At 41.1% G+C, this 231,030-nt stretch overlaps 5 protein-coding genes across 5 annotated transcripts in view; 2 read left to right on the forward strand and 3 right to left on the reverse strand.

Annotated features, from left to right (window-relative positions):
* ddah1 (dimethylarginine dimethylaminohydrolase 1) overlaps window positions 1-1,330 on the reverse strand; it is a 120,588-nt gene extending 119,258 nt beyond the window's left edge. The window contains exon 1 of the mRNA XM_034081890.2: window positions 782-1,330. Coding sequence (XP_033937781.1) covers window positions 782-1,087 — 306 coding nt within the window. The 5' untranslated portion in view covers window positions 1,088-1,330. The remainder of the gene's footprint in view (window positions 1-781) is intronic.
* A 6,294-nt stretch (window positions 1,331-7,624) lies between these two features.
* ccn1 (cellular communication network factor 1) lies at window positions 7,625-10,473 on the forward strand. Its single transcript, XM_034081866.2, has 5 exons — window positions 7,625-7,945; window positions 8,126-8,351; window positions 8,675-9,019; window positions 9,142-9,344; window positions 9,459-10,473. Exons 1-5 carry the CDS (start codon window positions 7,898-7,900, stop codon window positions 9,759-9,761), a joined length of 1,125 nt encoding a protein of 374 aa, XP_033937757.1. The 5' UTR covers window positions 7,625-7,897; the 3' UTR covers window positions 9,762-10,473.
* A 10,051-nt stretch (window positions 10,474-20,524) lies between these two features.
* Window positions 20,525-65,159, reverse strand: znhit6 (zinc finger HIT-type containing 6). The gene is made up of 10 exons (XM_034081407.1): window positions 64,986-65,159; window positions 64,519-64,584; window positions 58,019-58,125; window positions 57,395-57,480; window positions 51,951-52,054; window positions 38,540-38,608; window positions 38,226-38,306; window positions 35,434-35,514; window positions 24,862-24,986; window positions 20,525-21,285 (listed from the first exon to the last, which is right to left on the reverse strand). Exons 1-10 carry the CDS (start codon window positions 65,099-65,101, stop codon window positions 20,882-20,884), a joined length of 1,239 nt encoding a protein of 412 aa, XP_033937298.1. The 5' UTR covers window positions 65,102-65,159; the 3' UTR covers window positions 20,525-20,881.
* A 746-nt stretch (window positions 65,160-65,905) lies between these two features.
* LOC117445899 (collagen alpha-1(XXIV) chain-like) lies at window positions 65,906-168,028 on the reverse strand. Its single transcript, XM_034081836.2, has 60 exons — window positions 167,578-168,028; window positions 153,280-153,350; window positions 134,599-135,947; window positions 130,160-130,213; window positions 127,825-127,878; window positions 122,095-122,148; window positions 120,781-120,834; window positions 118,689-118,733; window positions 117,949-118,002; window positions 117,395-117,439; window positions 116,329-116,382; window positions 115,563-115,607; window positions 114,365-114,418; window positions 113,954-113,998; window positions 107,432-107,485; window positions 107,159-107,203; window positions 106,900-106,953; window positions 106,490-106,543; window positions 104,926-104,979; window positions 103,210-103,263; window positions 103,072-103,125; window positions 102,234-102,278; window positions 101,966-102,019; window positions 101,390-101,434; window positions 97,993-98,046; window positions 96,817-96,870; window positions 95,414-95,467; window positions 94,708-94,761; window positions 90,738-90,791; window positions 90,466-90,510; window positions 89,437-89,481; window positions 86,969-87,022; window positions 85,761-85,814; window positions 85,593-85,646; window positions 85,293-85,346; window positions 84,155-84,208; window positions 83,786-83,893; window positions 82,918-82,971; window positions 82,733-82,840; window positions 82,348-82,401; window positions 81,491-81,544; window positions 81,294-81,350; window positions 80,300-80,353; window positions 78,423-78,476; window positions 78,037-78,090; window positions 77,600-77,653; window positions 77,069-77,176; window positions 74,556-74,663; window positions 74,362-74,469; window positions 73,035-73,088; window positions 72,886-72,948; window positions 72,554-72,607; window positions 72,173-72,208; window positions 71,174-71,209; window positions 70,936-70,962; window positions 68,720-68,785; window positions 68,406-68,574; window positions 68,171-68,280; window positions 67,420-67,656; window positions 65,906-67,303 (listed from the first exon to the last, which is right to left on the reverse strand). The coding sequence occupies exons 1-60, from the start codon at window positions 167,628-167,630 to the stop codon at window positions 67,157-67,159; spliced, it is 5,148 nt and encodes a 1,715-aa protein (XP_033937727.1). The 5' UTR covers window positions 167,631-168,028; the 3' UTR covers window positions 65,906-67,156.
* A 53,842-nt stretch (window positions 168,029-221,870) lies between these two features.
* c4h1orf52 (chromosome 4 C1orf52 homolog) lies at window positions 221,871-224,341 on the forward strand. Its single transcript, XM_034080862.1, is given in 5 exon segments — window positions 221,871-222,335; window positions 222,552-222,735; window positions 222,738-222,761; window positions 223,748-223,872; window positions 223,874-224,341. Coding segments are annotated over 5 exon segments (663 nt in total). The 5' UTR covers window positions 221,871-222,035; the 3' UTR covers window positions 223,904-224,341.
* The last annotated feature ends 6,689 nt before the right edge of the window (window positions 224,342-231,030 follow it).

Here is a 231,030-nt window from a genome sequence, read left to right on the forward strand (position 1 = left end):
TTTCACATTGTTGTTTTACTTTCACAAAATGTCTTCATTCATTAATTTCAAAATCATAGAGCCCATCACTTCAAATAAATATGTTTTTAAAGGTTGTCATCATCTATAGCCAATTACTGTTTGAGTTATAAAGTAATATAATTTAAACTCATCCTATGCATTATATTGATAAGCTAAGTATTTAATATGAAGTGACAACTGACATTAAATAATCAATACATCAATAAAAGTGCATTAAGTATTCCATTAACATGCAACAAAAATCCATAATTGTCCAAATGTTACCTTGATAAGAAATGGTATAGTGAAGAATATGAGGGGTTTGAAAAAAAAAAACATTGTCGTTATTCTAATGGGCGTTGCCTCATGCCTAATCTCCATATCCCTTTGTATAGGATGGTGCACAATATGGTTAAAATGTGATGGTACATGGTATAGCTTTAAGATATGAAGCCTAGGCTAGAATTGAAGTTGCACACATGTTGCAGAAGATTATTTTTGACATTGCAAAGCAGGAGTGAACACTTATTGAGCTTTCTAGGAACTGATTTATACTGAGAAATAACTCTTGCTTTTACAAAATATTATTCAAAAGCCATAATCACCTACGGACTGCCACACATAGATCAGCCACCTTAATAGTTATCACTATAGCAGACTAATAATTGCATGCCAAGTGAACACAACAGGCGAGTGGGAAGGACGCCTTCCTTCCACTTTCACATCAAACTTTTTTATGCGAATTGAGTCATGCAGACAGAGGAAGCTATCAGTTCCCTACCTCTCTCCTCCTGCTTTCTGCCCCGGGTCTGGTGATGAGCGCCGTGTCACCGCACACCACGGCCGCGTCCTCCACGAACACGCAGTCCGGGAGCGACTCGTCCGCGGGGAGCTCCACCACCTCCAGCCCGAGCCTCGTCCCCAGAACCTGGACGTACGCCTCGTGCTCGCTCCGAGCCCCGGCCAGGTCCACCTCCGCCTGGCTGCTCCGGAGCGCGTCTTTGGCCAGGGACGCGGGGACTCCCCGGACGACGGCGTGGGTGTAATGACCAAAACCTGCCATTAAACCAGCCATTTTACCAGCCATGTTTTTGCTTCAGCTCTTCTTGGCACGCTCAAATCTGGAAAAAAATAGGCTTGAAAAACACCCTAACTGACAACCCGACGAATGAATGAGAGAAACTACTAGCAGTTAACCCGATGCTGCCCGGCTTTATTATTTGTTCCGTGCTAGTTTGTTGGGTTTTTATTCTTTGTTTACAGTAGCCTGCTGCACAGTGTCAATCAACCCTGCTCGAGTCTCCAGGCGAGCGACAGTGGTTCGGTGACGCGCACAGACCATCACGTGTAGCCTACGAGTCTGTCAGCCCTGAGAGAGGCAGCCCAACAAGTGACAGTCAGACACACCGAGCACATTTCACACTGCATCAGCAGAGCAGAGCCTGCATGTCAAACTCTTTAAGATCTTATTAGTTTCCCATACATTGAAACACAGTATGCCTCAATTGTTCTGCCTCTACCAGCCTTGAAATGATACGTCGGTGTTTCATGACTTCGATCAGCAGAAATAACTTGCAACTATTCTGATTGATTCATAATTTGAGTAAATGTTCCTTAATGTTGATGGGTTGCTGCTCTTTCAGAGACAGGTTTATTACCAGGTAGAATGACACGTTCGAGGAATTGACTTGATGTCATGGTGCATAGCCTACATAAAAGTAAAAGAAACATTAAAAACACAGAGAACTATTTTAAGAAAACTATAATATCATTAAAAAAATAATAAAACTTGTAAAAAATATAGCAGTATTTAAATGTTGGTCCTATGTGATAATAAACTCGACATTTTTAGATTTTGGATTGTTGATTTAAGAAATTGTGATCAGCATGGTGTTCAACACTAGATCCAGCAATCGAATAATCCAAATAAATAAATAATAATAATTTAGCTGCAGCCAAATAATCAATAGTAAATGGCAACTTTCACTATTCACAGTGTTGTCTGTATTTGGACCACTTTGATATACCTTCAGAACATTTTCCTGTCAAATAGTAAGATTTATGGGCAGTGCGCTATAATATTTTTAACGTCATAGATATTTGATATCAATAAAACAATTAAGAATTTGTTAAGAAATTTGAGAAGCATATCTATTTTTTAAGCAGTGTTCTGTCCCGTTATGTCTTCTAGTTATTTGCAAAAATGTACACAATTTGGAAAGTATTATGACATTTTAGGGGTACAAAAAACTGAGAATTTGGTGACCTTTACTACAAACAACAAGGGTGTTATATTTGGATCTGCATACAGCTAAGGACATATATTAAACTAAGAAATTAATACACACTTGATTCCCATGCTATTTTGTTATATCATTATAAATAAAAGCTCATCTCTATTTTTGAACCTGAGCATTTGGAGACATATGCAAGTGATTCACTTTTGACAGACTTTATGAAATAATGTACACACACTTCACGGGCAAAGAAAATACAGAAAGAAGGATTTCTGCCTGTCCTGCAGAGGAAGCATAGGGAAAAAAGAGTGTGAAAGAAGATAATTGTGGGTGTATGTCTACAGGAGGAGGTATGGAGGGTGGAGAAAATGGTTTATATTCCCTATGGTGCCATCTTAGGAAGGTTTTGGGCCTGGTGGAACCGTCTGAATGGATGGAATGTTTCTCCAGACGTCCCAGAAGCACATTCTTCCACCGCGGGATCTCAGTTTGTCTTTTCTTGTTCCAAATTCACTCAATTATCCCTGACTGCTCTAAACATTCCTGGAGCCCCACATTCCTTTTTCCACTCCAGCCAGGATCACCAACCACCAGCACCCTCCTCCCAACACTAACACCTGCCCCCACCCAGACTTCTCATTCTTTTTTTTCCATCATTCCTCATCACGGATGGACGTGGCCCAATAAAAGACCCTCTCTTTCTCTCTTCTCTCTCCATGCTGAGGAATTTGGGTTACTTTAGATGAAGGAAAGCCCTCATACTTCAGGCACACCTGGCTGGTACATTGTGCAGCTATAAAAGAAATGAGTGAAAGCAGACACGATCCTCCAGCTGCGGATGAAGCGGCACCAAAGCAGCACGTCTTATTTGCCTTGTATGATTGGACTTATGATGAGATCCTAGATGTCTAAAGTGACACAGTCCTGTGATTACACCAGGTGCTCAGGGCATATTTAACTCCAAGCAGTCAGCCAAATGTAATGAACACAGAGAATAATGTGATGAAATGACATGACATTATTAAAAAAAGAAGTTGAGGTTACTAGAAGGAAAGGATTATATTTTGAGGTATTTCAATAACAGCTTCAATGTGGTCCGATACAAGTCAGAACATTTGAAATAAATGTCAATTCCATCAAGAGTGTTTTTAGCTTGATTCAAGTATAACTTAACATGTTTACATGCACACAAATGAATGACAGAAACCTCTTAGAGGATCGTGGTACTATCAACAATGTTATTCTGGGAAATAAATCACCAACAAAACAAAAAATATGTATTGATATAACATGTATGGCCTCTTCTCTCATGCGCCATTTCCATGAAGGCAAAGGCCTTGGAGCTTTGAACTTTCTTTCCCCACAGCTGTGTATTGGGATGACCCAGACAGTTGATTTGGCTCTCCCCAAATCAATGATAAAACAATCTCTTCTTCAGATACTAACACAAAGCTGAAGCACAGCATCAGAGAGCACTAAGGACATCTGGGGCTATCTTATCAGGTGGATAGCTCCCTGGAGCCAATCACTCCCTGTTAGGAACAGAGCTTGCTTTGACTTATCAAATGTTGATTATTCTCTATAGGAATAGTTAAATGTTGAGGAGTGGGCATTAGAAGGTCAGAAATGGTTGGGCAGGAGCTGTAAGACGAAACTGCACAAGAACAAAGACAGAGATTTACCTTTTTAAATATGCACACTGCAGCTTTAAGCATAAATTGGCCCAAAATAATCCTGGGGGAATACATGAAACAATAAATATGGTTGTATAAGATTTAGGAATAGACCTCTTGAATAAATATATTTGTATTTAACTATGTCAAGATAACCACGACAAAATGGCAGAACAAATTGATCAAGTCTGGATTGTGCTTTTTTCCTTTTAAATCGTTGTTAAAAGTTCAAATTTAAATATATGATTTACACAGTTCTGCTTTTTCAGCTCTACTTTTCTGGAGAACTTGACGCGTTGGCCTCATCGTTGCCCTCTTTCACACGAGAGGGACCCATAACTCAGCAGACTTCCTGCTGCTCCATGAGCTGACACAGAAAGGAAGTGTTGCTCGTACACACTGCATACCAGTTATGACATTTATCTTCAATATAACACAATGGAATTCGTTGTTTAAACATTTCCGGCCGTTCTGTTCCATCTGTCACCTAGACATAAAAGGGAAGGCTGAGGGCCGCTCGCCACAAACTTCCTGAGAACCAATTCCAAGGGCCGCTCTCTCTTCAACTACAAGTCCTTGTGGTGGGCTTTGACAATGTGTTGCCATTAGATCGAGCCACAGCATAACAAACAGTAATCTTTCAAACTTTGTTGAACAGTGAAATAGCTTAAGCATCCTATCTGGGAGTTGTGGAGTTACAGAAAACCACACTAGAGAGCTTTGAGCATAATCCAATGATAATTTCTGTAAAGGAAAGAGACCCCACTCCTCATTGTTTTGGGAGTGTGTCCTGTGTCCTGTGTCCTGTGTCCTGTGTGTGTGTGTGTGTGTGTGTGTGTGTGTGTGTGTGTGTGTGTGTGTGTGTGTGTGTGTGTGTGTGTGTGTGTGTGTGTGTGTGTGTGTGTGTGTGTGTGTGTGTGTGTGTGTGTGTGTGTGGTGTGTGTGTGTGTGTGTGTGTGTGTGTGTGTGTGTGTGTGTGTGTGTGTGTGTGTGTGTGTGTGTGTGTGTGTGTGTGTGTGTGTGTGTGTGTGTGTGTGTGTGTGTGTGTGTGTGTGTGTGTGACAGGGGTTAGCAGACTGCCTTAGTGGAAACTATTATGCCAGGGCAATTGCAACATGGAGACGCATGTCCAGCTTTTGGAATATCTCCTGACCTGAATGGGTAATTAAGGAATAAAGATTACGGCATGTTATTCTCCATTGACGTACAATGACAACACTGTTTCCTATTGCCGTAATACACGGGTGGATGCAGTGCTGCAGCCATATGCACACATGTACTCACATACAGTATGCACATACACACTAGAGACTTCAGGTCAACATAGCAGGGGAAAATTAACAAAACATGACATAGGACCTGCTGTCCAAACAGTACGGAGACATTAAAGGGGTATTCATCAATTTAGTGTTTTCACTATGAGAGACAGTTAGGAAATAATTGACGCTCGGCATATCCTCACATTTAGTGCCTTATATAGGTCAGGCTCCAAAATGACTGGATGATACATATCCCATAATGCTTTGCATGTTTTTTAAACATTTGCTTCCTGGTAAATGCCTATGTGTTTCAACTTTTGTTAAATATGTGAGGGTCCAAGGACAGTCGTATTCATATTCTGTACTGTAAAGTCCACTGAGACAAATCTAAAATGTGGGATATTGGGCTATATAAATAAACTTTGATTGATTGACATTTCAAATGTATAAAGCAGGCTTTACGTTTGAAATATTTATTTAGTCTAAAGACCCTAGCAAGACAATGACATATCAGGTTTTTTATTTCCTACAAAATGTTATTTTAAATTAGTTTTCATAGATTGAGTACACTGTTCATGATGAGTACACTGATGTTGATGTGTAAACTAATTAAGTGCCTTTTTAAAAATCTTGAACCTGGCATGACTAATTACTATGCTGCTTGGAAATACACACAAGAGAGCATTGCACATGTGCTCATACAGACACACCCCCCATCTAAAAAGGGTGTGCACAGACAGGCACACCTCTATTTCCAATATTCACACAGACACATATGAATCTGTTCACAGTGTACAATATGAATATAATTTTAGATTTGTCCACATTTTGACATTTTTTTAAAGATAAATATTCTCAAGATAAAACAATATAAATCACAACAAAAGCCCAGCATGCCACCTAGAAAACAAAGTCTGGGATACTAAAAGATTCAACATTCTTCCGTGTGTATCTTTTACTTCTTCAGTAAAAAAATAACTAGCTATGAGGAGTTATTCACTTTTGCTGAATAGGATCCGTTAGGAATGAAGTTCAGCTGCTAGACTCATATTCAAATAACGGGAGCACGGTGATGAGTCATTGTTTTATAGATAAAAGCCTATTCATAACTCGCAAGTCTCAGAATAAATCGTCAGAATAAACTGAAAAAGCAAAAGTCCAAACTCACCGGAGAAGCTCTCCAGCCGCCTTGTTAACCGCTGCTGTCTGTGTTCCGTCATGTTAAAACTACACGAGGTTAAAAGGGAGAGCATTGAAATGTCCGATCCATATAAACACAAATGAACATTGTGAAAAATGTCCTCTGTTGAATCTGCCAGCCTCCCATGGTAATACTAATGGTTTTATGCTGCGTTTTATACGCACTTCGTTTCCATCTGGTGAAAGTGTTCATCAATCGGAATAATTTAGAAACTTCAGTGGAGGGGACTTATTGAGACAAAGACCAAGTATTTGTCTCCCCCCCACCAACACCACAACATCGCTGGTGGAAAATTGGATCACTTTACCTACAGCGGGACCCCCTCCGAAACGTGATGGACACATTGCGTGAAAAGTCAAATGGCCCCAAGGAATGAATGCAAAGGAATTTCCCTGCATGAAGAACATATTTAACAAGCCTTTAAGCTGTCAGGAATGCTTTGTGGTCTGCTGGCCGAAGGGAGAGAAATATGTTAATAATGTAGGCTACTGCCATACCAAATATGGCAATATTGTTACGTCTGAGCTCTGGTGCGCATCTGGAAACGCTTAGCTCCTCTGAATAAAGACGCTGGAAAGACAGAAATAGACGCTGTAAACGTATTTCTGCCCACACCTTTCGACTCAGAGAAAAACGTAAAGCTATTTTAAACGTGGCCACTAACATGCCATAATATGGGTATTTAGCTTATAGTTTTAATCAGCAATGGCATTTCTGACACACATATGACAACAAGACTAACATACAAGACTTTGTATAACTGATATTCACAATAGTATTTTAGTAAACGTATAACGTGTGTTAAACTTTTTACTTTAAGATATGGCTTACTATGGATTGTTTTATGATATTTCAATCAAAGGATAACAATAGCAAGAATTAAAGCTTAGAAACGGATAGACTGAAACTAAGGACCTATAAAATATAAATAATCTATTTAACTCATGTGTCTTTAGAGTGGGAAGAATATAACACTCATAATTGTAAAAGTTAGAATAAAGTAGCCAAACGCCACTACTTCTACAGAAAAAAACCTCTGAACTTGAGTTGATAGATGTGAGAAGCGAGCAGAGGAAGAAAAATGAAAGGGGGATAAACAAGAAGGGAAAAATGTGAGACGGAAAAGTGTGTTCAGATGGGATCCAGGGGGGGAAAATCCATTTGAGAAAGAAAAAAAAAGAGAAAGGTTTAGACAGGGTGGAGCTTAGGTCTTGGATGGAAAATGCGCCGAGAAACATTCCTGGCATAGTTTGGGAACAGTTCAGCAGGCAGCCCAGGAACGACGTCAGCTTCCCACTACGGTATAAAAGTCCGGAGGTGGCTGGACCTCAGCAGACTGCAACCGCTTTATCGAGAGCCTCGACTACTCTAAAGGAGCCTCTAACACTAGAGACTACCAGCAAACAAATCAAGAGACAAGACGACTGAGCGAGGGAATACTTAAGGACTCCTCCGAAGACAAACTATACTTTTCATTAAACTGGGACCCGGATTCATCTTGAACACGCAGAATACATTTTATCCAAGATGCTGATGCTTACTGTTGTCGTTACCTTCCTTGGAAGCCTACATTTGGTGAGTTATTTCTCTATTTCAATCTAAACGAGAGTTTGTTTTGCAATCAGTCTGAGAGGGAAATAAGCTAATGTTTATTTTTTTTTAAACGGGAGGAAAGTTTCGATAGTTTTGGGGATATTTTGTGTGGCATGAAAACGCTTCAGTGTTTAATGGAAGTGTTGATTGTTGGCTATACAGGTCCTCTCCTCCTCCTCCTGCCCCTCCGTGTGTGAGTGTCCATTGGAGATGCCCAAATGCGCACCCGGCGTCAGCTTCGTCCTGGACGGCTGCGGCTGCTGCAAAGTGTGCGCCAGGCAGCTGAACGAGGACTGCAGCCTGACCGAGCCTTGTGACCACACTAAAGGGCTGGAGTGTAACTTTGGGGCCAGCTTTGCTGCTGCTACTACTCGTGGCATCTGCCGAGGTATGTTCAAAGACCTTTTAGCTCCAGATCTGTATGCTTCTTAATTAGTATGGTGTTTTTGTTTTTTAAATAAGGGGGTTTCATTCAGGAGCATGGGGACTTGAGTGATTTCAGCACTGTGGAATGCAGATAGAAGGAAACTTAGACTAAACCTCAAAGTACAGACAGCCCACTGTGGAGGGAAAACGACTCCTCAGGCAGCCTGAAGAATTTCACAGTTTAACTGATCCTTACCTGGCAGCCATGTGATGTGTTCAGCAGACGCTCCTGAGCAGAGCAGGAAAGAATAACATTCCTTTCCTCCTGTTTTTCTCCCCTTGCAGCCAAGTCAGAGGGCAGACCATGCGAGTACAACAGCAGGATCTACCAGAACGGAGAGAGCTTCCAGCCCAACTGTAAACACCAGTGCACATGCATAGATGGCGCCGTGGGATGTGTGCCACTGTGCCCACAGGAGCTCTCCCTGCCCAAGCTGGGCTGTGCCAACCCCAGACTGGTCAAGGTAGCAGGCCAGTGCTGCGAAGAGTGGGTGTGTGATGATGGAAAGGACAGAGACATCCTGGAGAAGATCTTTGGCAAAGACATGATGACCGAAGAGTTGGAAAAAGATCTGACCAACAGGAATGAGCTCATCGCTATTGTGAAGGGAGGACTCAAGTCTCTACCTGGTAAGAAGGATGTCTTTCAGCTTGGAATTAAATCGTTTTTTTACAACTGGATACATACATAGAACATATCAGAATGTAGGATTTTAAGATGCTAATGTTTTTTCTTCTTCTTTCAATCACAGCCTTCAGACTAGAGCCTGAAGTCCACATGTTTGACAGCCAGAAGTGCATCGTCCAAACCACACCCTGGTCCCAGTGCTCCAAGAGCTGTGGAACAGGCATCTCCACCAGAGTCACCAACAACAACAGCGAGTGCAAGCTGGTCAAAGAGACAAGAATCTGTGAAGTGCGGCCATGCACCCAGTCATCTTACTCCAATCTGAAGGTAAGCTTGACCCACCATGACTTAATGTGATGGAAAACAAGCATGCTACTGAAAATGCATCACTTCTGGGTCCTGAGTACATTGCTAATCTCCATGTTGTTTATTGCTCTGCAGAAAGGAAAGAAGTGCAGTAGAACCAAGAAGTCCAGCCAGCCGGTGAAGTTCACCTATGCCGGTTGCTCCAGCCTGAAGAAGTACAGGCCCAAGTACTGCGGCGCCTGCGTGGACGGTCGCTGCTGCAGCCCCCACGACACCAGAACCATCCGCGTCAAGTTCCGCTGCGAGGATGGCGAAACCTTCAACAAGAACATCATGATGATCGAGTCCTGCAAGTGCACCTACAACTGTCCCCATGCCAACGAAGCCTCCTACCCTTTCTACCGCCTCTCCAACGACATCCACAAGTTCAGAGACTGATTGGTGAACGTCCAGAACCCCTCAGACAAAAAAACAGAGCAGCACTGGCAGCCAGTGGCGGTCCAGATGAATGCAGGGGTGTAAATAGACTACCACCAATGAACTATCAACTTCGTGTTGTAACTAGATTCCCAAGGAATTGTGGGCTTACATCATGAGGACTAAATGAAGTGCACTGTTTGCTGTGACTAAGTCAGCATTCTTAACTAAAAACTGCTTCATATTAATGGAGCATCAGAAGTAGCTTCGTTATGGAGCAATATGTAATTTATATTTGTACATTTATGTTAGTGGCTGATATCAATTCACTGTGTATATGTTGATCCTTTACTTCAGACATGACCCAGACTGTAGACTTGTGTGTGTATACTGATATGCACATACGCAACTTCAATTAGCAGACCATCCTGTATCTTCACAGCAAGACACCGAAATGTAACCTCTGGACTTGTATAACAAGTGTGTGGTTTCATTCCTTCCTGACGTGGGCATTATTGTTCATGTTTTGTGGCAGCTATTGAACTCCCTTCATGAAAAAGACAAAGCGAAACATGTCAAAGTATGAATGAATGTTTTTATTATTGTTATTATTATTATTATTTATCAAAAATGTAGCTACATTATTTGGATATTATGTGTCATACTGGAATAAATTGTAAAATGATTTAATTTTATATGCTACAAATAAAACTGATTTATTTATGAAATATGACACTGCCTGAGTACAGTCTGTTCAAACTAAATGTGATGCTAACATGCAGAAGGTATACAAAAAATCCTCCTGTTATATCATTGTGTAGTCCCAACCGATTCTCAGACAGACACTGAGCAGGGTCAGTCTGTTCTTATACAACAACCACGGAGGCTATCTCCTGACTTTCTGTGCTTTGGAATGCTATTTTGCAGCGAGCTAGCTTGCGTTAATTTGATCTGGCTAAACCATACACTTGACTGATTCTAAGAGGAAAAAAAAAAAAGATTAAGTCCACGAGTAGCAATGAGTATGGGAGTATGCCAAGAATCTTAAGTGCTGCTCTGAATGGGCTGGGATTAGACACCATGCAAGGGGGGACAATGAGTATTATTGTATACAATGGGCTGTATACAAAGAATTGCATTCCCGGGCACGTATTTTTTTTTTCACACAGCGGACTAGCAATTCCAAATTGACCTAATTCATTAGTAGTTGTCTTTTAAAGTGAATTAGTTGCATTGGCCTCTGTTGACTCTTAAACTGCAGGAGTCTGCTAAACAGTTGTAAACAGCCCAGGCAAAGTAGAGAGGGCTTACATCTGTCTAAGTTTAACAGGCACCAAGAAATACTATTATGAGGTTGAAAAAGAGGAAGCACAGGAAACAGGGGTAACATAATTTCTTCTACAGTATGGTCATAGAAACCTCAAATTCAGTTTTCTAGCTACTGAAACAATGTGTTGCTACCTTCAAAAATACCACTTTACCCTTCCTCTGGTGTTGTCATAATTTATGTTTACCTGAACTGAGATTGGTCCTGCATGCTTTAAGCTTTAAAGTTTTATCACCCAAAGATACATGAAACCAGTGCAATATGAAATGCATAATTAAAGAGCAAAATAAGTATCCGTCTGAAAAGGATGTGTGTTATTTTTCTTTTTGAGACATGTGATTTGATGGCAGATGCTTGCACCTGGTACAAATACCTACAGTGCAGTTTGTACTGGGGTAGGGAGAGCTCAGGGGCAACGACAGGGAAGGGTTTCTTTTTTGATCCAGGTAGAGGGAGTGGCTCAGGAATGCAGCAGTGGCTCAGAAAGCAGACATCCTGATGGGCGGCAGATGTTGGAAAATATTTCAGAGCAACATGTTCACTTTAGCTAAGAAGATTTTCCAAATGTACAAACACTCCCACAGAGCTCACATGTACCAACTAAAGGCATTTAATCTTGTCACAAACAACTATAAAAACATGTCTATTTGACACTCCTGAACAACATTTATGCACAGCTGCTGAAAACAAGTCTTAATCGGGGCATTTAAATAGAGGTCTAGCGGAACACATTGCCTTTGATTGAGCTGCATACCACACAGGATGTGCCCACTGAGGTTTTACAGATTGCTCACATGAAAGGCTTCTGAGGTTTACCTAATCACAAAGATGTGTGGCTACCCCTTGCAGATCGGATTTTACAGTCCAAACACTTTCAGGGAGACCCCTTTTTGCTCTTTGCTGCCCAAAAAAACAAAAACATTTCCATCTTGGTCATTCAGAGTTTGGAAAGTGCCGTGCAATCAGAAGTCATTTGTCTTGTTGACACAACGCAGCTAACTTGGTTATGTAATGGCATCTGTATGTTATGTGAGCAGTCCTTTCGGTCATCCGTAGCATTTCTTTATAATGTACAGCCTAGCATAGTTCACATCCTTCAGTGTCCCTGCCAACGCAGCACAAACCTGTAAAATGTATTGCTCTCAGACACACACGCAAACAAAGCTCTCACACACATGCGCCCCTGCAATTAAATCACTCAGTGGCTACCTCATTCCCTGAACCCCAAATGTTTTTATATGACAAAGACATTAGCATTAAAGCTCCATCAAGCACTACGTAATGCTGTACAACCAGAAGCTAACGGGATTGAGAGTGGTCATTACAACATGCTGGAAGCTGCTGAGCACTGATGTCAGCTATTTAACAGCCCCCTTGTCTTTAACCTCAGATTAATATTCACTGTTATAAGGAACCCAGGGGCAAGAAGCATGGAGGGTTTAAGGCTGGCCAAAAAGTACAAATGCAGAGGGACGAAGTTGTTTTAAAAAGCACCATCTGCTGGACTAAAAAGGTAAAAACATTCGGTTGAAATTAAATAGACTTTCTACACTTGCACATTATTAATACTCAACATATGTGTTGGTAAAAATACTACAATACTGATTATATTACCATGAATTTGCATATTAAATGTGACATTTCTCACTGAAACAAAGTGATGTAAAATACATCCATTTGCCAAATCCTGACAGGGTGTGGGGCCCTCTTGTTAAATCAGCATGAACACACACACACACACACACACACACACGCGCGCTTGCGCACACGCACACACACACACACACACACACACACACACACACACACACACACACACACACACACACACACACACACACACACACACACACACACACACACACACACACACACACACACACACACACACACACACACACAGCAATGCAAGTCTCACAACACACCCATTAGGTCCACATCTGCAATTCCATAAGAATAACTGATGAGCAGGCTTAGGGGAAAATCAGAGCCGATTCCCTCCCAGGCTGTTGGATTGTTCCGAGGGTCCCCAGAGGGCTACTGGCTACTGGAGTGATTACTTTCTCAAACAGGCTGAGCATTGATGGGAGAGGCAGCACTGAGCCTTTGGGCGTCTTGAGTCTCAGCCCAATGGAGACAATGTTGGACTGAATCATCTCTAAGGGGGCAAATACCGTCAACAGCTGAGCTAATGTTGGCATATCTGTCCAACTGTTGTTTAACATGGGCAGAGCAATTACATCACAAAATCACATGCTGTAATTGTGCCTTCACTATTAAAATGTTTAAGGGATGTTAACACTACAGCTCTTTTTTTTAACAATTACAAGTGGCTTCCAAAAGGGTTATAAAATGTGGACCCAGGATGGGAGGTTACGTAAAGTGAATGTTGAATCGAGTTTTTACATACATGTACATTTGTGCTGCATATTCAATTTCAGCACAATGTCAAATTTGAATGTATATATACAGGCATTGAAAGTCTAAACTAAAAACCATTTCATCACCTGTAGATTTTTGTATTATATAGTTGTTACTTAATAGTGAGCTAATTCAAAGGAGATAAATAAAATAAAGGACTAGAAAGTGACGCTTTTGACCACTACTCTCTAAAAAAGCTATACTGCCTTCTATATTCCATAATATGCTCTATTTGACAATTAAACTTGTTCCTAATTCTGGTCACATAAATGCAGAGAAGGGGTTGTTCTCTGGTCAGGAAACTTATTTCTGCAGTTTCTATGGAACATTAAGTGACAAGAGTGATGTATTTTCCTTCTCTTTTGTCTCCCCCATGCTGGGTAATTGCAGGCTATTTTCCACAATTGTGGCGAAATAAGGGCCAGTAAGGCCTTAGTCATTATATTGCCACCAATGTTCCCATGAAACACAATTCAGATTTCTTCTGCTTCTTTTGATCTGGAGTTAACAATGGTTGAGCCATGGAAATTGCTAATGAGTGGCAACTATGACTCGAGGCTTCGTGCACTAAAAAGCGCCTGCTGGCCTCCCCCTGTCACAAACCACAGTAAAGTCACCTCACAAAGAAACAGATATAAATGTAAAAAAAGCACATTCACATGCTCTTACGAAATGTGGCCTTACATCTAGCAGTCTTAATTCTAGCGTCAGTAAAAACCATCAGATTTCGCAGCACAGATGGCACATTTGTGGTGACATTAAAGAAAACAATTTAAACACATGATGTTGCATAATTAAGTGTTAAGGTTCTCAGCACATATCAAGCTTTCTGAGTGTATTATCCCAGGCCAGGTAGGATATATAGAGTAATTCATTATAGCATATGGATCTGCTCCAGGGTTTCTTGCTATAGGACACTTCAAGAACACCTCTGCAGAGCTAAGATGCTTTAAACACCTCAGCTTCCTTCACTGCCAAAGAGCAGCATTCTCACTCCAAGTTTCTTGATACATGGGCTACACAAACTACCCCTGAAAACATGGTGTGCCTGTTGATCTCACACTTTATCTTTGACTCTAAAATACTTGCACTCCTTCATAGCGGGCAGCATCTTCAATCGTTAGATGTTAGACTGAGTTTCAGAGCAAGTGCAAACTGAGCCCCACATTTGCTCAGAGCATAACCACGTAAGACTCAACAGCAATTATAGCCAAAAAGAAGATCAAACACGGCAGATCAGATGATATGACTTCAAAGTGAATTATCATTGGCCATCAATTGTGAAAGGGTAGCCTACAGGACAGGCGTGGGCGTAGATATCAAACAACAAGTCCTGCAGCAGAAGTATAAAGTCCCTAGATGCCTTCTTCTCCGGGACCCCGACTAAGACCACGGTGCTCAGCCAGGGGATAGGAATAGGACTTTAACAAAATGCAGTTAAAAATATGTGTCCCACTAGTCCTGTATGGTGTTACAATGCCAGATGGAGATGGAGTCACTTGGTCACATGGAAGCTATTGAAAAAAGCATTTTCTATAAAATAGGAAAAAAATGAGGTTAGAATGATGAGTACATGTTGTTGGGGTCATTTGGTATATCCTGTTACAGTTAACTAATATATAGTTATATTTGGCAATGTCTATATAAAGTAAGGAGAAAACAGAAAGTCTGTTTAGATCCAATGTTAGCAGGTGCTCTAAAATCAACTGCAACACGATTACCTTGAGGCTGATAATAAAAGAATAACAGACAACAAGCAGGCTGTGTTTGCTTGGACTGTCACATTGAAATAAGACAGACAGAGGGAACATGTGAATCACTTCCTGCAAACGACTTACTGCAGATCGGTCTCCGAGGTGACCATGGTGACAACATTGCTGGTCTGTTTGTGTTGAAGTGTGGTAGTGGCTTTTGTTTATCCTAAGAGCAGGATGAATTCACTCAGCCAAAGGCTCTTGAGCTTTCCGCCTAAATCTGTCCCAAAGGCTGACTTAACAGGTAAGTAATACTTATCCTGTGTACAAAGTAAAGTACCCACATGTGACCTGCATGTTATACGTATGGACTTATGAAGAAAATGTTTGGACACATCACAAAGATTGAGTCTGTGCTTCCGGTCAAGGCTTGTGTTGACTGAAGACAACTAGTAGGATAAAAAATAAAGGGTTTTAGATGTTATAATATCAATGACAATGAACAGGCAATAGAAAACCACTGTTGTTCAGCATTTCTGTGTTCAGGAAAAACAGATGGCATCATTTAGTGGTACTTCTCCATGTTTGGAACAGCATGATAAGCAAAACATCGGTTGTATGTCAATTTATAATGTGACATAAGCATGCAAAATTGTAGACTTGGTTGCAGATGAAAAGTGTTTAATTTGGAGCACTGAAAATGTTTTCCATGCATTTTGGAGGTTCTGCCTGATAAATGTTTCTTAGTGTGCCCAATGACAGTGTGCCATGTGAAAGTAGGTGACATCAGGCCCTGAAAATATGATGTTGTGCTTCAGTACCTGCCTTTCCTGAAGCAGAGTCCTGCCAACATCAGCCTGTTTCTGGGTAAGGCCACCACAGCAGGGCCGTGTCCCTGAAAGTACTCTCATAAAAAAAGCAGCTCTGCACGCAGCACAATTGAACTCTGCCCACCAAATCAAGAGTAATTAACTGCAAACCAACTACATACATTTGAAAGGGCAATTTACTTAAATAAGAGGAATTATTTCCAATGCTTATGTTCACCACTGACTAAAAATATCTGAAATTTACTTTTAACAGCAAAGAGAAACAAAGCAGAGCTTTTGTGTGGTCACATTGAGTAACTTTATTGAGATAGAAAATTAAGAGAACTGCTAAAATAAAATGGGTGGTAATTCAAACCAGGCAAAGCCGGGACAAATAAAGGAACAGATGTGTGCAGGCACCAGAGTTTGCTACTTGCATCAACTTGGTGGTATGTCACATGGGTTTTTGCACAGTCGAGTGTATTTGTCTGCTGAAAATGAACCACATATCAAAGTACTGTATGTTTTTTATTTTGGATCAATAGTAGTGTGGGTGGCATGAGAAGGCCTAACACAGCCACCATGTTGCTTCTTAAATAACTCAATTGCCTTTTTGTGAAATATTGCTGTTTGCTTTCTTGCTTGGAGTGAGAGAAAACAGATGTTGGCATCTTTGGACTGAGGCAAGAAAGCTGTTGCCCCGTTTCCAGTCTTTACGCTAGAATAGTTATCCAGCTGTTGGCCTAAGGCTTGTGTTTCCCAGACAGTGTGGTATTAATCCTTTCATCTTGGCAAAATAATAAACAAGAATATTTTCTGGGATTTTTAAAGCAATGTCATTATCTCTTTGTTTGGTCATAACTCGCCAGCCCATTTTTGTACATATTTCAAACAATGGCATATTAAAGTTCCAAGACAAATCTGCAACAAACACCATTTCTGCAGCAAAAAATAAGCAAACCTATTTGCCGTTTAGTGACCAAGCTGTATGAAGGCTCAGCTGGACATCACAAGAACAATGTGTCCAAAATGTATGGTAAAACATAAACATGGACATTAAAATGGAACTTGGAAGGAAAACAAGTAAAATGAGTGATGGGTCTCTGTGTCCTCTCTCACAGAGGGATGCGCAGTCAGATGTGAGATCATTGCCTCTGACTGCAGAAGAGTGGACAATGCGTCATCAGCGGACGGACATCAAAGAGCGCCCGTCCATAGGGTTTAACATCCACAAGAGGTTATAAAAACACATCTATAAACACAGGCCCCACCAATGAGCCACACTGTCAACTATATCTGGCAGTCTGTTGTCGTCATAAACTAACATTAGGTATGAATATGGTACGCAGAGGCACCACATGCGTAAGCACATTCACACAGGGAGACACCCCAGAGGTGTCAGAAAAACGAGCATCTCAACATTAACTTTTATTAGCTGATGGAAAAATCAGACTAATGGTATAAGTGAAGCTTGACAGAAGGGAGAAATGTGTTAAACTTCAAAGGTGATAGAAGTGCAGCAAGGTGCTGGTTTCCTTTAGTTTTTATATTTAGAGAAATTGACGGAGACACATGACCCTATGAGTGTTTAACACAAAGACTGCACTTGAGTGCTGTGCTTTATTTTCTTTAAAGAGCATTTTTTGAAGATTCTCAAAGATGTTTTTAATGACAATTATAAACTATTTAAGATAATAAAAACACTTAAAGGAATTGGAATTGATGCACACTATTTATCTTTCAAACAGGACATGATCTTAAGGTCCATTTGACATGTGCTCTGTAGTTTGATCACATGATCTATATGAACAGATGGGAGTCTAATGACCATGATCAAAATCTTCAGAACAGACGATACATTAGCTGCGTTCACACTGCGGTACTTTTCCCACAAAGGTTCATGCGAACTTAGTTCATGGTCGCGTTCACACCAAAAAGAGCCGGTACTAAGGGTGCGTTCACACCTGCCTTGTATAGTCCGGTTGAATCGAACCCTGGTGCGTTTAGCCGCTTGGTGCGGTTCATTTGGGTCGGTGTGAACGCAGTCCGAGACCTCTGAAGTGAACTAAACAACCGGACTCTGGTCTGCTAAAATAGGTGGTCTCGGAGCGCTTGCTTGCGAACTCTGGAGCGGTTCATTGCTGGTGTGAACGCAGTCCGCACCAAAATATAGGAAGCGCAGTATTTACGTGTCACAAGAACGCGGATATCTTCAAAAATCTTTAGCGAAAGAGTCTTTCAAGACATCCGCGGTTGTTTAGTTAAAGAGTAAAGCAGAATGAAGTGTTGAACAGTGTCGTGTAAAGTAAAAATTCTCCGTCAGCTACATAAAAGTAAGAACACATGTCGTCGGTGAAACGCCCCTCCTGACTGCAGAACGTCTCTCATGGATAAGCAGGAAAAGAACACCGACAGGCTGATCAGGAGCCCGACGTGAAGCGGAGGGATCTAGATCGGCATGAAGGTGTTCTTTTCCTCATAATGACCGCGTTGCTGCACATTATGCCGCTTATTACATAGCCACATTCTCAACAAAGTAACGACATGACTCCCAATATTAACTGAAATGCTTTTGTGGATTTAGAAAATTATTTTATTGATTTAAAAAATAGTTGTATGTATTTACATTTACATGCATCCACTAAGAAAAGTAGTCCGTTGTTACTGTTTGAACTAACGTAGCAACGGCAGGAACTGCTTCGATAGCGTTTTTGAGGAGCTTCATGATTACAGATTTGAAAAAATCGTTGCTTGCTTTAAAAGTAGCACAATTCATTATGTCAAACCTTGAGAAGTATCTAGATATCCCTGCCCTAATGCCAAAGTAACTGGCAACTGGATATGTGTCGCCGTCTGACCTATGTCTGGACCGCTGCGTAAAAAGGAGGGTTTCTGCCCGTTACTTCTCCGCTGTTTTCTTGTCGCTCTTGTCTTGTCAGTTAGTTTCAGCCACACTGTATACAGTCAACAAAGCCATGTAATAATGTTTTTTAACGGACGTTGTCTGATTATATAATCATATGTCTGTTGATCTCCAGACTAACAGCAGCATGAGAATAACCTGCCGAAAGTGCCGATGCTCCATGGCGGAGGCTCCGCTAGAAATTGCCGGGATTTGCGTTTGTACCCCCTTAATGTCTGACCAATGGTTGAACAGCATTTCCGAGCACATGACTTGTGTTTAAAGTTTATAGTCCGTTTGAGTTTTGCCCGTAAGAACGCAAACCGAACCTTCTGAAAAATGAAACAATGTAACAAACTGTGGTCTGGTGCGCACCAGAGAGCGGACTATTAGGTGTGAACACACCCTAAAAGTAGTTCATGCGAACCTTTTTACCCCCTCGAAAGTCCCTGCTAGAGAGCAGGGACTTTCGAGCGGCTCTTTTTTGAGAAAAGAGCTATATTCCTGATTGGCTGGGCGAATTGCAAACCACGCCCCGTAAAACTCCCAAAAAGTTTTGTGAAGCCGCCATTTTATTATCCTCGCATTAGCATTAGCCCAGCGCAGAAAGGCAGCTATTAGCTATTAGCTGCGTTCACACTGCGGTACTTTTCACACAAAGGTTCATGCGAACTTAGTTCATGCGAACTCTTTAGTTCGCATGAACTAAGTACAGATCACGTTCACACCAGAAAAAGTCCCTGGGGGTGGATGAGGCAAATGAAGAGGCAAATGAAGCCGTTTCTTCTTCTTCTTCTTCTTCTTCTTCTGTTTCTTCTTCTTCTTCTTCTTCTGTTTCTTCTTCTTCTTCTTCTTCTTCTTCTTCTTCTTCTTCTTCTTCTTCTTCTTCTTCTTCTTCTTCTTCTTCTTCTTCTTCTTCTTCTTCTTCTTCTTCTTCTTGTTTACTGGCAGGCCGCAAACCACTTCACGGCGTATGCTGCCACCCGGAGTCCCCGGCCGGAAGTCCCCGGAGTTGGGGACTGGCTTCAGTAGAAGCTGCTGGGACTCCCAGCAGCTTCTACTGAAGCCTTCCGAGTAAATCGCCAGAACGCCGACACCTCCTCATCTCCACCGCTCCCATGTTTTATTTTGTGTTGCCATAAGTTAGTCTCTCTGCGTTTCTGCGCTGGGCTAATGCTAATAATGTTAATGCGAGGATAATAAAATGGCGGCTTCACAAAACTTTTTGGGAGTTTTACGGGGCGTGGTTTGCAATTCGCCCAGCCAATCAGGAATATAGCTCTTTTCTCAAAAAAGAGCCGCTCGAAAGTCCCTGCTCTCTAGCAGGGACTTGCTCTCTAGCAGGGACTTTCGAGGGGGTAAAAAGGTTCGCATGAACTACTTTTAGTACCGGCTCTTTTTGGTGTGAACGCGACCATGAACTAAGTTCGCATGAACTTTTGTGGGAAAAGTACCGCAGTGTGAACGCGGCTAATTGACATAAAGACAGGTATTATAGAAAGTCCAAGATATTTTTAGAAAGGCAAAGAATAAAGTTAACTGATGAATATGATGAGAATACCATAAAACAATATATTAGCCATGTTTGGTGCAATATTAGTGAGCAGCAGTAAAGGACAAATGGACAAAGATTTCCAAAAAATGTCTTTATTTAAGAAATTATGGGTCTAGACAAATAAGGTAAACCTAAATAAAAAACATTGAAATGATTCCATATATACACAATTATAAAGTGGTATCTAAAAACAACTGAAAACACTGTCTGGTGGCAATAGTCTGCCGTACACTGACACAAGGTTGATGACTTCCTGTCAGATATGTCTGCGTCCTCGCTCATTTCACCCTGAACATCTGGGCATTATCATTTCAGTCCATAGCTGACAGCAGCATTAGCTGACTAATTTTCCTCCTGACACTGATGGGTATGAACAGGCTCTTTCACAGCATCCTCCTTAGTCATGCTGACCTCAGCACTCTTCTCTGACAGCTCAATTGTCATCAGTAACCTCATTAATACACAGATCCCTGCTGCTGTCACTGTGTTTATTAATACCATCGTTAACATTTAAGTCCTCCCTGTCATTAATCATCTCCATGTTATTAGCAGCGCTTTTGGCATCATCACAGCTCCTACCACATGGGGTATTGTCTTCAATTTTTCCTTCCTCCTCCTCTTTCTCTTCATCACTACTGTCTGGGATTTCTCCCTCCTCTACATCTTCATTCCCTGCTTCTCTCTTGGCCCTTTTCACTTGTGGGGCTTCAGTTTCAGGGTTGGTGTCTGGGGTTTCTGTCCAGATGTTGCTTGGTGAAACTCGGATCACATCTTCCTCCTCTCGATCCGCCCGTTCCCTCTTCGCTGCGAAACTATTGCAGGTTGATGCGGGTTCAGCTGAAACAATATGACCCCATGGGTGTATGAAAAGCATGATCAAACACAGCTCTAGCAGCAGTTAAACATTCTTACAAGTCAATAGGTAACCAAAAGCGATCAGAGCGGTCAGTTGCACAAATATGGTTAGAGCACAGCTTGGGGTCATGCTTCGAGCCACATGGAGGAAAGAGAGGAAGAGTACAGACAGTTTGGGAATGATGACGCTATGGTTTGGCTTCATGCTGGGTTCCAGGGTGAGGCTGGGTGCCAAGCAATTAGTTATGCAATAAAGCAGAATAGACATGCGTGAAAGAAAGAAATGACTGTAAGAATGATAATTGTGAATTATATGCAATTACACCCCAACATGATCTCCTAACAGTCTGCTGAATCATAAAACTAATGAACCCATTTAAAAATCACTTAAAGCTTCAGACATTTTTGACATTACGTCTTTGTCTGTATTCTAATAAATGGTTATAAGCTGATCCCATATTATGAGAGATAAGTGTAATTCAGTTTCTGTTCTTTGTGCTGAAACACGCAACACAATTGAAAGGAAAAGCCTGCCTCGCAATTACCACTTGTCTTTCGCACGGACCATTACTTATAGGATTGAAAGGCTCTAACATTTTTCAACCCTATAAAGTTGAGGTAAGGAGTTTGAGTTATGGGTTGAGAGTAGGGCTGAACGATATACCGTGTCATGGCGATAACCGCGGTATGCGCATGTGCGGTATTCACACCGCAGGGACGTGCGGTTTTATTCATTTAAAAAAAAAAAAAATACTAACGCACTTTAGCACAGAATTCAAAATAAAGATACCCTTATTACTTATCGAAACTGCACATACAATATATCCGATTAAAGCTGAGACTCCACAGATTATTTAAGTATAGTATCTAAGCGATCTGATCTCGCAACAGGGGAAGCAAACACAGACATCACAACACGTACCTTTTACGGAGCTTTTACGGGAGATCGTCTCACCGTAGCTGTCAATCTGATCAAAAGACGTGTTCAATGGCATTAAAATGAGAAAGAAAAAACGCGGCTGAATCGGTTGATCCATAGGTTGATAATGTATCTGTGGCTTTGAAGCAATTGTTTATAATCCATAATTCCATTTTTATGTAAAAATCGGAGCACAGCAGTTAGCTGCTAATGGTAGCGACCAGAGTGTATGCAGCTTCCGGTTTTGGCTACGCGTCACTCTCACTCCTTATTTGGTAATGTGTGTGTGTAGACTGCGCTGGACTGCCGCATAGCCAAGACCGGAAGCAGCAGCCACTCTGGTGGCTACCATTAGCAGCTAACTTTTGCTCTGCGATATTTACATAAAAATGGAACTATGGATTATAAATTAAATCATTTTTTTATACAGAGACGTTAAAAACCTATGGATTAACCGATTCAGCTGCGTTTTTTCTTTCTCGTTTTAATGCCATTGAACACGTCTTTTGATCAGATTGACAGCTACGGTGAGACATCTCCCCTAGAAGCTACGTAAAGGTACGTGTTGTGATGTCTGTGTTTGCTTCCCCTGTCCGAGTTCAGATCACTCAGTGATGATACTATATACCTAAATAATATGTGGAACCTCAGCTTTAATCGGATATCTTGTAAATGCAGCTACGATAAGTAATAATAAGGGTACTTTTATCTTGAGTTCTGTGCCAAAGTGCGTTAGCATTTTTCGCTCAGGGGTCATTTAGATGCTTCTTATGAGACTTGTGTTTTGTTTTGGTAAAAATGGTTTGTATCGTCAGTTAGCTGAGATTATTCCCGTCAATCTGGTATAACACATTAATAGCTTCTTAAATATTACGATCCCCTGGGACTTTGGGGTTTAACAGGTTAAAAAAACCGCAATATATACCGCGGGGGGGGGGGGGGGGGGGGAATCGCGATGTCAGTTTTTTTCAATACCGGGCAGCCCTAGTTGAGAGCATTCTCAACTAAGTATAAATAACAAATACAAGCCTGCTTTGGTACATTGTTGACTGTGATGTATCCACCTATATGTTTTTGTCATAAAGGGGCGGCAATGGCTCAGTCTGTAGGGACTTGGCCTTGGAACCGAAGGGTGGCCACTGGCCAGTTCACTTCCCAATCTTTCAGGGAGCAAAAATAAATGTGCTTACATATGCGAATCAATTTGTATTTTTGATGCAGTGCGGATATCAACTTTGGTGTTTCAGGCTGATATCACTTTTGCAGACGATGGTCACATCTGCATGTGGTATTGTGCCTTAAGGCTCGATAGTGTATTGGTACAGGGGTTATGATTCAAAATGGCCATATAGTGGTACTGAAAGCAAAGCGATATATAACTATTTTAGAATAGAACTAATTGTAGAAAAACCGTCATATACCATTTACACCACCAAATGTTTTTAGTAATTATGTTTTGTTTTTTTATAGATTTATTTGGGAAACCAGTGCCTTGATTGAAGGGAGAGTTTTGAAATGGGGAAGACAGAGGGAAGGGAACACGGCAAATGGTCCCAGGCCGGATTCGATTCATGGTCCTCCCCATGTGGATCAAGCCATAGTACATAAGCCGCCTGCTCTACCATGAACATTTTTTAAATAATTTAACAATATTACCGATATAACAGGTAACAATGTTAAAATATCTTTTTGAGATGCTCAGGGTCAATAAGGCAGTGAAGAGTGAGTCCTGACTGGCTGAATGCAGTTTTAGCAAGATAACAGGCTCTACACTGCATGTTGGGAGTCTGCTTGACCCTCAACATTACTTTATCCTCACTGATGTGCCGCCGCCAGTGTCCAATTGCTCTTTATCACTTCCTGCCCAGCTTCCCAGGCCATGGCACTTGCAATCAACAGGATGTTTCTATGGCTAACATTATAACAAAACAGTGTGGCACCAAGGCCTTATCACTGAAAACACACACTCCTACTAAAATGACCTCATTTGTCATTGAGCCTGTGTGGGTCTGACAGTGTAATGATACTGGGTTAGTGTGGTCTTTGGTGACCATACTAACCCTACTGGAATATACGAACACAGTTTGACCACACTGAATAGAACACTAGTGCTGTATGCTTATTCATAACAAGCAGTTGTTCATGACCTAGTTTAATTTCCAGTTCCCTAAGACAAACAGGTGAGAAAAGCCACAGGCTGTTTTTCTCCTATTCTGTCATTTCAAAACTCTTGAGGTCACCGTTGAAAAGTAAGCAATGTTTGATCCTCTTTTTGGCCACCGTCACTGTTGAGGTTAGGTTGATGTGAGTGATGCTGTGCAGAACACCCTCATTTCCATTGGGGTAGCATGTTGCCATAGTGAAAAATAAGGGAACATGGAGTCACAAAGTCTCAGCTAGAGAAACCAGGACATGATACAATGCTGTTGGAATTGGGGAAGTGGAGAGGGGTTTGTGTGTTGGGGCTACATAGGGTTTTCACTCATGTCCCACATGATTAGTTACAGAAAAGATCAGTTGAAATGTGGTGAAGAGGGAATGATATCATGCTAACAAAGGATTAGTAGGTTAGTGTTGGTGCAGGAATTAGTTGAAGGGCATATCATTTAAAGTTAGTTATTGGTTGTTGTTTTTTGTACCTGGTCCTTTCAGTGGATACTCCTTCCAATGGTCTCCGAGTACAACATGCAGCACAGGATACTCAATCATTGTTTTGAAGCTCAGGTTGTCCTTTAGGGTCTTGCTAATGTCCAAGTGATGGTACCTGTTTCAGATCAAATTGAGACAATACAAAGAGGTGATTACAAGACAACATATGCTGTGACTTTCAGCTAATTGCAAGTGTATGAAGCTTGAAACAACGAAAAAATAGAAACTGTTGACACTTTTGAATAGACAACTTTATATTCTGGGCCGATTGTGGCACTTGATGGTTGAGAATAATTTAAGGATTGATAGAGTTTTTGATTCATATCTCTGCCGATTGAAGATCCTGCTTTGAGTTCTCAAGAGATGGAAACTGACTTGACCAAGCATCAACAACATATCTCACATGAAGCAGATCTCATACCCCTCCTTTGGCTCTTTGTATGAGATGACATCAGTCTTGTGTCTACGTAGTCCTGTCATGCATTAGTGACGGTCATAAATCACCAGACTAAAAAGTTAACTGGATTCTTGGGAGACAAGGCTTGCTTCTACACTCAAGTGATTCAGAACTATCCTGCTTAGGCTGTCACCACTGTAATACGAAGCATTATATATTTTGGATGTTTACAGTAACTGGCACCTACCCCGCCAACCGTCAAAGCCATGCCAGAGTGGAGATTGTTGAGCCATTGTTTGTTTTGCTAAAAGCACGAGCAGACTGAGAACCGCCTAGGTAGACACCCACTCTCAAAGCCAATCAAAGCACTCTGCTATAATGTGACATTTACAGGTCTTAACTGGCGGGGCTACTTCCAAGAAGCCCTCCCTCCTGGAAGAGTTTCTCAGAGGTGGGCGAGAGATCATTCCAGACGATACCACAAATAAATGGCTACATTTTTGGCACTTCCTGAACGACAGGATAAAGGAAAGAAGAGATAGTCTGTGGGCTTCAAAACACACAAGATATCTCTACAACCAATAGTTGAAGGGTATTTCTGGACCATGTCCACATTAGAAGAGAAGAAATAGCTCAGGTAATTTTAGGGTAGAAAGATAACAATATGGTCAAGGTTAAGTATTGAAATGCTGGTATGTGCAAAGTAATTATACAAAGCAGAATATCTCAAAGGACCGTAACCATGTGTAATCTGCATTCCAGAGAAATACTTTTTCCATTTCATTTGTTTTTGTGCCTGACTTACCGTATTAAGGAACACGGATGTTTTTTATTTTTGGATGGATAAACTTAACAAACAAAAACATGTATACAAACAACAGAGAGAGCAAGTTTAGATGGCAGAGCAGATTACAGCTCCCTGTGGTGTTGAATTAATCCATTGTTAAAAGTATTGGCCATTTCTAAAAACACAACTGGATGGCTCAGCCAAACACACACACATCTGGTCTCTATATAGTGTTCTGGTGAACAGAAGAGAGGACAACACTGATGTTCTCTTCACTGAGGTTCCTATTGTTTACCCCTCTAATGCTGACACCCATCAGCACGGATACAGAAGAAGGTACAAGGACAACAAATATTACAAAATATTATGATCCTGGAAATATATGATTGTGATAACAAATAATTATGTTGAAAACTCATTGTAATTCAGTTCAAAAGATAAACTGGGCCTGTCCAGAGATGCCTGCTAGTTGGTACTATCATTGAAACATATGTAAAACTGAAAGGTTCTTGTTCAACTAGGCATTATTTTGAACAACAACTTTGCAGTGACATTGCAACTCCAAGTGCCACCATTTCTGTTCTCCAGTAATTACTAATTTTTTGCTGGTAAAATCTTTTGAAGTCCAAAATTAAGTAACTTCAAGTGAATATCATTTCCTCTGAGCATAATTTAAAAATTGTATAAAAAGTGGCCTAAACTTTTTGTTTTTACAATTCATTATCAATACATTGACTCTATGCTGAACTTGCCATTCGTTTCGAATGGCAAGTTCACCGGTATTCACCGGTAATATTTGCAAATAAATGCAACTAGATGCCATCTTGTTTGCAGCTCTCCAGTGTTATTGAGTCTTGAATTTCTTGACAGCTTGGGAAGTCTGCATCAGTGATTTTCAGCCAACGTCAACAAGGTAGAGCATCCTGACAAACAGCTTAATCTCCAAGTAATGCTTAAAATGACGCATAATGTGAAAGGTTAATATTTGACCAACATTCATATTTGTTTTAAACACCACACAGGACGTTAATACTGTTTGTTTATAACAGCAAGTATATTCACCTCCTGACCATCAATAATGCACATCACAGGAGCTATAGGAGGTTAGATTTACAACATATTGTTGCCTTCAGCTATATTAATCATAATAATGTAGAGCCACCAAACATTACTGTGCAAACATACAGGATTCCTGCTGGCTGTAGCCTGAGGCACACAGGAGGTGACACAGCTTCAGCACTAACACACAAGTTGTTGTTTCTGAAGCGGCACTGTTAGTTTTGAGTAGTTAGGAGCTTGTGGGACACACAAAATGTTGTTTCTATGAGCATCCCTCTGCTGATTCTGACAGAACTCAAAACTTTGTTAGCGCTCCAATAGTGTTACGATCTTATGAGTTATTATTTTTATTATAATAATTAATAAATGTATTCGTTGAATTTGAAACCCTAACCTTATATGACAGGTTGATATTTGGAGTTGATTGACGTAACAATATATTGTGGCTGTAGCATGCATACGAGACAGTTGGAGAAATTGTATCGTCTTAAAGGTCACCTATCATGCAAAATTCACTTTTTGATATCTTGTATACATAAATATGTGTCTGTGTGTCAGGGAACTCACAAAGTGTCAGAAAACAAAACCCTCTCTCTTTTCCTCCATACCCAAATCTCTAAAAACAGGGGTACAAAGGAGCCGATCCAGATTTGCGTCCGATATGACGTAATATTGGAAATGTGGACCCACGGAACTATCAAAAACATTGCTATCAGAAACAATGCCCGACCTGTTTTGGATGTAATATGGTCTTTGTTTACATTAGCAAGCATCGCTAACACTCAGAGCTAACATGTACTGGAGAGAGTATGTGTTAGCATCACTGTCAATGATTGCGGAAAAGGTAGGACCCAAAAGCAGACTACAAAAAGAGTAAAGGTCTATAAACAAAAGCGAGCTTTATTAAAGAAAAGCTGATCCACAAAAACATGGCAAGGATATACATGAGTAACACGAGGAAGACAACATACCAAAAACGATCGTGACCAACATGAAGAGAGACAGGAGAAACAAACAATGAACCGACAGGGGAACACAGGAAGAGACAAGCCTAAATACAGGGAGGGGTAATCACGAGACGAGAAACAGCCGGGCAGGGAAGGAGAAACACAAGGGCAACAGGTGAACACAATTAGACAATCAGACACACCAGGGAAACTAACGACAGGGAGGAAAACACAGGGAGAAGGACCAGACAAGAAACAAGGAGGAAAACATGAAACGGGGAGAACAGAACAGCAAAATAAACTCAAACGTAGACATACAAAACTAAAACCGTGACATAACACCAAGATCGTGACAGTATGTGTAATAAGGCAGGAAATAAAAAAAGGTGGTAAACCCGCAAGAGAAAAAGCATTTGAGCTCCATACTGTTTCATAAATAATCCTTGATGTGGTTTGGAACATGATATGGCATTTAATCACGGGAGCATTTAGCTGTATCTCCGTAGAATTCTGAGCAGGCACAAGCTCCCCCCCCTCAAGCTAAGGACCCTGCATCAGCAGTTCTCTAACAGGGCTAAAACAGAGGGATATGAGGGATGTCTAAAATGCATGAATTGTTTTGTATTTTGAACAAAACACATCATATTTTTATATATTTTTATATATCTGAGACCCATAATATATGCCTAAAAATAGCATAATAGGAGACCTTTAATATGTAGTGCACTATATTTTAGTGACCAATAATTTAGGGAAGGCTTAATAAGGTTGACCACATATTTATTCTGGTAAACCTATTACCACAGTCTAACAGTGACACACAATTGCCCAATATAACCTGCTTGCTATTTTAGTAACAATTGCCCAAACCAGTCAAGCATAACAGGAGACCTGGGGAAGCATCTGCTGCACAGAAACAAACTAACATCGCTTTAGGGCAAGCTGAAGGAGAGCAGATCGACAGACTCAGGAGGGTTAAGGAGAGGGTTTGCCACAAATATGTGAGAGAAAACACTGCCTGGACAGGACAGAAACATCACTGTATGATGGCTCCACAACACTGGTAAAAAAACTGAATGCACACACAGAGGTTTCCTTTTTTTGGCTGCAAAGATATAAACATCTCTACTTCTGGCACGTCAATAGGCTGGCTGAGAGGAAAAGAGGTAAGGGAAATTAGGAAAGGGCATCATCTGGATCTTAGGAGTGGGATGAATAAAAAATAAACATAAAAAAGAACACAAACAAACATACAGAATGTGTGAATGGTTCTTTTGACGCACGGTCTGTCTCCTTTCCAGTAAGAGAATGTTGACTGGTTGCACAGCTATGTTTAGCTTAGCACAAGAGCTCTTTTATAGGAGTGAGTTGATATTCCAGTAAACATACAGCAACAAAAACATGCCCTTTGTGTTAGACTCTAATGGCGCATTTCCACTGCAGCGGGTAGCCCTGTTTAAGCGTCCTTAATCGTCCTCAAGCTGCCAGGCCAGTTTTTGGTGGCCATTCCATATAGCGTAGCACCGGCTAGCGGGTACTTTTTCCCTCTTTTTCCGGCCCCATAAAATCGTGGTTCTATCAGGCCAGGGTCAGGGCTGAACTAGTGACGTCAACACTCTCGACTGCTGATTGGTCAGAGTGAATCGTCACAAGATCGCACGCAAGATCATCCCTAGCGTCGCATATATATATCTAGAAGCAAGCTTGCAGCATTTTTACACACAGCATTTTTAAATGAATCGCTTCCACATCCTCCATTGTTGTGTGTGTTTTGTGAGTTGTGTCGCATTGAAGATGACACCACTGCAGTTTTACCCAGCGTCGCTCCGCCCAAAAAGCCGATCGCCCCGCCTACACTGCATTGGTACCCCAGGTCCTAAACTGTAATGGAAATGCGCCACGGCCTCGGACGGCCAGCGAGGCAGCCCGAGGCCTGAGCGAGGACGCTTAAACAGGGCTACCCCCCTGCAGTGGAAATGTGCCATAAGTAGCCATGCTGTCCATGACATGAATAATGCGCTTCAAAATGAGGGGCTTCTTCTAAGACTACATCATTTTAAAAAGGCCCCTTTGTGGTCCCATTGATTTTACCTTGATTGGGACCCCTATAATGGGATCTGACCTCAGTCTGCAGAGACCTCTTTACTTATTAAAGCTGTGGTCCTGTTATGTACCTCTACTTAGTTAATTTAAGATAATTACCCTGAGGACAAGCATCCTAATTGCGCACTTTTTCCATTTATCCATCTTCAATATACTGTTGACAATAAACACTGAGTTCATGATCTAAATTGCGCACTTAAAATCCCTTCATTATGCAGCCCCATTTTCAAAGCTATTACGGTATGACAGGTAAAGGTTACTCAGAGAGAAAGCGAGATATAGGGAGGGAGATTTATACCACTGGATTACTCATTATCACAGACTTGACAAGACACAACATCCTTTCTCTATAGTCTGATTTACGACTATGAGTGTATCAGGCTTAACGTGCTTGGAGTCATTTAATTTAAGTATTCTTCCATACATCTGTAACACTGATAGATTGATGACACATTTATTAGGAGTTTCTCAGGCAATAACTTTGCCTACAAACCTCTTCACCATGGCATGACTATTTAATATGATACTCCCCCTCATTATGATGGCAAAAAAAGGAACCCTGAGGTAGCTACTAATACTTGGGTGAGCTAAAATACCAACATATGTAAAATGTAAAATTGTACTTTTTCCTGGATCTATTTTAAAGCAACATTTGGCAAAAATCAAGACATAGCAAATATAAATTGGGAAACATTTCAATATGTTAACATAAAGGAAAAATGTGTGTGCCATCACAACTTCACTTTTCTTTAAATAGCATCCATTAAAAACGAATTGTATCTTTGCAGTCAATTTGCAAAAACAGCTTTTATGGAGTTATATATGCTTTCTCATAGCAGAACAAAAGCAGATGCTGACTGCATGTTTTCAGATGTGTGAGCAGAGACCATGATCATCTCGGATGATCACCCTAACCCTAACCCTGTAAATGTGACTATAACAATAAACAGTTTACAAGTCTACTCACTCTTTGATTCGATTTAGAAACACTTTATCAAAACTCCATCATCTTCTATAATGTGTTGTTTGTAAATTAAAAAATTGTCATAAAGCTTTGAGTCATGCGGTCAAAGAGATCAGGCAAGTGGATAATCTTAAGTTTAATTTCACTAAACTCTTATTGAAGACACAACAAAGTCTAACTTTTTGTATGTAAGGATTAAGGATACAGACCATGATTGGTACAAGAAAGACATCACTAAGCTTTCTTTCATTACACTATAATACCCATTACATATGTTATTTAACACTGAGTAGATCCTTCATAAATCCTCTAAACTATGCCAATAACATGAGCAGTGAGGCACGTGCAAAAACCATTACATATCTACAGAGTTGTGTCCCGCTACTCACACAGGTATTCATACCATCATCAAGGCATCACGGTAAGTTTTCACATGTGGTTATTTATTATACTAGTTATTATTTAAAGGTGGGGTAGACTTGGCCTTTATAATTTGGAATTGAAAAACGCACGACAATCGTTCTTCTCTGACATCATTACCAAAAACAAAAACAACGCACGTGCCTTGTTTGCTACCGTCGACAGATTAACTAACCCCCCAGTGTCAGTAGCCTCTGAATTTCTATCCACCAGGGCGTGCAATGATTTTGCCTCCTTCTTCACTGACAAAATTCAGAAAATCAGACAAGCAGTCAGTGCCTCTGCATCAGGAACAGCAAATGTGTTGTCTCTGTGTCCACTTAACATCAAGTCAAACACCATGACACAATTCCATCAGATTAATGATAAAAACTTAGAGGACATTATACAACTTCTGAAGTCCTCCTCCTGCTGCCTTGATATTATTCCAACAGGATTTTTCAAAGATGTTTTGTCTTGCATGGCCTCAGATCTACTTCATATAGTAAACAAATCTCTTCACTCAGGTATTTTTCCAGAGGTCCTGAAAACTGCAGTCATTAAACCGCTCTTAAAAAAGAATAATCTAGATGCTTCAGTAATGAACAATTACAGGCCCATATCAAACCTTCCATTTTTAGGTAAAATCATTGAAAAAGTTGTTTTTCAACAGTTGAGTAATTTCTTGCATTTAAATAACTGTTTAGATGTGTTCCAGTCAGGCTTTCGTCCAAACCACAGCACTGAGACTGCTCTTGTAAAGGTCTTTAATGACATCCACTTAAACACAGACAGTGGCAGAACTTCAGTGTTAGTATTATTAGATCTCAGTGCTGCGTTTGACACTGTTGACCACAGCATATTACTAGACCGACTGGAAAACTAGGTGGGACTTTCGGAAACAGTTCTAAATTGGTTTGAATCCTACTTAAAGGACAGAAACAACTTTGTTTCTATAGGTAAATACACATCTGAGTTGACAAATATGACATGTGGGGTTCCTCAAGGCTCCATCTTGGGGCCTCTTCTCTTTAACGTCTACATGCTACCACTGGCTCAGATAATGAAAAACAACAACATAAGTTACCATAGCTATGCGGATGACACACACATTTACGTAACAATTTCACCAGGAGACTATGCTTCAATTCAAACACTGAGTAAGTGCATTGAACAAATCAATGACTGGATGTGTCAAAACTTTCTCCAATTAAACAAAGATAAAACTGAGGTAATGGTATTTGGAGCCAAGGCAGAATGTATAAAAGTGTTCAAAACAACAGATAAAGCCAGAAATCTAGGTGTAGTCATGGACTCTGACCTGAGTTTCAACAGTCACATTTAAACAGTTACTAAATCAGCCTACTATCACCTAAAGAACATATCTAGGATTAAAAAACTAATGTCACAGCAGGATTTGGAAAAACTTGTCCATGCTTTTATCTTCAGTAGACTGGACTACTGCAATGGTGTCTTCACAGGTCTCACTAACAAATCTATTAGAAAGCTGCAGCTGATTCAGAACGCTGCTGCTCGAGTCCTCACTAACACTAAGAAAGTGGATCACATCACTCCTGTTCTGAAGTCTTTACACTGGCTTCCTGTGTGTCAAATAATAGATTTCAAAATACTGCTGCTGGTTTATAAAGCACTGAATGGTTTAGGCCCAAAATACATTTCTGACCTCCTGCTAAATTATGAACCATCCAGATCTCTCAGGTCTTCAGGGACTGGTCAGCTTTCTGTCCCCAGAGTCAGAACTAAACATGGTAAAGCAGCGTTCAGTTATTATGCTCCAAATATCTGGAACAAACTCCCAGAAACCTGCAGGTCCGCTGCAACTCTTACTACTTTTAAATCCAGCCTGAAGACTTTTCTTTTTGTCGCTGCTTTTAATTGAACTATTCATATTCTTAGACTGCACTGTAACTTTTATCCATGTATTTTTTCTTTTTATGTTTATTTTATTAGCTTTTATTTTTAATGACTGATTTTAAATGCCATTTTCTTAATGTCTTTCGTTTTTTGTAAAGCACTTTGAATTGCTTTGTGTTGAAAAGTGCTATATAAATAAACTTGCCTTGCCTTGCCTAGGTCATTTTGGAGAAACCAGCTCGAGTGCGCTAGAATTTGAAAATACACAACCGGAAAAAATCTGTCCCTCCTCCAACACACACGAACGCGCACATGACCAATGAGGGCACGAGATAAGTTTGTGCACAGATGGAAGGCTGACAGGCAGGTAGGCCATCCAGTTATTTTAGCCGGGCCAGCTAAAATGATTGGTCGTGCTTTTTACAGCACTACGACTTCCACAGATGACATTTTTTTTTTTTTTTTTAAATGTCATCACCTTTAAGGTCCTGATTGTAAATAAATTACTGGGGGATCAGCATTAGTAGCACTTTCCTCCGAATTGTATTTATATTATCAGACTCCGAGCTGTCACCACAAGTGGATGTTAGTGTCAGCTAGTCCTTTTTAAGGATTATTTTTCTTCCACGGTAACTTTCTGAAGGGGACGCTGGGATAATGCATCAGAGATAACGGGACATTTAAAAGGGATCAAACTTTTATCAAAGTCATGTGATGGCAGTCTGACGGTCCAATTTAAATCATGGCTTGCATGTCACAACTCTACACTTGTCTTTTATTCATTCCTGTCTATATGCTGCTATCAAATATAATTGATCTGCTTAGAAAGCGTGCGCACCCCAGCCAACTGGGAACAACAAAAGCTGTGTGTGTGTGTGTGTGTGTGTGTGTGTGTGTGTGTGTGTGTGTGTGTGTGTGTGTGTGTGTGTGTGTGTGTGTGTGTGTGTGTGTGTGTGTGTGTGTGTGTGTGTGTGTGTGTGTGTGTGTGTGTGTAAGTAACAGGGATGAAGGATGGGATGGGAGGTTTCATGACGGGGCAATGATTATGAGCTCCGAGGAACATCATTCACTCCATGACTAAGTAGAAGTGGAGGACAGCCAAAGTATCTGAAAGCAGGCGAGGCAAATGGGTGCTATCAACACCGCCCCCTGACCCCCATTCAAAAGAGACTGACAGATGGGGCAGGAAGTGAAAGCACATCGGAAAGGGAATATGGAAACATAAAGTGAGTAAGAGGGATGATGGAGAGATGAAGAGGATTGAAGTAGTATTTTCTTGATCAATGGCGTATCCGATGTTGGAAATAAAGTCAAAAGGGGAGGAGAAAACCCTCCATGCCAAAAGCCTGTGAAGCCTCGCAGGAATTTACAAGACTGATGTAATATTCATATACAAATGATTTCGATTTCATACATTCATATGTTGGTCATGACTCATGACAGTGGAATCAAACGGTAACAAAGACCGGATGGTGGAGCAATGAACGGATTATGAAATATCATTAATAACGGCTTAGTTGATTACTTGATTCTGATTGATCACTTTAGCAAAAGCGATAAGATAATTCTTAAATAAATAGAAATATTATTAAATAAATATTGTAAGTCAAGTCGTTGGTTTATTTAGTACGCAAGTACCCCAATAAACACAATTAGAGGAGTGTTGAATTTTTTGTTTATATTTGTAATATTGTTAGATATAGATAGAAAATAAATATCGTCTGATGTAGTGTCATCTGATTTATTTCAAAAATTGGCCCATAAATCCAGCAAAGGTCAAGATGAAGAGTGAATAACGACGTTGCCTGAAAAAATGATTCAGCATCTACAATGTAACCCTCGGGGGGAAAACTCTGATTTGTTTGCTTTTGTTAAAACCAATCCCAATTGTTTTGGTTGTCTGTAAGCACAGGTTTTGGTTTAAAACTAAAAATATACCTTCTGTCTGCATACGAAAAGTTAGAAAAGTTAGTTAGTTAGTTATATTGATAATAAAAATGAAAAGGATGACAAATAAAAAGTAACTCTCACCTCACAGAGTTGGCCTTTCTCCCCTCTGCTTTCATGAAGATTTTGACCTGATCATGCGGAGTTTGCACATACATCTTCAACCTGAAACAGACATTTGAATCAACATAGGACGTTACAGACTCAACTCAATCATAACAATATTTTTTTAATAAAGACAATTAAAAACACTGGGACATTGACTTTTTAGAATGTCCTAAGCTTGATAGAAAAAAAGGTCAACACACAAACAGTTCATTGAGTGTAGCACAGGAGAGACCCAAATGTACACTTGTCTGGTATACTGATCGACATATGGATATGTTCCGACTGAGGTTTTTGGTGAAACGGAAAGTCCATGTAACTTGGTCAGGCGTGCAGGCAACAGCGGACCTGATAAAGGCCATCAAAAACCAAAGCTGCAGTCATGGTTACAAACTGCTTATATTTCTAAATAAATAATGGCGAGAATGTAGAGTAAATACAATTAGTTTTTTAACAACTGAGTTCTGTATGCAGCAGTGGTTTTCAGCCAGCATCTTGACGACACAGTTTACGACAATACACAATACTCCTATGCTATGTAATGTTCCCAGGACGATACGATGCAATAGCGTATGAATGTAACTGCGTCACACTGGTGTTAAGCTGCTGCAATAGTGCTGATACTGTATCTGCATTTCAACAGCAATTATTGTTAGCAATTCAATTAGATTAGTTTTCCCAGGTCACATTCCCACTTGTTATGAACATTGGACTTGTAACTGAACACAGCTCCACAGTTGTTGCCAATAACAAAACAGCTCATTTGAACTTTCAAGAGAATAATGAGCTGAGCAGCAGTCATTACTGTCAAACTGAGAGGTTACACAAATAATAAATCAAACTGGTGCTGACTTCTAGGTCTGTTATCACTTTGTTCACTTTTATACTTCTATTCTCGAGTTCAGTTACTTAACGAAAACAACTGAATAGTGGACTTATTCCGCTAAATACTGCACATTAATCTAAGTATTATGACTTGTCTTATCAGGAACTGAAGTTGATGACGATAAATTAACTCCACCCGTCCATTTTCAAATACTTTTAAAGCAGTTTGAAAATGTTCAACCAGCTCTGTATTTGGAAATTCGAAGGCACCCCCTGGCCAACGTGGAGATACAATCCCTCCACCTGGTCCTCGGTCTGCCCCTCAGTCTCCTCCCAGCTGGACATGCATGAAACACCCCAATAGGGAGGGGGCATTCTTACTAGGGGCCTGGACCATCTCAACTGGCTCCTTTTGACCCAAAGGAGCAGCGGCTCTATTCCTGAGTCCCTCCCGGATGACTAAACTTCTCACCTTATAAGGGATATGCCAACTGAGTATTACTCAACAGACATGACAACATGTTCTTCCGGTCGCTCCTGTTAGGGGTCATCACAGCAGGCCATATGTTTCCATCTCTTCCTGTCCTCCGCATCATCCCAGCCAACAAGCTACACACTTTAGGCGCTTTCACACCGCAGTACTTTTCCCACTTTAGTTCCGAAATATTGCGTTCACACCAAAAATATCCGGAACTAAAATTAGTTCACGAGAACCTTTTTCCCCCCTTTTCCGTCCCTGCTAGAGAGCAGGGACTTTCGTGAGAGAAAAAGGTTCCTATTTCTGATTGGCTGGGCGGATTGCAAACCACGCCCTGTAAAACTCCCAAAAAGTTTTGTGAAGCTGCCATTTTATTATCCTTGCATTGCATTATTAGCATTGGCATTAGCCCAGTGCACAAACGCAGAGCGACTAACTTATGGCAACACAAAAGAAAACATGGGAGCGGTGGAGATGAGGAGGTGTCGGCGTTCTGGCGATTTACTCGGAAGGCTTCAGTAGAAGCCAGTCCCTAACTCCGGGGACTTCGGGTGGCAGTATACGCCGTAAAGTTGTTTGCGGCCTGCCAGTAAACCCAAAGCAGAAGAAGAAGAAGAAGAAGAAGAAGAAGAAGTGACGTCAGCGGCTTCATTTACCTAATCCTCCCCCAGGGACTTATTCCAGTGTGAACGCGATCTGTACTTAGTTCATGAGAACTAAAGAGTTCTCATGAACTAAGTTCTGATGAACCTTTGTGGTAAAAGTACTGCGGTGTGAAAGCGCCTATTTTATATGATGTCCTTGGCCTTATTGCCAATTTGTACAAAGCTTAATTTTCAGCGGACAAAAGGTCCCAAGTGTGGGGAAAGCTTCAGCAGACCTCTCCCTAACACAATCCCCAAAAATCATTAATGTAAATTGGCTGCTTGGCCACACTCTGTCATAAAACAAAGACACTTTGAGACATGAAAGAAGTTTCCAAGCTGGGTGGATTAATAACAGCTAACAAACACATATGATGCAGAGCAGCTCACGGCTGATTGTTAGGTCTGCACCCTACCCCAACACCCATAAACATACAGTTTCCACTGAGCATGTTGCATGTATTTGACAAGAAAATTATGGTAAGCCTGTCCTGTAACAACGTAGTATCATAAATCATCAATATCTATATCATCTATATCAATGACAATGACATTTTCCGAAACCTAAGAAGTTAGTAAATGTCTCCACTATTAGTTAAGAAGTTATCTGAAATACAGCAATACGTTGGTTCACACATATCTTCTTAATCAGTGCCAACATTTTTTTTTTATTTTGGAAAATAAATAAGAACGGGTATTTGATTGATATTCCGTTGATACTGGGAACCTGGGATTAAGTGTCCGAATTGTGGTAAAACATTGTTTATCTTTGTGGGAAAGATCAAAAATATAGGAAACGTAAATATTAATGTAAAAATGCTCACTTTTGACGTGTGACAGGGTCCGACTCTGTAGGGTGGATATAAGGCGTCAAGATCTGCTCCAAGGTTTGCCTGTCGGACACCCTAAAACAAAAAAAGTCAAGTCAAATGATAACATCTCTGTTTATCTTTTACAATCGTATAAATCTGAATAGTAACTATTGCTGGATCGCAGAATGTGCACCTTCATGGTCCACTGAACTTCTAAAACAATACATACAGCAACACACCTGCATTTTGACTATCAAAGCAATTTTGATCATCTGTTTTTTAAGAGGTATACATTTTGGGAAATGTAATATTGTTTTGTAACTCACCTTTTCTGACTGAACTCGGTGCTGCTCTGTGGAAAGATGAGCTTCAGGTGCCACAGGAACATTTTCTCTCTAAATAACACAAAGGCAAAGTCATATTTAGTTTTTATTTCCAGCTTATCAAAAACAATGTGCTTGATGCTTTTTTGTTCACAGTCAGATGAGGTCACCAGCACTCTTCACAAATGCCCTTGTTTAAATTCAGAGGATAGAGAGGATTCAGCCGTGATCTGTCCAAGACAATATGCCTGGCTGCTTCCAAAATCTTGTCCATTTGTGTGACTGAGTGCGTGTAAATGAATAAACCAGTCACCATGGAGACCTTGATATATATACACGCAATACTAGGACACCAGCTGTTGGATATCACATAATGATCACTCTTTCTGGGGTAATAGACTGGGCAGTAACTCTTAAACGTGGTTGGGGTTTTTGGGTTGCTGGGCGTGCTGTGCTCTGCAACCAAACATTTATCCCGTAAACAGCTGCTCTGTTTTGACCTACTAATGTCATAGGGATGTCAGAATAACCATCAAAACGTAATATATCAAACAGTTTGGAAGATATGAAATACAAGATGTAATTCAGCACTAAATATTTAATAATATAACAATAATGTTAGTACTAGTAATTTCCAGTTGTTTTGATTTGTTGTCTTTTCTTTTATTGTCTATCCACCATTTTGGAACATTAAAATTAATCTGAAATTAAAGAGAAACATTCTTTTTATGTGGATAAAAACAACAAATGTAAGTAGCATACATAACATAAGTAGCACCAATAAATCTAGTTTACCAACGATGCAGAGCAAAGACGCTCGATGACCAAGACCACAGTATATGCCATATAAAGGGTGGAGCTGATTCATGAACCCATTCTCCATTAGAGTTGTAGGACAGAGGCCTTGATGGATGACCATGAAACACACGACCCAAAGCATAATTGTAAGGCACATACGGTAGACCTTGTTATTAGGGCTCACCAAGAAAGATTCAGAGCTCAAATCTGAGGTTTCTTTTGATATCTGTAATATGAAGATTTCTGTATTTTGACTCATCTAAAAACAAGTATTTGGTAATAAATATTATTAAATGAGCAGTTAGCATGTAACGTTGGGTATTTTAGCATTTAATATTTGGACGGAAGGAGTATATTTGGGTTTGCACTGCCTTGAGAAGGTTCAAATGAAATCATAGTTTGTTGTTGCTTGATAATCCTTACAAAAAGAGGTACAATTCAACCTGTCCTTCACAACATAATTGTCAGGGCGAAAGCTCATAAAAATAAACCTCGTTTGAGAAAGAAAATCCACACCTGCCATGTAAAAGCCTTTAATCCTATCCCACCCACAAATCAATGAGTCAATCATCTGCCTCCAGTTTCTCAATTGTATAGATTCGTTGTTTTCTAATATATATATATAACTAGAAATGGCATTCTATTTAACAATTAGGTGGATATTTCAGCATAAAGGGAACACATTTTGACCTATATAATATGTATTCCACTAATGTTAGTGTTTGTTTGTTTTTGCAACATGAGCCTCATTTAAAAATCCATGTTCATCAGCTCGGTCAAAGAATGGGCCAACATCTGAACAAATATAGACTTTATGTGGAATGGATTAACAGCATATTGCTGGTCAAATGAATAAAAAGAAAATGTACATATTCTAAGGAAAACCATAATCACTGGCAATGTGCTGCTCTACTCGACACCACGTGTGTTTTGACTGCAGGCATGGTTCTGGTGAGGTTGTATTGTGGATCCAGATGGTAGCATTGTACAACAGGAGGCATGTTTTGTTTCCTTGAAACAGAAACATGATGGGTAGGAGGAGTTCAAAAGAAAAATAGTTATTGTAAAGAACTGGCAGGACACCCAATGGTTATGAGTTTCCACTTGGCTGTAAGGGAAGGCAGCAGCAGGCAATTTGAGTGACAACAAGGGGCTTTGAGGGAGTTCCCTACGCAACTGTAGACGTACCTGACACCTCTAACCCCTTAGTCAGAGGAATTTATGTTTTCCCAATTTCGGCCGAGTTTCTCCTTCAGCGCAACAGTGTGTGTCTACGTCTACAGGTGTGCATGTGTTTGTACGTGCAAGCAAATGAGGGTGGAGCACCAGGTGTGATGCCATTATTCTGTCATTACAGCAAATGGAAACTATGTCTTTCAATGGAAAAGGGGCTTGCCCAAAGATGCATGCAATCATTTCAGGCAAGGCCACAGTGCATACCTGGGATAAGTGCCATCATTCATTGTCGGGGGAAAAAGAGGAGAGAGCAGCATAAAAAAAGTCAAAACAGAAGCATCAACTGTAGAGGACGCCTGCTTTAAATACCAGAATCTGTTGAAAAATATTAGGACTCACAACTTAGTCCTTTAGCATTTATTGCTGTAGGGCCTTGAGGGAGGCATTTATACTCCAGAGTACAAAACAAGTTGTGCAATGCAGTTCCCATGTGTAACTGTGAATATATCAAGTACAATTCCTGCTGAAAACATGCCTGTTTAAAAAGATTAAGCGCTTAAACCACACAAAGATTATGTTAAAAAGGTTTATAACCTCAATGGAATCCCATGCAAGTAAGCTATCTGCTGCCTTAACTGGCCTCCATTGAAAGGCATTTTCTCCTTCAAGAGGGATTATTCATCAAACGGCTTGTTGGACCACAAAAACTAAGCCTAACCAAATAAAATAGGATTGGTACATGGAATAGAGTAGACAAAAGGTAAACATGGTCATTATAAATACTGCGCAATTGATTTACTGTTTGTTTTTGATAAATAAAATCTGATTCCTTCATATACGAATGTACCCACAACAGAATCACAACACCAACGACATACCGTACTGGGCGATATTCTTTGTTTTGTCTTATTGTGAAACCTCAGTGTCCTCAAACACTGAGGTTACAGAATATCTTGAGCAGCCAGAATTGCTGATTGTGATATTCTATTAATGTTCACGTTCACAGTTTTGCCGGCCGTCTTTCCAGCAACGGCAGTTTTTCTGTATTTCCTTTCTCCTGTAATATGACTTGATCGCTTTAAACTCCGCACACACTGAGCTCTGATTGGTTAGCAGGCAGTGCTTTCACTGAGTTGAGCTCTTAACCTGGTCCCGACCAGGTTAGCCGCACAGCATAAGTTACCATGGAGATCTAGCCTGCTAAAAAGAGAACCAGCTTCGTAGGACCGGAAACCCCGAGTTTTCCCTGAAGTTAGCCGGCTAAGCGAAAATCCTGCTTCATAGTATACCCCCCAGGACTTCTTTACACACACTAAGCTAAACACAGAACACTACTGTCTCACAACACAGAGCCTCCCGAATGATCTCCGTCCCCCGGAAGATGTGCCGGAAGCAGACAGGGATTGGATGACGTCGGTCCAATCACCTCTTCGGATGATACGAGGGCGGGACAGCCAATGACATCGGGGCAACCTTACAGCTCATTTGCGCGCGCGCACGCACACACACGTATACTAAACACACTCATACCATGGGGAGGAAGTATAGCCTGTGATGAAGAGAGGAGTCCGCAAAGAGAGTGGGGAGTGTCAGAGTGTGAACAAGGACACGGACACACACACACACACACACACACACACACACACACACACACACACACACACACACACACACACACACACACACACACACACACACACACACACACACACACACACACACACACACACACACACACACACACACACACACACACACACACACACACACACACACACACACACACACACACACACACACACACACACACCACACACACACACACACACACACACACACACACACACACACACACACACACACACACACACAGCTTTTGTTGTTCCCAGTTGGCTGGGGTGCGCACGCTTTCTAAGCAGATCAATTATATTTGATAGCAGCATATAGACAGGAATGAATAAAAGACAAGTGTAGAGTTGTGACATGCAAGCCATGATTTAAATTGGACCGTCAGACTGCCATCACATGACTTTGATAAAAGTTTGATCCCTTTTAAATGTCCCGTTATCTCTGATGCATTATCCCAGCGTCCCCTTCAGAAAGTTACCGTGGAAGAAAAATAATCCTTAAAAAGGACACACACACACACACACACACACACACACACACACACACACACACACACACACACACGAGGACCAGGAAGGCAGCAGCCGTAACAATGCCTTCAAAAACAATCTTTGGAGGAGTACTCATTTCTGCTAATGGACAAATTACTCCACTTTACCCTGAAGAGCTTTTAAAATACCTAGAATGCTCTTTACATGACTGGCTACAACAATAGGGTACAAATGTTGATACTTTAGTTTTAAGTGCATAATCAACACCTTATACAAATAATTGCTAACGACCAACTCTTAGGGTTGTAATTTGCCTCTCTGTCTAACCTAAATGGAGTCTGAGCAATTGCCTGCATCTATGAGGGAGACTGAGAAATAAAGCAGACTCAGAGGAGGCTGGATGAATTCATTAAGAAAAACACACTCTCTGTTGATTAAGTAAGCGATTGGAGCTGCCTGAGCCATCAATACTTGAGAGCAGACGGCCTGACGGTGGTCTGGCATTTTGAGCAAATCCATCTGGCTGGATTAAGGACTAACAAAAATGGTGCAGTATATAAAACCATGTGTCCTGTGGATCTACCCGTCAGAGGGAGAAGCCTGTTGCCCAGGATCTGGGTGGCAAGTGGGTGCCAGTGTACTGGGATGTCAGGACTTTGGGGTGTTGTACAGCGATACAACATAATAAATCCAGTTTCCAAAACCATGTGCAACCTCAAAAGGTAGAGTGGCAGAGAGGCTGATGAACGAAAGAGAGAGGAGACCAGTAGCGTAGGCAGAAATGTACTTTAGGGTGGGCCTGTAAAAAATAGGGTGGGCCAGATTTTTCTTCTGCGCATCAGAAGCTAACAACAATCCCCGCCGGTACCGGTGGCAGATTACTTTTAGGATACTTTTGGAATACTTTTTTTTCCCATAACAGATGGGTATGTTTTGGTGAACAGGAGACACGTATTTTACTGTTTTAATGGCTTATTAAGAGCACAAACACAACATCTTGGTGTCATTCTGGACAGCTCTCTCCTCTGCACCCACATAAAAAACATCACCCGGACTGCATTCTTTGTACCGTCTTAAAACCTTTCCTTAGAATATGTTATGAATTGTAAGGTGTCTTTTAAAGGCACCCCTAAATAGAATGAATTATCATTATTATTATTATCTGAAACGATGTAATAACTTTTAAAACTTTTTCCAGTCACTTGCCCCATGCATTCAGCAGCAGCATTTCACTTTGATTTGATCCCGTTATAAATGTCATCATTTTGACAATAAAGAAATGCTACATAAACGTTATCTCGCACATTTTATCCAACCATCTCCGTTTCTAACTTTCAATATATTTTAAAAGAGAGATCTCTCTCTCATCTGCGTGCGGGGGCGGGGCCTCACAGACACGCTGCATCTCTCTCTCGCTCACAGACATGCTGCAGCGCTGTGCAGTGTGCACACAGTTCTGCCGGTAATGAATATTACATTTTGTGAGGAAACTTTTCCACCAATAATTCCAATAAGTATTCCAGAATGTATTCACTTCAGGTTTACAAAAGTAACTGTAATCAGATTACTCGTTTTTCAAATGTAACGCCAGCTGAATACAGTACACTTGATTTTTGTATTCTGATTACGTAACGGCGTTACATGTATTCCGTTACAACCCAACCCTGTGTATATCTCTCCGGACTGTCCACCAGCAGATGAAAAACACCCACCTCTCCGCCTCTTCCAAGGGACGAGGGAACCGTGCGGCAGAGTTTCGGTTAACATTTGTTTTCTTCTGACAGCCCAGCAGCAGGAGAGGTGGGGAGAGGGAGGCGGGGCTATTTCATCGTTATCAGAAAATGATCCTATAATCAAATCAAATCAAGTTTTATTTATATAGCACATTTATAAACGATTTTTGGTCGAGCCAAAGTGCTGTACATATAATAAAAATAGCCTACAGTAGAGACACTTTACAGCAAATACAACAGCACAGATTGTTCAGAATATCAGTATGAGAAAAACGACACCCTCTGTCCTTAGACCCTCACATTGAACAAGGAAAAACTTCCAGAGAAAAACCCACAGTTTTAAGGGGAAGAAATGGGAGAAACCTCAGGGAGAGCAACAGAGGAGGGATCCCTCTCCCAGGACGGACAGACGTGCAATAGATGCCATGTGTAAATCGAAGAGATAATAAATTTTACATCATATAGACCGAATGTTAGGAAATGCATGCGTCTGTAATAAGAAGATGAATCCACGAGGATGTCAGCTACAATCCTGTGGATCGCTGCTAGATGAGGGCAGTGGGGGCTCTTCTTGGAGTCTGGCTTTTTTTTAAAAACCAAAGTTCATTAGTGAACTTTGAGCCATCATTTATTTTGCAGGCAGCTCTCTGCATCTCTCACGTTATTATGGCGTGCGCCGGAACCCACAATCAGTTTTTACCGTAAATGAGTTCGGTTCAGAGGATAAAACACATACAACATTAATTAAACTCGATATTTGTTCATTTGAATTTCACTTTGAATTCTTGGATATTCTCAATGGGTAAAATACATTTTTTATAATAATAATACAATTATTATTATTTTCAAAATGACACCAAAGCTTTCTCAGGGTGGGCCAATGAGTAAACTGGGCCTGGGCCCATCCTGGCTACGCCACTGGCGGAGACAAAGATTACTGGCAGCCATATTGTAAGACTTTGCCCTTGCATCCTGGCTTGGGCCTGAGTTGCTGGACCAATGCCGCAGAGTTAAGCCATCAGTCTTTTTTCCCTGAAAATCACAGAACACACTCCAGACGAGGGGCAAAAAATAGGTGGTGGGTCCAAGTGTGCATGTGTACTGAAAGAACAAAACCTGTCTAGAGCCATGAGGCTGTGACGATCATTACTTGGGTCCTTTTTTTTTGTTGTTGAAAGGATTGGGAAATGTTTCTAATAATGCATGCTTGATGCAGAAATTAAGTATAACCCAGGTATTAGAATTTATCCAACCCCAATTTGAACCACATTTAATGGAAATCTGACCAATAGTTGTCAATGTATTGGAGAATTAAGTAACCCTTTGAGCCGAAGTGGGATTAAAAAAATCTAATTTATCTTGAATAACACATACGGTAGGTACCTAATCATTAAACTTCAGTCTACCAAACATGACAACTGGCAAGTTTAGATTCCCTATCATTCATGCAGCACACTCACATTTCTGGTTAATTTGCAGTTTGGAATTTCATTTAGAGCCAGTGAGTAGCATGTAGCCCACAGATATGTGGCCAATTGTGATGACAGCGTTTGCAACACTGATGAAATTGCTGCTTGCCATTCTGATGTGAGGCTTGCCTCTGATGGCAGTGGACCCAGACTCTGTTCTCCATCAGCAGTGGTTAATCAAGCCAATGGCAGCCACAAGGCTGTCTGCTGGAGTCAGAAAAAACATTTGACTAAAGCGGCTGCTGATTGTTTCATTTGAACTTTATTTCTGGAAAGTGTGAGTGTTGGTGCACGTGAGCGATCATAGTGATGAATAGTCGTCCTCCGCCATAGGGTTGAATATAGTTCTGCCTACATAAATCTTTTTGTGCATTTATTAATCGTACAACATGCAATATTTGATATACCAGTCATGTTTCTACAAACCTGTGATGAGTGTCTACATTACAGCTACATTAAAGTATTTTTGAAATAGCATGAATTGGCCTAATTGAGGTTCTTCAATTACATCAATGTTCCAATGTAACTGTGCATTTGCATGGCACCTTCACAGCAGGCAAACAAGACCAAACTGCTTTGGAGATGGAGGTCTATTATGTTGAGCTCACAAGGTTTTGTAGCAACACTCTGCTACATTGATTCAGTATTGACATATTGCATCAAAAAACATGTAAACATTCCTGTTTTTTTTTACCAACCATACTACTGAAGAATGGTGCTTTAAAACCATACCTACCATATATGTTGCTGAACACTTCCTGCTGTTGCTTTAGAGTAAGAGCTCTCCATTAACCAAGCAGTGGAAAACGTACATTATGAAGCAGTTACAAGAATGGCTGATTTCAGGCTGGAACATGCTTTTTCCACAATGCATGAAGGACCAAAATGTGATGTGTCACTAACCATGATCAAAGTGAAGACAAGTGTGTATAGTATTTCCCAATGGCCCCACTTGAAAGCTGAGTGAACAGAGATTGGACTGATGGTTAACAGTAAATATGTGTGGTAATAATAAGTAATGGTGGTGATACCATGCTGTTAAGTACCCTCCCAACAGCAACAAAAAAGGATATTAAAAACCTAATGGCAGGAGTCATACGAAGATGTTTCAGTGAAATGGAGAAAGAGATGATTCATTTGACATCTTAACAGAAAACAGGAGCAATAGGGAGAGTTCAGCATGCTTGTGAAAAAAATGCATAAGCTAAAAGAACCCTATATAAAAGGCACGGCAACTCACAAAGTGTAAACCCAGTGGCTTGATCAACTAGCTAAAATAATTTAATGCAAATTGATAGAATCTATAAACGTTTTGAAATGCATTATACATTATAAAGTCGTATAAAAAGTAGGGATGCTCCGATCGATCGGCCGCCGATCGTTATCGGTACTCTCTATAAAGGCCGATCAGGAGAGCCGATCACATGACATAAAATACATGATACTTTTCTCTGTGCACGGCAAAACAATCTCGCCAAAATGACTTCACCAGTCTGGCAGTATTTTAAGGTGTCCGAAAATGATAATAAAATAGCGGTATGCAACGTGTGTGAAGCAGACATCCTGCAGCTTCACCCGCTGTGACGGACCGGTGAGCGGAGCGAAATACACACTAAGAGTTAGACCTAACACACTTAGCTATTGTATCTACCTCTGGAACAAGCTAAACTAGTTATAAATATATTTATTCTTCACTGTCGGGTCACTCATTACTGGATCAGTGAGCTGCATGAGATACTGACAGGCTGAGAGAGAGAGAGAGAGGGAAAGAGAGAGGAAAAGAGAGCGCTTTCGCTAATTTCTCCCGTGTTATTATCCAAAGTGAATGTAAACTTGAATAATGTACTTCATTTGAATGTAATAATTATGTTTGTTGTTGCTTGTGGAAGCGCTAGTGAATGGGGTCATTAACTGAGTTTTAAACTTCACTTTAAAAAAAATGGAAGATCACCATAGCCCCCACCCACTCGATCGGTATCGGCCAATACTGATTCCGGCGATCGGCCCCAAAATTGGCGATCGGAGCATCCCGAATAAAAAGGATAAACTGCAGAGCTTAGGATGTTAAATTAACCATTATTGCGTTCATCCTAAATACTGCCCTTTATCCTGTGCAAAAAATCAACAACCATTTCATCAATATTATGTACTGCACGTAGTAAGAATTAGAAACTGAAAATACCAACAACTCCTTTATCAACAAGTAGCACTTGACTTTTAAATTCACTTTAATATCAGGGAACAAAATGAAGTCTCCTCTTACTCAGAGCTTGGCTGATTGAAGCCCATTCGCAATATATGGTAGATTCACATAGATGGCACAATACCACAGATACTCTTATTACTAATTATCTCAGGTTGTTATAGAAATATGTGCAGCTATTATTCACAGTAACTGCCTTAGCAATGTGTTGGCCAGGTCACTCAAGCTGTCTCTGAGGAAAATGCCGTGCCATGCCAGGTTGAGGTTGTAGAAAACATAATTCCACCCGAACACAGCTCGCAGCTACTCCCAATGTTCTGCCAAATGCCAGCTATTATATACTTACCCTCCAAGGGGTTGGCCTGAGAGGCAGCCTGTGATTTCTCATCAATCTCCACTGTGTTTGCCTCCTATTTGAAATTAGTCATCGGTTAAAGGTGGAAAAAAAGTTGTTGCATGGCCAATATTTAGCATGCGAACATTGAATCAGAGAGGAACATGCTCACAACCACACATAGGTTCACACTTATACCCACACCATCGCCAGGCATTATAGCTCTCTAGTCAGCTGTCTGCCAGTAATGATCCTTCTCTGGCAGCGTGTGTGCGCAGCATGAATATGTCGCTAACCAGCTGCAGTCACACCGCTCACACATCTGCTTTTCATATGATGTACTTGGTACATTCTGAAGCACATTCTCTCCTTGCAATTTATTGTATACCTTTCATCCCATCCCTTGTGTTCAGGGTCTCTGAATGGGACACTGTTGCAGTTAGTTAGAAGGTGTTTGCAGACTAAGAAAAAGGCTGTGCAGCTGGCCAAAGATTACTGGGTGGATAGTGCAGCAGAGAAAGCGTAAAGATGGCACTCCACACAAATGTTACATTGTTGAACCTTTATCAAATAACTGAAACGTTCTCATTCTGGTATCATCTATCAAATACTCTCAGTCACCATCTGGGTATTGGGCGGGGAGACTACCCACTATAACGTGAAATAATGTTACCTTGTTCTTCAATGTGACCTGCATTTTCACCTCTCCACCTGAAGAGAGACATGGCCGAGTGGTATAAGGATGGGAGAGAGGGTGGTGAAAGGGAAAGTGACAGCATTAAACCAGCTGGAGGGACTGACAAAGGAGTCTTTTTAGTGGCAATCCTGATTGGCACCCAAGGCTGTCCCTTGACTCATAACACTTTCATTTCTCCCCTCATCTGTTCTTCCACATAGAGATTAGAGAAACATGGCTCCTCCTAAAAAGAATGTGAGTGGCACTGGCAGGAGGTTACTAAAGGAGGGAGAAAATATGCCAAACACGACAAGACCACCAGCAGAACAGAGCACATTAGAAAAGTGCCCATGCCAAGATAACTACTTTTATTTCAGCGTCTGAAGAAAGTAAAAAGCCTCACTCTCTAAAATACTGCAAGTCTGCAAATCTGACCACACCAATCATTTCTAACGAGATTATTAAAGTACAGATGGAGTTACAGTTAAATCACACCAGCCCTAATGCCAAGTGTTCATCAAGAAATGGTTCCAAATTTGAACCTGCTCCGAGATTCACAATGTAAAAGGAATCAACAAGAAATATAAACTTGAAATGATGGTAATAGTTTCTAAACAACTAGCAAGCATGTATGCAGTATGACATACACACCATGGAATGCAGTTTCCAATTCACCTTTAATGCCAGTCATCACTCTCAACCCAGTCATATGATTTTGTCCCAAAACATAATAAATGTTGAATTTCAAACCGTATGTTGTTTATATTGACCACCATTTCACAAATAAGGTTGACAAACCACCCTGTGTTTTTTATGAATGTGACATATGTATCTTAATGTAAAGTTACAATACAGTAAAAAAAAAAAAAAAAGAAGGAATACACAGGTTATTGAATCATATTATCTAATACAGCAAATAAAATAAAGTGGATTTCCATGAGCATTATTTCTTGTTTTTTAAGGGCATTCAGTTCAATGTATCCCGTTTTGAACCCCGAAATAATCAAGAACAGTTCAAACCCAAACTCATCCAACCCTAGTTGTGGGGGAAACTTCTGAAGCAATTGGAGTCAGGACTCGGAGAGACACGAGGAGAGCTGGAGCTTTGATGGCAAACACTGACGGTTTATTTGGAGCTTCGGCCGGAGAATTCACAAGACATGTCACGGGCCACGAGTTGACCACACGGTTGAGATGCCACAATCAATTCTGAAGAACCCTCCTGTAGCTCCAGGTTTTAACTAGTTCAGAGTGTAATAATCAACATTCTTCAATAGATAGACTAAACAGCTGAGGACACTGAATCACATTTGTTGTCGCTTATGGCTCGGGGTCATCTACACCCGAGAAGGATGTGTTCCAGGTGTCCCACAACAATAACTATCTCTCACAGAGAGTTGCCCGGTCATAAACTGGTAACAACAACAAAATGCTAGGGCAGCCCCTCCTTAAGGGAGATAACGGCTGATCAAGGCTGGGCATCTGCGTCAGAGGGCGAAAGATGACATGCAGGGGAAATTATTCCCCAACACTAGTGTTAAGGGTCATTTAAAAAGAAGTATAATCATTAAAATGCTTTGTGGCCTTTTGGGGACTTCTTTCATCATATTTGATTCATTTCTCAGTAAAGCAAAACTCTCACGAGGCAGTGTTTACTGGAAGATCCTTCACATGTTTTTAACTTGACTAATTCAACACAACACATTCAATATAATTTGCGGAAATGGCATATATTTAAGTCATTATGAAAAGATGAGGTTAACAGCTCAGGAACATCTGGTCACTGACCTTTTCCCCAACAACCTTCTCTGATATCGGTTGATGAATGACTAGAATGCATAATGTATTATTACAGATCAGAAACAAACATAGCCTATACTTTATTATTTTCATTTGCCTAGTCACACAGAGGTTTAGGGATTGACTCACTAGGGCAATATGATAAGGGAGGAGATGCAGTGCAGCTCCTCGATGATGGTTTGTCTGCAGCATGTAATACTATAGCATTGGTACTGAATGTGTGTACTGCTTGAGAGATGAAAATAAATCAGAACAGATCTGGCAAACACCAACAAAATGACTAAAAGTGACCAGCTGAAAAAGGCCAAGTCTCTTCCCGTAAAGGGTTGTGAAAAAACATCAAGACTGCAAATGCTGGCAAGCAACAATCCTCATCATGGAGGAATCTCCCTTGAGGAAGTAGAATACTTCAACTCCTCTCAGACTATCAGATAGCGGTGTGGTTATGCAACACTACCTAAGGAAAATTACCAATTTCAGGTTTAACAGTCATAGGTCCAGTGACTTTCATCATCACGCACCATACTGCTGTAAAATGACCTGAAGAGAGTCAGCTCCAGATACAGCTGCTGTGAGGGCTTAACAAGAGTGCCATCCTGTGGTAAAGTGAAACAACACTAATCAGAAGCCCCAGACTAAGCAGCACTTCACTTCATCAGGAAACTGGGATGTGTTATCTTTGACTGAGCGCATCATTCAAAACGCTTGAAATGTTTGGATTTCCATTAGGGCAGTGTAACTTATAATTATGTATGTACTTGTGTTAGTGTTCTGTCTTTAATTTGGTACTTGATCATGTGTGTATGTTTAGGATAATAATACATATCTACATATTTCATTACGGTAAGGATTTCTGAGGAGAGTGGAATAATTGTTGTAGTCTCTTTTATGTTAGTAATAATATTCATGGTACCTTCAAATTGTGCAAAAGAGGCTGATGTGGAGCCTAAAGCATGTGATGATCCTGAGACTCTTATCACCTCTTAATTAAAATAAGTTCCCAATATAAGTGTACTCCTGTGCTAAAAATACAGCTGAGGATAAACCGTATAAAAATCACTTACTCATTCAAATAGAGTGTCTATTTGAGTTACTTCCTACTTACTTTGTGATGAAGAACGTGGAGTTTTCTTTGCTCTTAGTGAAGGTGATGGGGAGGAACCTCAGTGTGATGTTCACCTTTCTGGCGTGGGCTGCCAGCTTCTTTGCCTGTGAAACAGAAAGTACGGATAGCAGAGTAAAGCATTTGATTACACTTCAGTATTAGAGCTGAAATCAGTTTATTCACTAACTTACTCACCTAATAGGGCAAACATTTTGATAAACAAATAGTTTTTCACATATTTACTGGTTTCAACTCAAGTTCTTTGTCTTCAATGGATATAAACTGAATACCTTTTGGGTTAATGACAAAACATGTTGATTTGAGCTTTAGGAAATTATGTATTTTACAGACGAAATCTATAATTGACTCAATAAAATAGTTTATAAAAGTTAGATAGGATAACTATATAATGAAAATAATTATTGGTTGCAGCCCTTAACATTATATAGCATTATAGAGTTTAGTATTTCTGTATTTAGTATTTCTGAAAGAAGACCTTTATAATACACATAGTAAACAACTCTCTTCAATCAGGTGTATTTCCACAGGCCCTGAAAACTGCAGTAATTAAACCGCTCCTAAAAAAGCATAACTTAGACACAACCGTAATGAATAATTACAAGCCAATATCAAACCTTCCTTTTTTAAGCAAATTGATTGAAAAAGTAGTTTTTCAACAGTTGAGTCATTTCATGTTTTTAAATGACGGTTTTGATGTGTTTCAGTCGGGCTTTAGACCTAACCACAGCACTGAAACTGCTCTTGTTAAGGTCTTAAATGACATTCATTTAAACACAGACAGTGGCAGAATATCAGTTTTAGTATTATCAGATCTCAGCGCTGCCTTTGATACTATTGACCACAACATATTGCTAGACCGTCTAGAAAACTGGGTGGGAGTTTCAGGAACAGCTCTAAATTGGTTTAGTACCGACTTAAAGGACAGAAAAAACTTTGTCTCAATAGGCAACGACACATCAACTTTGACAAATATGTCATGCGGGGTTCCTCAAGGCTCCATCTTAGGACCTTTGCTTTTTAATATTTATATGCTATCTCTGGCTGAAATTATTAAAAAGAGCGATCTAAGTTATCACATCTATGCAGACGACACCCAGATTTATTTTAAAATCACACCAGGAGACTGTTCTCCGATTAGAACACTGAGCAAGTGCATTGAGCACATCACTGACTGGATGACTCAGAACTTTCTCCAACTGAACAAACAAAAAACTGAGATCATTGTTTTTGGAGCAAAGAAGGACCGATTAAAAGTAATCGCAGAGCTTCAGTCGGCAGACTACAAAACCACTAATAAAGGCAGAAATCTAGGTGTAGTGATGGACTCAGACCTGAATTTCAACAGCCACATTACAACAGTCATTAGGTCTGCTTATTATCACCTGAAGAATATATTGAGGATTAAAAAACTAATGTCACAACAGGACTTAGAAAAGCTTGTCCATGCTTTTATTTTCAGTAGACTGGACTACTGCAATAGTGTATTCACAGGGCTGACAAAAAAATATGCAGCTGATCCAGAACGCTGCTGCACGTGTCCTCACTAACACTAAAAGAGTGGATCACATCAGTCCGGTTCTGAAATCTCTACATTGGCTTCCAGTCAGCCAAATAATTGATTTTAAAGTACTATTGCTAGTTTTTAAATCATTACATGGTTTAGGACCAAAGTATATTGTTGAACTCCTGCATAAATACGAGCCATCAAGGTGCCTCAGGTCTTCTGGGACGGGTCTGCTATCGGTTCCGAGAGTAAAAACAAAACATGGAGAGGCAGCATTTAGCTATTATGCCCCGACACTCTGGAATAAACTACCCAATCATGCACGTCCGCAGAAACGCTTACTATTTTTAAATCGAGACTAAAAACATATCTCTTTGTCGCTGCTTTTACTCATATTCGAACTACAGTATGCCTTTTAAACATGTAGTGTATACCTGTGGTGTTTATTTTTATTATCTTTGCTTTGTAATGTCTGTTGTAAAATTGTATAATGTGTATTTAATGTATTTATTCCTAAAAAGTATTTAAAAAAAATGTGTAAAGCACTTTGAATTGTCGCATACAGAAAAGTGCTATATAAATAAACTTGCCTTTCCTAAAACGGGATGCTTTTTGATTATTTGTTTTGCCTCAGACAGGCGGACATTTTAGATCAAAGGAAAAAACTGTAGGGGATTTCTCCAAGTATAAATACCAATCTGCTCTGCATCAATAAATCCAGCTGTGCATGTTTCATTAACAATTAAAGCAAAGATGAGCTGCACTTCTGGCCTTGTCTTAATATGAGAGAAAAAGCCTTTTCTCTCCGGCACTCATGTTGCATCTTCAAATTGGTGGGGCATGAGAGACAATAACAGAGATTTATCAAAAGCTATTGCAATAGAAGGCTACTAAAGATTACTGCACTTGCTATGTTCAATTCCAAAGGCTTATCACGTGCCAAGCTGTAATCTCTCAATGAGAATGAGACTCTTTATTTTGGATTGATCTGTTGCCGCTGAGGCAGCCGCTTTCTCTGAAAATCCCATCAAAAGAACAAGCTGCAATCCAGGCTAACAACTACCATGCTTTCAGTGTGACAGCTGATTCAGGTGAGAGCTGGCGGGGACACTCGGGGATACATAAAATGAATGTGTGTGGTCTGGAGCAATCGCAGTAAGATGTCCATCACTAAAGTTGCAATTTATACAAGTTAAGCAATAAAAGCATAACAATTAAAATATTGAAATACTGCTGTAGAAATTGGCAAAGCTAGGTATTTCATATTATTGTTTCCATGTACGTTCCACTTATATAATCATATATAACAATAGACTGGTGACATGTATATGAATATCATTTTGCTATAAAGGCAACATTCAGTTCTTCTTTTTAAGTTGTTCAGTTTTATTCTGAGAAGGATCTGCACTTAAGACAGCTCAGAAATAAATTGCCTCAAAATCATTCACTTTTATTCCTACTCAGAAACATAAAAATAAATACAGTGTGGATCTTAGAAGACTGCAGTACAGAGAAAGAAATTACCACATACCTGCACAATAGGGAAGATTAAGGCTGCGGCCCCACGAGGACGAATTCGGTCGTTTACGTTACTGTTTAGTGTCATATAGACCGTTCGGCCACACGAGGACGACCGAATATGGCACTAAACGACTGAGGAAACGACAACGGGTCCCAAGGTGGATAGAAATGCATACGCCACTCTCTGGGGGGTCAAACAGCTCCGTGTGTGCGCCCTATACGGACATTTTCAGATCACTGATAGTGATTGCGCAATAGCCCTGCCTCTCCCCACCTCTTCTGCTCACCTCCGCTTACCCCGCGCCAGTGCTGAAGTGTTTCGCCACCAACAACAACAACAATGGCGGATCGCAGAGTTGCTATCGTGCTCCGGACGCTATTGACCATGCTACAGTTGTTTGTGCAACATCTACAGCAATAATGATGAGGCAATAGCCCCGCCTCTCCCCACCTCTGCTGCTCACCCCCACGTCAAAGTAAACTGCATCCTGAATTCAGATTATTTATCTTTCTCTCGCGAGTGAAGTCTAATCTGACAGGACGGAGACACGCAGCTCTGCCCACCTGCAGCTCCTCCCGCTGCAGCAAAACACACACTTCAAGTCAGATCATCACCCTTAGCTATTTTAATTACCTCTCAAACTCCCTAAACTAGTTATAAATATGTTTATTTTTTACTGTCGGCCGGGTCACTCATTACTGGATCAGCTGCTGCATGAGACAGACACTGACGCTGTCCGAAGAGAAGGAGGAAAAAGAGAGGCTCCGTGTATTTTATCATTATATTATATAGAGTCGTTATTCATTTGTTTTAAAGCTCAATAAATAACAAAGAAGACCTTTGACCGGCACTTTTATAATTTTGTCCGGAAGATTTCAACTTTAATACACGCTGACTGGCGAAAAACTCTGCCCGGTTCCCTCGGCCCCCACCGCGGAGAATAAACAGAAGGGCAACCATGACAACCATGCTTCTTCGCTGCTTTTGTGGAGGAAGTTACAGCGCCACGTAGAGGCTCCTGCATATGTACTGCAGCTTCTCCAGCGGTTGGAGCTAAACGGAGCGGTCTCGTGTGGGCAGACACTATCCGGATAATTATTGCATGTGGACGGAAGCCGTTTGCGATTGCGTTTGTGTTAATCCTATGCGTTTAGCCGTTTTCGTCCTCGTGGGGCCGCAGCCTAAGCCAACGACTTTCATAAAAACACCAATAATAAAGCTGGCTTTTAGTTTGTTTTTGATCACACTCCATGTTCTCTTAGTGCACTAAAGCCTCCTTATTGTATGATTCATCCGATTCACCTCGACTTACGGCAAAGGAATGTGTTTCCTGCTTCAGTTTTGGTCGAATTGTTTTCAGCCAGATTCCTATTATTTTATCCCTGTGATTTTTATCAGAAACATATGTTTTACATAAATATATAGTCCTCTCCTTGCTTTGTGTGAAACGTATTCAGTTTCTGAAATGCTATAAGCTTTTAAATCATACCCTGTATTGGAGTAATTACTATTTTAGCTATGATATGGTGCTGAGATGGATTTTCAGCACTCAGGAGAATGATCTTGGCTTAGCAAATATTAAGTGTTTCCTTTTTGCAAGGCTAACATATGAGCACGAGAGACAACAATAAAGAGAGGACCATCTGCTCTTAGTTCCTAAATACCAAAACAATTAACTTCATAAATGTTATGACTTGAAAGAGATAAAACAACTACCTAATGATGTGGGAATGGTTTGTTCACACATGCAGCTTATTTTCGTTTGGTACAAAACAATCTTCAACCTGTTTGAGGTTTGAATTAGACAAACCAAGTGATAGCTTTGGATAGATGATGAAAACAAACTGTTTTTGGTAGTGAAAGAAAATAGTTTGGACACTTCATTATTGATCACGATCACTGCTTTCTACAGCTAACAAGAGAGGTGGGTGCAAAGCTAACTTGTTAAGTATATTAAAACATTATTTACAGAAATTATAACACGGTTGCAGTCTGCTGTTGCATTTTATGGCTTTTTTGGCCCGTTTCTTCTACCTGTTGATCAGTGGAATAGTGTGAAACTAAGACAAAGTTGCAACCGCTTGCACAAAATAAACAATATGTGGGCCGAGCAAACTCCTGAGGTAACCTTAGAGCAGGGGTGGGGAACCTCCGGCCCCCGGGCCATATACGGCCCGCGAGACCATTTGGTATGGCCCTCGAGGTAATTTATAAACACACGCAAAAATGAAAGAAATCTAGACCGCAAAAAAATTAAACAAGCGAGGGCCTGGCCAAGGTCAGGGTCCTTGAACACAACACGAGCCTAACTTGTCATCACGTGGTATATGTCTCGTCTGACAGAGGAAAAAGGTTCCACACCCCTGCCTTAGAGGTACAGTTAAAAATACAACATACTTTTAAAGTGGAGCGAGGAGTCTGGATGAGCTTGTCTCTGGTGGCACCGTCTGCAAAGCGTCCTGTGTCCTCCAGGAGTCTGTAGTCTACACAGCAGGTAGGGGACAAAAGGTAAACACAAATACCCAAGTAAAAAATAAGCATTTGTGTTTGTATCACGAAACATTAATACAATGTGTACCAGTTATTATTTTTTCTTATGCTTAAAGAAACACATATCTGCTGCCAACAATTACAAAAATAATATTCTTCACAATTTTCTGGTACATTTTACTTGAAGTGATGATTGCTCTTCAATAAGTGTTTTTGTGTAATCCAGTAATAAGGCGTATCCCGGTTTTAATCATATTCAGGATATGTTTACATTAGAAAAGATAAATAGGGTTAAAATATCACTGCATACTGTTGTGATGTTTACAAAAACAAACCAGAACTGGAAGATGAGTAACAGAAAATATAAATAAGGTATTATAAAAAAGGTATATACATGCAACAGCAGGCCAGGAATACACACTAGCATATTCAGGTATCTCATGAACAGGATATGGTGTTTCCATGCTTCAATTCGACAGTCAAGCTAAAACCTTTTTTTCTGTCACGGTAGGGAGTACAGAAGATACTCACCATTTAGAAGTGTCATTTCATCAAAATGTGAGAGGGTCACAAAGGCAGATTTATTTCTAATTCCATTGCATCCCGAATCTTGCTTATGTTTCTTCACGCACAGCAAGCTGGGAAATGTACAGAGACAAAATGTGTTAGACAATGCCTCAATTGTTTACAGGAATTTGGTTTGGCTTCATTTCAGCTTGTCTAGACAGTGCTCGAAGAACAGCAGTAAGAACACTGGACAAAGAAGGATGGAAGATAACATGCAAATGTTATCCAAGGACTGATGGTCTGCGGAACTGAGATGGACAAATATAAACCCCTGCCTAAAGCAAATAACCAGCGCTGTACATGGACAAACACTAGATAAGCTAAAGAGGTTATAAAATAATAGGGATGTAACGATATATCGAATATCGCGGGAAATAAATGTCTCATAACCGTCGTGAGACTGACAAAATCTACCGCGATTTTTTTCATCTTTTTTTTTAAACCTTTATTTAACCATTAGGTCCCATTGAGATCATCGATCTCTTTTTCAAGGGAGACCTGTCCAACATGGCAGCAAGTAGGTTACAACATGAACATAAAACAACAGATAACACAAAAGGACATCGTATTTACAGGGCTACATTTACACACCTAGAGACATTGACAAGTACCAACAGTATATTTATATCTCGCCCTGTCAATAAGCCTCACCTTCTTGGCAAAAACGGTATTGTTTTTGAAGTGGTGGAGAGACAATGCACAGTTTTACCCACTGCTGTTACCCATGGCCAAAGCATATCTCTCTGTCCCAGCAACATCAGTACCAAGCAAGAGTTTTTTCCACAGCAGGGGATATTGTAAACGCTCAAACATCCCAGCTTCTACCTGGAAATGTGGACATGCTCATATTCCTAAAAGATAACATTGATGATGCTGAGTGAGTGAGTTAGAGTTGAGTTACTTGAAAAACTAAAGTGAAACTTGATTTATTCTATTGCAGGGTCTGATTATTATGTTGTTGACACTTTAAAATACTACTATCCTACTAAAATGCTGTACAAATCAGATTTATTATTCTGTAATTATTCTTCTTATTACAGACACATGCATTTCCTAACATTCAGTCTATATGCTGTAAAATGTATTATCTCTTCGATTTACACACGGTATCTATTGCACGTCTGTCCGTCCTGGGAGAGGGATCCCTCCTCTGTGAGGTTTCTCCAATTTTTTCCCCTTAAACTGTGGGTTTTCTCTGGAAGTTTTTCCTTGTACGATGTGAGGGTCTACGGATAGAGGGTGTCGTTTTTTCTCATACTGATATTCTGAAAAATCTGTGCTGTTGTATTTGCTGTAAAGTGTCTCTACTGTAGGCTAATTTTATTATATGTACAGCACTTTGGCTCGACCATAAATCGTTTATAAATGTGCTAAAAAAAAACTTGATTTGATTTGAATAAATAAAGTAAAAATAAATAAATAATAATAATTCACTTTTTTTTCCTTCAATATCGCGATAGATATCGTACCGTGGACTTTTTTAGCGCGATATTATCGTACCGTGAGTGTTTGGTTTCGTTACATCCCTATAAAATAATAATAAGTGGTTTTTTGATTTTTTGTTATGTGGATTTGTAGTATTTGTGTTACATGTATGTTCAATAAAGGTATTTTTGCTAAATCTTGAGACATTGCCACTGTATATGTACTAGGAAGGGCATAGGCGGCAGATCTGGGGGTGCTGCGCTGGTAGCTCTGGGAGGGGAAAAAACATTTTTGACCCTTGGTGCTCATCCAAATTTTTGGTCTTGGTAACAATATTCATAATTAAGTAAATGTAACACCCTTTTCACCCCGGTTACACTTTTAATTTGCCCCGTACGATGGGCACTGTAAGTGATGAAAGTGGGGGATGTTGGCTTATCTGGCACCCGCAGCTCACATTCAAAGTGCGAGTGTGGGAGCGAGAGAGAGGGCGCACCGGTACCAGCGCTGTTGTTATTAGAATCTGGTGCTAGCTGCGCTAATGGATATAAGAAGTAGATGTTTCTACAACCAGGGTGGAGGAGAGCTCTCCTGTCAGACTGAGAGGCTCAGTGAGGTAAAGGACTTTACTTTTTTAGTCTAAGTTATCTCAGTGGGTCTCAAACGTTTTGACCACACATTATGTAAACACATACGCAGTCCTTTATAATTATTAGAATAAATAAAAACAGGTTTGAAATCATTCCAATGTATACTATTAGACAGTAAACCAAAAATATCGTTTAAAGTTGGAGAGATACAACAATATGCATAAATAAATAAATGTTAACTAGGTAAAATAAGAAAATAAACAACAAAAATAAAATAAGTTACATTTATTTGTTATTGGCTATGGTAGGTTATTGGTAATCCATCCATCCATCCATCCATCTTCTCCCGCTTATCCGTGGTCGGGTCGCGGGGGTAGCAGTTCCAGCAGAGAGCCCCAAACTTTCTTTTCCCTGGCGACATCAACCAGCTCTGACTGGGGGATCCCAAGGTGCTCCCAGGCCAGCGAAGAGATATAATCCCTCCACCTGGTCCTAGGTCAACCCCTTGGTCTCTTCCCAGCTGGATGTGCCTGTTTTAGAGTTGTACCCCCTAGATCAGGTCTCTAGTAATGTGTGCTCAAAGTGCACCAGATTGAAGCATTTTACTTTAAAAGTGTTCAAAAAAATCTTCCCGGGGGGCATACCCCCGGACCCTCTAGGGCAAGGGTCGGCAACTGGCGGACCGCGGTCCGGACGCCGACCTAGACGCCGACCTAGACGGACCCGGAGCTATAATCAATACATTAATAGGGGATTTTCCGGCGCCTCCCGCTTTTTTAACGCTGATTCGGGTGACTTGTGTAATTCGTGGAGAACCGAAGAGTTTTCGTTTTGGGGGTGGGGGTGGGGAGTCCGTCCGTCAATCCGACTGACGGACAACTTCTCACTTCAAAAAAGAAGAAGAAATCTAGACCGCAAAAATAATTAAACAAGCGAGTACCTGTTTTTCCTGGCCAAGGACAGGTTCCTTGAATACAACACGAGCGTAACGTGTCTTCACCATAGGTCTTCACGTGGTATGTCTCGTCTGAAAGGAGTGCTGACAGAGAGCACCGGAACGCCGCTCCAGCCCTTCAAATATTGCAGTACCCAAGGAGCCGTACACATACCGCAGTGTTTGCGTGGCTGTGTCTTTAGTTGTAAGCACAGTGGCGATCTGTTGTTATTAGCATCTGGTTAGCTAGCTATGCTAATGAATTTAAAGAGCTTTTCTACAACCAGGTGGAAGAGAGCTCTCTCCTGAGAGGCTCAAATATCCTCAGCTCAGTGAGGTTAAGGCACACCTTGATATGATCATTATAGTTATTAATGAGACTAAATGAAAAACAGGTATAAAATACTATATGACAGTAACAAAAAAGTTGTTAAAAATAACAAGAATAGTTTAAAAGGAGAGTGATTTGTAAAATATCCAAAAAGAAAAATCTGCTTACAGTTCTGTTTCATATGGATGTTGAGAGATGTATCCATAGATCTCTTCATGTTGCTCTCAAAGATTTTGATGCTTTTAACTTCAATATTTAATATCCCCCCCCCCCCCCCCCACACTTAAATCATGTTCACATGGTCCAGGATAGGAAACTAAATGCATTTGCACACATCTTGTGTCCATATCTTTCTGTTTTGGTGGTCATGCCACAACCGTGCATGGTGAGATATCTGGATTCTTTGCACAGCATGAAAGAAAGGCCAAATGAATGGGCTGTGATTTTAGTTTTTTTAAGCAGAGGTTGAGTTCAATCATTTGTACGGCCCTCGGAGGATGTTGTAAAAATTGAATGGAAAAAGGTTCCCCACCCCTGCTGTAAATAATAATAAAAACCCTTGATTTATAACTTAACATCTCTGTCTCCTATTGATCTGAGTATATTATAAAGAATAGCCAGTTAATTGAAGCATTATAGCACAGGCCTTCGTCAGATGGTATATTACGCTGTTTTTTTTCTGCTTCTAATAGTTCTCTCTTTTTTCACCATACCTGTGTTTGCATCACTGTAACCAATGAGCACCTGCATGTGTATGAGAATGGCCCTGACACCATTTCAGCCCAGATTTACAAACTCCTGGCAGGACAAGCTCCAGCTCAATTCTCGCACTGAATAAAAAAAAAAGTGAGTGAGGGACTGCAATATAAGAGGGAAAGAAAGAGAAACTTTGAAACTGTTCAATTGTTATGATGTAAAGACTGATATTCTTCTATAATCGTCTGAAACTGTTAACAAAGAAAAAGGGAAACTCCAGCTGCTACTACACTTTATTTATCTAAAATTAAGCACTTTTAAGATGCATACAAGATATTTTCAAAAGCTATTTTATTTATTTTCTCTATTTTATTTGTAAATGCAGCCCGAGAGGAAAATTACACATATCCACAGTATTTACTGTATATCTGTATAGTTCAATGTTAATAGACAATAAATATTGTTGTTTTTGAATTGTTACTTACTTTATTTGATTGGCAGTCAGTTGTTGATTACATGCAGTCGTTGATAAAGCTACAGCTACTTCAATATATATCACAGTAATTCACAAAGTTAGACATTTTGAAGTTCCGGACCTTTGCATGGGGACATTTTCTCTAACTGGACCTCGTTGAATTTTAGTTGAATACCCCTGCCCTAGAGGATGTGACGTCCACCCCCCAATTCAAACATGTTCATACAATACTGAATACAGTTGAAGCCATTTTGACTAGGGATGGGAACGATTAATCGAATATTCAAAATTATTCATGTATTCGAATATGAGTTATGAATATTTTTATTAATGTTAAAAAAAAAATTGAAATGTTTTAATTTAAAAAAAAATTGGGAGTGATGCCTAAGTTGATTACATATTATCAAATTGAATAAAATTAAACTTATACATGCTATACCTTGCTATACCCGCAACCTCCGTTCCAGCTGAGAGGGTCTTCTCTACAGCTGGGCTGATTGTGAATCGAAAAGCTGTAGGCATAGCTGTCAAACTGTGATCACCAGTTCAATACATTTGACAAATTCGACTTGGTTTCTACACTTATTTGAACATGTATGTACTTGTTTCCAAAAATTATTGAAAAAGAATTGGATAAAAAAATAATAATAAAAACAAAAATAGGATATGTATATTTCGTTTAACCGGTTAACCAAATTGACCCCAAGGATAACAGGAGTGTGAAGTTATTAACACGAATCTAGTAAACATACTCATAAAGTCCATAAGATTAACCATAACAAGAGTGAAACACATAACAGTTGTTGTTTTTTTACGTTAACCTAACGCTATAGTTGGTTAGGCTAAACAGTTCAATCAGAAAGCTTCTATAATAAACAGCTTAGAATACTAATCAAACAAAAACTGAATAAAAAAATAAAATCACTAAAAAAGGACACCTACACATAACTCACCACATTTAGAAAGTTAACATTTGTTTTAGAGAAAATGGTTTGGTTTTGTTTTCGATATCACTCCCTGGTTCCTTTGTTACTTCAGTTAATGACCTTAATAAATATTCCAACCCAGCAATTCGGCACTTTTAACGGAGCGGAATTTTCAAACATCACTGAAGCCAAAATAATTATAAAAGGGGCTGTTATTTGCTTTCTGAAAGATCCAACAAAAAAATACCAGGCATGGAAATACCCATTTTTTTTTAAAGACAGGTATTTGGCCAGTGACAGACAAATACGGTAAACTCAGAAACTATGTCAAAGGAATGCTGAATGATGCCTGAAACAACATGCAGCCATGAGAGACAGGGGAAGTACATCCCCTGGTGCCATGACCTTCGCAAAAGCTTCAGCATCCACAGAATTGAAGTATTAGGCTATGAACGATCGCCATTATCTGCAGCATGTTGTTGCTGGACATGGAACAGTAAAGTCCATATGTTGATGCACGCAAAGACAGAAGACATTTTTTGTAACTATTTATTTGAATCATACTTCAGAGATTTTAGTTTTTTTAAATCAGAAAAAGCAGAACCCTTTTTTAGTTTTCATTAGAGATATCTCACACAACAGACTAAGCTTTTATGCTTCATGAAATATAATGAGAATCAGAAACAGGTTTATTGCCAAGTAGGAATTTGCCTTGGTGTACATGGTGCATACATAAACATAGTTTAATAAGATAAAATGTAAGTTAACCAAAAAAAAGTGTATAATAATTGAAAATATTATACTTTAAGATATAGAAACATGCTTACATGTTATCTGGATATACAACTACGTGTAATATACTATTGCTAAGTAACAATGACTGATAAATAATATCGGTCAACTATTGACACTAAAGTAATTGGTTCAATGGATTTTCTAAGAATGGACAACATGTTCATCTCATCCCATCTCACATGTATACAAAAAGACAAAAACACATTGTGTAGTAATTGTGTTGTTGTGTGTCACCTCACAATGTGTTAATTTGTCAGTAAAACAACTGCATTTCCTTGAACAGTGATCTCACCTGCAGGAGTGGGCCAGGCAGGCAGGACATCTGTACTTCGCCTCCTCTGATCCACACACTCCACATCTGCAGACAGACAACATGTCAGCAGAGGCACACACATGTGCGGGCAGTTTTACAGGTGAATTGCAACAAAAGACACGGGCAACAAAGAGAAAATAACAACCCACCTTTAAGGAAACCAGCATAACAGAAAAACATACAAACATAATTTGGAAGTAATGACAGTCAGTCATTAAAGTGAGGGCGAAATAACTCCTAGAAAAAGAGGAGTGTGCTAACGTTGTTACTAACGTTAGCTAAATAGCACATACGGCTTTTAAGCGTGTTTTATTGTTATTGGTATATGCTCCTATTCATATACGTATCATTTATACAATGGTGAGAACGAACACACATTAAAACCATCATGAAGATGTGTGCTAGCTGAAGTTTTATAATGACTTCCTGTCTGTTAAAGCACTTACTTGCAGAGAGATATCTTTCTTTTGCTCGCTTTCAGCTCTTCTTCTTTGTCGCTGTTTTCAACCTGGCTGTCCATGGTTGACATTATGTCTGTTCCTGGGACTTTTACAGAGCACATGAGAGAAGTGTAGCCGCACGTTGGACACAGCTCCGCGGCTTCAAAACAAACTGTCTTCCGCCGGGGGCCAGCGGCAGCACGTGGAGGGGAGTTCCGGTTAGAGAGAGACCAGCTCAGCGGCGCCTCCCGGTGTTAGTGGGGGAGAACTACACCTTCATTCAGTGGCGTCAAAGTAAACACACTAACAGCAGAAATAACACTGAGCTGATGCGAAGAACATCTGTCCAAATACAGTATAATTGCAAAAAGTTTCCACAGACAATATTGAAATGTATTGTCTTGTTTTGCTAATAGTAAGTAAACAATATTGTAGGAAAAGAACAACAAATGCTGAAGCTGCGGAATGTTTTTTATGACCACCATGTAACTGCAAGTGTTTATGATTTCAACAATACTTGGTGTTTTTTCCAAGTTTAGTTCCTCACCTCAAATACTGTATGCATATAGAGGATGAGTTGATTGGGGTTGGAGTCATTGCATATTTATATCTGTATTTATTTAAGGAATGTGCAAGTGTGAGAGAGATTATTTGCACAAACCACATTTGATCAGTGGTTTCACTGGGTTACGTGCATCTAGATATGTTCCAGTTTAGATAGAAAACCTATGCTAAAGGCATTGCCATAAGAGGCATGTAAGTATATACAATGTACAATTAACATACAAGTGTGTTGATCATCTTTCCCCAATATAAATAAAATAAAATAAAATACACTTATCTAAAATTCAAGAGCATTTGAGGATATTTTACAAGTCCAAGCATTTCAAAAACACTACAAAACCATTTGTGGATAAAATGCTCCATTTATTTGTTTGACAACATATTTATTATTTACACATTTGCATCCACCTTTATCCTGCACAAACTTTATATAATTACACTTTGTTCAAGGTAACATAACTTAATATGATGAATGGGTTGTTGTGTAATCTGACTCTGGCTCTATGTAGCTGCCAGTGAACCTAACCAACCACCACTGACTAAACCAAAATGACAGTATGATAAACATACAGTCACAGGCGTGAACACAAATACACCGTTAACACATAAATACTTTTTTAGACTGAGTTGTGATGGACCAAATAGTTCTCTGAGAGTATAACTTACTGTGGTACAGTAATGTGAACACAAACAAAAAAGGATATAAATAAACATACAGTATGCTGTCCATATATACACAGGAAATGTAAAACTCACTGATGAATCATTCTGTTTTGCAGCACCAATGATAGGTTTCCCCTGAAGAACCTACCACTTAAAAGGAAAGGCTACAATAAAATGTAGTGTATAAAAAAATGGTTCATAAATTAAAAATGACCAAATGAACATAAGTACTTAGACAAAAAAATAAATCTTGATGTAACCGGTACATACAACACAAAGGCAAAAAAAACACTAATTTGATATTAGCAACTATCTAGAAAGCAATTGACCAGGTAGAGGTAGAGCACCATCTGTCAAGATGTACGGGTCATACTGGGCAGGACCGCAGGAAGTTAAATCAATGTATCATATAGCCTTTGATAGGAAAGTGAAATATCAAGCAGTCACACATTATGCACATGCTATTGCACTTATATAAAAAAACTGTGGATAGATACAGTGGATCTATGTAGAGGCCTGGCACGCTCCTTCGGGTTAGGCCTCTGCTGTGGATGTCTGGGTGAGCTTGGGCGTGAGGGGGGGGGGGGGGTGATTTTTGAGGTTAGAATAGGCTGCTGCTAAATGAGACCTTGGCCTGTGATCAGGGAGTGATGTCTGTACAGCCAACCTAAGCACAGTTGGACTAATTATCAATGAAAAACATACTTTTGTACATACAATTTATGATAAATATTGGTATACACCTCTCCTTTGGCCTTCTTGGCCCGGATGTTCCGGAGAGATTGAGTTCTTCCATGTAAGCGTGCTTTTGATTGTACATGGGGCGGTTGTTGCTCGCATAGCGGATTCCAACACTCTGTCAGAGACACATGCTCTTTGGTAGGCAGCTTTTGCAACAGCCTTGCATTTTAAAAGTTCATGTAATTTGTTACAGGACAGTGATGTTGGGGTCAAAGGAAGCAGACCGGACCGATTTCTATACGTCGCTGACTAGTGGGCTGTGATGTGGGAAATTCCTGTATGTTCACAATCGGAAGCTGACGACTGTCCTGAGAATGGAAGAAGAAACGTGACTGGTGCCAGCTGCCATCTTGGATCTGAAGAAGGATGCATAGAGGAGTCAATACAAAGTGATTAATCTTAAATTTGATAGAATATATTTTAATAAGTATTTCATAATATTGCAAAAATATTTCTCTGTCATGATCATTACCTTGCACTCGTCTTGCAGCACATGTGGTTCAAGTAGTGTGTCTTTCTCAAACATCTGTTTGTTCCAGCCCTGAAACCGTAGGGGGTCGTTTTCTCGTTGTGAGGGTCCGGTGGAGCTGAGGCTGCCGGTGGTGCCGTAGGGAGGGTCGTTCAGGCAGTGGAGCATGATGCTATGACTGGCTTCAGTGCTCAGTAAGTGGAGGAACTTCATTTGGACTTTCCCTACCCCAAACACCATCTGTGGTTGAGAGCAGAAACAGTGTGCTCAGTCTGCCTTTATAATTTAAAATTCAGTTTGAAAAGTTGGACACAACATCCAACAAAGTCAAGCTTAAGGACGAGCCAAGGGTTTTTGCAGTTAAGTTACTAGATTAATCGAATGAATCCCATTGTTGTGGTGCTAGGTTTCCATCCAAATTAATCGCACATTTTAACTGAATGAAGAAAATTATAAAACTAAATGTGAATTAAGGCATGTTAAGATTACTTTTATACAACCAATAATGGTGTTTCTTTGAGGTAAAAAGAGGTATAGCAGTCATTTCATTTTTCTAGTCAGAACACTGCAGACGAGATGATGTAATTGAAATTCAAAATGTGCATTAAGGAAGTAGACGAGAAAACACTTAATTGAAGTTCAAACAATCAACTGACATAGATGGGGACGGTTTACACTAAGCATTAAAACAGTCCTTTGTGTTATCTAGTACCTTGACATATTCATGTTCATCTTTGTTCCACTTTAATGTTACCTTATCAGAAGCCACTGGATGTACACAGGTCTGCCCTCCTGCGGTAAAGTTGCAGAAGACCTTGAAGGCATCAGAGGTACAGCCCAGGTTTGGATCAATCCAGAACCAACCTAACAGTTGGCGAAGAGAGGACAGACGGAGACAGGAAAAGCAAGACAGGAATTTTATTAATAAAAAACGCATATGCCTAAAATCCTCTCATCCATCCCCTCAGTATCAGGTAGATGAGACTCACCATCTTTCAGCTTGTGATCACACTCCATAAGATCTTTACAGACACGAGCCGGATTCTCCCTCGTGCCCAGAGGCGTTTTGATGCTCTCTATCACGCTGCTAAGGTAGTGTAAAGTCTTAAGGATCTCTGTATTCTGCTCTGGAAGGCTCATCTCTGTGTTCTGGTAACTCTGGTAGAGAACGGAAAAGACAGCGTTTGAGACTCCAAAGATCAATATTACACTTACAATACCAACAAAAAGTAATTGGTATGTCCTCGCAATAAGAAATACAGCCATTCACCCCCTCAACTGCCCGAGTGTATTAGTGCCTTACCTCTGTCCCCAGGGCAACATTTGACTCAGATAGACCGTAGATTGCTGAGTCGACATACATCTGCCTCTGTGGATTCAAAGTCAACAGTTATAAAAGTTGAATAGAATAAGAATACACCCTAATACCCAGTGGCGGCCGGCCCATAGGGGCGCTAGGGGCGCCGCATCACCTCTTCCAAAAAAAAAAAAAATTAAATTAAACAAAAAAGATTTTAAAAAAAAGATTTTTTTTTTCTTCTAATGAACAAGGTAAATATCATACAATTGGTATCAGTAAAATGTATAATATACAATAAAATCTCGTTTAAAATTGTGTTACGATGTCTAAAGTTACTGATAAGTCCTGCCTGGCCTTGCCCGTGGCATTAGTTTATCATTACCGGGTGCCGTACAAGGAGCCCCCGAGCCAAACAGCTGCAACCAACACGTTGCAAAAGTCTCAATAGTAAACTGTGCCGCCGAAACATAATTTCAGCCAATCAGCGCCGTCAAATATTTTGGTCACGAGGGCGCTCACGTTGGCGCCCACGTTGGCGCCCACGTTGCTTACGTGCGTTGACGTGAGTTGTTTTTTAGACTCGTGAGTGACCAAGGTGACGCAGTAGTTGGATGAGAATGGCTTCGTGTGCAGGTGGAGTCGCCGGACCTCAGTCCGCACCCAATTCCGTGCAAGAGCTACTCTTCAATCCTTTCGAAAGGAGAAGTTTGGGAGATAAACTGTTGCTTAAAGACCTTGGACCGGACCAACCCGATTTGTATATATCGCAGCAAGCTCGTGAAAAAGACACAACGTATCAACGAGGCTTCTCACGTAGCTGGTACACCAGAAAGGCATGGCTAGCTGGATGCAAACAGGTAAATGCTGTCTTTTGTTTCCCATGCTTGCTCTTCAAACAGCCGGGGACAGATACGATCTGTTCAGAAACTAGACAAAAGTTAAACAAGTACAAACCACAGACTGTCTGTGTCATGGAGAATACAGTCGCTGGTTTATTTATGTCTGTATAGGCCGTTGTTGTGAGTGTGGACGGTCGGAGCATAACGTTAGCTTAGCCAAGCTCCATTTAGAAAACACGCATTTTAAAAGGGTTTTTCGCCTGCCGTCTATCTGAAGACTTGTCAAAGCGTTAATTCATGGTTTTTACTAACCGGTATCAGTATGTTGTTAATTCGGCATCATTTTGAAACGTGTATTACAATTAAATCACGGTAAAATATGTTCATCTTGATGTAGTTGTAGCCCCCTTGCCAGCGGTTCTCTCTCTAGGTTAGCATACTCAGCCCGACTCAGCCTGGTTGTTCCTGGCCCTAGAACCACGATTTTATGGGGCCAGAAAAACTGTGAATTAGGACCCGCTAGCCGGTACTAGGCCAAGTGGAAACGCAACCAAAAACGGGCGCCGCACGGCTCGGCACGCTTAAAGCGAGCTCCGCGCTGCACTGGAAACGCGCCATTACATCACAAGAAGTCCTAATTTAAGGGGTAATTTCTCCCAAAAAAAAATGTTTTACTCACTATATCAACAGCCCCACCAAAAATATTTTCCACCAGCCGCCACTGCTAATACCAAGGCAAGCCAAGGCAAGGCAAGTTTATTTATATAGCACTTTTCAACACAAGGCAATTCAAAGTGCTTTACAAAAAAATGAAAGACATTAAGCATTAAAAAAGAAAAGCTAATAAAATAAACATTAAGGAAAAATACATGGATAAAAGTAACGTAGTAAAATAAGTCTTGCATCAAAAAGTCCCTGACATTTCTTTCTTAAGTAGGGGGAAGAATAACACATCGTCCCAGCATAAACACTACGGATATCACATAAGGTGTATAAACAAAAAGAAAGATGTGTAGTTGTTTTTCTCGGTTCTTGTGTTTTTCTCGGTTCTTGTGTTTTTCTCAGTTCTTGTGTTGTTTTTCTGGGGAATTGTTCCTACAGGAAAAGGTCATTCAGGTAGCAGAAAGCTGTGTAATCCAGAAATTCTGACAGATAGGAAACGTGAAGAGGATTTTTATCAGTGCCAGAAAAGGCTAAGCATTGATGACTGCCATCATCAGTATATCATTGATATTTTGAAATCACTCCGTAGGTGCTGGACAATTTTCCCTGCAACTCTATGGTCCAAACCTTATGTCTTTTACATGAAACTAAAAACAAGTATCCAGACTTCGAGCTGATCCTAACTACCTGTCTACATGAGTGACACACAGCACTTACTGTTGGACCAGGAGCCCCAGAGGGTCCCTAAGGTAGGAAGAAAGAAGACAAGATGAGTGACACAGTGAAAAATGAGCCCAATGTGGTTGGTGTCAGATCACATTCTGTTAAAACATGTCTTTTACACAATGTAAGAGATAATGTACCACGAGATGAACCTTAGTGCTTTATAATTAGACATGTATAGAGTATGTGAACTGTCGTAGAAAGCTGAAAAGTGGTAGTAAGGTTAACTTACACTAGGTCCTGGACCTCCCTGTGGTCCTTGTGGCCCCTGAAAATGTGAGAAAGAAAATGAGTGTTAACATGATGTAATAATGATAATGTATTCAGTTTATCCTGTTGGCTCTGTTGACCTGTGAAAACACCTTGCATTTATACCACATTAGCATGTGAGAGCTTTCAAATGTATTTGTATCGGATGTTGAAAGTGTAAACACACAGAGCAGAATGGAACCTAATTAACTTCTGGGAATGATGATTCATTTTCTCCTTTGACCATGTGTCTATCCAGAATGAAAAAAATGGAAGTCCTCCAAAATGCATTGGTGCATTTTTCAATTAGTAATGGTGGGGGCATTTTATGAAACAGGCGGTTTCTGGTAATTCATATCCATTAATGTGAGAGCATGAACATGTGCAACATCATCAGTTTTTGAGAAAAGGCTAGAATGAAGGGGCCATTGTTTCCACAGTCTGTTGCTGTGTGATAGTGTACAGGGATTTAGGCTAAACCGAACATCTTACTACAGTTTACATTACAGAGTGGGAACAGGGATATAGGAGTGACTATGTGGATTGCACTGTGGTTAGCCATGCTAATATTTTGACAAGGCATTTCCTCAACAGTGTTTACACAAGAGGGTCTGAGAGTTCTCTAAGGCCCCACAGCGAGACTGAACACAGCTACTTTTATGTTGACCTAAGAATACAGATCTGCAGTCACTTAAGGACAGTCACATAAACACAACAACAGATGAACCCCAGCTAGCTTTCGTGCATCTTAAAACACAGCCTTTGTCATGTACAGTTGGTATTTTATACACCCTCAATCTGCTGCGAAGATGCGTCATGATAACCGGCCCAGTGAATTTTTCTCAGTCTGACTCAAAGTAGAATCATGATGTAATTACACGGAATATAAGCATAGTGTATAATCACACATTGAAAACCATTATCATATAATCAGTCTGACAGACTTTTTTAAGGTTTGGTTATGGTCTGAAACAGATCTTACCATTTCGCCACTGTTTCCTTTTGGACCCCTTGGCCCCTACGGAAGAAATATACATAACGACATTAACATTTACTCAGTAGCATTGTGTCCAAAACGGTTCTCATAAACTTGAATAAGCACATGGTAAAACATCTCTGACTTCTATAGTTTCAAAATCATTCTCAGTTTTTACTGAATTTGCTGACCATTGCCTTGCAACACACACACACACACACACACACACACACACACACACACACACACACACACACACACACACACACACACACACACACACACACACACACACACACACACACACACACACACACACACACACACACACACACACACACACACACACACACACACACACACAAAAACAAGCAACACAAAACGTACAGGTTTTCCCATTGGGCCGATCATTCCTTCAGGGCCGACGGGTCCAGTGAATCCCTGACACAAACAAGAGGGTTGAGAATCTCAATTGATACTTCACAACCATGAGACTGCTTGTAAAAGTGTTTGCAATGTATCGTTTCCCACAAGACTATGTGGTGTCCTAAGTGATCGCAACAGAACGTTTGTGGACAGAGAAGTTAAAGAGATCTGAAAGTGTATTTTAGATTCTTGTATTTTTTTAATTTTATTTTTCCCATTACAAATGTTTCCCATTACAGCGGTTTTAACCCAAGTGGTACAGAAAACACTTTTCTTTTTATATCAAAACTTACCACAGTGCCCATTGGGCCTTTGGGGCCAGGGAAGCCTCTGAATCCCAGATCCCCATGCGGCCCCTGTTGGAAGAAAAAAGTGAATTGCGGTGAAATTGTCATCTTATAAACGTTATGTTTTATCATGTTGTATATGATAACATTCTTACCATTGGCCCTGGAAAGCCCTGTAGACCAATCAATCCCAGATCTCCAGATTCCCCCTGCAAGCAGAAAAGACAATTATATCATAGCAACAGAGGAGCTTTGCCTTCTACACACAGTCATTGTGTATGCGTTTTGTACCATAATCACAGTATGTGCAAAATTCCCTTGCCATGACTTGCAGTGTTTACCTGTAATATATTATGAACATTTTAAACTCAATACGTTAGTAACAATACTGTTAATGAACAATGTCATTGTCTTTGAATACTTCTATAAATCTCATATAGTCTACATTTTTACTAAACTTCTACTACTATTGAACATTCTGAACAGCAGTTTTGAGCCATTCACCTACTGCTCCAAAGGACTGGGGCACACACACAAGGGTTTATGTCTGATACTACAGTAGCCTCAGCCCAAACACACACCCCTCTGTGGGGTTTGATGTCTGTACCCTATTCTGTGTATGAGCACTGTCTGAGGTCCAGGGTGGCAGACACTATGTTTGTACAGTCAGTCATCCATATCCTCGACAGCACTGCTTTCGGGCCAGCAACTTCATCGAGAAACTCTATTCAGTGAAAAGTGTAAAGCGATCGGACCCAAGGGACTGAGTCTGCTCTCTGTTTCATGAGCATCAACGGAGAAATCTATTGAGGGTGGGGAGGGCAGGGGATCCAATGTTGTTTCTTTTCTCTTCATTTTTGAGGAGTTACATAACAAAAGTGGAGCACCTCTCTTTCAGGTCTCTGGAGGGTGAGGATCTTACACAAGTTGGGCTCACCACTCGGAATGTTTCCATTCCTGGTCTCACCCGGATAAGTTGTTTCTGCACTCTGCGGAAAAGAGTCACGCACAAAGGCAACCTAACCCCCTGAAGCTATATTTAGAGAGCTAGAACGTAGAGTATATAAGCTTATAAAACCCAAGGGATGGTATCAATTTAACACAAGGAATGTAGTAACCTGTGTGAAAGACCTGCTGTTTTGTGAAACATTAAAAGTGAAATGTATCAATCTGATATCACGGGTAGAACGAGGAACAGGTTTCACATAAGACATTCACACCGAAAGGATACTTTTTCACAGTTTTAGTGTAAATACCGTAGTTAACTTCTACTTGAATATTTTAATTTTGCTTAATGACAGTTTAGTTAATTATGCATACTGTATGTAAATGCTCATTATAAATCTAAACCTCAATTGTGTGCCTTTAAAAAAAAAACTTGCCACAATATTGATTACACTATACTTGTTATTCAATAACTCCAAGCTATTTTGGGTTGTTTTTTTGGCTTAAATACGTAATGCTTGTACTGTATATACTCACTGGTTGTCCTTTGGGTCCTAGGTCACCTGTCCTGCCCTGGTCCCCTGAAGACCCCTCCATGCCTTTGATTCCCGCTGCTCCCCGATCCCCCAGCAGTCCAAGTTCTCCCTGAACCAACGAAGAGCATGAATTTAAAAAATAGTTTACACAACCAGATTTCTTTACAATTATGTTAATATTTATAATTTGTTCACCTTCTGTCCAGGGGGTCCTCTTTCTCCAGGTAGACCAGGAAGTCCAATCTCTCCCCTGGGACCTGGACGTCCAGCAGGTCCCTCTTGTCCATCCACATTTTTCAGACCCTGGATGCATACCGAAGTTGGTGTCAATTAAATATTATCTTTGTAGAATTCAGAGTTTAATTTACTATTTTTTTTTAAAATATCGTATTTAGATATTCTAAAATCTGCATTGTTTAGATCCATGTTTACAGCTAGCGTTCCAATCTTCCTGGTCCTTATGGCTTAGTTTCTCAGTACAGCAGCAGAATAACACAAAACCATCAGCATTGTGTGTTTGAGTGACTCTGTACACAAGATACAAGCAAAAAAGCTGTCACTGTGGTCCTGCCTGACTCTCATCATACTACTTCCCTGATGGCTCCCACAGGATTGTTGACATCCTCGTGGATTCATCTTCTTATTATAGACACATGCATTTCCAAACATTTGGTCTACCTAAGTTGTAAATGTATTATCTCTTCGATTTACACACGGCATCTATTGCACGTCTGTCCGTCCTGGGAGAGGGATCCCTCCTCTGTTGCTCTCCCTGAGGTTTCTCCCATGTTCCCCTTTAAACTGTGGGTTTTCTCAGGAAGTGTTTCCTTGTACGATGTGAGGGTCTAAGGACAGAGGGTGTCGTATTGTCATACTGATATTCTGTACAAACTGTGAAGACCACTGAGACAAATGTAACATTTGTGATATTGGGCTATATAAATAAACATTGATTGATTGATTGATTGATTGATTGATTGATTGATTGATTGATTGATTGATTGATTGATTGAAAAGCATTGCACTAATCAACATATTGCTCCATAGTTTTGATACCTTAAAAGTTCAACGGTCAATGTCTTGCCAAGACTCATGAATGTGGTTAACAAAACAACCAACACAGAAATATACGAGGAGGACAAGCACTCAAACGTTGCTCCTAAAGATGGGGGGATGAAGCAGGGGAAGAAAGGTATCTCCCTGAATCCTGAACAGTGAAACCAACTGAAACTTCCTCTGGTCCTTCAGTGGAACCAACTATAGGACCAGAAAACATCAACAGGCTCTTAAACCTAATCTCCCCATCTTAAACAGCTTGCCTTACACCCTACTTTTTGAGGTTGGAGCTTAAATACACCAACAGGGAAAAGTTATACATATTTAGTGAAAGGTCAAACAAAGGCTAAAAGAAAAGTGGACAAAGCTGTGTTATATATAATAAAAAAATGGAATTAAATTATGTTCAATGTTTATTTAAATATATTCAAACTAATTCTAAACGGATCGTACAGTCATAGCTATAAACCGTGGTGCTGAAGTCTGCTGGCCCGTCCTGGTTTACTTCTTGACATCGTGCTCCTTAAGTGTATCCATAAGACTGTCCGTCTGTCACTGAGTGCTCTCTCACACCTCAGAGCTCGGTGGTTTCCTGCTCCATCAGCAGAGTGCTGAGGCACAAGGGAGCGAGTGATATTAGAATAACAGATTGAGTGAGTCGTTGCCTCACAAGTGGTGTGGCTTCTGTTCCTCCATCACTGTTAGGAGAGCAGATACTTCAGGAACCAGGTTTACTGGGTGAAGTCCAAACCTGCAGGTGCTGGAAAGCTCTTGCATAAGTAAAATCAGACACATCAAAATCTATTTGTAATTGACAACACTCACTGACCAAGCAGTTCAGGCGTTCTTAATCCTCTTCATGCGCGCTAAACATGTGAGACTGTGTTGTTGAGGCTTGTTGATACAAATCAGTGACCATCAGAGTTTCCTGATGAAATCACACGTACATGAATCTTCTACTAAATGGCTATCCCAAAAGAGACTCCAGCACCTGACCTGCTCATTACAGGTTGTCCTGTACTGCATTAATTTCTTGTTGCTCACTGTGAACATGCATCCAGCTGGAAATGTGAATAGAAAAAAAACATTCAGCAGATAGTGAGGAAAGAAAAGAACAAAATGGTTATAATGACTAACAACAACAAAGAGGATTCTGCTGAGACTCTGCAGCCTGCCAGCAGCAGGAAGGAAGGAAAGCCTTATTGCAGTATCTTTCTCACTATGGAAATACGTATTGTTAAAATGAAAGCAAAGGATCCAGTGGACCTCTCCTGCTGTGACAGCCTCCACAGAGCAGTGGAGAATAAACTCATGTAGTGAATAGAAGCAAGATGAGCATGCATCAACAGCTTTGTATATTCTCCTGTTTCAGCCCACAAGTCTGCTATAGAGATTTGGCCCAGAGTGAAGGGAAGGAAAAGTCCTCTTAGATGAAATACAATGAAATCATCTGACTCCTTCTGCGACTTACATCAATGTTACTGAGCAAGATGTTTTGATAAATAGCAATATAAAACCGGGTTCTTGTGTACATGAGTTTTAGTCCAATAGTCAGCTTCATCATTTTGAAAAGAAAAAGAGAAGCCATTCATTTAATCATGACTGTCTTTATGACTCACTTAACTGACTATATAAATGCTCCCATCGATTACCTTTCGTCCTTTTTTTCCTGGAAATCCTGGTAGGCCAGTCAGTCCTGGGGGACCATCCGACCCTGGGTAACCCATCATTCCTGTGAGTCCAGGTAAACCGATTGGCCCCTGGAAATTATACAAAACAGTAACAATGTGTTACTGTCTCAGACAATGCTTCCAGGTTTTAACACCCTAATTCTCTCTCTAAAATCACCACTGTGGATAAAGAGATGAATTGCAGCAGACTTCAGCCAAAGGTTTTCTGCCAGGACTAAATTAAAGATCCATAACGCCCATTCATCATATTAACTTCGAGAACAGCAAGGCATTTAAGTTACATAATAATTTTCTCTTCATTGCTTTCTCTGTCCTCTTTATATGCAGTAGTGGTAACCAATTTGTAAACATGCAATACGTTGGTGATGCTGTTCCCATATGCCAAGCTGCATTATCATTATCAAAAAGCTCAAACAGTTGATAGTGCTTTTGATTGTTATGCTGCTGTCTCTCTCTGAACCATGCATTTGGTTGAGGTGATGTGCCACTCACTTCCATGCCAGGAGTTCCAGTCAGCCCTCTTGCTCCAATTTTTCCAGCCAAGCCCTGGATTAAACACACACATTAAGAATGAACCATAAATGGGGATTCACAAAACACAGTTATGTACATCACTCGCCTCATGTGTCTTGTGTAGAACTGTTTCTGTACTTTCCTAATAATAATATATTGCTACTCTTGGTAAGCTGAGTTTATTGTTTCGCCCTTACTAAAAGTGGCAGTAGAAACATGCTGATGCTGAAGCCGTCTGTCATTTTTGCAGGGAAGTAACCACATTTAAAAATGAACTTTTATGTATGTCATTTCATTTCATTTTAAACCTTTATTTATTCAGATTGGTCCCATTGAGATCATAGATCTCTTTTTCAAGGGAGACCTGCAGTATGTAATATATGTCTTTCCTGCTATGGGGATTTACAGGGACTCACCGGGGCTCCTATCTCTCCTTTTGGACCTGCTTCTCCAGGGATGCCTGGGGACCCCTGAACAAAGACAAACACACAAACAAACAATAATATTTATAAATATATAAATCCATACTCAAAAGTGTCTACAAAATAACCTGTTGAAATAATGATGGTAAAATGATTCTATATATTTTCGAAACATTAGAAACTTTTCAAATGCAATGAATAGAATAAACATTTTTGATCTATCCTTTACTTCCCTTTGCTTTTCATAGTTTATACGCTTCACTTTGTGTACAATCCACTGGTATGGTGATTCAAATGGATGTACCAAAAATATTAAAGAGCGTATACAGTACTATTATGATATACTACAGATACTACAATAGAGAAATGTAATGACTTACCGGAGGGCCTTGTGGTCCAACAGCCCCACGAAGCCCAGTGGTACCAACATGGCCCTGGAAAACATTAAAAAAATATATAACTATATTTTTCAATCTGATTCTAAATCTTGATGAGTTCTGAGGTTACCATCATTTACTAAAGCCCGTAACACTGTCCCGAAATTGACACCCGATAAAGGAAATGTTCAAATTCGGCTCTAATTGTAACAACATCGGGCCATTCGTGAGGGCATCTTAAGCCATCGTATGACCGCCGGTGGAGTTTCTCAGGCTCCGGCAGCAACTTCGTGAGCGGCATTCATTTCATTTCATTTCAAACCTTTATTTATCCAGATTGGTCCCATTGAGATCATAGATCTCTTTTTCAACAACTTCGTAAGGCACTCGTGAGGGCATCTTGTCAAATCGTGTCATCTTCGTGTTATCATCGGTGCCATCGGGCATTCGCCCTCACTCTGATCGGGGCGAATGCCCAATAGCACTGATGATAACAAGATGCCCTCACGATGGCCTTACGAAGGGCAAAATTGACACACAAATTCAACACGAAAATGAGCCTTCGCAAGGTCCTTCGGCAATATTTTGATATGCCAAACATTTTGCCTCCGCTCACGAAGTTGCTGCCGGAGCCTGAGAAACTCCACCAGCGATCATACGATGGCTTAAGATGCCCTCACGAATGGCCCGATGTTGCTACGATCACAGCCGAATTTGAACATTTCTTCTATCGTGTGTCCATCAGGTTGTTTTATTGCACAACAAAATCATGTAACCATATTATGTAAATAACCCAATTTGTGTTCTGTGAAACTGAAAAGGATATAATATATTATTTTGAAGGCGAGTTGACAGGAAGTTTTGTTGCTATGGAAACAACATTACGGAGAAAACTTAATATCTTCTACATATAAAGACGGATAAAGTAAAGAACAAAGTCTGAAGATATCAGTACAGTATCATAGTACTTTAACATAATTGTTTTTGGTACTTTCGTTGCAGTTGTATGTCTTAAATGTAATGTAAATGTTGCCTTCGTGTGTGGTTCAGGGCCATCTTCGTGCGAAATTCACAATTCCATATTCGTGTGTCCATCGGGTGTCAATTTCGGGACAGTGTGACGCGGGCTTACAGGAATATATCAGAGGACTGCACTCAGAACAGTTACACTGAAATTAGACCAAATATTCAGGGTTTCAGCAAGAAAATCTGTGCCTCCGGGGTTAGCGACTGTTGCTAAATTCGCTAAATTCTGCAAATGCTAGCTAGCCGTGCTGGGAGCTCAGATAAGTGGGGAAGTTAGGGTTTACACTGTGGGCAAAGGTCAAGGTCACCTCTGAGAGGAAAAGGTTTTCAGGTAGGGTTTCATTATGTAGCTTTAATGAGTCTTAGAAACAATTCATTGAAAGTACCACTTTCATCTAGCATAGAAGTAAGATACTTAAATAAAATATTATGGAAATGTTTTCAAATGTTTTGATTATACCAATTTAAAAAAGGACGACTGGAGGCAACATTTAGGCTTAGAAACCAGTAGGGAAAAGAATAACAATGATAATGCATCAAAACTATTGACTGTAACCGTCAGCAAAATTAAACAATGTTTGTGTTTAAAATGCGTCATGTACAGACCACATTTGTAGATCCATTCACAGACTAATGAAAACACCAACCTTTCAAAATAACGTATGTTCCTCAGAGGCATCAAGTGACAAAAAGACAGACTTCATGCAACATTATTTCTGGAATTGTGGTTATCCTCTTCAACATGTATTGTGTATGCTCACTGTACCTGAGCGGTGTGGTAATGAATGGAGCCAAAAGAGTATGAACAACAATCTGTGTTATATGTTTAATGGTTTTTTAATGGTTTTGTATACCTGATATCCTTCATCCCCAGGCTCTCCACGCTCCCCTCGTTCTCCTGGGGGCCCCTGTGTAGACACAGATGCTCACACATGAACACACATACTGTACATGCATACCTTCATTTATACCCACAAAGCGTCAATTGAGCTGGCCAACTACTTATAGACAGTCACCTCTCAGCATATTGTATAGATGTGACCTGTGCAACGGATCTTAACTGGAGTCAAATGGAAATGCGCAATGTCACCCTGATCCTTACTTCCAGCCAATTTTGGTTGGGGCTGCAGCAAGACACAGACTGCCATTGTGTTGCTCTAGCTATGTACACTAATACTGTGCCAACTTGATAATCCAATACTACTCATATGGTAGGTTGCTATCTATACCTTCGAGTAACCCTGACAGTTAATGCCATATGGGCCTGTGTTAGTGGCCTAGTCAAGTGCTGATAAATGTGTCTCAGCATGCATGAGAGTCATGGTATAACTTTGGGCTTTCCCGCTGGTGCTAAGACTCTTTGATCAGTCCTGATCCTCTTTTGGTATTAGTCTAAGAACAGCTTTGTTTTCTCTTCTATAAAATCCTTTGGGGTAAACTAAGGTGAGTCATGGCCATCATCAAACTAGATAAACAAACAACAAATGGACAGAAATTAAGCCATTTTCAGTTTTTACATTAGAACATTTGTATTCAGTGTGATTTTCATTATGAGCAAATATTGGAACACAAACCCAGCTAGGCAAACTGTGGCCAAACATTTTCAGCTTGTTCATACTAATGAGCAAAGAAGATCCTTGCCACACAGGTTGGTAATCTGGGTCCATATGCAGGTTTAACAACAGAAAGACTTATTCATTATGGTCAATCTGGTGGGACAAAAATGTGTGTACTCGGCGTAAAACTCAGAAGATTAACTCTTACATTCAGTGTCAATTAAATGGCTTGGAATAAACATAGTTTGTGTTATGGATCAGAAAGGAGAGTTTAAAGGAAAGCAAGACCTACTGGTTCACCTAAGGGCCCTGGCAGTCCTGGGGTCCTATTGTCCTCCCCTGGATAACCCTGGAATGTAGCAAAATCACAATCACACATGCAGACATAATACATTTTGCAACCTGACAGTGTGTTGAAGTACAATAACACAAAAGGCCTCAATCACTGAAATAATTCAATTTCAAACACTAGTTTGAGTGTTATATTACCTTTTCACCTTTAGGCCCGGGTGGTCCAATGGGCCCAGACTTGCCAGGGTGACCCTGAAAAAAATGAACGCAGATTATAGTAGCCCACAAAGCTGCCAAACTCTTTCTGGCTACAGCATGTTTCTAGGAGAAACATGAGCTTTGCTGTCAACATATTAATCAGAACTGTTTAATGTAAAGAACACTCTTTGAAGAGCAGCTCTATCAGTCACTGAAGGATTTGGGCTTTGACACACACTCAGAAATCACACAGCAACCTGAGTCAAAGGGGTCTGAGAGCCTCCGCACGCAACCAAACACCTCTACACACACAAAAAGACACTTGAGGTGCCCCGCTCAAGTAATGCAATCTAAAGCCACTGATGTTAGCATTGAAGAAGGTGTGGAGTTGCTAGAGTTGTCCGTTAAATTCAACCTCTGCTCTTTTATCTTGCCAATATTTGGGTATTTCTTTCCTGGTATTCCAATGAATCAGTTAAGAGTTATAGGAAATATAAGAATAGCAGGCATGATGTTTACTTCACAAGACTCAAACCAGGATGTCTCGAGCACATGTTTGGTTCACAGCGCACGGCTCCCAGGGGAGGCGAGTATGATTGAACCCCCTTTGTTGAGTTGACATCTGTATCTTAAGTGTATCTTAAGCATGTTTTTAAGTAGGCTTACGTTTAATGTATATCCTCAAACAGCTGTACTTTAATAGCTTTTTCTAGATTGGAGAGGAATCCTGGATTTTGTATACAATGTAGATAATTTTGTATTCCTCTTCTGTGACATGTAAATGTAAACATGGTGGGATTTGCTGAGCCTAGACTACAGATCACTCAGGGTTTACTATGCTGATGGGAGATACTCACTGTGTATCCTGCCAGTCCTGGTTGCCCTTCTACCCCCATGGCTCCAGGCTGACCCTGGAAGCAATGCAGAAAATGTCCTTACAATAAGACCGTAAATCCATTTGTTCTGCTTTTTTGTGTTGCTGCGTCAGCTAAATACAACATTGGCCTTAAACAGATACAAAGGCTATTAGTGCATGACATTAGTCCACAGACAAGTTTGTTTGTTTCAAATCTCATTCCCTACGATGTAACACCAGTACTCACACACAGAATGCCAGTTTGCAGGCCATCAAACAGTAGCACTCTTTTTTTTTAATAATAAAAAACTATTAACGATACTTTGACTTTATTATTTGACCGCAAAAAAAGGATGAATACATGAGACAGGAAGAATGGAACTAACTGGTGTGCCTCGAGTTCCCCGAGCCCCTTTCAGCCCCGGCTCGCCTTGCTGGCCGATGTCTCCCCGAGAGCCAGTCTCACCGACAAGACCCAGAGGACCTCTCTCTCCCTGGAAATAGACAGATTGACATTTGGGGGTGAGAAACAGCACACTTAATTGTGGGTGAAAAAAGTAGTGGTCCTTACCTTCTTTCCGTGACGCCCTCTGTTCCCTGGGGGCCCCAGTTTTCCCTCGGGCCCCTTGAGCAGGAGAAACATGAAATGATTATCATAAACCTGACAATCCATTCTATAATCAGAGGCATTGATAACGGCACATGATTTATAAACACCCACCTGTAGATTCTGATACTACATTATTTTTTAAAAAGACATTATGAGTGGACAACTTTCTACAGAGGTGAATAGCTTCACAATAACATTAAAAATGACTATAAGGTTTGTCAGCTTACACATTTATAAACTGTGCAATACTGCTTTCTCTAAGCTGTTTATATGTGTGCTCAGAAGGGGTCTAATCTCTGTGACCTTTACGCCCCTAAAGACCTTTAGATAGGATCTGTATTTCAAACAAAAAGGTGAGTTTGACTGACCATTATCACACAATGCTGAAACCACAATCTAAGACATTGTATTTTTTGTAGCAAAAAGGCTTTGTTGAAGAGAAGGCTGACCCCTACTGGGATAAAGAAGGCACTATTTGGTTCAAAGCACTTTAGTCATCTGCTTTGTCGGTCGGGGGGGTCTTAACTCTTAAGATGTGATTTATCTTGCCATGACGCATCAGCTGTATGCTCATAATCCATCAATCTGTGTTTGGGTCTAACATAAAAAACACACTTCGTAACTAGAAGTACCCGTTCTGTGACTAACTGAAACTACCAGCTTTTTTCAGATATAGTTTATGCTTCAAAAAAGGGACATGAAATCATACATATCATTGTTAAAGCAAGTCTGTCTCTTTTGAGTCAAACTGAATGATAATACAGACAGCAGTTCTATTAATTAAGCCGCTCCCCCAGAGGAGCTGTATGGAAACATAAAATAAACGTACACGAAAGCCCTGTTTCCCAGGCCCTCCGGGTGGTCCTATGGGTCCAGGGTCTCCTTCTATTCCTTTTTCTCCTGGCTCTCCAATTGGCCCAGTCTCCCCAGGCTCACCCTGAAGGTGTAATTGTCACCAAAAGCGAGAGGTAGAGCAGGGGAAACTGAGTTAAAGACAGTTCAGTTATCATTTAGAAGGTTTAATAATATGAGGTTGATGGGTCAGACCATGCCTTACAGAAAGAAACACTTGAAAACATGGGAAGTGCATTTGTTTTTCTTTTTGATGACCTGAAGAAGGCATACTTTACTGAAAACTCCCATTACTCCTAAAAAGGAGTGAAGTAAATGTATGAAAAAAAGGTCTTGCCAATCCTACCTTGGGTCCGTCTTTTCCTTGAGGGCCGTCTTCACCAGTGGGACCAGAAAGACCCTAAAAAAGAAAATCCCATTTATACTAAACCAAAAAAATTGATATCTCAACTGTGAGAACTGTTACTTTGTTATTTCCTCTGCGATGGTGAGTTCTATTTAGTAAAAGGGACACTGTTTATGCAAAAAAGAACTGTTGCTTACGTGTTGCTTGCGTGTTAGCATCTCAAATCCAGGACAAATTCAAGTAGTAATAACAGCTAGTAATAAAGGCTAACTTGAGGAAATACATTTTCATTTTTTGTGTAAACCAACCTATTACAGATTGAGACTACAAAGTGCACAAGTATAGAGCAGGGATAACTTTCAATATCATCAATTTATGCAACTGTCAAAGTAATAATGGGGGATCATGTAAGAGTGTCAGAGTAACTTTACACCAGTCTTTCACTGCCCTCTGTGGTGGAAAGTTACAAGGCAGCTTTATATCTACTCACAGCTAATATTACTGATGGGCAATAAAATAAGTAATAAGATCATATAAAAATAATATGTCTAATAAGACACATTTGGTTGAACATGTCAAATTGATGGGAACCATTTATGACCTCGGCCATAGCAGTTATATTTCGGTATTGTTGAGTTTATTTGTCTCTCTGTCAGCAGGGTAACAGAAAAACTACGGACTTGTTTTTCAAAACTTGGTGGAAGGGTTTAACATGGGCTAAGGAGGAACATTACAATTTGAAACATCACCAAATCAAGGGGAAGATACACTAACTATTTCACACTTTTCTCAACATTGCAAGATAAGGCATTTGACCTTGGTGGAGGTCTGTGCTCTCTGTGAGCCCTCCAAGTATGTGATGCAAAAGAAAATAGCAAGGACACCTTGTCTGTCCGAGCTACTCCGTTAAAGAACGTTGAATCTAATTATTTTTTCAGAACAGTAAGACGAGACTCAGGAAGTCAAAGTGCTATATACAGTATATATATAAAGGCCATCAGACAAAAACAATCATTGCTCTCTTTGAGCCTGGGTTTACACATCTCCCTGAAAATGAGGGTGAATAAATATACTGCTGGGTTAAATGTACCCAAACACAAAGAAGGAAAGGATTAGTGGGTTGTTTGCAGTAACTCACTCTCAATCCCTCCGGCCCCTGCTCCCCTTCAGCTCCTGGAGGTCCGGCATCACCCTGCAGGAACACAAAACACAACACAGGGCTGTCAAAACACATATGTGCCGTCCTAGACTTTCACATTGAGGTTCATTGATACCTGAAGCTTAGTCAAAGTCAGACTGTCAGTTAGCTGTTGTTTCACGCCAAAGTACAAATTGAGAGGTCAAGGTCACAGCTTTTCACATTGCTGCAGGGTGGTTGGGACTGAGGCTCAACATGACAAATGTTGTGGTGGGAGGGGGGGTTGCAAAAAATACTGACCTTTGACCCCGGCTCTCCGATGGCACCCGGTTCCCCCTCTGCACCAGGCACACCCTACCAAGATGACAAACAAAAAGGCATGAGTCATGTTTCATTTGTTCTGTATACATTGGAACTACAGTATAATACCCAATATCATGGACAAATAATTGCAAAATGGTTAAGTACTTCAGGTCCTTGCTCTCCATCAGGTCCTTTCTCCCCAGGGGGTCCTTTGGGTCCCTGCAAAAAAGATTAACAATCATAAAATGCCTTGAGGGCACAATCCTAATGATAAAATCATACAGTAGATACAGTATATTTGAGAATTCCACACTAGTACATAATAATATACAACTCTAGCATATAATGGCTACGTTTATTAAAACAAGTACTGTAGTGCAAGGTTGAAAGTCTGCAGAATAGGAACATCTGAGAGTTCAGAATGAATGGAGTAAGACTGAAGACCAGCCAAAGGCAAGATGAGACGCATAACATAAACCAGGCCTCTGCTGTTTTTGGAACCTTCTAACCTAATAGATATTTGTATCTGATTGTTTGACATTCTTGGTGCTCTTGAGGGGTCGGCTAATTTCCAGGAATACAATTAAGTACTTGAAACCTAATCTCTAGGAGAAGCACAAGTTATGGTGTTTTAAATTGTGAGGAACTCAGAGAGAATATGTGAGGATCTACAGTGCTCCCTCCTTCTCTGTGTTTGTTGTTGTCTGTCTGTCTTCCTGGCTGGGCGTGGCTGACCTACATTCTGTTTCCCACCAACTCACCTCCGCTGCTGTTGTTCATCTCACTGATTGCCACTACTCACCTGCACCTGCTTAAAACCCTGGTTCCCATCCTCAGTCTTCGCCAGTTCTTCGTTTATTCATCAGTGGTAAACTATCGTCCAGGCCTACTAACATTTGTGATGCTCCTAGTGAGAGGATATTCCTGCCTAACCCTGCTTCTTTCCTGTTCCCAGATCCACACACACCTGCCGCTCTGCCTGCCACGCCCAGCCTCCCCCCGGTCTGTCCTGCTCCTTGTCTCCCTTCTCTGAGCTCTTTGTCTACACCTTGCCTGTGCCGTGGTCAAATAAAGCCTATTTGTTTACACTACTCCACTGTATCTGTCTAAGTGCTTGCATAGCAGGTTCTCATCTCCAGTCACTTCACGTGAAGCCTAACAGAATATTACAATAAACAGAGACAAATACAAATAACTTCTTAACATTGGTGATTCTTAAGTGTTGGTTAAATAATTCAGAGGCTGACAGATTGTTTCACTGGAAACGTTGCTAAGAATAATGGTGTATTACAAATTACAGACAAGGTCATCAGAATGTGTGGTTTGTTTGCAGATTCCTGAAATAACCACATTAATGTAACAGCATCACTTACTGGTTCTCCGTGGGGTCCCGTCTCCCCGGAGTTGCCTGGAATACCAGCTTTTCCCTGGAAACACACACAGTTATGAGCTCAGTGTAGTCTCAGTAATTAATTTGTGTATTCAAACAAAACAAGCATGAGAGTGCTTGGCTTTGGCTTCAGACCTTTTCTCGTCATTATCATCATTATAATTAGCAAGTTAACCACAGACAAGCTTACTACGCCTAATCTTTCTGCGTGTTGCCGGCAGACATGACACGGAAACTCCTTCATTCAACACAAACAGGTTGGCTTCCCTGCTTCATATTGTGTTGCCAAGTTATGACAAGACACCCTAAATTGAAACAGTGTTTGGTCCAACATTCGCAGAGACATTGACAGGCCTTTCATGTGGGAAGTTGTGAAAGCTGGTTGTTCTAAACACAAATAATGTGCCAAAGTTTGATTAGATAAAAATGCTTCCACCAGCAGCATCACCCATTAGCTGTAGAATACATTGGTTAACAACTTCTTGTGAAACATTAGAACCTGTTCCATGATAATATAAACTCATAAAACATTTGTTGCTGAGTCAATATGACTGAAAAGAAAAAGAAAATATCTCAAACGTCTCAGCTGTTTAAAAAAAAAAGTCTTATAAAGAGTGAAGCAGAATCAATTGAACAAAAAGGGAAAATAAAGAAGTGGAAAAACCTTAAACTGTTCTCACATCTCACATATTGTGTATTGAGCCAGCGAGAGTTTATTGTCAAAGAAAATAGTTATAAGTATTTTTTAGGAAAACAAGAAGATGTATGTAAAACGTATTCATGATTTAATTCAAAGAACATATGAGGAATAATGTACAGTATGATACATTGATGATAGAGGCAGATTTGATCAGACACAAGATGGCGCTGTGAGTCAAGAGGTGCCCTCTCTATTGTATCTGCATCAATCGCCTGAGGAAGTAGATATACATTATGTTTGTCCAATCAGTGAGGTTAATGGTCCTCCTCAGAAAATTCTGAGGATGGGGGGATTCATTTTAACATCAGCAGCATGTGATGATGAGGACGGGTCTCAACGAGCCCCAGGTATGTGTGGAAGTCCGTGTGGAAGTCCAGAAGGCTATATCTGAGTGTGAGACAACAGGTCTGCGCGTGTCTATGTCGGTCTCTGTTCCTCTGATAAGACTAATTACAAACAACCCTGAAGTGTCAAATGTTATTCCAATCCAAGTCAGGAAGTTATTTGTCAGTGGACAAATAAATAACAAAGATAAACGACTGAGTCCAACAACGATTACTCATGCAGGTGTTAGGGCTTTTTCTTCTAACTGGAAACCTTCCTTTGTAATTCCTGCCATAAATGGATGAAACAAACAGCTAAATGAGAAACATGTTTGAATATAATGACCATCCTTTAATAATTAGACAGTCCACTTGGATCTGCTTTTGAATGTGTTTTTGATTTGTTTTTGTTTACACATTTTTACCATCTGTGGAACATCAGTTATTTCATCCTTCTGCACTTCAAAAGCATATAAAACTACTATCCAGAACAAAACAAGAGTCTGCTGGCAAAATTCTGCTTTTATACTGCCAAAAGTCTGTCTGTTGTGTGGCACTAGAAACAGACATTATAATCAGTGTGTGTCCTACATAGTATTCCTAGCAGCTGAACATAACGTCTCCGCTGGGATAGTAAATAATAAATCAGTGGGATGAAATCATTGACCATTATGAGCTAGATACATTGGTGGGGACGTACAGGTCAGCGGGATAAATAACAATAAATGATGTATAGATGTCAAAAATATGTTTGTGGTAATTTGTCTGAACGGTTTAGCCATTACATAATGTGTCCACCACATTTAAACTCTACATTGTCCTGCTCCATACTGTACATATCATGGTCACAATTACTTCATTCAAAACCATAAAACCAATCATCCATTATGTGGAAAATTACTCATTATTTCTTAAATACACAGGCAGGAAATGCAGCCAAGTTTCATTGATTTGATTATTGATTAGTACTGCTGAACAAAACCTAATGCGTCAAGTCAAGTCTTGTTTTCTATATTGCCTAATATCACAAATAACACATTTGCCTGATGGGACTTTACGATCTGTACAGAATTAGACACCCTGTGTATTTTTCAAACCTCACTTGGATAAGTAAAAGCCCCCAAACCGCATTAACCTCTCCCGGGATGGAGAGAAGCACACCAACACACTAAAGTTGAATGTGGGTGAATACATGGACATATGTTTTGATTATGAGCCTGAAAACAGTGCTCGGTTTCTCCTTTTAACGATGACAATTTCCTCTTGGGTGACTTTATAGGTGCACACGCTTTAGACGGTATAATTATATATATTACAGGTGAAAGAGGATGTGGAAATGTTTTACAAGTGCTTCTAGCTAAAGTGAAGAGGATAATTAAGGTTCTGAAAGAGACATCGAGCCGGCAGCTTCAGTTAAGCATTACTTACATTCTTCCCAGGAGGGCCTCTCTCCCCTGGACTGCCAGCCTTGCCCTTCAAAGGAGAAAACAATTATTTAAAAATGATTGAGATGCAGTCAATCAACCCAAATGATTTTAATTTATTTTGAGAGAAATAATGGCAACATATTCATCCTCCTTGTCTAATTGTTCAGTTTGTGTGTTCTGGGTTTGTTATGGCTCTGACATGTTTTATGGACACACATGTTCTCGTTTATTGCATTGCTAAGAAAGCAGATCCATAAGGGTTTTCCAGATTCTGTTGAAACTTCAAAATAATCTTATGCATGTCTCTGAAAAGTAAACGATTGTAACATAAGATTTTGTAGAATTGTAAAGATGCTATGAAGCAATGTTTGATGTTTGATTGGGATCTTTGAGCAACAATCTCTGTTTAAAATCAAAGGTGATGGACGCAAATTAGAAATATCCTTTTCCATCAACTTCACTCAACCTAAATGAAAATGACCAAAAGAGGCATTACAAGAATACAAATACATCCTACAGATTAAGCTCATATTTCCTCCCAACAAGCGGGCAGCGGCACATAACTCCATTTGGGTTTAACCTGATACAGAGGCAAGAAGACAAAGGACTATTGTGCAAATAAAAACTGATTAAAGGCTCATCAGACTTTAACAGAGGCCCGAGGGTAAAGCTGGATGTGGAAACATCTCTTCCAGGAGGTGGATGTGCATATTTAAAAAGGGATGTGTGTGTTAACCTAGATGCTTCAGGATGATGCTGTTTTTACAACAATGATTATTCTTGGCTTCTGATGAATGAGGGCAAATCCAAATAAGCCTTCTCATGTCACAAGAGCCTGAAGCGTTCATCCAGAAATGTATTATGCATAACACGTTTATAGCATCATAACCATTCATCATGTTCAACTTAAGTATTTATAATACATTGAGTAAACTATGTAGCGTCTTATTTACTGGCTTTTGGTATTTCCCTGTTTGACTCTTACATACGCTAATATAAGATTAAAGACAATAATTAAAAGACTACTTACGATGAATCCTGGCTCTCCTTTTGTTCCAATGTCACCCCTCTCACCCTGCAAAAAAAAAGCATGCCAGATTGTGGAAGGCATTATGAATAAAGGGACAAATTATATAAACCAATCATATTATATGAAAAGTTATTTCACAAAAGCAGTTTTCTTAAAATTGGACCGATAATCCCAGCGGAGGATACACACATGTTTCAAATAAAATGTATTACATCTCATTCATTTTCACATTTACATGCCGATGTTTCCAAGAGGGTGGTGTGTAGGTTTACCTTGGTGCCCTCAGGGCCTGGTTCTCCGAGTGGGCCATCTTGACCCCGGGGCCCCTATGTGACAGCAACATGAGACACACCTTTGAATATCACTCAACAAAGAATGAGCAATACAGGAACACAATAACCATCAAAGCATCATACAAAAGTCGCCATATAGTTAACTCCAATAACAAAGTAATTTGTCCTGTATTTATCTACTTGGGGGGGGGTCCACTTAATGCCACAGCCCACCATTCCACAAACATTCCAGAGGCTTCCCAGCATTGGAGCTATACCACACAGGTAGAGTGACAGATAACAATCTGTAAATACAATAAGACCCGCCCCTTTTACTTCCTGTCCCTCGTTTTCGTCCTCGGGACTTTACCACTTTCATCTTTTGTTTCCATCTGGTCTCCCCCCCCCTCTTTATATTTGCCCTGATGGCCCTTGTTCAGTTCCTGTTTGGTCTGAGCCTCTGGCTTCCTGTCTCACTCCCGTCCCTTTCAGGTCACTCCTCTCTCTTTAAGCTTCCAGGCCGTCAAAACCCGCTTTATCTTTCTCTCGCTTTCTTTCTTCCTTTAATTAATCTCCCTCAAATATTTTCCAGTGACCGTTTAAAAGACAATGAGGCAATATTTTCTGCCAAGTGACCAATGCTACTGTAACACGTTGTCCATCCTTTTCAGTCTTTTATTGAGTCCTTTCAATTAGTTAACTTTAAGTGGTCTGCTTTTGTGTCCAGTTAGTCTGAATGTTTAATAATAAACAGTCTGCAGAATAGATTTAAATGGAGCCAATTCAACAACTGCTTATCCCCGAGTAAAAACTGCCATTATTACAGACCATTTGTCTACAGGAACATTTCTCAATTGGTGGGGTTCATTCCACTGTGAGTGATCATTGAAATGGGAAAGAGGAGTTTGACTTAAATACATTAGATAAAAGGGAAGACATCGTTTTTCATAATCCAGTGGCAGTATACTATTTTCCCAAAATAACAAAACGCTTTAGAACCAGTGCAGGTGTGTGCCAACCAGGGCAGGTGCATGGCAGATCATTCAGCTCCAGGATATGACTATAGCTCAGAGGGTAACATGATAAGAATGAAGCTGTGCAGCACTTCTTTTTTGCTTTCTTTATGTTTTGATTTGAAATATTTTCCAAAAGCTGGGAGGGGGGACATGTGACTGTCAAGGCATATTATCCATTATGGACCAGTTAAACTTGTGAAATCTTACAATTTAACCCACAATGGAAAAGAAACACTAATGAGGAAGTGGGAGGATTTGAGGGTTATTATATCACACCTCAGCAAGACAGGAAATGCAACCACAGACACATGTATGGATTCCAGTAAACAACCCAAGCAGGGGCATGTTAAGAGCTACCATATGCTTTGCTTTGAAAAAAGGGAGCAGAGGATTAAAGGAAGTGACTAACAGAGGATTGATGAAGTGTGAGAAGAAGTGCGGCAGTATGCATCACACAACTGGTGCGTAAGCGTGTCTCTTACATGTTCTTGCTCAACTGAAATTAACTCACATTTAATCAGAAAGAAAGCTTTACCATGGAACTGTTAGGCAGACTGTCCCTGGGGGGAAGTGCACGTAAGCCATCATTTTAGGAATCATTACTGTAAATTAAAAGGCAGGATAAGCACATGTTTCCCGGATCCTATCATACCCGGTGAACATGCACGCAATACAGCACAATCCACACTGGAAAATATGGTAAAAAATAAACAGTTTACTATAGTGCCAAATATTCTTTGATGAAGATAATAGCTCATCTGAATATTTATGAACTAAATAAATAAATGCACATGTACATCAATTCTGGACTATGCGTTTTGGCCACTGTTACTACAGTACAGATACTGTTTCAGGGATACATTAATTAATGACAGTCAACGGCGACTGACGTTTTTAATTGAGAAAGTAAAGCAGAACACTGATCCATATATCTGGAACAAGCTTCCAGCACACTGCAGGTCCGCATCTCTCACTTCTTTTCAATTGGAAGATTTTTCTTTTTACCACAGCCTTCCATTAAATCAAATAATTATTAATATCTTACACTGTAACTTTAATTATTGTATTTTATACCGGTCATATTCTTATTTAGTTTGTTTATTGCAATACCTTCAGCTTTTTTGTGAAGGTTTTGAAATACATTTAGTTGTCATTTTATATTGTGAATGTGTTGCACTGTTCCTAAATGCTTCTAATGTTTTCTGTAATGCTTTTAGAATTGTCTTGTGTTGATATGTGCTATTTGAATACACCTGCCTTGCCTAAACTGAAATGATTCTAAAAAGTTTTTTTCAGTCATGAAATGTATTAGGTTTTGTAATATTTTTCAAGAAGTATACAAAGTAAAGGCACTGGGCTTAGCACTAATTCTTATTATATTAACTGTTAGGGAAATTATTGACCTAGACTCCTAGATATGACGTACAGGACCAACCCTGACGTTTGTTTATCTCCTTTAAGGACATAGGCTGCTTGAGCCATAATGTTATTGTTCCCATTCTGTGACCGGTCAACACTAGGTCACAGATCTGTGGTCTGTTGTTGTGGGTGCACTGGGACACTTCCTTGTTTGTTGTTTGTGGACTCCAGGGTATGACATCCTCGAGGCCATAAGTGACGGACGCAAGTGACTCAGTGTGCCCAACTGGTTAAACTATCTTATCAAGATATGTTGATTACTCTCTTTGAAACCAGTTAAATGGGCTAACGAGAGAGAGGTTCTCCAGAATTGACGTGGCAACTCTCCCGTGCAGTCTCACCGTGACAGCTGTGATTGTGAAGTGAATCCTCCGGCCGTAACTCCAAATAAACCTCCAGTGTTTGACATCGAAGCTCCTGCTCTACCGTGTCTCCTTCCTGAGTCGGTGACTCCCACTGCATTGCTACACATAAGCTTCCCTTACATTAACCTTGTCTAAAAGAAGCAAAACACTGATACTCGAATCAGCTAGTAGCAGATTTAAAATATTAGTCAACTTAAACATGAACCATCTTGAAACAAAGATTAAGTGTCAGTCAAATTACATTTTAGAGATAACTATTATACTTCAAAGTAGATTATACAGGTGTTGCCATAACTGTGTCCAACCCCAAGGTGTACCAAATAAAAGTATATTTATTTAAAGGTGGGGTAGGTAATATTGGAGAAACCAGCTTGAGTGCGCTAGAATTTGAAAATACACAACCGGAAAAAATCTGTCACTTCCTTACAGAGCCCCTTCCTCCAACGCGCACATGACCAATGAGGGCACGAGATAAGTTTGTGCACAGATAGAAGGCTGACAGGCAGATAGGCCATCCAGTTATTTTAGCCGGGCCGGCTAAAATGATTGGTCGTGCTTTTTACAGTACTACGGCTTCCACATTGACATTTTTTTATGGATTTTTTGTCAAACACTTAAGATATTCATTGCTATCGGGATGTTAAGAGCATTCGATGGAATATAACAAAAAGTGTATCTCGAGCCGGTTTCTCAAACTTACCTACCCCGCACCTTTAAATGAAAATGTCACATTCTTTAAATTATGGTTTTATTTCCCAATGTGTTTTAGGGTGAGATATTACTTATTTTCATAAACTATTCATATAATTAAACAAAATAATGTCTTAAGTTGTGTCTTTATTCATACTGCCATTGGACATTGAGTAAGGTGTCATTCTCCTCTCAGCCACACGATGTCTCACTAGTATTACCTCTCCATTTAACATTACTTTAACGTCCTTAAACATGTGATTCATGGCGCATACTAAACTGTTGTAAAGAAGCTCAGACCAAGTGGAAGGATAAACATATGTCTTTTAATTGCTTTAACCTTTGGTTTGTGGGAGTTGTGATGTGAAACAGACTACCAATGATCTTATAGGGGAAGTTTTCATGAGATGTCGAGTGGATGTGGGCTCACAGCAACATTCAAAGGACTCGTAGAAATAATGCCTCAAAGACTGCTCTTACCCTCCTGCCCTTTGACCCAGCAGTGCCTGGACTCCCCGTCTGCCCCGCTGGACCCTGTGAGCGATAACAAGAACCACAAGATGGACATCAGGGACGGGATTAGGATTTGGAGAAGTAGTTTAGGACGATGTTCATGTTTCTTTGACATGACGCAGTTGGACAAAAATTAAATACTGTCAGAATATTTACACAAACGAAACAGGGCATACACTTCTCCATGCTTCTTTAAACCCACAACAACACCAGCCCTGATGGATGCTTTACAAAAGCTTCAGTAGCTTCAGCAGGGCTACTGAACAATCTGCCAGTTCATGCTGTTTATAAAGTCTAGACTACATTGTGGGAAACATGAAAACGGATTCAAATCCCCCCTTACATTTTATGTGTTTATGAGCAAAAACCAAAAGTATGTTCATCCAACTCAGTTCAAGTTGATCTGGTAATTTAGCTGTTTATTCTTTTCAGCCAAGACCCTGAGTAGGCAAGATGAGAGTCAAGTCTTCCAAGCTTCTCAGTCAATTTAGTGCTAATGTGTGTATGACTCAAAGAAGGAGGAACATCATCCTCAGCAAAAACAAGTTAACAAGCTGTATCCGGTGGTGTGCAAGTAGTACACAATCTTTTTAATATAGATTTATAGCAATCATTCCAATGAAAACAGTCACTTTTTGGGAATACATAGTAGTGGTGAGGCTATGACACTTACAGGTTGCCCCTGCATGCCGATGTCCCCTGGACCGCCTGGCACCCCCGGATAGCCCTAAGATCAAAACAGAAGATACAAACATTAAAGAAGGGCAGACAAGAAGAAGCCATGTCACTGTTAAGGACTATAAGGGTAGTAAAGGTGGTTTACTAATGTGGTATTCACATTATGTATTTAATTAGCCGCAAAACTGGCAGACATCTGTACTGGGAAATGATTGGGATTGTGTTTTATATTACATTGTTCAAGGATATGTTCCATCCCTGCGAGAAAGAAAAACAGCTGTGTGTTGTGGTTTCTCATCACAGTACCCAGTGTCTTTCTGTGATAATCAACTGAGGAGTATGATGACAAAGAAAGTATAGACAAAAGCGGCTGATATTTTACAGGAAACATGGATCCCTGCCTTTAAACAGAAACAGAACCTTGTAACATGATCATTGAACTCGATGGTGATACAGCCCAAAGACTGTCACTCCTCGCTGATATTGTCCACAAAGTCGTAAGAAGTTCTTACATAAGTCACAAACCTCTCTCTCAGAATCAAACAAGCACACGGACCAGCAGTGATTTAATCCTCTAAATATTCAACCAGCCAGCCACCAGATTAGTCATCCTCTCATCCAGCCAGACAATCTCTCAGCCTGCGAGCCAGCTAGGTCAGGCCCGGGGCCCAAAGTCCCAGATATGGAGTTAATTTAAGGCCCCGGGTACAGTGAGGAATCCTGGACAGCAGCGTGTATTCCCTTGGGAATCAACTTTCCCAATTTTCATGCAAATCATCAACACATCTTGCTCAAAACTGTGTGGGCTAACAATCTTTAACTTAACTATTATCCTGCAAATATATATGTGTGTGCAGGTATACTGTAGCTCTTTTTCGGTATGAGAGAGTGCTCATTATATATCACAGGTCTCATCATAGACTAAAATGTTTAGGACTGCAAAAAGCAGGCCCAGACACAGGATAGCAAAAGGTCTTTCAACAGATCCAAATCCAGGGTCTACAAACCTTAGTCACTGACTGACATAAAACTGTTTTGTTTCATCCCCATCAACACCACCGCTGGGGGAAAACCAATTTGACAAAGCTACATTTTTGCAAAGATTAGTATCTAAAAAAGTTACAACATTGAGGAGTCTGGATCCTTTTAGGCCAAGAGAGTCTGCTTTCATTTCCATGAAATAAACCTTGTAGATAAGAAAAGTCTTCCAAAGCTCACAAACCAGATTGTCTTAGTGATTTAGTTTTATATTCTTCATCCTCAGTCATCCGTTTACTGAACAATATATTCAAGTTCTGATAAGTACTTGAATATACAGGATACAATTTGTCTCTGGGGTTTACAAATTCTGAGACAAGAGGCAGAGCTCTGCAGTTTATCCTGAGGGACTCTACTTACCCTTGGCCCTTTCTCCCCGACTGGACCTGTTGGGCCCGCTGGTCCTCGGTCACCCTGGGGGAAAAAACAGCAAGACAGAAAGAGAGCTGATCATTAAACTATGACCTGAAAGCTCAACACACACAAAACCCAACACAACTTCACATGCACTAACATAATAAGGAGTCATGAAACTGGAGAGCAGCATCTCAAATGCAGAATATGACAGCTGGTTGAGTGGAGTTTAAAGAGAGAAGGTACTTTAAAACCCAGTTGGTGGCACAGCGTGTTCAAAGTAAAGGTATCTTGGGGTGAGCAGTAAAGCTACCTAGGTCTCTGCTCTAACCCCTCTAACACTTGTGTCAGTGATGCTTTAATCCCCCTTAAACTGTGCAGCACTCATGCCTGTACACGTTCACTTCCTGAGTTCTTGTTGGACTTCTATCAAAGAATGAGCAAAATATGTATTGGAAAGAAAAGTCTAAACCAAATATGGTATTGAATTAGATAATATCTACATACAATTTTTTAAAAGATATGTGTGGGCTGTCAGGGTACGGCTGGTGCTCATACAGTAGGGATTCTGCGTAAGAGAGGGTGGAGGATAGCCCAGAGTCTGACAAGCAGACAACATCACAACAACATGTTCTGACACACAGAAAGGGAAACGGGTTGAAATAGAGAGAGGGGCAGTGTTAACATTCAACACCCAAACTGACAGTAAAATAAGTTCAACTGAGCAGAACAAATGCAAAGCTCTTTAAAATGTTTTTTTTAGCTGAGAGGCATCGGAAACTGAACATTAAGAATGCATCATGAGATATATTTGACAACTTTTGTATTATTGTGTGAATATAAACAGAAGATTATATAAATGTGTTGAACAACCCCAATCAGGACATATTCTGACATAAAGCGACAGACCAATTTGTCGTCAGGTGACATTTTCCCTCAAATTAACCTTGTTTGCTTCAGCTGGGGGTTGAGGGATGAGAGGCAGTAATGCTGACAAGTCTTTGACTATATTGTTATTGATGTGGATGTGCGGGTGTGAGTATGTATCTAAGCATGTGTTTTGGGCCCTCTGGTGCCTCAAGCCATGGCTGCTTAACACAGCCCAAATTACAGGGTTCTGCTGCTGACAAGCAATAGCTGATGCTGACGGACAGCCTAATGACAGAGAAACACACTCCTTACCTTTTCACCGGGGACTCCCATCACCCCAGCAATCCCAATGAGGCCTATTGGACCCTGGAGAGGAGAACAGACGACAAGGGTTCAACACAAACACATCAAGACAAAGTCAATGTGATGGTGTGATCTTCATTCATCTAAGGGTTGTTTTCTGATGTGTTATGACACCCTGAATAAAGGAGGTCATCTGATAACAATGTCATGCAGGATGACCTCTGCAGCGCAAGGCATGGCTAAATTGACCTCTAAATCTTCATTTATTTACAATACACTTTTATTAGGGCTACTTCTAAAAAAGGGTTTTACATAGAATACATGCTTTTTACTTTGAATCTTTTATAAATGTAGGTGTCTTACAAGGTGTAAAGTGAATTCATGCTCTAATAAACAATAAGACAGAAAAATAAAGCAAGAGCAGAAAACAATCATTATTTGCCAGTAAATATGGCCCGCTGTTATTCAAAAACAGTTTTTACAATTAATATGGTATGGATAATAAAGTACGATTCGTGAATGAACTACCAGAGCAACAAAAAGGTTGCAACCGTGATGTGTTTGTGAAGTGTGGAACTAAACCATCATTAAGCAAGAATAACATGACTCGGGCAGAATGTCAGTGATTGGGATTAGGGCATGATAGTGTTACATGGTGAACCAACTCAATACAGATGGCCTCAGAAAGACACTTTATTGAGTAAAGGAAAAACTTCAGCTAATGTAAAAATGAGAGTTATCGGAGGAGCGTAACTAAATCCAGACCAGTCGTACGGGACAGGCTTTGTGGTTTGGACCAGAGCCAGCCTCTCTACTGGAGTTCCATACCAATGGCAGGCTGGATACACATTACATTACATGTAACTTGTTGGACGCTTTTATCCAAAGCGACTTACATACTCAACACTGTGGGCAATCCCCACAGGAGCAATTTGGGGTGAAGTGTCTCAGGGACACAACGACATGCTGACTGCAGTGGGGTTTGAACCAGTGACCCCCTGATCCCAACACCTACGGACAACCCACTACACAAACAGCCAGAGTGTGTAATGGTACTTTTAAAACCCTGTCTAATCCCTTTACACTTTGTTTTTTTTGCTTGGATTGAAAACTGTTATTTGTTTACACTTAAAGTACAAAGTGTAAACAAATACTAATAACATGCACTCATACGTAACAAGTTGGCCCAAATTCACAATAGTGCAAGTTTTACAGCACCACAGCACGTGCACTGAGCTAGCGGGACATGGCAATCACTAAGAACATCTGAACCTAATAACATTGTTACTGTATTGCCCCATTTCAGAGCGTGGTTTCACTTCTCGCCAACCACGAAAGCCAGCGCCGTCAGACTGTGGCTCTCTCCTGTTGTGAGGTCCAAGTCTTCCAATTGCTGTGCTTCATGTTGCAGAAAGATATACCGTATATCCACATAGTCAAAAGGTTATACGTTTGTACATCGGTGCTATTCTGACTTTTGGCACATAACTTTAAAGTTAATGTTCTTGTTGTTTACATCTAGTCATTTTTCTGTATCTCTCTGTGTCTAGAGAACAAGAGGGAAATAGTAATAGAGAGAGAGCGAGAGACTGAGCGTAACATAACAGATTGACAAAGTGATAGCCAAGAAACAAACCACTGTTATAAACACAATACGATTGTTCTTCCATTTGCTACTCCCTTACTTAGCTACAAAGGCTCATAGCTCAAAGTGGTAGTCATGTATCATCACCAAATGGTATTATCCTGTTGGATGCAAGTAAAGCAGTTGAGTGTCTGTGAGGGGATGCAGCCTGCATGCCTGGGAACAGGAGCTCTAAATCGACCTCAAATCCCTTAATTAGAACACAAAGTGGTACACTGTATCCTTTTACAGATGGAAATGGTTTTAAAGGGGTTTCCATGAGACATGATCGTGGGAGCTTTAACAGTACTGTTTGAAGGTACTCTGTTTCCTCTGAAACAGCTAGAGTTACTAAAGTACTGGTATACCCATTATCCTTAAGGTAAGAGAAGAAATACAGCCCACGTCACTTCATGTTGAAAGTATTAAGGTTCTCCCTCACAAATGCCTCTTTTTTTGTTCACACATGTGAGTACACACTGAGTCACTGAAAGCCAAAAGCACAGACGTTGACATGTGAACTATATATCAAAGCACACCTGTGGCTGGCTTTGGTAACTGATGACTGATCAATGTTGTATTCACTGTGGACTGGAGTGTGACTTCAAAATGGAACACTCAGCAGTCAATTTAAATTGGCTAAAACTATAAAAACCTCCAATAAAAACTCACTTGAAAAAGTTTATGGAGGTTCCCCCTGGTGATACAGGGGAACTCGATGAAGACAGGCGACCTGCGGCCTCGCTGCTTCGACCCCTGGTTAACCTGCACTAGTCAACAACCGTCAATCTCAGTTTTTACACATCAAATTTATTTGGAAAGTGATGTAATGGCATCCATTACAGCCTCCCTATGTTTTAGAGGGTTTTTTTTCTCTGCATAGCCCCATGGCTCCTTCTTGGCTTCAAAGGCCCCTCTACTGAGTAAGTGCTTAATCCCTCTCATATGTGCACTCTAGCAACACAGTGGAACACGGCCCGCTTGGTTGCCTCCACTATGCACAGAATGCAAATATTAACATTAAAGGGCCTCCGGGAAGGACGGACATACTTTGGATGTTCCGAGCAGTTGTGTGCGTTAGCAAAGCGGAAACATGTCCCAACAATTCTCTAGAGTATGTGTGCTGGGTATAAAGCATTACATGAAGCGTGAAACAGAAAGACAGACATGAAACTGTGACTTAGCTGCTAATTGGTACATGTAGGCACAATCCTAACAGATGTTTTGGGAGACATGCAAAGCCACTTGTTGGACAAGAACAACATGTTTTGACAATGTTTTCTACTGAAGTTATTATGTGGACATCTTGCACCACAAATATGATTCTTGGACAACATCAGACATCAAACCCACGCTTCAAAGCATTTGAAACCCAAATGAGGTGACTTTAGCTGACGAGTTCTGATTACCGTTCTTTCTGTTCTACTGTGGAGTTCTGCTAATTCCATTATGAAAACACTATTCGGTGGATGGAGAAGATTCAAACTGCTCTCAACATCAACAGTGGGTTACAAAAACACCACGCCAAGGATTACCCTGCGGCTTCCTCAACAGTTGCCACATTGAAGATTGTATTTCAATCATTGCTTCATCATCTCAGGGTAAGATGTACGTTCATCTGGAGGAAAACCATTAAAACCTTTAGGTACAGGAACTAAAGCTGTTAACAGCTACATCACAGACTCCACGATAACTATCTTAAAGAGGGATTTAATGTGAAGCTTAACAGCAGGGTGGCTGTTAATTAATGTCCTGAATGTTACTACTGTGGAAGCAACTCACTTGTGGTCCGATTTTTCCAACATTTCCAATGTCCCCTTTCTCTCCCTGCAATCAGAAAACATTAAACAGTGTGCTGGTTAGCTTCCTGTGATCAAAGAAATACAGCACTCTCACACTCACACACACACACACACACACACACACACACACACACACACACACACACACACACACACACACACACACACACACACACACACACACACACACACACACACACACACACACACACACACACACACACAGAAGAAATCATTTTCTGGCTTAATTAAGAGCATGTTTACAACACAGTAAGAATAGGCAATAAATGGGTCACAAACATGGGGACACATTTTCAGTAATCAAATCTTGAAAGACAAGATATAATGATCTTTGCACTGCATTTGTGGTTTGTTCCAAAGCAAATGACATGCAATAAAATAGGACGAGGATTGAGTCTGGAATGCTGGGGTTTTATTAGGTAAAAGAAAACTGTGAAGAAACTGATAGTTATCATAATCAAAACTGAGAGCCATACGACTGTCAATGTTCTACAGATGATGGCATTCAGATATACTTATACAGATTTAGACTCACTTCTAAACCGTCTGGGCCAGGTTCGCCGATGAAGCCTTTCCTTCCAGGTCTTCCCTATAAACACAGGCAGAGACACACACACAAAATCAAACACAAACGTAATGATCAAAAGATATATATCCATCGCATCTCATCCAAGCTGCTCCCAAACAGAACATCTAAGTGAATTGTTTTATTTAAACCCCCCCGAAACGCTCAATTTGTGTGCATGTTGTCTTTTTGTTTGTATGTGTGTAGATAAAAAGTATGCAAGTCTAGAAGTTCTTACAGTAGGGCCCGCGCTGCCAGGTGGGCCGAGTGGTCCTTCATCACCCTGCAGATCACAGTGTTGTTCATCATACACAAATATTTGCAAACATAAACACATACACAAACACATTCTCACATACTGTATACACAAGAGTCAACATGTGATGAAATGCACCCACAGTCACATTAGCATTCCATTAGCATGACTGTCAACTCTCAATATTAAAGGTCTACTTCCTCCCTCCCTGTCCTCCCCTAGCCTCTGCACACAGCTGTCAGATAAGTGTAATCCAATTTTGTCTTTGGACTCAAGTAGCTTGAATAGATCTATACAAATAATTTCCGTGTCTATTCTGTCAGGAATCAAACAGTTTTGGTCTCTGTTTTCTATGACTGAGTTGTTGTGAGATCATACCTGGAAAGTGTGTGTGAGAGGAGTAGAACACATTGGCCAATTACACCTCTGTGAACAGTTGCCAGATAAATGCTGTAACGTTCAGCACATTTGAAAAGTGTCCGTTGTACGCCTTCCAAAATGCGGTCAACGCACAGCGCTTTTTTCCATTGCTGGAAAACTTTAAGCTTTGTTTTTCTTAGCACCAATTGATGAGTAATGACTTCACCCAGTGGAACATGCCCTGAGAGATATGGCAAAGTGGAACACTCCCACAAGGATCTAGGCTGCCACTGTTTGAGATATGACTAACCGGTAAATGAGAAGCGCTGTGTTGGTTAAACTTGCCTCAGACTAATGATCTAATGGAACTCCCTTGATGTGTCATATTTATACTTTCCATAATAGAGATTAAAGAAAAGAGCAGATGTGTGGAAATAAATTGGGTGTTGAATTGTCTCACCTGCGTTCCTTGTGGACCTTGTGGGCCTAGGGGTCCTCTGGCACCTTGCAAACCCTGAAACACAGCCAGATGCATGAATGTTAATGGAATAACAAAATAAATGAATCAATAAACAGTCAGAGAGAGATGTTGTTGTACCTTCGGTCCAGGTGGTCCGTTAGGCCCCGGTAATCCAATGTCCCCGGGAAATCCCTTGCAAAATCAGGAGATTAAAGTGTTATCATATGTTTTTATTATTTTCCCCGTTATGAGTCACATGACTAATTGGTTGTGTTTGATACCGTCCACAAATCCAATATACTCATTGAATCTCTGTGTACATAAAGGATGGGCAAGATCAATCTGAATTAAACTGTCAGGTATAAAGTAGATGTATTAGTATGTTGATGTTCTGCGGCAGCTCCTTTTTGCAAATATCTGAAGGCATCTGGCATAAAACTGTTTCACACTAGGGTTAACCCACTAGTGTGTGTAGGCAGGCTTATTGAAAACTGATGTGAAGATAGTGATGGATCGCGACGGAGTTGATAGAAGCGGAATACCTTCAGGCATGCCTGCCATTACATAATCAATCATTTCAGAAAGATACGTAAGATGTGGCCTTTGTGACCTGTTGTGGTGTGGCATGTTTGACTGCAGCGTGTCTTATGACAGTTTCCCCGCTTTTCACATACTTGGAGGCATCAACAATGACCTATTTGAAAAAAGGTTACGTTTCTACAACCAAAGCACAGGAATGCTGGAGGGAGATGCTAGAACAGGGAAAGCAAGGGACAAAATGTTAGTGTTGTTTTGGTGCAACTCATGGACGTCAGTACGTTTTAGGGCTAGTGAGACTACATTCAATTTGAATTGTATTAGATTATCATTATGAAACACTTTAGTATACCCAAAAAAGGCTACATTCTCTTGCGAGTTGTGTTAAGTTCTTTGTTATTTTGTTATTTAGATTTTGAGATGTTAAGAATACATTTTGACCCAGAGCTGGCAAAACAGGAAATGTCATCGAGTCACTATCTGTTGCAAATGGTGTTCACGAATAACCACAACAAAATACAGTATTATAACTGGAGTGGACAACTTTTGTCTCCCCCCTCTGGCAGAGAGAGCAAATCACTAACGTTGTTGAAGCGTTCTTAAGACGTATGACTGCGAGAACTTGCTGCAACTCCCCAGCAGGAGGCCTATAGTTTTTTTGTTCTACTAAAAATCCACACCTCAGCTTCCGCTACACTCTATCTTCAAACCATTCAGCCCTGTCTGGTTGACATAACACGCAGCGCTGTTGCGCCAGCGTAGGAAATTCGCCACAGTAAATAGACACCACAACTATACTGAAAAATAGAGAGCCAGTCATGGCGGCGTTGGTCTTTTATACGCATTTGTGTGATCTTGTTTGGCAACGCTTTAGTGTAACGGAAGTTCATTGATGTTTAAAAGTCCCGCACTAAAGTTTCAAACATAACCTTTTATTTACATTTTTGGTAAAAAGTAAAAAATGTAATCTGATGGTAGTGCTTTAGGAAGGCTTCAATGTTCACCATCTGGGCTGGGGGGAGGGGCATTAATGAGCTCATTAAAAATCATTAAAGAGGTAAATGTTAGAGGATTACCAAAAACAATACAAACATTTATCAATAAATCGTTAATTAATTATTCTGCTGATAAAACTGAAAAATAATATATTAATGTTATCACAATATCTAGTATATGTCATCAAATGTCTTCTCAGAGAGTACATGTACTGACAGAATAAAGACATTCCTCACATATGAGAACCTGGAACCATCATAAGTTTGATATAAAAAATACTGATCAAAGATTGAATCATTAGTTTTGATAAGTGTGTCCTACCTCTGGTCCTGGGGGCCCAGCTTGTCCTTGTGTCCCCATCTCACCAATTTTACCCTTTTGAAGTACAGAAAACACACCATTATTATATTGTGTTCACTCTGTCACAATTTAGGTAACATACGTTGGTTATATTTCGTTATCGTGATCTGAATGTGAAAGCAAAGAACACACTTAGTAGTGATCAGTCACAGCATGATGCAGCATGGATACTTATTATCAGGAATCAAGGCTAAACTACGGTCACTCTGTCCAGTCATTAAACACTTAACCCTTAACCCCTACCGCTAAACGGTGATCTCCCTCTCTCACTTCATAGTGAGTAATGCTTGCTTTTTCTACTTTGTATGAGCAGGTTGTGCAGCTACGTTTTAAAAGACACAGTAAACAACGTTTTCTTTATTTATTTGGGGGGGGATTACTTAAATTCAAAAGCAAACAAATCAGTTTGACAAAACAATACTGAAAACTGAGTTTGGATAAACTTTTACACTTCATGGAGGAACACACATTTTTCTTATACAATTACACCCTTTTAACATTGTTCTTATTCTGATTTATGAGTAGACTGCATCTGATGCTGCATATAAACTAAATCAGGTGCTCTGGAACAGGAGAGCATATGGACTTGTTTAGAACTAGTACGGTTTCTTCCCGCTTGATGGCTTCATGCAGATGTCTCGCTCATCCTAACCACTCAACACTGGACAGTTCCTGGCTCCAGAGCAATACACCTGCTCTGATATAGTAGAAATGCTCAAGCTCCAGAAACATTGATAGAGAGTAAGCTTTATCCAGCATGCTGTTCGCTGTTGTAATAGTTAACACGGGTCCCCTCTCAATGCCTTACACAGCATAATAACCCAACTAATAATTGTCTCCGATACATCTCAAGTGCTAGCACTTGACACTGCACCTTCTTCGGGAACAATCAAAGAACAGACATACAAAGGCTCCTTACATTTGAGTTTGATGCACCCAAATTCAGATGTAAGGAGGAATATATTCTTCAGTTGTGTTCCTTTCTCATGGAAGCAAACTACCAGCAAGTGTACAATAAAGCTAAAGTGTTGAGCCAAGATGACTGAACTGACAAGCTAACACATTCTGAATGTCTTTGTAGTACATTGTTAATTGGAGTTAATTTATAAAGCGCTTTTTCAGACTTTACAACTCTTCAAAGCACTTTCATATATACAGCATTCATTCACCCATACACACATTCATCCAGATGCAGGGGCTGCCATGCAAGGTGCCCCCCGGCTCAAGGAGTCTGACCGTTGACAAACATTCACACGCCGTTTGCCATGCCATCAGAAGCAATTGTATGGATTATCTTGCCCAAGGACACATCAACATGTTGTTCACGGTGGGATTTAACCTCATAGCCACAGAAGCCTACTGTTTACTTAGGTTTACCTATAAAAGTTGTTCTGTAAAGCTTGGCATGCATGCACACACAAATATACAAAAACATGCATTAAATGCACAAATAAACACACTTTCAGTAATGTCTACACATGTGCCCTTGGGTGTACAGACACATATCACACTCACACGAACATACCGGTGGTCCTGGTTTCCCCTTCGGCCCAGCAGGACCAGGTACACCAGCATCCCCCTGAAAGAATCAGACATAACACTATAAACTCAAACTGGTCTTACACAACATCTGTGTGTGTCATTTGATGTGTTACCTATACATTTTCATATAACTGAGTGCATACTTAGATACCAAGACGTGTGTGTGTGTGTGTGTGTGTGTGTGTGTGTGTGTGTGTGTGTGTGTGTGTGTGTGTGTGTGTGTGTGTGTGTGTGTGTGTGTGTGTGTGTGTGTGTGTGTGTGTGTGTGTGTGTGTGTGTGTGTGTGTATACATATAACACATCTCTGATGATCTGTCTATGAATTGCAATATGTTTCAGATGGTGTTCATCTGTGTTTTACTTCAAATCTTGCTTGTGTGAGGAGAGAAGTACCTTGTCACCTTGGATCCCCATCTCTCCTGGTTCGCCCATATGTCCCACTCCAGCCTAAATTTCACAGTATCATACAGAGATATAACACTGCCCTGCCACAGTGATCACAATACGACTGTAGATAAGATATATATAAATACATGTATTAATCGTAGTGTATAATGCCAATAACATTATGCAAAACACTTGTAATATGTATCATTATGTGAGCTTGTCTATAGACACAGAAACACTGCAATAATATAAATATTTAAATCACCTTATCACCTTTCAATCCAGGCAGGCCCTGTCGTCCTGGTGGGCCCTGCCACAGTGTGAGGAGGGTAGAAGAATTAGAGAGACAGAGAGGAGAGGGGAACATTTTTGTAAGGAATCCTAATCAGACTAGACCAGAAAATGCATATATGATGTTACTACATATATGAGGTGAATAGACTTACAGTACATTTTGGACAGATTAAAATTGTTTAACTGTACTGTAAAGTATTTTTCTATAATTTAGAGCATTTGCAGGCGCAAATGTCTAATTTACCTGAGGTCCCATCAGACCAGGCAGGCCTTGCAGTCCCTCAGGCCCTGTGTCCCCCTGTAGAGGGAAGGAGGTACACAATGGAATTCATGTATCAATAACACACAGACACCCACACAATGTTCTGATACTGGCCTGGTTGTTGCCGGACACTCAATGGATTTTTTCAGACTGTTTACAATTTCTTCTTGGCAGTGATGTTATTTTGACACTAACACAATCCAACCCAGAGCCTGCCTGTTACATCCCAACAACAAAACTAAGCTGTGTTGACAATGCATCCAGTTGATTTGTATGGGCCTGGGTTTAGCCGTGCTCAACACTGCCAGCCCCCAATATTGGATTGAATCGCCAGAATGTGTGTCTGGACAGCAAGAATACACCCTTTTCAAGCAAGCATGCAGTTGGTGCTCTATGAAGCCTGATGTACTTATATGATTCTGTTTTCTTCAAGTTTGTATTTTGTTGGTCGAACGCACTTATTGTAAGTCGCTTTGGATAAAAGCGTCAGCTACTGTAAATGCAATGTAATGTGAATGTTTATACCATTCCAGCAGCTATTATATTGTGTTGTCAGACACACAATTAAGTAAATACAACTTTTGCACATTGGTATATAGGCATGGATTCCTTTATTATACCACGTAATGGAGAAGGGAGTAAAGCTAGAGAGACATTGCAATTTACTCCAAGACAGTCAGGAGAAGATATTGTCTGCCCTAACCAATACACTGGGGAATAGCATACAACTCTTAGACTATTCATTTTACTACTGCACTATTCTCTTTCCAAACTCGCAATCATTCAGCTTGGCAATATGCAAAAATGTTGTAGCTAGAGGTGTGTGAGTGAAAGCACATGGCTTAATGTCATCCAGGACATGTGCATGACATACACAAATCACATGTGCCAGTCACAAGAGAGGCTTTCTACAGAGAGCACATGAACCATGACGTGCTGTAAGGTGAAAATGCACCAAGAAAAATGACTTCCTTTAAAAAAGTAGTAGGGATCTGGTACATGTACATCCCACTCTGCTGTCAGGATGCTGCCTGACAGGCGGGCAGTTAGGGATCATCATTCAAACCATTATCTAAACAAGCCACACTGGAGACAAGTGATTAAAGTCTTTGCATTCCTGCATTCATGAAACACGTGTTTCAGCACAACCACTGTAACCTCAGAAAAGCTAATCAAATAAAACTCTTAAGCATAAAATGTATCATTAACTCAACAACATGCGATTATATAACTATACACACAGGCCTTATTTTATCGTACACATGATGAAACTGGTTGAGGTTAGAGTGGTTGTGTATTAACAGTACACACTCGTAACAACAACACTTTTGATTAACACTCAGACTGTTAATGAGTGTATGGCTGCATCAAATGTTCTTGAGTCACACACTGGGAAACACATCAATTGCAAACCAGAACCAACTCTCTGCGCTGCTCTCTGATTACGTGAAGAAAGCTACAACTTTGTGCAATTGCCTTTCCATAAATCTGGAGCCACGACAAGGGTTTGATTGACAGTGAACGTGAAAATGAGTGTTAAATATCAAATAAAAGCTCTATAATCTATCCTGTGTCAAAATCACTCAGCCGTAGAATATGAATTACACAAAGGACAGGACAGGATACTTAAGGAGGTGTAAGTATGTTGGCTCACTTGTTTGATTACTTAAAAGGACTTACAGGCAATGATGATATTATATTTAACATAATATGATATATTAATGCATTTTACTGATACTAATATATTTGTTTTGGGGGCTGTTTTTGCTTTTCACAAGATTGGCCATTTCCATAATACATATTATTGCACTGCATAAAAATTATGAGGCCATCATTAACTGTATATTTGTATCAATGCTTGATTGTGTTTAGATTTCTTCCACAAAATCTATTCATATCCATTTAAAATAAAGAAATGGAAAGAACATGTGTTGTACAAGAAAGTGTGAGCACGAATATACTAATGCTATTAGCAAAGAATTCTACCACAAATGTCCACTCTCTCAACATGGGCTCTAATCATATGACAATTATTTTGGTAAAAAAGATTGACATTCCAAGGCAGGCTTTAAATCAGCCAGCCCACAATCTCAGATTTTCTTTTTGCAGAACACAGGAAGAATTTATGCACAGTATTTTCTTTTGTTATCATTACATAAGTGTGTGTACATGCATGTGTGCAAATATGAACACATCACACATCATATAAAGTGATCGATGATGTGCATAGTGAAAACTGTGTACATTTACTTCAGACTTCTATATATTTTGATTGCTCTACAAGTTAAAGGTTTATTGTGATGATATCCATGTTTTTGTAAAAACAAAATAAAGATGGAATGTGCCTCTTGCATGTCTGACTGTGTCTTCACTAATTGATGACGTACAGCCAGTAGCTTACGGGAAGGTTTAGGAAATTCCATCCATCCAGATGTGTCTAGCACACACAGAGGTACCCTTCCAGCACACATAAATCCCCATGCTATGGGGACAGCAAGCCAACAAGAGAAAACAACGTCCTGGACCAGGGGGGTATACTGCGAAGCAGGATTTTCGCTTAGCCGGCTAAATTCAGGGAAAACTCCGGCTTTCCGGTCATCCGAAGCTGGTTCTCTTTTTAGCAAGCTAGATCTCCATGGTAATATATGCTAAGCAGCTAACCTGGTCGGGACCAGGTTAGGTTGCAGGCTAAGAGCTCAACTCAGTGAAAGCACCGCCTGCTGACCAATCAGAGCTCAGTGTGCGGAGTTTAAAGCGATCAAGTCATATTACAGGAGAAAGGAAATACAGAAAAACTGCCGTCGCAGGAAAGACGGCCGGCAAAAATCACCGACTGTGTGAACGTGAACATTAATAGAATATCACCTCCCATCTTCAGAGCAATCTGACTATTATAACATTAGCGTTAAGAAAGCTTACTTAAATATCGGCCACAAGATAAGTAACCGGATCAGAGTACATTAAGTACAGTCCGCGGCATATCACTTCATAATGTATCATATATCTCCTGATCTGAGTCATCTGAGCCGTATCTGGCCGTGCAACACTCACATTGTCACATACTGTATGCAGAAGTATTATTTTAAGCAACACATAAGTTGACGAAACACTCGAGACAAATGTAATTGAAGTCAGATCGTGTTTTAGACGGGGCAGTGATATCATAAACCTGTTAATGTACACATTCAAACACTTTTTCTGTTCCCAGCTGTATTCACCTTGCAGGTGCAGCTATGTGGCTTTTATCCTGGATAAAGTGTTTAAGTCATGGATGTTTAAAGTTTAACTTCTTCATTTTTGACTAGTATTAAAGTTCACTTTTCATTCAGGAAGTATGACGCTGCGCTGTCAGTGCGCTTCTCCGTGCTTGTGATTGGTCGAATGCTCCAAATACCACCCTTTCATGTGAACGCGCACCTAACTAGATAGGACACGGCTGGCTTGAGCGATCCACTTGATAACCAGCGTCGTAGGACCGTTTAGCGAGAGCGCGTATGTTTTGGATTAAGCCAACCGGCTAACTCAAACATATCCAGGTTAGGTTGAACCAGGTTCGCAGTATAGGCCCCAGGTCTACACAAACATCCCAGGGGCATTTAAAGCAACAGCATCCCCACATCTAGGACAATCTGACCACATCTCACTAATTCTGACTCCAGCTTACAAACCACGGATCTGCAAAACAAAACCAGCTATCAGGACAGTACAAGTGTGGTCTGAGGAAGCCACCTCAATGCTGCAAGACTGTTTTGAACGCACAGACTGGGATTTGTTTGCTGAAGGGTCAGATCTTGGGGAATACACTGAGACAGTACTAGGATACATAAACTTCTGCACAGCGAATGTTTTAACTCAGAAGACAATAAAGCTGTTTCTAAATCAAAAGCCATGGATTACTAGCAATGTGAAGTCATTGCTTAAGGAGCGGGACGCAGCATTCAGGTCTGGGGACAAACAATCCTACAGTGAAGCACGGGGGAAACTCAAGAGGGGCATCAGGGATGCTAAGCACCATCACAAGCAACGTATTGAGGATCACTTTGCTAACAACAACAACAACCCCCGCAGCATGTGGAACGGTATCAGGGCACTAACCGACTACAAAAGCACCAATCTGCTGCCCAGCAATGATGCAGAACTCCCTGATGTCCTAAACCAGTTTTTCGCCCGCTTTGACACCCCGGGAGAGGAATCTGCTCCACTCATCCACCCACCTGCTGAGGAGACAACGCTGGTTCTCCAGCACCATCAGGTGTGGACCACTCTGAGGAAAATCAGACCTAGCAAAGCTGCAGGCCCAGGCGGAGTGCCCGGCCGGGTACTGAAGGCATGTGCGGACTAGCTGACAGAGGTGTTTACTGATATATTCAACCTCTCATTACAACAAGCTACTGTTCCAACATGCCTCAAATCCTCAACCATCATTCCAGTGCCTAAAAAGACATCTGTGAAGTGCCTAAATGACTATCGCCCAGTCGCGCTTACACCAATAGTCATGAAGTGTTTTGAGAAACTGGTGCTTGCCCATATAAGAACAATCATCCCACCTGACCTTGACAAGCATCAGTTTGCCGACAGGCCAAACCGCTCCACAGAAGACGCCATCAACTCAGCCCTCCACACCTCTCTGACACATCTGGAATTACCAGGCAGTTATGTGAGGATGCTGTTTTGGGATTTTAGCTCTGCATTCAACACCGTCATGCCCCACAAACTGGTCAGCAAACTGAATACTCTTGGCTTTGGCTCTTCACTTTGCTCATGGGTCATGGACTTCCTGACTGACAGACCACAGCAAGTCAGAGTCTGTAAGCACCTATCATCCCCCCTTATACTAAACACAGGAACCCCACAAGGTTGTGTGCTTAGTCCCATGCTCTTCACACTCTTTACCAGCGACTGCACCCCCATCCACACCTCCAACTCCATAGTAACATTTGCAGACGACACCACAGTAGTCGGTCTTATTACAGACAATAAGGAGACAGCCTACAGGCTCGAGGTGGAACATCTGACTGACTGGTGTAAGGAACACAACCTTGTCCTTAACACCTCCAAAACTAAGGAGCTCATTGTTGATTTCAGGAGGACAAAAAAGGAAGTCCATCTCCCCCTCCACATCCATGGAGAAGCAGTGGAGAGCGTGGAAGACCTACGGTTCCTTGGAGTCAACATCTCCAATAAATTAACATGGACCTCAAACACCTCAAACCTGGTGAAAAAGGCACAGCAGAGACTGTTTTTCCTGAGGAAACTAAGACAGGCCAGGCTTCCACAAAAACTGCTGGTAAACTTCTATCGGTCGACCATTGAAAGCACCCTGTCCAGCTGCATAACTGTGTGGTACACCAGCTGCACAGCCGCAGAGCGGAGGGACCTGCAACGGGTGGTGAAGGCTGCTCAGCGCATCGTTGGGACTGAGCTGCCCAACCTTGATAACATCTACAAAAGTCGACTGCAGAAGAAAGCCAGCAGTATCATCAGAGACATCATACACCCCGGCCACTCACTGTTCGAACCACTGCCATCCGGCAGACGGTTCAGGTCAATAAAAGCCCGCACCAACAGACTGAAGAACAGCTTCTTTCCCAGAGCTGTGGCCTCCATCACTCCCATCCCTGTCCAACCACAACATGCACTATAACATGCACACATACAAACACACTACTTCCCATCAAAGACTGCAGCCTAAAATACCATGTTATTTATTTGTATATTTATTAAGTATCAACTGATATTTTTTAGTAACTATTTATATTTAAACATTGTAGCTTTATATATTTTAACATTCTGGTAAAGTGCATATGATGACCCTGATTATTATTGCTACTATCTCTGCTTTATCACTGTTTTTATGGATGTGTTCTTATTTATGTTATGTATTGCATTGAGAGATGCCAACTGAATTTCGTTGCACTGATGTGTGATGACAATAAAGATATATTCTATTCTAAATGAAGCTTGAAATGAAGGCGCAGGAAAGGTACTGTATACAGTTGAATCTATTTTCATGACATGAACAGGGGGACGATTAAGAGGGGTCTGTGATCTCAGACTATTCAGTAACTGCACATTCTGCAGTGAAAGAGAGCATGGTCTCTATAAGTCCTGGTTAGATGTTGTCCGACTGCCATAATAACACAATGCCTCCCAAGACAAATAGTGTTAATGTCATTTGATATGGACCCTCAAATGAAAAATGTTGGTCAAAGTAAAGGACATCTCCATTACTTGACATGCAGGACAAATGATCACTACTGTACAGCAGGTTAGAGGGCAGAAAATTCACATTCATTACTTATGGAGAAACACAGCACATCCTGCCATACATCCATCATCCAAACTCAAATTGAAACTCTACAGACAGACAAGTAGGAACAAAGATGGACACTCAAGCAGTAGAAACAGATGGAACTGTGAGGCAGGGAAATGACATATTGCCTATTAGCTGTGGGAAATGTAACACATAAATACAAAATATAAGATTGCAAAACTGATACTCACCCTCAGACCAGGAAAGCCGCTAATGCCAATCCCACCAACAGGCCCCTGTGAAACATCACAGCAACATCCTAAGTACACAGGACAGGACACTTACAGTATTGCACATTCCTCATTTCCAAGGCTACATTGGAAAGGCTATAGGTATCATTTAATGTTTTCATGTGAAAACACCTGAAATGAGAAAGCATCTTAACATTTCTAGGTCTGAACCCACAAATCTGTATTTGTATAATTAACCAGTGATTTCCTCCACCAGGCTCCAAAACGTACAGTAATGAGACCTAGTGATAAGGTTAGTCATTTATAGACTATCTTCTGTGACTATATCAATGGAGGACAAAAAGGCAAATCACAGGCAGAGGAAGATGAAAAGGGTAAGGTAGAAAAAGAGATGTGGACAAGAGTTCTCACCTCATTGCCATCAGGACCAGGAGGCCCCCTCTCCCCCGCATCGCCAACCACACCCTGTGGAGGAAGTATATCCACACTCAATTTAAGAGGGTCAGGGCAACCACTGGCAATAATCACTTATCACTCAGTATATCAGCAGGTGAATGTACAGGAGTTAATAAGCTTTTCCTACTTCCCTTCTGTCACTTAAAATCTATGTTTTCTGTTATGCATGACATCCCATTTTTGAATTATACATAACACTTAACATGCTATGGTTGATCAGAAATACATTAGCATGGTGTAAAGATAATGCTCAGATAATGAAAGACATGGCATGTGTGCCTGTGGCTTTGATCCATTTAGCCGGATGAAAGAAACATTGGGCTGAATGCCAGCTTGGCAACTTCAACAGAGACGCTAAGGCTTGTTTTTAAAACATTACGTTTTCACAGTGTGAAGGCTCAACCTTGACATTCCGTTCCTTTATATCTTGATCCGTAGTTTTACTCAATGCAGCCCAGCTACAAACTTGGCATTACATGGACTATGCCAAATGCGATTTCATAAAACAACTATAATGTTATTTGCCACAACTTGTTAAATCCGCTAAAGTACTTATTATTCTCATATTTTCTTTCTCTTTGTACAGTTGAACCCTCCTGTTGTCTTCGGGTAAAATCTGACCGATTTGCTACTTTCATCAATCATAACTTTATTGTTTTATATTCGATTGCATTAAGGCTTTAGGATATCCATGACAGTCGACATTACACCTGGCACACGCAATATATGTTCAGTGTCTATTCTTTGTATATTTACTGCAGTTTTTCATGTATACCAGTAGTCTGATACAATAGTTACAGTTTGAAAGGGTGTTCAATGAAATGTGGTGATGATTAATGGTTTTTGTGTTAATGTAATAGCAGTTTAAACAGGACCAGTCAAATTTGACCGCGAACACCAAAGTAAGGGAGGGAACACGAAGACAATAGGAGGGTTAAAATGGCATTCAGAGTCCTGCTGCTAAGGCACATTCACAACAGATACAGCATACAAATGATTTAAAAAGTCCCTGTCGATGTGATCGTTGATTTCAAAGATACTGTATATTAAATGGATTTTTACAATATGAGATAACACAGAAAAGCATGCCTGTAGCATGAAAGATACATTTTTTCTGTCTGGAAGCAAGAATCTTAATTAAATTAATCATTACGTGTCTTCCTTTCGAGCCAGGTTTTCCAACAGGACCAGGAATGCCCTAGAAAAGAAAAAACAGCTGGGTTAGTGACTTAAATCTGGGATGATTAAACCCTAACACCTTTTAGTCAATTTATGGAGAACTCCCCCCCACCCCCTTTCCAATGTTACAGAGACATTCTTTGAGTAAGATGGCTTATTGTGAGCCAGGTTTTTAAAAATGGTTACATCGCATTGAAATAACATTTCTCTTGGCACAGACCAAGCTGATGTGCAGAAAGCCACAACAGAGCGATAAAGACCAGGATTCCCTTAAGAGTAGAATCTCAAAAGAATAAAGGAATGAGTGACTTCATTCAGGCATTTAACCTGGACGGATAATATACATTTACCTCAAATTCTTTCCTGAAACCCAATAATTTTAAAGCCGTAAATGAAACAGCTTTAAATACCAGTCACCAAGAAAACATGTTTTACACGTAGTGTGTATTTGGGTTTCTTGGACTGAAACATTACTTTGTAAAACAATGTTCTGGCATTTATTTATAAGTAGTTCAACATGAATAAAGATATTAGAACATAGCTGACTGCTAAAAGTTGATAAGGCTAAAGTGCTAAAAGAAAAAAAATCAAACCTCATTAAAAAATTAAAATAACGGCGTGTCCAAAACAGTGGGAAGAAATGAATAAGAGGAAACTAGATCTTATAAATATAAATGTTCACACATACAGGACTACATAGCACTTACACAGCAATTGTGACTTCAACAAACATTACTCACTTTCTCCCCCTCTGGTCCGAGTGGCCCAGCAACGCCAGGAGGCCCAATGAAACCCTGGGAAATCAGCAATATGTTAAATCACAGGATCGTCTGAAAATATGTCTGCAGTGTTACATTATCTCAATAAATTAATCTCAGCACAATACTTCTATTCAGTTGAGCATAAACAGTGTATATGGCTTGTCATACAGGACCAATGGAAGACCAACACCATCATCCATAAGCTCTCTCATTTGCTCTCATAGCTTCTCCTCGGCTACACTGATGACACTCATCTGATCCTGTCTTGTCGCCGCTCTGAAACCCAGGCGCTCGTACAATACTCTGGTTGTCTGGCGATCTTAAAGATGAGCATTGTTTAGATTTGGGTTTGCTTGCTAGCAGTCTCTTCTCCCTGCTTTTGCTCACCGCCACCCGTTGATATGTAGCGTTGGCCGGAATGTGTATCACATCACTGGCAAGCGCAAATCCTTGTCTTGTGCATCTGCATGACAACCCATCATCAATGTCTTTATGAAAACCCTGATATACACTATCTGCTCTGTCATTCTGGACATGATGACTGAGATGTATTTTCTTAAAGGCAATATCTTGGCTGCATTCCAGATATGTATGTCAGATGGCATAAGAAGTATTAATTTTGTCACACACACACACCATAACTCACATCTTATCAGAGCATTGGCTGTCATTGTGGCTATTTTTCACGCTGCCTGCCTCACACTGTCATACTAATCTGAGCTATCCTCTTTCTCAGGGCTGCAATGCTCCCAGTCCCATTACTCACCACCTCATTCTGTCTGCTTTCATATTTTCCTATACTGTATTCTTCTCAGATTCTCTTCCTTCTGTTCTCCTGTTTTTGAGGCCTTCTTGCATGAACCAAATGAAGACAAGTCAGCCTTAACAGAGACAATCTAGAGCCATCTCACATTAACTCAGCGCTCTCTCTGGAGCAAGGCTGTGGGTCTGACAGTTTCCTAATCCTTTCAGGAAATTAGGTGTCTAATTCAGTGTTGCTGAAGAAAATAAAGTAGAAGGACAGCAGAGAACCACTTGTACTTACACGGACACCTTTAGGCCCTGGGTCACCTTGTGGCCCAGCTGCACCCTGCAAAATGGAAAGACTCAGGTAAGGTGGATCTTTTGTCACAGTATGCACAACAACAAAAAAGAGTCATTTCACATGAGACTTTGAATGGCCTGATAAGAAAAATAGAACGAGCTCAGCTGACTGAGATCTAAAAGAAAACAAATGTGTTATACTTTAAGTTGCACTTGTATTTCCTCTCGCACACTGCTGGCAGTTTCACAAGGTTTAGGCCAACAGTTTAAACACATACAAATACATCAGCATATATTGCATATTGCATTAATGTATGCATTTCAATGTTAACTATGTGTTCCATGTACTTTAGTGAGACAAATAGCAGGTGTTTACTGCTTAGTTCAGAATCCAAAATGGGGAATAAATGTGAACAGGAAAGCAGATAGAACTGTACATTGTGTAGTTATTATTATCCTTTCTGTGTTTTTCCTGTAGAGTTCTTTGTAGAGTAACAATAATCTAAGAGGGTCAATAGAGGAACTGGAAGCATATTTTTGTATTTTTCACTGCACCTGCCTGCCAGGGTAACCTGCAGCCCCGGCTTCCCCTGGAGGTCCCGGTATGCCCTGCAGCAGAGAGAGAGAGAGAGAGAGAGAGAGAGAGAGAGAGAGAGAGAGAGAGAGAGAGAGAGAGAGAGAGAGAGAGAGAGAGGGAGAGAGAGAATGAACGGTGAATAGGGAGATTAGATGGATGGATAAAGTGAAAGAGGAGACTCACAGACCGCTACAAGCATTGCCAAGTGAGGAATAAAACAAGCACTGTTCATTCCGGACGGCCTCCATGAAGACAACGATGTCTATTAACTGTACCTTTCTGTACCCCTCAAACCCACCCCTCCCCCACTTGCTCACTTTTTTAGTCCACTGTTAATGTGACACTTTGCATTCAAACATTCACCTGATGCTCAATTTCAACATTCATGAATTGCTGTAATAACTATTGTTATCTGTGACTGCATGAATCACAGACATTGAAAAAGTGGAATCAGCACTTACTGTAGAAACAATCTTTATATTTTGCAGACATTCACCATTACTGTCTGAAAGGATCATAATGTGTGCAGGTTTTTTTATAATATGTTTGATGATTGCTTGATATGACTTATGACCAGTTGCTTGGATTTAGATTCAGAATTCTCAAACCAAAACATGATTTGGAATCTTGAATCTTCAATGAGGTATAATCTAAACATGTAAGGCTTTGTTGTTTGGCACATATACAATCAGTGCAACACACACAGATTATCACCTACCTGTACTCCTTGCAGTCCGGCAAGCCCAAGATAACCTTTAGGACCCTTGAAAATAGAACAAACAAATGTATTTTTAATAAATTTTGTATATCGACATTAACACGGCTAGGAGTCTACGGCCATGCTAGCGACTCAATGAGGCAGGAACAGCTGTGCTTTAAGTTAAATGCTTATGTCATCGTGCTCACATTATCATAATAACATTGACAATGCTAACATACTGATGCTAGTGTTTACCAAGTTAGCATGCTAACATTTGTTAATTGGAACTAAACACAAAGCACAGATGACATTAGTTTTGCAGGTAAAATCTATTTTATAATCTATAAGGTATTGGTCAAATTAAAATGAAGACCTGATAGTGGCAATACACAGGAGAAGGTAGGTTCAGTTAATGTCATAGTTGTCAAGACTTTCAGACAAAACCTTATGGTGGCACAAGAGTAAATGTCAGAGAAGTTGAAACCATTTGAGAACCAAGGATATTTGAATCAATACATAAGAAGGCATTCCCCTGAAGGAAACCAGCTCATTGGAACTACTGAGGAACATTCAATAGAATGTTAAAATGTTTTAAAATGTGTTTTATGATTATTCTAGACTGGGATGGAGATAATGAGCTGGGAAATTGGCCAGTCCATGACACCTTTTGAGTTCGGACTGAATGGATTGCAGAGTACAGTGTGAGAAATGTTTAAAAGAAAACTAACAAAATTGGAACATAGGATAGGATTAATAGATGGCTCATTCTAGTCCACAGTTAGCTTTATGCAACAGTCAAATTATGCATTAAGTTAAACAAGCACTCGTTCTTTATAAACTTCAACAGAATTTATTGTTCAATCTTTTCCTTCCCTTTGACTATCTTTATTGTCTTTCCCTTTGATTTGGATATCAACAACAGATGTTTACAGCTCAAAAACAAAAGGTCAGGGCCAGGTCAATGTCTTGGCTCCACCGTGTGCATCCGAGGTTGTGACACATGAACCTTCACACTCAATAAAATTCGCACTTGGGGGTAGAGAGCACAAGACCGGAGCCAGTCATTTCCTCTGGAAATACTTGACAGGGCAGAGTTCATGTGCTGGGTGTATTAGGTTCAGCTACTGCAAACACTGATATTGCCTCCTGGGAGGTAAGGTGAAGGCCAGTTATGTGGAGACTCGACTTCAATAAGGGGATTCTTGGACAACTGTGCAGATAAAGCTATGTGGGAAGCAGGGTGACCTACTATAGCAGATCTGTTCTATGAAGGCCAAAAGCTCAATTGTAGCAACAGCACCTTTGTGTTTGTACCTTTCTGAGCAAGACATAGAAAGCACGAGAGCAAAACAACAAATCTGAGTCAACAAATGGAAGGCATGATGGACATAGAGAGAATGTCAGTGTCCTTCATTTTTCTGATTGTACTGTCAATTACATTCTCCCTCTTTAGGCCTGACAATTGCTGACCTGAGGAGGCAATGTCTACAAAGGATGTTGTGTGTCAGTGACCCCATGACTCTGGACAGGGTGCCTTTCCTCTTTTGGAAGACCTTTAGCCTTGACCTTTAGCCTATCAAGTTTAAGTGAGGTAGCACGGTAACCTAAAACTAGCCCAAGTTAAGACGCCTCAGCTAACATCTGTGTGTGTGTGTGTGTGTGTGTGTGTGTGTGTGTGTGTGTGTGTGTGTGTGTGTGTGTGTGTGTGTGTGTGTGTGTGTGTGTGTGTGTGTGTGTGTGTGTGTGTGTGTGTGTGTGTGTGTGTGTGTGTGTGTGTGTGTGTGTGTGTGTGTGTGTGTGTGTGTGTGTGTGTGTGTGTGTGTGTGTGTGTGTGTGTGTGTGTGTGTGTGTGTGTGTGCGCATGCTCTTAAACCTAAACCTGTATTTTTAAACACACATAACTTAAACTACATATGAACTAGGTTCATGTGTGACTCCTTTTGCCTCATTATTCCACAAATGTAAAGACAGAAGTAAAGCGCTGTTTCAAAAGTAAAATATACGCTGAGATATATGGACAACCCTTACACATTTTTATTTTCTGGCAATAAAACTTCTGAGTTTTCTTCTTCTGTTTTGAACACGAATAGTTTAATAACTTAAATCTTACCAGTGGACCTGGAAATCCTTTCAGCCCAAGCAAACCTGGCGGACCTCTGTCGCCCTGTTGAAACAGATAACAAATGTATAAGCATGTATAAGTACAGAGATGAAGATGTATGTAAAAAGAAAAGTGTTGATCCAATTGGAAAAGCTTTATTAAGGCATTTTAACAAGGAATAGTTGTACACCGTAGAACACAGTTTTATTAAAGGAAATGAATCTCATTGCTTAAGGTCTCTGGCACATAACCCAGGCAAAAGTAACCTAATTAGAATTGATGATTTAACACTGAATCTTTCCTACAGGGTGCATCAGTGATTAATGAACAACAGGGCAATGTTGATGCGGTGGATTTTCCACAGGTGAGTGAGAGGGACAATTTAAAAGTGCTTTTGTACTTCAGTCAGTGTCTAGCCTTTGTCTATATTAAAAATTATTTATTCAAGATGCTTCTAATTGAAACCATATGATGAGCAGTATTGGGCGATTCTGAAAAATCGGATTGGATGTGAGGTGAGAGGTTCAATGGAGCTCAGAGAGGTAGAAATATGGAATGGCTTAAACATTACAAAAGGTAAAAAGACTTGTTACAAAGAGTTATAAGAGGTTTGCAATAACTTATGTGGAAGACATCAGGGGGAGGTTGGATAAATATTGTGCGGACATATGCTATATTTGGTTTCAAGTTAAAATTTGACATTATTTTGACAATCCCGGAAAGGCTCTGAGAGGAGATGACAGTTTATCTTAGGGGGATTTCTATGAGTGCACAGACCATTAAAACTGAAAGGAGAAAAATACTTTTGAAGATTAATTAGTTCAAGAGCTTTATCTGCTCAGTAAAAATCATTACTGTGGTGATGTTTTTTTTATAGAAAAAGAAACAAGATGGAGATTGTTAAATAGAGAGTAAGAGAGACCAGCTGTGTGACAGCAGACAAATACGTCTGAGAGAATAAGTCTGAAAAGAAGTAAAGGAATTAAGAGGAAGTTTCGGAATTTGGACATTCTAAATGACGTCAAATCAATAGATGGATTAGACGGTATGATTTAGATCAAAGTTTTTCAAAATGTGCGAGAATACATACATACAGAGACAGATTTATCTTGCTGGTTGGATTTTGATGTAGGATCATTTTAGGATATTTTTGAGAAATCAAGGGCAGAGGAAAAAGCAGTTGTGAGCAGATACTAATGGTAGTGTAAGTGAGGACTGAGGTAAAATGTCTCAAGATTACCCTCAATGAAGTAAACACTCAGAAGAGGCTAAGAGAAACAGAGCAAGGAGCACAGAGGACCAGGGAGCCTTAGGAATTCTTACCTTCTCTCCTTTTGGAGCCTGGCCTGGAGACAGCCCGGGATCTCCCTTTGAACCCTACAATAGAAACAGGGTCACAGAGTGAGAAGAGTCTTAAGCAATCAATCACCTACTGACATCACAACTGATTAAAAATGGTTATTTGAATGTTGTCATGTTTGCCCTTAAAGCTGCTTTCTGAAAATCAATCGGTGGTTTAACTCAGAGCTGTTGCAGTACACGAACATTTCTCTATCAACCTGATGATAATTCACATGAAGGCATTTTAAAGTGACATTTAAATGCCAAGAAATACATACAGGCCATGAAAAGGGTATTGCACACAGTTTATTGTCCACATTCTGAATAATAAATGTACTATCGAAATAGCATGGTTCTGGTGTGAAGTGCTAAGGCAGGGGTGTCAAACTCAATTTCATCACGGGCCACATTCACATTATGGTTGCACTCAAAGGGCCGGGTGTAACTTTAAGACTATATAAAAATACATATATAAATATTTAATATATTTAAAATAATGTATTATATTACATTATTGCCTCTGCATTGGATTATTATCGGATAGGGTAATAACTTCATAATTAACTACGTCTGGAAGCAGAAGTCTAGGGCAAATAATGGCAAGTCTCTTCAGTGCGCATGTCACAAAATGATTTAAAAAGAAAAGCACAAATAAAAAAAAATGACATTTTGAAAAAGAAAGTAACATTTTGAAAAAAAGTAAATTCTGAGAAAAAAGGCATATTTAGAAGAAAATTTGAGATGCATTGTGGGACATGTAGTTTATGGGCAACGTGCTACTGTAAATCGGAATGTAACCGTATAACAAACATATTATATTATTTTCAAGCTCTTGTGGGGCCACATGAAATGAAGTCGCGGGCCGGATTTGGCCCCCGGGCCTTGAGTTTGACACCCCTGTGCTAAGGCATTGTTGGAAACGTTAGCTCCGTACATTCTCCTCATTAGCTTTTTAGCATCATGTTTCTATTGTTTTGACTGACAGCCAGTGAGGCATAGAAAAGCTTGTGGGTGGGAGAGGGAAAATTACATAAGAGCATAGAACCAAAAAAAAGCAGTCAGCAGTGCATAAAGCAGATTGAAAGGTTCTTTAAGCTCTGCAGGGACATCGTCATGACATTTCAGAGTGTGCTTGACTCACATTTCAACTCAGCTCAGCATCAGGGACTATTCTCCTCTGCATCAGTCCTAGTGACCAATAACATTTCAACAGGCGATATATTTTCCCAAACTAAGACAAAGAGTCTCTCAAACTCTGTTCCGTGCAGGGATTGGGGGAGTAAGAATGACTCACTGACAGGTCACAACGGTATTAGATACGGTGGTTTTGCTTTTGTATTTGTACACACATATGTGGGTGTATAGGCTTGAGGAACAGCGAGCAAGCAGGTGGCCTCATATTTCATAATGATCAATGGAACACCCTCAGCCAAATGTGCACAGTGTCCCAGCAAAGTCAAAGGTTACTCAGAAAAAGCTCCATCCATCTGCCTGTGCGGTTTGACTAATCAAGGAGGAAACAAGAGCATTCTTCTTTGTATGCGTGTGGGATGAGGAAGACAAAGTGAACAACATTCATGATGAAATTACTTTAAAATATTTGTCTCATCTTTAGCTATCCAGTATATGTAATAACTACAATACCCAGTGAGGAGCAATCCAGACTAAAGGGTGAGGGTAAGGTGAAGCATCAGTGTTCCCCTGCAGTCACTCTGTGGTAGACATACAGTACCAGTCACCACATCCATCTGCATGGAGTTGACCACATCCTTGCTCCACTGTAGCAATGTATCCTTTACATATGGCACCATGTTCATTTAAGAAAAAGGTGTCTTTTCTTTCTTTCTTTCTTTCTTTCTTTCTTTCTTTCTTTCTTGGATGTCAGTGTCATGAGTCATGACCAATGAGTCGGGACTAGTTAAATGATGCCATGTGGCAAAAAGGATCTAGGATATGTCATTTCGGCCAAACACCACCCCTGTCTCCTCAAGCCTTTCCTGTTTTACTGTGATCCCACAATCACTCGTTATTATCACTCTAGCCTACATCTGGCTGTCTGGTTGAATCCAAATTGTGCACGCTCTAAACAGCAGAGTTGGCTCTTTAGGGAACTGTACGTAATTCTCGGATATAATTGATGCCATTTGATAACAAAAAACGTTGACTACAGTAGAGTAGACTTACAGTTACAGAGTGAAAAGGATTTAAGGACAATAAAGTGCATCACTACAAGTGTTTCGTAAAGAAAGCAACATAGGCTGCAAAGGGCTCCTAATAAAGTCTACAAAACAACCCTAGCTGAGAGGAAAGACAAATGTTCAAAGAGTCAGGCACAATAACAGTCAACAATATGACTAAAAAGAACCTGATGTTCTGCAAGACTGGGAGAGGAGATGGCTATCAGTTGAAACATTTACAAAAAACTCTACAAAATGGGTCAATGACTTAGCATTTAGCATCAAGCTAGATATAATGTCCTCTGATTTATTGCGGTAATGACATTGCTATTCCCGTTGTTGGTTGTTTCTGGCTGGTGATTGGCAGGCTAGTATGTACAGTGACAGTACACTTCCTCAGGCAGTGAAACAATATCAGACTTGTCATCCCCATCTTTGAAATCTTAATTTCACTATAATGACTCAGAAATCCAACCGACTAGACCCTTATGAACAATTGTGCTTTCACATTTATCACCACCTCTTAGGAATTTACAGATTTAGAAAGTACATGACTTTGAAGACTTTTACTTTGCGTGCAGACTGCCCGAAATGTTCTACGTGAATGGCATCATTCTGATTTACTTGAATTAAAAAAAGCACAAAACGTTATCAGCGGTTCAACTAGAATTCCATTAAGGTGTAAAGCCCTGACCTAAAATAATACATCCCCATTGACTTTGCACATCTATTTTCTTATGAATCTGGCATAACATTACATTTGGGTTCATGTTATCAAACATCAATTATAATCACATAAGAAAAGTCAAAAATACATAATTATCTTTCTAAATCAAAGTTCAGAGTTTAATCCAGCAACTAAACATTTAAAGTAAAAAATGTAAATGTCATATGTGTATTTTTTGTTATCCATCATCCCATTGCAAGGTTGGGTATCCTTCAATTTTCCAAATAGTGTAGTACTCAAAATATCACCTCATCATCCACCTCATCATCAGTGTTGGGACTAAAGCGTTACAAAGTAACGCCGTTATTTTTGGCAGTAACTAGTACTCTAACGCATTACTTTTTAAATTCAGTAACTCAGTTACCGTTACTACATGGTGCGTTACTCCGTTAGTTTTTTTATATAGTCAACAGCCAGGTGAACAGAGATGAGAACTGTACTTAAGTGCAGTACTTGAGTAAATGTACTTAAGTACTTGTACTTCCTGTGTCACATGCGGAGACGGGCTGTGGGCGTGTTTGTGTTGTTTACTAACAAGACTATCATGGCGGCGGCGGAGCTCAAGTCTAGTTTCTCCACCTGGAGATATTCTCACTATTTCACTTTTGTCGAGCACAAAGAAAAGAACGTTTTAGTTAAATGTAAGTTGTGTCCTGGCGGGTCAAAGAGCCTATCTACTGCCAAAACCAGTCATTCAAATCTCTTAAAACATCTGCAAAAACAACATGCTGGGACGAAGCTAGTAGCTAACACCACAGAGACTCAGCCGACGCCACTCCACCTCCACCTGCACCGAAGCAACAGCGGCTGGATTTTAACCAAGGGACTGCTCGCCAGGGGAAAGTCGATAAAGCCATTGCACAGTATGTTGTAGAACACATGCAGGCTATTGCTACAGTGGAGTCACCCGCTTTCAGGGAGCTAGTTAGCATGATAGCATGTCCGGGCGGCACACGGCATATGGGACGTAAAACTTTTTCCAACTACCTGGAGAAAGAATATACAAAAATGTAAAGCCAGCTAATATCGATGCTATCCAGATTGCATATAATGCATGTCAAGTTGATCAACAGATTGTATTATTCTCCAATGCAATAACAGTACTGAAATGAAGGCTATAAGGGCATTAATATAATGGGAGCCCTTTTTTTAAGTAACTAAAACGTTACTTTTCACTATAACGCATTACTTTTTGGTGTAAGTAATCAGTAAAGTAACTGAGTTACTTTTGAAATGAAGTAACTAGTAATGGTAACTAGTTACTGGTTTTCAGTAACTAGCACAACACTGTTCATCATCCATGGTATTTATAATTGTTACATCATCTTTCGACCAAGCAAGGACCTTGATATTTCCATCATAATAATACAAAAATTCAATAAAGCATGACAGTAGTTCAGGCAGACCACTTCATTCAACCCTGTATTGACTGCTTAGTATCAGTTGTAGTGTTGTCACGATACCAACATTTTGGTTTCGATACCAAGTCAAGAATTGCGATTCCGATTCTTTTTCGATACTTTTCTTAAAAAAAGGGAAACAGTCTTAAATGTAATTATTGTGCTTTATTTCACACCAGAACCATAACCATAACACACACTTTTAAACAATGAGAACAATAAATGACTAGAATTTGTATTAAATACAATTAAGCATCATCTATAAACAACTTTTTTGTCAACAAGCCGAGGCACAGCGGCAGTTGCACTCCCACTTGCAGCCATGCTTCTCGCTTTCTCACGTGCTCTGGCAGCTAGCGTGCACGAGAGAGGGGAGGGACTTAGAGCGTGCTTGAGAGGGGAGGGACTGCAGGCACGGCTGCAGTGCAGGGAGTGGAAGCAGAGCACTGAACACACACGGCTCGGCCCGTCTACACTACAGCGTCGAAAGCTCCAAGCTGCTCCAAGCTGCCCATTCACTTTCAATGGGGTGACGTCACGTAGCCGCGCTTTTTCGCCGAACTGAATTGTGGGTAGCAGAGCGAGGCGTCTCAGGCGTCCCAGGCGACCAGAAGTTAAACATTGTTCAACTTCTGGTCGCCTGGACGCCGGAGTAGCCAGCGCCAGCCAATCAAATCCCGTTTCCCAAAATCTGACAGCTGAAGCTGTAGCCAATCAAACCGCGTCTAAGCTGGGAGAGATATCCCGCCGTTCATTTCTATATTTCAAAAAAAGTCGGAGGAGAAACTAACTATCACCGTAGCGAATCACCCGGTTTTGTATGACCATACCCTCTTCACCTACCGGGATACAAACCGGAGGAACCAGGCATGGAGGGAGGTGGCAGAGACAGTGGGGGAAACTGGTAGGTTTTCGCCTGTTTGGGGAGTTTATATATATATTGCTCCCATACAATCCCCGGGGGTTTTTGCTTTGTATGTTGGGGGCGGGAGATTCATGTGATTGGTTGTTGGCCGTGTTGCTTGAATAAAATCCCCAAGCTCCAGACACGCCCAGCTCCAAGCTATTTTTGGAGCTGTAGTGTGGACGCTCCGTTATTAAAACGGCGCTTTCTCACCGGAGTATTTCCCCCGTCATTCTTAAAGGACCGATACTAATGAAACGGAGGAATCGTAACGTTTTTAACGGCAGGGTATCGCGGTACCTTTCAAGTATCGGTTGTTTGCAATATACTTAACATTGATACATTGTTAACCATTTCTGTTGTAGATCCCTCCACTTCTACATATTCATTGAAAGTTCCCTCAAACAGCAGAGGCTTTTCTGCCAAATCTCATTGTATCACCATTTTCTATACTGTAAATGTTTTTTTAGCTGTTTACGTGTATAATTAAAGAAGGCCTCTCACCTTGGGCCCAAGTGGTCCAGGCTGTCCTGGGTTTCCATTTGGACCAACGGGACCCTGGAAAAGATGAAGACAGTGTTAGAAAGAGCAAATAATTTAATAACAAATCATTAATGACTACTGAAAATTAGCACATTTGTGTTGAACTAAGGACTTATAACCATACATGCACATATATGCCCACAACTGGATGTGCACATTCATATACACACACACACAATTTCTTTGCACTACAGTACAAATATCAATCTTTGGAATTCTCTCACTGTTATTTTTAATGTGGGTAATCTGAGTCTTAGTATTTAACCAACAAAATGTTTTGTTGACTCCTTGAAAACAAAATCGACCTATTTCAATTGCAATGTTGTGTATTGTGAGATGTATTTGGCCTTATCACAGTCTCAACATTTCTCTAAGAGTGTTGAAAACAGCAATATGAAAATGTATTGCAACCTCTTCCTGCGTAAAATAATGAATTAGGGTATCAATCCCCAACTACATTCTTAAACTGTCTTCCCCTTCAGAGATTGTTTACAGTAAAAGCACCTCTGATAAATTACTTTGTTTCCATGACAAATGCCACCACCAAATGGGGTGCCCTGGTTTATAGTCTGATAACGTTAACAATTAGAGGCAGCAAAATAAGTCTGCTGCTCTGTGCTGAGGCAGCAGACACCACCTCAGTATCCATACTGCCCCCAGCTTCCCACCACATAATGATTGCAAGGCCTCCCTCTGTCTCCACTTTATGACTTAGCCTATGGGCTGAGAGTATGTTCTGTATCAGCTACGTGCTTTCCAAGCCTTTTTTACTCGAAACACGTTTTACTGTCTGCCACCTCTTTGTCTACCAGCATGTCTTCCTGTCCATCTGCCTTTCAGTCTGCCTGTCATTCTCTGTTAAGAAGAATACAGCAGAACATAAGGCTGCATTTAGTCCAATTAGCAAAAGATGCAATTGTAAATATTACAAATAATTAAATAATAATATATTGCTGCTATGATGAAAACAATGCAACATCTTAAACGGTTTTAATGAAGAGATGTTTTACTATTAATAGAAATTGAAAAAGAAGCCAATATATGCTACAACTGTTTGTAACTTTAAATTCATGCAAACAGTTAACTATTGTCTAAAAACAGACAGATATATAGTGTAAATTGTACGTAAATATGTACTAACAACATTTTTCTGTGTTAATGTGCAATGATTTGTTACTACTCATTATTCAGTTGATTGAGAGTCATTGTTTGATGCAGCTGGTTTTCAAAACAGTCTAAAAAGGTAATCAAACGTTATGTTTATCGTCTCCAAGAGACACTGACATTGTCTATAAACAATCTCTGAGTTATATTCGCCAGAAGATATTGCTGTGCAGCGAAGACTGCTACAACAACCATGAGAGAACTTTTTATACACCTTTTCTCTAGCACATACCACATCCATTATGTAGATAATATGTCTTGTTCTGTTTAAAGATGCCTTCAGGGCCTGCGGCATGAACGCAGCATTGCATCATTAAAGACTCAACAGTTGCTTAGAGTGTAGTCTCAAGTTCAGATGGGAAATGCAGCCTGTGCCGCCAAAGCCTCTGCTGGTTGCAGCTTGTTTCATCTGGAACAGTTTGGTCACTCATCTTTGGTGCTCCAAAGGTGCTGACAAATAAACAATGCTGCCTGTATCCTCAAGGCAAACTATCTAATTATCATGATCCTTCACAAAGCTGAGCTTGTTCTTGAGTTTAATAATGCTAACCACAAAAATGTCCCTCTTTCCCGACAGCAGGACTGTGACGACGGTAGATACAATATGGTTCAAACAAAGGTAATTGCCTGACAACTGCGTTAACAAAAGATGAAAAGGAAAAAAGGTATTTTGTGGTTGTGTTAGTGCAGCCAAGAAGCCTGATCTGAACCCATTGTTAGTGACTCAGTGATCAAACAACAATACTGTATCTCCTATGATGGCCCCTGAGTGGCCGGTATCTCAAAAGATTATGCAAATCTAAATCTAAACAAAACAGCACTTTTTGTCCTTGACTTTTCTCTTCATTTGTATTTTCCTTTTATGACCAGCAAAAACGTATTTGTGTTTATATTATCTTGGATTAGTCTTTCTTGGCACATGTTTACTAACCATCCTAAATAAAAGTTTAACAGCAGTTTTCTACTTTATAAAAGAAACACGTCTGCTAGTCATAAAAGCATCCCCTTTTTTATATTTTGCCACTGTCACATTTAGTGAAACGGTCATACTACTATTCTTAATCCATAGATAAGACTTGTTTTGTTTTTTTAAATCTGGTATTGTACCGTGACCTTAGCGCAATTTACTCACCCGAGGACCTCTTTTTCCGGAAGAACCAGGTAAACCGGGGGGACCAGGAGGACCCTAAATTAGAGACAGAGGGACAGGGAGAAAAAGAAGGGTATGTTTTAGGGAGTGGGTGAGACAGAGAGAGAGTGAGGGGGGGAAAAGAGAGATAGAGTATGTTAATGACAAGCAATAACATGCAGTTCACTGTCCAGGCCTCTGCAATGAAGAATATGTGCTATATTTATGTAAGAGCTATGAAGTTCAAAGACAGAAGCCAACTGTTTTCAACTAAAAGCTCTATTAGGAATTCTGAGCAGAAGGCTCAAATTACATTCTTGAGATGAGACTGACAACATCATCCTTTGGTCGACTCGTGGGATTAACTTAATCCTTCGTCATTGAAAGACATAGTATGAAACATATGTGACAAAAGCATGACATGTCCCGGTATAAAGACTCATGCTGAATGGAATCTGATGTTTCTTTCTGTGTTTTGGTAGAAGGTTTTTTATAATATATATATATATATATATATATATAATTTATTAAAAGTTACATTTAGTAAAAAGTGGTGTGTCCATCAAAGAGCCATGTATTTGTTAAACAGATTGGAGGATCAATAAATGACCAAGGCTTCAACAATGGGCTTTGACCTTGTAAATTAGTCAAGGACACATCTAACATTATTTAACAAATGTCTTTAAATTCTAACTAGGCAGAGCTACATTTTGAAAACCATTGGATCCACCTTCACTGTTACATGTGTATAGTACCTTGTGGAGTAAAGGGGTTTTTCGTCTGAGTATGTCATTCCTAACTCATGCTGCTTGTTCATTACATTGCTATAATTGCTGCCAGCACATTTGATCTTTCCAACTGCTTTGTACAGGCACAGACGTGTCAGTTCTGACCTGCAGTGGAAATTGACTTCCTCTAAAAGTTTTGACAAGAAAATGCCTTTCAGGGAGACTATGAAGATTCAAAAAGACATTAGGACAAACAACATCATGATCATATTAGACAAAGATTAGGGGATTTTAAATAAAGATACAAAGTATATCTTGTTCAAATTATATATATCAGATATAGCAGGACAAATCCTTTTATTCTGAAAAATGTGTTAGAAGTCCCTGAAATTAGAGGTTTATTCAAGATTACAGAGCTGAACAGCAATTGTAATTAATGGACAACATTAAGGAGTCAGTAGGAAAGTACTTCAAGGAAGCTATTTATCCTTTAGGGTTTTCTACTGCTCTGTAAGGCGAGCCATAGTCACAAAACACTTAAAAAACATATTCACACCTGAAAATATTTTGTTGTTATACTGTATTTATGAAATTGATATTTGATATTGTAGATTTTTTGCTACAGCAAAACATTTGGATAGAATGCCTTTGAGCATCCTCATCCCTGGAAAGAGCAGTAGATTGGCACAGATGGAGATATGAATAAAGAAACAGCTGTGTGTTCCTCTAGACTCCCACACAAAGAAACATGGAAACAGTGAGCACACCACCGCCTTCACCACAACAAACAGATGTAAGATAAATGCTTCATCTGTGCTGACAAGAAATGTTAAATATTTTCCCATAGGCAATTCAAAAAGGCACATTTCTTTGTAGTTAAAGTGTAGAATTAGTCATCAGAACTTATAGCATTGTGTGACACTATCATGCCACTTCAATATTACCCAACATGCAGTCAATAAGCAAGCCGCCTGACGTACAGTGGGTTGCTTTAACAGAGCAGGTAACTGAGAGATAACCAGAATGCATTAAGGAAGCAATGATGACTAACTGAAGTCAAAACCTTACTCTCTATTTCAAGCCTTTATATTTATTCTGAAGCATTTTTATAATTCAGAATAAAAAAACTTGATCTAAACAGGTCCCATTAATTATAACGATGAATCTTCCACGCAAACCAAAGTTAGCCATGGAGTGCCACAGGGCTCAGTGCTCGGACCTATTTTGTTCACATTATATATGCTTCCGTTAGGCAATATTATAAGGAATCATTCTGTAAACTTTCATTGTTATGCGGATGATACTCAACTATATTTATCAATCAAGCCTGATGAAATTAATCATCTAAATAAAATTCAAGACTGCCTTAAGGACTTAAAAACGTGGATGACCTTAAACTTTTTGATGTTAAACACGACCAAAACTGAAGTTATTGTACTTGGCCCGAAGAATCTACGAAACAAATTATCTAAAGACATACTAACTATGGATGGCATTAATTTGGCCTCCAGTGAGACTGTAAGGAATCTTGGTGTTATATTTGATCAGGATTTATCCTTTAACGCCCACATAAAATCAATTTCAAGGACCGCCTACTTCCATCTACGTAACATTGCAAAAATCAGGCATATCTTGCCTCAAAACGATGCAGAGAAACTAGTCCATGCATTTGTTACTTCTAGGCTGGATTATTGTAACTCTTTATTATCAGGGAGTACCAAGAAGTCAATCAAGTCGCTTCAGCTGATTCAAAATGCTGCGGCTCGTGTACTAACCAGCGTTAGGAAAAGGGACCACATTACTCCTGTTCTGGCTGCCTTACACTGGCTCCCTATAGAACACAGGATAGAATTTAAAATTCTTCTTCTCGCCTACAAAGCCCTTAATGGGCAGGCGCCATCTTACCTTAAAGAACTCATTATACCCTACTGTCCTACTAGGGCATTGCGTTCCAAGAATGCAGGGTTGTTGGTTGTTCCTAGAATCTTTAAAAGTACAATGGGAGCCAGAGCCTTTTCTTATCAAGCTCCACATTTGTGGAATCAGCTTCCAGTTTGTGTTCGGGCGGCAGACACCCTATCCGTTTTTAAGAGTGCGCTTAAGACCTTCCTTTTTGATAAAGCTTATAGTTAGGGCTGATTAGATTCAGCCCCTAGTTTTGCTGATATAGGCTTAGTTTGTCGGGGGACATCTTACTTCTTCCTTCTCTCTGTCTATACCCGTGTACTCTCATGTTCCGATTAACCCAGCTTCCCCAAATGTCTTTCTTTTTGGTGTCTATATACGCTGGGATCCGGAGTCATGGATGATCCTGCGGTCCTGTGTCCTGGATCGCGAGCGCTGGATCTTGAGTCGTGGCTGTGGTCCTGGATCATAGGTCCTGGATGGATATCCTCGTGGATTCATCTTCCTATTATACACACATGCATTTCCAAACATTTGGACTACCTATGTTGCAAATGTATTATCTTTTCAATTTACACACGGCATCTATTGCACGTCTGTCCGTCCTGGGAGAGGGATCCCTCCTCTGTTGCTCTCCCTGAGGTTTCTCCCATTTTTCCCTTTAAACTGGGTTTTCTTTGGAAGTTTTTCCTTGTACGATGTGAGGGTCTAAGGACAGAGGGTGTCGTATTGTCATACTGATATTCTGTACACACTGTGAAGACCACTGAGACAAATGTAACATTTGTGATATTGGGCTATATAAATAAACATTGATTGATTGATTGATTGATAATGATTTCAAAAGCCAGAATGGGTCCCTCTCAAAACACCTGGGATTTCGACACAGAGGGTTTAGGTGAAGAAAAAAAACTGGCAGGATTGCTGGGTTTAACCAGGCGCATGTTTTCACCCTGCACAAGCCATGTGTCTTTCTAGTCATTTGGCTGCACAACTATGAAATATTTCCCATGAGGAAGTAAACCAGGTTTTTTTTCCAAGTTTAAACATAGATGCAATGACACAGATTGGCCACTGATTCGGTTGATCAATGTTTTAAAGCATGCACGTATCAAAGTGGTCGGAGTACTCCAGGCTTGGACGATATCATGCTCACAATACTGCAGTTCAGTGCGAAAAGTGGAAATAAGTGCAACGACTCAGTGCTGGCAAAGCCTTTTTCCACCTAAATACCTGTAAGCACTTTGAAAGTGAGCTATGGAAACTGGTAGATGAGTCCAGACGTCTTACACACTCCTAAATTAAACATACCTGACACATTTCATTCATGGGAACATTAGCACAACCTTTAAATCTAAACTATAAAAGCATGTTCAGATGCAAAGCCATCCTGACAGATTACATCATTATGGCTTGATTTCTTTGCAAGGGTATACCTCCAACCGTCAGATGAAATATTCTCTCTAACATAATACGATTCAAAGTTGCTGGCAGTATTTCAGCAAGGGAATGATGTGTTATTTTAACAACTTGTAGATACATGAAAAAAGAACAGTGCTTGATGCCATCACCACTAAATCACTACACCGCCCTGCTAAATATCTTTTTATATATCCTGTGTGTATGTAACAAAGCCACATTTTACATAGCATTTCAAATGTGATGGTCATAAATTACCTTTAAGTGCCTCGTATAAATATTTTCCATTTAAACATGTGCTGCAATGCACCGACTTGTGCCTCTAGTCTTCGAATTATGTTCCACAGACACTCATAGCTTTACTTGTAATTCAGAAATGCAGTCACTTACCTCAAGACCTGGCTCTCCTTTGGCGCCACGGAAACCATCTTCGTAGTCATAAAAATATTCTGGATCCTCATATCCATAATCATATTCTCCCACGTCTACATCATCGTAGTTGCCGTCCAGGTCGTGCTGTTCTGATATGTCAACGTGATTCTCCCGGTACAACGTGGTGCCATTGGCTCTAAGATGAGTCTCCAGGAGGTGATGAGTCTGATGGGGCCCAGAGCGAATGTCCTTGGAGCTGGTGATGGAGTTGTTCCTGAGTCCTTCCGTCACTCGACTTTGCCTGACTAGGGAAATCAGGCCAGGTTTGGCTTCTGGAGTCTGCAGGCTCCCAGAGCTGCTCTCTTCCTCTGTGCTGTTTTCAGAGACAACAGTGTCCTCCTGAGGGCTACTCTCTTTTTCCAAAACATTGTTGGTAGTGGTGATAGTTCCAGATAGATCCAGAACTGCTCGTCGACTCAGAGTAGCAATGGTGGGGATGTCAGCCTGGGGTAAGGATATGGTTGAGAGGGCATGGGAATCCAATTTGGAAATATGGCTCTGATCCCCCATTTGAGGATGCTGTGTGACCATACTACCTGGTGGCACGTTTAAAGTTGACGTGGCTTTTAAGGGGGTATGATGGGAAGCTGCTACTCCAACAATAGACACACTCAAGGGGTCAGAAGGCCGGTCATTTGCCTCAATATCTGAACCAGGATGGGGCAAAGGCAATCTGTAAGTGTCAGCCAGCCGGCACTGTGTTTTAAGGTATTTGCAGTAGTGCGCGGCAGCTTGGGCTGAAGGATAGATATCTAGTTGGCAGACTCGACCATTAAATGGTGCCGCTTTTGAGTTCATCCTCCCAAGTGTGAAGAGACCCCCAAAATCTCCCAGTGTCTGAGATCTCCCCAGGGTCTGCTCTCGCTGTTGCACCGCCCCACAATCTGCATGGAAGGATACTGAGCGCGCACGTACACCAACAGCAAAATGGTGCTGGTGCCCATCCTGCCAGTTGTAGTTGAAGTAGATGGAGGCTTTCTCAGCAGTGTAAACCACCACTCTGCGTGGCAGCAGCTGGATGCCAAATCGCAGCCTGTCCCTGTCATCTCTGACACTAAAAAGAAAAGCATTGTTTGCTCGCCATGAGCTTAGGCTAACAACGACAGAGAACTCCTCGCCAATCTCAGGCGAGAACAGACTGCCTGCTGGAGCCTCATAGAGGGAGTTTGAGTCGAGTAATACCCCATATCCAGAAGCTGGAAAATTCAAAGACGAGGGAACAGTGGTGTAAGTAGTTGATGGTGGACTTGTCCTCTCGCCTCTGCTGCTTTGAGCTGTAAGCCCCAGTTGATAGAGGATATCCACTCCTAAAAGGACAGAGGAGGCAGTGGTAAGTTAACAGGCCAGGATTGGATCACAAAGAATTTCAACTTACAGTAAAGCAAAAAAATGAAACGGCACTTTTAACGTCTTGACCAAAACAAGAATAAACGGTTTCGGTACTAAAAAGTGGTATTCATATAAATGAGTTCAACCATAAGGTGGTCTGAAATTACTATAACATATCTATAGATATTGTGGCACTTCTATTAGCTCGAGAAAAAATACAATACAACAAAGGCAAACAAATGTGGGACATTACATAACATTACATTATTTGTTTAATCAAATTCTAAGAAAATAAGTAACTGGTCAGTCTCCCAGGATGCTGGTTAGATCTCCCTGTTTTTCTCTGGTAGGAAGTACCAGAAGGCAGCTGTGATCCAGATGAGTGCAGGGGGACTATAGAAGGATGGGGCCTGACAAGGATACAGGAAACCAGTCCACACAGCCTTTTTTAATCAACTGCCACCAGAGAAGAGCAGATTTCCTCCAAATGGTCCTGTCATTATTTCCCAATGCCCACAGGTACTTTATGTTAAGTTGGCTGCCAGCCACACTTAAAGTGATTTGGAGACAGAGAATAGTCTGTGCAGTTTTGGCTTGAGTAAAAGCAATAGACTTATAACTAGGTTGGAGGACATGTTACATGTATCACATACAGTAAGTAATGAGCGGTTATAGCTTTAAGGAAAAATGGGAAGTATAGCTGATACATATCGTAAATGTAAATCACATAAAATCAATAACGGATTGTGTCTGTCATTTTAGAAGCTGACCTGTACATCTTCTCAAAAGAGAAGGGGAATATTGAGATGAATACCATGTGAGTACGAAGAGGTAAGAGTAAGAGGGGTTCGTTGATTTTCATTGCTGAGGGGAAACGGAATGCACTAACTCAATCACTGATATGCATTTCCAGAGCAACATTTTCAACTGCATCATCGTCTTAAAGTATTTGTTTAACCAAGGTTCACACATTTAACAGCTGTGAAGACTGCAAACACTAAAAGAAAAAAAAAGGCATCAAAGCTGTAACTTGCCTATTTCAGAAAAGTTGCATGTGTGTACACACTTGACCTTTACCTTGGTCAGGGGATCAAATCAAATTGCCTATAACTTCTGAAATTCTGAAATGTTGACAGGAGAATTGTTTGAACAAGCTACCAGATGCTCACTTCGTATAAGGAAGATCTGTATAAGACGAAAGCAGCAGGAATTAAAGTATTTTATCAGTGGCATAAATCAAACCTGAAGTTGTACAAGTTTAGACTTCAAACAATTGGATCATGCTTGATGCAGATATTTACCTTATTTTAAGAACTGTCCAGACAAGAATGATCAACATTTAATAGTGTAAGTTTGTCACCATTCAAATAAAATGTACTTTAAACTAAATATCAGGTTCTCTCACAAAAGAAACAAAATAGTGGTATATGGCTCTGTCTGTCTGTCTGTCTGTCTGTCTGTCTGTCTGTCTGTCTGTCTGTACATTTCTAGAACTGAGAAAAAGTAGTTGTGGCATTTAGTAGTATGATTTTGGGGGGGTTGAAGCAGGTGAATGATCTCTAAGGACACATCATTTTATACGCGATTAAAAAGTTAGTATTTGGCTACTAATTCATAAGTACTACTAGGGGAAGGAGTACTTATTGGATAAAAGTGGAGGCCCGTAGTAGCATTCTTTCTTCTGTGTCAGGGCTTTGGAGGGAACAGAGAAACAAGGGGAGAAAGTCTGATAAACAGAAATAAGACATGTGGTTCATCGTCTTTGATGTTATTTTGCAGCATTTATAGTCCTGCAGCTCACGCAGAGAGACTATCTATCTGCCGCTGATCCAAGCGTGCACTGAGATGTCCTTGACATTCTTAGCCCCAGGTAAAGTCAGCCCAGATTCCAATTAACCTGTCTCATATGTGAAGACAAGCTGCTCTAGCACTCTGTGTGCATTCCTCCTCTTTTCGTTCTGATGGATTGATCCTGCTTGGAGTGGGCTTTAGATTATAGACTACAGATGTGTGGGGGGGGGGGGAAGACGATACAAGACGGAATAAGGGGAGGGACACATGAGGTAATTTGATAAAGAGGCAGTAGACAAGACAGTGCACATACATTACATGTACAGATGTGATCTTATATGTCAAGATTCATTGTGAGGTCAACCTTAATTTCAGTGTGCGTTCACTGTGAAGTTTTCCTGACAGTGACGCATTTCCTCTCTCTCTTTGTCTGACTAATTAGTGTACTTTCCCAGAGAGTTCTCCTTAGCATGTACTTCAAATTATGTTTGCACGTGACATATTTCAAGCCTTCTCTGATGGACCAGAGATGAGAGCACTGGGAGGAAAAAGATGGGCATCTGGAGAATCAACAAGAGTTGAGAGGTTATTAAAGTGCACCTATCATGCTATTTTTAGGCATATATTATGGGTCTCAGATATATAAAGATATATAAAAACATGTCTATGATGTGTTGTCATTTATTTTTAAATATTTTTGTTGTTGTATTTTTCATTAGTTTTACCAAAATAACTTGATTTAATTGTATTTAAAATAACATTTCCAAAGAAATAAATCCTTCGAATCTGCCTGTTCAGTTTCTGTTGGAATGTGAAGGGTTACATTTAAAAAAGCTCCTTTGGCCCTCTCTGCGAGTTACTGTGAAGACAGGAGCTGATTGGTGGTCCTGCTGTAAATTCACAGAGGGCCAGCTAGGGTAACTCAACGAGAGAGTAATGTAAAATGACAGTACAATTGACCAGTGGCCCATAGTAGCCGCCCCCCCCTCTTCCCACATGTTTGATTGTCATTAAAAATTAAAAATAAATTAAAATATTTTTTTTATTTTTTTATTTTTAATGAACAAGGTAAATATTATATAGTTGGAATCAGTAAAATGTATAATCTACAATAAAATCTCGTTTAAAATTGTTTTACGATATCTAAAGTTACTGATAAGTCACATGTTTCCTGCCTGGCCGCAGCGTGTATCATTACCCTCTCTCGTCCGGGCGGTAGAAAGGAGCCCTCAGCCAGAGCAGCAGCAGCCAACAAGCTGACTGTTGCTATCTGTATACTATGCCGCCGAAACATAATTTCAGCCAATCAGCGTCGTCAGATCTGATGCTCAAAGGGCGCTCTGATGCTCAAAGGGCGCTCTGTCAGCGCCCTGGCCTGTGTGTCTGTGAGTTGTTTGGACTCGTATCAAAGGTGACGCGACAGTAGTTGTCGAGGATGGCTGCGTCTGCAGGTGGAGACTCCGGTGCTAGTGGATCGCCGTAGCTGTAGATTAACATTTACAGGCTTATTGTAGTTGTAAGGGCAATGCCTGTAGCACCATGGAGCATATGTGTGGGCTGGACCTGTATTTTACAGGAAAGGAGTAAGCAGAGGGTGGAGTTGTCGATTCTTGTTCAGGTTTCATCTTCCTCACCCTCTCAAACTTTGAGTTGCGCGCACTGCTAAAGAGACGCACTACCATGGAAACCAAACAATGGTGTAGCTGTATTAAAGTCCGAGTGGAAACAGTTGTGAGTAAATCAGATTTTGTCAGAAATCGGGAGAAATGCGGGTGTAAGAGCCATTTAGGCACATAAACTCTTACACCTGCATTTCCATAAATGGTAATGAATTATGGTTTTGTGAGCCAATTGAATATTCTTTAATTTAACTTAAATGAGCTGAATAACTATGAATTATTATTTTACTGTTTTGTAACGTGTTATCTTGCTTATGGACAGCTCTAGTTTACATTTTGTTATTATTTATAAAAAGCAATCGTAGGAGCGTGCTCAGGTATAAATCACGCTGCCAGCATGACACAGCAGGAAGTCTAGAGAGGAAGTTGGAACAAGTTTTTGACCGCACACATCCGTATGACCGAGGGATCTTGTTTGTTTATTTGTTTAAATACCGTGCAAATGTTGCACGTCGGCTGCCAGCTGATCTATTGAACCTCTCAATAAAGCACCTGAATGGAACGAGCAAGGTATCTGATTTTTTTAATACTGTATACGTGAGTCAATACTCGAGCTCGCCTCCTAGACTAAGTGGCCTTTGAACATTACAGCGGGAGAAATATGACCCCAGGAGGAAACTGGGAGAGGGCAATGAAATCGGGAGTCTCCCGCGAAAATCGGGAGGGTTGGCAAGTATGACACAGACACAGACACAGACAGACACACACACACACACACACACACACACACACACACACACACACACACACACACACACACACACACACACACACACACACACACACACACACACACACACACACACACACACACACACACACACACACACACACACACACACACAATGTTCGTATTTAGTCTCCTGATTTTAAATGGGAATTACATCATTTGAGTGTTCCCAAAGCACCAGTGTTCTGCAGTTTGTGTGGGCCTACTGTACTGTTGCACAGTTTTGGAAGATTCATAACTAACCACACTGAAGATTATGGATTATCTCATATCTTTAAGCCTCAATCTATCCTCCCCCCCCTCTAACATCACCAGAAGTCATAATTTAAGGGGTCATTTCTCAAAAATGTCTCCCCCGGACCGCCCTAGTATGGTTTGGTCCCTATTTCCATAGCCCCACCAAAAATATTTTCCACCAGCCGCCACTGCAATTGACCAATCATATCTTCTCTCTAAATGGGTGGGCTTTATTTTCGCCAACTTTATGACAAGTTCCGCACACTGTGATTTTGGAAAATAGCTTGAAATAAGGTGTGTGGAAAACGAACCTGTTAGATAAATGCACGTTTTGTTCAGCCGGATGATATCCACATGTATACCCTACTTTTATAATTTTCTAATCATAAATCTAATCGATAGATTTGTTCATGATTCGATAGATTCGTTCATGATGGCTCATGTCAGTGATAGTGATGACATTGTTGCGAAATTATTAACCGAGTAATTTTCAAGATTGAGTTACAATGATAAATTGGAGTGGCAAAGGATCAGCTGCATGACCCGCCATCAAGTGCTTCATCCAAAAGGACAGGAGGATGGACTTTGTGTTTAAGTGATTTGATCATCAAAGGTAGGCCTAAGTCATTTTCAATGTGGGCTGCCGTGCCGACTTAATTCATTTTTAATTGTTACTTGGCTGTGCCCTGTCATGATAGGTGTTTATATAAATGGTGTTATTTTGTGTGGTAGAGGGTCGCTGTCATTGATGCGTTTCGCACCCCGGGCCGTTGTTTTGATATTCCGCTGAAGTATACGCTGTGACGTAATAACCAGGGGTGCACATAACTTTTTTAGTGAGTTACTCAAATGAGTACCAGGAGACAGCATTTGGTACTCACCCCACACGAAGCGTGGTCCTCCTCAGTGTCTCCTTCACTATCCTCTATTTATACTTCTTGCAAGCTAGATGATGAAGATGATGAAGATGCACCTCCCTGTCTCTTTTTAAGCCTCCGATTTGCTTTCTCCAAAACTTGTTGCGAAAACTGTGAAGTCCTTGCATTTCCTCAGGCCAAGTTGAAGGATCAAATACTAAGAAATGATCACATGACTTGAAGTCATATCTGATTTCAGATGTGGGAAGTTACTAAGTACACTTATTCAAGTACTGTACAGTTCTTAAGTACAATTTTGAGATATTTGTACTTGACTTTGATGCTACATACTTCTACTCCACTACAGTTCAGAGGTATATTAGATGTCACTTGTTACTAACAAGTATGCGCAGTGACGGTGGGGATTGTTGAAATGGGGTACCACCGTGTTCAGACACTAGAGGGCCCCATAACACAACAAATAGAGACTCAGAGGGTAAGAGATGTGACATCTCCGCTGACTCTAAGGAGCACACAGTGGAAGATGCTCACAACATCTGCTTGGGTTTTCAAGACAGTAACACGGGGTTACAGAATCCAATTCGCTGTCACCCCCCCTCGTTTCTTGGGCACTTTGTATTCACAAGCCCGGGGAGAGTCAGCCCATATTCTAGAAAGAGAGATCCTCTCACTTCTAGAAAAGAGGGCTATATCTATTGTACCTGCCGAGCAGAGTCAGAGTGGCTTTTATTCCAAGTATTTCCTCGTTCCCAAACGAGGAGGGAACGGAATTCGGCCAATACTGGATTTGAGGGTTCTGAACAAATATCTAAAAAGATACAAATTCAGAATGCTCACTCACACATCTCTGCTGCGTCTCGTGCGATAAGATGACTGGTATACATCAGTCGACCTGAAAGATGCGTATTTCCACATCCCAGTATATTATCCACACAGGAAATATCTGAGGTTCGCATTTCAGGGGATCTGTTACGAATACAGAGTACTTCCCTTCGGCCTGTCTCTCAGTCCAAGAGTGTTTGTACGATGTACGGAAGCCGCGATAGCCCCGTTAAGACAACAGGGTATTCGCCTGGCGACCTACCTGGACGACTGGCTGCTTCTCGCACAGTCGGAGCAGGAGGCTGTTACGCAGACAAGTGTCCTCGTAAAGCACCTGCTCAACCTGGGTTTCATAATAAACACAGAGAAGAGCATGCTGTGCCCCGCGCAGACTATACTCTTCCTGGGTTTACACCTGAACTCGGTGCCCTTTACAGCCCGACTGTCAGCGGAAAGAGTGAAAGCTTTCAGAGCTTGTCTCGCTCAATTCCAGCTGCGCAAACATGTTCTCTTCAGATTCATGGCGTCATGGCGCGCGGAGAGTAATGGTTACTGTGAAATGCGTAACGGCACTAGGCCACTGGCTGCACCCGACTTTTCTAGTACAGGGCGTGTCTATGGGTGGTCACCACGGACGCATGTCTGACAGGTTGGGGAGTTATTTATGAAGGCCGTCCGGTGAGGGGTCTCTGGAGCAGAGACCTCCAGCGGGCGCACATAAATTACCTAGAGCTTTTAGTGGTGTTCCTCACCCTAAAACGCTTTCTGCCTTTTCTCAGAAGACACCATGTCCTCGTGAGGACAGACAATACGACTACAATATCGTATATAAACCGCCAAGGGGGTTTGCGTTCTCTCCAGTTACACATGCTGGCACGCAAACTGATCTTATGGAGCGGCGGGCGTCTCCTCTCTCTGAGAGCGACGCACGTACCAGGTGTGTTGAACCTCGGGGCAGATCTGCTGTCCAGAGGTGCACCACTTTATGCAGACTGGACTCTACATCCAAGGATTGTGAGCCAGCTGTGGGTGCGTTATGGTAGAGCCGCGGTGGACCTGTTCGCATCAAAAGAAAATTCTCAATGTCAGCTGTTCTTTTCGATGCGACTTAAACGCACCGTTAGGCGTGGACGCACTCGCACACGTTTGGCCTTCGGGCCTTCTGTACGCGTTCCCACCCCTGGCTCTGATTCCCCAAACTCTGGCCAGAGTGAGGGAACCACGCCACACACTTATCCTGATAGCTCCGCACTGGCCCGCTATGTACTGGCTGGCGGAGATTTATCAGCTGCTGTGCGGGCAGCCATGGCAGCTCCCGCTACACAGGGGCATACTGTCCCAGGCGGGGGGGGGGCGATCTTTCACCCACACCCAGAATGCTTGGCCTTATGGGCCTGGCCCGTGAGTGGTACAACCTGAATACAGTGAGACTCCCTCATAGGGTGATAAACACTATTCAGAGTGCGAGAGATTCCTACACCAGGTCTCTCTAAGACAGTGCTGTTACTGGTCCTGGCTTCCGCCAGGCGAGCCAGTAATTTTCATGCACTATCTGTACATATTTTTTCACACACTCGGTTCACCCCAGGGCAAACGAGAGTGTTGTTGAAGCCCAACCCTGTCCTTATACCCAAGGTGGTTGGGTCATGTACCCCAATGGACATTGAGGCATTTCCTCCACCGCTGGGTCCCTCCGGGGAACAGCAGCAGGATTTGCTGTGTCCAGTTCGTGCTTACGCACCTGTATGGACAGATCAAGGGTGCTTCGTCATAATGACCAACCCCTTGTGTCCTGGGTTAACCCTTATAAGGGCAAGTCTGTTACTAAGCAACGGCTCTCCCACTGTTTTGTGGAAGCAATTGCTTTGGGGCCCATACGAGTCAGAGTTCGCAGGCACCCTCGGGTCCGCGAGCTCTTTCGACTCAGGGTCTGGCTGCATCCTGGGCTCTGTCCAGGATGTCTCCCATCCAAGACATTGGTGCAGCGGCGAGCTGGTCCTCGCCGCTCACTTTTGTCCGCCTCTTAACAGGCTGGACGTTCTGCTCCCAGTGTGACTCAAGCAGTGCTGGGCACCTGGTTGAGTCAGAGCTCTACCTGTTAAGTTCTGGTTGGTTTGGTGATTTTCGAGATAAGCTCGTCTGACAATACGGGAGCTACAATTTCCCATAGTGAGACATCGAACGGAGTGTTATGAATGAGAACTATAGGTTACTTACGTAACCCCAGGCCTCAGAGTAACATGAAGTGAGATGTCTCACCAGACGGCCCTCCTTGCTATGGTGAAGCGAGAAGAGGTGCTTATTTTGAATGACGCATGCGACGTAGCGCAAGCTACTTATAGGGGGTGGATTCCCTGACGCTGACGTCAAGATCACCAGCCAATCAGGATTGGCGTAATGAGATTGATGCTTCTGTTTGCTCCGCGATGAGGCGCATCCCATAGTGAGACATCTCACTTCATGTTACTCTGAGTGCTGGGGTTACGTAAGTAACCTATAGTTTTGGCACAATTATGTTGTTCATACCGACGTTAACCCTGTCTGTGTACACGGTGAACAACTCTGTCGTCAAGTGATCTAAGCCTCACAGGTCCGTCGGTTATGTCCTGCGCGGCTCGCCCAGCTCCAGTTCAATCAGTCATAGAAATTCCGAAGGTTCTTTGCAGGGAGCGAAACGGAGCTGCTTAATGTCTTTGTTTATTTTTGACATGTCTAGTAGTTTACTCCATTGAGTGTTGACAAGAAACACGTGTAGACGAAATATGTGTTTTTGTTTTGAGGTACGCAAAGGCGCGTAGTGACACAAGGGCAACCTGATCTCACCAGAATGCGTGACTCCACCACGACTCCTTAACACCGCATTGCGTGGTGGACTCACGAACTTTGTTACATTTACGTGTCTGCATTGTGTGTAATACAACTGTGATTTTTATTAGATTAGTTAGTTCTCATTCATAACACTCCGTCCGATGTCTCACTATGGGATGCGCCTCATCGCGGAGCAAACAGAAGCATCAATCTCATTACGCCAATCCTGATTGGCCGGTGATTCTTGACGTCAACGTCAGGGGAAATCACCCCCTATAAGTAGCCTGCGCCACGACGCATGCGTCATTCAAACACCTCTTCTCGTTTCAGAGCACATCTCGAACGGTAGCCGGGCTAGCTTAACAGTCCACAGACTGAACCCAAAGCTAATTTTCGGTCGACGGGCATTAGCCGGCTACCCGATTCTCTCACAGAAGAGTATTATAGTCAACCTCGCCGTTCTTCCTCTGGAGTAAGGTAAGGTTTTGACTTCAAGTTAGCAACACACCAGTTGCTAACTTGTGTTTTTTCCCTCACTACCGACACCACGGTAGCGAGGACACTTTTTTCTTCTCTCTTCCACGGAGGAGAAAAGGATTACAGGAATATTACCATACCAGGTAATATCCTTGAGAGAAAAAGACCCACGCTGTCCTTTTTTCCCCCGGATTAAAGACAGATCGGTAAACACTTTTTTCTCGAACGTACCTGTCATGAGCGGACCCTCACGGCGAACGAGATGGATGCCTCTCCCCCTCACACCAGAGGAGTCAGGAACTCGGAGGCTCGGCACTGCGGTTGCGGGTTGAAAGTGTCAGGCACAGACTCACACCAGATCTGTTCGTCCTGCCTCGGGCTGGAACACGCCCAGGAGGCCATCGGCAACCCCGGCTCGTGCGGACATTGTGCCCGCCTCACCGTGAAGAGCCTCCACCGAAGGTTAGCGCAACAAGCTAACCTGTCGGGACGGGACCCCCCTCATGTCCACTGATCTGCCGACCGGCAATCAAGACACGGGGGCGTCTGCCGCAGAGATGGAGCCCCTCACTGCGGTCTGGGGCTCACCGACAGCGGCACCCGCAGAACCGGAATCCCGCGCCATATCAGGCCGAGATCCGGTGGCGGCAAGAAACGCGGGAACGGCCCCACGCTATACCAAGCTGGGGCTCCCGACTGGACTTCACCATGGTTTCACCCACGGAAGATGTCCTGGAGTTAGACTACATGGAGGACGAAGAGTACACCTCTGAGTTCCTCCTGTCTGACTCGGATGAGCAAGAAGACGACGTCTTCGTGTCACCAGCTCAGGCTGCAAAGCCGGGAGCGATGGCTGCTCTCTCGGCGATAGCACACCAGCTTCGCCCTGTCTCAGTATGGACCTACAAGCCGTGTGTCAGCGCGCTGCGGCCAGACTAGACAAGTTGGCCGAGAAAATCTCCGGTTCCGGCTGCAGCCCAGGCTCAGCCAACCCAGAATTTCGGCCAGCAGTCGAGGAAGAAGAAACGAGCGGCGTGACAGCCCCTCCTTCTCCCCTCCATGAATGTGTTCCCGCCGCCTCGAGAGATGCCTAAACGCCATCCTCAAGTCCGCACAAACACATGTCACACGTTGGTTGATTCCTCTGTCATTAAACATTTGCCGCTGACGCATCCAGGCCGAGGGCCGAGGGCGCAGCTCAAAAAAATGAATAGAAAATCAATAAAACCAATTTTCTCCCCTTTTGAGAGCAGCAACGGCATCTCTCAAAAGGCGGATTATTGACGGGTCTGTGAAGGCACCACCGCCACGCGCAGTGCCGGCTGGAGCTGTAAGCGTGACAACTCAGCTGGCTCTAAGGAGCATACAGCAGGAGATACTCACGAAGTCTGCCTGGGCTTCTCAAAACAGTTATAATTTATCTGTTTTCACAAACCCAGTGAGAGTCAACCCACATTCTGGAGAGAAGGGTTCTCTCTCTCCCAGAAAGAAGGGTTTTATCTATAATGCCCACCGAGCGGAGTCAGATTACGGAGGAAAATGTCCTCGTAAAGCACCCGCTCAACATGGGCCTCATAATAAAACTAAACCCCGAACGCCACGGCTTACGGAGAGTTTTGGTGATTATGAAATGCGTAGTGGCACTACACCCGACTTTTCCAGTGCGGGACGCGCCTACGGGTGCAGTCCTTTCACGGAAGGTGGTCACCACGGACGCAGGTCAGACGGGCTGACAGGGGACTTACGAAGGTCGCCCGGTGAGAGGTCTCTAGAACAGAGACTTCCAGCGGGCACGCGTAAATTACCCGGAGCTTTTAGCGGTGTTCCCCACCCAAAAATGCTTCCTGCCTTCTCTCAGAGGACTTCATGTCCCCGTGAGGATAGACAACACGATATCGTGTATGAACCGCCAGGGGAGATTGTGTTGTCTCCAGTCACACACACTGGCACACAAACTGATCCCTTGGAGCGGCAGACGTCTCCTCTCTCTGAGAACGACACAAGTACCGGGTGTTATGCACCTAGGGACAGAATTACTGTCCAGAGGTGCACCACTCTATGCAGACTGGACTCCTCATCCAAGGATCGAGAGTCCGCTGTGGGTGCGTTACGGCGGAGCCGCGTTAAATCTGTTCGCAAGGGGAGAAAATGCTCAATGACAGCTGTTCTCTTTAATGCACGATTTAAGCGCACCGTTAGGCGGGGACGCACTCGTACACGATTGACCTCCGGGTCCTCTGTACACGTTCCCACCCCTGGTTCTGTTCCCCTTAACTCCGGCCAGAGTGAAAGAGCAACGCCACACACTTACTCTGATGTTTCCACCCTAGCCCGCAATATACGGGCTGGCGGGGATATATCAGCTGTTGTGCGGGCAGCCGTGGCAGCCCCCACCACGCAGGGACAGATTGTCTCAGGCGGGGGGGGGGGCGATCCTTCACCCACGCCCAGAGTGCGGGGCACTATGGGCTTGACCCGTGAGTGGTACAATCTGAATACAGTGGGACTCCCTCAGAAGGTGATAAACACTATTCAGAGTGCGAGAGCTTCCTCCACCAGGTCTCTTTACGACTGTAAGTGGAGGGTGTTTGAGGAGTGGTGCCTTCAAGAAGGGCACATCTCTTTTCAATGTCCTGTCGGGGTGATTTTATCATTTCTACAGGACTTGATCGATAAACACAGAGCTTTCTCCACAATCAAGGTGTACCTGGCTGCTATTGCTGCATGCCATGTGGGCTTTGAGGGTAAGACGGCTAGCCAACATCCTTTGGTTTGCCGTTTTATGAAGGGAACTCGCAGGCTCCTCCCTGGTGCCCTTATGGGACCTGGCAGTGGTTTTAAATGGGCTCAAAATGACCCCATTTGAACCCCTGGAGGGAGCTGACATGAAACATCTGTCACTCAAGACAGTGCTGTTACTGGCCCTGGCATCCGCTAAACGGGTCAGTGATATCCATGCGCTGTCTGTACATCCCTCATGCACTCAGTTCGCCCCAGGGCAAACGAGAGTGTTGTTGAAACCCAACCCTGCCTTGACACCAAAGGTGGTTGGTTCGTGTACCCCGATTGACATTGAGGCATTTCCTTCGCCGCTGGTTTCCTCCGGGGAACAGCAGTAGGATCTGTTGTGTCCAGTCCGGGCTTTGCACACATATATGGACAGATCAAAAGAGCTTCGTCTTAATGACCAACTCTTCGTGTCCTGGGCTGAACCTCACAAGGGTAAGCCTGTTACTAAGCAACGACTATCCCACTGGATCGTGGAGGCGATTGCTTTGGCCTATACGAGTCAAAATCTGCAAGCACCTTCGGGTCTGCGGGCTCACTTGACTCGGGGCCTGGCTACATCCTGGGCTTTGTTCAAGGGTGTTTCCATCCAGGATATCTGTGCGGCGGCAAGCTGGTCTTCGCCGCTCACTTTTGTCCGCTTTTACAGGCTGGACGTCTCCGCTCCAAGCGTGGCCCGAGCAGTGCTGGGCACCTTGTTGAGTCGGGACTCTACCTGTTAAAGTTCTGGTTGGTTTGGTGATTTTCGAGATAAGCTCGTCTGGCAATACGGGAGCTACAATATCCCATAGTGAGACATCGAACGGAGTGTTATGAATGAGAACTATAGGTTACTTACGTAACCCCAGTCTCAGAGTAACATGAAATGAGATGTCTCACCAGACGGCCCTCCTTGCTATGGTGAAGCGAGAAGAGCTGCTTATTTTGAATGACGCATGCGTCGTGGCGCAGGCTACTTATAGGGGGTGATTTCCCCTGACGTTGACGTCAAGAATCACCGGCCAATCAGGATTGGCGTAATGAGATTGATGCTTCTGTTTGCTCCGCGATGAGGCGCATCCCATAGTGAGACATCTCACTTCATGTTACTCTGAACACTGGGGTTACGTAAGTAACCTATAGTTTTTAAGGAAGGCCAGAGCTTCAGTTTTCTCCTTACTGTCGATTGATTTTACAGTGATATCTGCACTACTCATCAACTCAAAAATACCAGATTATCCTTGTTGATTACACAACATTGATTGGTTTAAGTTGTGTACAATGCCTTTGTAATTTTTCCCTTTGATTCGGAGAAACAAATATTTGTTCAGTTTAGGATGGCCGAAGACACTACACTACCCAAAATCCTCAGCTATTGTTCCGCGTTGCCTCAAGCTCTGTGATTGGTTGACCTCCAACTGCATTCCATATGAAAAAAACGTTTCGTAAAAGATAAATCATACTTTATTCAGCAGTGCTTGCTTTACTCTTTGAAAGTCATCACATGAATGCATTGTAAATATTACACATCTGTCGTAGTTCTTTATTTATCTACAGAGATCTGGCCTCAAAATAGACCGGAAACTATTCTTTTACCGTTCTGTTTTAATTTCACAATAAAGTTTGTAGTAATAATTTGTTTTGATATTATTGTTTTTTATTAACTACTAGACCGCTGGGTCATGTTAAGACCATCTTTTCTGTGTTGCTGTGGGGTTTTTCCATCGCTTTTGTGTTACAAATATCAACACAATAACAGAATATATCCGTCGTAAACTAAACCAGAAACAGCATTATATTTTATTTTGTTAACACTGTAAACTTGACAGCTTTTTAACCTATGTTTTTAACCCATACCTCCTACTGGTTAAAGCACATTATTACACTTTTAGAGTAATATTGAAATCTTGAAATGGGATGTCCAAAATAGCAATTATATACAGTTTTTAATTAACTATTTGTAGAGAATAACGAGTAATGTATATACTTTATAGGGATCTGCAGATAAATATTTAGTCTTCTCAAGCACCAACAATCATTACATTACATTACATTGCATTTAGCTGACGCTTTTATCCAAAGCGACTTACAATAAGTGAGTTCGACCAACAAAATACAAGCTTGAAGAAAACAGAATCATATAAGTACATCAGGTTTCATAGAGCCAAAACATTTCAAGTGCTACTCAACTGGCTTTAGATAAGCCAGTCCTCCAATCAAATATCTCGCCTGATTATTGGCACTTGACAATCACCTTCCCTGAATTTTACTCAGGTGTAACTAAAGTCTGCTTTAAGGGTTGTTTATATTTCACATCATTAATCAGAATCTGTAAAGTAACTAACATAAATGTAGTGGAGTAAAAATACCAGGTTAACCTTAAAGAAAGCCCTCAGGATTATAAAAGACCCCCATCACCCCAGCCACAAACTGTTCTGTCTGCTGCCGTCTGGCACAACAGCCGCATTCTAGGAGAGGATGTGGCTGTTGTGGAGGACTATAGTACCTGGGAGTGCACTTATGGGCTGAACTGAAGGATCAACACTGACGCTGTGTACAAGAAGGGGATGAGCAGACTCTATTTTCTGAGGAAGCTGAGATCCTTCCACGTGTGCAGCAAGATGCTGGAGGTCTTCTAGTCTGTTGTGGCCAGTGTACTCTTCTTTGCTGCGGTCTGCTGGGGGGGCAGCATCAGAGCCGGTGACACCAGCAGGATCAATAAAGTGATCAGGAAAGCTGGGTCTGTCATCGGCATCAAGCTGGACCCCTTTGAAGCTGTGGTGGAGAGGAGGACACTGAACAAGCTGTTGTCCATGATGGATAACCCCACCCATCCTCTCCACCTGCAGCTGGACAGACAACGGAGCTCCTTCTCCAACAGACTGCTGCAGTACACATATATAATCTGTTCAATATTTGATATTCCATATTCCATTGTCATATATTTTTGAAAATGTATATTTGCATATATAATATCTACATATATATATATATATTTTCTATTTCAACACGTATATTTTCTATTCTTGTTTATTTGTAGTTTTGCTTTATTGTAAAATGCCTTGTCTTTTATGCTGCTGCAACAAAAACAATTTCCCAAATTGGGATCAATAAAGTACCATTTTATCTTATCTTATCTTACATCCGGACTAAAACCACCAGACTCAGGGACAGTTTCATCCCACAGGCCATGAGACTATTAAACACCTGAACTTTGAAATAACATCCATAGCATTAATCTGGCTGCTACTTAGAAATGATTTGTCTAATATATCATATTCCAATCACTTGTATAGACTCTTATTGCACTATTTCACTTTTTACTATTTTACTATTTTTCTTTTTGTATTGACTTGCACTATTTTTTCTGTGTATCTGTTTTACTGTGTTGCACTGTTGGAGGAGCCTGTGACCTAAGGGGGGGGGTAGGAGACGTTCGATTCCTGTTTTAAATAGTGTGCCATCGATGGGTTTCATTCCATTTCAAAATGCTGTTTGTCACTCAGCGTAAACTTCCCGCACTGCCACTCCAACATCCAATCACAGAGCTTGAGGAGGGGTTTGTCAAGAAAAGCACATGGTGTAGTCCCAAACGATAGCTGAGGATTCTGGGTAGTGTAGTGTTTTCGGCCATCCTAAACTGAACAAATATTTGTTTCTCCGAATCAAAGGGGAAAATTACAAAAGCATTGCACACAACTTAAACCAATCAATGTTGTGTAATCAACAAGGATAATCTGGTATTTTTGAGTTGATGAGTAGTGCAGATAGCACTGTAAAATCAATTGACAGTAAGGAGAATACTTATTTCCGGGGTAAAATCCTCCGTTATCCAATGGGAATGGATGCTCACATTGTTCTCCGTAATACAATAAAGGGGACATGATTAAATCGGAATATAATGTTCTTTTAAAAAACGTTAACTAAAGGGAACAATCTATTTGACACAGCTGAAGCTCTGGCCTTCCTTCAAAACTAACTAATCTAATAAAAATCACAGTTGTATTACACACAATGCACTGTTTTTTGAGAACAAAAATTCGTAACTAATGCACCATAATACATTCTGACGAAAAATAAAAATGATTATGAATACAAATAAAATAAAAGAAGCCTCCCGTGAGTTACTACAAGCTATAAAGTAGATTTAAAAAAAAAGTTTTATAGAATAAAAGCTCACTGCAGGACGTTGTAGAAATGCGTGTGTGCACCACGACAAAAAAGAGCCTTATTCACTTTACATTGGGGTTGTTTGCGTGGTGCAGACACGTAAATGTAACAAAGTTCGTGAGTCCACCACGCAATGCGGTGTTAAGGAGTCGTGGTGGAGTCACGCATTCTGGTGAGATCAGGTTGCACAAGGGACGTTAAGCAATTTAGATTTGTGCCGCGCATGCGTACCAGTTATGTGCACCCCTGGTAATAACTCTTCTTTTATTTATTTTTTTCGAGAGAAGGGGGGGTGGTCAGGGCCTAGGTATAAAAGTCACGGCTCGCCACTGCTCATATGATATCCCTCTATTCCAGCCCTGTTTAGAGAAAATCGGATCTTGGGTCCTTAGCTTGAAAAAATAAAAAGAGGAGGCGGAGCCTGATCAGAATTATACCAGAGATAAAGTTAAATTCTGCTATGATAAAACGCCATCCTGTTCTAAACCACATCAAGGATTATTTCTGAAACAGTATGGAATTCAAATTATTTTTCTCCTGCGGGTTTACCACAAGCTGAGTTTTTTTATTTCCTGCTTTTTAAAACACATGCTCTCTCCAGTACAAGTTAGCTCTGAGTATTAGCGATGCTTGCTAATGTAAACAAATGTAAACAAATACCATATTACGAGTTGTTGTCTACAAGTACTGTGAATCATGCACTGTAACATTTGTATTGCAATATGAGGGGTTCACCATTCTTAAATCGTTTTTCAGTCTAAGAACTGCTTCTGAACATTAAGTCAGGTTATCTGCCAATGCAAAGTATGAACCTGATACCAATGTTCTATTTCCCCAAGATTTGAAAATGTGCTTACATGGATGAGGTAACAAAAAACTGGCTGTAGATATGGGTGGATGACATGTCAGAGAGATCATTTGAAGTGTTTAAAAACATCAGGGTGTTGTTTACCTTGAGCTAGGTAGTCTTCTTCTGCAGAGAGTACTGCTGAGCATACTGACAGGAGCAGGATAAAGTTCCACCTACAGGGACACATAAACATATTGTGTTGAGCCAATTGAAAACAATTCTGATACAAATTCTGCTTCACAAATAAGTACATTTTCCTCCAAAAGACCCTGGCAAATACACATATAAACACAACAGTTACATGTATTTGCTGAAAAGTGTCTCTACTGTAGGCTATTTTTATTATATGTACAGCACTTTGGCTTGACCAAAAATCGTTTATAAATGTGTTATATAAATAAAACTTGATAAGAAGAGAGAAACATTTTAAAGGTCCCAAGACATGGCCATTTCTACTGATCATAATTCCATTGTTGAGGTCTACTAGAATATATTTACATTGTTCAATGTTCCAAAATCACATTGGTTTCTCTTATGCCCCTTTCACACCAACGCAGTTCCAGGGCCGGTTCGGAGCTAGAGCCTGAAAAGCACAGTTTTTTCCAGTTCACACCGCAGCTGAGCCACCTCTAAGCTCCGAAAACCGGTGCTTTTCAAGCACCACAAAATCGTCGGTCTAGCAAGAACCGCATACGTCACGCTTACGTCGGAGGTGGGGGCAGGGGCGGGATTAACCTGAGCAATAACAGTTTATGGCGAGTACGACAAATGAAAGTTGTAACAAGCAGTAGCGCTGAGCAAAGTGACTAGAACGCAACCACACACTTATTAAAAAAAACACACTTTATAAAGTCAGGCAACACTAACCAGGCTTAGTGTGATTCTGTTTATTTGTACCTTACTTTTACCATCCGTTCGCTGTCATTGATCATTGTGGGGTGCAGGCAAACGTTTTGTTTTGTATTATAGCAGCTGCTGGATAGAATAAATACATGGGCTACACAGGTTGTCATGACTCATGTCTGACTATCACAAGTAGAATTATAATGAAAAATACGCCAGTAAAATGTGCCGGCTTATGCCACAATAGGATAGCAACAAGTAGTCAAAATAGTCAGTTTAGCTTCGGTTGCTATAATAACAGCACCCATTTTATACCAGAGAAACTTTCATAACAGCGTTGTGATGCCAAACAGCGGGCAGCACTGCAGTGGTCGGTAAATGCAGCTGAAACACATTAATAAACAATGAACCATGGCACTCTGGAGAAAAGTACAAGGGTTGAGAAGTAGTTATTTAATTTAATCTGGCTTCGTATGATTAAAAGCAACACGATCATCGACCCGACGCCGTTGGGGAGACAACAGCGATGTAAACGGTGACGTCATGACGCAGCAGCACCAGTCGGGCTCTGGGCTGTGTGAACAAAACGGGGACTGAAAATAAAAGCCGGTTCCGAACCAGAAAAGCTCTAGCACAGAGCAGCAGCAACCAGCAACGGGAACCGCGTTGGTGTGAAAGGGGCCATACAGCATCTCTGTAGAAGTGGCGGAGCTGGGGGGTGGCTTGGAGTGGCCACTGCCACCCCCAGCTGAATCCTGGCCACCCCATTGGCCACCCCAAACACCCTCACCACGGGGGCCCAAACAATTTTAGAACATTAAGAAAAAAAAATGTAAGTAACCTTTCATCATTCATCAAGAATTAACATTAATAGGACGTTATATTGATAATGTACTCACTAAACTTACAATTAATTTAACTTATTTTCTTCCAAAAGTTAATTATCCAAAGCCTCTGTACCCCCCCTTCTATTTACATGTAATGGTTTGGTCCTGCCTCCAAACGCGGTGCAGCACCGCCAGCACTTTCTAGCAGAGAGTGAGAGCATGTTAGGACCAGGGATGCTAGTATTTACCTAGTCTCAACGACTCACAAAGTCAGGCTTTCAAAAGAGAAAAGAAAGTAGAGAGGGACTAAAGGGCTACAGTATGTCACCCAGTTTTTCAAAGAAAAGGTGGGTGTGGTCTATGAGTGGTGGAAATGTGTCTGTTAGCTACGCGTAGTCCATTGTAAATAATAATTGTTATGTTTGTTTTTTTACTAAGCTGACATTAAGTACTGTTAATATCTATACAGGGTTTTAATTTCACTCCTCTTTTAGCTGACATTTAGTAAATGCAGGTACATTTTTTGCAGCTATTCATACTAAATCAGTTGTCCCTCCCCCTGGTGCCAGGACCAACAGATCCATCTCTAGACTTAGCTGCCCTGTCCCCCCATAAGTGTTATATTTTCACAGCTCAGTATCAGTAAATAGTGTGCAGTTAGTATTGGACTACAAGATAGATGCAAGCCTGTACAGGTAGAGTTATTTAAAGCATAAATGAGTCTGTTGGGTTCTGGAGGTGTGGTTGTAGCAATTGTGCTTGGTTGGCGTGGCCTGGGCCTGGTGGTGGGGCCCAATGTGATATATTTCCATGGGGCCCAAAATCCCTGGCGTGTATGGCCAGAAGGCAGGACCTATAACACATGTACTACCCAATAGCATTGTGAGGCTGAACAAAAGGACCTTTTGACTATGTAAATGTAGTCTTTTAAAAAACAAAAACATTTACTGACTTTTTTAGGATAGCTTCAAGTAATGTTGTAAAATTACAACCGGGGACCTTACAGGGTTAAGGGCTATTGTTTATTGTTATTTAATTTATGATGTTTATTCTTAACCTATCATTTAATTTAAAAACTCTTATTTAAAAGATGTGTGTGTGTCTCTGTATTCCTGATGATACACTGAGAGAATGAGCTCATAGGGCTGCTGATCACCATAAGCTAAACAGTCTGTATATTGCATTACATTTGTATAATGTAAGCTTCGTTGATACTTTGCCTGCGGGAATACGAAAAAAATTGTTAGATATACTGAATATTATTTGATCTATTCCACCACTTAATCCCAAATAATGTAGAGGTGTGTTGTAGGTGCCTTAAATAACCCCATATTTTATAGTGAGATGTATTTTTATGTTCATATAATAGTGATTTCAATGCCACCACCCCAAAATGATCACTGGTTCCATCCTGGCCACCCCACTGAAAATGTCCTGGCTCCGCCACTGCTCATGTGTATTCACACTCTCTGTCCTAAACTGCTTGTGGGAGCTCCTGCCCCCCCTCCCTATGAGCCCACTGTGCTCTGATTGGTCAGCTCGCCCACTCTGTTCTGATGAGTCCACCAACGTTACAGCGGAACATCAGTTATTATGTGTTAAAATGGCGTTAGCAACCAGAAAATGACACCAGTAATGACAAACTGATGAGAATGTTGCGTGCGGTCTGGGTGCCGTGTTGGCGGGACGTTGTGGGGCTCGCTGCTGTGGACAGTGTGAGCTGGATTACTGGGGTCGTTTCCTGGTTGCTGCGTGGGGTCTGTGAGACAGCGAGACACCGTAAAACCCAGCCTGAACTCAGCCTGAGCACACACACAAACTCACAGCCCAGGCTGAGTTCAGGCTGAGAAATGCGTGGAGCTGCATGGTTACTTCACCATACTCAGGAAGAGAAAAATGGAAAAAGAAAAATCTCCAACGAGGCGTTCTGGGGCAGCAAAGACAGGTATTTTCTGTGTTAGAGTTTTACTCGCTACAGGGTGTACTTTGAGGGTTTGTGACTTTGCAGACCGTTTACATGCAGAAAAAGCTACATAACACACAAGGGGACGGGTAATACTGGAAAAGCATGACATGGGACCTTTAACTGTACACAGAGGACCAGAGCTGGAAACTGCTGTTCTTTCTTGCTGTAAGGCATCACTTTTAACCACATAACAACAATCCTATTATAATCATGTTCATTTTGTTAGAGGGAATATTATTTATGAGGAATTGCTGTTCATCATAGAGATGCATGCCAGGTTGTTGTCACTGCATGCAGAGCAGTTGACCCAACAATAAAGCCAAACTGCAGCTCATCCAGACATAAATGGTCCTTTGTTGAGGATTTGTCTATGTCAGAGGTGAATTGTGAAGGACAACAATTTGGTATACTATAACTTGGCTTTCAGTAATCAACTAAGACAGTTTGCCTTATCCTGTTGAAATACAGAAACAAGTGTGACATTTGTCATTATTTATGTGTCAGAAGCCAAAAAACCTAAATAAAACCAGCAGTGACATACCACTTAAAATCACCACAGGGCTCTAGACAAAAATGTTATGTCTTTAAGAAATTGTATGTTGGAAAAGTTTCCTACAAAAGGAGACACACATATGAGTCAAAGTTTAGGAATGGCCACTGAAGTTATGAACTAAAGATATACACACGGGCTTTGAGGAAGTCCCTTTTTCACAGTGGTCATTTTCACCTGTCATGGTAGGAAATTAACAGGTACAATCAGTAACATTAATCAATTCAGGTGTGTCATTAAGCTACAACAATGCTATTAAACCAGCTGCCAATAGGCGCTTTCACACCAAGTACTTTGCCGTACTTAGTTCCCATTACTTAGTTCATCAGAACTCTTTAGTTCTGATGAACTAAAGAGCAGATCGCGTTCACACCAGAATAAGTCCCTGAGGGAGGATTAGGCCAATTAAGCCGCTGACGTCACTTCTCCTTCTTCTGCTTTGGGTTTACTGGCAGGCCCCGGCCGGAAGTCCCCGGAGTTGGGGACTGGCAGCTTCTACTGAAGCCCTCCGAGTAAATCGCCAGAACACCGACACCTCCTCATCACTCCTCATGTTTTTTTTTGTGTTGCCATAAGTTAGTCTCTCTCCGTGCGCTGGGCTAATGCTAATGCTAATAATGCTAATACCAGCAAATAAAATGGCGGCTTCACAAAACCTTTTGGGAGTTTTACGGGGCATGGTTTGCAATCCACCCAGCCAATCAGAAATGAGAAATTTGAAAGTACCTGCTCTAGCAGGGACTAAAAAGGGGGTGAAAAGGTTCTCATGAACTAAATTGTAGTTCTGGATTTTTTTTGGTGTGAACGCAACATTTCAAGAACTATCGGAACTATACTGGGAAAAGTACTCCGGTGTGAAAGCGCCTATTCAATACAAGAGCAGTATTAATGATATTGGTTACACCTGTGTTGGCCAAAATGTCAACCACCAAAATGTACTGTAATTAAATTACCAATTATCGGTATCGGCCTTTTTTTTTATCAAATTGCCGATAACACTTTGGCTCTGATGCGGCCGTTTCTCTGGCTGCAGTCACCACTTTCTGTACACGAGCAATGTCCCGCCCACAGCACTATCTGATAGGCTATATTACTGAAGATTTTCCGGGCGGAGCCAGCCAGAGAGGCGGGACCTTCTCAGATTACAGGCAGGTGCGAAAGAACGCAGACACAGACTGAAGCAAGCAGCAGCGCTGAGCGGCAGAGCCATACATGTGTTAAACCGAAGTTCAATAAACATCCCAATCCCCTATGCTGAAGTTGCAAAAACACCACGATTTTATGATCAAATTATATCAGTTTCCCAGTTACACAGGGACGCGGGAAGTCAGTCAGAGTTGAGGGTGCGTGTAGCGTCTCGCTTTTTTAAAACAAAGTCACAGTGTTAAATGCCATACCCATAGTGACATTCGTACAGAAATCCTCACCTTCTTCGCGAGCCTTTTAAATATATAGTTCCAGACACTTCCAGCTGTTAGGGGTCGCTAAAAGACTTGAAGTATCACTGAAGCTAACTGCAATATCGTTTGCAATATCAGGGTTGCCAACTCTCACGCATCTGGCGTGTGACACACGCTTTCACTCTCAATGTCACGCTCTCACGCTGCCTAAACTATTCTCACGCCAAAAACAAGATGAACCGGCGATCGTTTTTGGTTGGTTATTTACAATATTGAGTTGACAGCTGCTCAAGCTGTCGATTCGCTCCCTCACCGCCGCCACCACTCTTAACAACGTTAGCAGACAGCAGAGCAGTGGGAGCCGGTTGGTCAATCCCCGACTCGTAATACGCATGTGCAGATCTAAGATCCAGTAGAAATGATAAAAACTAAAACTCTGCTGCTTATTGTTCTACTAGGCCAAAATAGCGTCTGAGAGTGAGAGTGCGTTAATTAATAGAGAGAGGAGCTGTGGATTATTGTCATTGATTAATGCATCAGTGTTTCTTAGGGTCAAAAACACTAAACTCGCAACTTAAAATGAAAGCGTTTAGTTTATTTAGTAAAAGAGCACATGTTCAATGTGAAAAGTGACAGTAGATATAGATTAGTTGCAATTTGGTGCTATATATATATATATATATATATAAAAATTATATATTTTTTTTCTAATAATTTTTTTTTTTAACACCTAGAATTTCAGGGGGGGCGTGGGGCTCCGTTGGCGGGGCTCCGTTGGCGGGGCTCCGTTGGCGGGGCTCCGTTGGCGGGGCTCCGTTGACGGGGCTCCGTTGACGGGGCTCCGTTGGCGGGGCTCCGGTGGCGGGGCGCAGCGCCCCTCCAAGACAATGGTAGGGGAAACATTGTATATATATCATATATATATATATATATATATAGGCTAAGGTCCCGCTGCTGACACGATAGCAGTCATTTAGTGTGCATATGTGTAATTTAAACCCATGATATCAAAATCTCACTCCAGCCAGGTACCCAAAGTTGGCAACCCTGGTTAACCATTATTGCTCTTATTCGTGTATTTATAAAGAGAACGGTCTCATTCGGTTTACTGCATCCACGTTTACTGACGCTGTGGTACACTATCTTTCCGGGGTGACCTGACAAATCAGTGTAGAGTCGAAGAACGCCCCTTTCCGGCGTTTCCTCCGCCACGCGCGCTTTTAACTATTTATCACCACATTTCAGAATTGATTTTGTTTTTTATCAGTCTGAATTATTATATGATAAATGTGTTCAGCTAGTTTCAATCATGTTTACGTTAATGGGTACTACGTTTTATTGTTGCTAGTTCGCGTGTTATCGTTGTTAGTTTGCGCAGTGATTTTGAACTGTTTGTAGTACAGAGTGTCTGGTTCTGTGAAGTTACAGTATTGCAGTGGCCTAATGAACAAGTCTAGAAATATCATCACATTGTCCATGTTGGGTCCAAATGTCAAAACTATAAAAGCACAATGTGTAAAAAGGGGAAAGGGGTAGGTGGAATAATGTGAATGTGAAAGTTCAATGATATAAAAAAAAAAAGTACCATAAATGCATAACCTTACGTGCAAAATATTTGAAGAATGAATGCCTCTAATGACTATAAATAAAAACGTTTTGATAATTCATAATTAAGTAAATCATTTTAAATTGAATACCTTTGGGTTTTAGAGTATTGAATGGAGAAACAAACTACTAAGCTTTAGGAACACTTGGTGTGCCTTTTTAGGCGCCTTTCTATACATTTTGTAGACTATAGAATACATGAGTCAGACAAATTGATTCTAGATTAACTGATAATGAAATAAATCATGATTTCATCCCAAATCAATATTGGGTTGAAATCCATTGTTGTTAAACATGTAAAATAAACTGTTACAAAATTATCCTGCAAGCCCCTCAAAAGGCAACCAGACTCCTCGCTGTTTACAAAGGCTTTCACCGTTGACATTATTATGTCTGGAAATATAGTGAAAAGTCATGCAGGTGGAATTTCTGTGTCATGTTTTATTGATTCCAGACAATGATGGATTTTGTCTTAAAGGCAGATTTGGTTATTGACTAACTGAATGCTCAATAAAATAATAAAATGTGTCAAGCGTAAATATACCAGATTTAGCTTTTAGCTAATTTCCATCCACAGTCTCTCAGATAAAACATTTAAGAAAATGACATTTTACAAACATAGCAAAAACAAATACATGATATGCAAAAAGTGCATAAGAGCAAGAGCAACATATACATTATATATATTATATATTTATCACATGGTAATATAATATAGCAGCAACGACATATAAAGTGCAAGAGAAAATACAAGAGATACATAAAGTGCGAGAGGAGATACCCCTGTATTAAAGTGCAGTTAGCGGTGATTGCACGGATGTTTGTTTCTCAACCATTCTTTGAGGTGGCCTTTGAAGCTATTGAGAGTGGGACAATCCCGTATGAAGAGCATGTTGTCTCATCGGTCTATATTCCTTAAACCCTTTAAAGATGCATAATTATAAGCTTTATAAAATGCATTCATGCTCAAAACAAATAGGATAAGCTCAGTTGTGAAAACAAACACTTACAATTGACACCTAGACTTTAAATTATATTATACAAATGTAAGAGGAAAACAAACAGTACAAAGCACACAATGAATTATTAGCATATAATTCCCTCATTGTATATTTTGATCTCACCAGAATAGATTCCTGGAACTTCAGCCCTGTGACCCTCACTGACCCCACCTCTAGGGGGCACTGCCCACCATATAGCTCGGAGGGCTAGAATAGTGTTCATGCAAAGATAAGTAGCAGACAGTGGCTGAAATTGCAAAAAAAAGGAGAGCTGTGATGTTGGATGTTTGAATCAGATGTTTATTTTCAAATTACAAAATATCATCTGCTCATAGTATCACACTATATCAAAATATACTAAATCATAGCCCTTGTTTCATGATGCATATCATACCTCCAGATGCTTCCAAATATACAGAGCCCTAAAATACTTAAAAAGCAGAGTATGGAGCAGTCTTTCTAACCTTAAAACAATTGCAATTTTGAGTGTTAAACCATACTGTACCACCACTTTTTATCTTATGTGTTTTAAAAATAGTTATGCTTGATTTGACCATCATACTAATAATATGGTTGGCTTAGAAAAGTAGATTGTTCATACCACAGGTGAGCATGAAAGAGATTTTCTTACTCATGTTTTCTTCTGATAATCAGTCAAATCTCAAACAACTAAATCAATCAATCAACCAAACCTTAACTAAAATATAATTTCAACAATAACAATGACAACTATTTTGTTAACATGGGAAAACTTGCATACAAACATAGACACTCCAATGTCATGTATCTTTCCAACAACTATAACCTAAAACATAATTATAACTTTAAAGAGCGTACAGCTTCAAAGCATACTGTGTACATTCAAACCAAATAAATCACATCGGCAGGCCTGTACATAGTAACAGCTGCTGACACTGTGGCTTCTGGCAACAAGCATGATGACTTTCAACACAGTGTGGTAATAGCACAAAAGACAGGAGGAGACAGTAGTCCAGCTATTTTAATATGCAGTTACTGTATGTAAGAGTGCGATCAATCACAGGCTTCTTTCACACCTTTAACCTCCAGGGATTATTATGTGACTGTGATAGCTACAATGGATGGTAGCTGTCTCACAAAAATAGTTCTTTCATTTCCTTTGAGGACCAGATTAAACCAGCAAAGAGGCTACGAGTGTTTGTGTGGCCCTATGTGAACGAAAATTACAAACGGCAGCCATGTTTGTTTTCCCAGAGAAATGCAGCCTTGCAGACTTGAGCAAAACAAAGAAAACAGGCAAAGAAAGAAAACAAAAGAGATGGATAAAAAGACAACAAGAGAAAACCAAAAAGAAAATGATTGAGTGTAAGTACAAACACTATGAGCTGTGCCCATCACCTGTTCCCCATCGAGAAAGTGGTGTGACATTCCACTGTCCTGAACACAGACATAGCGGGAAAAGGCAATCGAGAAAAACTAGAGGGTAATATATGATTACAATCATTCATCTGTTAAAGGTGATAAAACTAACATGTATGAAGTCAATGAGTAGCTGGTTCCGCTTAAAAGTTGGCATGGTTTAAAAGCAGCCCAAAAAAGAAAAGAAAAAACTAAATATAACATTCCCTTTTGGAGTGCCAAGTGGGGCCATCTGATGCTGATTCAGACAACCTTTTGTTTGCCTGTCTGTCACACAGTCTCTCTGTTCAGGGCTATCTAAGGCATCCCTGAGACTATGCCACCAAACAGGCTCAGGTTATCGCTTCTGCACATCCACAGTGACGTAACAACACTAACCCAAGGATTCAACCATCCCTCTGTCTCAGCTAAAGTAGAACTTTATGTGATTCTTTACAGCTTGTTGTTAGCTGTATTGAATTAAGAAGCCTGTGACAGACATAGCTTACATGCAGAGACACCAGTTGCATAATCTCTTTCTGAAATCCTGTGGTAAATCCCTGTCTAAGTGACAGCACACTTTGACATGCTTTCCAGCCTGTGCAGTTAATGGAAAAGACTGCTGAAAGCAAGACAAAGCTCCCCAAACACTGCTCTGTTGACTAAGGGAAATACCACTATGTGGGGGAGTGGGTGTCATGTCAAGACTATAAATAATCACAACTTTAAACTCCCCGCTGCAATGAATTATTGCAGCAGTAACAGATCTCTTCTTTCTCCCCACAAAATTTGCCAGGATCCCTAACAATGGCTCTTTCAACTGAGGAAAACCACTGAGAGGCAAATGGAGAGGTAAAGTGCTCAAGCTGGATTGGCAAGTGGAGAAATGTCACTTAAGTAATGTTTACAGTCCTCATAACAAAGGGATATAACTTTCTTACTTTCATCACTGATGTCTGTCCTGGGGTGACTTTGTAAGCAGTGATACCCGCAGTACTTTGTTCTGTAATTTGGCATTTACGGACTCCATTAGTATCAACAAAGCATGCAGAGCTGGTAATCTACTCAAATAATTCTATAATGATTAACTTCTTGAGGGAATAAATAGAAACAAAACGGGTCCAGTAAATTACGTTGTTGATTGGTTTTGGTGGTAAAAGTAATGTACAACTAAAAATCTTTTTTACTTTGCCTTTCGTGGAAACACTCTCAGATTATTAAGGACATATTAGGCCACCAAAACAAACCTGATGGCATTCACCTTGACTGACCCGCCACATGAAATCCCTTCTGTTTACTTTGAAAAGATTGTTTATTCTTAACCAAAGTAAGTGTAGAACCCTTTAGAGGTACTACAAATAGAGTCATTATTCATAAAATTGACGTTTACAGAGCTTGACCTTGGAGCATTTTCCTTACATCCACAGTTTTATGCCAAGCATGTGGCCCAGTTTAAAAAAAGTTTTAAATGAAGTGAATTCAAAACAGAGGGAAGGCAATAACTCTGAGATATGAACTGACGCAGTGCTCTCAAGAGCTGTAATGAGGCTCATTATAGAATATCCTTAGGAAAGACATTGAACTGGAAAGTAAATAAATGTGACATCTGAAGTGTATACGTATAATATATACACAGTAGATATCTCCTAAAAAACCCAGTATTGCACACACACAAATTATTCACATGCTAAGAGCTTGGGGATATTTCTCTCAATTAAATATCTGATCAGGAGTTGTGTTCTTGCATGCTTCGCTTCTCAATCTCGACCAAAACATTCTCGGACATGAGCAAGTAACTGATCCACAGCCAATTCCATACTGGCTGGGTTACAGCTATAACACCTGTGTTCTGTTTATACTTACTTCATAATGGAAGCAATGAGTGGACTCGTCTTCTTCACATGTCTAAACAGCCCTGAGCAAAAACATAATAGCTCAACAAGTTTCCAGGTTTCAGTTGCCCACTTAATGTCCTATCTCTGGCCAAGGCTTCAAATCCTTTACGATCTGATATCCAAACTACCTGAAGCAACCCATACAAAAATACATAAATCCAATCCAATCCAATCCAATAAATCCATAAATCTACATATAGTTTTGATTGGTATGTCATGTCAGGATACTTCTTAATTGACAAAGAGTTGAGCGTGGTGCATGTTTGTGCACAATCAGATGGGTGACTAGAGTCAAGAGGTCACTGCAGTCCAGAGTAAATATTGACTTAGTCCACAAGACAGCGAGCAGATAAAGGACTGTGAGTAAACTTCCACTGGCCTTTAATAGTTGGCCCCTTTCCTGTTGTGGGGGGACCTGCAGATGTTAGGAGGGTTAAATACACTCACTCACACAGACAGGCCAAAATTCCCACAGGCACCGGTGAAGAAGGTGAGCACACAACAGCAAGAAGGTGGGCAGGCCTGGATTCCACAATGCATTATTTTTGTTTACAGATACAAAATACTGCTGAAGCATCCACACAATTCTCAATTTGTTTTAAAGTCTAAGTTTTACTGAGCTATGTTAAGCTATGATAATAAAATGGTTAGTTTACAATAGTCTTGACAAAATGACATATTTGTCCTCCTCTGCAGTGCTTTTTCTATCAGCAGGCCTCACAATGGACAGAGAGTAGCTCTTAAAATAAATATTTACTGTAAGGTTAAACTGTAAATTGAAATGGGCTTTCCTGTGAGTTTTTCAAATAATGTCTTTAAAGTAAAGAAAATGTTCACGTCCCTCCATAGAAATGGATACACCTTAGCTAATGACTGTATTGGCCAAAAATAAGTTGGAAAGTTGTAATGTATAACTTTGAATATTGTTCCTCTTATCTTCATGATGGAATAAGAGTGTGTATATGGATATTTGTGTCTACAAGTCTGCAGCTTACTTTGCATTTTGCTTTATTTTCAATAAGGTACCCTCCAAAGTTTCTATTTAAGTTCACTATTAAGAGAGAAACCATGTATCCAATGCCTTACAGTAGCAACACACCTGTCATTATAGCACAGGAGCACAGATGCATCATCATGTCATTGTGTGTAATCATGTAAACAAAAATGGAAGTGGTAAAGGCAGCCAAAGACAATAAGACTTACTTGTTTGAAAAGGTTTCTTATAAACTAACTGATGTGGGTATGTAAACCGGGCCTTTTAAGTTAAAAGCTCCTTCGGATTGGACTCTACCTGAAAAAATTCAACAGTAAAATCCCCATATATATATATATATATATATATGCCTATATATATATATGGGGATGTTACTGTTGAATATATATATGGTCAATCTTGTGTGTGTGTGTTTATTCTAATGTGTTTGTTTTTGTCCCACTTCCCAACATCTAATTATCTTGTTGTTTGTGTTGAATGTGTGGTCCAATTGTGATTTTATTGTGTTACTGCCCCCCTTGAAAACAAGATGGTCTCAAGGAGTTATTCCTAACAAAGAATTTACCCCAAAAACCAAGTCCTTCGTTAAGAATGTATTCTCTATACTCAGCATTTTTATAAGCCATAAGTGTAGACCCTAAAGTATAGCCCTTCTCCACTTCCTGAAAAACTTGCATCCTCAACTCATTATGGGAAGTAGCAGGCTGAATGTTCTCAGTCAAGTGTAGCTATGAGTCTCTGCAGCTATACAATCCAACCACCCCCGGCAGCAATTCTTGCAACAGTGGGTGATTGTCTGGGGCTCAGGAGCCAGTCAACCCCTGATGCATACATACTAACTCTCCCAGTGAATTCAAGGGAGGCCACACTTGTTCTCTGTCAACCCAGGCTCTCATTTTCACTCTCAAGGGCACACAAAAATGTATCTCAGGATTTCAGGTTCACTTCCTTTTCCATCGAATGCAACAACAGAATGCATTGTTAGCACAGCTCTTTTTTAACTTCTTATCTGGAAGGGATTCATAATTGAGTACAGACAACTTGGACCCACTTCTGATGGAAGAAAATACATTTCCTGTTGAGTAACCTGTGGAGGCGTGCACATTTCTGTAGCCCCACAGAGCCAGCTGAATGTAACAGGACAACAAAACCTGCATGCAGGATGTCAATAATAAACACTTCCATGAGGAATGTTTAGGTTTAAAGGCACTAAATAGATGTTTCCCCTATTTAAACACTAGTGCATCGTTTGATTAATTTGTAAGATATTCAGTCTCTGACAGTTTCTCTAATCCCTATTTATCATTATACAGGATAACAAAGATTGATCACTGACATTATTACTTACAACAAGCCCATTTCTGTGCTTGTTTTCCAGCGTATCATAGCTATGTGAATGAAATACAAATACATATAAGGGTGTACAGCAATAGAGCACATGGTATTCATATTATAATGTAAGAGATCCCAGGCTGCATGTTCATGTGGCGAGTTCAAAGCCAAGATTAAGAAGACATTTATCAAGATCAACTAAGAGTAAAAAAGAGGCTCACACAGTAAACCTTTCCACATGTGCAGCTGTAGGCTACTGTGGCATGAATGATTATTGTGCAGAATTTGCAGAAAAGTCAACAGAAAACGAAGATATCTTATTGAAAAATTCCTAAAATAAAAAACAACAATAATAGACAACAATGATTGTAATATTAAATACATGCATGTATTGTATTGCTCGTCACGTTTTGGTTGCAAAACCTTATTGCTTGCTGCAGAGACTTTGTTTAGTAAATTGGCGCCCCTGTTCAGGAAATATGCCCGACAACTGCAATAAATCCTGTAGTTGCCATTTTATATGAAAAGCAGTTCTGGAGGCAGTTTCAGAGGCGCAAATATGCACATGTAGCATAACATCTGCATACTATTAAACCAAATGCTCACTTACGTTGCTGCCGCGGAAACGTGTCCACTCCTTGTCCGTTGAGCTCCTAAATGCATTTGTATGCATTTGTCCAGGCAGCAGAGATCTGGGTGAAAACAGAATCACACTCAAGAGGATACCTGCTCATCGGCTAACCATTTGGTAACAGCCAAAGGAAGCGTAGAGTGGACGGATGAGTTATGCCAACTCAGAATTTCCTCATTGCATTGCAGTCCGGAGGAGAGATCTCTCTCACTCGTTCAAACCAGAGCTTCTCAGATCCTTTGCGCTCTGCGGCGCGCAGTTATCAGGCTATTTCTATCCAAAGTGGAGACGCGCAACAGTTGCATAGAAAAAGTTGTCTAGGAGAGCGGCTGGTCAGACAGCAGCAATGACTGTGCGATACAGAGTCAGAGCTCGACTGCTTCTCTCAGAGTGATCTCCAACACAGCAGCAGATCCAGCCCTGTGCGTCTTTACCCCGAGGCGGCGGTTTCTGCTATGTGCCTTGACTTGCACCGATGCAAGGGGACCCGTATTCACACAACTCCTACCAGCTGGTGGTGTTAGATTTCACCTCTTACGGGATCGTGACATCACAGATTGACTATGGCTTGTGTTAATCGATGCCTTTTGTCTAGATTGACTACTGTGTTAGGCTAGCCTAACGCATATACAATATGCTTATGTATCTACACTGTAAACTCAGCAGGTTGGAGAACATTTTTTAGTTTTTAACAAAGGAGCATAAACTTGCTTGTACATGGTCCTACTTACACACACACTGACATAATGGCAGATAAAAAATGAAAGAGATCAGCTGGTGCAGCCTCTTGTGGTTTGCTGCCAGGTGATGCAGCTCAAGGCACTGATGTTCTGGCGTAATGGCAAGAGTTCCTGTTGTCCAGCCATCAGTCGTCGATTACAACACTTTATTTTGGTATAAACACGTACAGTGAACAGTCTCTGCAGTCCAGCAGGAGAGAGAGTTGTAGTATGACACAGTACAGGTTCAGTTGAATCTCATAAGCACACGGCATGAAGACAAGCCACAACAGGTAAGTGAGAAAGTATTTTGGGCAATGCTCTATTGGTTAATGATCACAGAGGGTTCAAACTGTCAAAAATGATGCAAAAATAATCAAATAACAATGTCAAGTTTGGTGTGGAAATATGCAACAGTACAGTATCTGCAGCCAGAGGCATGGAGCCATGTGTAAAATGATCGATTGCATCCCGGTCTGTTTTTTCTCTCTCCCACTTACGTTAAAAAGTTATGTTTCGTAATAATTACACTTACAGTATACTCACACAAGTAATTATATATTTCCTACAGACAATCATACTCCACTTCGAGCGATAGAACTATTAACAAAGCACTTATATACTAATAAAGGGCTGGCTTATCTAAAGCCAGTTGAGTAGCACTTGAAATGTTTTTGCTCTATGAAGCCTGATGTACTTATATGATTCTGTTTTCTTCAAGGTTGTATTTTGTTGGTCGAACGCACTTATTGTAAGTCGCTTTGGATAAAAGCGTCAGCTAAATGCAATGTAATGCACAACCCTGAGCATGTTTAATATGAAATGTAAAGGTCTAACAGGTTAGGTAGCATGTCATGTGGATTGACTTTTTTATATAACAAATCCAGCTGCTTCATTGTTTTGAGATTTACACAAACAAAGATTTAATAGAAGTATAAACTCTTGCAGTGTTTACCATAAAACCTTTTTGCTCTGGCACTGATTATCGTCAGAAATAACCGTTCTTTGTTCCTCTATAACCAAAGAACTGCTGTGTTTCCTCCTTGAAAATGGCACCGTTTCTTTTTCTTTATCTTTCCCATCGATATTTCCAAACAAACTGGCTCTAACCTACTTCCACCTTTCCCGATCAAGGTTAACCCATTAACCTAGAACAAACAGAGCTCTGTGGACCCCCAGCCCTCCCCCACATACTCCAGCATCCTCCTCTGGATGTCTGTCGCCTCCCTCAGCTAAACCTGGACGGCGAGAAAGTCCATATGGTTTGCAGTTTAGGGAACACGGGGATGCTCAACAGGAGACTTAGAGGAGACAGAGCAGTTCCTGCCTCTAATCCCAGGTGGAGCAAACAGGGTTTCTTAACCTGGCACAGTGAAAGGACAGTTACAGTGAACAGTCACAAGGTCAAAGTGACATGGAAACTTCAAGCCAGGCTGCCAGCTACTAAAAACAGCGAGGTTAATAAAAAGTGTTAATTTTTAGATTTGTGGCTGCAAACAAGCTATAGAGGCCTTTGTGTGTCTGTCGCCGTGGCTGAAACTCTCCTATCCCTCTTCATCAAAGACAGTTGTCACGGAAGAGGAAGCACTTTGCAGTTGATGCACTATCTTTCTCTCTCTCTCTGTCTCTCCCTTTCTTTAGCTGGCTTTGCCATCAGCCAGCATCTTGAGATAGCAATTCTTCAGCCAGATGTTTTCTTCCACTTACAGAAACAAAAATGTTGAAATGCTGGTTCTCTGACACGACCGACTGTGAATCAACATCATTAAAGGAATAACATGATCAGACAGTTTGTAGCAGATCACAGATATTGCCATCATAGGCCATATTTTTGTAGAGTAAAAGAGCATTTGCTATTTGGTAACTTGAAAACAAAGTTTGAGTCCGGACATGTGTCATATTGATAGAACTTTGATGTAATCATTGATGTAGGGCCTATCATGCTGCAAAAAGGTTCTATGAAGGTTGTTATACCATAAAATTACTTCAGCCAAGTATGCACCCAGATTTACAGCAAACTTTTCAAGATGAATGTTCTCTTTTTTCTCATGTCCAGATGTGTACTAATCAGTCCATTGTGCACCGTAAGCCCAAAGAGTGACTGTTGTCCAATAATCAGAATCAGATCAGCTCTCTTTTTCTCTCTTGATTGCACACTGACCCTCTCCTGAAACATGTGTGTTCTCATCATTTATCCGATTAGATTGCAAATAATTGGAGCCAGAATGATAGTGAATGGATCAGTGTTTTCAGACAATAACTGCAGAGATTTAGAAGTACATAACTGCTAGGCAAGATTCTGATCAGTGCAGCATATGGGCACAGACAAAATCCTTCCATATGATCAAAAATTACATAATGCATGAAGAGCACATGTCTATTCTAGTTTGACTTCTTAACATACTATTCTATTTCAGGGCGGTGGTGGCGAAGTCCATAGGGCTTTGGCTTGGCAACTAGAAGGTCACCAGTTCAAGTCCCGGAAAGACCAAGTGCTACCGAGGTGTCCCTGAGCAAGGCACCGTTCCCTACACTGCTCCCCGGGCGCCGTACATAATGGCAGCCCACTGCTCCTAACACTAGGATGGGTCAAATGCAGAGAAACCGTTTCGTTACATAGTACCTGTACTACGTAATGACAATAAGTTGAATCTTCTTCTTCAATACTATTCTTTGCTCTTGCTGGCAGCCTGTTGTGAGTCATAGATTTGGACTCGAGATGCCTCTGGCCCCACTCCCAGGCACACTCGTGTTTTTCATCTTCAGAGTTTCCCACTGGACATCCTGAATTCAAACACCATGTGCTGGTTGGAGAGCATATTGTCTTTCAGGTTAACATATAATAGTGCAGTAACAGCTTGTAAATGTGGGGTGTGTGGAAACTTTAATCCTCGCAGGACCAGAGTGAAGCCAAAGTCAATCGAACTGGATAAAGACAAAATAAAAGTGGATGAGGAAAAGGGAAGGCTCTACGTTTGATAGATCGTAACATTACATGTTGAATTGAATCAGCCAGGAGACATAATAAAAACGTGCTTTTGAGAGCCTACTGTTAGTGAATTATTCCCATAATACAGCAGCAGTTGGTTAAGCGTGGCCTCATTAGGTAAACAGCTCAGTGTATGCCATGAACCAGCCTCAGCGAGAGTAAAAGTTGGCGTGTATGCGAGGAGGTTGACTCTACCTGCAGACTGAGAAGACACTAAACTTGTCTCTGTCTCTAATAATAAGCACACTGTAATTGCTGTCCTGTGTGCGTGTCATCAGCACGTAGGGCTGTTATTTTCATGTGGGGAGAGTGGGCAACAGCTGGGAGAGTGCTTAGCAGATGGTGGAATACAGCGCAGTCAATAGCTGAAACAATGCTTCATGTAAGAGCGTGTGTGTGTGTGTGTGTGTGTGTGTGTGTGTGTGTGTGTGTGTGTGTGTGTGTGTGTGTGTGTGTGTGTGTGTGTGTGTGTGTGTGTGTGTGTGTGTGTGTGTGTGTGTGTGTGTGTGTGTGTGTGTGTGTGTGTGTGTGTGTGTGTGTGTGTGTGTGTGTGTGTGTGTGTGTGTGTGTGTGTGCAGTGAGGTGGTTTGCAGAGCTTAAGGGACCATGGGAAAGCAGGGAGAGAGGGGCCAGGGGAGTCCAGGGTAAAGGGGGAGTTTGGGCTGATAGGAAGTTTGGAAGGAAGCGTGCAGGGAAAGTGAAAGTCCCTTTGCGGGCCATATGGGGTGGAGAGAGGGCACAGAGGAGGAACACACACGCTGCATGGAGGGGTGTTGCCTCATGCCTGGCTTTTCATTTTCGTTGTGCAGCCTTGTAAGCAGACCTGATGGATTTGATGTATATATCGCTCTTGAAACAATGCCTGGTTAGTTGATGAGTCATTGCAATAATATGCCAAAACATAATTTTAATTAAAGAATACTAATAAGGTATTTATTTATTATAGTAAAATCAGCAGAAAGCTTTTTCTCTTACTCTTTCTTATACTTTTGATTGTTTAGCAGCATTAACAGAGTTTTTTTTAAAAATATATAATTAGTTTTGCACATGTCAGGCAGGAGTTTACGAAACCCAAAATAACACAAGCGCATTAGTCAGCTTTTAAAAACCCCGGACTTCTAAATGCTGCCAAAACAACACACTGAATTACTCACATTTAATATTCACGTAAAATTGTTTATGGTTTTCATAAACATCGTTAAATAGCATTGCTTGGGGAACCAGTGCAGTGTCTGTACTTAAAAAACTGCCTGGAAAGAACTTTTAAACAGGAAAAGTAGATGTTACCTGTTTTTAAATCAGGCCTACATAGTAAAGTATTCTGATGGTTTTCCCCGTCTTTCTCACTGAGGGGGACAAAGGAAGATTGTGCAACTTCCAAATGATACAACTTCAGTGGAAATTTGAAGGGAAGTGGCTCCACTGTATGGGCATGCAAGCTGTCAAGCTTTAATTTAGGGGAGGATGCACACTACTGTAGAGAGTATTTAACTCTTTGGTAGGTATTTTAGGATATGATGATACACAATTCAGATAAAATCCTACAGCATTTGCTAAGAGACATACATAAAACATGTGTTTTCAGACACAGAAAAGTAAGCATCTAGCATGGTGGCCCTGCAAACATGATGAATGACTAAAGAGCGATGGCAAGGCAGCATTATAAGGTAAATTGATACTAACACCCAGAGTAAGTATACCAGTCAGTGCTTCTCTGATTGTGTCCTGTGTGAACTTGAAAAGCTAATGTGGAGCGATGACTGTGAGGCTTCGTCAAATGACAAATACAAATCTGTGACAATGTTTCTTAAAGAAAACTTAGAATAATATTACCACTATGCATAGATTTCCCACATAGACTGTACTTTGCGGAAACTTTCCTGTGTTCAACTCGCTAGTCGGATTTGCTCACACTTTTCTTCATTACATTGTTATCCTCATTACATGCCGATCCACCTCATCTGTTGAAACAGTTTTACATCTTACCGTACTCCATTACATTGGGAATCAATTCACCCAGTTCACTTTAACACAACATGGTTAAAGTACTAGCAAGACATTCTGGGCAACCTGGTTACTTGCTTTCTTATTGAGAGTTAGCATTATGTATTGCAAATGTGTTCTCTACATAAGTAGCCATTTAAGTAGACAACCTTTTCACATGATATTGCATGCTTTCATTGTTTATATGTTTTGCACGATGTAGTGAAAAAAGGTAGATTTAAAGTTCTGTTTTATAGGCACAAAACTACTGATCATACCACAGGTAACACGATCCAGCTTGCATTCAAACTGGGTGTCCTAATTCAGAAAACCTGGCCAACTTGGAGTAGAATTGGCAAACATAACTCTGTCTGTTTGTCTCAGAGGGATTAGGAGAAGAGAGGGGAATAGAGAAGAGGAGAGGAGAGGACTAGCCTGATTTAGGGAGGAGTAGAAAAAAGCCACCTTGACCTTACTTTCATCTCTGGAGCTGATCCTCTGTCTGGCGTGAATTCTCTGAGGAGCTGGCTGTGGAACAGAGACTGGCTTTATGCTTGCTTACTACAATGTTCCTCATACAAAATCCCTTTTCATTTCTCGAGAGGGTTGAGAGAATGGCTTGAAAGGCATGTTCTTTCTTATCTCCAGTGATACCATTAGGCTGCGGGTAATTTAGGCCTGATCCCAAACATTTTCCACCTAAAGTGAAGCCAGCAGTAATGATGATATCATCTTTATGCAGGGAAAGAGTGTTGGAAAATCATGATAGAGAAAGCCACAAAGAAAATCGTTGTGTCTTGAACCCTATTCATTCTTGAGCATAAATCATGTTTCCAAATCATAATAGGCTACTTATTCTTGATTAGATAATTTGAGTAATTCACTTAAGGAAAAGTTATTCCTTAGATTATAATATTGATTGCACTCTCATATCAGCATCTGGCAAAATTAGCACAGCATTAATTGATCGTTTTTTGTACCAAACTGACTTCTAATGCCTAAAGTTGGAGATATTTCAACTACGTGTTAAACAGGACGCAAACACGTTGTGAAAAAAATGTTTGATATCTGTTTTAAACCTATCCAACATAGACAACGAGAACAAGCCAATCAGAGGCAGAGTAGGGCGCATCAGGACTTTACCATCCTAGGAAAAGTAATTTCGGCTTGCAGAAGGCCTACAGATATGAGAGTGGTATCAATCTACTCGTTTATTCCAGGCAAGAGAGAAAATAAGCACATTCCCCAAACTGTCAAACTATTCCTTTAAGCTAACTTTTGTTGTCAGGGAATGACACATGCACATACCTTAGCTGACAAGGAAAGTCTTACTCAGCACGGACAGAAATAGGTTTTATTACTTTAGGAAAACTTTCTCAGTGAAACGGTTTTGTGACAGTGTTTGGAAAACACGTGTTTTGTAGCATTTGGAAGTATTTGAATTGACAAACACTAAACACAAACCGACTGTGGGGAGATATTTGGAGAGCAGTTTGCAGTCCATTGTCGCACAGAGTAACTGTCAGATATGATCACACAGGTGAAATGCTGCACAACAGCGACCTTGGTATTGGCAGGTGAGGCAGCAGGATTCAACAATACATGTCCCTCTTTCATGGGTGTGACAACCCAGAGGAGACTTCACACCATCTCGCTGCCGCCCTTCCAGTTTTTTTAGGAGGGACATAAATATTTCACTGCTTCGACCCCAGGCACGCTTTACCTGCAGGTCAGCCCCTGTCCAGCCTTCTCTGCTCGTCTGTAGACCACCATTCGTCATTTAATTATGGCTTTTAGCTTAGGGTTGTTTGGGGGTAGGTTTATTGTCATTTCCTCTCCCCTTTTCACTGAAAGTCCAGGACATACCTGAAAGTCCAGGACATACCTGGAGTTTACAAATTGCCTCTTTTCTGCCCACATATCAGCCCTCAGATTCTAAGGTAGAGATTAGGATGTTTGCAAAGGTGCTTAAAGAGCTCTACCGCAGACACCTGTGACAACACTAGACTCGAGTATGGGGGCTCTATGATAATGGAGGGTCATGTTTCTCTTTTGTTATGTTTCTTCAAAGTTTGGAAAACAGAGGCAAACACTGGCCAATGGAGCTTTTCTTCTTTGGCTTTACATACGTCTCTTTGATTTTCAATTTAGCCATAAACTCAGTGTGTGTGCCAACAAGTTCAGATAATGTCAGAAAAGAAAGCTATTATTAAACCAATACCCAAATGCATGCACTCAACATCTGCTACTCCAACTTAGATTAAACTAGTGCTCAGAATGTTTAAAACCATTTCTGGCACAGGATTTTATAGTGGAGAAACCGGAGAAAGAGGACATTGGGAAACATCCACATTGTTTTTCTCTGAGAGACTTTATGGCTTTTACATGTGTGAATGTTTTGATCATTACTATCTGTATTTCAATAGTTGTGAACATCCCATGTGAGGCCATCTGCTCCTCTTCCTGTTTCAAAGCGTCATTTATTCTTCTGCTTACCTGTGCATGAAACTGAAGCAGTGCAGGCGCTTAAAAAGCCCCAAGTGCATCCACTCCAAACTTCAAACACAAACAATGTAAAACAGATTTGCTATTTGTTTATTTGGAGAGAAAACACACAAAACAATGTGTTCAGTTGATGATTAGAAACAACTGCACAGAAAATTGTTCCCAGTTTCAGCAGGGGGGAAAATGCATTTACTGCAGGAAAAGAAGAGGACTTGTTGTGATGAAGGGCTTTCTAAATAACACCCTAAAGGAGGAGAAGAAGACACGAGGAACCCGACAGTATTTAACATCTGAGCTAGAGAATAATTTTAGATGCATTCCGCTTCCCTGTTCCTGATGACTTCTTTTTTCTATCCCGTCCCAGTCATGTGGTGAATATTAAAATGTACTCTCCTCTGGCAGAAATACCACATCAATAGATCACCATCATATGCAAAGTGTCCCAGCCTCACGGAGGCAGCAGAAACAAGCTCTTTACACAACATTGAAATAATATCACCTTTTAAGTTTATATGGCAACAGTTGCACATTCAGCAGATTAGGGGCAGCATTTGCTTTAATTGGATTTTGTGGTTTCTTTATCTGACAAATGTGATATCCTCCAGGTTTGTCTCTACTAACTTCTCATGGCAATAGCGATTTGTACTTCACTTTTTGTTTGAGCTATATATCTCTTTATATTATTTAATGGTTTAACATTTATTTTCTTGCTGTTTATAGTGTTTATTGTAAATGTATTCTTAGTTAGCGTCATAAGTTAAAGAAGTTTCTATGCTTTTATTTTGAAGGCATGTTTGGGCACTGTGATTAGAGCACCTGGTGTAATTGTATATATTGGAGACAGGTGGGTGGTGGGAGCCAGAGCACGATAGGCAAACGGTTTTTTACCAGGGTGATTCAAGACACACAAAGGAAAGGCTTCAGGAAAAGAGATATAGGAAACCTGTTCATTGTCCTGGTATTGGATCATAATAAAATGCACAAATGGAGGTTCTTGTCTGGACTTGGATGATCATTGCCCTGCGTAAGATCCGCTAACTAGTGCCTCAGCGGCTGTTTTAGTTCTATAGGATTTTGGCTGCTTCACTTTTAACATTCAAGATAGTAATTTATTCAATTGTTATAAATATATCAATGGGAATTTTATTTCCCAGGAAATGTCAACCATGTGAACCAACAGAACCCCATGGGTGGCAACTAAGGACCTTTTGTCCCCTGCATTTCAGGACTAGTTTAAACTGCGGAAACGTCTCTATCCGTCAGCTGCCCCGTGTCACCATCCACTGTTGCCGAGGCAGAAAATAGCCCGGGCCTCTCTGTCCACTGGGGCAGTGCCACCTGTCAGCCAGGCCACAGGTTAAGGAGCCAGGCTCCAGACACAGATGGACGATCGCCACTACCTCATGTGTTTGCTATCAGCGCTACAGCCAGGTTTGGTGTGGCTGGCCTGCAGCAAAATACTTCCTCATCATGACCTCATGTGTATGGTGCCCAGCCTGCCAGAAGTGGTACAGAGACATAAAAGAGCAAAAGTATTAGGTCACTTCTTGGATTTAAAAAGGACATTAGATTGAGAATTTCCTGAATTGTGAGTTAACTGGCTGAAAGAACTACATTCATATGTTTTTTTAATAACCTTTAGCCAGAGACTTCCAGCGGGGAATCCCGAACCAGAATCAGGTTTGGCTCGGGTTCCATTATGAATGAGAGAGTCAGTGTTTTGAGATGAGAAATGTAAGTTACCGGTACCAGTAGGAAATCTTTTGAAATTGTCCTACTGCATTTCAGTTATTAATGTACTTCTCAAGCATACATAGCTTCTGAAGTGTTATCCATGTACATTAATTATCAAATGTAAAAATAAGGGAGATTTAAATTAGAGTTTAACACTATATATTTTTCCTGTCAACAAATCTGTTAAAGATCAACCACAACAATAAACTAATCCTGCAAACATGCATCGACAATTCGGCATAATAATCACTTCTGTTGTTTTACGCAAAACCAATAAAAACACAACAGTTAGTCTGACTGTTTATTTAATTGTACATGAGCATGTTGCTGCTAATAATACTCACTATAGCACCAAATATTTATGATCATCCGCAGCTTTTGCAGTAACAACTAATCGGCTTGGATTTGGATACCACACAGCATGTGTCTGAAGAACATCATTAATATGACATTTATTATGTGTTTGGGGTTGAAATGTAAGTCTTAAAAGAAGCACATTGTTCTTGTATTTGTTAGAAATGCGACTTGGAACATTCTACCTAGCTGGCCTCCGAAGACATTTTTACTAACCCCAATATGTTTGCCAATAATACTGCTAATATAAAAAAATTGGAAATCCATTTGCTGAGTGCTTGTGGTTCAGTAGTCCACTTCACATCATGATGTTATCCATTACATGGAACTATGAAGAGATATTTGTGCATGTTCTTGATTAAAACACCATGAATATCTTGGAATATATCCTGTTGCAAACCTGGAAATCAAGACATGTATCCAAGCAGTCTAGACAAAGATACCCCTGAGGTCATCACCATCATGACTTCCAGACTGTTTTGAGTTGACTGGCTCTGCTGGACTCAGGACTCGGTGGAAACCCAAACACTAAATTGGCCAAGGCTGTAGTTATGTCAGCTGGGGATATGTTATGTAACACGGTCTACAAAGAGACTGAATAAATGTCCCCCAAGATAACTCACTTCTTTAAAACTGCATAGTAACTGAACACTTATAGTATTTAACAATAATTGTTATCCTATATCACTTAAATCTAGTGAAAATAAAAGACTGGTGGAGTTAAATCATTTTGCGGCTTATCAAACTGGTTTTAAAAAGGTCCTCTATGGTTGAATTGTTTTGGGATACACACTTTATCGAGTCAGGTGTATAGATCTATACAACTCAAGAGTATAAACCTTGTTATTAGCAAGAAAGTGTAAGAGAAACCATATTTGTTTTACTTTATTTAAAACTATTCCTTTTAGTCCGAGGTTAGCAGAATTATGAAAACCAAAATAAATGCACGAACAAAAAAGGAAGATAATTTTCAGCATTAAGAGTTATGAGGTCTTTAATCATATTACTGGCAAATCAGTAACACTCACTTACAGTCAACACAATTATTGGGCTCAGACATCTTATCTCTTCACAGAAAAGAAACACAAACATGTCCAAGTTAAAAGTAGAACAATATGAAGTCAGCGACAAAGTCCAAAAGTAAAATACATGGACACTTCTTTGTTAATGGAGACAGTGATCAAGAGGAGATCTGTGAACAATTTCCTCTAAATGAGTAGCCTGTGGCCTGAGTAAAAAAAAAAGAAGGAATCACCAGATGAAGGCATCAGGCCATTATCTGTGTCTGTTCTGTGAAGTGCCTGCTGGTGGATTCATGGATTCAATAACCTTATTAACCTCAGACCACAAAAAGGGAAATGAATGCTACATTTTATTTGGATGAGACAAGGTGGGTCTCTGTAAAGTTGTTAAGAAATGCAAATTGGAAAACAAATCTGGCACACTTTTTACAATCATTGATACTTTTCTTAAGGTTTTCATTTCCTGTGTGGTGTTTCAGAGCTAAATTACCATGCTGTCATCCCAGAGACTCCAGCTGCTTGTCAACTCTAATTCCTCTGCATGTATTTACAGCATAGAGACAAGGACACTTGATCTTCCCTACACAGGGCTATATCTGTATAAGCCCTGTTGTTTGCCTGCTTGTTTCTCAAACAGAAATGGCTCTGGTGCCAAGACAAATAAGGGAGACATTTGTGAACAGCATTGGAGGCAGAAGTTAAGAAATGGGTCAAACAAAGCAGGAAACTGGTAAGTATTCCCATCAGGAGGAAGCGATTTAATCTTTTCAGCACCTTGTTTTAGCTTAGTATTCAGGTCTGATCTGAGTGCAGCGAGCAAGGCTCCAAGACTGCCTGGTCGAATAGAAAAAGGCATTGCTTTGTTTTTGACTCATGAAATCTGTGTGAAATCTAATACAGCAGCTCAAATACCTACATCCAGCCCATCACATACCAGCAGTACAGTAGGTTTACTGACATGTGAGGTTTGTACTGTGCAGTAACATGGAGCTGGGCCATGTCTTCTCGTAACAGGGAGTGTCTGACAGGCTGCTCTGAGTTCTTCCTGTAAATGTCCAACAGAGGGACCCTGTGAATCTCCTGACCAAACAGAAGTGTGTGTGATTGACCTCTGTCCTCTTGCAGTCCTAAAGTACCTTATCCCCATAAAAAGCATACAACTCAGCATTTTAAATCGTTCAGAATATAATGAGACTTTTAGATCAGAACTCCAAGGGTTTTTATTGGAATAACAAATCGTTATTCCCTGTTGTCTTGAAAGGTGATCCTAAAATATTTAAAGCTTGCACCAAATATATAAATTATCTTGGATTTATAAGGTTTAGTGACAATCCAAAATGAAAATAAAAGTGTTTTAGTGTCTTTAAGCTCTTTGTTTTGGATTCAAATGTGATGTTTTAGTTACTCCCACCACCCATCAATGCATGTTTCCAGCTGCAGCAGGAAGCAAAGTAAGCATTCCGTATGTACAAAATAATGGACTATTTAGCAGCTTAAGAGCCGAATATTTTCATCGGGATTTGGTAGAGAGCAAAAACCAAGGGATTTTTAAAAATGTATTTATTGAATTTTATATTCAATTGTGCATTCTCATAATATTAAGATATATTTTCAAAAAGAAACATGGGAACACAAACAAAACATCACAAGAACAGTAATAACAAAACAAGAACAAGGAATAAAACAATGAAAATGATCAAAAGTGGAAAATTGTACTTACTTATATATACATATTTGCTTGGAAGGAGATTACAGGTAATGATGATGAACTCAAAACAAATCCTTGATTTGTCAGACCAACTAACCTTGCAGGCTTTTTCAGATACATCCAAAAGAATAAAAAACAAAATCCAAATGTCAGAGAACATGTCATGAGAGCAACCATCATTATTTTAAGAGTTAAGGTCATCAGTAAACCTTTGGAGAATGCTGGTGTGAAAAGTTGTTCCCCTTCTTTTTTGCTGTGAGTATTGCTTCAAACAGTCCAGGTCAACAGGACACCGTCTGCACATTAGAACCAGGGTCAAACAGACACCTGCTGCCAGGAGGAGCAGTCGTATAACTGACAGGCGTTAACACCCCCGTAACTACACTGCTAAGCTGTGTTAAATACGCTGCACTGCATTAGGGTGTGGTGCTGCCCCGCTGCCCACATCCCAATTCATCAAAACCCATGCACAGGCCTTTGATTAGCACTCCCATCTTCTGCCCTCTGCTCATCCTCGTGCCCCTCCTCCTCATCTCATTTCACACTAAACAAAGTCGCTGCGGGGTACAATGGCTTGAACCCCCTCTCTACTATCACCTCACAGTCGGAGCCACTGGCCGGGTTGATGAACTTGGCTGGAAGGAATCTGCAGGCTTCTTCACTTGACTGAGCAGAGCTAATGAGTCGGAAAATCCCACAGCCAGAGCTCCAGGGTTCACCATGGGCATCAGGGGAAACAGACAGTTCAAACATGGGAGAGAGGCCGATTGAGGTGTGTTTCATATAGAGAGCACTTTGCAGGATGTCAAGGCAGCAGAGCAGGCTACAGATGGCGAGGGGCCTGGAGATGAAACAAGGTCTGGTGAAGGTCCACAAGGACTTTAAGGAGGAGAAGGCATATGTGGAGGAGTGTGTGACTGGATGAAGCAGGGATTACCTCGCTTTGATCTGAAAACCGTGTCCGTACCAGGGAGGCTGGGGGAACTCAGCTCTCAGCCAGGTGCACTCTGTTCATCAAGCTGCTGCCAGCCCCCCACCAAGCTGCCCCCAAGGTGTGAAATGTGCCCCCAATCCCTTTCTTACACGGCCCATCACACATCAGACCTACAGCAGGACAGGGACTGGCACAGGAAGAAACAGTATGGGCTAACCCTGTTAGCTGCTATCATGCTGCTGATATCTGGCTGTTGCATTGGGTCATGTTTAGAGGAGTAGTTAGACATTTTGGAAAATGTACATATTTTTATTTCGAAATAAACATGAAGATCCATTTCAGTGCGATAAATAAGAAACAATAGCCAACCACTTACTTTTTAGGGACATTTGTTGATTAGCTTAGCTTAGCATAAAGACTGGAAAAACTGCACGGGAAGAAGTTAGCCTGTCACCATAGCTATTTTCTTTTTTCTTTTGACTTATCCTTTGAATTGCAGGACACTTGACTTTGCATTCCTTTTGTGAATTGAAGCATGTACATTGTTTTTTTCTCTAGCAGTAATTTATTAAATGTGTTGTCTAGTTACAAATCCCGAACATATAATAACCCACATGAAATCCCATGATTTCTGAAACATAGCTGTCTCTTGTCAAGAGGAAAATCCCATATCACATGTTATTCATATATGTACAATCACTTCTTAAAGGTCACCTATTATGCAAAATCCACTTTTTCATGTATTTTTACATAAACAGGTGTCCCCTCTGTGTAAAGAGATTCTGAAAGATTCAGGAAAAAAGATTCGCTCAGAAATATTAGCTTCAAGTGTTGTTTTGTCGTAAAAAGCATCAAGCATCGTCTTATTCACATTGAAAATGTGAGATAATGTGCGATATAAGAATATAAATGTTACTGTATTAGCTACAGTTATGGAAATGCTACAGTTTCTTTGCTTTGGATCCTCTTTTATAGAGCGTGGCAATATACTACCTGGCTTTCAACTCTGTTTGTAGGTGATAGGCGGACATAACTGAGTGACAGGGGTCCTTTGAATGATGCATGTGAAAAGTGGATGTTGCTGGCCTCGGCTCAAAGCATTCTTCTGTGACATGTGCAGAACAGTGAGGCTTTTCCACGCAGTGACCAATCTGTTTTGCAGACAGCCTTGAAACTCATCCGAAAGATCATACAAGCACTCTGGCCTGTCTCTGTTTATTTGTGTGCCCCTTCGGGTCCTGTGTAAGTGTCTCTCGTGTCTGTTAAGAATAGACAATATAGGATTTGACAACTATTTAACAAAGTATCAAAGCAAATGTTAGCTTTTGAGTAGGGACTATCAAAAATCCAAGAAGGCATGGTTAAAGTGTTGTTTTTTAGTGTAGCTTTTAAGAAAACATCTAAGCATTACTTTTATAGAGTATCTACATCTGGAGAATAGCAAATAAACATGTTTTAAGGCGAACATAAGAGCTTTTCAATGAAAATGGATAGTAAAAAGATGTTACCGTCAAATGGACTGCCGCAGGCTGCAGACAGATCATCTGAAATTAATGATTTCAAATTGGAACAGATGGCACCATCATAACATAAAATCCTCCAAAGAACCACAACTTCGACTTTCAAAAGACAACATGTGAATGCAACTAAAATGTTACGTATTTAAACCTAGAGGGTTAGTTGCGGTTTGCTATATTTCCCTGCATGTTTTAACGTAGTTGAACATGCACACAAAGAAGACCCATAATCAGGGGTGCACATAACTGGTACGCAGATACGCATGCGCGGCAACAATCTGAAATGCGTACCGTCGCTTGTGTCACAAAGCGCATTTGCGTACCGACGTAGGCTACTTGTGAAGCTTTTCCAGAAGGCGGTTAGATCACCGGTCTCCGTGTGCACAGACAGGGCTGCTGTTAACGTCGGTCTGTACAACGGAATTGTGCCAACATTACGCCAACCTGCTGCGGAGGGAGACTCCCCCCCTTCACTGGAGAACTGCGCTAAAACAGCTGATCACAACGTTCACGCTCTGTGGTCATTACGTAAGTACTCCACTAGCTCCGCCCCCCCGTCGACTTTCCTGAAGTACTCCTAAGCACCCCGCCACAGAGGGCTTCATCAAATATCTTTGAGTGGAGCCAGAAGTTGGAGTACCAAACACTGACTCCAGGTACTCATCTGAGTACCTCACTGAGAAAGTTATGTGCACCCCGGCCCATAATCAAAAACTGACACTGTGGTTACCTCATACAGTAGCCTAATCATTTATCATTCTGACATTCCATCATAAACTGAAGAGCGGCAAAAGAAATACCTGCCACTCACTTTTGTATGAATGAACTGCTCTGAGATCAGACGAGATCTTAAGTTGTGTGTGTAAGTGTGGGTGTATGGGTATGTTGGGGAGGTTGCGGTGCAAATGAGAGCATCAGGAAGGGCATAGGGTTGAGTAAGCTGTTTGTGCTTAGTCCACAGCCATCCACACCACAGGACACCGTGGAACATGTGATGGGGATGATCACCCCCAACACCCACCTCTGCCCACACAACATCCCACCCCTCTCACCCCCAAACTGTCCTTTTGACCCAGATATCCCACACCTTCTCCCAGCAGTAACCCACTTGTCTCTTTTTTATCTCTCTTTTTTTCTCTCACTTTCAGTCATTTTGCCACTTCAGTCAGATCCGGCCTCCAACCACGAGCCCCGACAGGCCGCGGTGCAAACAGAGCCGAGAGTTAATGTAATGAGCCAAAGAATGCCACCTATCAAGTTTGAAAAGTGTTCGTGACCAGAGAAAATACAGTGGTGTAGGGTGCATGTGTGTCTGTGTGTTATGAAGAGGCAGTGGAAGCATTCTTGATACATTGAGAACAGGAGTAAAGAAAGGGGAATCAAAGGAAAAGTAGGGAGATAGATGAACATGATGCATAGAGAACACATGCATTAAAGAATTAAGTTGAAGTGAAGCAAACATGCATTAGCACATTTTGCTAATGCACATGCACCATGTATAAATATAAAAATACATGTTTAAACATGAATGTTGCCTCTTGACTTCAGCTGAGTCTCAGGAGGAAAAAGAAAAGGGTGAAAAAAAGACCATTCGTGACACCACATGTTGTTTCCACCTCGGCCATTTTCCAGTTTATCATATGGCTGTTGGATTCAAATGGAAAAGAGATGGAAAAAATGATAAAAGGATTGATGACAGATATATATAAAGTAATGCTGGAAGAGAATGTGAGCATGAATATTTATTTTACACAGGTGTTGCTTTGACAGTTTTTTTCCGTAGCATAGTTGTGTGTTGCATTGCTGCATGTAAAATTAGACTATAAATGTAAATGATGAATATTAAAAGCCATTGTTAAGTCAATTAGTTTTATCAGGCTGCTCCAGTGTGTAACAGACATGAATCAAGTGGAATATAACACAATTACTTTTGTGGGCCATACATGACTTCTCAAAGAACAAAAACAACCCCCCAAATATACAAATGTCCACTTCCAATGAATACAGGCAATGATCTTGACATCAGCTTGCTCCTCATTAACCATTTTAAGTGCAATGTTCTACCTCCTGTGTCATCCCGCTACATCAATAGAGCTTCAGGTCAAAGTTCACCTCAGCAGCATCAGCCAGTGGTTGCATCTACTTAAAACTCTTATAGTTTGCATTAATAAGTGCAAATTATCTGTGAATAAGACTAAAAACTAAAAAGATTGAAAGGTGAATTCCTTACCAATTTCGTAATAAATGTCTACAATCACAAACAATTATATGCAGATAAATAGCAGCTTACATTGTTGTCTGATGAAAAGAGAATGAAAAAAATCCATCTGGGTTTAACAACACAACAGCACCCCTTATTTAATTCTCCAGGTGTTGCTCGCCGACCTCAAGATGGACTGTGGTTTTAATTATCTTAGACGTCAACAGGATTTCCACAATCAAGATCCAAAATACTCAGTCACCCAATGTGCAGTCCAAAAAAAGCACATTTAGCATATACAAGGGGATAACATCTGATGCATTCTGCCAATTCATTGTGATTAAATTGAGTAAATGTCCTTGTCTCAAATGAGTATAGAAATCTTTCGTGGTAATTGTAGATAAGTAAAACAAAATAAATCGTACTACTGGTGTATGGGCTAACACTGAGTAAACCACCCACTCAAATGCTTACCTTAGATGTGTCCTGACCTGTTGCTAAGCTGTTGGATAAAATAAAGACATTTAAGATATTATGAATGGCTAGATTAAACAGAGACTTGGAGAGGTGTGGCTTTTCATCCCTATGGGGAATTTCTCACACCATGGTCAAGCCCTGTGGAGATAGAAGAAAAAAGCTGAAGGAAGGAAGGGTTGATTGTACCAACTAAAGAACACATTCTCCCTGCTGGATTAAACTATTTTCCAGAACATTGCACTGCTATTATGATGAAAAGCAAAGAATATGCTTGACAAGATAACATTCATTCTTCAGAAAATGTCTCAAGTGTCCCAAGAGAAGCCAATGTATTGGAGTAGTAGGAGGGAAAACACAAAGAAGGGTATAACTAATGACATGTTACAAGAATAATTCAGAATTAAGTTGATTTCACTTGATTTGTGTGCACCAAACTGTACACATCTGGTCTTGTTTCAATTTAGGAAAACAAGGGAAACGGTTGTGGGACAAGTGGAATTATCTAACAACCTCAATTGTTTTAAGACACATTTATCTTAAAACCTAAAGCTGTGAATAAATGTAATATTTCAAATGTTTAATTGCAGTTTGGCTGAACCGGATATGGGAGTCATGGTACAATCTCTGGAAGATGGTTCCAAGAATGTGTAGTCAAATCCGTGACCAGTTTATTAAGACTGTACAGATTTAAAGAAAGAGCCTACATACAGTAAGACAATGAAGGTTTCATTTAACCATTAGCTATGGCTGAAAGAGAAATGTCATTGTCGGTCAATCTCACAGCTTAAATAGCTTTTTCTGAAATATGACAAAGAGGAGAAAACTGCTGTGTAAGTTCAACAAGTTCAACATTCTTTCAAAGTTTTTAGATAAGAATAAAACAAAAACTCTCCAGTATCAAAGACGGATTTCACTTCAGGGTGATAGCAGGACACCCCATCTAGTCACTAAGAGAGAATCAGGACAATCTGAAGTAGAGTTTCAAAATAAAAGACCTTTGAAGTCTCATATATGAGCTATCATCCCTCTGTTTTTAGATAAGAATAAAACAAAAACTCTCCAGTATCAAATACTTATTTCACTTCAGGGTGATAGCAGGACACACAGTCTAGTCACTCAGAGAATATCAGGACAATCTGATGTATAGTTTCACCCTGAAGTCAAATAAGTCTTTGATACAGGAGAGTTTTTGTTTTATTCTTAACTAGAAACAGCGGGACGATAGCTCATATGAGACTTCAAAGGTATTTTATTTTGAAAATCAGATTATCCTGATATTCTCTGAGTAACTAGTTGGGGTGTGCTGCTATCACCCTGGAGTGAAATAAATCTTTGACAATCGACAGTTTTTTATTTATTCTTATCTAGAAACAGAAGGACGATAGCCCATATATGAGATTTCAAAGGTCTTTTATTTTGAAATTCTACATCAGATTGTACTGATATTCTGTGAGTGACTAGTTGGGGTGTCCTGCTATCACCCTGAAGAGCAAGCAAGAGGTTGTAAAATACTTTTCCCGCACATTAACTTTTACCTCCAGGATCTGTCAAGACTGGAGTTCCAGTAAATCCCTGTGAAGATCTGACCTCAAATTCACCTAAAACTCCCAAAACATCTTAATTGCAGCAACTGTATCGTAATCATCAGTGGCGATTCTAGAGAATGTGGGGGCCCTAGGCAAACATTCACTGGGGGCCCCTCGAACCAACTTTTCATCACCACGCACAGCCAACAGCCTAGCCCCCCCCCCCCCCCCGGAGTGGAGCAAGGCAACGAAACTTAAGATAAGAAGCAGCATTTTACGGCGCGATATGCATCGGGCCGCCTTGAGGGGGTTTCCCGACATGTCGTTGCAATAAATTAAAGGGTCTTTCATGTTGTCGCTGCTGTGGACCTTCTAGCGGCGCCCTTGGTAATCATTGATCATTTTGAAGCGAAAGAGAATGAAGAATGGAAAGAAAAATTACAAGCAGTTTTCACACTAGATTTATGTTTACCTGTCTATCCTGTGTTTTTTTGTCTGTGTTTGATCTGTTCAGGAAGGCAAAAACTGGCCTCTCCAAGTCTAGCAGACAGACATTTTTGGTTTTCTGAACTGTTCTTAATAAACAGAAGAGGTCATGTAACCTGAAAAAAGTTATAGACATTCTGAATCCTTTAGTGATTTAAAATCAGTCTAATGAGGTAAAAGAATGACAGGTCTCCCTTGAAAAAGAGATCGATGATCTCAATGGGACCACCTGGTTAAATAAAGGTTTAATAGTAATAATAATAATTACAGCCATTACTTAAAGGAATTGCTTTTATAAAAAAGTATAGTTGCAAACCAGAGTGGACAATGTTTAGGCCAATGCAGAATTGTGTTTAAGTTCCTGTCAGTGCCTTACTTCTTTTTGGTATGGCACATTAGTGTGACTATATTGCACTCTAGTGGTCCAACAATGTTGTTACACTTCCCGACCTGATCATGCTGGCCTTTAGATGAACATGGTTGTAGGCTATACAATTTACCAACAAATATAATATTGAAATAAATCTGATTTTTTTTGTGTATGTTGTGCAAGAACTGTAATATTTATTTATTTTGTTTTTAAGTTTGTGAATATCTTTCTAACTTTACCTTGCTAGAAAGGCTATAAAGCTAGTCTTATCAAATAGGCTCTGAGAGGGCATTAAAGCCTGTCTCATAAAGGCCTCTCTGTTGTCATTCCAAAGATATCTCAGAAATGCTATCTATCATCAAGTGTCTTTAATCCGTGTATCTACCGTCCAATTGTTTTTTCTTTATTAAACACGTAAACGGAAGAGCGTCTGAGAGGCTTTTTTTTCTTTTTACCTTACTAAATGGTCAAATGGTCCTTGGAGCGAGGGGCGGGGCGAAACTCACGGAAGTGATTTCAAAACAAAGCACTCGTTTGCTAAAATCACACTTGTAATCACTACAGTATCCTGCTGAAGGACCGGTGATTATTATAAACAAGGTGAATTTAGCGATCACAACGAAAACGGCCAAGACACATATTGAGCCCAGAAAATGGATGTTATTAAGGGCTGTAAATAAGCCTCTGTCTAAAATGGACAACATTGTTAGGAGATTTAAACTATACAGCGATTCTGCACTGCGGTCAACTCAGCCGTCTCTCGCAACCCAGTCTCACGGCATTTCGTGTTCACCAACACGATTTTTAATCTATTGATTCGTGTTCACCAATACGATTTGCCCCTTTTTTTTCGTGTTGCACAGCACGATTTAAACGCAATGTATTTCTACTGCCTGCAGCACGTCTTTTCTCCGGTCGGGTCGTGGGAGACCGGAAGCTGTGTGGTTCATAAAAACATGTTCTTACTCAATATCAAGCCACAATTATTGCTTTTATTTGAAATCGTATGATTTCAGACTTTTGTTGCCGTCTGTGAGGAAAATAAATGGGGCTCAGACAATAAATGGGGCTCAGAGCCTCAGAATACTGAAATCTGTATTTAAAAAAAAAAAATTCCTTCTAATTCGTTATTCTTTTCAAAATAACACACTGTTATTTACTCACCAATAACACACAATTATCCTTGCTTTTATTTATTGGTTTAATTCCATAATCTTGGGCTTTTTTGGCGTCCGTCAGGAACTGAATTTCAAAATAAAAATAACCGGAAACAGACGTAGGCCTATAAGGGACATTTCGAGGCTCATGCGATTGTCAACATTTCTGAGTTTTAGGATGGCCGAAGACACTACACTACCCATAATCCCCAGCTATCGTTTAGGACTTCAGTCCCCGTAAGGTTACGCAGAGCGTCAAACAGCTGTGTGAAATGGAACGAAACCACGCCAGACTATCCAAAACTGGAATCGAACGCCCCCCCAGAACTACACATGCTGGCTATTGTGTTTCGCAAAATGTTCTATGGGACGTCTCTACTGAACGTTTTTCGTTTTGCCCACAATTAGAAGTTGCCAGTATTAAACACATTGGTGTATCAAATGTAAAACATATAATTAATAAATGGGTGAAATCGCTTGTGTCCATAATGCGCAGCATTAATATATACCCACATGACAGCTCATTGTTACTTTGTAATTCTACTCCACGACAATTCAGAGGTTAACCTGGTATCTTTACTCCACTGCATTATTTGAGTTACTTTGCAGATTCTGATTCATTATGTGAAATATAAACAACCCTTAAATCAGACTTTAGTTACACGCCAGTGGCGAGCCGTGACTTTTATACCTAGGCTCTCCCGTCTTCACAGTAACTCGCAGAGACGGCCCTTCACATTCTAACAGAAACTGAACAGGCAGATTCGAAGGATTTTATTTATTGGAAATGTATTTTGAATACAATTAAATCAAGTTATTTTGGGAAAACTAATGAAAAATGTAACAACAAAAAATATTTTTAAAAATATTTTTAAAAAAAGGTTTTTTTTTTATGTTTTCAATATATTTTTAGAATATCTTAGGCCCTCAAGAGGGCTAGAATGGGCCGAGTAAAATTCAGGTAAGGTGATTGTCAAGTGCCAACACTCAGGAGAGATATTTGATAGTTGGTGCTTGAGAAGACTAAACATGTATCTGCAATTTACATGAATGGAAACGAGAATAAAGTATATTCATTACTCGTTATTCTCTACTAATAGTTAATTAAAGACTGTATATTATGGCTATTTTGCACATCCCTTTCAAGATTTTCAAAGGTGTTATTGACATATCATATACACACTATGGTGTACGCAATGGAATGAAACACTTGGGTCACAGGTTCCTCAACAGTGCATTACAAGACATCTATCAATATGTGTGTACCTCCACCATTAAACATATTCATATTCTGCACATTTCTTATTCTATCTACATACATAAGAGTATAATTCATATGTATAATATCAGTTAAAAATAAGTGCTTCAACATAGTTAACATTGCAGGAAAGCAATATATTAGAGGTTAAGTACTTTGTCAGGCCTAATTTATCTGTAGATAGATACCCCCAAAGTTTTTTCTTATTTAAAAGAAGACCTTAATCGGTTATTTAATGTTTAAATAAAGGTTAATTCGTTTTTCTGTTTTGCACCTCCTCCATTAATATCTTTGTACATCCTGCACTAAACTGTTTTATTGTAGAGATCACTTATAGTATCTTCTTGATTTTTATATTCTATATTTCTATTTCCTCTCTGAAGAACCAGCACCTTACCGTGGTAGAGAGGTTTGTGTGCCCTGATGAACCTGGGGGCTGTGTTGTCTGGAACCTTGTGTTCCTGGTAGGGTCTCCCATGGCAAATTGGTCTCAGGCAAGGGGCCAGACTAAGATTGGTTCAAAACACCTCATGAAAGAAAAACCAAGAAGTGAGGATACCCGGCCCGGAGGAAGCCCGGGGTCCCTTTCTGGAGCCAGGCCCAGAAGGAGGACTCGTCGGCGAGCGTCTGGTGGCCGGGCTTGCCACGGAGCCCGGCCGGGCCTAGCCCGAAAAGGCAACGTGGGCAACACCTCCGCTTCTCCGTCCCGCGGGCCCACCACCTACGGGAAACAACGATGGGGTCGGGTGCGCTGCCAGAAGGGTGGCAGTGAAAGCGGAGGGTCTCGACGGACCAGACCCGGGCGACAGAAGCTGGCTTTGGGGACGTGGAACGTCTGGGGGGGAAGGAGCCGGAGCTTGTGCGGGAGGTGGAGCGTTACCAGTTGGATCTGGTTGAGCTCACCTCTACGCACAGCGTCGGCTCTGGAACCTTACTTCTGGATAGGGGTTGGACTCTATTCTTCTCCGGAGTTGCTCAAGGTGTGAGGCGCCGGGGGGTGTGGGGATACTCACAAGTCCCCGGTTAGGTGCTTCGTTGTTGGAGTTTACCCCAGTGGACGAGAGGGTCGCCTCCCTACGCCTGCGGGTTATGGGGGGAAAACTGACTGTTGTGTGTGCTTATGCACCCAACAGCAGTTCAGAGTATACGGCCTTCTTGGAGACCCTGGAAAGAGTCCTGTATGGGGCTCCTGAAGGGGACTCTTTAATCTTGCTGGGAGACTTCAACGCACATGTGGGCAATGATGGAGACACTTGGAGGGGCGTGATTGGGAGGAACGGCCCCCCTGATCTGAACCGGAGTGGTGGTTTGTTACTGAACTTCTGTGCTAGTCATGGATTGGCCATAACAAACACCATGTTCGAACATAAGGATGCTCATAAGTGTACGTGGTACCAGAGCACCCTAGGCAGAAGATCCATGATCGATTTCATTATCGTATCATCGGACCTGAGGCCGTATGTTTTGGACACTCGGGTAAAGAGAGGGGAGGAGTTGTCAACTGATCACCATCTGGTGGTGAGTTGGGTCGAGTGGCGGGGGAAGCCTCTGGATAGACCTGGTAAGCCCAAACGTGTAGTTCGGGTGAACTGGGAACGTCTGGAGGAGGCCCAAGTTCAGGAGGCCTTCAACTCGCACCTCTCCGGCGGAGCTTTTCGGGCATTCCTGTGGAGGTTAGGGACATTGAACCAGAGTGGTCGGTGTTCAAAGCCTCTATTGCCGAAGCCGCGGGGGGAGCTGTGGTCTCAAGGTCCTAGGTGCCTCAAGGGGCGGTAACCCTCGAACCTCCTGGTGGACACCGGTGGTCAGGGAAGCCGTCCGACTGAAGAAGGAGGCCTTCAGGGATTTGTTATCCCGGGGGACTCCCGAGGCAGTTGCAAGGTACCGACAGGCCCGAAGGGCAGCAGCCTCATCCGTGGCCGAGGCAAAGCAGCGGGTGTGGGAGAAGTTCGGAGAAGACATGGAGAAGGACTTTCGAGCGGCACCAAAGTTGTTCTGGAAAACTGTCCGACACCTTAGAGGGGGAAGCAGGGAACCATCCAAGCTGTGTACAGTAAGGATGGGACGTTGTTGACCTCAACTGATGGAGTGTTAGGGCGTTGGAAGGAACACTTTGAGGAACTCCTGAACCCGACAACTCCGCCCTCTATGTTAGAGCAGAGCTGGAGTATGACGGGGGATCAACACCAATCTCCCGGGGGGAGGTCACTGAGGTCAAACAACTCCACAGTGGCAAAGCCCCGGGGGTGGATGAGATCCGCCCGGAAATGCTGAAGGCTCTGGGTGTTGAGGGACTGTCATGGTTGACACGTCTCATCAACGTTGCGTGGAAGTCGGAAACAGTACCGAAGGAGTGGCAGACCGGGGTGGTGGTTCTCCTTTTTAAAAAGGGGGATCAGGGGTGTGTGCCAATTACAGAGGCATCACACTACTCAGCCTCCCCGGGAAAGTTTACTCCAAGGTACTCGAAAGGAGGGTCAGGCCGATTGTCGAACCCCAGATTGAGGAGGATCAATGCGGATTCCGTCCTGGTCGTGGAACAACGGATCAGCTTTTTACTCTCGCAAGGATCCTGGAGGGGGCCTGGGAGTACGCTTATCCGGTCTACATGTGTTTTGTAGACTTGGAGAAGGCGTATGACCGAGTTCCCAGGGAGTTACTGTGGGAGGTGCTGCGGGAGTATGGGGTGAGGGGGTCTCTACTCAGGGCCATCCAATCTCTGTACTCCCAAAGCGAGAGCTGTGTCCGGGTCCTCGGCAGTAAGTCGGACCCATTTCCGGTGAGGGTTGGCCTCCGCCAGGGCTGCGCTTTGTCACCAATCCTGTTTGTAATATACATGGATCGGATTTCGAGGCGTAGTCGTGGGGGAGGGGGTCTGCAGTTCGGTGGACTAAGGATTGCACCACTGCTTTTTGCAGATGATGTGGTTCTAATGGCTTCATCGGTCTGCGACCTTCAGCACTCACTGGATCGGTTCGCAACCGAGTGTGAAGCGGCTGGGATGAGGATCAGCACCTCCAAATCTGAGGCCATGGTTCTCAGCAGGAAACCGATGGACTGTCCACTCCAAGTAGGGAATGAGTCCTTACCCCAAGTGAAGGAGTTCAAGTATCTCGGGGTCTTGTTCTCGAGTGAGGGAACAATGGAGCGTGAGATGGGCTGGAGAATCGGAGCAGTGGGAGCGGTACTGCAGTCGCTTTACCGCACCGTTGTGACGAAAAGGGAGCTGAGTCAGAAGGCAAAGCTCTCTGTCTACCGGGCCATTTTCGTTCCTACCCTCACCTATGGTCATGAGGGATGGGTCATGACCGAAAGAACGAGATCGCGGATACAAGCGGCCGAGATGGGTTTTCTCCGCCGGGTGGCTGGTGTCTCCCTTAGGGATAAGGTGAGAAGTTCGGTCATCAGGGAGGGACTCGGAGTTGAGCCGCTCCTCCTTCGCGTCGAAAGGAGCCAGTTGAGGCGGTTCGGGCACCTAGTTAGGATGCCACCTGGGCGCCTCCCTAGGGAGGTGTTCCAGGCACGTCCAGCTGGGAAGAGACCAAGGGTAGACCTAGGACCAGGTGGAGGGATTATATCTCTTCGCTGGCCTGGGAGCGCCTTGGGAGCTGGTTGATGTCGCCAGGGAAATGAAAGTTTGGGGCTCTCTGCTGGAACTGCTACCCCCGCGACCCGACCACGGATAAGCGGGAGAAGATGGATGGATGAATGGATATTTCTATCACAGACCTTCTACTTTCCCCCTATGAAAGTATGTACTCTTCATATTTGTATTCAAATAATATTTGATGAAAAAAATATTAAGAGTACATTATTGTTTTTATGTGTTATAATATAACACAAAAACAATAATTCAATAACGTGCTTTAACCACTAGGCGGTGCACACAAGGTACACACAGCCATAATAACTTTGTATTATTAGTGTAGGACACGTTTTATTCATGCTTTCACATAATTTTACAGCATATTGCTATACTATTTCAGACTCAGTATTTACATTCTTACATTCAAAGAAAATCAGTAATATCTTTAAAAACTACAGTCCTTTTATATCAGCTGTGCACCGTTATGGTGTAAATATAACCTATCTGTGAATTAGATCAAATGTAAAAGTCAGCCGAATTAGTGTTGATACTGCAAGGAGACGTATTGTGTGAAGAGAAATTGAAGATGTTGTTTAATTGTTGAATATATTTATGATCCACGTCAAGTATTCAGTTTTGGCGGCATTTTCTCAGTTTTTCCAAAGGTCTTCTCATCAGGGCTCTATAAATACAGAACTACGGCAGATCTGTAATATACAATGCAGCCGAACCGTGTATTACAATGCCGTTATGTGATGACTTTCAAAGAGAATTTTTATTCTTTTAAAATGTTTTCCGGATTTCATATCATATAAACACCAAATCCCAGCATGCATTGCGGCTAAAACATCAATAAGCAAGCTTAAAACCATAGCTGAGGATCTTGGGTAATCGCTCGAAATGCCTACGTCGTTTCCGGTTATTTTTATTTTGAAATTCAGTTCCTGACGGACGCCAAAAAAGCCAGAGATTATGGAATTAAACCAATAAATAAAAGCAAGGATAATTGAGTGTTATTGGTGAGTAAATAACAGTGTGTTATTTTGAAAGGAATAACAAAAATTAGAAGGAAAAAAAGATTTAAAAAATACAGATTTCAGTATCCTGAGGCTCTGAGCCCCATTTATTTTCCTCACAGACGGCAACAAAAGTCCGAAATATATGATTTCAAATAAAGCAATAACTGTGGTTTGATATTGAGTAAGAACATGTTTTTATGAACCACACAGCTTCCGGTCTTCTTCGACCCGACCGGAGAAAAAGACATGCTGCAGGCAGTAGAAATACATTGCTTTTAAAATCGTGCTGTGCAACACGAAAAAAAAAGGGGCAAATCGTGTTGGTGAACACGAATCAATAGATTAAAAATCGTGTTGGTGAACACGAAATGCCGTGAGACTGGGTTGTCTCTCGAGTTTGTTTTTTCAAATCAGCTGCTCTTCATTATTCCTGCTATATTTGACGAGTGATACAAATATTTGTTACCACAAGTTCTTAAGGAAACTGACACTGTTGGACTCGGTTCTAGTTTGACTTCTACCAGAAATAAAAGGAAGTACTTTTACTGTGTACTGTGTGAGTAATCCTCTGTCAGAGTCCCCTCCTGAGTAGCCTACATAATACATGTTTCTGCTATCTTTGATGAATGATACAAATATAATTTTACCATTAGTTCTTAATGAAATTGATACTGTTTGACTTTGTTTAGTTACTTACAATACATTGAAGTACTTTTACTGTGTATTTTTTGAGAAATACTCTGTCAAAGTCCCCTGCTGAGAACAAAATCAAGCCACTTCTGCTAAGTTTGATGAGGGAAGTATTTTTTGTTGCCATTAGCTCTTCGTGAGATTGATCCTGTTGGACTCAGTACTAGTGAAACTACCCCCACACGTACTATGAAGTACTTACTGTGTACTTTTCCAGTACTCTGTCAATGTCCCCTCCTGAGAACAAGAATGCATGTTTCTCTGCTATTTTGAATAAGCGTTAAAAAACCTTTCTTCATGAGACTGATATTGTTGGACAGAGTATTTTAAGAGGATGGTAGACTGCACACTGACACACTCTGTCACTCTTGTTGCCCTCTTATGATGCTGCTGTCTTTTAATATGATTATTTCTCAGCCGCTAGTTCGTTCCTCACAGATTCTTCAGTCTCATCAGTCTCATCCTTCCATCAGTCCCAGTCAACGCATCAGCCTCCATTACACTTCCAGTGTCTGACTCCATATATTGTCCTGATGCTGTAAGGGTGATGCCCCATGATCACAAAATGACCCAAGGAGACACCCATGAGTGCCAAGGACCTCATATAATGTATGTCATTCATCACCCATTATAACAACTTGCTTTCCTTTTTTCTCTTTTTTCCCTGTCTTTAAGTATAATACAATGTAAAGTCCTTTTCCTGCACCATTTTAAGGCTTCAAAACAGGCATTTTTACTGTATGTGTTTGGAGAAATGACACAATCAATGGCCCAGAATTGTACTTTATAAACTCTGAATATTGTGGTGCTTGAAGAAATATAGACTGGCTATGCCGGCCAGGTTATATATGCCTTTTTTGGAGGCCTTTTTTTCAATATTTATTAAAATGTCACTTGTTATTTAAACAAACCACTATCTGAGGATAATACAAGCAACCATAAAACGCCCTTTATCTAGAGAGCCATTGAAGCCCATGAAGAATGTATCCTTCCACAAATCTTTTCATCTGCTGTATTAATAAAGTTGCACACGTGTTTTCAAATTCAAGTTAAGGCACAATCTGTGCAGAACATTACAAATATTCTTCATTTGCAGTATTTTATTTTAAAAGGTTCAGAAAGACTGCATCAATGATATGCTATACATCTATATATCTAATATCAATATTGTTAACTTCAACCAAAGTCAATTTAAATAGTGGGCAAAATGGGTTAATTGCCATGCATGTGGTGTTTGATATAGTTTATGTTGAATTCAGTGGCGGTTCTAGACCAATTTGACTGGGGGGGCCACTGGGGGCCAGTTATTTTCTGAGGGGGGCACAATAAATGCAGGACGAAAAAGAGAACTAGACAGTATGAAGTAATTGCGCATAAGAAAACGATGCAATACAGTTATTGGTATTTGTTTCAGTACACTTATTTATTTCAGATTGATCTTATAGTTATTGCTGTTAGCTTCAGCATATAGTTATAGTGCAATGTTTGCACTAACACCATATTTATAAAAATAAAGGCAATGAACAGTTACATCTCTACTTTACATAAGGGTGTCTGCTAGGGGTGTAACGGTTCACAAAACATTCGGTTCGGTACGTACCTCGTTTTTTTGGTCACGGTTCGGTTCGGTACGTTTTTCGGTACAGCAGAATTTTTTTTCACAAAACATATATATATTTTTTTATTATTATTAAACTGTGAATAATGTATTCACTCAAATAAATACAAAATATAATAAAATAAATATTAAGGTGCAGCATTTCGATGAACTGAAATAATCTGTATTTGAACTCTACTGTACTAGTACTCACAAAACATAAACTATTAGTTTTGGGTTTTTAATTATTATTAAACTATGAATATTCACTCAAATAAATACAAAATATAATAAAATGAACATTAAGGTGCAGCATTTCGATGAACTGAAATAATGTATTTGAACTGTACTGTACTAGCACCTAAGCAGCCAGTTTGACATTAGGACTTGCTTGTCATTGTATTTTCAGGTTTTTTTTAAAAGAAAAATGTACTTGTCCACATGCTGCTTGCCGAAAGGGCAGATCTGCTGGCACTAGCAAGTCTCCTGCTGTGGAGAACACCACTCCTCTCGCTAGGGACAGAGGTAGCAGATACAGCCAGGTAGCGCTTTGCTAACATGGCAAAGGATATTTGGCATTTGTAATAGCTTTGGCTCGTCTGAACTTTTGCGAGTGGTGGAGGCTTAAATGCTAGTGGGAGTTGGGTTTGCACTTCAGTCTTTTTTCTTTTGGTACCGGTGATATTCACGTTCGGGTGATGCCTTTTCAAATGGTGTGCAAGTTTGGTATTGCCAGCCGCGTAACAAATTTAGTTGAAACAATGCCGACAAACAGCTTTGGTTCGGTCCACCTGTCTTTGTCCGTCATCCTTGTACGTAACTGCGAAACCAAAATGTTCCCAAACCGGAGACTTCAATATGCTGGATGATTTTCGAGCCCAACTTTATCTGCGTTCGCCATTAATTTTCGACAGTTCCTCAAATTACTGATTACATTTGAACGCATCCCTCTGACCAGCACTCACTATGTATGCCTCTCATCCAATGAAATGACCTGCTCGCTCTATGACGCGTTGAACCCAATGTGAGCAAATTACTCTGAATGCTGCGACGCAGCACCTGAGATTACTTCCAATCAATGAAAATGGATAGTAAAAAGTTGTTACCGTCAAATGGACTGCCGCAGGCTGCAGACAGATCATCTGAAATTAATGATTTCAAATTGGAACAGATGGCACCATCATAACATAAAATCCTCCAAAGAACCACAACTTCGACTTTCAAAAGACAACATGTGAATGCAACTAAAATGTTACGTATTTAAACCTAGAGGGTTAGTTGCGGTTTGCTATATTTCCCTGCATGTTTTAACGTAGTTGAACATGCACACAAAGAAGACCCATAATCAGGGGTGCACATAACTGGTACGCAGATACGCATGCGCGGCAACAATCTGAAATGCGTACCGTCGCTTGTGTCACAAAGCGCATTTGCGTACCGACGTAGGCTACTTGTGAAGCTTTTCCAGAAGGCGGTTAGATCACCGGTCTCCGTGTGCACAGACAGGGCTGCTGTTAACGTCGGTCTGTACAACGGAATTGTGCCAACATTACGCCAACCTGCTGCGGAGGGAGACTCCCCCCCTTCACTGGAGAACTGCGCTAAAACAGCTGATCACAACGTTCACGCTCTGTGGTCATTACGTAAGTACTCCACTAGCTCCGCCCCCCCGTCGACTTTCCTGAAGTACTCCTAAGCACCCCGCCACAGAGGGCTTCATCAAATATCTTTGAGTGGAGCCAGAAGTTGGAGTACCAAACACTGACTCCAGGTACTCATCTGAGTACCTCACTGAGAAAGTTATGTGCACCCCGGCCCATAATCAAAAACTGACACTGTGGTTACCTCATACAGTAGCCTAATCATTTATCATTCTGACATTCCATCATAAACTGAAGAGCGGCAAAAGAAATACCTGCCACTCACTTTTGTATGAATGAACTGCTCTGAGATCAGACGAGATCTTAAGTTGTGTGTGTAAGTGTGGGTGTATGGGTATGTTGGGGAGGTTGCGGTGCAAATGAGAGCATCAGGAAGGGCATAGGGTTGAGTAAGCTGTTTGTGCTTAGTCCACAGCCATCCACACCACAGGACACCGTGGAACATGTGATGGGGATGATCACCCCCAACACCCACCTCTGCCCACACAACATCCCACCCCTCCCCCAAACTGTCCTTTTGACCCAGATATCCCACACCTTCTCCCAGCAGTAACCCACTTGTCTCTTTTTTCTCTCTTTTTTTCTCTCACTTTCAGTCATTTTGCCACTTCAGTCAGATCCGGCCTCCAACCACGAGCCCCGACAGGCCGCGGTGCAAACAGAGCCGAGAGTTAATGTAATGAGCCAAAGAATGCCACCTATCAAGTTTGAAAAGTGTTCGTGACCAGAGAAAATACAGTGGTGTAGGGTGCATGTGTGTCTGTGTGTTATGAAGAGGCAGTGGAAGCATTCTTGATACATTGAGAACAGGAGTAAAGAAAGGGGAATCAAAGGAAAAGTAGGGAGATAGATGAACATGATGCATAGAGAACACATGCATTAAAGAATTAAGTTGAAGTGAAGCAAACATGCATTAGCACATTTTGCTAATGCACATGCACCATGTATAAATATAAAAATACATGTTTAAACATGAATGTTGCCTCTTGACTTCAGCTGAGTCTCAGGAGGAAAAAAAAAAAGGGTGAAAAAAAGACCATTCGTGACACCACATGTTGTTTCCACCTCGGCCATTTTCCAGTTTATCATATGGCTGTTGGATTCAAATGGAAAAGAGATGGAAAAAATGATAAAAGGATTGATGACAGATATATATAAAGTAATGCTGGAAGAGAATGTGAGCATGAATATTTATTTACACAGGTGTTGCTTTGACAGTTTTTTTCCGTAGCATAGTTGTGTTGCATTGCTGCATGTAAAATTAGACTATAAATGTAAATGATGAATATTAAAAGCCATTGTTAAGTCAATTAGTTTTATCAGGCTGCTCCAGTGTGTAACAGACATGAATCAAGTGGAATATAACACAATTACTTTTGTGGGCCATACATGACTTCTCAAAAGAACAAAAACAACCCCCCAAATATACAAATGTCCACTTCCAATGAATACAGGCAATGATCTTGACATCAGCTTGCTCCTCATTAACCATTTTAAGTGCAATGTTCTACCTCCTGTGTCATCCCGCTACATCAATAGAGCTTCAGGTCAAAGTTCACCTCAGCAGCATCAGCCAGTGGTTGCATCTACTTAAAACTCTTATAGTTTGCATTAATAAGTGCAATTATCTGTGAATAAGACTAAAAACTAAAAAGATTGAAAGGTGAATTCCTTACCAATTTCGTAATAAATGTCTACAATCACAAACAATTATATGCAGATAAATAGCAGCTTACTGTTTGTCTGAAAAGAGAATGAAAAAAATCCATCTGGGTTTAACAACACAACAGCACCCCTTATTTAATTCTCCAGGGTTGCTCGCCGACCTCAAGATGGACTGTGGTTTTAATTATCTTAGACGTCAACAGGATTTCCACAATCAAGATCCAAAATACTCAGTCACCCAATGTGCAGTCCAAAAAAAGCACATTTAGCATATACAAGGGGATAACATCTGATGCATTCTGCCAATTCATTGTGATTAAATTGAGTAAATGTCCTTGTCTCAAATGAGTATAGAAATCTTTCGTGGTAATTGTAGATAAGTAAAACAAAATAAATCGTACTACTGGTGTATGGGCTAACACTGAGTAAACCCCCACTCAAATGCTTACCTTAGATGTGTCCTGACCTGTTGCTAAGCTGTTGGATAAAATAAAGACATTTAAGATATTATGAATGGCTAGATTAAACAGAGACTTGGAGAGGTGTGGCTTTTCATCCCTATGGGGAATTTCTCACACCATGGTCAAGCCCTGTGGAGATAGAAGAAAAAAGCTGAAGGAAGGAAGGGTTGATTGTACCAACTAAAGAACACATTCTCCCTGCTGGATTAAACTATTTTCCAGAACATTGCACTGCTATTATGATGAAAAGCAAAGAATATGCTTGACAAGATAACATTCATTCTTCAGAAAATGTCTCAAGTGTCCCAAGAGAAGCCAATGTATTGGTGAGTAGTAGGAGGGAAACACAAAGAAGGGTATAACTAATGACATGTTACAAGAATAATTCAGAATTAAGTTGATTTCACTTGATTTGTGTGCACCAAACTGTACACATCTGGTCTTGTTTCAATTTAGGAAAACAAGGGAAACGGTTGTGGGACAAGTGGAATTATCTAACAACCTCAATTGTTTTAAGACACATTTATCTTAAAACCTAAAGCTGTGAATAAATGTAATATTTCAAATGTTTAATTGCAGTTTGGCTGAACCGGATATGGGAGTCATGGTACAATCTCTGGAAGATGGTTCCAAGAATGTGTAGTCAAATCCGTGACCAGTTTATTAAGACTGTACAGATTTAAAGAAAGAGCCTACATACAGTAAGACAATGAAGGTTTCATTTAACCATTAGCTATGGCTGAAAGAGAAATGTCATTGTCGGTCAATCTCACAGCTTAAATAGCTTTTTCTGAAATATGACAAAGAGGAGAAAACTGCTGTGTAAGTTCAACAAGTTCAACATTCTTTCAAAGTTTTTAGATAAGAATAAAACAAAAACTCTCCAGTATCAAAGACGGATTTCACTTCAGGGTGATAGCAGGACACCCCATCTAGTCACTAAGAGAGAATCAGGACAATCTGAAGTAGAGTTTCAAAATAAAAGACCTTTGAAGTCTCATATATGAGCTATCATCCCTCTGTTTTTAGATAAGAATAAAACAAAAACTCTCCAGTATCAAATACTTATTTCACTTCAGGGTGATAGCAGGACACACAGTCTAGTCACTCAGAGAATATCAGGACAATCTGATGTATAGTTTCACCCTGAAGTCAAATAAGTCTTTGATACAGGAGAGTTTTTGTTTTATTCTTAACTAGAAACAGCGGGACGATAGCTCATATGAGACTTCAAAGGTATTTTATTTTGAAAATCAGATTATCCTGATATTCTCTGAGTAACTAGTTGGGGTGTGCTGCTATCACCCTGGAGTGAAATAAATCTTTGACAATCGACAGTTTTTTATTTATTCTTATCTAGAAACAGAAGGACGATAGCCCATATATGAGATTTCAAAGGTCTTTTATTTTGAAATTCTACATCAGATTGTACTGATTCTGTGAGTGACTAGTTGGGGTGTCCTGCTATCTGAAGAGCAAGCAAGAGGTTGTAAAATACTTTTCCCGCACATTAACTTTTACCTCCAGGATCTGTCAAGACTGGAGTTCCAGTAAATCCCTGTGAAGATCTGACCTCAAATTCACCTAAAACTCCCAAAACATCTTAATTGCAGCAACTGTATCGTAATCATCAGTGGCGATTCTAGAGAATGTGGGGGCCCTAGGCAAACATTCACTGGGGGCCCCTCGAACCAACTTTTCATCACCACGCACAGCCAACAGCCTAGCCCCCCCCCCCCCCCGGAGTGGAGCAAGGCAACAACTTAAATAAAGAAGCAGCATTTTACGGCGCGATATGCATCGGGCCGCCTTGAGGGGGTTTCCCGACATGTCGTTGCAATAAATTAAAGGGTCTTTCATGTTGTCGCTGCTGTGGACCTTCTAGCGGCGCCCTTGGTAATCATTGATCATTTTGAAGCGAAAAAGAAAGAGAATGAAGAATGGAAAGAAAAATTACAAGCAGTTTTCACACTAGATTTATGTTTACCTGTCTATCCTGTGTTTTTTTGTCTGTGTTTGATCTGTTCAGGAAGGCAAAAACTGGCCTCTCCAAGTCTAGCAGACAGACATTTTTGGTTTTCTGAACTGTTCTTAATAAACAGAAGAGGTCATGTAACCTGAAAAAAGTTATAGACATTCTGAATCCTTTAGTGATTTAAAATCAGTCTAATGAGGTAAAAGAATGACAGGTCTCCCTTGAAAAAGAGATCGATGATCTCAATGGGACCACCTGGTTAAATAAAGGTTTAATAGTAATAATAATAATTACAGCCATTACTTAAAGGAATTGCTTTTATAAAAAAGTATAGTTGCAAACCAGAGTGGACAATGTTTAGGCCAATGCAGAATTGTGTTTAAGTTCCTGTCAGTGCCTTACTTCTTTTTGGTATGGCACATTAGTGTGACTATATTGCACTCTAGTGGTCCAACAATGTTGTTACACTTCCCGACCTGATCATGCTGGCCTTTAGATGAACATGGTTGTAGGCTATACAATTTACCAACAAATATAATATTGAAATAAATCTGATTTTTTTTGTGTATGTTGTGCAAGAACTGTAATATTTATTTATTTGTTTTTAAGTTTGTGAATATCTTTCTAACTTTACCTTGCTAGAAAGGCTATAAAGCTAGTCTTATCAAATAGGCTCTGAGAGGGCATTAAAGCCTGTCTCATAAAGGCCTCTCTGTTGTCATTCCAAAGATATCTCAGAAATGCTATCTATCATCAAGTGTCTTTAATCCGTGTATCTACCGTCCAATTGTTTTTTTTATTAAACACGTAAACGGAAGAGCGTCTGAGAGGCCTTTCTGCTTTTTACCGTACTCAATGGTCTCATGGTCCTTGGAGCGAGGGGGGGGCGAAACTCACGGAAGTGATTTCAAAACAAAAGCACTCGTTTGCTAAAATCACACTTGTAATCACTACAGTATCCTGCTGAAGGACCGGTGATTATTATAAACAAGGTGAATTTAGCGATCACAACGAAAACGGCCAAGACACATATTGAGCCCAGAAAATGGATGTTATTAAGGGCTGTAAATAAGCCTCTGTCTAAAATGGACAACATTGTTAGGAGATTTAAACTATACAGCGATTCTGCACTGCGGTCAACTCAGCCGTCTCTCGCAACCCAGTCTCACGGCATTTCGTGTTCACCAACACGATTTTTAATCTATTGATTCGTGTTCACCAATACGATTTGCCCCTTTTTTTCGTGTTGCACAGCACGATTTTAAAAGCAATGTATTTCTACTGCCTGCAGCACGTCTTTTTCTCCGGTCGGGTCGTGGGAGACCGGAAGCTGTGTGGTTCATAAAAACATGTTCTTACTCAATATCAAGCCACAATTATTGCTTTTATTTGAAATCGTATGATTTCAGACTTTTGTTGCCGTCTGTGAGGAAAATAAATGGGGCTCAGACAATAAATGGGGCTCAGAGCCTCAGAATACTGAAATCTGTATTTAAAAAAAAAAATTCCTTCTAATTCGTTATTCTTTTCAAAATAACACACTGTTATTTACTCACCAATAACACACAATTATCCTTGCTTTTATTTATTGGTTTAATTCCATAATCTTGGGCTTTTTTGGCGTCCGTCAGGAACTGAATTTCAAAATAAAAATAACCGGAAACAGACGTAGGCCTATAAGGGACATTTCGAGCATCATTGCGATTGTCAACATTTCTGAGTTTAGGATGGCCGAAGACACTACACTACCCATAATCCCCAGCTATCGTTTAGGACTTCAGTCCCCGTAAGGTTACGCAGAGCGTCAAACAGCTGTGTGAAATGGAACGAAACCACGCCAGACTATCCAAAACTGGAATCGAACGCCCCCCCAGAACTACACATGCTGGCTATTGTGTTTCGCAAAATGTTCTATGGGACGTCTCTACTGAACGTTTTCGTTTTGCCCACAATTAGAAGTTGCCAGTATTAAACACATTGGTGTTATCAAATGTAAAACATATAATTAATAAATGGGTGAAAATCGCTTGTGTCCATAATGCGCAGCATTAATATATACCCACATGACAGCTCATTGTTACTTTGTAATTCTACTCCACGACAATTCAGAGGTTAACCTGGTATCTTTACTCCACTGCATTTATTTGAGTTACTTTGCAGATTCTGATTAATTATGTGAAATATAAACAACCCTTAAATCAGACTTTAGTTACACGCAGTGGCGAGCCGTGACTTTTATACCTAGGCTCTCCCGTCTTCACAGTAACTCGCAGAGACGGCCCTTCACATTCTAACAGAAACTGAACAGGCAGATTCGAAGGATTTATTTATTTGGAAATGTTATTTTGAATACAATTAAATCAAGTTATTTTGGGAAAACTAATGAAAAATGTAACAACAAAAAAATATTTTTAAAAATATTTTTAAAAAAAATGTTTTTTTTATGTTTTCAAATATTATTTTTTAGAATATCTTAGGCCCTCACAGAGGGCCTAGAGGGCCCTGGCGGCTCGCCACTGGTGACCTGAGTAAAATTCAGGTAAGGTGATTGTCAAGTGCCAACACTCAGGAGAGATATTTGATAGTTGGTGCTTGAGAAGACTAAACATGTATCTGCAATTTACATGAATGGAAACGAGTAATAAAGTATATTCATTACTCGTTATTCTCTACTAATAGTTAATTAAAGACTGTATATTATGGCTATTTTGCACATCCCTTTCAAGATTTTCAAAGGTTTATTGACATATCATATACACAACTATGGTGTACGCAATGAATGAAACACTTGGGTCACAGGTTCCTCAACAGTGCATTACAAGACATCTATCAATATGTGTGTACCTCCACCATTAAACATATTCATATTCTGCACATTTCTTATTCTATCTACATACATAAGAGTATAATTCATATGTATAATATCAGTTAAAAATAAGTGCTTCAACATAGTTAACATTGCAGGAAAGCAATATATTAGAGGTTAAGTACTTTGTCAGGCCTAATTTATCTGTAGATAGATACCCCCAAAGTTTTTTCTTATTTAAAAGAAGACCTTAATCGGTTATTTAATGTTTAAATAAAGGTTAATTCGTTTTTCTGTTTTGCACCTCCTCCATTAATATCTTTGTACATCCTGCACTAAACTGTTTTATTGTAGAGATCACTTATAGTATCTTCTTGATTTTTATATTCTATATTTCTATTTCCTCTCTGAAGAACCAGCACCTTACCGTGGTAGAGAGGTTTGTGTGCCCTGATGAACCTGGGGCTGTGTTGTCTGGAACCTTGTGTTCCTGGTAGGGTCTCCCATGGCAAATTGGTCTCAGGCAAGGGGCCAGACTACAGATTGGTTCAAAAAACCTCATGAAAGAAACACCAAGAAGTGAGGATACCCGGCACGGAGGAAGCCCGGGGTCCCTTTCTGGAGCCAGCCCAGAAGGAGGACTCGTCGGCGAGCGTCTGGTGGGCCGGCTTGCCGGAGCCCGGCCGGCCTAGCCCGAAAAGGCAACGTGGCAAACACCTCCGCTTCTCCGTCCCGCGGGCCCACCACCTACGGGAAAACAACGATGGGGTCGGGTGCGCTGCCAGAAGGGTGGGCAGTGAAAGCGGAGGGTCTCGACGGACCAGACCCGGGCGACAGAAGCTGGCTTTGGGGACGTGGAACGTCTGGGGGGGAAGGAGCCGGAGCTTGTGCGGGAGGTGGAGCGTTACCAGTTGGATCTGGTTGAGCTCACCTCTACGCACCAGCGTCGGCTCTGGAACCTTACTTCTGGATAGGGGTTTGGACTCTATTCTTCTCCGGAGTTGCTCAAGGTGTGAGGCGCCGGCGGGTGTGGGGGATACTCACAAGTCCCCGGTTAGGTGCTTCGTTGTTGGAGTTTACCCCAGTGGACGAGAGGGTCGCCATCCCTACGCCTGCGGGTTATGGGGGGGAAAACTGACTGTTTGTGTGTGCTTATGCACCCAACAGCAGTTCAGAGTATACGGCCTTCTTGGAGACCCTGGAAAGAGTCCTGTATGGGGCTCCTGAAGGGGACTCTTTAATCTTGCTGGGAGACTTCAACGCACATGTGGGGCAATGGATGGAGACACTTGGAGGGGCGTGATTGGGAGGAACGGCCCCCCATGATCTGAACCGGAGTGGTGGTATTGTTACTGTGAACTTCTGTGCTAGTCATGGATTGGCCATAACAAACACCATGTTCGAACATAAGGATGCTCATAAGTGTACGTTGGTACCAGAGCACCCTAGGCAGAAGATCCATGATCGATTTTCATTATCGTATCATCGGACCTGAGGGCCGTATGTTTTGGACCTCGGGTAAGAGAGGGGAGGAGTTGTCAACTGATCACCATCTGGTGGTTGAGTTGGGTCGAGTGGCGGGGGAAGCCTCTGGATAGGCCACTTGGTAAGCCCAAACGTTTTGTAGTTCGGGTTGAACTGGGAACGTCTGGAGGAGGCCCAAGTTCAGGAGGCCTTCAACTCGCACCTCTCCGGCGGAGCTTTTCGGGCATTCCTGTGGAGGTTAGGGACATTGAACCAGAGTGGTCGGTGTTCAAAGCCTCTATTTGCCGAAGCCGCCGGCGGGGAGCTGTGGTCTCAAGGTCCTAGGTGCCTCAAGGGCGGTAACCCTCGAACCTCCTGGTGGACACCGGTGGTCAGGGAAGCCGTCCGATCTAGAAGAAGGAGGCCTTCAGGGATTTTGTATCCCGGGGGACTCCCGAGCAGTTGCAAGGTACCGAAAGCCCGAGGGCAGCAGCCTCATCCGTGGCCGAGGCAAAGCAGCGGGTGTGGGAGAAGTTCGGAGAAGACATGGAGAAGGACTTTCGAGCGGCACCAAAGTTGTTCTGGAAAACTGTCCGACACCTCAGGAGGGGGGGAAGCAGGGAACCATCCAAGCTGTGTACAGTAAGGATGGGACGTTGTTGACCTCAACTGATGGGAGTGTAGGGCGTTGGAAGGAACACTTTGAGGAACTCCCGGAACCCGACAACTCCGCCCTCTAGGTTAGAGGCAGAGCTGGAGTATGACGGGGGATCAACACCAATCTCCCGGGGGGAGGTCCACTGAGGGTCAAACAACTCCACAGTGGCAAAGCCCGGGGGGTGGATGAGATCCGCCCGGAAATGCTGAAGGCTCTGGGTTGTTGAGGGACTGTCATGGTTGACACGTCTATCAACGTTGCGTTGGAAGTCGGAAAACAGTTACCGAAGGAAGTGGCCGACCGGGGTTGGTGGTCTCCTTTTTAAAAAGGGGGATCAGAGGGTGTGTGCCAATTACAGAGGCATCACACTACTCAGCCTCCCCGGGAAAGTTTACTCCAAGGTTACTCGAAAGGAGGGTCAGGCCGATGTCGAACCCCAGATTGAGGAGGATCAATGCGGATTCCGTCCTGGCGTGGAACAACGGATCAGCTTTTTACTCTCGCAAGGATCCTGGAGGGGGCCTGGGAGTACGCTTATCCGGTCTACATGTGTTTTGTAGACTTGGAGAAGGCGTATGACCGAGTTCCCAGGGAGTTACTGTGGGAGGTGCTGCGGGAGTATGGGGTGAGGGGGTCTCTACTCAGGGCCATCAATCTCCTGTACTCCCAAACGCGAGAGCTGTGTCCGGGTCCTCGGCAGTAAGTCGGACCCATTTCCGGTGAGGGTTGGCCTCCGCCAGGGCTGCGCTTTGTCACCAATCCTGTTTGTAATATACATGGATCGGATTTCGAGGCGTAGTCGTGGGGGGAGGGGGGTCTTGCAGTTCGGTGGACTAAGGATTGCACCACTGCTTTTTGCAGATGATGTGGTTCTAATGGCTTCATCGGTCTGCGACCTTCAGCACTCACTGGATCGGTTCGCAACCGAGTGTGAAGCGGCTGGGATGAGGATCAGCACCTCCAAATCTGAGGCCATGGTTCTCAGCAGGAAAACCGATGGACTGTCCACTCCAAGTAGGGAATGAGTCCTTACCCCAAGTGAAGGAGTTCAAGTATCTCGGGGGTCTTGTTCTCGAGTGAGGGAACAATGGAGCGTGAGATGAGGCATGGAGATAGGAGCAGTGGAGCGGTAGTGGAGCGGTACTGCAGTCGCTTTACCGACACCGTTGTGACGAAAAGGGAGCTGAGTCAGAAGGCAAAGCTCTCTGTCTACCGGGCCATTTTCTTTCCTACCCTCACTATGGTCATGAGGGATGGGTCATGACCGAAAGAACGGCAGAGTACGCGGATACAAGCGGCAGAGAGGGTTTTCTCCGCCGGGTTGGGCTGTGGTCTCCCTTAGGATAAGGTGAGAAGTTCGGTCATCAGGGAGGGACTCGGAGTTGAGCCCGCCTCCTCCTTCGCGTCGAAAGGAGCCAGTTGAGGCGGCTTCTGGCACCTAGTTAGGATGACACCTGGGCGCCTCCCCTAGGGAGGTGTTCCAGGCACGTCCAGCTGGGAAGAGACCAAGGGGTTAGACCTAGGACCAGGTGGAGGGATTATATCTCTTTCGCTGGCCCTGGGAGCGCCTCTTGGGAGCTGGTTGATGTCGCCAGGGAAATGAAAGTTGGGGCTCTCTGCTGGAACTGCTACCCCCGCGAACCGACCACGGAAATAAGCGGGAGAAGCTTGTGATGGATGGAATGGATATTTCTATCACAGACCTTCTACTTTCCCCCTTGAAAGTATGTACTCTTCATATTTGTATTTCAAATAATATTTGATTGAAAAAAATATTAAGAGTACATTATTGTTTTTATGTGTATATTATAACACATAAAAACAATAATTCAATAACGTGCTTTAACCACTAGGCGGTGCACACAAGGTACACACACGCCATACTAACTTCTGTATTATTAGTGTAGGACACGTTTTATTCATGCTTCACCATAATTTTACAGCATATGCTATACTATTCAGACTCAGTATTTACATTCTACATTCAAAGAAAATCAGTAATATCTTTTAAAAACTACAGTCCTTTTATATCAGCTGTGCACCGTTATGGTGTAAATATTAACCTATCTGGAATAGATCAAATGTAAAGTCAGCCCGAATTAGTGTTGATACTGCCAAGGAGACGTATTGTGTGAAGAGAAATTGAAGATGTTGTTTAAGTGTTGAATATATTTATGATCCACGTCAAGTATTCAGTTTTGGCGGCATTTTCTCAGTTTTTCCAAAGGTCTTCTCATCAGGGCTCTATAAATTACAGAACTACGGCAGATCTGTAATATACAATGCAGCCGAAACCGTTGTATTACAATGCCGTTATGTGATGACTTTCAAGAGAATTTTTATTCTTTTAAAATGTTTTCCGGATTTCATATCATATAAACACCAAATCCCAGCATGCATTGCGGCTAAAACATCCAATAAGCAGCTTAAAACCCATAGCTGAGGATCTTGGGTAATCGCTCGAAATGCCTACGTCTGTTTCCGGTTATTTTTATTTTGAAATTCAGTTCCTGACGGACGCCAAAAAAGCCAGAGATTATGGAATTAAACCAATAAATAAAGCAAGGATAATTGAGTGTTTATTGGTGAGTAAATAACAGTGTGTTATTTGAAAGGAATAACAAATTAGAAGGAAAAAAGATTTAAAAAATACAGATTTCAGTATCCTGAGGCTCTGAGGCCCCATTTTATTTTCCTCACAGGGACGGCAACAAAAGTCCGAAATTATATGATTTCAAATTAAAAGCAATAACTGTGGTTTGATATTGAGTAAGAACATGTTTTTATGAACCACAACAGCTTCCGGTCTTCTTCGACCCGACCGGAGAAAAAGGACATGCTGCAGGCAGTAGAAATACATTGCTTTTTAAATCGTGCTGTGCAACACGAAAAAAAAGGGGCAAATCGTGTTGGTGAACACGAATCAATAGATTAAAAATCGTGTTGGTGAACACGAAATGCCGTGAGACTGGGTTGTCTCTCGAGTTTGTTTTTTCAATCAGCTGCTCTTCATTATTCCTGCTATATTTGACGAGTGATACAAATATTTGTTACCACAAGTTCTTAAGGAAACTGACACTGTTGGACTCGGTTCTAGTTTGACTTCTACCACGAAATAAAAGGAAGTACTTTTACTGTGTACTGTGTGAGTAATCCTCTGTCAGAGTCCCCTCCTGAGTAGCCTACATAATACATGTGTTTCTGCTATCTTTGATGAATGATACAAATATAATTTTACCATTAGTTCTTAATGAAATTGATACTGTTTGACTTTGTATTAGTTACTTACAATACATTGAAGTACTTTTACTGTGTATTTTTTGAGAAATACTCTGTCAAAGTCCCCTGCTGAGAACAAAATCAAGCCACTTTCTGCTAAGTTTGATGAGGGAAGTATTTTTTGTTGCCATTAGCTCTTCGTGAGATTGATCCTGTTGGACTCAGTACTAGTGAAACTACCCCCACACGTACTATGAAGTACTTACTGTGTACTTTTCCAGTACTCTGTCAATGTCCCCTCCTGAGAACAAGAATGCATGTTTCTCTGCTATTTTGAATAAGCGTTAATAAAACCTTTCTTCATGAGACTGATATTGTTGGACAGAGTATTTTAAGAGGATGGTATGATAGGACTGCACACTGACACACTCTGTCACTCTTTGTTGCCCCTCTTATGATGCTCGCTGTATTTTAATATATGATTATTTCTCAGCCGCTAGTTCGTTCCTCACAGATTCTTCAGTCTCATCAGTTCTCATCCTTCCATCAGTCCCCAGTCAACGCATCAGCCTCCATTACCACTTCCAGGTGTCTGACTCCATATATTGTCCTGATGCTGTAAGGGTGATGCCCCATGATCACAAAATGACCCAAGGAGACACCCCATGAGTGCCAAGGACCTCATATAATGTATGTCATTCATCACCCATTATAACAACTGCTTTCCTTTTTTCTCTTGTTTTTCCCTGTCTTAAGTATTAATACAATGTAAAGTCCTTTTCCCTGCCACCATTTTAAGCTTCAAAAACCAGGCATTTTTTACTGTATGTGTTTGGAGAGAATGACACAATCAATGGCCCAGAATTGTACTTTATAAACTCTGAATATTGTGGTGCTTGAAGAAATATAGACTGGCTATGCCGGCCAGGTTATATATGCCTTTTTTGGAGGCCTTTTTTTCAATATTTATTAAAATGTCACTTGTTATTTAAACAAACCACTATCTGAGGATAATACAAGCAACCATAAAACGCCCTTTATCTAGAGAGCCATTGAAGCCCATGAAGAATGTATCCTTCCACAAATCTTTCATCTGCTGTATTAATAAAGTTGCCACGTGTTTTCAAATTCAAGTTAAGGCACAATCTGTGCAGAACATTACAAATATTCTTCATTTGCAGTATTTTATTTTTAAAAGTGTTCAGAAAGACTGCATCAATGATATGCTATACATCTATATATCTAATATCAATATTGTTAACTTCAACCAAAGTCAATTTAAATAGTGGGCAAAATGGGTTAATTGCCATGCATGTGGTGTTTGATATAGTTTATGTTGAATTCAGTGGCGGTTCTAGACCAATTTGACTGGGGGGGCCACTGGGGGGGCCAGTTATTTTCTGAGGGGGGCACAATAAATGCAGGACGAAAAAGAGAACTAGACAGTATGAAGTAATTGCGCATAAGAAAACGATGCAATACAGTTATTGGTATTTGTTTCAGTACACTTTATTTATTTCAGATTGATCTTATAGTTATTGCTGTTAGCTTCAGCATATAGTTATAGTGCAATGTTTGCACTAACACCATATTTATATAAAAATAAAGGCAATGAACAGTTACATCTCTACTTTACATAAGGGTGTCTGCTAGGGGTGTAACGGTTCACAAACATTTCGGTTCGGTACGTACCTCGTTTTTTTGGTCACGGTTCGGTTCGGTACGTTTTTCGGTACAGCAGAATTTTTTTTCACAAAACATATATATATTTTTTTATTATTATTAAACTGTGAATAATGTATTCACTCAAATAAATACAAAATATAATAAAATAAATATTAAGGTGCAGCATTTCGATGAACTGAAATAATCTGTATTTGAACTCTACTGTACTAGTACTCACAAAACATAAACTATTAGTTTTGGGTTTTTAATTATTATTAAACTATGAATATTCACTCAAATAAATACAAAATATAATAAAATGAACATTAAGGTGCAGCATTTCGATGAACTGAAATAATCTGTATTTGAACTGTACTGTACTAGCACCTAAGCAGCCAGTTTGACATTAGGACTTGCTTGTCATTGTATTTTCATGTTTTTTTAAAGAAAAATGTACTTGTCCACATTGCTTGCCGAAAGGGCAGATCTGCTGGCACTAGCAAAGTCTCCTGCTGTGGAGAACACCCTCTCGCTAGGGACAGAGGTAGCAGATACAGCCAGGTAGCGCTTTGCTAACATGGCAACATAAGGATATTTGGCATTTGTAATAGCTTTGGCTCGGTCTGAACTTTTTGCGAGTGGTGGAGGCTTAAATGCTAGTGGGAGTTGGGTTTGCACTTCAGTCTTTTTTCTTTTGGTACCGGTGATATTCACGTTCGGGTGATGCCTTTTCAAATGTGTGCAAGTTTGATGTATTGCCAGCCGCGTAACAAATTTTAGTTGAACAATGCCGACAAACAGCTTTGGTTCGGTCCACCTGTCTTTGTCCGTCATCCTTGTACGTAACTGCGAAACCAAAATGTTCCCAAACCGGAGACTTCAATGATGCTGGATGATTTTCGAGCCCAACTTTATCTGCGTTCGCCATTAATTTTCGACAGTTCCTCAAATTACTGATTACATTTGAACGCATCCCTCTGACCAGCACTCATAGTATGCCTCTCATCCAATGAAATGACCTGCTCGCTCTATGACGCGTTGAACCCAATGTGAGCAAATTACTCTGAATGCTGCGACGCAGCACCTGAGATTACTTCCAAAAAGTTGTTCACGTTCTCAATTTTTTACGTTTAACGTTATATTCGTTATATTCGTTCGGTACATACCTGTACCGAACCGAAGGGTACGTGTACCGTTACACCCCTAGTGTCTGCACAATCTCACATTACAGCAACAAAATCCTGCGGTTTTTGGCAAACCGAGTACCAGAAAATATACATTTAAAAAAAAAAAAAAAACTTTTCATTGTTAGGGGGGCCCCTAGAACCGCCCCTGGTTGAATTTAAACTACTTTAAGCAGAAAAATGTATATTGACTAAAACTTTTTTTACAATTTACTATAATTTAGAAAGGTTTCCGTGAGAAATCATTTCAGAGTAAACTTTCTTTTCATTTTATATTTAAATTCAAAATGTTGGCACACAACATTATTAATGTATACATTTTTATTATTTTTTTTTAATTATGAATCCATTTATTGTGTTTCCTTGTGGCTGGGGAAGATATCCAGCAGTTCAACATGCAAATGTATAAGTATAAGTATAACATGGAGAAGGAAATAAAATACGTTCCACGACTGATGGAAGAATCTGCGAGGAATGAACTAGGAGTAGAGAAATAGTCCTTAAAAGACAGCATTGTCATAAGAGGCCAACAAGAGTCAGGGTGTGTCACTTTGCTGAAGGCCAGTCTCTAAAGACTTTCCAAGGTGTAAACATGCTGCTGCCAGAGTACTGACTGGAAGTATTGCTGATAATATTATGTCCACCATATCCTCTTAAAATGCTCTGTCCAACAATACCAGTCTCATGAAGAAAGTTTTTTTTAACTCTTATTCAAAAATTGCAGAGAAACATGCATTCTTGTACTCAGGAGGGGACATTGACAGAGGATTGTTGGAAAAGTACACAGTAAGTACTTCATAGTACTTCTGGGGGTAGTTTCACTAGTACTGAGTCCAACAAGATCACACTCACGAAGAACTAATGGCAACAAAAAATAATTCCTTCATCAAACTTAGCAGAAGTGGCTAGATTGTGTTCTCAGCAGGGGACTTTGAAAGAGTATTCCTCAAACAATGGTAAAAGTACTTCAATGTATTGTAAGTAGTATGCTAACTAATACAAAGTCAAACAGTATAAATGTCATTAAGAACTAATGGTAACATTATATTTTTATCATTCATCAAAGATAGCAGAAAAACTATAGGTTACTTACGTAACCCCAGCACTCAGAGTAACATGAAGTGAGATGTCTCACTCTGGGATGCGCCTCATCGCAGAGCAAACAGAAGCATCAATCTCATTACGCCAATCCTGATTGGCTGGTGATCTTCAGGGAATTCACCCCCTATAAGTAGCTTGCGCCACGATGCATGCGTCATTCAAAATAAGCACCTCTTCTCGCTTCACCATAGCAAGGAGGGCCGTCTGGTGAGACATCTCACTTCATGTTACTCTGAGACCTGGGGTTACGTAAGTAACCTATAGTTCTCATTCATAACACTCCGTTCGATGTCTCACTATGGGAAATTGTAGCTCCCGTATTGTCAGACGAGCTTATCTCGAAAATCACCAAACCAACCAGAACTTAACAGGTAGAGCTCTGACTCAACCAGGTGCCCAGCACTGCTTGAGTCACACTGGGAGCAGAACGTCCAGCCTGTTAAGAGGCGGACAAAAGTGAGCGGCGAGGACCAGCTCGCCGCTGCACCAATGTCTTGGATGGGAGACATCCTGGACAGAGCCCAGGATGCAGCCAGACCCTGAGTCGAAAGAGCTCGCGGACCCGAGGGTGCCTGCGAACTCTGACTCGTATGGGCCCAAAAGCAGTTGCTTCCACAAACCAGTGGGAGAGCCGTTGCTTAGTAACAGGCTTGCCCTTATAAGGGTTAGCCCAGGACACAAGGGGTTGGTCATTATGACGAAGCACCCTTGATCTGTCCCTGTACGTGCGTAAAGCACGGGCTGGACACGGCAAATCCGGCCGCTGTTCCCCGGAGGAATACAGTGGCGGGGAGGATGCCTCAATGTCAAATGTGGTACCGGAACCAACCACCTTAAGATAAAGGCAGGGTTGGGCTTCAACCACACTCTGTTTGCCCTGGGGCGAACCGAGTGCCTGAAGACTGTACAGATAGCGCATGAGTGCCACTGGCTCGCTTGGCAGCTGCCAGGGTCAGCTTCATGTCACACTGTATTCAGATTGTACCACTCACGGGCCAGGCCCATAGAGCCAAGCGCTCTGGGTGTGGGTGAAAGATCACCCCGCCCGCTTGGGACAGTATGTCCCTGCGTAGTGGGAGCTGCCATGGCTGCCCGCACAGCAGCTGATATATCTCCGCTAGCCAGTACATAGCTGGCCAGTGCGGAGCTATCAGAATAAGTGTGTGGCGTTGCTCCCTCACTCTGGCCAGAGTTGGGGGTATCAGAGCCAGGGGTGGGAACGCGTACAGAAGGCCCGGGGGCCAATCGTGCGCGAGTGCATCCACGCCTAACGGTGCATTTAGATCGCACATCGAAAAGAACAGCTGACACTGAGCGTTGTCTTTCGATGCGAACAGATCCACCGCGTAACGCACCCACAGCTGGCTCACAATCCTTGAATGTAGAGTCCAGTCTGCATAGAGTGGTGCACCTCTGGACAGTAGATCTGCCCCGAGGTTCATCACTCCCGGTATGTGCGTCGCTCTCAGAGAGAGGAGACGTCTACCGCTCCATAGGATCAGTTTGCGCGACAGTGTGTGTAACTGTAGAGAACGCAAACCCCCTTGGCGGTTAATATATACGATATTGTGGTCGTATTGTCTGTCCTCACGAGGACATGATGTCCCCTGAGGAAAGTCAGAAAGCGTTTTAGGGTGAGAAACACCGCTAAAAGCTCCAGGTAATTTATGTGCGCCCGCTGGTGGTCTCTGCTCCAGAGACCCCTCACCGGGCGACCTTCATAAATACCTCCCCAACCTGTCAGACATGCGTCCGTGGTGACCACTTTCCGTGAAAGGACAGCACCCATAGGCACACCTCGTACTAGAAAAGTCGGGTGCAGCCAGTGGCGCAGTGCCATTACGCATTTCACAGTAACCATCACTAAACCGCGTGGGGTTTAGTTTTAGGGCGGCCACCCAGCGTGATCTGAAGAGAACATGTTTGCGCAGCTGGAAAAGAGCGAGACAAGCTCTGAAAGCTTTCACTCTTTCCACTGACAAGCAAGCTGAAAAGGGCACCGAGTTCAGGCATAAACCCAGGAAGAATATAGACTGTGCGGGGCACAACATGCTCTTCTCTGTGTTTATTATGAAACCCAGGTTGAGCAGGTGCTTTACGAGGACATTTGTCTGCGTAACAGCCTCCTGCTCCGACTGTGCGAGAAGCAGCCAGTCGTCCAGGTAGGTCGCCAGGCGAATACCCTGTTGTCTTAACGGGGCTATCGCGGCTTCCGTACATCGTACAAACACCCTTGGACTGAGAGACAGACCGAAGGGGGGTACTCTGTATTCATAACAGATCCCCTGAAATGCGAATCTCAGATATTTCCTGTGTGGGTAATATACTGGGATGTGAAAATACGCATCTTTCAGGTCGACTGATGTAAACCAGTCGTCTCGTCACACGAGCCGCAGCAGAGATGTGTGAGTGAGCATTCTGAACTTATATCTTTTTAGATATTTGTTCAGAGCCCTCAAATCAAGTATTGACCGAATTCCGTTCCCTCCCCATTTGGGAACGAGGAAGTACTTGGAATAGAAGCCGCCCTGACTCTGCTCGGCGGTTACAATAGATATAGCCCTCTTTTCTAGGAGTGAGAGAATCTCTCTCTCCAGAATATGGGCTGACTCTCCTCGGGCCTGCGAATGCAGAATGCCCGAGAAGCGAGGGGGGGTGACAGCAAACTGGAGTCTGTAGCCCTGTGTTACTGTCTTGAAAACCCAAGCAGATGATGTGAGCATCTTCCACTGCATGCTTCTTATGCGGCTTTCACACCAGCGCTTTTCAGTTTCTAGCTCCGAGCGGGAGCTTTTCTGATTCAGCTCCGGTTTCCCTTTTCAGCTCCCGCTCTGTGCACACCGCCCACTGGCGCCCCAGAGCTGCCCTTGCTGCGTCATGACGTCACCATTTACATCGCTGATTTGCTCCCCAACGGAAGCTCACAACAACAACAACAGCGTCGGGTCGATGATCGTGTTGCTTTTAATCACACGAAGCCAGAATAAATTGAATAACGACTTCTCCAACCTTATACTTTGCTCCAGAGTGCCGTGGTTCATTGTTTATTAATGTGTTTCTGCAGCATTTACCGACCGCTGCAGTGCTGCTCTTCCACGGGACTTTATTCTCCCGTTAGCTCCCGGTTAGCTCACACTGCAGCGGCCGCTCTAAAGTATTCACTGTCCGACTCACACAAGCAGCTGATGCATATCCCCAGTTCCCTTAGCCTAAGTGAATGTGTGTCAGTCTGAATTGACACTGTTTGATATCGCAACGCTGTTATGAAAGTGTCTCTGGTATCAAACGGGTGATGTTAGCATAGCAACCGAAGCTAAACCGACTACTCTAATCCGATAGCTGCAATAATACAAAACAACACGTCTGCCTCTCTCCACAATGATCGATAACAGTGAACGGATGGTCAAAGTAAGGCACAAATAAACAGAATCACACGAAGCCTGGTTAGTGTTGCCGGACTTTATAAAGTGTGTTTATAAGCACTACTGCTTGTAGGCAGGCATAACAGTCGACCCATGGGAGGTGGGTTTAGTTTCCTGCACGCCTCGACGTAAGAGACGTAAGCGACGTCACCTCTTAGCTCCAAAGCTCTTGCCTCTGGACCGACAATTTTTTGGAGCTGGAAATGAAGCGGATTCCGGAGCTAAGAGCCGCCGCAGCTCCGGTGTGAACTGGAAAACCCGGCGCTTTTCAGGCTCTAGCTCCGAGCCGGAGCTGAAAAGGCGCTGGTGTGAAAGGGGCATTAGAGCCAGTGGAGATGTCATGTCTCTTCCCCTCTGAGTCTCTATTTGTTGTGTTATGGGGCCCTCTAGTGTCTGAACACAGTGGTGCCCCTTTTCGACAATCCTTCACAACCCCAGCCGGCACTGCGCATGCGCGTGACGGTGGTGCCTTTACAGCCCCAGCCGGCACTGCGCATGCGCGTGACGGTGGTGCCTTCACAGACCCGTCAATTGTCTGCCCTTTGAGAGAGGCCGCAGCTGCTCTCAGAAGGGGAACAGTTGACTGACTGTTTATTGTTTTTCTTTTCTTTTCATTTTTTTTTTTTTTTGAGCTGCGCCCTTGGCTCGAAGCCTGGATGCGTCAGCGGAAAATGTTTTATGACAGAAAAATCAATAAGTGTGTGACATGTGTTTATGCGGACTTGAGGATGGTGTTGAGGCATCTCTCGAGGCGGTGGGAACACATTTAGAGCTGGGGAACCGTAGACTTCCAGCTCTGTCACAGAGGGGAGAAGGAGGGGCTGTCACGCCGCTCGCTTCTTCTTCCTCGACTGCTGGCCGAAATTCTGGGTTGGCTGCGCCTGGGCGTGTGTGTAGGGGCCGGCCCCTACACACTGCGGCGTGCGTTGCCGCTTGGCGGTGGGCGTGCCTTGAGCTTGGGGAGTCAACGCGAGCAACCTGACCAACAACCAACCATACTTAACCCTGAGTTGCTCCCGATGGCATGGCCGACGGTGTGTGAATGTGTATGAATCTACAGTCTATGCAGTGGCGACTGGTCATTAGGGGCAGGTGGGGCACAGCCCCACCTAGTGTCAGCAGAAAGTATTAAAAATAATAATTACAAAAAAATGCAAAAAATATATTAAATATATTTTAAGATCATGTTTAATCATCTGATTCGTCTGTACATTGCTGTTTTAGTCCGTGTTCTTCTAATTAGTGTCTACAGTGTGTGCCTATTGAGCTGTTTAGAGCCATGTGGGACAAAACCCGATCCTGCCCCTCCCTCTTACTGTCTAAGTCAATGGTGACTGTAAAAACTACACTGCGCATGCTCAGAATATTTTCCTATTTAATGTGTGTGGCAAAAAAATAATGACCCGAGGGGCATAGTGCTGCCATCCCCACCATACGTCATCTCACATCATTCAGAGCTGATTGGCTGTAAGTACGTGTGCCGCGAAAAGTGTGGTGTGTGAAGAGGAGACGAGAGAGCTGCAGTGAGGCGTCCTAAAACCCGGAAGTAAGCTGCGCATGGCTTCCCTCGACAAAAAAGCAATGATATTTCTCCATAGGATTTTAGAAAATAGCTCCAAATAAGGTCTGTGGGAAACAAACCTGTTAGATAAATGAACGTTTTGTTCAGCCGGATAATATCCACATGTCTACCCTACTTTTATAATTTTCGAATCATAAATCTATTGATTATATTAGATTTATGATAGACTTTTGAAACTACAAGAACATAAGGAGGACTTTTACAAAAAAGTAATAGCGATTTTTGTCCAGAAGGATAGGCAAATGGACTTAATCTTCAAGTCAAGGTAAGACCGCCATGTTATTGAAAATGGGATCTTACTAAGAGAGAACAATTCAATATTTAAATGATAAAATTACATTTTGTGGGTATCCTTTTGTTGAACTGTCTGTTTAAAATTAATTGAAGCATCAGACAAAAAAAGCTTTTGAAAATAATATTATATTTTGATTTAGGTCAAAATATAATATTTGTAAACCTGAAGAGTCAGTGCCAGTGCCTCACCAGCCATGAACCTCACTGCAGAAGCTTATATATAGACATCTACGTTTTTTGTGCCCCACCACTTTTGTACATATAGAAACGCCACTGAGTCTATGGTATGAATGTTAGTTCCAAGAGTTAGGTACACTGCTCTGTATGAATGGGTGTGAATGGGTGAACGACATGTAGTATGTAAAGCGCTTTGAGGGGTCTTAAAGACTGGATAAAGCGCTATATAAGTACAGTCCATTTACCATTTACATCCATGCTGGCTAAATATACTGTCTATGCTTGCTAGCTGTCCATTCAAACGAAGTACACTGGATATAAACTCCCCAAACAAGCGAAAACCTACCAGTTTCACCCACTGTCTCTGCCACCTCCCCCCATGCCTGGCTCCTCCGGTTTGTATCCCTGTATGTAAAGAGGGACTGGTCATAAAGTACCGGGTGATTCCCTACCGCCACGATCATTTTCTCCTCCTTTTGTTGACATATGGGAAATAACTGCGGTCTGGCTCTCCCAACATACACCCGGTTTGATTGGCTACTGCTTGTACTATCAGATTTACATACGAGGGATTTGATTGGCTGACGCCTCCGTCGCGGCGGCAAAAGTAGAACATTGCTCTACTTTTGCAGCGAGCACCTCGAGAGAAGCTACGCTTTGCTCCCACAATGCAGTTCGGCGAATCGTGACGTCACCCCATTCAAAGTGAATGGGCAGAAGCGTTGAAGCGGCAACGCACGCCGCCGTGTGTAGGGGCCAAGCAAAAAGGCCTCTCAAACGCTCTTCCATTTACGTGTTTAATAAAGAAAAACAATTGGACGGTAGATACACGGATTAGTGCAGTATCACTGCCTTCTTCTATGGTTTAAGAAACACAAGCTACAAAGTGGCTGTTTGTAAAAAATAAAGCACGGTTAGCATATACATAACAAAAGGCCCATGCAACAAGTGAAGTTACAAATTCTGCAAACAATAATAATAACAATTTGCATTTTAACACAATTATATTTGTACGGACTCAATGTCATTAATAAGGTCCAATGCTCTGGTTTTGGTTAATAACTCGGGCTACTGGGGCTGCTCCTTTAATGAAACAGCTTTGCGACAGTCGTTACGACACTAGCGAAAACACATTACGACTCTTTTGGAGGCTCATTCAAAATGGAGTAAAGCTTACTGACACAAATATAAACATACAGCTTTTTACTACTCTTTTATTTATTATAACACACACAGGTTGTTACTCATTAGAAAACAAGTAGTTCCTGCACAATGACAGAAGAAAAGAAGACGGGCTCTTTGGGTTTCTTTTCGAGCTACGATGATCTGAGCGACAGCAGCGATGGCAGCGACTCCGACGAGGAGGGGGAACGTCGGAAGAAGAAGCCGGGGACAGACGCTCATGGCGGGGGAGCACAGTCCTCACAACACGGGACCAAACGAGCCGCCGGTGGAGCTCCGTTACCCAAACCTGAAGAGCTGTTCGGCTCCGTGTCCAAGCCTGCCTTCCTCTACAACCCGCTAAACAAGGAGATAGACTGGGAGAGTCTGACGGTCAAAGCTCCTGAAGAGGTAAAAACACTAGTTAGTTAGCGATCATTTAGTTAGCTGTCTTACTACTATAGTCGATACTCCATAGCTAAGGCAGAGCTGATGATATTTTAAGTGGCTTTACGCTTGTAACTACGTAACGTTTAAACCTATCAGAAATGTGGTGTCTAGTTCAGGAATTGTTCCGAGTCTTTCCCTTAGTCAGTATTGTACATCTTTTTTAATTGTAACCTGAAGCCTGCCAGAGAGTTCAAGCCATGGAAGACAAATGCTGTGCCCCCTCCTGAGAGCTACTCTTCAGAGCCAGAGAGGAAGAAGGGACCTCCCCCAGGCATGGACATGGCTATAAAGTGGTCCAATGTGTACGAGGACAATGGGGAAGATGCACCGCAGCCTTTTGGTGGCAACGCCCGATTCTTCCCCCCGATGAGGAACTCTCTGAATCAGGTTAGTCCCGTATGAAATGACAACAGGACATTTTTACTTTCTTATAAGTATGAACAAGCGAATTGAGCTGGTTTACAGTAGCCTACTATCCTAGTTGTAGATGTACTGTGCCAGATAGTTTAGTAATGTCAACTGGCCAGGACCATGTTTAAAGTATGCCTGCTCAGTGAGTAATACAAAGTAGGGATGTAAATCACTACCACCATAACATGATATCCTATTGATTATTTGGACAGCAATGCAATATTTGTTGAAGACACAATGTCTGCCATGATACAATGCAAGTGCCTGCGAAATATATGAGAGCACATCCTGTGCCCTTTTAACACAATCAGCCACATTTATATAAACTCACAAAAAGCAACTACAATATGATGCGACCATTTAATTATTGGGCTCTTTCAGGCATTTAAATGGAAAAAATGAAACTATTGTTTTTACTAAAAGTAGACCTGTTCATTATAAAGTGCCACATTTCTCATGTTTTAGCACTTTTAAATCTTTTGGAAGGAGTTGCGTTCAGATGTTTTTTACTTTGCATAGATGATATTGGGTAGAGGATCACTAAATCGATACACCGATCCATCATCCCAGTCATAAGAACATGTTCTTTGCATTTTAATATATACCACATGGAATATTTAGATGAAGCAATATCCAGCATAAACTGTACATTTATCAAGTGCCCTTTGTCAATTAAAGCCTAAAATAAAACTGCATTTGCGATAAGCAAGTTGACTGAGTTGGCATAAACCCAGGGCAATGTCATTGTATTGGTAACTGGAGGTGCACAACACATCCTCGGACAAAACAAGAACAATTTAAAATAAATGTACACTTTCATTGGCTTCACTTTGCACCCACAGTGAAATGGAGCCTATTGATATGTTTAAATAGAGTGCTGTTGAGTAACTCAAACATCCTTATTTTCCACTCTTCATCCATCCCCTCCATAAATCCCCAAACCCTCCATCACCGCTCTTCAGATGATGAATCAGACAAGCAAGGCCTGTCTTCCAAGAAACGTCGAGTGGAGACCTTTAAGCAGAAGGAGAAGAGGAAGAGGGACCAGGGACAAGCGACTTCTGACAAGAATTTCGTAGAGAGGAGGAAAAAGGATCCTCAGGCAAAATGATGATTGAGACCTAAACCCTCCTGCAACAAGGAATCTGTTTCTAATTTAAATATTTTATGTCAGCCGAGACTGCTCACAGATATTAGCACAGTGCTCGTTGCTCAAGTAGGTGGTATGCTGCTAACATAAAAAGTAATTCTACCTTTTATGTTGATCATTTGCAATATTATCATATTTGTTTTGTTTTCAAAGCACACCAAAAAGTAGAATTCATGACAGTCCCACTGGTTAATATTTTTGAATCAAGAACTTCTGGTTTCCCCTTAAAAATGCAGGTGTTTGACAGCATGGAGGTTATTTTCATAGCTTTGGTCATCATACCTCATGGTTTTAACCCACCCGTGCTTTTCCAAGACACTGGGATGAAGGGTATTTCAAGACCCTTTACAATGTGAACAGGGCATTATCTAACAAGTGATAAGACAGGTGTGATCTCAGTCTGACCTCACCTGCTTACCTTTGCTTACTTCCAAATATGTAGACAACAGGGTGAATGATACTTGATTTATCGATTGCGCTTGGTTGGGTTCCCTGGCTCTTTTCAAAGAAGCTGGTGCATACCATATTAACTAACCAATAATAAAGAAGGCCAAAACTACAACAAATGTAATAAAAGGTTGAGTCTGTGCTGACACATTGAACATAAAGGAACATAAATCTGCCTTGTTGGCTTTTTGCCTCCTGTTAGCTTTTATTTAATGAGGTAAAAGCAGTGATGTCCGGCTGTGGTTGTTTACTCGGTCTGTGTTATTCTTGTATCATGTTAAATATCTAATCACAGCTGACATGAAATATGTGTTTGTGTTAATATGTTGACTTTCCTTACAAAATGTGATTCAAATGGCTGTAAATCTGTTACTGCATTTTAAAATGTTGCTTGTTCTTCCTGCTTATGGGCACTAGATGTCGACCTTGAGCTAATTTAGAAAGCGTCCTTCCTGTTTGATCTGAAGTCCGCTGCACACTGTGGGAGCATTCAGCACCACCAGGGTCGGTTTTTACTGTTCATCAGGAGTGGATTTCTGATCTTCGATATGGAAGTTAGTCTCATCTCAGTTCTCTTGAGATACTTGATGCATACAGACAGTTTAATCCAGTATGTACCTTGTATTACACAACATTTGACGTCCGGTGACATTTATCCTCTTGCATGTTTAGTATCAGAAGATGTTTGAAACATTGTACTCTTTTATGGACCTTTTGTTTCTGCCAACAGATGTCTTATTCTGTGTAAAAGGTTGTATATGGATACTTTTATAGTTTGTACTGCTCATCATAAATCACTTAGGCAATAAAAAGTATTTTACTGAAGAGTGCTTTTCTGTCAGTCATTTTTATTAAACTAATTAGATACAAGGACAGAAAATGCTACATAAAATTAACTTTTGATCACAATCGCTGGAGAACAAAGTCTTAAATTGTCTAAATCACTAATGTTAGAATTCAGCTATTAGTCAATACATTCCCAAATTCATTCCTTACATTTCTGCAACCATTGAAGCAAAGATAATGGTTTCCAAGTATTGAGAAAAATAAAAGTTTCCACTTTGCAACAGTTTAGTGATCAGAGGAATTCCAGACCTATCTGTCATTGTGGGTTGTCATGATATGATGGTAAATATGCCTCTGATAAGATTCCAGCCTCCAGGCATGTGTCTGGCCTTGCCTGCAATGCGTACATGGTCCTGCACAACAGAAGCAGGCTGATTTTATCAGGCATATTACAACAAAATAACTCCTCTCTGCGTACTGACTGTATGAGCAATGGCCAGCGAGTTCACACCTATCAGTGTTTTAGAGCCTTGCTGTCAGTCTTGTGGCTGGACATTTCCCAGGAAATACAGGTTTTGCAGTTGTCTATTCTTAGAATCATGTGGAAAACATCAATTCAGGCTTTTTTTTTGGCTTCGAATTGTTTCTCTTTGATATGATATCTACAGCATTCCTGGACTGTAGCCGCTTTGTATAATAGAGATTGTGTTACCAGAGCAGAGCCTGTTTGGGTTCTACTGAATGTCACACATGGCTGACCTTATCTTCATTTAATAATAGAGAAAATCTTGGTCTTATGTTACACTGAGCAATCAGAGCATCAATCACTGAAGTATAAAAAAGCCAGCAAAACACTAAAAGTCTAAGTAAAAATAAAGGCTTTACATTCCGTTCACCACTGGAGGTTTTGAACTATTGAGACTTAACTAAATTGGGAAAGATGTTCAATAGCTAGGCGTGTTTCCTGGTCCGGTCAGAGCTATATGGTCAGTCACACTAACCGTTCATCACCGTGACACATTTACTGGAAGGTCAAGACCTCATGATAGCTATTGAGCATTCAGGGACTTTTACTGAGCGGGCTGGCCACAGCTGCTGCTATCTGACTTATGACATATTCACACAGTCAGCACAATTTCACAGCTTGTATGTTAATTCAATTATGCCTGTTGTCTGGTGCTGCAGGAAGAATACCTTTCTCAAGTCTTTGTCTTAGATCGTAAAAGACAACAAGACTTTGAGTCTAAATACTATAATACTCCAACAGTAAATGCTATAATGCTAGTAGCAAGTAAATTTACCAAGTTCATCACCTTAAATTATGTTGGCAGCATCTTAGCATGTCATTATTGGGCAAATTGGAATGTTGATGTAATATCTCAACCACCAAAGGCAGTAGAACTTTCCCTTTAGTGACCCTTCAAAACCAACAATATTTATGACCAATGGTTGCCACAGAGAAAATGTCAGTAAAAGATTCATGGATAATTCTGGATGAAAGAGGTGGGCTGAGCGACATACAGGAATTGCAATGGATAAAGCCACGGTTCTAGTGTGTGGCCAAAAGTTGAAGGATTTGTTCGTGTTGCATACACTACCCCATGCCTGATGCTGGTTTCTACCACACTGCCTGGCTTGTTGACTTGCCCCCAAACCTTCCCTCATGCTTGGATTATTTTCACATGAGGAAAGGCACTCAGAGAAAAAAACGTTCTTTGGCAGCTCCGAGATGATAAAGTACAGTAGCAAGAGACAAGCAGTCTGACCTCTGTGTGTGTGTGTGTGTGTGTGTGTGTGTGTGTGTGTGTGGTGTGTGTGTGTGTGTGTGTGTTGTGTGTGTGTGTGTGTTGTGTGTTGTGGTGTGTGTGTGTGTTTGTGTGTGTGTTGTGTGTTTGTGTGTGTGTGTGTGTGTGTGTGTGTTTGTGAGGTTGAAGTGTGGGTGCAGCGAGTTGTGTACGTACACAAGAATGATTATGAGAATGAGATAAAAACTATACGGTGTAACATGACTGTGTGTCTGAATGTGTTCCTGACCAATCAAATCCATTCATAATCGTCCAGGTTACAGCAATGAGTCGTCTGATTAATAATGTCTTAGAACTTAATTTATCGTTTTAAGTTATCTTTTTAAAACAAACATGCCAAACATTTGTTGTTAACAGCTTCCCCAATGTGATGATTTGCTGCTTTGCTCAATGGTATATCGCAGTAAAATGAATATCTTTAAACAGAAATTGCACCCTTGTTGATATAAATGTCCAATTCATGATAACAACTAATCATGAAATTGATACCAATAAATAGGATTAATTCTAACTGTAGGAAATAGACATTATTTTTAAGCTAATGTTGATAATTTTCCCTGTGAAGATTTGAAAAGTACCCCCTTAGACATGTATAAACGTGCTGTAATCTAATATAAGGATTTCTTGTTTTTCCCCTTAAACATCAATGTATATGGATACAAATATGTTAAATCTTGCTGTCTTGATTAGACACTGGTGTGGACAAAAGATGCATTTTTCCTTTAGATTTTTTTCTAAATTGTCAAATATGAGTGATAGCTATGGCAATAATGTGACTGGAGCGTAAAGCAGCAGGCCCTTGGCAACACTATACCATCTACAGAGATCATTCAGACTGATTTATACCCTGAGAAAGGCTTGTGTCTTAGGACATAAATTGAGTTGCGGTGTGCATTGAGAAAAGGGAAGGCCCATAAACCGGTTGGGACAGAGGGAGAGAGAAACAGAGAGAGGGGGGAAACAATGGGCTGCCATCAGGAGGGAGAGCCACCAACAGCTGCAGAGCCCTGTATACCAACACACACTCATGAGCACACACATATTACTTTCCTTTCTGTCTCTCTGTCTCACACACACACACACACACACACACAACACACACACACACACACACACCACACACACACCACACACACACACACACACACACACACACACACACACACACACACACACACACACACACACACACACACACACACCACACACACACACACACACACACACACACACCACAGAGAGACAGAGACAGACAGACTTCTTCTTCATACACTTGTCAACAGCCATCTAAAAAGGGGCCAGCTAAGCAGATGTTCTGCCACTGCCTTCACAAAGGCACAAGTACTATTAGAGGGAAAATAAGGGGGACAGACTTCCTCATTATATCTGCGCTGTTGAGTTAGCATGCAAAGTCTCTTGGACAAGTGCTTTATTTGCCGGTTTAACTCAGTTTTATGTTAAATTTAGTTAACGTAGTGAGCTGTCACTGCCGCAAGACCGGTATCCGAGACATCTTGGTTCCTACCGAAGCATGGCATGTAAATATTAACTTTCACAAATATATAGTTGAATTTTTAAGCAGGCAAAAAATGACCTAAAACATCTGGCCACTGCAGTTTTTAAGTATACTTATATGTATTGAAATAGGTAAAAATTGTGCATCAGTTGTGGACCATTTCATCGTGGATTATAACATGTTTTTTTCCGGCACCATTATTGTGTACTGGGCATTGACTTAACTATGCTCATGGTTTTTGTTGTGTTTTATCTAAAATCAGTGAATCACTTTTTAGATTCGCAACAATGTAATAAAGTTAAAGTTAATACACTGGTTATCGCTTCTCAAAAGTGGATATTTGCTGTTGTATTAGTCTCTACGTTATTACATTAAAGATGTATGTGTTCTAAACTGCTGGTTAAACAAACGAGCAATTTCAAAAGGTTAACTGGGAAATTGTAATTTCACCTACTATTTTCTGAATGGGTCAAACGAATACTAAATAAAGCAAAAATACCTCAACATTTCACTCCAAAACAGCACTTAGGTGTATAAACCACCCCCCTCTTACGAAACAGTTTTCCCTTTTGCCATACATCAAAGCCTTGGCTGCTTGTATAACCTCAGGTACTAAGATATCACACAACAAGATCACATTGTCAGGAATGCAAGACATTTCCAGCATGAATACTGCACTAATAGATGTTATTTTTCAAAAAGATATCGCTCATGCCCCGCAGTGAATGTGTTGAAAAATGGTTTGTGTCCTTCCTTAGGAACAGAGCCTGTTTTCCCTAACGCCCTCTCCTCTCCCCCTTGCTCTCCCCTTGTCTCTCTTTCTCACACAAACACACACCATGCAGCCTGCAGGTTTTGACCTGTAAATAACTGCCCAGACAGGGTCTAGTCAGTCAGATGGGGCGGCAGGCCGAGGCGTCGGGGCCTACATGGCTCCTGCAGAGCAATAACAGATGCTTATCATGTTTTACTGAGGGTAGTGGTGGTGGAGGAGAAGGAGGGTGAATGTGGGCCCCCGTCGATGAATGGGTCTGACAACAAAATGCCCTCAATCATGGGTAGACATATAGTACCTTGGAAAAAACCTGAAATAGTTTTGCCTGGAGCAATACAATGGAGTCATATCCACAAAGAGAGAGGGGGGAATGTGTGTGTAGATTTCAATGTAAATACGTGTGCCTTAAAGAGGAGGGAGAGAGCGCATGTGCACTCTTACAACCCACTGCAGCTTTTCAGCAGCTCATCCCCTGGCACATTCCAAGTAGAGGCAACCGCAAACAAATGGCTTAAGGTTCAAGTGAAGTATGTTTCATTCCTTTCTCTGCTGTCTCGGACGCTCTTAAAGTCTCGGGTTGGGCCTGCGAGTAGGGACAGGGGTTAGATACAAGGTCAAAGAGGAGAGGATTACTCAAGATACACTTCAGATAAAAGTGTCAGTCCGATAATCGGCAGTGATCCATCACATCGCAGGCCGTGCTTTTAGGTGCGGGCTGCCATTGGAATATGAAAAATTGCCTTTGTGGTGTGCAGTAATGATGATAAGACTATGAAAAGATAAATGCATTATGACACACACAATCCGACTCATTTTTAAAGGGTAGGAAAAGATTCAGAGCCATCACCAGCCTCCTCATTGTGTTTCTCTGCAGAGGGTCAAGCCACATTCTCCCCTGAGACGGGAGTCATTTTCCCTGCTGTTTGCTGGAATGCCTTCCTCACAGCTACCAGTGAAGGTGGTCATTTGCAGTCCTGCGTCACTGCTCTACAGCTGAATTTAATTCACATTTCGGGGAAAAATATGTGTTGAATTTCAATAGAGAGGCTGGAGCCGCCTTTCCCTTACACATCACATACTGTTCCAATGAGATTACACTTTCTTACCTATGTTACTAAAAAGGAAAACATCCTCAAATGCAGAATGTAAATATACACTTAAATACAGTATAATGTCAAGCCAGCTGGCCTTAAATGTATTTGTATTTAGTGCTACTGTATACTTCTTCTCCATTGCATATCCAAGCTAAATATTTTACCATTGACTCTACTGTATGTATTTTAAATACGGTTAGATTTCAGATTAAAAGCTTCATGTTAATAGTCAGTTTCTAAAATAGGATGCATTGGCAATGTAGTTAAAATGCTAAATACAAAACTGACAAAGGGGCCATTATGTAAATTGTTCCACCTTGATACTTAAAAGAACATTTTGCTCATTCTTCTACTTTATAAACTTGATTACAACACATTTATTACAAATACTACTATGTTTAACTTTAATTAAGTAAGATACCTCAATACTTATTGCACCATTGTTGTAGTTAGGACTGCAGGTACATTTTTGGATCATTTTCTTTAATTAATTGCAGATGTGTGGACATTGAGTGACATGACTTTAATTTTATCAGCAGGTTTAATTTGTAAAGTGAATAGCTGATGATTAATTAGGCCTATCTGCTTCAATTAATTGATTATTGATTCATTGTGTAGCTCTTAATAAAATACTCACTCCAGTAACCAATCATAACTGTAGTATTCACTGTC

The sequence above is a fragment of the Pseudochaenichthys georgianus genome, chromosome 4, assembly GCF_902827115.2.
Source record: "Pseudochaenichthys georgianus chromosome 4, fPseGeo1.2, whole genome shotgun sequence".
Classification (NCBI taxonomy): Eukaryota; Metazoa; Chordata; class Actinopteri; order Perciformes; family Channichthyidae; genus Pseudochaenichthys; species Pseudochaenichthys georgianus.

Bases quoted from the DNA above. Each gene is read 5' to 3' on its own strand.
- ccn1 (XM_034081866.2), top strand. From the start codon at position 7,898: ATGCTGATGCTTACTGTTGTCGTTACCTTCCTTGGAAGCCTACATTTG. The intron at 8,352-8,674 runs GTATGTTCAAAG...CTCCCCTTGCAG, and splicing joins TACTCGTGGCATCTGCCGAG to CCAAGTCAGAGGGCAGACCA. The intron at 9,020-9,141 runs GTAAGAAGGATG...TTTCAATCACAG, and splicing joins AGGACTCAAGTCTCTACCTG to CCTTCAGACTAGAGCCTGAA.
- znhit6 (XM_034081407.1), bottom strand. From the start codon at position 65,101: ATGTGCTCTGTAAAAGTCCCAGGAACAGACATAATGTCAACCATGGAC. The intron at 57,481-58,018 runs GTGAGTATCTTC...CCTGCTGTGTAG, and splicing joins TGAAATGACACTTCTAAATG to ACTACAGACTCCTGGAGGAC. The intron at 38,609-51,950 runs GTAAGTAGGAAG...TGTGTTATTTAG, and splicing joins TCCACGTTCTTCATCACAAA to AGAGAAAATGTTCCTGTGGC.
- LOC117445899 (XM_034081836.2), bottom strand. From the start codon at position 167,630: ATGCATTTAGGAGCTCAACGGACAAGGAGTGGACACGTTTCCGCGGCA. The intron at 82,402-82,732 runs GTTAGTTCCATT...CATTGCTTCCAG, and splicing joins GGGGAACTCGAGGCACACCA to GGTCAGCCTGGAGCCATGGG. The intron at 78,091-78,422 runs GTAAGTCATTAC...GTCTTTGTTCAG, and splicing joins TTGGACCACAAGGCCCTCCG to GGGTCCCCAGGCATCCCTGG.